This window comes from Rhineura floridana, chromosome 1 (assembly GCF_030035675.1).
Source record: "Rhineura floridana isolate rRhiFlo1 chromosome 1, rRhiFlo1.hap2, whole genome shotgun sequence".
NCBI lineage: Eukaryota > Metazoa > Chordata > Lepidosauria > Squamata > Rhineuridae > Rhineura > Rhineura floridana.
In genome coordinates this window covers 211,810,523-212,059,556 of record NC_084480.1, presented here as the reverse complement: position 1 = coordinate 212,059,556, position 249,034 = coordinate 211,810,523, and the positions used below count along the sequence as shown (strand labels likewise).

At 44.3% G+C, this 249,034-nt stretch overlaps 1 protein-coding gene across 4 annotated transcripts; it reads right to left on the bottom strand.

Annotated features, from left to right (window-relative positions):
• Positions 1-8,265: 8,265 nt before the first annotated feature.
• GCNT2 (glucosaminyl (N-acetyl) transferase 2 (I blood group)) lies at positions 8,266-129,167 on the bottom strand. Of its 4 annotated transcripts, none has more exons than XM_061591795.1 (4): positions 128,963-129,167; positions 81,096-82,050; positions 12,596-12,688; positions 8,266-9,942 (listed from the first exon to the last, which is right to left on the bottom strand). In XM_061591795.1, exons 1-4 carry the CDS (start codon positions 129,002-129,004, stop codon positions 9,752-9,754), a joined length of 1,281 nt encoding a protein of 426 aa, XP_061447779.1. In that variant the 5' UTR covers positions 129,005-129,167; the 3' UTR covers positions 8,266-9,751. The 4 variants fall into 4 exon arrangements, with proteins under 4 accessions (XP_061447779.1, XP_061447799.1, XP_061447792.1 ...); XM_061591815.1 differs by lacking the exon at positions 128,963-129,167 and adding an exon at positions 83,281-83,303; XM_061591808.1 differs by lacking the exon at positions 128,963-129,167 and adding an exon at positions 82,511-82,589.
• Between the last annotated feature and the right edge of the window lie 119,867 nt (positions 129,168-249,034).

The window sequence follows — 249,034 nt, the reverse complement described above, 5'->3', positions numbered from 1 at the left end:
AGACATTGGCAGGCCAAGGGACAAAGCTTATCAGTTAGGAAAGGGATTTCTAAAGTCCTCCCGCTTTGTTTTTAGAAAATGAATTAGAACTGTAAAAAGTCACAATCTCTCCATAGACTTTGAATCAAGAAGAAAAAAAGGTTACAATGAAACCATCCTTTGTCTGCAGATTATGAAAGGGTAGGAAGAAATTCTTTCCCAGTACCAGAGGCATGTTCCGTCTTTTGTTCCCCAGCATTAAGCTTCATGCACAATTTCGACAGGATTAGAAAATAAGGAAAATAAGCTCCTCTGGTTTTAACTGCTTTATATCAAATAATTCTTTGAGTGGAGCAATATATGAGATTATTACAAGTGCAATCCTAAACACATGCTTATTTAGAAGTAGACCCCATGGAATTCAATGGGACTTAGGCAGAGAGCCAGTGTGGTGTAGTGGTTAAGGTGTTGGACTATGACCTGGGAGGCCAGGGTTCAAATTCCCACACAGCCATGAAGCTCACTGGGTGACATTCAGAGGAAGGCAGTGGTAAACCATCTTTGAATACTGCTTACCACGAAAACCCTATTCATAGGGTCACCATAAGTTGGGATTGACTTGAAGGCAGTACATTTTACCCTCAGGTAATTGTTTATAGGGTTGCAGGCTAAGACCTGGTTTGGGCATAATTTTTAGCCGAACTATGAATAAGAAAACTGCAAGTTCCCACAGGGAAGATCATGGCCACAGTGCTTGTTGCCAAGTCCTGCTACTACCATGCTACCCAGGGTTAAACCATGGTTTGGTTTAGCATTATGTCTTAAACTATAAGAGCTTCCTAGGGAGGCAAAATTCCTTGGGTTCTAGGTTAATTTGGGAATCTATCAAGGGTAACATAATTCCCCCAACCTAGACCTTTGGGACAAGAGTCTGAGATGTGGGAACAATGGTGTCCATCCTTTTTGCCTGATTGCGGCCCCTTGTCTTGAAAGCTAGGAAGTCTATTTGCTGCACAAAGGTGAGCAATTACAGCAAAGGCAGGACCATGACCTGGTCAAAAAGGAATGTCTTTTTCACCTAGTGCAGGCTGTCATGTCGTTGTGCAGCAGCAATAAGAAAAGAAAAAAGAACCTGCAATTTCCTCCTGTTCTTTGCACCTATTAAAAATATAGCAGACATGTGTGCTATTGCTTCTCTTATATTTTGGCTTAATGAGTATAGCCAGCACAGTTATCTGTACAAGATAAAGGAACATAGGAAGCTGTCTTATACAGAGGCAGACTATTGGTCAATCTAACTCAGTATTGTCTACTCTGACTGGCAGCAGCTGTCCAGGACTTTAGGCAGGGTTTTCTCCCAGCCCTTCCTGGAGATGCCAGGGATTGAACCAGGGATCTTCTCCTTGCAAAGCAGAGCCACTCCCCTAAGATTCCAAAGGAATTTGCATTTGACTTTTAATTCATTGCTTCCCCACCCCTGCTGCCACCTGAATGTTTAAGGAGTGTTCTGTTGTATTGTTTTATATAATCACTGGATGGGCTGCCTTTGGAAGGAAAGGCAGGATATTATTATTGTTGTTGTTGTTGTTATTATATAGGGGTGGGAAACCTGTGGCCTTCCTATTATTGTTGGACTCTCCCATCAGCCCCAGATAGCATGGTCAATGGTCAGGGATGATGGGAGTTGCAGTCCAATGTCATCTGGAGGGTCACCTCTAATTTAGTAGGGATAACCCACCTTCTGATAAGACTGCTCAAGGTGGTTTGCAATGTCTTCAAACTGCAGTGTGGCTTCACTAAAAAAAACAAAAACACCAAAACAAAACAGCCATCCCCACAGGAGCAGGGATCAGCACTTGCTGTTCCTTTCCACAGGGCAGCTGGTGGTAGATGGCCCAGTTGAAGAAGGGGCAGTGTAGCTGGAGTACACTCAGAGTAGACTCAGCTGCCCAGCGCTGCTCAGGGTAGTGGAAGGACCCTTTTAAAGGGGGAGCCTTCGGCACGTGTCAAGCAGGATGTTGGCTGGGGCTCTGGTAGTTGTCCAAACATTCTGAGTGCTGACATTGGCCCTGCCCAGCATGGAGCTCAACCTGCTGCTAACACCTGTAGAAATGGTGTTGCTAAAAGCCCATTAAAAGTGGGAACCTCAAAAAAGGAACTGGAAACAAATGCAAAAAAAGAGAGAGAGAGAGAGATTTACTGAGCCAACACGTTTTGAATCCTGCTGGTCCATCTTCAAGAAAATTCAGAGAACAATGATTCAAAGTTTAGTTATTATATATATTATATAATCATCATTTACTACATGCCCTTCACCCAAAATTCCCATGATTGCAACCAGGATGGGTTACAATTTTAAAATATGTCATTAAAAACAATTTTAAAACAACCTGTTCTGTTGCACTCAGCAACAGATAGCACTGAGAGACTGTAGTTCCAGTACACTATTAAGTACACAATATCTGAAGGCATTCCATGTAACTTTATTTGACATAATTGCCTTCCAGTAGGTATAGTCTGACAATGTGTTTTTTATTATTTTGTGAATCATTTAAACAAGTCATTTATCTCCCAGCCATGATGCAAAAACAGAGAAGCCAACACCCATTGTTCCAACAGCTTATCAGGCTTGAGGCTATGGCTTGAGAAGGAAAAGAAAAATAGTTCAGTGTACACATATACTTTATAGGAAAAGATATCATATTTTAAACCCTGTTTATCCACTCTAGCTTTACTGCTAGTTAGGATTGCTTCATATACTTTTTTGTTCTGTTTTTTTAAAGTAAATTGATATTTATTTCCTCTTCTTTCCTGCTCCTCCTCCAAGGAGCTCAGAGCAGCTTTTCTATAGTTCTTGTAGTAAAGTGACCTTTGTGATGAAGAAAAAATATAGAAGTGGCCCTCAGAGTGATTTGATTTGTGTTAAAAGAACAGGAGCCATGTCCTCCTTTATCGCTGGTCATCCTGTCCACTGAACTCGTGTCACCAAAGGAGATTCAAGTGACCTCCTCCCGTGTGAATGGAATACAGGGTGCAGGGTCATATATGCCAGCCCTGCTAGCTGCACTGCTGGTGGCCACACCTCTGCATGTTTGACATGTGTGTATGTAGATATCCTCCATGTGCTTAGAGATCCTCCATGTGAGGGGGATTCATGATTGGCTCCCTCCACCAATGTGTGAGGAGTTTTCATAGGAACGTCCCTAAAGTCCTTCCAAGGAAATTGGTGAAGGGGCTTTGGGAGGAAACGTCAATGTATTTTTTGGGTGAGGGGGTTAATTAACAGTTCATATGATCTATTGATTCTTTGACAGATTCTCAAAGCAAGATAACAGAGTTGTCTGCTTTGTCCTTACTAATACTTTTCCTTAAATTTGTATACTTTTTAAAAGGTGTAAAAAATTCTTTACACTTAACCCTCCCCCCTGCCAGAAAAACCCCTTAAGAAACAAAGGATGGAAAATAAATTCCTTTTTCTAGGTACCAACAACAGAATGTAATGAAATGGTTGCATCTATTATTTGTTATATTTAGTGTCAATGTATTAACACTAATGGGCATGACTAACTTAAGTTCATTCATTTAAATGGAACTTAGCTGGATACAACCTGAAGCTGTGAGTGAAAAGCATTTGATATCTGAGGCATCTGATGAGTGTCTTATTATGTACACTTCTGCAATCACAGAAACATACCCAGTAATCCAAAACAAAGTGGATCTTTTGTGCTCTGAAGAATCTACAAATAGGGTCACAATAGGATAAACCTCTTGGGCTTTATAGGTTTATTTGGAGAATAATCATTGGGAAACATTGCATTTTGCAGATATTTAAATGATTTGACATATGGAAATGCAGCTACACCTCACTCACCCCACATATTCTGAACTATGTTAACAGGAAAGTTTCACAAAGGAGAATGAGGCAAGAACTTCTCAATATTTGTTTAGTGTATTAATAGTCATAGTCAGGCAAACAGCCATTTAAAAAAAGCCAGAAACTGAGACTGAGACAGAAATCTTTACCCAAACGGCAAATAATGCAACAGATGCAAATGGCAGGGATTCACTAAGGATTTGAAAGCCTGAAAGAAACAGCATTTAAGCTGTCAAGTCAATAAAAGCAACAAGGGAGAGGGCCTTCTCAGTGGTGGCCCTCAAATTATGCAATGATCTTTTTGAAGAGGTGTGCCTGGCACCAACACTGTTACCTTTTCGGTGCCAGGTCAAGACTTTCCTCTTCTCCCAGGCATTTTAGCATGTGTTTTAAAATTTGTATATTTGTTTTTAATTGTAGTAAACCACCCAGAGAGCTTCGGCTATGGGGCAGTATACAATAAAATAAATAAATAAATAAATCTCTGTTGACATGAGAAAAGTGGGCAGATGAAAAGATGGCAGAGCTCCTGAACCGTTGATAATGGGGTCTTTTCTTTCTTTTTTTTTACATTTTATTTCCTGTTTGCCATACAAATATTGGAACAGTATAAAACAATACATAACACACAACAAAAGAAAGAAAAAAGGAGCATTAATCACATTGTTGCTTATAAAGAAGTCAATTTTGTGTTAATTGCCCTTTTTTAGTAATTTTTCTCTTTTCTACTTTGAGTTTTCCTATACAGCCTTTTTAGAGTGGTCCATGTACACACACCCACACACACACACACACCCATATGCAGTAAAACTCAACATTTGTGTACTGCTTTTCTTGAATTCTTTCCTTCTTTTTAAATCAACTTCTTAAGTGTACAAATCAAAATCTTCATAGAGGCAGCTGAGCTGGGATGAGGGACTTATGCTGGCATAGTCCAGCTGAGCCATGACCCTGCCAGATCTGCTGGAGGTCTGCCATATTTAACTCCCCTCAGCAGTTGGATTGCACCCTAAAGCTGCAATCCTAAACATGCTAACTTGGAAGTAATTTCCATAGAACAAACTGGGGCTTACTTCTGAGGAACTTGCACAGATTCAACCTGCAATCCTAAACCTGCTCACTTGGAGGAAAGCCTTGCTGAATTGAGGGTTTTTAATGTTTTTTTACTTCTAACTAAACTAGTTTAGGATATAACTGTGGATAATGGTTAATTTAGTAATTTAAATAATTTTTATCACAACATTAACCCCCCCCCAAGGCTCCCAGAGCAGTTTACAAATTTCAGTAAAATATGACCTTGATTTTAATATTGCCGGGGGGAAATACAGGCTTAGCTATAATCACATAAACCTTTTAGTGTACAGAAGATGCATGATAAGAAAAACAGTACTGGTGCCTCTACTTTAAATTTCCTTGTTATCAGATATCCTTTTTACCTAGGCAGAAATTAAGAGGAACAACCAATGTGGAAAATACTTCCTGTAGTTGATAATCTTAGTTTCACCTAGGCAGAAATTATAGGACTAACAAGCCAGTGTGAAAAATAGGTTCTGCAATTGATAATCTTATTTTCAGATGGTTGAGAGCTGCTTCAGTTCAGGTCACCAGGCTTTATTTTTAAAAATAACAACAACAGCAACAGCAGCTTGATGAACACAAATTAGAAAGTTGAAGCTGTTTCCATAGTTTTTTTTTTAAAACCATGCTGGGAAAAGATTCACCTCTAAATTTCTGCAGTTGAAAGAAAAAGGTCCAAAAGTTGCTCCAATGTGCTAGAATGGACTGGCCACACCCTCTTGACAGGTTTTGCCAAGGATCAAATTCTGGACCATATGTTCTGGACCCTACATTTTAATAAAAGGGTGGAGGAAGCAGCTGCAGCTATCTCCATTTCATTTGTACATTCAGCGTATTTAAAAACCCATTCTCAGGTCTGCAGCCTGGCAACAATGTTTAGTGTTCTTATGATAAGTACACAGCACTTAGCAAAGGAATAACTCTGTCTGTTCTTGGTGCTTTTACAGGTGAAAAAGAGGACAAGGGCTCCTACACCTTTAACAGTCACGTAGAAAGAGCAATTTCTTGTTTTGCTACACATTGTGAAATGCCTTCTTCTATTAAGAATGCACATTTCCTTCTAATGAATAGACTGATTTGTTCCTTTTTTCTCATCACCCTTTCCAAAGTCAGCAGGCAATCAATACTCCCAAAGCTGGCAGCATGGGGAAAGTGAGGTCTGGGATTGCTTTGAATCCCATTTCTCTCTTCTCCACAGTCTAGCAAACGATTAAAGTTGCCAATACTCATCAGGATGTAAATGTTCCATATGGATCATAAGAACATTGGCTATGCTTGCTGGACCTGATGGGAGTTGTAGTTTGGCAACATCTGGAGAGCCAAGGGTTCCCCACACCTGATTTATCTCATGGATGAAATAGGAGATGCAATTGCTGCTGTTCTTTCCTCCACCTTTTTAGCAATGGTAGAGATGAAAATATAGGTAAAAAATATTGACAAAACTATTCTACAGGATGTGGCCAGGCCATTCTAGCACATTACAGCTACTTAGCTCTTTCACTTTTCACAACAGAAATTCAGAGGTGAAGCTTCACCCAGCACGATAAAAAAAAAAAAGTAGGGAATCAGCTTTTCCTGCGTAATTGTTTGCATCAAGTTACTGTTAAAATGGCATTGTAGCACAGTTAAAAATGAAAGGTGGAGACCTGAACTTGAGCAGCTGTTCACTGTTTGAAAATGCAATTACCAACTGCAGAACATATTTTCCATGCGAGCTTGTTTCTATAATTTCTGCATAGGCAAAAAGGATATCCAATAATAAGAAAGTGGGTAGGGCAAAGTGTCTTTCTCCCTCTCATAATACTAGGATCTGGAAGCATCCAAAAGGTAAAGGTGTCCCCGCACTTATAGTGTGAGTAGTTTCCGACTCTTAGGGTGCCGTCTTGTGACATTTACTATGCAGACCGTATATATGGGGTGGGATTGCCAGTTCCTTCCCCGGCCTTTCTTTACCCCCCAGCATATGCCAGGTACTCATTTTACCAACCACGGATGGATGGAAGGCTGAGTGGACCTCGACCCCTTTTACCGGAGAGCTGACTTCCTCCTTCCGTTGGAATCGAACTCCGGCCGTGAGCAGAGCTTTGGCTGCGTTACCGCCGCTTACCATTCTGCGCCACTGAGGGTCCTGGAAGCATCCAATGAAGCTGAATATTGGAAGGCAAGACAGGCAAAAGAACTTCTTCACACAGTGGATAGTTAAACAATGGACTTTGCTCGAGAAGGGATGATCACCAACTCAGATGGCTTTCAAATATGATTACATAAGACCATGAAGGATAAGGCTGTCAGTGACTACTAGGTACAATGGCTACGTTCTGCCTCCACTGTTGGGAGTAAGCAGTTTCTGGGAATCACAAGTGGGGAGAGGGCAGTTGCGCCACATCCTGCTTGCAGGTGTCCCATAGGCATCTGGTTGGCTACTCAGAACAGAATGCTGGACAAGATGGACCTTTGGGCTGATCCAGCAGGACTCTTCTTATGTTAAGGAACTTAAAGCTATACCTGCTGAAATCCTTTCCTCTACACAACTGTGAAATGTGCAAGAGCTGTGTCCTCTTTCCCAGCTCCCCCAGTCACCCTAGCAGATATGAAGAAGCAAAACTTTTCACCGCATAAACACTGGCACTTGCTCTTTCTCACCATTCCAAATGCGCCAATTGGCTCAAAAACATTGGTGAGCCCTGTTCTAACTGGTATGCTCTGTTTAAATATTCAAAAATAATTAAACATTTAGAACATTGGGATTTTCTGGCATCTACACAGAAGTGGTTCGTTGGGTGGGCTGCAGCCACTATGGCACCTTCCCAGCAGGTGGGTCACTGTTGCTTTCCAGGAAAGAGGCAGCAGGAAGGTTGCCCTGATGCAAACACATTTGTACCCCACTGACCTCCCTCCGCCTCCCCCCCGTAACTCCCAAGAGTGACGCACCTGATGGCAAGTGTGGCAGCTTGAACTCATCCAGTGCTTTTGGTGCACACTCTTTTATTTTGTAGCAAGTGGCACAGTCCCTATTATAGAGGTAGCAGGTCCTTTCCTGTGTTATTACTATAATTGAACCAGGTTGCCATAACTAACTGATGCAGCAATCTAGGGTTGCCAAGTGATCAGGAAAAACAGCAGAGTCTGCTCCTCTGCATTTAAAAGCAATCTGGTTGATAGAAATTAGCAGGTCTGCAACTGCATTGTTGTTCACAGTGCTAGGTACTAAAGCTGGCAACCTTAATGCAATTCTGAAGTAAAGCCAATCCCTGGTGGTAAGCGTGGTGAGTGTTGCTTCTAAAATTAATATAACAAGAAATCATTCAACTTTATTAATTAAAAAAATACAGTGAATAGCCTTCCATCCTTGGTATGTGCAAATGTGCTTCCTCAGTGGGAAAAATGATGCTTCCAATTCAGTTAAAAGTACAGCAGTATACAGACCATATCTGAGACATAGGGAATATGTTTTACAGCAAGAGCTTTGCTAGAAATGTATCGTGAGCTGTAAATACGCATGTTTTATTAACAAATCCATCAACTTGCATTTTTAAACATACAGTTGTCATGCATTCAGGAGATCTGGTGAACACTGTGCATTGATAAAATCTTTCTGTGCAGAACTCCAGCTTCTCTCTCTCTCCTCCTCCCCCCCCCAATAAAAGTTCTAAAAATGGCCTTCAAAATGGTAAAATCTGGAGATAAATTACTCTGGGATATTTCTTTTTCCTCCTCAAGATTTTGAAGCACATCTTGTTATCACCTTTTCTGTTTCCAAATCATAGGAGATGGAGATTTAAACTGTGCAGAAACATTTTTGAAAGAAGAATGGAAATGACCTTCCTGCTTCACTTTATCAGATGCTGTGCAAGCCTGCTTAAGCTCAGTTCCAATGAAGAAACTGGTCTCATCGATCCCAGGGAAGATTCTCTTTCCACAAAAAAAGTTGGGCCCTAATTAACTACGTACTGGGCACCATTGATGTACCCTCTTTTCTTCATTTCTAGAATCATTAAACAGCCAAGCCAAATGTGGCAAGTGCAAACATGCACCTGGTTCAATAGAAGCATCCCACCACCACCAGAGTCTCTGTTTCACTCTCCTACTTAATCTCTTGGACTGTGATTCAGATTTCCCACACTACCTAGCCATACATGTGATACTTTCCATTGTTTAAACAGGGGAGATAAATCTCAGATAGCATGTTGCGGCCTTTCTCCGTCCACAACAGATAGTGAGAGAACCTTGAAGGTCCATGAATTCAGTTTCTGAATTGCTTGCTGTGGTCTATTCTGTATCAAACACAATGCTTACGTGCAGGATGGTAGAAGCTGATATGAGTTGTCCAACTAGCGCTTTGAGTCCAAAGGTGAAGATGAAGTTCCATCAAGAGATCTTCTGATGAGATGTAGTCAATTTTAATCCATGGATCTGAATTATCACACAGCAAGGCCTGACTAACGAAGGTCAAGATCTTGCTCAACCAACTTGACATCCGAGTTCACCATCTTTCTCTCCGAATTCACTGTCTTTCTTTGAGTGAATCAGAGCCAGTTCCCAAAGTATTAACAAATAATACCCGTGCACTTTTACAGGTGGGGATGGATAACCCTGCTCCAAAATGGGATGCAATTCTTAAAAATATCAAGAAAACTCAATATACAGATCGCCCTGAATTCTTATATCTCCCTTAGTGCAAAGGTGTTCAAGATATTATAAAAACTACCCGTACTGAATATCCTAAAGAAGCACAGCTTCAAGGTGAAATGGTCCTTCCAGAATGCTGATTCTCCATTATTGTTTTTGTTCACCAACATAAAAAGTAAACCATATTTTTCCCTAAAGGTACCAACTTGGTTCCACTGGTATCTCACTTTGATTCAATGCTCTCTCCCGAATGTTCAGTTCCAGGCATTCCACAGTTGGTGGGTATGTTCTGAGTTCAAATTTGTTAGCAAAAAGGCTTTTTGCATTCAGCAACCACTTCAGGTCACCAGTTCCATAAATACAAATTCCTCTGACATAATGACCTGCCAAAGAATAAAAAAGAAAATCATCAGGAAAAAAAACATTTTATGGAGAAGATACGAAGAGCCCAAAATGCATATGTTTCCAGCCCAGTCCTATCGTGAAAAAAGAAATCCTTCTGATTTCTATGAGATTTGCTCTTAAATGAGTACACAGAGGAGGCAGAATATAAGCTTAGCTTTCCATCCCTGTCCTTTTCCTTAATATAGTCCAGCCCATAACCCCTGCAATGTAATATGCACACGTATGTGTGTAGATGTTTTAACATATTACTTAAAAAATGGAGAGGAGCATTCATGTTAGTCTTAATCTAGCACCAATGGGAGCTATTTCCTAGACTCACATGATAACTCGAGCTGTGTTGCAAGAGGGCTGTCTGTGCGGTGTGGCAAAACCCACATCCCATTTTGCTTTTCTTTAGATGCATGTTACACTGCTAGATGAGCCGCACACACAAAACTAAAGGGAAATAAACAAAAGAGCCTCCCCTCCCCGGAAAGAAAAAATAGGAGATTGCCCTCATCACAGCCCAGCAAACTGATGTGATTGCTTCCAGTGTTACAGCATCCCCACGCTGTGCCTTTTCCTCCATGCTGGTTGGTGGTTCCAACCCCACATGCATGGAGACACCATTGGAGGAGGCAGGTAGTGGCGGGCCCTTCCCTTGCCATGAAATTCTGGCTGCTGCCCCTGCCAGGAGCCTTCTTGTCACTTCCTCTAACCTCGGTCAGCATTAATGTGACTACACTTCAAAGCCTTAATTTTGTATGTCTTCTCCACACACAGCCCGCTTTTTGCATTCCTTCTTATCTTTGCCATTTTATCAGTATCTCCCAATTTCTTTTCTTACCATAGTTTTCTGCTCATGTATCTTTCTATTTCTTGCTCCTATTCCTTCCTCCTGTGTTTTCCTTTTGCCTCCCCCTCCCTTCTCCTTTTCTTTCCTGCCCCAACTCTGAGGGGTTGTCTTTCACCTAGCAGATACAACCAGGGTAGCAGGGATGGGTGCTTGTGAGCTCATGTGCAAGAGAGTGAGCGGTGGCTGGGCGAGCATTCCTATTAGGTCTACTCAAAGTAAGTCCCACTGAAGACCTTCTTTTTTCAACTAGTAGAGATTTTTTTTATCCCAGGCTTTAAGTGCATTGGCCTTGAAATGGTTTTTATATGTGCTTTTATTGTTGATGTTCTTGTTAATTGGGACATTTTATGGGAAACGATTCATAAATGAAAATAGTAATAATAACAGGACTTACACTCAGGTAAGTGTGCATAACACTGCAGCCGGGGGTAGGGGAGGGAGGGAGCGAGTGAGAGTAATTTAATAGAAATTTGAATGGCCCTTTTGCTAACTGGATCTTATCTTTCTAACTTTCTGTATGTTAACAATTATTTTGGACAGAATGGCTGTTTCTCAGTTAACAAGGAGATTGATTCAACTTATTTAGATGCTATCTTTCATTTATTGAGTTTTCTAATATGTTAATAGCGGCCTTTTTCACTCTCTTTGAAACTGCTAAGAGTTTTTCTTACCTTCTTCGCTTGCATCAATTATCTCCTCATTTTTAAAAATTGATTTCTCATGCAGGTACATGTGGTTGGGCAGGGAAAAAGCCAGCTTGAAGGCAGAGGGGCTGGCTGGGCTTACTTGAACACTGCCACAAATTCTGTTTCCGCTCCACCGCCTGCTTCCTCCTCCATCGTGCTGGCATATGTTACCCATGCCAGTGGGGGAGATTTACCTCTCTCTTCCTGGCTCACAAGCAAAAGTGATTGGTGTCAATGTTAAAACTGTGGCTCACGCTGTAAGGACTCAGCAGAACTTTCCCCTCACTTGCAAGTTTGCTTTAGTCTCAGCCAGTCCTCTGAGGATTGCATGCCAACCATGGGCATGGCCAAAGCAAAAGCAGGCACAGTCAACATGGGTGTGGATGCCCCACCCTAACTCACACTCACTCACCTGCACACACACACAATTGCACACACATACAGGGAATCACACACATGCAGACAATCCTCACACTCACCACACACATTCAGAAAAAGCACCCCTACCACTAGAGCCGGGGGTGGGGAGATGCAAGAAGCTGGATGGTCCTCCTTTTGTGCTATGCCATAGGTCCTACAACAATCATTGGGGGGGAAAGGATAATTCGGCTTTCTCCTTGCGTTTTAAATTGGAAAGTTGGTGATTCAGATTGTTAGGAGGCATCCAGCTAACTTCTTTTGCCAGTGAAAGGGTTACTGCTTAGGCAATGGTACTTCCTCCCCCCTCCTATCACTCGCTACCTAAGTCTGTTCTAAGGGTTACTCCAACCCTCTGAAGCAGATTTGGGGGGGAGGATGCAGGGCGCACGCATGGCGAGGGGAAAAATTCTCTTGCGCAAGCAGTAATCCTGCTTATGGAATGAGTTAGTTGGGTATCACCCAATGTTTAACACCTGTCCAATCCCATTTTGGAATGGAGATTGCCAGGAAAAGAGATGGGACCAGGGCAATACTATACATTGTAGATTCTGAAATGCAACAAGTAGATTTCTGAACCCTTTTGAAACTGAAGGGAAAACAGGTCCAGGAAAAAGGTCACATGATACAATGGGAAAAGTCAAGCTTTCAATGCTTGATTGAAACAAAATGTCAAAACTAGGTGCACTTTACCATGACATCCTCCATGATTCTTTTCGTCATTGCTCCACTTCACAGCTCTCAGGTCACCTTCCCATCTAGCATCTGGCATGGAGCCAGGGACACCTGTTAGTTGAAGAGAGAACAAAAGAGAAAGACAAGTCATGGGAAGGCACACCCTTGTTCTTAAAATGTGAGATGAACTATTGAAAAGGTGAACACTGCTGGGTCCTTCTGTTGGGAGAGCCTCATTCATCTCAGTTTCTTCAAAGGGAATGGACTTCATTTGAAATCTTCGGATTTTGCCTAAGTCAGCACATGTTAAAAAACAACAACATTTCTCTCAGAAAGCTATTTCCAAAATCTCCAGCTGTACAAATAGTTTCTGCATCACAAAGGGAGGCATGATTTTCCTGTCGACCTGTGAACCCTGCAGTCAGAGTTGAATGTCCATGCACGAGAATGAACATAGAGGAAATATCATCTCCGGCCAGCCTGCACGTGCTGCTTACATTACGATACGTACCAGTGAATGCTGTGCTTGGGAATGTTTGTGTTCCAGGGCCCAATGCCAACTTTTAGAAGAAATGCTGAGGTTCAACAGAACCAAATGCTGATTCATGTTAAGTACTGCATACAGGCATGAATGGAGTACAGCAGGGGTAAATTGTTAGCAGGGGTGTTCTACTTTATTTTTACTACAACCCTTTGATCCACCAATCACAGCCAGTGCAAAATAGCAGCTGGGGGCAGAGTCCAATGCAAAATGGTGTTTTAGGGGCAGGGGAGCCTTACTTACTGTAGCCCAGATATTGCAGATGCACATATATCACGAGTTACTGCTGATCTGGGAATCTAAGCATAAACTTTTAAAAATATCCTGCAGGGCTGCATTAAGTCATGGTAAAAGGAAAGCAATACCAATATATTACAGCTGAAAAACAATTTTTTAAAAAGACGTGCAGACTTTCTTGCTATTATTAAACAACTGGGAGTTAGGAAGCTCTGGCTATGTACGACAAATTACACAAAATTCTACCAGCAGATTCTGATGTGCTTTTTTTGTCCATCTCTGGAGTAAAGTTAATATCCTCCACAGCTCATTGTTCAATAAGCACTAGTATTAACAGTAAAGATGACATACATAAGATTATCTACAATCATAATAGTAGCATCAGTATGACAGTCCAAAACAAGCCTGTATTTGCAAACCATGTTCAATAAATATAGCTTTCTCTTAAGTCCATCATTCCATTTCCTTCCTTTGGTAGAAGCGGATGGACTGTTTTCCTGACACTGAGTATCAGATGATAGCAATAACTATACCTGGCAAGTTGCAAGGACACTGAACAGCAGCAAGGATTCCAAATGCCACAGAAATGCATTGTGAACTGTCCTTATTCTTAGTTGGCTTTCTTTGTTCCCTAACGAAACTGAACATCTTGTTTAAACGGCTGAGTAACTTGAAGGCCCTGATGGAAATTTTATTTGCCAGCAGAATGATTTACAACAAATCTTAATTGGTGGGTTTCTGGGGCTTGTGGCATTATTCACCACAATAAATGGAAGAGGAATAGCTCATTTAGACTGGAAGACTATTATTGTAGTGCAGTTTTCAAGCAAGAAGCGTAAACAATCCTGAGGTTATTTACTGGTCCATCAGTTTACTAGATATCACAGCAAAGTCATATGTATGGCCAAATTCAGGTTCGAGGAGGCCCTGGGAATACTGCCCTCAGCTAGTTATTCCTGCATTGGGTTTAATGCAGCATTGGGCCCTGGCCATGCTGGGCATTGTGGTTAATGGAAGTTGGAGTCCAACAACCAACATCTGGAGGGCCATGGTTTCCTCAACCCCTGTTTGCTTGAAGGCCTAGAAACAGTAAAAACCAGAGCACTGGCTGGGCCCACATGGCTAGACTCCATGGCATTTCCATTTCCATTTCCCTGGGTTTCCTGAATAAGGTAGGATTGAGTGCAAGGGGCAGGAGGAGAAGGAGATGCTAGACATTTTTGTTCTATAAACTTATTAAGCTAACTTAAGATCAAAGCCTGATTTTGGATAATTCTATCTTTGACAGCCCACTACATTCCACGTCATATTGTTAGGAGGCTTTTGGAGGGGAGTATAGAAAGCTGCTGGGGGCAAAAAGCATTGGTGAACTTTCTTAAATTATCTTGGACCAAAGCCACTGTGAATAAACTGATGTAGCAGCAATCCACTCCTTTACATTTAGCCTGAACCTGAAACTTGGAAGCTAAACTTTTGATATATTCACAAATAGGCAAAAAACCTTGCAATTTAAGAACATGCCTATAGCCCACAGATATTTCTATCAAACTTTAAAAAGCAGGGAAATTGGGCAGCTATAGTGAATGCACCAGGAGAGCAGGAGACCTGACCTCCTCTCTGAGATATTGTACTGCCCTACAAATTCGTCAAAATGAAAACACTTTTTGGGTTGGTCTTTCACAGTCCAATCCACTTGCTGTGTAGCTTGGAAGAATTTAGTAACATGTGCCTCTGAGCATATGGTGAGTGGTGGCAACACCTGCCATCTCCACAGATGGAGAAATACATTTTTGTATGTTTGTTGGTGTTCTTACTTTGCTTCTTTCCTGTGTTACTAATGTTTCTACAGAGAATCTAATCTAGAAAATTGTATTTCTCTCATTATTCATCCTAGAAATCTGTGTCAAATTTATTTTTATTAATTTCAAAGCCTTTTTATTGGTCAATGTGATATGATGGTGAAGACAGCCTTTTGTGGTTCAAAATGGAGGTTATCTTCTATTTCTATTTTGGGTGCATTAATAGTTGAATCTGAAACTGCAGTTTGATGTAAAATCAGACATTACAATATGTTGGTACTTCAGCAATGACTCTTATCTGTTGGAAAAAAGAGGATGCATGTTTTCAGCCTGCAATGTTTAAACCACTTCATTTAAGGCAAGGTGGGCACTGTCAATTAAAAACATAGAGCACACCTAGAATTCTGCTAGAATATATTTCACCTCCCACTGTTTTATCTTGTGCAAACTGAGACACTCCTGAGGTCCGCTGGAGACTATTCTGCAGAATAGTCAGTGCCATTATTCCCCAGCAGAACTTTAATCCAGAATCTCATGGACCAACTACACATTATTTTTAGAAAACATGGCCAAGCCTTGACTGGATTATATTATGAAAAGTGGTTCTATTCCTGCCTGTAGGGCCATGTCCAGATAATAACATTGGGGGATTGACCCCATGGTCTTTGTGCTATGGTGTGCTGCAAGGCACAATCCTGTCTCCAATGCTGTTTAACATCTATATGAAGCCATTGGGAGATTTGGGGCAAAGTGTAATCAGTATGATGATGATACACAGCTCTTTTCTACATAGCATCTGAATCAGGAGAGGCTGAACATGGTCTGGAACATTGTCTGGACACAGTTGTGGAATGGATGAGGGCTAGTAAACTGAGCTTGAACCCTGAGAAGACAGAGAGACTAGGGGATTCCAGTGTCCTGTTCTGGATGGAGGTTCTCCCTCTCTGAAAGAGCAGGCACATAATTTGGGGGAGCTCCTCAGTGGCTAGAAGTGCCTTTTATCAGCTACGGCTGGTGCACCAACTACAGCCGTTCTTGGACAAGGATAGCCTGGCTTCAATTATTACTAACCTCAGTGCTTGATTATTGCAATGCACTCAATGTGGAGCTACACTTGTGCCTGATCCAGAAGTTCCAGCTGATGCAAAATGCTGCAACCAGATGGTTGATGGGGACAGACTACTGCCAGCATGTAACTTGGTGCTTAAAAGCTTGCGCTGGTTGCCCACATGTTATCAGCTCAGGTTCAAGGTTCTTGTAGTAACTGAAAAGGCCCTTAACAACTTGGGTCCAGGATATCTTAAGGGCCACCAGATCCCTTATCTCCCAGGCTGAACACTGAAATTGTTTGGGGGGAGTCTCTGTTGGTGGTCCCCCATTGCTCAGATGCATGGCTTGTAACGACTAGAAGATGTGTGTTCAGTGTAGCGGGCCCAAACCTGTGGAACTCCCTTTCAGTTGAGATTAGACAGGCACCCTCCTTGTTGGACTTCAGGCACATGACTAAGACTTTCTTGTTCCAGTGGGTATTTTAAGGTAGTGTTTGGTTTTATGACGTTTTTATTTTTTATTTCATATATGGCTCGTTTTTATGTACACCGTGCAAAAATGCAAATGATTAAGTTGTATAGAAATGTTTTAAATTATTAAATAAATAAACTGGATGTATACCAGCAACCCCATACCCATTTACCTGGGAATAAGGTCCATGGTGAACTCCACAAGGCTTACTTCTAAGTAACATGCATATGAGTTTGCTCTTCATTGTAGTTTCAATTAAAATTAAGCAAGAAAACAAACAAGCAAGCAAAAAGCTGCCATCGCTTCCACGTTTCCCAGTAAGCCCCCACATCCTTCTGTCCTCTTTAAAAAAAATTAAAAATGATGAAGTGCCTTCCCACTTGGGGAAGGAAAACGGATGCCAGGCATCACTAGGGTGGTGCGGCAGGTGCGGGCCTCACCGTGTGATGCCCCGAGATGCGGGTGACACTGCGAGCCGCCCCCCCAGGCACCGCCGGGAAGTGGGGCAGATAGGCAGAGAGCTGCCCTGCAGGGTCATCACTAGGGTGGTGCGGCAGGTGCGGGCTGCACCGGGTGACACCCCGAGACAGGGGTGACACCGCAAGCTGCCCCCCCAGGCACCGCCGGGAAGCGGGGCAGGCAGGCGGAGAGCTGTCCTGCCCGCGCTAACACGTGGAGGTTGGCGGCGGCGCCCTAGTGACACCCCTGCTTCCATCGACTCCCGAGTGCAAACCCAGGAGAGTTCAGCCCTCGCAGCTGCGCCAAAGTCTGGGCTTTCTCCAGGGCTGGCATTTCCAACCCTGAGAGAGGGAGAAAAAACCCTAGCCTAAAAGACCCAGAAGTCGGGGCCTCTGTTCCCCTACACTTTGAAGTCTATGCTGGCTCCGAGTCACGGGGAAATGGGGGCGTGGCCCAGGCGCAAACCACATCATTGAGATAGGCGCGCTCGTCACTTGTCTCCGCCCATGTGGCTTGCGAGGGGAGTAGGTGGGGCTAGGCGGCGGAGCGCACAGCTGGGTTGGTTACTCCGGATTTATTCATGCAAAGTAGCTAATCCGAGACATCGTGAGCAAGACCGTGCAAACAGGTGGGATTTCTCTCCTGCTCCCCGTTCAGTTTGCAATGCCCACCCTCTGCAGGTGCAGTGAGCTTTTTCCCACTCCGTGGTTACCCCGCCGCGTGGGAAGCTGTACCTCAGTGGCAGAGTCCTTGCTTTGCATGCAGAGGATCCCAGGTTCCGTCCTCAGAGGTTCCTGCAGGGCTGCAAAAGTGAAGGGAGTTGCTGCTGGTGAGCGTGTAGTCCAGGGGTAGCCAACGTGGTGCCCTCCACATGTTGTTGGAGCACAAATCCCATCAGCCCCGGGCCAGCCGGGTCAATAATCAGGAATGATGGCAGTGTAGTCCAGTGTGGAGGGCGTCACGATGGCTACCCCTGGACTGCAGGCAATGCTATACACAGAAGCTGATCATTATTTTTGTGGGGAGGGTTGATGAAAAGTAGGAATAAAAGTATTAAAAAGTTAAAAGTTTTCTTGTTTTGTTTTTTTAAAGCAAGTCATAAGGACTTGAGAGAGCAATTTCAATTCATTTGAAATGTGGTGTTGGAGGACAGCTTTGCACATACCATGGACTGCAAAAAAGACCAATAATTGGGTGTTAGAACAAATTAAACCAGAACTGTCACTAGAAGCTAAAATGATGAAACTGAGGTTATCCTACTTTGGACACATAATGAGAAGACGTGATTCACTTGAAAAGACAATCATGCTGGGAAGAACAGAAGGGAGTAGAAAAAGAGGAAGGCCAAACAAGAGATGGATTGATTCCATAAAGGAAGCCACAGACCTGAATTTACAAGATCTGAACAGGGTGGTTCATGACAGATGCTCTTGGAGGTCACTGATTCATAGGGTCGCCATAAGTCGTAATCGACGTGAAGGCACTTAACAGCAACAAAGGGCGACTGCAAAGGGACTCAAAGGGTTCTGACACCAGTACCATGAGGAGGTATCTACAGCAGGAGTGGGGAACCTTTGGCCCTCCAACTGTGGCTGAACTCCAGTTCCCATCAGCCCCAGCAAGCAGGGCCAGTGGCTAGGGATGATGGGAGTAGAGTTCAGCAACATCTGGAGGGCCCAAAGGTTCCCCTCACCTGATCCGACAGGGTTAAGTCTGCAGCCTCCTTCCACTCAAGGGCAAAAGGTGCCACTCCCTCCAGCCACCCAGCGCCAAGCAGGATCGGGTAACAACAAGAAAACAGAAGGACTAGCCCTAACCATGAACAGCAGAGTCCCGAGATCACAAGAAGCCTGTGTGGATTGAACACAGAAGAGGGATGAAGCCTACGGCAGCCTTCCTGACTCCTTATGCTCTGCAGCAGCTTTGGACTACAATTCTCAGCAAGTCCAGAAGTTGTAGTCCAACACAGCCCCAGGTAGGGAAGGCCATCCTGGGTTCCTCCCTTCAAGCTGCTCATCAAATGCACAGGGGCAGCCTCTTCTGCCCCACTGTGCTTTGCAGGTTAGAAGGCTTTTCTTTCAGAACCATTTCAGCTCTTGCTCTCGGCCCCACTTCTTTATGCTGGAGGAAAAGGCAGCCTGGATTAGAAGAGGGTTTTGGAAGCTTTTCACACAGGCCCAACAAGGCTGGGAATATTTATTCAACAATATTAGTGCCATATTATCTCAAGCGGCTGCTGTTTGATTCCTTCTCTGTATAATATTGATATGTTTTATCATTTTATTGTTTTAATATTTTATAGTGTTGGTCTTCCACCGTAATAATAAATGATTGATTTGGTTCAAAGTGCAGCCCCAAGTGCTTGATGTTAATTTGACAGCAAGTTCGTACAAAGGGAGTGGAGGCCTTGCGAGGCCCAAAGTCTGTCGCAGGAACAGCCAAATCTTCTGCCTTGACTACAAGTTAAACACAAGCTGCCTGCCCTCACACACCCCTTTCAAGTCTGGATGTGACAAACCGAGACAATTCTTAAGTCAGAAAGCGACTCTGCAGATTTGTGAAAGGCAACGGCGTGAAGCAGAGCTTCCTTGGTGTCCACAGGCATGTTTGGGATTGGCACTTGCCCATAGACCATATGAAGGGACAGAGTAGCCTTCAGCGTGTCTACTATCAGCTGCCTCTTTCCACGGCTTCTCTTGCTCCAGCACCCAGTTCTCATGCTCCTAGAAATGGCTGCATCTCCCCCCCCCACCTGGAGCTGCTTCCCAGAACTCCTGTATGATGTTCAACTCACTTCCTTTACACGGCCCCTCTCCGTAAAGCCTTTGGCACAACCCTGCAGAACCCCATTTCCTGCCTACTACTACTAAGCCTGTAAGCCAGACTTCGCCCACCAGGTACCCTCCAGCTGGCTGATGGGAGTTGTAGTCCAACACATCTGGAAGGCACCAGGTGGGTGAAGGCTGCTGTAAGCCAACCCTAAGTACACCTGTACATGTAACTGTACTGACCACATATTTCCCCCCTTTATACATGCCGCCGCTTTCCTTTGTTTTCCCACTCCAGTTTTAAATTGTAAACTCCTTGGGAAAGGGACCTGTCCTGTAAAACTCCCAAGCACATTGAGGGTGCCACATAAAATAAGTCCACCCTGACACTGATGGGATAACAAGGTGTGGCTTCCAAAGAGTATAGAAACTAAGCAATGTCTCTTTAAGCAAAATGCTTATTGTGATGTTCCTGCTTATAGTGTAAATATGGTAAGTGCTGTTTATATAGAAGACATATGGTAAGTGGAGTGAAAGAGGAGGGGGGAGTACATGAGCAGTAGAATGCTGGATGATTGGCTGAGCGTTTGAATGGCTGGGAGTATAAATGGAAGAATGACAGTTGAATCGAGGTGGATGTTAGTAGGGTGGAGAAGAAGGTGTTTGGTGGTGGATGTTGGGAGTGTGGAGAAAGAGGTGTTTGAGGGTGGAGGTCAGGAGTGTGGAGAAAGAGGGAGTTGGAGTTCTGATTAATAATAAGTCAAGTACAAAACAGGAATAGATGAAACCATACGCTTGTGAAACATTCTAAAACTAATCTTGTTATTTCTGATATTTAATAAATACTTATTTGGTTTACCAAAGGCGTGATCCTTGGCTGGGGGATATACATACCAGAAGGGAGGGCAAGGTAATTACCAAGGCTGAACAGAAACAGTATCTAATGGTGGCAGCGGTGAAGGGAGGAATAATAACAATTCAAGTATCCAGAGCAACCCAGAGTTGTATGCGTTATCTATAAAGATACAAGGGGGTTGGGAACAGCATAAGCACGCAGTCACAAAAGTAACCAGCTAGAGAGAGACTCAGGCAAAGTCTCTGGGAGTATTGGTTATAGGACGTGACTGGTGGTGCTGCCTAGCAGGGGGATCTAGTGAGATCTGTGCTAGAGTGGAGTGAGAAACCATATAAAGGACGGTCCGGACTGGTGGTATCCCTGGTGGTGCCTAGTGAAAGGCAGTAGCCACAAGCAGGTGGGAACCTGACAGGGAGAACCAGGGAAGGACGTCACACTTATCTCAGGCAAAGATGTGGCCTCTGCACAGGCCTGCCTGGGTTGAAGGGGCACCCTATGCCAGACTGACTAAAGGGCTGCCACCAAGTTCAGTTTTATTAACTTCAAGTCGCGTATCTGCAAAATGGGAACAATATTGACCTGCCTCAAAAGGGTTGTTTTTGGGAGAGTCAAGCACAACAGTCTGTAAACAATTTTTGAAATTTAATTATAGGAGTTGCTCCAATAGGTCATTTTTATTGTACCTGTGATTATTAACTTAAAAAGCCTTCTTCCCCATCACTATTCAATTTGAAAAAAGAGCTTTATGAAAGCATCTTTATTTAAAAGACTTAATTTTAAATTGTAATGCTGTTGGATTGCAAGATCAAACAATTCCATATGTAATAAAGACGGTGTTTTATTGAAAACGGCCACTGGATTATTATTGGTTTTTTTCCTTTAAAAAAAACCACAGCCTCAGATGCAACTATGCCCACAGAAATCTAGGCAACAACTGCAGTGCCATGACCAGAGCTTGGAAGATTACTTTTAAAAAGTAATAAATTACAGTTACAATTACTTGGCCCAAAAAAGTAGTGATTACCGTTACAATTGCAATTGCTCTGAAAGTAACTGATTACTTTACTTTTTCTCAAACGTAATCACTACAGTTACATTTCAGTTACTTTTTTAAAAAAAAACTCCTACTAAGTGCTGGCCTTGGCTGCTGCACATCTAAGTAGCCTAAAACAATATTAAAAATAAACACACACACACACACACACACAGGGGATAGTAGAATAAAAAAAATTATCCATAAGATTAACAGAATGGCATAACAGAATCTTACATCCCCCCACCCCGACCTCACATTTCAGGGTAGTTGGGTTGATCCAGTGGGCTGTTACCCCAAAGAGGGAGAGAGCAGAGACAAAGGTGTCTCCTGTCTCTCAGACAGTCGAAGAAGAGAAGAGGGGGAAAGGGTGGAAGGAGGAAGGACAGATAAGCTTCCCTAAGCATATCAGTCTGTAAGGGAAGGAAGTCAGGCAGAGCATCACAGGTAAAGGCAGGCAAGCCTAGCCAGGAGTTTTATCTAAGAATTATGGCTTCAAGAGCTGGTTGTTGGGACAGCAAGAAAAGTTATCTCTTGGAAGCAAGCTTTGTTGTTGTTATTATGTGCCTTAAAGTCAATTATGACTTATGGCGACCCTATGAATCAGTGACCTCCAAGAGCATCTGTCATGAACCACCCTGTTCAGATCTTGTAAGTTCAGGTCTGTGGCTTCCTTTATGGAATCAATCCATCTCTTGTTTGGCCTTCCTCTTTTTCTACTCCCTTCTGTTTTCCCCAGCATTATTGTCTTTTTTAGTGAAACATGTCTTCTCATTATGTGTCCAAAGTATGATAACCTCAGTTTCACCATTTTAGCTTCTAGTGACAGTTCTGGTTTAATTTATTCAAACACCCAATTATTTGTCTTTTTTGCAGTCCGTGGTATGCAAAATGTGTGTGTTGTACCAATCTTTCAGTAACAGTTCCACAAAGAATTTTCTGAAGCTTGCTTGCTTTCTTTTGACAGATGCTCATTCACTTGAAGTGATTTTTTTTAGTCAATAGATTCCTACAAGTCTGAACAGAAGTGAGAAATCAATACATCTTATTGTCAAATTAACATTGTCACAAGGTCTTCAGCTGCAGTTTCCCATAATAAAACCTCCATATGAGGAGGGCGTGGAATGAGTTTCTCCTATGAAATACTAATTTTATTTAGCAGAGAATAGACTTAAGCTCAAAGTTCTCTTGCTGAATAGCATCTTAGATCCAGGCAGCAGTGCGGGGGTTTGTCTCTAGCTTCGCAAAAATGCTAGTCATGGTAGTTGAAGGGAAAGAGGTGCAGGTAAGGGTAGAAACAAAGCAGAACTAATCTTAATGATTTTAAGACAGCAGGTGCTAATGACTTACACCTCAGGGTGCTGAAGGCACAGGCAGTAGAAATATCTAAACTGTTAGCAACTATATTTGAACATCTGTGGAAGACAGTATAAATCTCAGATGACTGTGAAAGAATGAACAATATATTTTTTCAAGAACAAGATTTGGTGATTTACAAATCAATGCATATAACTCATTTGGAAAGTAGTTTGAAAAACTGTTTTAAGAAACCTAATCATTAGCTTATAGAGGGAAAACAGACAATCACTAGAAACTCAGGGAGGTTTGAAATAGTTACAACTTGCTTTGGAAACATTGACACATCATGTACACACTGATCTTTCCCTATATTCTTTCCTTATGACTTACATCTTTAAAAATGTATTTCTGACCAGTCTCAGGGCATGGTCTGAGATCACATGATGCAACAACCTGAACTGAAAGTAAGCCTGGGGTCTGGTCACTGCCTGAATGGGAATCGTTTGTGAGATCACTGAAAATGTTTTTAAAGCTATTACAGGATAAGCTTGCTGTATATTTTAAAGACCTCTGGAACTGTTATCTAAAGTGGCACCCTTGCTTTTCCCATTTTGGTCCAGCCAAAACTCTCTGGAGATGGAGCCAGGAGCTATGCCCATGAACAAAATTCTAGTTTGGGACTGAAACAACCTATTGGGCATATTGAAGATGACTTTGTTGAGTGGGTGGGAGTTTGTTGATAGCTTGAGTCTTCAGACAGAGATTCTGGCTTCATACACAGACTTGCTTTGTCATGCATTACAAAAGTCTTTTTAGCTTTTGGGAGTGACAAGAGTTTTGACAGCACAATCCTGTGCATGCTACTCAGATATAAATCCCACTGAGTCCAATCCTGTATATAAGATTCAGCCTAACTACGCAAACCTGGGAAATCAGTCTTGTTTTCTCCAGTGGGTCTTACTTCCTAGTAAGTGTGTTTAGGATTGCAGCCTGAGCATAACTATTCAAACAGCTAACTGGCCAAGTGCACAAAATTCTTCACAACATCATCAAGCTGATCTTACTGATGAATGCGGGTGTTGTGTTGGAACCAGAAAATGTGGGGGAACACTCTTGATCTTAGCTTTCAAAGCAGACACATGAAAAGGTAAATGCAGAAAATCCTCATATTACATGTTCCCCAATTTGTCAAGTCATGGAATTTGCCAACAAGAATGGAAGCCACTTGAGTGTCTTTAGAAGGTATTTGCCCAGTTCATGGGTGTGTGTATGGATGATACCCAATGCTGATGACACTCAGGTAGACCTATTGAAATCAGTGGACTTTAGGAACTTACATCTATTCACACACAGACACACATGTGTATGTAACATCCAACATACAAACACACATACCCTGATTAAAAGTCTGCCTTCCTTATCAACAAAGGTCAACTTGGGTCAAGTTGTGTCACTAAAAGAATATGATTCCGCTTCCACACACACAGAGCCACCCACCCACATCAGTAAAAAAAAAAATCCATCTGTGAACAGGGGTGTACAAGAACTAGGATGAAGCGGACTCCTTGGCACACCCACAGACCGACCACCTGCCTTGCGGCGGAGACTGCGGGGGGGTGGCTGTCTGCATGTGTTCCCTCACCTGAGAAGAGAGAAAGGCACACTCTGGCACAGCAGCCGTGAGGCAAGCCGCCGTGGGGAGCTGTGACTGGGCGAGCTGGGGAGTGGAGGGAAAGCATTGCCGTCGCCTGCTATTTGCTCGGCCGGCAAAAGAGACTCTGCAGAGGAGCGTTACACAGCTCTACATGCCTGGGAGCTGCAGCAGGACAAGGCACAGCCGGCTTGGGTTGTTCGAGGCGCGTGTTTCGGCGGCAGCAGAAAGTAGTTGCCGCGCACCACGAGGGGAGACGGCATGAAGGCTGGTGCCCCAGGGCGCCCTCCTCAGCCTTCCTGAGAAAGAAGGGGAACGGCGGCAGCGGCTCCAAGAGGAAGTGCGGCGCGGCGGCGGCGGAGGGGCGTGCGGTGGCAGGGGCGGGAGCAGGACACGCGGTGGGGATGGCAGGAGCTGCGGGGGTATGAGCAGTGGGGGGACGGCAGGACACACGGGGCACACGTGCACACGCACACACACCATCCTCACTCACCACAGCTCTCTTACCCTCCATTCTGCTGCTGCCTTCTCCGTCCATTTTTTCTCTCTCCGGCACTCCACAACCTCCTCCCTCGTGCCTCCCAACACAGAGCATGAGGGAAGAGTGACGCTGCGGAGACCTCCAGTCACTAGTGACATCACGGGGTGGGCCCTAGTGACATCATTAAACATTATACATTGTATCAACCACAGTTGCTTGGAGCATACCATTCAAAAAAAGATTCTCTGGAAATTAAAATAGAAATCTTACCTAAAATAGGGTGTTCCTAGGTCCATCTGAAGTGACAAGGTCATTCTTTCTCACAAGCTTAGGGTGATGCAAAATGGAAATGGACTGCCTTCAAGTTGATCCCAGATAGGGTCTTCATGGTAAGCAGTATTCAGACAGGTGGTTTACTATTGCCTTCCTCTGAGTCTGAGAGGCAGTGACTGGCCCAAGGTCACCCAGTCAGCTTCATGGCTGTGTGGGGATTCAAACCCTGGTCTCCCAGGTCACAGTTCAACACCTTTAGAGAACATTTAATCTAGCTTACTTGCTTCTGGCAAGGAGCGTTTACGTGCCCTCAGGCCAGGCCATTATTGGAAGAAAGGAGCTTAGTGTTGCAGAGATGTTAGATGGGAGCACAGATGGATGCCCCTGAAGGCAGCAACTGTAAACATGCTTATTAAGGAACTAAGCCCCATAGAACTCAATAGGAGTTACCTCTGAGTAGATATGGTTGCAGCCATGTTAAGGACAAGGGAGGGCATTCTAGGCAAAACAGACAAATAATTGGGTGTCAGAACAAATTAAACCAGAACTATCACTAGAAGCTAAAATGGTGAAACTGGGGTTATCATACTTTGGACACATCATGAGAAGACATGATTCACTAGAAAAGACAATAATGCTGGGAAAAACAGAAGGGAGTAGAAAAAGAGGAAGGCCAAACAAGAGATGGATTGATTCCATAAAGGAAGCCACAGACCTGAAGTTACAAGATTTGAACAGGGCAGTTCATGACAGATGCTGTTGGAGGTCGCTGATTCATAGGGTCGCTATAAGTCGTAGTCAACTTGGAGACACATAACAGCAACAAATAGCTCCCAAATATCTCCCAAATGTGTCCCTTGCTTCTGATTGCATGGGACAAGAGAGTATGTGACCTATAGCTGTTTATTCACACAATATGCCACCATGGTTTAGCATTACATCTGAACATAACTACTCTGTCTTCAACAGCAGCCAAACAAATTACTTCAAATGCCCATAAGCAAATCAGGATGTGCCAACCAGAAGTATACAGCCTCTGAATGTAGATTCCATTTAGCTATCATGTGCTTGATACACATAATCCTTCATAGATGCATCTTTTTTTTTAAGCCATCCAAATTAGTGGCCATCCAGCCCTGAATTCCTTAACTTGATTGCATGTTGTACAAAAAGACACTTTATTTTCTTTCTACTTCTAACCAGAGATGTAGTCATCCAGGGTTGTGGGGGGGGGGTCATAGACCCCTAACTTTTTTGGGACCAGGATCCCAGCCAGATTCCTATATATGTGTCAATCAGCATGAAAGGGGGGCACATTAGCCACTGAATCGAGTCATTGTCCTCTTATGATGATTGGAGCCGACAGAGTGAAAGAAAGTGAGCCAGGCCCTGAGAAGACTCTTCTCAATGGCTAACATGCAGCCCCCCTTATTAGCTCCAAGTGACATCTATTGTAGTGAAGTGCAGACTTGGAGATGACAAGGAGAACAAGGAAGATGAGAGAAGATGGAAAGTGGGCATAGCTGTGAGAGGGCATGGAGTCACTATTATGAAGAGACCCTGCACTTTTGAATTTGCGACTAAACGCTAAAGGCTCAGCTAGCCCTAATGGGGTGGAAGACACTTCAATAAGTGCAACTGGAGAATTTCTCATTGTGAGAATGCAGGGATCTCATGTTCCCCAGCCCTCCCTGCACCAGGGGTTGGTTAAGAGCTGTGTACAAATAAGGACAATGGTTTCCTGTCCCACTGCAGATAAGGGGTCTCTCTCTCTCTCTCTCTCTCTCTCTCTCTTGGTTTCCTGTCCCACTGCAGGTAAGGGGTCTCTCTCTCTCTCTCTCTCTGGTTTCCTGTCCCACTGCAGGTAAGGGGTCTCTCTCTCTCTCTCTCTCTCTCTCTCTGTGCGCGACGCTGCCCCAGCCACGGCCTACCAGCAACCCGGCCGCTAACCTCCTCCTGCGACTGAGAGGCCTTCTTACCCCGGAGACGATTTGCCTCCTCTGCAAACGACGAGGTGCTCTCGTCGTCAAGCGAACGCCCGGCGCTACTGCTGGGGGGGGGCCTGCAGGGGCGGCGACGGAGCAGGCAGGGGCTGCTGCTCGGGGGGGCCTACAGCGGCGCCTCACGTCTCTCCAGTCCAGTCCCTGCCTCAATCAGAAACGGCAGGAAGGCGGCTAGCCACAGCCTTCATGCATGTGTGTGTCAATCACGCATGCGTGGCTGAGGGAGAGGCTCAAAAGCCGGAGATCGATGTCTTCAAACCAACTATGGCCGGAGGCCGGAGATGGCCCCTGGAGTCCAGTGTGAGGCACATGTCTTCTGTCCACCAATCACATGAGCAGAAGACTTCCTCTTCCTCTCGCCCCTAGTAACGTCCAAATATAACATCAGAAACGTTACAGTTACTGCTAAAAAGTAGGGAAATTGCTAGTTGTTCTATTACTAGCAAAATGTAGTGACGTTACGCCCTCGTTACTTAAAAAAGAAACGAATTAGAAGTAACTCGTTATTTTTAACGAGTTACTTCCAAGCTCTGGCCATGACTGCATGACAATCATTTGGCACCTGGGAAAGAACCTGAAGGAAAACAGGAGGGGGAAGAGTGAGACGCACGAGATTTATTTTATTCTTCAGTCAGATTTATTTTGATCACATCAATAGTAACTTTAGTACAAAAGACATTGCTAAGGATTCTGTATGGTCTGGTACGGGAGGAGGTCCGTGGGGGTGACACCATGAGTTACCGCACCAGGTGACACCAACCCTAGTGACGCCACTGACGGATGGCAAATGGGACCACAAATGTGTGGGATTTTCACCTCAGTGCTACTAAGAACCATTACAGAACTGTAATCTTCAGGCAGTTTCTTCTGGAAATTTCACTACGGTGACACCAATTTTAAGGTAGCTTAAATCTGTGTGCTTTTTATTTATTATTTTTATTTATTTATTGCACTTTATACCGCCCTTTAGCAACAGGCTCTCAGGGCGGTGTACAACAGGATAAAACCACATTTAAAAACCAGCGAATGTGGATTACAACATATAGGTATAAAAATACATTAAAAACAGATTAAGACAAAATTAATAGAGATTACAATTAATTAACTATAAAATTAAAATTAAAACAAAAATTAAAATGCCTGGGCAAAGAAGTAGGTCTCTACCTGGCGCCGAAAAGATATCAAAGAAGGCGCCAGGCGTATCTCATCAGGGAGGGCATTCCATAATTCGGGGGCCACCACTGAGAAGGCCCTAGATCTCGTTATTGCTCTCTGGGCCTCCTTGTGAGTTGGAATCTGGAGAAGGGCCTTCGACGTCGAGCGCAGCCAATGGGTAGGTTCATAGTGGGAGAGGCGTTCCATCAGGTATTGCAGTCCGGTGCCATTAAGGGCTTTATAGGTAAGAACCAACACTTTGAATCTGGCCCGGAAACGTATTGGTAGCCAGTGCAGTTGGGCCAGGACAGGTGTTATATGATCAGATCTTTTAGTCCGAGTAAGAACTCTAGCCGCAGCATTCTGCACCAGCTGAAGTTTCCGAACCGTCTTCAAAGGTAACCCTACGTAGAGTGCACTACAGTAGTCCAATCTAGAGGTTACCAGAGCATGGATGACTGAGGCAAGGTTCTCCCTGTCCAGATAGGGTCGTAGTTGGGCTACCTGCTGAAGCTGGCAGAACGCATTCTGTGCCACCGAGGCTACCTGAGCCTCCAGAGACAGGAGCGGATCTAATAAGACCCCCAAACTACGGACCTGCTCCTTTAGGGGGAGTGTAACCCCATCTAGGGTAGGTCGGACATCAACCATCTGAGCAGAGGGCCCCCCACCAACAGCATCTCAGTCTTGTCAGGATTGAGTCTCAGTTTATTAGCTCTCATCCAGTCCATTATCGCGACCAGGCAGTGGTTTAGTACATTAACAGCCTCACCTGAAGAAGATGAAAAGGAGAAATAGAGCTGCGTATCATCAGCATATTGCTGAAAACGCACTCCAAAACTCCTAATGACCTCGCCCAGCGGCTTCATATAGATATTAAAGAGCATGGGGGACAGAACTGAGCCCTGCGGGACCCCATATTGGAGTACCCAGGGCCTCGAGTAGTGCTCCCCAAGCACCACCCTCTGGAGTGCCTCCAACTCCTAAATCCACAAGCAGTGCCTCCAACTCCTAAATCCGCAAGTCGCCCCAGAAGGATATCATGGTCAATGGTATCAAAAGCCACTGAGAGATCAAGGAGAACCAACATAGTTACACTCCCTCTGTCCTTCTCCCGACAGAGGTCATCATACAGGGCGACCAAGGCCGTTTCTGTACCAAACCCTGGCCGAAAGCCCGATTTAAATGGATCCAGATAATCAGTTTCATCCAAAAGAGCCTGGAGCTGGCGAGCGACCATGCGCTCTAGGAACTTGCCCAGAAAAGGAACATTTGCTACCAGTCTATAGCTGTCAAGATTGTCGGGATCCAAGGAGGATTTTTTTAGGAGCGGTCTCACCACCACCTGCTTTAGGCAGAGTAGGACCACTCCCTCTCGTAAAGAGGCATTAATCACCTCCTTGGCCCATCCGGCTGCTCCATTTCTGCTAGCTTTTATTAGCCACGAGGGGCAAGGGTCCAGGGCAGACGTGGTCGCCCGCACCTGTCCAAGCACCTTGTCCACATCCTCGAGCTGTACCAACTGAAATTCATCCAATAAAACAGGACAGGACTGTGCTCCGGACACCTCATTGGGTTCAACTGCAACAATGTTGGAGTCAAGGTCCCGGCGGATGTTCATGATCTTGTCTTGGAAGTGTCTCGCAAACTCGTTACAGTGGGCTATTGATGGTATCATTGCGTCCTGAGGACCAGAATGTAAAAGTCCCCGGACAATTTTATAAAGTTCCGCTGGGCGGTTAGAAGATGACTGAATGGAGGCAGCAAAGTACTGCTTCTTTGCTGCTCTCACCGCCTTCACATAGAGTTTGGTAGAGGCCTTCACAAGTGCATGATTACAGGCATCGGGAGTTCGTCTCTATTTGCACTCAAGCCGTCTCCTATCTTGCTTCATCACTCTTAGCTCCGAGGTATACCAAGGAGCCAATTGAGCTCTGCAGCGGAGAGGGCTGTGATGTCCATGTATTAGTGTATATATGGTAAGTGCTGTTTGTATAGGAGATACATGGTAAGTGGAATGAAAGAGGAGGGGGGAGTGAATGGGCAGTAGAATGCTGGATAATTGGCTGAATGTTTAAAATGGCTGACAGTATAAATGGAAGGATGTCAGGTAAATCTGGGTGGATGTGAGGTGGAGTGTGGACGTTAGAGGGTTGTTTGGTGGGTTTATGAGAGGAGAGTGTGGAGTTCGGATTAATACTAAGACCAGTACCTCAGGAATAGATGAAACCATATGCTTAAGTGCCTTTTAAAGTAATCTTGTTATCTTTGTTATTTAATAAATACTTTTGGTTTACCAAAGGCCTGATCCTTGGCTGGGGTTTCACAGACCAGAAGGGAGGGTAAGGTAAATACCAAGGCTGAAGAGTGACAAATGGTGGCAGCGGGGAAGGGAGAATATAACACCACAAGTATTCAGAGCAAACCAGAATTTCATATAAAGATCAAAGGGATTGGGGACAGCTTAAGCACTCAGTCACAGAGGTAACCTGATAGAGAGACTCAGGCAGAGTCTCTGGGACTACTGGTTATAGGACGTGACTGGTGGTGCTGCCTAGCAGGGGGATCTGTTGAGATCTGTGCTAGAGCGGGGAGAGAAACCATAAAAAAGGACAGTCCGGACTGGTGGAGTCCCTGGTGGTGCCTAGTGACAGACAGTAACCACGAGCAGGTAGGAACCTGGCAGGGAGAGCCAGGGAAGGGCGTCACAAGGGTGCACCGGGGCGATTGCGTCAGCTGCCCGGGTCATTTCCGTATTCCACGGAGTGACCAGGGTTTCAACAGCAGCGTCAGTTTTATCAGCCGGAAAACTCCCTAGAGCCTTTTGAAAACCCTCAGGATCCATCAGTCTCCGGGGATGGACCATCTTAATTGGTCCTCCACCCTTGCAGAGGGGAGAACACATTGTGAGTCTAAACCTCAATAGGCGGTGATCTGTCTATGACAAAGGAATAGATGTAAAATTCCTCACTCCCAGATCACCATCCCCTAATCCAGTGGCAAAAATCAAGTCTAGAGTGTGCCCCGATATATGCGTAGGGCCAGTAACAAATTGAGACAGCCCCATGGCTGTCATGGCGGTCATGAAGTCCTGAGCCGCTCCAGACAAAGCGGTCTCGGCATGAATGTTGAGATCCCCCAATACCAAGAGTTTGGGGGATCGCAACAGTAAATCCAAGACCACCTCTGTCAGCTCAGTTAGGGAAGTTGTTGGGCAGCAGGGTGGACGGTACACTAACAGTGCTCCCAGTCTGTCTCACTGACCCAACACAGTATGGAAGACACTCCAGACCATTAGCCACATGGATAGGGTGCCTAACAAGAGGGATGGAACTTCTATAGACCACAGCGATTCCCCCTCCCCGACCCTCGGATCTACCCAGACGCTGGACCGAGTACCCAGGTGGTCACAACTGGGTGAGATTAATACCTCCCAGATCCCTCACCCAGGTCTCGGTAATAAATGCCAGATCGGCCACCTCATCCACAATTAAGTCATGGATGAGAGAGGTTTTATTATTTACCAATCTGGCATTAAAAAGCAGCAACTGGAGATCCGAGAGTTGGCTGATAGAACTACCAGCAATCCTATGGGTGTGGGGAGGACCGGAACACGGCACAGCCACCAATTGTCTGGGCCGAGTTCCCCTAGGCTGGCATGTCCTCCTCACAGCGCCATACCTCCCATTACCCGTCACTGCGCTGACAGGGCCCCCCGCTGGTCCTCCCTCCCAATACAGTATCCTCCCGCCCAGGCACATGATAAATAAAATAAATAACAAAACACAAAATCTGTACACACTCACACACTCACTCATACAAGCACTCATAAATCCAAACAATATAAGAGTAACAGCAGCGCCTCAACAGTCAACTGGTATCATGAGCGATAGCCGTGGCGGCAGGGGCCCAAGAACGGTAGAATGGCAACGCCCCACAACCAAACAAACAACGGCACTGGCAGCAACCACGAAAGCCGTAAAGTCCGGGCAGTACCAACAGCGATCAGCGGCAGCGGCGACGACCCCCAGAACAACTCGAGGCCGTCGAGATGGAACAATAATGGAGCGACTCACGGGCCTGCGACAGCCGTAACGACGGTGACGGCGACTCGAGTGAAGGCCCGCAGCAATGACAGCGGTGGGCGGCGCCCAGGTCCGCGGTAGCCGCCACAACGACAGCAGCAGCCCGGGGCGCAAGGCCACACAGCAGCGACAGCGGGACGATGCCCGGACCCACGGCAACCGCAATGGCGACGACGACGTCCCAGGGCGCAAAACCACAGCAGCAGCGCCGGCAGGGCAACGCCCGGGTCCACGGCAGCCGCAACGACAACAGCGATCCCGGACACAGGACCGCAGCAGCAGCAGCGGCAGGCGGCGCCCGGGCCCACAGCAAGAGCAGCAACGGCGGCCCAAGCCGTAGGGCAGCAACAACAGCAGCAACAGGGCGGAGTCCCGAGCAGCGGCCAGCCCGCACGCGAGCAGGCGGCGGTGGCGGAGATGGAAGGCCGCAACGGCACCCCCCAAGCAGCAACACAGCAGCTACAGCAGAAGGCACAAGTCGCAACAACAGGGCGAAGCAGCAACAGAAAAGCACGGGCCAAGGAGAAACAGCTCTCACCCGACCTCACAGCACCCAGAGGAAGCGTCTCTCAACCGACCTCACAGCACCCGGCTCGGCAGCCGATGGTAAGTGCATACTCGTTCTTGTCTGTGTCGCTCTTGTTATTGGCGTTCTTGCTGCCAATATCTCTTGTGCAAATATCATCCAGTTGCAAGAAAAGAGGAGGAGGCGCTCCCGGTCCCAGAGATAATGTTAAAAGATGTTAATGATGTTAAAAGATATAAACGGTGGCGGAGCTCTAGCCACAGCGAGCTCTTACGCCGCCATCTTTCCTCCACTACAGTACACTTCAGTACAGTACATTTGTTAGTACTTCTTTAGAAGTAGCTTAGCTACAACTACAAGCTCAGTTCAACAGACTGGAAAACTAGCAGAAATGTCATCACTTTCCAAATTCATGAAAGCAACATATAAGATATAGATGAACAACTCCCAGATTAGAGTTGGTTCACACATTCCATCTTCTGGAGACTGAAATATCCATAGTGACATGTATGTTGAATGAATGGACCACATTGTGTAGAAGTTACATGTCACCATACACCCACACAGCTTTCCATTCAAATCTGTTCACATGATCAGCTTCTTTTAGGCCTAGTAGGACATCAAATACACATACTGTACCACTCCTTCAAACATCATAGCACTACAGCTCTCCTGTACAGCTTCTGGCATCCACACTATTTGTTTGCCTTTTCAAAGGTTATCACGGAGATCCTTACTTCCTTTCATTCCAGCTGAGTTGCTTTGCCCCCCTGCCCCGCCCCAGGGAATGGGTGAAACAACAAGTAAATATCTGGACATTTCATTGTAGTTCCCCTTGCTTCTACCTGATTTATGGCTGAAGATTGTGAAATAGCTTAGAGCAATGGAAAGGATGAAACAAGCTCAGAAGAAGGCTGGCCTGTCTTTCCAGCTAATGTGTCTTTCACAAGATGCCAGAAGGTTTTTGTCTTGTTTTGCCAAAGGGTATAATTTGACGGAGATGTGCACTTTACAATGCTCCTAACTCTGGAGTGCCCTCAGGGAGGCTCTAAGGTCAGGAAAGGCTGCTCAGGAAGAAAAGGGTTGGGCTCTTTGAGTATGAGTTACATGGAAGATAGCAAGTAATGTTGCCGTACATGAAGGCTGATGTCTGCTTTCGCTGCAGTGGTGGCATTTCCTTTTTATCCTGCCCATCAATGGTTATTTCTAGAAGAAAGAATTTTGTTGTACAGTGGAACATCCAGCCACCTTTAATGAGTATTTCGCTCCATGCCAGGATTGAGAAGTGGCAGCCCTCCAGATGCTGCTGGATTCCAACTCCTAACATCCCTGACCATTGGCCACAGTGACTGGAATTGATGGGGACTGGGAGTCCAACAACATCTAGAGGGCCACAGGATCCCCACCCCTGCTTTGAGGTGTCACAAGTAGAGATGTAAAGGCCTTATAAGTTTTCTTATTATGCAATTTGCACCTTTCAGAAGCGCCGGTACCCGGTAACCGTGCAGTTCCATCATGAAGGCCAAATCTAATATAGCACATATGTACTTTATTCATCCAAATTCTTTTGTGGAAATCTCCATTTTGAGTTGTATCTGACTAAGTCATACACAGAGTAGACCCACTGAAATCAATGAAATTAAATCAGTCATGATTAACTTCAGTCAATTGATTTCATTAGGTCAACTCTGAGTATGGCTAAGTCAGATACAATCCACTGAGTCTCAAAGTTATGCAAATTAGAAATGCAATAAGGGACTGACATCTAATAATCTTCTTTATGTACTGAAGGTCGCAGTGTATGTATGTATGTGTGTGTGTTGCCCTTTCAGTTTTATTATGTGTGTAATCTCTCTTTCTTTTGAGAATAGCTTGCTAATTCAAATTATTTACAAATACATACATAAGTGAACAAAGCTTTTGTGTTTATTTTTTTTGAAGCAACATAAAATAATATCCAGAAAGCTGGAAGGAAGATATAGCAAGGGTAGTGAGAATCCCCTGTAGCCCAAATGTTCCTGTACCTATGATGTGTTAATAATAATAATAACAACCCTGCTCCACAGGTCTAGTTCACCTGCTTAGGCTGATATACACATACAGACTGGAGGAAGGGGTGGTCTGGAGATGGGTGGTGGTGGATGTCACCCCATTGTCATGCTCAGACCACCTCCTGGTGAAGTTTAGATGTACAACTCCGATCCTCCCCTGCAGGAGTGTTGGACAGATTAAGATGGTCCACCCATGGAAAATAATGGAATCCACAGGATGCCTGAATGCCCTGGGGAATTCCCAGTAGGTACAGCAGGTGGACCCTGTTGAAGCTCTTGTCATGCTGTGGAACAGTGAGGCACGTTGGGCTCTTGACACGGTTGCCCCCGAGTGCCCTCTCTCACACTGTGGAGCCCGGTTTGCACCCTGGTACACCAGTGAGCTAAGGACAATGAAACAGGCTGGACAACAGCTAGAGTGCAAGTGGCGAAATACATGCTGTGAGGATGATCAGGCACGAGTAAGACATCATAACCGTGCCTACTGTGCAGTGCTGAGGGCGGTGAAGATGGCCACCATCACATCCTCAAGTAGCCATTCAGTAGAGCTTTTCCATATTGTCTGGGGTCTGTTGACATCAACTCCAGGAAATGGAGTTTTAGACGCTCTGGAGGCCCACTGTGAATTGTTCGCAAGGCACCTTGAGGGTAAAGTTGCTCGCCTCCATAGCAATCTTGAAGCCTCACCCACATCTACTGTAATCCCCAGTGAGTTGTCCAGTGCAATGTTTGCTGCAACTTTTTGGGAAAGATTTCAGTTGATGAGGCCTGATGATGTGGACAAGGTGCTTCGACAATGCAGCCAGCAATGTGTTCTCTTGACCCTTGCCCTTCTTGGTTTATTAAAACTTGCTGAGGGGGTTTGACTGAGTGGGTCTAGGGTGTGGTCAACGCATTGTTGCAGGAGGGAGTGGTTCCAGCTGCCCTGAATGAGGTGGTGATTTGACTGCTCCTGAAAAAGCCCACCCTGGACTCATTGGTTTGTGACAACTACCGCCCAGTCGCAAATACCCCCTTTTTAGGGAAGGTGATTGAGAGAGTTGTGGTGCAGCAATTGCAAGTACTGTTGGTTGAAACAGCTTATCTTGACCCATTCCAATCTGGGTTCAGGCCTGGTTATGGGACTGAAGCAGCCTTGGTCACCCTGATGAATGACCTCTATTGGGAGAAGGACAGGGGGAGTGCAGCCCTGTTATTCTTACTTGATCTCTTGGCAGCTTTTGATACCATTGACCATGGTATCTTTCGTGACTGACTTGTTGAGATGGGTATTGGAGGCACTGTTTTACAGTGGTTCCGATCCTATTTCCAGGGTTGTTTTCAGATAATAGCAGTGGGTGATTGCCTTTCAGCCCCCTGGCAGTTGTGCTGTGGGGTGCCGTAGTGTATCATCTTGTCCCCTGTGCTGTTTAAAATCTATATGAAGCCCTTGGGAGTGGTCAGCAGGAGATTTGGGGCAAGGTGTCAGCAGTATGTTGATGATACTCAGTTCTATTTCTCTGTAACATCTGCATCAGCAGAAGCCATACAAGCCCTGGACCGCTACTTGGATTTTGTGGTTGGCTGGATGAGGGCCTATAAACTGAGTCTGAATCCCAGCAAGGTGGACGTGCTGTGGGTTGGTGGTTCGCGAGTTTGGTTGGTCAGTTGCCTGCTTTGGATGGGACTGTACTCTGTCTGAAAGAGCAGGTCCATAGTCTGGGGGTGATCCTGGATCCATCTTTGTCACTAGAGGCTCAGGTGATCTCAGTGGCTACGAGTGCCTTTACCAGCTGCAGCTGGTAAGACAGCTGCAGCCATTTCTGGACCAGGATAGCCTGACCAATGTTATCCATGAACTGGTAACATCCAGGCTAGATTAGTGTAATACGATCTATATGGGGCTACCCTTGAGGTTGGTCTGGAAGCTACAGCTGGTGTAAAATGCGGCGGCGTGACTGCTCACTGGGGCAGGGTATTGCCAACATGTCACCCTGCTGCTGAAAGAATTGCACCTATTAGCTACCGGGCTAAGTTCAAGGTTCTAGTTTTGGTGTACAAAGCCCTATACAGCTTGGGACCAGGATACCTGAAAGACCATCTTATCCCTTAAATACCCAGTCAATCACTGCACTCTGCAGATGAGGGCCTCCTGCAGATACCATCTTATTAGGAGGTCCATTCTACACATCATAGGAAATGGACCTTTAGTGTAGTGGCACCTAAGCTTTGGAATTCCCTCCCCTTAAATATTAGACAGGTACCATCTCTGTTATCTTTTCCACACCTACTGAAGACTTTTAAGTCCACAAGCCTTTTAAGTAGAGACCTTGTCCCGGTCTGCATCTGTGTTGGAATGGCTTTTAAATATATTTTTAAACCTTCTTCTTAAAAAAAAAATTTCCCAAAGCTTTTAAAAATGTTTTTAATGCTGTTTTGTTTTAATATGTTTTTAATGGTTGTTTTAGTGTATTTTAAAGTCTGTTTTTACGATGTTTTAAAGTGTTTTTGGTGCTTTTGTTTGCCACCCTGAGCTCTTACTGTGAGAAAGGACGGGATATAAATCTAATAAATAAATAAACTAGTAATCATAACCACACATTCAGGGAGTTGGTATGGCCATGGTGCAGTGCTCAACCAACACAGCAAGGGCTATAGGCATGACAGGCAAATGAAGGCAGGAAGCATCCATGTGGAGTTTCCCCTGCAGCCTTTCCCATTCTTTGGATCCCCAGATGTTGCTGAACTACAGTTCCCATAATTCCTGACAATTGGCCATGCTGGCTGGGGCTGATGGGAGTTGTAGTCCAGCAACATCTGAAGACCCAAAGACTGGGAAAGGCAAGGTTCTGGGGGGGGGGGGGAAGTGTGCGTCTCACATCCCGTAGCCCCAGATCGTTGCAGTGACTACAGTGAAATGCATCATGAACAAGAAGATTAACACTAATTTGTGTCTTGTCTACAAATTCTTCCATTCACTTGAGGTAACCAAGAGACACAACTATTAACAGACTTCAACATGATGTTAAGCCTAACCCCAAATTATGTTTATTTATTTGTAATATTTTAATCTTGTCTTTCAATTCTAATAGATATGCAAATTGTGGGAATGCTGAGGATTTTATATGTGTGTGTTCCTTCTAGATTTTGAATCTTGGTCAAACAATGAGCTTGCTCTTTCACAATTTTTTATTGGACTCAAAAAGACTAGAAACTTTCTAGAACAAAAAGGAAGTTCAGAGTCTTGAGTTTCCAGGGGAAAAGGTCTTTGCCAAATTACCAAGATGTCTCTGCTAATGCATGTTACAATATTGGCAAATTTGTATTTCACTCACTGAAGAATTCACTACATTGTTACTAGCTGACACTTTTAGTCCGTGTAGTTGGTTTTGCATCTCTTGTTAGCATCTCACTCTGCCATAATTAATATCCTCTTCTGTAGATAGGATGTTACTTTTTTCCCCTCTCCCACCCTGTGGACAGGTTTGTGAAATCATTTCCATCACCTCCCGTGCTAGCCTGTCTGCTCTGAAATCTAGATCCTGCTATCAGGCATGTACCAGTACTGCATTTCATTTCTTGATTTTATCTCTTAACCTAATATTTCACAGAGCTGTGACATTTGCTAGGTATATAACAACCAACGCATTTACTACAAATCTGTCCTGTAGTTAAGGTTTTCAGTTACCAAGGGGAATGGATTCACTTTTCCATTGTAAAATAGCTTGAGCAACATATTTTAACTGTACACTGTGTGAAGATATGCTTCCTTTTGTCTATCCTGAGTCTTCCAACATTCAGCTTCACTGGATGATCCCAAGTTCTAGTATTATGAGAGATGGAGAAAAGAAATCTCTCTATTTGCTTTCTTTATACACCCCTTACTAATTTTTTTTCTAAGCAACCTCTCTCCCACAAAAAAACCCACACTGCAATCTTTCCCCATGAGAGTGAAACCAACACGTAGAATGTGGAGGCAACAGCCCATTCTCATTGTCAGTCACCCAGCAAGCAGTATTCAGAGGCATGCAGGCTCTTGAACGTTTAGGCTGCAATCTTGTGTGTAAGGCTCATTGAATGCAATGAAGCTCTTCTGAATAGATAGGTATAAGATTGCAATGTTAGTTATGTTAACAGCCACTGACAGACATACCTGCGACGCTGTTCATCAGAGCCAGTTCAGATCCCATCAGCACATATGCAAAGTTGTGTGTGTCTGTGGTTGCCTCAGATATGCATCATTTTACACCTGCTTACATTTGCATTCATTTGCCATCTTGTTGCCTGCTGGCTTTGATTTGGAGAGATCCTTTTGGGTCTCGTTGAGTTTTCATCCTATCTCATTGCTCACCCTCAATGCCAGATCATGCATAAATAAATTTAATAATCCCAACACAAGATGATTGGAGAACTCCACTGCTTCTTTCCTTCTGATATGTATGTCCAATTAATCCTACTCTCAGTTACCAATCCATAAGAAAGAGGTATTATCCTTTCATTCTTTGTCTGCCAAGTTGATAAGGAGTTTGAAATAAGTTCCACTAATGTCAGTTGGGTATACTTTGTTGTGGTTAATTATGACATAAGTTAAGAATCTTGTGTCACATATGATGAATCTTTAACACTGAAACCTGTATCCAGATAGCCATTCCCTGCATTGCTGAGTATGTAATTTATTGTTAAACTGGAAAGGTGGGAAGCATGTCCCAGAAAGAAGAAGAAAAGGTATAAAGCTATGCAGGGTTTTGCTCTATGGTTTGGACACAAGCAATAAGCACAACTCACAGTTGGATTTTGAGAGTCATGAGGTGCAGTGAATCATTTCAGACCCTAAAGAGGCTCCATCTGAAAATGTTCTTAGCAAAGAGGTCATGCCTACATGACATCTGAAAAGTGAGCTCCTTTGGATCAGAAATCAACCCTCAGCCAGTGAAATTAGAAATGGCCAAAGGCCATTACATACCTGGTATCCTATTGAGCGTCACCCAGTAATGTTCATCTGGACTGTAGGTGTCCTTGGACCATTCCAGCAAATCAAGAGCCCTTTTGTCATTGAAAAGAAACTCCACAAAGGGCCTTGTTAGGGCAATATAGGCAGAGCCAAAGTAAATGGTCAGATTGTGGGGTGGAGGTGATTTGCGGATCTTGGTCTTTTTCATGTAAGAAGCCTCTTTGTCTATGTGTTCCCTGTAAACATATTTGGTCCTTACAGTAATAGGTTCCGGAGGAAGGATGCCAGGGGTGATATTTTTCCCTTTGAAGCCTTTCAGGTGCAGGACAATTTCCCTGTTGCTTTTCAAGGGGAAGTCTTGTCCGCACATGTTGAGAACATACTTCCACCGGATCCCCGATCGCAGGAGGTCCTTCATACAGTTCAAATCGGCCTGAAGCCTGGAGATCCCCGCATAAATGACCGGCTCTGCTTTCGACACGAGGAAAGCATTGGGGAAGCACTCGACCAATTTCGCCACATCTCGCTTGTACTCGAGAGGCACCTTCTCGTCCACGTGGATGCAGTACACGTTGTGGGGCGCGTAAAGAGCCCGGAAGCCCCTTTCAAAAGTACCGAACTCTTTGTGGAGGGTAATGACGTAGGCCAAGGGGAAGGCGACTTCTTCAGCAGAGAGGGATCTCGTGAGGTAGTGGCTGCCCACCACGTAATCGGGGCAAGCGGATGAGTTCTCGAAGGCCGTCCAGAGATGGTTGCCCCAGACGAAGGCGTTCCTCCCGTTCGCCAGAGCATCGCAAGTTTTGCGGAAGAAATCGCCTTCTCCCCGGGACGTCTTCGCCGGCTGCTCCCGGTGTCGAGCCCCTCGGGAGACGGGAGGCTCCGGCTGACCACGGAGAAAAATCAGCAACGCCGTTAGGCCACTCAGAAAAAGGATGGCAAGCACGTACGAAAGCTTCCGAAGCAGCATCGTCGTTTGGGAAAGAAGAACAACGAAGGCGCCTTCGTTCCTGCGGAGAAACACGCTCCCGTTGGTGCCGGCGACTGCAGCCCCCCGAGTGCTGCATGCAGCCCGGCGCTTCTCAGCTGGGCGCCTTTTCTGCACTGCACCGGGGTTTCCGCATGCTCACCGCCCCAAGGTCTCCAAGGGATGGGCTTTTTTGTTCGCTCAGCCGGTTGCTAAGCAAGCAGCTTGGCTGCCTCTCCCTACTGGCTGCAAGCGATGCAAACCGAGCGTTCCATCAGCCCGAGAGGGGCAAGGACCTAACCCGCGCCGCACCCTCTCCCGGCTCCAAGGCTGGACTCCTCTCCAACTCTTCAGGGTCCCCCAAAGTTCCGCGCCTCAGCCCCGCCTTCAGGGACCAGGCTTCTTTGCATATGAAAGTACGGGGCAGCTCCCGGCCGTGTGATTGGCTGGCGAGGCCGCGGTTTCCCCGCCCACTTCTCTTCAGCTGCCTGTCCTTTTTGTCCGAATCCCTGCGCGCTGAGCAGGTGGTGGGGCATGGCTTCTGCTTACCACGTGAAAAGACCCTACTGTTTGCAATCCCTCAGCTGGAGGGCGCAAGAAAAAAAAGTCATACAAGCCAATGTAAACACAGATGCTGCTCAAGATGAGAGACGTGGAGCGGGGTAGGGAGTTATGCGCCTTCAAGTCGATTACGACCCTATGAATCAGCGACCTCCAGTAACATCTGTCATAAACAGTGGCGTCACTAGGGTTGGTGTCACCCGGTGCAGTAACTCATGGTGTCACCCCCATGGACCTCCTCCCGTACCAGACCATACAGAATCCTTAGCAATGTTTTTTGTACTAATGTTACTATTGATGTGATCAAAATAAATCTGACTGAAGATGGGCCTGAATCTCGTGCATCGTCTCACTCTTCCCCCTCCTGTTTTCCTTCAGGTTCTTTCCCAGGTGCCAAATGATTGTCATGCAGTTATGGCACTGCAGTTGTTGCCTAGATTTCTGTGGGCATAGTTGCATCTGAGGCTGTGGTTTTTTTTAAAGGAAAAAAACCAATAATAATCCAGTGGTCGTTTTCAATAAAACACCGTCTTTATTACATATGGAATTGTTTGATCTTGCAATCCAACAGCATTACAATTTAAAATTAAATCTTTTAAATAAAGATGCTTTCATAAAGCTCTTTTTTCAAATTGAATAGTGATGGGGCAGAAGGCTTTTTAAGTTAATAATCACAGGTACAATAAAAATGACCTATTGGAGCAACTCCTATAATTAAATTTCAAAAATTGTTTACAGACTGTTGTGCTTGACTCTCCCAAAAACAACCCTTTTGAGGCAGGTCAGTATTGTTCCCATTTTGCAGATACGCGACTTGAAGTTAATAAAACTGAACTTGGTGGCAGCCCTTTAGTCAGTCTGGCATAGGGTGCCCCTTCAACCCAGGCAGGCCTGTGCAAAGGCCACATATTTGCCTGAGATAAGCATTTTGCTTAAAGAGACATTGCTTAGTTTCTATACTCTTTGGAAGCCACACCTTGTTATCCCATCAGTGTTAGGGTGGACTTATTTTATGTGGCACCCTCAATGTGCTTGGGAGTTTTACAGGACAGGTCCCTTTCCCAAGGAGTTTACAATTTAAAACTGGAGTGGGAAAACAAAGGAAAGTGGTGGCAAGTATAAAGAGGAAAAATATGTGGTCAGTACAGTTACATGTACAAGTGTACTTAGGGTTGGCTTACAGCAGCCTTTGCCCACCTGGTGCCTTCCAGATGTGTTGGACTACAACTCCCATCAGCCAGCTGGAGGGTACCTGGTGGGCGAAGTCTGGCTTACAGACTTAGTAGTAGGAACCCAGGAACTGGGGCTCTGCAGGGTTGTGCCAAAGGCTTTGCGGAGAGGGGCCATGTAAAGGAAGTGAGTTGAACATCATACAGGAGTTCTGGGAAGCAGCTCCAGGTGGGGGGGACTGCCGGGGGTGGGAGATGCAGCCATTTCTAGGAGCATGAGAACCGGGTGCTGGAGCAAGAGAAGCCATGGAAAGAGGCAGCTGATAGTAGACACGCTGAAGGCTACTCTGTCCCTTCATATGGTCTATGGGCAAGTGCCAATCCCAAACACGCCTGTGGGCACCAAGGAAGCTCTGCTTCACGCCGTTGCCTTTCACAAATCTGCAGAGTCACTTTCTGACTTAAGAATTGGCTTGGTTTGTCGCATCCAGACTTGAAAGGGGTGTGTGAGGGCAGGCAGCTTGTGTTTAACTTGTGGTCAAGGCAGAAGATTTGGCTGTTCCTGCGACAGACTTTGGGCCTTGCAAGGCCTCCACTCCCTTTGTGGGAACCTGCTGTCAAATTAACATCAAGCACTTGGGGCTGCACTTTGAACCAAATCAATCATTTATTATTACGGTGGAAGACCAACACTATAAAATATTAAAACAATAAAATGATAAAACATATCAATATTATACAGAGAAGGAATTAAACAGCAGCCGCTTGAGATAATATGGCACTAATATTGTTGAATAAATATTCCCAGCCTTGTTGGGCCTGTGTGAAAAGCTTCTAAAACCCTCTTCTAATCCAGGCTGCCTTTTCCTCCAGCATAAAGAAGTGGGGCCAAGAGCAAGAGCTGAAATGGTTCTGAAAGAAAAGCCTTCTGCCCTGCAAAGCACAGTGGGGCAGGAGAGGCTGCCCCTGTGCCTTTGATGAGCAGCTTGAAGGGAGGAACCCAGGATGGCCTTCCCTACCTGGGGCCGTGTTGGACTACAACTTCTGGACTTGCTGGGAATTGTAGTCCAAAGCTGCTGCAGGGCACAAGGAGTAAGAAAGGCTGCCGTAGGCTTCATCCCTCTTCTGTGTTCAATCCACACAGGCTTCTTGTGATCTCGGGACTCTGCTGTTCATGGTTAGGGCTAGTCCTTCTGTTTTTTTGTTGTTACCTGATCCTGCTTGGCGCTGGGTGGCTGGAGGGAGTGGCACCTTTTGCCCTTGAGTGGAAGGAGGCTGCAGACTTAACCCTGTCGGATCAGGTGAGGGGAACCTTTGGGCCCTCCAGATGTTGCTGAACTCTACTCCCATCATCCCTAGCCACTGGCCCTGCTTGCTGGGGCTGATGGGAACTGGAGTTCAGCCACAGTTGGAGGGCCAAAGGTTCCCCACTCCTGCTGTAGATACCTCCTCATGGTACTGGTGTCAGAACCCTTTGAGTCCCTTTGCAGTCGCCCTTTGTTGCTGTTAAGTGCCTTCACGTCGATTACGACTTATGGCGACCCTATGAATCAGTGACCTCCAAGAGCATCTGTCATGAACCACCCTGTTCAGATCTTGTAAATTCAGGTCTGTGGCTTCCTTTATGGAATCAATCCATCTCTTGTTTGGCCTTCCTCTTTTTCTACTCCCTTCTGTTCTTCCCGGCATGATTGTCTTTTCAAGTGAATCACGTCTTCTCATTATGTGTCCAAAGTAGGATAACCTCAGTTTCATCGTTTTAGCTTCTAGTGACAGTTCTGGTTTAATTTGTTCTAACACCCAATTATTGGTCTTTTTCGCAGTCCATGGTATGTGCAAAGCTCCAACACCACATTTCAAATGAATTGAAATTGCTCTCTCAAGTCCTTATGACTTGCTTTAAAAAAACAAAACAAGAAAACTTTTAACTTTTTAATACTTTTATTCCTACTTTTCATCAACCCTCCCCACAAAAATAATGATCAGCTTCTGTGTATAGCATTGCCTGCAGTCCAGGGGTAGCCATCGTGGCGCCCTCCACACTGGACTACACTGCCATCATTCCTGATTATTGACCCGGCTGGCCCGGGGCTGATGGGATTTGTGCTCCAACAACATGTGGAGGGCACCACATTGGCTACCCCTGGACTACACGCTCACCAGCAGCAACTCCCTTCACTTTTGCAGCCCTGCAGGAACCTCTGAGGACGGAACCTGGGATCCTCTGCATGCAAAGCAAGGACTCTGCCACTGAGGTACAGCTTCCCACGCGGCGGGGTAACCACGGAGTGAGAAAAAGCTCGCTGCACCTGCAGAGGGTGGGCATTGCAAACTGAACGGGGAGCAGGAGAGAAATCCCACCTGTTTGCACGGTCTTGCTCACGATGTCTCGGATTAGCTACTTTGCATGAATAAATCCGGAGTAACCAACCCAGCTGTGCGCTCCGCCGCCTAGCCCCACCTACTCCCCTCGCAAGCCACGTGGGTGGAGACAAGCGACGAGCGCGCCTATACTGGTGACGTGGTTTGCGCCTGGGCCACACCCCCATTTCCCTGTGACTCGGAGCCAGCATAGACTTCAAAGTGTAGGGGAACAGAGGTCCTGACTTCTGGGTCTTTTAGGCTAGGGTTTTTTCTCCCTCTCGTCCCTCCGGGTCAGAAATGCAAGCCCTGGAGAAGGCCCGAACTTTGGCACAGTTGCGAGGGCTGAACTCTCCTGGGTTTCCACTCGGGAGTCGATGGAAGCAGGGGTGTCACTAGGGCGCTGCCTCTGCCTTCCACGTGTTAGCACGGGCAGGGCAGCTCTCCGCCTGCCTGCCCCGCTTCCCGGCGGTGCCTGGGGGGGCGGCTCGCAGTGTCACCCCTGTCTCGGGGTGTCACCCGGTGCGGCCTGCACCTGCCGCACCACCCTAGTGACGCCCCCGGTCATAAACTACGTTGTTCAGATCTTGTAAGTTCAGGTCTGTGGCTTCCTTTATGGAATCAATCCATCTCTTGTTTGGCCTTCCTCTTTTTTACTCCCTTCTATTTTTCCCAGCATTATTGTCTTTTCTAGTGAATCATGTCTTCTCATGATGTGTCCAAAGAATGATAACCTCAGTTTCATCGTTTCAGCTTCTAGTGATAGTTCTGGTTTAATTTGTTCTAATACCCAGTTATTTGACTTTTTCGCAGTCCATGGTATCCACAAAGCTCTCCTCCAACACCACATTTCAAATGAGTTGATTTTTCTGTTATCCCATTTTTTCACTGTCCAACTTTCACATCCACACACAGAGATCGGGAATACCATGGTCTGAATGATCCTGACTTCAGTGTTATACATCTTTGCATTTGAGGACCTTTTCTAATTCTCTCACAGCTGCCCTCCCCAGTCCTAGCCTTCTTCTGATTTCTTGACTACTGTCTCCATTTTGGTTAATGACTGTGCTGAGGTATTGATAATCCTTGACAAGTTCAATGTCCTCGTTGTCAACTTTAAAGTTGCATAAATCTTCTGTTGACATTACTTTAGTCGTTTTGACGTTCAGCTGTAGTCTTGCTTTTGTGCTTTCCTCTTTAACTTTCATCAGCATTCGTTTCAAATCATTACTGGTTTCTGCTAGTAGTATGGTATTGTCTGCATATCTTAAATTATTGATATTTCTCCCTCCAATTTTCACACCTCCTTCTTGGTCCAATTCTGCTTTCCGTATGATATGTTCTGTGTATAGATTAAATAAATAGGGTGATAAAATACACCCGTCTCACACCCTTTCCGATGGGGAACCTATCAGTTGCTCCATATTCTGTCCTTACAGTAGCCTCTTGTGCAGAGTATGGTTGTGCATCAGGACAATCAGATGCTGTGGCACCCCCATTTCTTTTAAAGCATTCCATAGTTTTTCATGATCTACACAGTCAAAGGCTTTGCTGTAATCTACAAAGCACAGGATGATTTCCTTCTGAAATTCCTTGCTCCGTTCCATTATCCAACATATGTTTGCGATATGATCTCTGGTGCTTCTTCCCTTTCTAAATCCAGCTTGGACGTCTGGCATTTCTCACTCCATATATGGCAAGAGCCTCTGTTGTAGAATCTTGACCATTACTTTACTTGCATGAGATATTAAGGCAATAGTTTGATAATTTCTGCATTCCCTGGGATCCCCTTTCTTTGGAATTGGGATATATATTGAATGCTTCCAGTCTGTGGGCCATTGTGTTTTTATATGTGTTTTTAGTGTTTTTAGTGCTTTTAGGTACTGTAAACCGCCCAGAGAGCTTCGGCTATGGGGCGGTATATATATATATATAAATAAATAAATAGTTTAGTTTTCCATATTTCTTGACAGATTTTTTATTCAGTCTCAGTAGCATATAGTAACTCTATTGGTATGCCGTCTACTCCTGGTGATTCTTCCAAGTATTTTAAGAGCATCTTTCACCTCCCATTCTAAACTTTCTGGTTCTTCTTCTTTCTGGTTCCTCCGTGAATGAATCTGTCGTCCTGGCATCTCTTTTATAGAGTTCTTCAGTGTATTGCTTCCATCTTCCTTTTATTTTATCTTGGTCAGTCAGTGTGTTCCCATTGATTATTCAACACCCCTACTCTTGGTTTAAATTTCCTTTTCATTTCTCTAACCTTTTGAAATAGGACTCTTGTTCTTCCCTTTTTGTTGTCCTCTTCTATTTCTATACAATAACTATTGCAATAGTTCTCTTTGTCCCTTCAGTCATCCATTGAGGACTTTCTCTCTTTTTAACTAGAGGTATTGCCTTTTTGCATTCTTCCCTGATAATGTCTCTGACTTCACTCCATAGTTCTTCTGGTTCTCTGTCAACTAAGTCTAAAGCCTTAAACCTGTTCCTTATTTGATCTTTGTATTCTTATGGGATGTGATTTAAATTGTATTTTGGCATTTTGATTGCTTTGTTCTTCTTTAGCTTTACTCTGATTTTCAATACGACCAGTTCATGATCTGTACTACAGTCTGCTCCTGGTCTTGTTTTCACAGAAAGCATGGAGCTTCTCCATCTTCTGCTACCAATTATATAATTAATTTGATTCCTATATTGACCATTTGGTGATGTCCACGTGCACAATCGTCTGTTTGGTTGCTCAAAACTTGTGTTTGCAAGAAACAAATTATTGGCTTCACAGAATTCAATAAGTCTTCTTCCTGCTTTCTCCCACAATTCCTAGTTCTTCTCTGTTCCCTACTTTTGCATTCCAGTCTCCCATGATAATCAGAACATCTTGTTTTGATGTGTGATCAATTTCTTCCTGTACTTCTGTGTAAAATCTCTCCAATTCTTCGTCTTCTGCGTTTGCTGTTGGAGAGTAGACTTGGATGATGGTTATGTTAATAAGTTTCCCATTTAATCTCATTGATATCATTTGCTCAGACCTTGCATTGTAGCTCCTAATTGCTTTTGCTACATCACTTATCACTATTAAAGCAACCCCATTTCTTCTTAATTTCTCATTTCCTGCATAAAATATTTTGTAGTTGCCTGATTGGAAATGTCCCATTCCCGTCCATTTTAATTCACTCGCATCAAGTATTGTAATGTTGATACATTCCATTTCTTTCTTGACAATTTCTAACTTTCCCTGGTTCATGCTTCTCACATTCCATGTTCCTATTGTATGCATCATACAACTCCGGACTCTCCTTTTGCATCTGTGTCCATCAGCCTCTGGGCTTCCTTTCGGCTTTGACCCAGCTGCGTCATTAGTCAGAGTGCTACTCGTACTTGTCCTTGTCCCAGTAGCTTGGTGAGTGCCTTCTGACCTGGGAGTCTCATCTTCCAGCACTATCTCATGTTGCATTTTGGATACTCTGTTCATAGGGTTTTTGTGGTAAGAGATATTCATAGGTGGTTTACCATTGCCTTCCTCTGATTTTGGATGCATCTTAGTCTGGTGTATCAGCTTTGACCATTCCACCTTGGGTGCCCCTGCTAGGAATCTAGCCTCTTGGTCTAGACTCCTGATGGCATTGCTCTCAGCTTCTTCAGCACTCTCAAACCCCCTCACCACGTTAAGGTGTGCATCCTAGAGAGGGAGATTCAACTGTTAATGCACCCAAAATAGAACATAACCTCCAATTTGAAACAGAAAAGGCTGCCTTCACCATCATGGGACACTGACCAATAAAAAGCCTTTGAAATTAATAAAAATAAAATTGACACAGGTTTCTAGAATGAATAATGAGAGAAATAAAATTTACCAGATTAGATTCTCTGTAGAAACAATAGTAACACAGGAATGCAGCGACAAGAAGAACACCAACAAACATATAAAAATGTAATTCTGCATCTTTGGAGATGGCAGGTATTGCCAACACTCACCATATGCTCAGAGGCACATGTTACCAAATTCTTCCAAGGTATACCGGAAGTGGATTGGATTGTGAAAGACCAACACAGATTGTGTTTGCATTTTGACAAATTTGTAGGGCAGTACAATATCTCAGAGACGAGGTCAGGTCTCCTGCTCCCCTGGTGCATTCACTATACCTGCCCAATTTCCCAACTTTTTAAAGTTGGATAGAAATATCTGTGGGCTACAGGTACATTCTTAAACCGCAAGGGTTTTTTTTGCCTATTAGTGAATTGGACTACAAACTGTGCCAGGCACACTGTTCAACATTTGCAGTATGCAGGTTTTCTCTGGGTATTTTTAAGGTGGCATAAAGAAGCAAATATGTGCCTTATTACAACTCACAATTCAGCTGGACATTTGAAGCATTTCACCCAGATATCAGCCATCTTCTCTTTACTCTAAGCATCAAAGATTAAATGTATCATTCCTGCATAACATCATTTGGGAGGAACCCTTTGAATCTGTACATGCAGAGACATGAAACTTTCTTATTAAAATTAGATTTTTTCACTGTGGGCACTGTTTTGTACAGTAGCGCCAACTCCATGAGCAAACATATGTTGGAGGAACAATGGATCAGAATCTTTAGGCAGTTTTCCAGCAGCTCCTATGTTTTTTCAGAATATTTTCACATCTACTATTTAGCAACGAACACACACAGAGACTGCTAACATGGCACAGAATAATCTCCAACAAGTGCTCCTCCAACCAGAATGTCAGTCAGACCCATTACCATTACCGTTATTATTAAACAATGTGTGTGTGTGTGTAAATCAATACTGTGATTGTCACAAACAGGACCAGCAGGACATAGCACTGACTTCCCAGGGTAAGCATGAGGAGGTGGTGGCGGTCGGGAAGCACCAATGGCCCTGCTCTATCTAATTTTGTGCTGTGGCATGCGCCCCCATGGCAAACATCATGTGCTATGTCACACACCGCATGGTGGCCATTCTGTGAGCGGTGCCCTTGGCACTAGTCTTAATTTTTCATTCTCTATAACTCAAAGTAACAAGCATCATCTAGAAACCTTTAAGCACTTTTATTTTTATGATCGTTATATTATCATTACAAATTCAGTAGGGAGAGGAAGGGGTGGGCGGAAGAGGGGCATGGCTGCAAGGTGGCATGGTTGCGAGGGGACGTGGCATGGATCATGAAGGGACCCTGCACTTCTAAGTTTGCCACTACACTACTGCTCTCTTTCCCTCCGGGTCCTCCTCGTGGTTGGTTAGCATGGTTCTGACCAATGTGTCAAAATTGGTTCCAGTGAGGCCCACCCCACCCCAGACAGGATTGCCAAGGTGTTACTTTGCTATGCCCCTAAACCAAAGACGGCAGTATAGCTGTATTGTATACAGAAATGAAAACACATCTATGCAGGGAAGATATGCAGACAGAGAGGCCATGAAGGTCTGGAAGCAGAGCAGACAATTCTGACCTAACTGGAATCTCCTAAACCCAGGAGAATAATCAACAAGAGGAGCCATCTTATCAGAGGGCAAGTGACCCCATAGCAATAGAGATGGCCAGGGGGCACGCAGGCTTAAGAAGCAGTGGGGGTGGGGTGGGGGGATGTCCACTAAAACAAAGCAGGAGTCAGTCAGAAGTTAACATTCTCAGGGACAGTGATTGTATCTTCGGATCTCTGGAAGCGATTCTGTCCATTAAATAGGCGGCAAATGCATTGCAGAGCCCAAATGTCCCGAGCACTGCATTGTAACGCTGCAGTCTTCTTACTTGGGAGTGAGCCCCACTGAACACAGTGGGACTTAATTCTGAGTCAGCATATAAAGGATTGTGCCATTTGGGGAGCTTTAGACATGCACCACGCATATAAAAATGCACAGCTGCTGCATTTAAATGTACACCAAGAGTCAGCAACCCCCCCTTTTTTTCTCATGCTGCCCACATTTCATCCCCTTAAGTCTTTTCAGTTGCCATTAATTCACTATCATTATTTTTGCATTTTGCATCTTGCCATGTGTGTCACCATAGGGTGTTAATAAAAAAATACTGCACTGGAGTAACCACAGGGTGTTAATAAACAGGGTGTGCTGGTACTTTAAACAGTCATGGCTTCCCTCAAAGAATCCTGGGATGTGTAGTTTCTTAAGTGTACAGAGAGTTATTAGGAGACCCCCTGTGCCCCTCATAGAGCTATAATTCTCAGAGTAGTTTAATCCTTCTTTGCAGGGAACTCTGGGAATTGTACCCCTCTGAGGGGAATAGAGGTCTCCCCACAATTCTCAGCACCCTTAACCATGACTCTTTAAAGTGGTATCATACTGCTTTAAATGAATAGCAACACCTGCCACCTGCAGAATTATATTTTTGTATGTTTGTTGGTGTTCTTCTTACTTTGTATCTTTCCTGTGTTACTAATGTTTCTACAGAGAATCTAATCTACAAAATCTTATTTCCCTCATTATTCATCCTGGAAATCTGTGTCAAATTTATTTTTATTAATTTCAAAGCCTTTTTATTGGTCAATGTCATATGATGGTGAAGATAGACTTTTCTGTTTCAAATTGGAGGTTATGTTCTATTTCTATTTTGGGTGCATTAACAGTTGAATCTGAATCTGCAGTTTGATGTAAAATCAGACTGATTACAATATGTTGCTACTTCAGGAATTACTCTAGCTGTTGGAAAAAACAAACTTAGTCTGCCCAAGATGCAAATTTTCAGCCTGCTATGTTTAAACCACTTCATTTAAGGCAAGGTGGGCATGGTCAATTAAAAACATGGAGCACACCTAGAATTTTGCTAGAATATATTTCACCTCCCACTGTTTTATCTTGTTCAAACTGAGACACTGCTGACGTCCACTGGAGACTATTCTGCACAATAGTCAGTGCCATTATTCCACAATTATTTTTGGTGTTGTGTAAAATTATTTTATTGTAAATTTTGCAAAGTGTTGCTGTACTTCACATATTCACAGAAATAGAAACAAAAGAAAATGATTTCATATAGGAAACTTCACTAAAATTGCAAAGGAAATCAGACATATTTAAAGTGACCGTCTGAACTAATATCAACTGTCTTAATAATGTTGCTTCCTCCCTGCTTAAATAAGATCAGCACAGCACATGTCTTCTTTCTATTATTTGGGCTGATTGCAGGTGTTGCCACCACTCACCATATGCTGAGAGGCACATGTTACCAAATTCTTCCAAGCTACACAGCAAGTGGATTGGACTGTGAAAGACCAACACAAATTGTGTTTGCATTTTGACAAATTTGTAGGGCAGTACAATATCTCAGAGAGGAGGCCAGGTCTCCTGCTCCCCTGGTGCATTCACTATAGCTGCCCAATTTCCCTGCTTTTTAAAGTTTGATAGAAATAACTGTAGGCTATAGGTACATTCTTAAACTGCAAGGGTTTTTTTGCCTATTTGCCTGCTTTTTAGTCTGGGAGGTAAGAAGTGGGATTCTGTGCAAATTTGCTGAGAATGGTTTGATCATTTGCATGCTTATTGAATTCAGTGGGATTTACCCCCCTGCAATCATGCTTAGGATAGGTGAAACTGACCACAGGGGATGGGGACAGGAGGAGGACGAGGAGGGAGGGAGGGAGGGAGGAAGGGAGGGGGGAAGGGCAGAGGGGAGGAGGGGGAGGGGAGCAGGAAGGAGGGGGAGGGGAGGAGAGGGACAGGTTTGATCATTTGCATGTTTATTGGGTTTAGTGGGATTTACTCCCATGCAATCATGCTTAGGATAGGTAAAACTGACTGGGGGGAGGGAGGGCTGGAGTAGGCAGGGGAGGAGGAAGAAGAGGGGAGGGGAGGAGGAAGGAAGAGGAGAGGAGAAGGAGGGGAAAGGCAGATCTGATTGTTTGCATGCTTATTGAGTTCAATGGGATTTACTCCTATGCAATCATGTTTAAGATAGGTAAAACTGACCATGGGGAGGAGGAAGGGGAGAGGGAGGAGGTTGAAGGGGAAGAAGGGGTTTGGAAGGGGATGGGCATGGTGAGGGAGGTGCAAAGGAAGGGGGAGGGAAGGGGCAAGAGGTAGGAGAAGGGAGGGTGGGTTTTATCATTTGCATATATTTTGAGTTTAGTGGGATTTATTTCTGTGCAATCATGTTTGAAAATGGAAATGGACTGCCTTCAAGTTGATCCCGACTTATGGCAACCTTATGAATAGGATTTTCATGGTAAATGGTATTCAGAGGTGGTTTTACCGTTGCCTTCCTCTGAGGGTGAGAGGCAGTGACTGGCCCAAGGTCACCCAGTGAGCTTCATGGCTGTGTGGGGATTTGAACCCTGGTCTCCCAGGTCGTAGTCCAACACTGACCCGGGGGAGGGGCATGAGGGTAGAAGGAGAGGGAGGGGATTGGGTGAGTGGGCACTGGGCAGAGGGGAAGGCCCTTTCCTTTCCAAAAGGAAAACATTGTGAACAGTATCATTGCTTTCCAGCGTTTCCCCCCACCTTTTTATTCTGCAGCAGACACATGTACCCTCCCACCCAATTTTCAACCAAAGCTGTCCCTGGCCACATCCACACCAGGCCTTTATTTCACTTTGGACAGTCATGGCATCTCTCAATGAATCCTGGGAAGTGTAGCTAGTGAAGGGTGCTGAGAGTTGCTAGGAGACACCCTGTTCCCCTCACAGACCTTCACTCAGAATGGCTGACTGTTAAACCACTTTGGCCACTGAAGTTCTATCAAGGGAATAAGAGTCTCCTCTCAGCACCCTTCACAAACTACACTAACCAAACTACACTTACCAGGATTCTTTGGGGGAAGCCATGACTATCTAAAGTGAAATCAAATTCTGGTGTGGGTGTGGCCCCCTGATTAGCCAAGCCAAGTAGCTGTGAGTATGGCTTTTAGAACACTGACAGTTGGTTGACACTATCATTCAGTTCAATGCAAAATTTCTTAAATTAATTAAGAACCAGCCAGACATTTTTTAAACTTTTAAACTATGATAATCATGGGTTTCTCTTCACACCCTACTGTACTTAAGAAATATCAGTATTTGTAAAAAAAAATCCCTTGAAAAGTTTTACTTATTTAATAAAAAAGGATATGTTTTCAGTTTGACTAGTACCACTACTGCATAATAAAAATTCTAAACTGATTTCTTTTAGTATCATTCTTTCAGTATAAAGCGTAGATCTTAAGGATGGAATCTTACAGATATGAATATCCAACATATGAAATTAAGACCTCATAAATACAAGCTTTGGGGAATGTTAACAAGTACAACACTATTTTTAATTTGTTACTGTTAACATGAACTGTCCTTATTTCCTGGTTAGGGTTGAACTGAATTCTCTCAAGTCCACATTTACCTAAGTTGGGGAAGAAAATCCTGTTAAACTGAGTGTTAATTTTTAAACCAGTTAACATCCAACTTGCAAAATCATCTTTATTTCTTAAAGATAAGTGCCTTTTTATTTAGATATTTAATATTTAAAAGTGAGTTATTAATATAGAAAAGCCTGATGATATGAAACTCTCCAATGTTAAAACTGACTCTCTCTATGCCTGAGGTCAGTGGTAGCTAACAAGATGCCCACCGGACGTTGTTGAGCTACTTCCATCATTCTAGACCATTGGCCATATTGACTTGGGCTGATGGAAGTTGAGGTTCAGCCACCATCTTGGCTACCCCTGCGCTGAGTCTTCATAATTCTGACCTTAGATAGTTCTTCTCCTAGCTGACTACATGTTCTTTTAAGGTGCTTTTGCTATCTTTCTGTCTTAGGTGCCCTTAGCAATCTCTTCCTGGACTTCTGCTCTTCTCTTTCTTCATACTGTCCATGGATGACCAAATTCAGGGATGGGGAACCAGTAGCCTCTATATGTTGTTGGATTCCAATTCCCATCAGCCCAGCTAGCATGGCTAATGGTCAGATATGGTGGGAGTTGTAGTCTTCATAACATCTGGAGGACCTCGGGTTCCACATCCCTGACCTAATAAAATACCATGGCTTTCAGTATTCCCTGTACATTGTTTACATCCATCTTTTTGTCTCTGTCCCTGAACTGCCTCCATCACTTCAGTCCCTCTTCTCCAACTGCCTCTGATATTTCTGCTTGGAAGGGTTGTCATCATCTCAAACTCAGTCTGTCTCAGATCCTCTCAAGGATCTCCCAAGCCTTTGTCTCTCTGTTTGCCCCAAGTGGGGAACCTGAAGCTCTTTGGTTAATTTCATGTGGGTTGGGGGAGCTCCAAGGAAGAGAAGAAGTGCAGGAGGGGGGAATAGAAAATAGATTGAGTGTTGAAAGGTGGGAGTAAATCTCTCTGTGAGCAAAAAGTCCAGACCTCTGGCAAGAAGGGGTAAATGGGGAAGGGGAAGCTGAAATGGACAGAGAGATGGGAGAGAGAGAGATGAAGTGGTGCAGAGAGAGCTATGCAGTCATCTCAATGCTGCCAACTCCTCTCTCTTTTTATTCTGAAACCCCCATATTAGCAACATGCAGCCACCAACAGATTTACCCTGGGGCACACAGCCTTCAACGAAGAGCCATATGTTTTCCATAGCCATTGGCAACACCACCATTCAACCTGCTGAACAGGTATGTAGCCTTGGACGTTTTAGAACTTCTGTGCAAATGTTTCTGTAGTACTTCTCACCAGCTGTCATTTTCAGTGAATGGAGAACAATTGTGTGTGATATTGCTTTGAGGTCATGCTGGATTTCAATTTTTAGCATCCTCCTGACCATCACTTCATGCAAGATGTTGCTTTTTCACAGGAGATACATCCTCACTTCCAGACTGCTGATATGATGCCTATCTTCTGATGGGCTTATATTTTAGCACAGGTGGGGGCTGGGTAAGATGCACAGGGGTGCTTCATCAGTATATGATTCCATGGCTGGAACATTCAACAGGAGGGGACTCACAACAATGTTGCCATTCCTGCTGCTGTAGGCACTCATATAACCCAACACAGAGGTGTGTTTCTGTCTTCAAAGGCACTCCTTAGTAAGGATGGTAGGTGGGTGGGAGGCATGTCATTGGTACATGGAACTCAGAAACATTAACAAAATTGGGGCTCAAAGTGACTCAATACACAATCAAGCCTTAAAACATGTTCCTATTGGTCAAGGGTGGTGGGTCAATCATACTGGAAGGTCACACCCTATACTCCTATTGATTGGGGTGATGGGATGGGCATCCAAAAGGGGGCCTCAGAATAACTCAGCACACTGCAGAGAATCAAAATGTGTTCCTATGCATCTTAGTGTCTACACACAACAGGGGGCTCAGAAGGACCAGGCACATGATGGGGACTCAAAATCTGTTCCAAAGGATCATGAGTGGTGGATGGTCATGTAGAGGAGTCACACTTTAGCCCCCAAAACACTAATGTTGGTGTACACACAAAATGATAAACATTCCACACAAACTGGAGTCTCCAGGGGTGGGGAATCCTATAGCTGCATCCTAAGAGTGGAAGCTGGGCATCCTATATGCATATTCTGGATGGTGGATGGGAATCCTATAGATGGGGGGATGGGAATCCTAAAGGGGAAAGCTTGAGATATGCTATGAGGTGGGACTTCTGGTGAAAAGGGGGCTTATCAGTCTGATAAGTGGCATACGTTCTATCTTCTCATGTCATGTAACTTTCATCCTTATCCTGGGCAGAATACCAATATTTTTTTACCTTACTCTTCTGTGGCTGGGATGGGGGGGAAGAATGACCACTGACCTCTCATCTTTTAATATGAACACTCAGTGCAAACAGGATAATTTTTGAGCTGGAGTCCCTTTCTGTGGGAGCTCATCTTGCTTCTCAAGTTCTACACAGATGCCACTAAAGTCTCCTGTATTCTCTTCTTCAAGGAAGTGATATTTTAAAAGTTGTCCTGGATATCTCATTGTTCAGAGACAATAATGTGAAACTATCCGTTTGGGTGTTTCTCTACAGTTGATATTTGTCATAGTATTTAGAGTTTCTATTTGGTAAAATCCCAAGTTCAAAGCTAGCCTTTCCAAATTCATCTTCCTTGTAGCACACTTCAAGTAGCATGATTTAACTGGAATCAGTACTGTAATGTTCATCTGCTTTCCTTCAGGCTGATCATATGCATTTTTCTTGTTTTGGTGCTGATCCAATTATCTAATCTTCCCCTATCTTTTTAGAAAACTGATCAGCACTGTTGAAAAAAAAAGTATGTGTGGATCTTTCACTTCTGAAATTTGGAAATATTTGTGTAAGTCAGTATGCAGCATGTCTAGACTTCAGCAAGTCCCAGAAAAGGCCTTCTTATGGTTCTCAGCAACTGGTTAAAGAAAAGGAAGCAGAGAGTATGAATAATGGACAGTTCCCACAATGGAGGATGGAAAAGTGGAGTACCCCCAAGGATTAGTAGTGGGACCTGTACTTTTTAATTTGTTCATAAATGACCTCGAGTGAGGGGTGAGCAGTGAGGTGGCCAAGTTTGCTGATGAGATTCAATTGTTCAGAGAGGAAAGAACAGAAAGGGCTCAACAGGAACTCCAAAAGGGTCTCCCCAGACTGGATAAACAAGCATGAACATGGCAAATGTGATTTGATGTGAGGAGGGGTAAAGTGATACTCTTTGAGAGAGAAAAAATCCTAACTTCACATTTATGCTTATGGGATATGAATAAGCAGTGACTGACCCAGAAAGAGATCTTGGGAGTCATGCATAGTTTGATGAATATGTCAATGCAGTGTGCAGTAGCTTTGAAAAAGGTGTATTCCATGTTACGGATGATTAGGAAATGAATTGAAAATAAAATTGCCAATATCATAACACAAATCTGTGGTGTGGTAGTACTTGAAGTACTGTGTTCAGTTCTGGTTGCTGACCCCCAAAAAGGATACTGTTGAGCTGAAAAAGTGTACTCAAGAGTTGGAACCTGCATTCTCATTCTCTTTGTGTAATCGGAGATAGGGTTCCACGTGGATTTGATGTGCATAAGAACATAAGAAGAGCCAGCTAGATCAGGCCAATGGCCCATCTAGTCCAGCATCCTGTTCTCACAGTGGCTAACCAGATGCCTGTGGGAAACCTGTAACGTGATGCCCACAGATGTGAAGTTTGGCTCTAGACTTCCATATCCTTTAACCCAGCAATGGACAATAACAAGCAATTCCTCAGAAGAGCTAGATTGCCTAACTATTAGCTTGGGCTCAGGTTTCTTCCACTGGGCAATCCTGCTTTTCCTGAACCTGACAAATCAGTTCTGGTGTTTGAACATCCTGGGGGAAGAGAAACACATTTTCTGGGTGTGCTGCAGGCTTAATTCGTAATGACTGACTGTACACCTGAGTGTTGAAAGGCACAATTTGGCTCTGCCCTGAAGACAGAGTAGCTTCCTTGAGAGGGATGCTTGGTTGTTTGTCTCCATGTTTTCACAGACTTTTGAAAGGAATGAACTAACCAAGCACTAGCAGCTAGAGGAAGTGTGTCATAGGTACAGGCAGTTTCACTTCTTTTCCCCAGAAATTGAAAACACGTGCAAATACGTGCTGGTGAGGGTTTATAAAATCTCTGATACCACAGATCACAACAGCATTCACACAGTCTGGGGCTTCTTCTCTTTGTTTGATTGTGCATTACAGATGAAACCAATCGTGTGCACTGGTTGAGCAGATTCATCAAAGAACAACCCAAAATGTTCAAGGAAAGTGGGGGTAGGGATCAGGGCTGGCACCAGGCATGACTGGGCCCTTGGGCACCATCCTTCCCCAGGCCCATGGTGCTGTAGCCCAACCCCTCCATACAGGCAGCACAGGGCTGACCGCTTGCCCCCCCACCTCTTGGTCATGTGAATGACATGCGTGCATAGCATGCATGCCAGCCATCAATCAAGATGGCGGCAGGGGCAGCAGCCCCTTATGGACCCCCTACAGCCATCTTAGGTGATGGCAGCATGCAATCACAGTGTACACAGCATTCACACTGATGGGAGAGATAGGTGGGGCATGCGTGCAAGCTTATTGGAGCCCACACTGTCTACATTGGGGGAGGAAGCCTGGGAGCTCCCTCTCCTGATCAGCAGCAGGGTCAGGTTGCAGGATCTGATGTTGCCACAGATCATAGAACAGGAGCCCCACCCTAAGCAGGGGCTGTCAGTCAGGGCCCAGCCTGGCTGCCCTCTGGCCCTGGCCCTGGTAGTGATCCTCAGGACCAGGGGCTGAATGCAGCCTTCTAGGCTTTTCTATCTGGGCTTTGGAACATTTTCCCTAGGCCACACCCTCTTCTCTCCAGGCCACACCTCTTGCCAGCCTGACTTTGTGTTGTATTTGCCTGGATTTGAACTGCAACAATGCCTCTGGGTATTAGAGGGGTGTGTGTGTAAACCTCTGGTTTTTGTGTGGTTGGAATATAATCTCCTATACAAAGGTAAAAGCCACATCCATTACTCCGCTCACTCTTGCCTCTGGCTCCGCCTTCCCCTGCCACCCTGCAAAACGTACCTCATGAAGGATTGTGGCCCTCAAGCTCCCAAAATAAAGCCTTACTTTTGGAAAGGGGGAGTGGTAAGCAGGCAGTGGAGGTCTCCCAGCAAGCAAAAGAGGCAACAAGGTTCGTTCTCCTTAGTAGCAAATTTATTTAGAAAATTTATATCCTGCCTTTCTACTGTTAAAAATAAAGCAACTATTCAGAACAGTTTACAATATTATGGTATTTATATTGGCTCCCCGACAGCATAGTTCTCTGGGTAGTTCACAAATATATATATATAAAAATTATAAAAGCAAATTACAACATAAAAATTTCCATACAATCAGCGGAATAAAAACTGAGATATAAAAAGGCTGGGAGAATTAAAAAAAAAAAGTCTTCACCTGGCACCCAAAAAGTCCACAAGGAAGCCCCAGGCTTGTCTCTCTGGGGAGGTCCCCAGCCAAGAAGTCATTGTCATAAACAAAATACACAATATTTCAACATAAACACAACTGCAGTCCTATACACACCTACGAATATATGTCCCATTGAATATAATGGGGCTTATTTCCCTCCCTACTTAGGGAAAGTGAGAGTGAAAGGATCCTTGAAATCCCCTCAACAATTTCAAAACTAAATGAAGGGCAATAGGGGCCAATGTTACTTCCGAGGAGGAAGCGAGGAAGCCTCCAGGTGGATAGAAATAGTTGTATACTGAGTCTGACATGGCCCTACTGGTCATGTTTTGCCTGAATGTTCAGTGCTTTAAAAATCATGGAAATTTCATGTTAATTTTGGCATATCTACATTACAAATTTCAACTGGTCTGATCCATCAATCAATAGTTTCCAGCGACATTGATCGTTTGTTTGTTTGATTGGAGTATCTTTAAACCACCAACTCGTTAAAAAATACCATGGAGATGTACAATAAAATAATTAAAACACCCACAAAATTATAAAACAAGAAAATGCAAAACAATTGACCAAGACTGAATCAAATTCATTCTCTAAAAACACCTGGTGAAGCAGAAGCATTTTCAGCAGGTGATGAAAAATCAGAATTGTAGATCCCAACCCCACCCCTTTTCATAGAACTGCAAATCACAGAGATCCTAGTCTGGGAATCATGATTGCTACACAGATCTGAAGCTGCTTAAATCTGTGGCACAGGCATGCATAATACACCTACAGTGCAATTTGGGGAAAAGGTAATATCGCGCTTCTCTCATCTGAAATGACCCGCTTAGTAACCCAGCTCCTGCACTGAATCTGGAAGCCAGCCCTTGTGTAAAATAAAAGACTGGTGGTAGCAATATTGCTTGCCTGGTATGTCCAGAGTCTGTGACTAGGTAAACTTTCATTTCTTGTACAATTCAATAAAACGCAAAGAGTAGTTGGTAATCTGATCCACCCTTCATTTAATATAATCTTAAAACCTACGGTACTAAAAAAGCTGAACAAACTAGTTAATACTATTGCTAAACACTGCCCGGTCAAATATGAGGAAATAGCACACAGAAAGCACACTTGGTGTGATTTTAACCTTTGAGGCATTTGTTTATATGATTCAAAGGCAGGAAAAAATCCTTCCTTGTTTATCTCACCTAGGATACTTTTTTAAATCAATTTGATTTATGAAATTTAATATTAATTGGTATTAGGAAGGAGAAGATTGCTATAGATAACCAATGGTAACTTCCGACAGTGTGTGTGTGTGTGTGTAAAACCACTGGATAAGCTTGGTTGAACTTTTCACTCTGTGCTACTTTGGCCACATGTAACATCTGGAAGCCAGCCCTTGTGTAAAATAAAAGACTGGTGGTAGCAATATTGCTTGCCTGGTATGTCCAGAGTCTGTGACTAGGTAAACTTTCATTTCTTGTACAATTCAATAAAACGCAAAGAGTAGTTGGTAATCTGATCCACCCTTCATTTAATATAATCTTAAAACCTACGGTACTAAAAAAGCTGAACAAACTAGTTAATACTATTGCTAAACACTGCCCGGTCAAATATGAGGAAATAGCACACAGAAAGCACACTTGGTGTGATTTTAACCTTTGAGGCATTTGTTTATATGATTCAAAGGCAGGAAAAAATCCTTCCTTGTTTATCTCACCTAGGAGACTTTTTTAAATCAATTTGATTTATGAAATTTAATATTAATTGGTATTAGGAAGGAGAAGATTGCTATAGATAACCAATGGTAACTTCCGACAGTGTGTGTGTGTGTGTGTAAAACCACTGGATAAGCTTGGTTGAACTTTTCACTCTGTGCTACTTTGGCCACATGTAACATCTTGCAAAGTGGTAAGTGGCATTTGACCACACATCAGATGCAGACCTACGGTACAATAAAAGAAGCCTGCAACCTTAGTCTGAATGCACTTGAATGTGGAGCATTGAAAGCTTATATAAGCTGCCTTATACAGACTCAGACTATTGGTCCACTTAGATCAGTATTATCTACACCAGCAGTGAGAAACCTCCAGTCCGCAGGCCTAATTAGCCCTGCCAGGGGTCCTAATTTGGCTGGTGAGGCTGTTCTCCATAAATCATGCCCACCTTCCCCACACCCTGATGTCATTTGTGACATCAGGTGTGGAGCAGGTAAAGAAATGGCTGCAAAGGAACAGTTGAGAGCCTTAGTGCACTTCTCAGCTGATTGGTGCTGACAGCAAGCCCTGCTGGGATCAGCTGCATTATGGAGTTCCTGATCAAGGCTTGCTGTAAGTGCCTTTCAGCTGACAAGCACATGCAGCAAGCCTGGCCAGAATCAGCTCCACAGTGTGGGAACTCCATAGTTCAGAAAATGGAAGTCTTGTCCGAATGAAGAAAATAAAAAAGAACACAAACTCTAGCAAAAGAAATGCAAGAAGACAATAAGGGATGCTAAAAAAGAATTTGAGGAGCACATTGCTAAGAACATAAAAACCAACAACAAAAAATTCTATAAATACATTCAAAGCAGGAGACCATCTAGGGAGGCGATTGGACCCTTGGATGATAAGGGAGTCAAAGGTGTACTAAAGAACGATAAGGAGATTGCAGAGAAGCTAAATGAATTCTTTGCATCTGTCTTCACAGTGGAAGATATAGGGCAGATCCCTGAACCTGAACTAACATTTGCAGGAAGGGATTCTGAGGAACTGAGACAAATAGTGGTAACAAGAGAGGAAGTTCTAGGCTTAATCGACAATATAAAAACTGACAAATCACCAGGCCCGGATGGCATCCACCCGAGAGTTCTCAAAGAACTCAAATGGGAAATTGCTGATCTGCTAACTAAAATATGTAACTTGTCCCTCGGGTCCTCCTCCGTGCCTGAGGACTGGAAAGTGGCAAATGTAACGCCAATATTCAAAAAGGGATCCAGAGGGGATCCCGGAAATTACAGGCCAGTTAGCTTAATTTCTGTCCCTGGAAAACTGGTAGAAAGTATTATTAAATCTAGATTAACTAAGCACATAGAAGAACAAGCCTTGCTGAAGCAGAGCCAGCATGGTTTCTGCAAGGGAAAGTCCTGTCTCAGTAACCTATTAGAATTCTTTGAGAGTGTCAACAAGCATATAGATAGAGGTGATCCAGTGGACAAAGTGTACTTAGGCTTTCAAAAAGCATTTGACAAGGTACCTCACCAAAGACTTCTGAGGAAGCTTAGCAGTCATGGAATAAGAGGAGAGGTCCTCTTGTAAGGAATTGGTTAAGAAGCAGAAAGCAGAGAGTAGGAATAAACAGACAGTTCTCCCAATGGAGGGCTGTAGAAAGTGGAGTCCCTCAAGGATCAGTATTGGGACCTGTACTTTTCAACTTGTTAATTAAAGACCTAGAATTAGGAGTGAGCAGTGAAGTGGCCAAGTTTGCTGACGACACTAAATTGTTCAGGGTTGTTAAAACAAAAAGGGATTGCGAAGAGCTCCAAAAAGACCTCTCCAAACTGAGTGAATGGGCGGAAAAATGGCAAATGCAATTCAATATAAACAAGTGTAAAATTATGCATATCGGAGCATATACTAGCCATGATGGCTGTGCTCTGCTACCCTAGTCAGAGGCAGCATGCTTCTGAAAACCAGTTGCCGGAAGCCTCAGGAGGGGAGAGGTTCTTGCACTTGGGTCCTGCTTGCGGGCTTCCCCCGGGCACCTGGTTGGCCACTGTGAGAACAGGATGCTGGACTAGATGGGCCACTGGCCTGATCCAGCAGGCTCTTCTTATGTTCTTATGAAACTGATTCCTGCCCAAAGCAGTTTGCTGTAAACACTGATGAGCTTATCGACACTTACAGCAAGTCCCGCAGGGAAACACTTCCTTTGCCAGTTCAGGGCACAGGACAATGCTTCACTAGTCATCATGGGAGCAACAGGAGACTGACCACCTGTCAAAGTAGCCTGTGGCGGTCAGGGATCTGGCCCATCAAGATTTGGTCCACCAGCCGGATGAAGTTTCCCACCCATGATCTACACTGACTGACAGCAACTCTCCCAGGCTTTAGACAGGAGTCTTTCCTATGCCTTACTTGGAGATGCCAAGGACTGAACCTGGGACCAGCATCCACATTATGTGGTTTAATATGGAGATACATCTAACTTGGATACATCACAATTGCTACATTCTGATGCCTAAGAAGTACCATCATACTTAATCAGCTCTAAGGAAAATCAAACCTAAAGGAAGAAGGAGAATCAAACCACGAACTCCCGAATTGGGAGAATGACAATACAGAAAGAGACCAGGCAACGTGAGCCAAACAGCTACCAGATGGACAGTCACCTTTGGCTGAAAACATCTTTTTGGAGAAGTGAGCTGAAACACAGCAGCTCCTCCACTTGGAAACACAAATGAAGTTAGGCTGCCAGTTTCATATCACCAAAAAAAAGAAAATGCCTTGCCAAAAAAAGAGACGACAGATCTGCATAAATCTTGAGCATGCACGTTTACATTTGCAGAGGCAAATTTAGAAAGAATTATGAGACTGTAAACAGAGAAATATCTCACTGTACTGAGGAAGACTGTGACCAGCTTCTCTCTGTGCCTGCTTAGTCTGCTGTCCAGGTATTAACTGTTGATGGGCAAGTTCAAGGCCCCTGCTCCCCCTTAGGATCCTGGCTAACTGTCTAGCCAGTCCCGAGGTAAAGCCCCAGTAAAGGAACATGGCCCACTCTGATGCTGAGTCAAAAGAATGATATGGAAAAGAGAGAAAGGAACTTCAGGTGCTAAAGAAATATTTATTTAATGCCTTTAGAAGCAATCAGGCCTGATTTTTTTTGCCCCGAGCACTAGAGGTCCATCCTCTTTTTTTCCTTTAGAGTACTAAGAGGACACATGGAAACCTAACAATGAGAAACTGAAAGGGGACTTTGCACAAACAGCCCAGGAGATACAGCAAATATATGTAAAAGGCAGATGAATGGCATGGTACCCCAGGACCCTTACAGCTATTCTGCCTCAGGACTTCAGATATAAATAACCATCAAGGGACTTCAGCTCCACTTCTGCAACTGGGACAAGTGAGGGTGGCTGACCAGAGAAAGGGAAACTGTACCTGCACCTCCTCCATTCTCACCCCTCAAAAAACCAGATGGCTGAACAGAGCACTCATGGCCACAGAGTGTCTCCAACTGTACCCCCTGCAACTGATGGGTAATTGTCTACTGGCTTAATGCCCCTTCCTTGCTCAGCAGGAGAAGCAGTTTCCCTCTTTAAAAAAAAAACTTTATTCTTAAGTATGCTACATTACAAATATTAACATCTAGTGTATATATCTAGTGAAACAGCAAGCTCAGTATAAATATATTATAATATTTTTAAAGTGACATACAAAAATGATCTGAAACTACTGTAGGGAATTAAGACTAATTCTCTATCAATGAAGACAAAATATAGCTAAACTGTTTATGCTAATTCCAAATAACGAAATAGTGAGTGACTTATTTAAAACAGGGGTGGGGAACCTCAGGCTCTGGGGCCAAATGTGGTCCCCCAGGCTTCTCTATTGTGGCCCTCCAGGCTTCTCTATCTGACCCTGGAGGGTTAGAGACTTGCTTTTTAAAAATGGAAAGCTCAGAGTCTGGGCCCCCTGCCTGCTGCGAGCCTGGTACATCAATAACCCCTGGACCTGCCTCTTCATGGCCCTGTACCCCAGTGGAAACTTCTTACAAAAAGTAAGGAGAGGAGAAATCAAAGAGTTTACAGGACCCAGAGCACTTAAACTTTTGAAGGTAGCAAAAAAAGGCACACACAAACCAAGTGGGAGTCTTGCAAAGGACTAGAAGGAAAACTTTGCAGCAAGGAGGACTGCAAAGGGATTACTCTTTACCACCGTGCAAATAATGTTACTGCTCCCAAAAAGAAAAGAACCACTTTTGGGGTAAAAAGTTGTGGTTTTTTTTAATGAAGGAGCAGAGAGTCTGGGGTCACCAATATGGTGCTTGAGGGCACACTGGAGCTCTTAAATACATACCTTGGTGATCACAAAGCCTCTGAGCCTCCCCTCATTGCCCCTTTCATCATGAGGTGCCAAGGGTGCATTCCCCCTCCTGCACACCTTGAACAGTTGCTCTTACAACTTCCTCTTTTGTCTATATGTGATTTTCAAGGTTCAGATTGGCATCTGAGCAGCTGAAAAGAGACACTATGTAGAAGGGAAAGATCTGGGAGAATGGGGGGGGAGAGAGAGGAAATAGAAAAAAATCACAGGGCTGTCAGGGTATGAAAACATGGATCTGTGTAATAGATCCTTATGGATTAGATCCTCATAATTTTTCCAAGAGATCCTTTCAAAGCCACCATCAAATCAGGCCATCTATATGTACACAGAAGTGTTCTGTGATTTGTTGTTGGTGTTGCTGTCATCCTACGTAAAAATAATGAAAATCAAGGAAGATCTATGCCTTGGATTAATGGTCCTGTGTTACTGACAAGCACTGGATCTGTGTTTTTTAAAATATACAATCTACCAATATAAACTTTAATTTGGTGGTTATGGGGGGGCATGTCATGTAAATGAAAGAGGATCTGTTTTAATTCTACTAGGTTTGACTTTGACTCCAGGCCTATGGAAAAGCAAAGTGCATATATGTGCTTTCTCTCTGCCTGGGGACGCAGAGTGATCGGGGCAGAGAAGGAACTGGAGTACCATGGTGCCCAAGGTCTTCTCTCAAAATTCTAAATGTGCCCGTAGGCCCAAACAGGTTGGTGATTCCACATAGCAAGACAGATGCTTGTATTGACATTTGAACTGCTGACTGGTACACCTGAGGTTATCATACTTTGAACACATCATGAGAAGACACGATTCATTAGAAAAGACAATAATGCTGGGAAAAACAGCAGGGAGTAGAAAAAGAGGAAGACCAAACCAGAGATGGATTGATTCCATAAAGGAAGCCAAAGACCTGAACTTACAAGATCTGAACAGGGTGGTTCATGACAGATGCTCTTGGAGGTCACTGATTCACAGGGTCGCCATAAGTTACAATCGACTTGAAGGCACATAACAACAACAACATCTGTCCAGCGCATTTGGGGGAGGAGAGAAGCTGTGTTTGCTCCATATGAGGGAGAAAAATGCAGTGAGTCCTGTTTAAAGATATATCTACAGTGCCTGGAGGGAGATTATGAAAGACATACATAGACACTCTCCAAACCAAAGAAGAAATATTGCTCACCAAGTGTGATAAGGAAGAAGCTAAGAGGGTGACATTTTGGATTTTGTAAATGTAACAACAGTATAATAACCAGAGGTTGTGCAAATGTGCATTTTCATCAACATCATAAGAATGGTTGCGGAGTACCTTCAGCTGAGGAGGCAACCATGCTGCAATCAGTTATTGGTTGGACCAAGACTCTCTCTTGAAATTTGTTTTAAAAAGGCACATGTGACTCTTATACTTGGACAAAACCTAAAAATTATCTTTGAATCAGACAACACCTTTGATGTCTGTTCCTCTTACCTCACAAAAGGTGCTTCCAGACTGTCACCATTTTCAAGTGGGATTCAATCACACACCAGAAATTCTGGTTTGTGCTGTTAGGGTTGATTGGGAGGTCTTGCACAACAAACCCATTTACCGAAAAGTATGGATTTTTTTGCAATAGGGATAGAGATGGGAAAGTGCACTGGAAATTGTGGGAAAACACTTGTTTTGAGGCAACGTAACCTCAGAATGAATGCTCATTAAATAGCCAATGTAATCTAATCCTCCTGCAAAAACATTCAGATGAACGCTCAACAAACATCTGGAAGGGCCCAAATTCTCACAGCATTTCCCCAGTTCCTAGTTGCATTCCTTCATTTGACAACCACTTCCTTGTCACTTCAATTCCCAACCTAGTACAATTCCAGGCTGTATATTTAATAGTTACATTGACATAAATTAAAGTATATTTGCTATGTATTTCCTCCTTCCTATATGGCATTGAACTTGTCAAGGATTATCAATATCTCGTCACAGTCATTAACCAAAATGGAGACAATAGTCTGGAAATCAGAAGAAAGCTAGGACTGGGGAGGGCAGCTATGAGAGAACTAGAAAAGCTCCTCAAATGCAAAGATGTATCACTGAACACCAAAGTCAGGATCATTCAGACCATAGTATTCCCGATCTCTATGTATGGATGTGAAAGTTGGACAGTGAAAAAAGCAGATAACAGAAAAATCAACTCATTTGAAATGTGGTGTTGAAGGAGAGCTTTGTGGATACCATGGACTGCAAAAAAGACAAATCATTGGGTGTTAGAACAAATTAAACCAGAACTATCACTAGAAGCTAAAATGATGAAACTGAGGTTATCATACTTTGGACACATCATGAGAAGACCTGATTCACTAGAAAAGACAATAATGCTGGCAAAAACAGAAGGGAGTAGAAAAAGAGGAAGGCCAAACAAGAGATGGATTGATTCCATAAAGGAAGCCACAGACCTGAGCTTAGATCTGAACAGGGTGGTTCATGACAGATGCTATTGGAGGTCTCTGATTCATAGGGTCGCCATAAGTCGTAATCAACTTGAAGGCACTTAACAACAATGTGTATCAATGCCTGAACACCTCTATGCACTTATATATTCTTGCCATTTATTACTGACCCTGGAATATTTCCATATGCTTCTGCACTACTATGCATTTACCCTAAATATTATTCTACCACTGTATTTACATTTATAATTGTATCTTTAAAATACAGATAACACATGCTCTTCATATTGAAACTGACAGCAATGCAGTGTTTGAGATAAAGGGAGGAATGTTGTAACTTTATCTTGTTTGTAAAACAAGCGCCACTGTTAACAAAGCGGTCTGTGTTATGATAACATGTAGTGGATGTGTGAGTTGAAAGTATGAATATCTCTTTCTATGGCTTTTGGCTGAAACTGGAGAGGCCTTGGAGGCACTGAAGGTTATCAAGATGACAACAATTGGAGGGTGTCTGGAACACATCAAACATTAAACAAATGTTGTAATTCTAATGTAAGTCTGAGTGCCCTAAAAGAGATCTCATGAGATCTCTTGATCAGTGCCCTTTATAGGCTCCAAGCTGGTATGAGAAAGAGGAGATGCAGCCCTGAGGACATAGATGGGCCACGAGACTGACATCACTATGAGGGCCAGCTGACCGATTGATGGATGAGATACTGAGGCTCAGTGAAGATATCAAAAGAATATCAAAACATTATCTGATTATAAGGACACCCCAGCTTCATCAGAAGATTTAAGAGGTTTTCTACCACAGCCTGCTACCTGCGACTCTGTAAGCATGCCTTCTCCTCCTACGCTACAGGAATTGGGTGGCCCCCAAAATGTTGCATGATTGTGTGTGAGTATGACAGATCAGGACTATTGGGCACATCTTATTTTGCATTTTACTATTCCTGCAGTAGGTGACTCACAAGAGCACCTCTGGCTGTGTCAATTGGACATCTTTCACTAAATCTTTTAACGCTCATTATATTGGTAACATGCCTTCTGCTCGTCTCCACTATCTCCTGGCTTGATCACCCAGGAGGGGCTTCCGGTTCATTGGTAAGACCTACTTCCCCGACCCTATGTGTCAACATTGGAGAGTTGCTGCAGCTTCTCGCATCCCTGTCCCCACCCCCTTTCTCCACAACTTCACATAACCTCTTAGCATGCCCGCCTCCTTTCCTTCTGCTGCACGCTTCTAACAGCCTGAGCCCACATCTTCTTCTTAAGGTCACCTTCGGACTGTCAGTATTTTGCGGGTGGAATTGAATCGCATTCCAGCAAATTCAGGCCATGTAATTAACATGGAATTGGCGCTCTTGCATAGTCCACAGGCCCTTGCTCTCTTCCCCACTCCCAAGCAGCCTTTTTTTTTTGCAGTAAGGACAGTGACAGGAAAATACACTACAAAGTATGGGATAACAATTGCTCGACGTGATGTCCTATAACCTCCCTGCAAACAAATCTGAATCAATGCTCAATAAACAGCCAGAGTCATGTAACCTCCCTGCAAACTTGTACAAGGAAATCTAGATGAATGCTCAATAATCAAACAACTGAAGCCCTTCCCTTTTACCCTCCCAATATCTGCCCTCTTCCCCACCTGTTGCATCACCCTAAGAACATATCAAATCAGTTGTGCATGATATGGGCTGCAGAAAAAGCAGCTGTGATGACTGCTGTGATGATTGCTATAGTTCTAGTCCCTCGGTATGCTTCATCCTTATTTCTGTGCCCTGAGTCAGCAGCATCTCCTCTCTCCAACAAAGAGACTGAAATTGGCTTCTGGTTCTTCTTCCTTCTTTGGCATTTCTCGTCCCCTATCTATTAATAGAACTCTGAGGCCAAGATCTCACCTACATTTCCCAAGCACTTCTTTAATGATCCCTTCTCTGTCTCAATTAATGCGCAATTTGGCATTTCACAATTTATGCTTTCTCTATTTTCAATGTTGTTACAACCCATCCATTCCATCAAATGCAGAAGACATTTCCCCAGGTGCCTAGAGTAGAGAGGAGGAAGTGGGTGAGGGTGGAGCAGGGGTGGGGAGCCCCAGGTCATCTGGGGGCCAAGTGTGGCCCTCCAGGCCTCTCTATCTGGCCCTCGGTACTCTCTCCTGGCCACACCCCTCTTCCCAGGCCACACATCTCACTGGTCCTGCTCCATGCCCCCCTTGCTTGGACAGTGATCATTCATCTTGCTTTTTTGGAGTGGGTAAATGGATAGAAGTGTGTGCATGTCAAAACCTTTGTCTTCTCCGTGTGTGTGGAATGTAGCCTACTGTACATAGTTAAGAGTCGCGTCCTTTACTCCACCCACTTTTGCCTCCAGTCCCACCCATAACTGGCATGTGGCCCCTGGTAGGTAACCAATGAGGGAACACAACTCTGGTGCTTAATATGTTCCCCACCCCTGCTGCAGAGGGAGGAGAGGATCAAATGGTGCTTGAATTACAAAGGGACAAATGTGGCTCAGCCTCCTTAGCTACTGGTCTTAGAAGGCTATGGGGGGCACAATCTGGTTAAAACTGGAGAGCAGCAAGGTATGGGCCTCATTAAGGACCCCCTCAATCTTTTCTTCCATAATTCAGGCACAGGGATACAATGTGAAAACAGGAAACATTGTTGGGCGGAAGATTAACATTGTGCATCCTGTTTTCACCGTGGCCAGCCAGATGCCTATGGGAAGCTCACGAGCAGGACCTGGGTATAACAGCACTCTACCCACCTGTGATTCCCAGCAACTGGTATTCAGAGATATACTGCCTCTGATGGAGGAGGCAGAGCATAGCCATCGTGACCAGTAGCCATTCATAACATTCTCCATGACCAACACGGACTAACTCTTGACTAACAGTGGCTTACCAAGGTCTCAGGCAGCCATTGTGCTTATTGTCTGATACCTGATCCTTTTAATTGGAGTTGCTAAGGATTCAGCCTAAGAACTTCTGCATGCAAAGCAGGTGCTATGGTAACTCCACTGCTGCAAAAATCAGCAGCTCCACATCTGGATCCTCCTTTTCCTCCTCTGCAGCAGCCACTAATATGGAACATGGGTGGGAATGCACAATGCAATGTCAAATCATGCACTTCCCCTTAGGAAAGTATGTGTGTGTGTGTGTACATGTGGGAGTGTGGCTGTTTGCTGCCAGCTTCGTCAGATTAGCCTCACCTTTAGTTCTGTCTTCTGAAAGTCAACCAGTTTTCAAGTGTTGTTGTACACTGCCCTCTTTCAGGCACCAGAAACCCAAGAAAGGGTTGCAGTCTAAATATTTTGTTTGGAAGTGTTTCTTATAGAACAATTTCATAGCATGTGTTTCAAGGACATATCCCATTTTGAAACTTTACTTGAGAAATAAAATGTACAAATGTTGCCAAATGCAGTGTCCAAGAGTTTGGGGGAAAAAAATCTTGGCTTTGGGTTCTTCTCTAGAAGCATGCAGTCTGTAAGCTGCTCACACTCCTCCATGTCAGAGGTGGGAGTAACTAACTAATTAAATATAATGGCTGTTTGTAGTCCCCACCCCAGGCCCATCACATAAAAGACCCACTACTGTAGTATGTACGATCTGTTCTGGATCTCACTCTGTCTAAGCTCCTAACTGAGTGCTCATTCCTCCCCCATCCCTACCTTCATGGTTGGCTCCAAAGGGCAGCATGAAAGGTCACATACTGCTCCCCTGAAGGCCAACAGGGGGTCCACAGAGGAGATCTGAGCCTTCAGATAAAGGCACCATAGAAAGTCCTTGTTCCCTCCCCTTTCTTAATCTTAATTATGCCTGTTGTTTACTCTCATAACAAAAGGCAGCTTTTATATTTTTTTTCAAGTGACTTTGGGGTGCTAAGAGTGTGGGAAAGACTGTCCCAGGATATTTTGCTGCTTTAAAGAAAGGATAGAATAGGCTTTCTCCATTCCTCGTACAAAAGCTGACTGGACTGGCAGTTGAATCTTACTTCAGCACCAGGAAGGGGACAGTGCCCTTGGTAATATGAAGGCAGCAGGCTAGTTTAGGGGGCGCAGGCAGGTGGTGGAGCACACCAAGCTCTGTCCTCTTGCACCTCCTTGCTACGTCCCATTCTGCCCCACTCTGCCTAATGGTAGGGCCAGTCCAGATTGTGAGCATAGATCCAAGCTGTAATAATGCAGAATATACAGTAAAAGTTGCTCTCATGTAGGTGGCCCAAGAGATTGAGGAGATGGGAAGGACAGTGGTTTTGCACAGCTCTGGTATAAAGTGTGGTGATAACTAGACCTTTAAATCTGTTTAACAGTGTTGCTGTTTGTAATATGTTTATTGTTTTGAGGATGCTGGATTTATTGTTTTTGATCCATTGTACATCACCTTGGTGGTTTTCAGATATACAACTATTTTAAATAAAACAATAAACTGTCCTTTTGAAGCATCATAGAGAGTAGAGAGGTGAACTCTGATTTAAAAGAAAAAGAATGAGCAGATGGCTTGGCTTGCTTGCATAAGTCACCTTGGGAGAGGATGCAATGGTCTTTGCGTGCTCAAGGCCTTCACTGGTTAAAGAGGTCTGTCACTTTTATTATTATTATTATCATTATTTTTATCCCGCCCTTTTTCCAAAACTGGAACTCACGGCGGCTTCCAGATAAAAGCACACATATAATTAAAAACATACAAAAGTCTAGATTAAAATCAAATTAAACAATTTACAGTATTAAAACCATTCATACATACAGTTAAAATAATTCAAACTCAGATTAAAATAATACAGTTAGGCAACAGCAATGCAGCACCCTTCAAGACCTGTCCTTAACAGCTTTCAGTTCCAAAGGCTTGTTGAAATAAAAAAGTCTTTGCTTGCCGACGGAAGGACTGCAAGGAGGGGGCCATTCTTGCTTCCCTAGGAAGGGAGTTCCAAAGCCTTGGGGCAGCCACTAAAAAGGCCCTATCTCGCGTCCTCACTAGTTGTGCTTGTGAGGACGTAGGTATTGAGAGAAGGGCCTCTCCTGAGGATCTCAGGTCCCGGGCAGGCTCATATAGGGAGATACGGTCTGACAGACAGCCTGGACCTAAGCCATATAGGGGTTTATAGGTCATCACCAGCACTTTGAATTGTGTCCGGAAACAGAGTGGCAACCAGTGGAGCTTTTGTAACAGGGGAGTCGTATGGTCACTTTCTCCCCACCTACCTTGGGGCCATCTTGACTCACAACATTGCTACTTTTCTGACCATTGTTCACCTTATTTCCTTGTAAATCAAGCCAAATGCACAGCGCGTGCACACGTATTCCTTGCCAGATCACATCTATCAGAAAAAGCACCTCACAAGGACAACTAAGCAATGACCACACAAGTAGGCAGGGCAGGATGAGGTGAGGCTGCTCTTCCCAATGCCAGGGTGGCTGGTGGTTACCAAGAGGCAGTGGGGAGGCCAGCGTGGTGTGGCAGAGCAGCAGAGCCAATCCGGTATTCCTACTTCTGCCACTGCTACCACGCCCTTCCCCCTCGCAGCAGCCACCCTGGCCTTGCGGAGCCAGGTAAGCAGCTCAGCCCCACCATGTCCTGACCTGACAACTGCTACTGGACCACCCACAGAAGACATTCTGTAGAATCAGGCACTCCTATCAAATTTTGCCACTCACAAAGAAAGGGGGGGAAACCCATGGACTGGAAGCAGATCCACTTACTAAACAACTGATATGAACTGGTAGTGATGAGGGGGGGGGGAATTGGGAAAGTAAGATTGAACTGGGGCTTCATATGTTTCATTGAGTTCGTAGTCCTATACAGAGGCACTGCAAGATTTGAGGACCCTACCCAGAGCAGGTACCTTCCACCCATTCTCCCACTTTACTTTTGTTAGATATATGGCAGCACTGGAAATCCTCCAGCCTGCAAGCCTAATTAGGCCTCGCACAGGGCCCAGTTTGGTCTGTGTGGCTATTTTCCCCAAACCATGTACATCTGCCACTAGGGCCGGTGCAAGAGTGAGGCCAGATTGGGCCCTACCAGCCCCCCCCAAGTTGCCCCTCCTTAGGTTGGGTGGGTAGCACTCCCATTGCATGATCCATGGCAGGATCGGTTTCCGACCCTGCAGGGAGGAAGCTCCCAGGCACCTCCCTACAACCGTGCAGGCTCGTGATGCCTGCCTACATGCCCCACCTACCTTTTCCACTGCAGTGAATGCTGGCCATGCTGAGCGTGCATGCCTCCCATCAACCAAGATGGCTGCTGAGGCTTCCCTAAGGGCTGGTGCCCCTGCCACCATCTTGTCAGATGGCAGGCATGTTCACGCAGCACAGCCAGCATTCACTGCGGTGGGAGAGGTAGGTGGCGCATGCAGACGGGCACCAAGGGCCCAGGGCAGGCAAGTGCCCAAGGGCCCAGTCATGCCTGGTGCCGGCCCTGCCTGCCACACACCTAACATCCTATATGTCAGGGGAGAGGCAGATAAAGACATGGCTACAAACGAACAATTGGGAACTTTAAGTGAGCTCCTAATAACTCCTTTGCAAGTGGGGCTTGCTGTCAGTGATGATCAGTGCTGATAGCATGACCAGATGGGATCAGCTGCACTAGGGAGTTTCCCATTTGGAACTCTAGTGCAGCCAAGAGGACTCACTGTCAGTGCCAATTAGTTGATTGTTGCTGTTGGCAAGCTATCAAACCGGACTTACAAAGTGACATTTTTCTTCTACAGACAGCTTGCCAGCCTACAGAGAAAAATGACTGTTTGCAGGTGTGGTTTGAATCCACACTGCATCTGCAACCATACTTAAAAGGGGCTGACTGTAACTGCTGATCAGCTTATTGCTAGTTACAGCATACAGCATTGAAGGCATGATGTCAGTGCCAATCAGCTGTGCCACTGGCTGGATCCAATTCCCAACTCCTGCTGTATGACCTGGTTGGAAGTTCTTACTCTTTTTCTTTTTTTAAAAAAACTTTTTTTAAAAAAAGGACTGTGTTGCTCGTAGTAGCGTGAGCTCCTCTATGCCCGCTCCCTGCGCCACCTATACTTCCAAGAAGGGCTTCACAGCAAGGTGATGCAATATGATGTTGTGTTATGTCAGAGCCGCTCCAGAAAGCATAGCTGGTGGCTTTCTTCTTGCCACACTTCCTGGAGTAGTTCCAGAGCAATGCAACATCATGCATCGTGCTGACACCCTTCCAGGAAGCATAAATGTAGGAAGTGGGCATAGAGGGGCTCATGCCACTGTGGGCCCCTTTTCAAAATTAAAAAAAAAGCTGAAAAGAACTCTCTGCCACCTTGTACATCTAAAGGATGCTGACTGGAGCTGATGGGATTTGAAATTCAAAATACCTGGAGAGTGCCACAATAGCAAAGGCTGATCTAAAGCAGCCCCAACCCACCCACCTCTTTGAAGGGCCAAGCCCTTCAGCTTGCTTGGGGATAGTGCGAGGCTCTGGCCTTGCCCTGCTAGTCTGGTCCTAGCAGTGCCGCTGATCTTACATGCACTTACCTAGGAGTAAGCTCCATTGAACAGAGTGGAACCTCCAAGTGAACATCCCTAGGATTGCCCTGTGAGTTACTAATGACACAGACAAGTATCCTTAATGGAACATGAGGGCAAGGCTTAATACTTTACTTCCTAAGAGTTGCCAGTAGGTGGCGCTGAAAGACATAAAACTCCTAGGGATTTCTTCATATGCTTTGCAAATGTCCCGTTATTGTCATGGATGTCGTGTGTGTGCGTGTGCGTGTGTGCGTGCGCGCGTCTGTGTGCATGTGTGTGTGTGTGTGTCCCCTTCATTTTAAAGCTCTCACTTGTGTCCCAATGTACTGGGAGCCTGGAAAGTCACAGACACCAAGTAATCAGGGATGGGGAACCTGTGGTTCGCCACATATTTTTAGACTCCAGTCCTCATCAGCCCCAGCTGGCACAGAAAAGAATCAGGTATAATGGGAGATGGAGTCAGGAGGGCCACAGGTTCCCCTCCCCTGTCTTATATACCCTGAGAAGTGTGGGCAATATCACTAAACCTGCCTCTACCTCCTCCTCCTCCTCTTCCTCCTCCTCATCATCACCACACACAATGATCTACCTCAGTGGTTCCCAAACTTTTTTCTTCTATGCGCTACTTGAAAATTGCTGAGGGTTTTGGCAGATCACTTAATGAATTTTCCAGCTGTTGTAGCAATTGTAATCCCATAGAATTTAAACTGTAATACAATAAAATACAATATGAAAAATAAAAGATGTGATAAAAATACAATTAAAAATCAATGTGAATATTCATTGTTACGGATGTGCTGTCTCCCATCCTCAACCACAAATCTAGACATCCTGTGGACCACAAGAATGAAGCTTGTGGGCCACTGGTGGTCCGCGGACCGCAGCTTAGACACCCCTGATCTACCCACAGGTTTTATGAAACTGTACAATGTCTGAAATAACCCTGAAGATCAGGACACAGAACTTCTGAGGCCTTTCTCTAGATCCTCTGTCTGAGGGAGTCTCAGAGGGTAGTGAAGGGGGGAGAGTTCTGGCTCTCTGTTTGGGGAACGCTCTCCCTGGCAAGGTCTGCTCACTTTTTCACTGAAATATTTTTGGTGGCGAGGTTGGTGAGGTGCAAATGCACTGATGGAACCAATCTCACATTACTACCAGTGCATTTGCATTGCTTTCCAGAGCTTGGAAAAGTTCCTTTTTTGAACTACAACTCCCATCAGCCCAATCCAGTGGCCATGCTGGCTGGGGCTGATGGCAGTTGTAGTTCAAAAAAAAACTTTTCCAAGCTCTGGCATCACCCCTCACCTTCCCCCTCTGCCTCCCAGTAAGCAGCAGAGACATGACTTCCTGGAGGTCAGGGGAGCTGCGATGCCCCACCACACCATCTGCTGCTAGCTTCCCATAAGCATGTAGGGCTTCTTTCTCACTAATGCTGAATGTGGAGTGGCTAGGCAGCATAGCCAGTGAATATGTCTGCACTGGTAATTATGGCCAGTGCACATGATCCTGCTCCCCTCATGTGTTCACTGAACATACAAGGAGGTTCATATGAACACCCTATAAAGTAATGGGACCACGGGCTATGCTTCCTGGAAGATGGACTGCTGGCAAGTGATGGGTTGCATCTCACAAGGACTGGGAAGAATGTGTTTGGCCACAGCATGAAGAAGTTCATCAGGAGGGCTTTAAACTGAATCCTAAGAGGGAGGAAGACATAAACTTGTTGGTAACGACTGATGAAGGCTTGTGCACAGTGACGGGAACAGAGAGATCGGCTCTAACAGGGCTCAGTAACAGTCCTCAGAAAAATGTAGTAAGGAAGCCAAGCCATAAATCACATGGTCTTCAATGTCTGTATACTAATGCACAGAGCATGGGAAACAAGCAGGACGAACTTGAACTCTTAATACAGGAGGGTAATTACAACTTGATAGGTATAACTGAAACTTGGTGGGATGACTCCCATAACTGGGATACAGTAATTGAAGGATATAACTTGTTCAAAAAGAACAGAAAGAATACAAAGGGAGGTGAAGTTGAGCTATATGTTAAAATATATATATCCCTGCACAGAAATACAGGAAGATGAGCTTGGTAGCTCCACCGAGAGTATCTGGATTAAAATTAATGGGGCAAGTAATAAAAAGAATGTGGTGCTTGGAGCCTACTACCGACCACCCAATCAGGGAGAAGTCGAGAATGTAACTTTTGAAAAGCAAATTGCCAATGTTTCAAGGAGTCATGATGTAGTAGTAATGGGGGACTTCAATTATCCCAATATTTATTTGGAGACAAATTCTGCCAAACACGGCCCCTCCAAAAAATTTCTGACTTGTGTTGGAGATAACTTTCTCCTACAGAAAGTGGAGGAAGCAACCAGATGATCAGCTATCCTGGACTTGATTCTAACCAATAGAGATTATTTGGTGATGAAGTGACAGTTAAGGGAACTTTGGGGGAAAGTGACCACACCATCCTTGAATTCTTGATTTTAACAGAAGCAAAAGCTGAGAGTAGCCATACATGCACCCTGGACTTCAGGAAAGCTGAATTTAATAAACTCAGAACAATTGTAAGTACAGTTCCATGGCAAGTGGCCCTAATGAGAAAAGAAGTCCAAGATGGGTAGGAGTTCCTAAAAAAAGGAAATTTTAAAAGCGCAATGGCAAGCAATTCCAACAAGGAAAAAAGGGAGGAAACAGCAGAAGAAGCCAATGTGGCTTCACAAAAAGCTTAGAGATGACCTGAAAACAAAAAAGGACACATACAGGAAGTGGACAGAAGGCCAGGCCACAAAGGAAGAGTACAGGCAGGTATCACGGAATTGCAGGGATGGTGTCAGGAAGGCTAAAGCTGAAAATGAGCTGAGTTTAGCGAGAGATGCTAAAAGCAACAAAAAAACCTTTTTCAGGTACATCTATAGTAAAAACAAGAGAAAAGAAATGGTGGCACAGCTACTCAATGAGGAAGGCAAAATGATAACAGATGACAAAGAAAAGGCAGAAGTGCTCAATTCCTACTTTGGCTCAGTCTTCTCCCAAAAAAGGGTCAATGACCCTCTCAGGAAACCTGAAGTGGAAGGGACAGGATTGGAGCTTGAGACTGACAGACAAACAGTCAATTAATACCTAATCACTTTGAATAAGTTCAAATCAGCAGGGCCTGATAAACTGCATCCCAGAATATTGAAGGAATTGGCTGAAGAACTCTCAGAACTGCTGTCTATTATCTTTGCGAGATTGTGGAGGACTGGTAAAGTGCTGGAAGACTGGAGGACAGCTAATGTTGTCCCTATCTTCAAAAAGGAGGAATTAGGGAACTACAGACCAGTCAGCCTAACATCAATCCCTGGAGAAACTCTGGAGCAGATTATAAAGCAGTCAATCTGTAAGCACCTTGAAAACAATGCAGTGATTTCTAGAAGCCAACATGGATTTATGAAGAACAAATCCTGCCAAACTAATCTTATCTCGTTTTTTGATCGGGTAACCTCCTTTGTAGACTGTGAAAATGTTGTGGACATAATATATCTCAACTTCAGCAAAGCTTTTGACAAAGTGCCCCATGACATTCTGCTTAGCGAGCTAGCTAAATGTGGGTTGGATGGAACAACTATCAGGTGGATCCACAGTTGGCTCTAGAATCGTACTCAAAGAGTGTTTATCAATGATTCCTTCTCAAACTGGGTGGAAGTAACGAGTGGGGTACCACAGGGCTCGGTCCTGGGCGCAGTGCTTTTCAACATTTTTATTAACGACTTGGATGAGGAGGTACAGAGCATGCCTATCAAATTTGCAGATGATACAAAATTGGGGGGCATAGTTAATACTGTGGAAGACAGAAACAAAATTCAAAGGGACCTTGATAGGCTGGAGCACTGGGCTGAAAACAAAAGAATGAAATTCAACAGGGATAAATGCAAAGTTCTACACCTAGGAAAAAGAAACCAAATGCACAGTTATAAGATGGGGGGTATTTGGCTCAGCAATACAACATGTGAGAAGGATCTTGGAATTGTCATTGATCACAAGCTGAATATGAGCCAACAGTGCAATGTGGCTGCAGAAAAGGCTAATGCTATTTTAGGCTGCATTAACTGAAGTATAGTTTCCAAATCACATGAAGTAAGTTCCCCTCTATTCAGCACTGGTTAGGCCTCATCTGAGTACTGCATCCAGTTCTGGTCTCTGCATTTCAAGAAGGATGCAGACAAACTGAAACAGGTTCGGAGGAGGGCAACAAGGATGATCAGGGGACTGGAAACAAAGCCCTATGAGGAGAAACAGAAAGAACTGAGCATGTTTAGGCTGGAGAAGAGAAGACTGAGGGGAGATATGATACCACTCTTCCAGTACATGAAAAGTTGCCACACCGAGGAGGGCCGGGATCTCTTCTCGATCGTCCCAGAATACAGGACACGGAAAAATGGGTTCAAGTTGCAGGAAGGCAGATTTCGACTGGACATCAGGAAAAACCTCCTAACAATGGAACCAATTACCTAGAGAGGTAGTGGACTCTCCGACACTGGAGGCATTCAAGAGGCAGCTGGACAGCCATCTGTCGGGAATGCTTTGATTTGGATTCCTGCATTGCCCAGGGGGTTGGACTTGATGGGCATATAGGCCCCTTCCAACTCTACTGTTCTATGATTCTATGATATTGCCTGCATTGGGGGTGGGACTGACTTTTGAATGAGCATAGATGTCCATCTACCCCCCACTCCTTCCCCATCCTGGCTTTCGTTCAGCCCATTTGTGCCGCTTGTGCCAGCATAGCAGTGTGCTAGTGTCATACTGTAAAAGGTGTAGCTGCTTTATTGTAAGTCCACTACACCAGTATGTTCTTTGTGTTCTGCTGGTTTCAAGGGCAGTTGAGAGTGATCCTGTCCTCACTGGGCAGGCAACATTTGAGGATCAGCTTACAAAGTTGGTCAATAAAGCCCCCACCATCAACAGAACGACTGTGTAGAGGAAATGGAGCATACCTGGTATCCTGTTAAGAGTCACCCAGAAATGTTCATCAGGACTGTAGGTATCTTTGGACCATTCAAGGAGGTCAAGGGAATGTGGGTCGCTGAGTACAAAGTCTGCAAATTCCCTTGAAAGGGCAACATAAGCAGAGCCAAAATAGATGGTCAGGTTGTGCGGAGCTGGCATTTTCCACACAAAGGTCCGCAGCATGAAAGAAAAGAGACTGTAAACTTGCTCTCTGTGGATATATTTTGTCCTGCTGATAATGTGAGGTGGAGGCAGCACCCCCGGAGTGATGTTTTTCCCTTTGAATCCTTTCAGGTACCGAACAATCTCCTTGTTCGTTCTCAAAGGGAAATCTTGCCCACATGTGTTGAGAAGATATTTCCAAGGCACTTTCGATGTGATAAGATCTTTCATGCAATTCAAGTCAGCCTGAAGCCTGGATATACCAGCATAAACCACGCGCTCCGATTCCGAGGCAAGGAAAGCATTCCGGAAGCATCCTAGCAATTGCTCCACTTTTCTCTTAAACTTGTTCGTGGCCTTTTTGTCCACGTGGATGCAATACACATTTTGGGGCATATAAATCGCCCTGAAGAGCCTCTCAAAAGTATCAAACTCTTTGTGCAGGGTTATGACGTAGGCTAAAGGAAATGCGGCTTCTTCTGCAGAGAGGGGTCTGGTAAGGTAGTGGCTTTGGATCACATAATTGCTGCAGCTGGATTTCCCAAATGATGTCTTCAGCATGTTTGGGGGTGCAAGATGTTTCTTGCCATCCGTAATAGCTCTGCACATTTCCGCCAAGGCCGAGGTGGCTGATTGGTTGTATCTCCTTGGGATGTTTTCATCTGATAGTTTTGCAATGTAAAATAGGATTGAAAGGAAAACCCCGAAGATAAAAAAAGCCAGAATGTGACGCATTTGTGAATTCATGGCCATTCCTGAAAATGCAGGTTTTGTTCCATCCTAAGTTTAAAACAGAAAGATACACAGCATTCAAAGTGGTGATTATAAAAATAGAAAAGTATAGAGGTGGGTCCCCAAAAGGCATGTTTGGTTTAAAGGTGGGTCCCAGGTCTGAAAAGACTGGAGATTACGGATAGATTTTACAATGCAATCCTAACTAGGTCTACTCAGAAGTAAGTCCCACTGAGTTCAGTGGGGCCTTCTCCCAGGCAAGGTGGGTTAGGATTGCTGCCTGAACTCCCACAAATGCACATGCTTCAGTAACTATAGAAACTGCCCATCCCAAATCTGGCAAGTGCCCCCTTCATTCCTTTTGGACTCTAGTGAATCAGACAAAAATGAGGAAGCCCAGGAAATAAGCCTGCTCTTGGGGAATGTTTTTGTGAAGGAGAATGATCTCATCTTTCCTAATTAGAGCTAGCAGAGGTTCCAAACTAAAAACAAAGGTAGGGCCCAATACATTTTCCAGCTTGATCAGAGTAGCAAATGGTCATCTCCACCCCAGTCAAGGTACATCAGTCTCCTTTTTATGGCACCAGAGGCAGAAAATCCTACAAGTGCTCCTCTCCCTCTCCCTCTCCCTCACAAACAAAAGGCAATAATACTAAATGTGAAAAGTAACAATTTGCTGCCTTTTCATGACACTCAAACTCAGCTGCCAGTCACAGCTGTTCTCATTCTGCCCGATGGTCTGCAAGCCTTTTATGTCACAGGTTGGACTGAACAAACCCTTTCCTTAATGCTACAGATTCATGAATATGCCAATTCAAATCCAAACTCTGAGAAACTAAATGGGAGCGAGATGACAGGGCAGGGCAGGATGTTATATCCCATTCCCTGATGGGGCTCCTAGCTCAGACAATCGCTTTAAAACTTTGGAAGAACAGAGCAAATGTTTTGAAATGGCAATAGTTCTTTGTAAGATCATTTAACTAGTTCTTAGAAGTACAAAAGATTTGCATTAGAGTTGTCATGAAACCCTTTCTTAACCAAATGCTTTGTGTGTTTACAGCCTGATCCTGCAGCTAAGTGAAAAGGAGTTTATTTTACTAATTTGTGTTTGGAATTGTGGTCTTAGAGCAGGTCCACACTATCTGTGTGATGGATATGCTTTAAATCGGTGGTTCCCAACCTGGGGGCCATGACCCTCAGGGTGCCCACAAAGTAATCCAGAAGGGGACGCTAACAGTAAAGAAATTGTTTGTTTGTTTGTTTTTAAAAAGTCACTACCTGGACGCTGTATGCTCCCCACTGTTGCTGCAGATGACACCTTCCCCTTGCTCCAAACAAGAGGAGAGGACTTCACTGAAGCACCAGAGCATCTTTCAGGAGTGCGGAGGGCAGGCATCTGCTTATACTACAAATTGCAGATGCCAAAGGAGGCTGAGGGAGGTGCTACCAGGAAGGGGTTATTATCCCAGCTCTGGGTTTCTCACACTGCCGCTGCTGAGGATGCCCTTCCTCAGAATGAGAGAGGGCTTTTCGTGGAGCAAAAAGAAGGAAGGCTGCAAGGAAAGCCTGCTTTCCCCCTTCCTTCCTGATAGCCAGCCTGCCTGCCTTTCTTGACTCCTGCTTCACTCCCACCTCCTTTTAAAAATTATTCTTATTTGCGAGGCTGCCCAGACCTCACCTTTGGCCCAGATGGAGCCAAGAAGCAGTGAGGAAGCTCAGGACTCGCTCGCCCCCCATATCTGTGGCTACATGTGTGTGCCAGCTTCCCCCTGTTCTTCCCCCTACACTCCGCCCCCAACCTCTCTTTCCAAGATGCTGCGGCAGTTGAGGGCTTCCCCCCTCCCATGTGCCTGAATGCATGCACACCTGCAGATGCATGCAGGAGAGGCAGGTGTGTTTGTGTGTGTGTGCTGATCTGTCTTCTGCTCCGCTCTCATTCCCCAACAGCATGCTAACCATGTTATCAGTCCTGATGATCATCCCATCCCAAGGCCTAAAAGCACTAACCCCCCTCCTCAACCTATCCATCTTTTTATCTTTACAATCTAGCATCCCCACCACTACCACATTGCTGCTTCTTGATGATGATGATTTTTAAAAAGCTCAGCAGGTTGGCTGAGGTCCACATACTGCAGCTGAAATGTATTTATTTACTTAATTATTATTGCATTTATATTCCACCTTTCCTCCAAGTTGCTCAAGGTGGTGCACATGGATTCCCCCCCCCCCGCAATCCATCTTATCCTTACACCAACCCTGTGAGATAGGTCAGGATGAGAGAGTGTGTCTGGTCCAAGGTCACCCAGTGGGCTTCATGGTTGGGTGGGGATTTGAACCAGGATCTTAGCCCAACACTGTAACCTACTGGTGTTGGGAGACAGGACTGTACATCTTCAGACTGTCGGTGGGGAGGGGGATCACAATTTGATTGGACCTTTGCATTAAGAAAAGAAAGCAACATCTCCCTGTCTGCAGGGAGATTTTTATGGAAAGGGATATTTGGAGATGTGATTTTGCCATGCACCATTTTTTCAATTAACAGAGACTAAAATTACTATTAGTGTGTGTGTGTGTGGGGGGGGGGTCATAATTTTTTTGAGCTTACAAAAGGAGTCCTGTACTCATAAAGGTTGGGAACCACTGCTTTAAATGTATAGTGTGGATCTGCCCTTCATACATGGTGAGGAGTCAACGTTTTTAGTTCGGAGCAGCTGGTAATTAGGAAGGGTTATAACTGAAATACAGCAGGTTTCTACTCACCCTTTTAAATGCAGACATTTAAATAAAGTTTTGTCTGCCTAAATATTACTTGCCAAAAATCTGGTTTCATCATCAATCCTGAGTTTTAGTTTTTTAAAAACAAGTACCCAAGAGTATACCTTTTTCACACCCTTTGGATGCAGAGTTTCTGTTATTTAGCTTGAGAAGTTGCATCTGTGACCCTCTAGATATTGTTGGATTTCAGTTCCCATAATCTCCAGCCATTGACCATGCTGCCTGGGTTGATCAGAGTTAGGGTTTGCCAACATCTGGAGATCCACAGGTTTCCCCAACCTAGCATAGCCTGTTGTAATACAGTATCTTGGACAGGAAATTAAAATAGCCATCATGCTGCCCCAAATTATACTTCTCCTGCATTTTGGGTTTTGTCCCAGTGAACTCAACTGTTGATCAATATTTTTAGTCAGGTGATCTGGCACTTTGAAGTCCCAAAAATGGGACTTCAACGCACCTTGCAGGCAGCAAGGTGCTGCTAAGATAAAGATTTCCCCCTTCATTTTAGCAACAGTTTCAATGCAACCCCCTTCCTGAAATCTTTTTTTAATCAAGGGTTTCAATGCAAAGCTGCATTAAAACCCATGTTAAAATGAAAGAAAATGGTGCTAAAATGAAGGGAAATGAAAGAAACTTGGTGACGTCAGCTGATGGACAGGAGATGGGGTTCAATTCTGCATTGGCTGTGCAACCCAACTGAGCAGGATTTAGCTCCTCATCAGCTGATGAGCAGGGATTAAATCCTGCTGCATTGACTGCCCCAGATGAACAGTACTGCAAGACTTGGAGAACCCCTCCCAGGGAACCTACAGACTGCAGATTGTTTAAGGTAAGATTCTGGTTTTACCAGCTCCTCACATCAATCAGACACAGCAAGTGGCAGGGAGAGGATTTACAACAGGGATGGGGAATCTGTCGTCTTCCAGATGTTGTTGGACTTTAGCTCCCCTCAGACCAGTCCCATGTAGTCCAGCAACATCTGGATATTGGCTGTTTTATTTTCAATACCTTTCCTAATTATCGCTAGCATGGAATTTGCCTTTTTCACAGCTGCCACACACTGGGTCGACATTTTCATCGTGCTGTCCACTACAACCCCGAGGTCTCTCTCCTGGTCGGTCACCACCAGTTCAGACCCCATGAGCGTATATGTGAAATTAAGATTTTTTGCTCCAATATGCATAATTTTACACTTATTTATATTGAATTGCATTTGCCATTTTTCCGCCCATTCACTCAGTTTGGAGAGGTCTTTTTGGAGCTCTTCGCAATCCTTCTTTGTTTTAACAACCCTGAACAATTTAGTGTCGTCAGCAAACTTGGCCACTTCACTGCTCACTCCTAATTCTAGGTCATTAATGAACAAGTTGAAAAGTACAGGTCCCAATACCGATACGTGAGGGACTCCACTTTCTACAGCCCTCCATTGGGAGAACTGTCTGTTTATTCCTACTCTCTGCTTTCTGCTTCTTAACCAATACCTTATCCACAAGAGGACCTCTCCTCTTATTCCATGACTGCTAAGCTTCCTCAGAAGTCTTTGGTGAGGTACCTTGTCAAACGCTTTTTGAAAGTCTAAGTACACTATGTCCACTGGATCACCTCTATCTATATGCTTGTTGACACTCTCAAAGAATTCTAATAGGTTACTGAGACAGGACTTTCCCTTGCAGAAGCCATGCTGGCTCTGCTTCAGCAAGGCTTGTTCTTCTATGTGCTTAGTTAATCTAGATTTAATAATACTTTCTACCAGTTTTCCAGGGACAGAAGTTAAGCTAACTGGCCTGTAATTTCCGGCATCCCCTCTGGATCCTTTTTTGAAGATTGGCGTTACATTTGCCACTTTCCAGTCCTCAGGCACGGAGGAGGACCCGAGGGACAAGTTACATATTTTAGTTAGCAGATCAGCAATTTCACATTTGAGTTCTTTGAGAACTCTCGGGTGGATGCCATCTGGGCCCGCTGATTTGTCAGTTTTTATATTGTCGATTAAGCCTAGAACTTCCTCTCTCGTTACAGCTATTTGTCTCAGTTCCTCAGAATCCCTTCCTGCAAATGTTAGTTCAGGTTCAGGGATCTGCCCTATATCTTCCACTGTGAAGACAGATGCAAAGAATTCATTTAGCTTCTCTGCAATCTCCTTATCGTTCTTTAGTACACCTTTGACTCCCTTATCATCCAAGGGTCCAATCGCCTCCCTAGATGGTCTCCTGCTTTGAATGTATTTATAGAATTTTTTGTTGTTGGTTTTTATGTTCTTAGCAATGTGCTCCTCAAATTCTTTTTTAGCATCCCTTATTGTCTTCTTGCATTTCTTTTGCTAGAGTTTGTGTTCTTTTTTATTTTCTTCATTCGGACAAGACTTCTATTTTCTGAAGGAAGACTTTTTGCCTCTGAGAGCTTCCTTGACTTTGCTTGTTAACCATGCTGGCATCTTCTTGGCCCTGGCAGTACCTTTTCTGATCTGCAGTATGCACTCCAGTTGAGCTTCTAATATAGTGTTTTTAAACAACTTCCAAGCATCTTCGAGTGATGTGACCCTGTGGACTTTGTTTTTCAGCTTTCTTTTTACCAATCCCCTCATTTTTGTGAAGTTTCCTCTTTTGAAGTCAAATGTGACCGTGTTGGATTTTCTTGGCAATTGGCCATTTACATTTACGCTCTGGTAACTTCTAGATTGGACTACTGTAATGCGCTCTACGTAGGGCTGCCCTTGAAGACCATTCGGAAACTTCAGCTAGTGCAAAATGCGGCAGCCAGGTTGTTGACGGGGACCCATTGGTCTGCGCATATAACACCTGTCCTGGCCCGCTTGCACTGGCTACCTATTTGTTTCCGAGCCAGATTCAAGGTGCTGGTTTTGACCTATAAAGCCTTACACGGTGTGGGACCGCAATATCTGATGGAACGCCTCTCCCGCTATGAACCTACCCATTCACTTCGTTCAGTATCTAAGGCCCTCCTCCGGGTACCAACCCATCAGGATGCCCGGAGGATTGTTATTAGATCCAGGGCCTTTTCTGTGGTGGCCCCCGAACTATGGAACAGCTTACCTGAGGAGATACGCCTGGCGCCTACGGTACTTTCTTTTAGGCGCCAGGTTAAGACCTGGTTATACTCCCAGGCATTTTAACGTTCATGTTTTATATTCAATGTTTTTTACTCTACCTTGTTGTGACCTTGTATATTTTATTGTAACTTTGTATTTTAACTCTGCTGTTCACTGCCCAGAGAGCTATTCGCTATGGGCGGTCTATAAATAAAATAAAATAAATAAATAAATAAATAAATACATGTATGTTTAATTTAATAGCACTGTGGTCACTGCTCCCAATCGGTTCAACAACACTTACATCCCGCACCAGGTCTCTGTCCCCATTGAGGATTAAGTCCAGGGTTGCCGTCCCTCTGGTCGGTTCCATGACCAACTGGTCTAGGGAATAGTCATTTAGAATATCTAGAAACTTTGCTTCTTTGTCATGACTGCAACACATATGCGGCCAGTCTATGTCCGGGTAGTTGAAGTCACCCATTACTACCACATTTCCTAGTTTGGATGCTTCCTCAATTTCATATCTCATCTCAAGGTCTCCCTGAGCATTTTGATCAGGGAGACGATAGATCGTTCCCAGTATTAAGTCCCTCCTGGGGCATGGTATCACCACCCACAACGATTCTGTGGAGGAGTCTGCCTCTTTTGGGGTTTCGAGCTTGCTGGATTCAATGCCTTCTTTCACGTACAGAGCGACTCCGCCACCAATATGTCCTTCCCTGTCCTTCCAATATAGTTTATATCCAGGGATAACCGTATCCCACTGGTTTTCTCCATTCCACCAGGTCTCCATTATGCTCACTATATCAATGCTCTCCTCTAAGACCAAGCACTCCAGTTCTCCCATCTTGGTTCTGAGGCTCCTAGCATTAGTGTACAGGCACTTGTAAGCAGTGTCTCTCTTCAAGTGTCTTTGGCACTTGTGGTTTGGCCTGTGGTAATTTTGCTCTTCTGAATTGATATCCTGTGCCCCTGCTCTCACAATGCCTACTTCTAGGCCTACCCCTTTTAAAATTTCATCATTTCTTTGGTTTTTATCCCAGGGGGGAGGTTTATTCCGAACCGGACCTTCCTCAGCTCCTGTCGGGTTTCCCCACTCAGTCAGTTTAAAAGCTGCTCTGCTACCTTTTTAATTTTAAGTGCCAGCAGTCTGGTTCCAATCTGGTTCAAGTGGAGCCCGTCCCTTTTGTACAGGTCCGGGTTGTCCCAAAATGTTCCCCAGTGCCTAACAAATCCAAACCCTTCCACCCGACACCATCGTCTCATCCACACATTGAGACTGCAAAGCTGGGCCTGTCTGGCTGGTCCTGTGCATGGAACCGGTAGCATTTCAGAGAAAGCCACCTTGGAGGTCCTGGCTTTCAGCATCCTACCTAGCAACCTAAATTTTGCTTCCAGGACCTCAAGGCTGCATTTCCCCATGTCGTTGGTGCCAACATGCACCACGACCACTGACTCCTCCCCAGCACTGTCTACCAAACTATCTAAATGACGGGCGATATCTGCAACCTTCGCACCAGGCAGGCAAAACACCTTGCGGTCTACACGCCCATCACACACCCCACTGTCTATGTTCCTAATGATCGAATCACCCACTACAAGGATCCCTCCACCCCCTGGAGATATATCCTCGGCACGAGAGGATAGCTGCTCATCCCCCAAGGAATGGGTCCCTTCTAAGGGATCGTTTCCCTCTTCCTCAGCCGGATGCTCTCCTTCCCTGAGACCATCGTTCTCCATGATATCAGGAGAGCTATCATTGTTGGAGTGGGACACAGCTATAACATCCCTGAAGGCCTCCTCCACACACCTCTCTGCCTCTCTCAGCTTTTCCAGGTCTGCCACCTTGGCCTCAAGGAAATGAAGTCATTCCCAGAGAGCCAGGAGCTCATTGCACCGAGAGCACACCCACGACTTCTTTCCAACAGGCAGACAGTCGTACATGCTGCAGGTGGTGCAAAACACTGGAAAGCCCCCACACCCCTGCTGGCTTCTTACCTGCATAGTTTTGTTTAAGGTTTATTACATCAGTGGGTTGGAGACTGTGGTTTAGTTGAGGTTACGGAACGGACGGGCAGAGTGGGGGGCCCTGGCCTCCTCGCCCTGCTGCCGAACTCACTCTGCTGCTTAACTCGCCTTGATGCTTTGCCAGCTGGGGCCTTAACGCTTCATCAGCTGGGGCTCCCTCTAGCTCGTGGAGTCCAGCAGAATCAAGTTGGGGGATGGTGGAGGGGGGAAAACAGCAACATTCTCAATATCTGGTACATAAATTATGAGTCAGTTTGCCTGGTTAATAGGTTTTCTTTGATTCACAGTTACGTTAGTCAACAATTAAAACCAGTTTTTCAGAGCTTGGAAAAGTTACTTTTTTGAACTACAACTCCCATCAGCCTCAGCCAGCATGGCCACTGGATTGGGCTGATGGGAGTTGTAGTTCAAAAAAGTAACTTTTCCAAGCTCTGGTTTTGCTTTGGAGTTAAGCCAGAAACTTTGGTATGTTGAAGTCTCTTCCTCCTGCCTTCTGTCACCTGTTCTCTTATGAAAAGAGGAACAAAAGTAGTCCCCATTAAAAAAAACAGACACAGTACAACAAAACTAAAAGTATACCAAAAACACATAGCAGACCCCAAAGAGATATTTTTTAAAAAACCTACAGCATTTGATTACTAAATTTTGACCAGTTAGTTTTCTGCACAAATTTCTTACTACTACACAAGACCTTTGGATTTGATCATTTACTTGCTATTCCTAGCTAATCTATGGCTTGGGCTCTCAGCCCAGGAGAATAAGGTGGAAAGTATAAAAACAAAAGCAGCCCTCCAACAAATAGATTTTGCCAGCTAATAATAAAGGAGGGGTGAAAGAATTCACTACACGTTTATAGACCAGGTAGTGAAATGAGCGAATGTTATCCTAGTTTAAGACCTAAACACACTGAACTATTCATTCATTGAAAATGGCTCAAGATTTTACCTTGACAGCTACAGCATTGTGAGTTAATGATATGCATGAGGACAAAGGCCCTAACTGGAACAGAAACTGTTATGACACTTGACTGAGAAGACAATACCCTTCATTATCCCTGTATAGTCTTTTGTGGGCATTTTTGGCCAGCAGCAGACAGTCTACTCAAATATATCCTGACTAAACATGAATACCAACCCCAGCAATAGGGCTTTCTTTGCAATCTGGAAACCAAAAGGATTGGACTATAACTGCAATTGCACGAGTCACTGCATAATAGCTGATTTGTAGAACTGAGTTTTCTTATCCACAGTGTAAGGTTAGTTCAAGTGTCACAAGCAATGCATGCATAAAGCTTTTTTTTTTTTTAAATCAAGACTGCACAGGCCCAGTCTTTTGACAGAATCATGTCTCTCAGCAAGCATTTCTCTCGACTTAATCTGTGAGCATGGGAGGGAGGAACTGACCTACATGCTTGGGGCTATCAGAAAAAAACTATTTAAAACTGCTGGAAAATATTCTATCTCCAAAGGACCTCTGGAGTGAAGGGATGGAACACATGAAAAAGCAGAGCAGCCGAATAGTTTGGATGAGCTGCAAGAGTAAACCCATATATATCCAAAGACAAAAGAAATTCATCAAGATTAAGAAGGTATCAAAATTCTTGTAACAAAAAATTCCAAGTATTAATGCATTCAGACCTCAGACACTCTTCATCAGAGTTAATTGTACCAATTAAGAACACTGGTAGACACTGTCTCCTCAGCACTCCAACCTCCAATTCAGAAATAACTAAGCAAAGAAGAACACATATTAAACACTTACTGTAATAAGATTAGGAAGATCAGACAAATATCTACAGCAGTAATTGACAAGTAGATGTACTTACAGATCCCCATGAACATAGTTTAACTGAATATTTATTTATTTATTTATTTAAAATATTTATACCCCACCCTTTTTCCAAGGAACTCAGGGCGGCTTACAAATAAAAACTATAATCAATTAAAAACAAGCAATATACAGTTTAAAACAATTAAAAATAGATTAAATCAGTAAAAGTTAAAAAAGACAATATTAGTTAAAAGCCTGTCTGAATAAAATAGTCTTAACCTAGGCACGAAAGGATGAAAGTGAGGCAGCCAGTCGAACCTCGCTAGGGAGGGAATTCCACAATCTAGGGGCAGCCACTGAAAAGGCCCTATTCTGTGTTTTTACAAAGCAAGCTTGAGAGAAAGATGGAATATTGAGCAAGGCCTCACCAGATGATCTCAAAGCTCGGACAGGGTCATAGAGGGAGACACGATCTAACAGATAGCCTGGACCTAAGCCGTATAGGGCTTTATAGGTTAAAACCAGCACTTTGAATTGTGCTCGGAAACAGATTGGAAGCCAGTGGAGCTGGTACAACAGCGGGGTTGTATGTTCTCTGAGCCCAGCTCCAGTTAACATCCTGGCTGCAGCTCTTTGTACCAGTTTAAGTTTCCGAGCAGTCTTCAAGGGCAGCCCTACGTAGAGCGCATTACAGTAGTCCAATCGGGATGTAACTAAGGCATGTGTCACCGTAGTCAAGTCTGACAGGTCAAGGAACAGGCGCAGTTGGCGTACCAATCTTAGTTGAGCAAAGGCACTCCTTGCCACAGCCGAGACCTGTGCCTCCAGGTTCAAGGCCGACTCCAGGAGAACTCCCAAACTGCGAACCTGTGATTTCAGGGGGAGTGTAACCCTGTCCAGCACAAGTTGGATCCCTATTCCCTGATCCGCCCTTTGACTGACAAGGAGCACCTCTGTCTTGTCAGGATTTAATTTCAGCTTGTTCGCTCCCATCCAATCCATCACTGATACCAGGCAACGGTTCAGAACCTTGACGGCTTCCTTAGTTTCGTTAGATGGAAAAGAAAAGTAGAGTTGGGTGTCATCCGCATATTGGTGACTTCGAACCCCAAAACTACGGATAACCTCTCCCAGCGGCTTCATATATATATTAAATAACAAGGGGGACAGAACAGAGCCCTGGGGGACTCCATAGGTCAAAGGCCAAGGGGTCAAACAGACATCCCCCATAATCACCTTCTGGGTTCATTCCTCTAGGAAGGACCGGAGCCACCGTAAAACCATGCCTCCAAGTCCCATCCCAGCTAGGTGACCCAAAAGGATACCATGGTCAATGGTATCAAAAGCAGCTGAGAGGTCCAGCAAAATTAACAGGGACACACTCCCCCTGTCCATTTCCCTGCGTAGGTCATCCACCAAGGCGACCAAAGCCGTCTCAGTCCCATAGCCGGGCCTGAAACCAGATTGAAAGGGATCTAGATAATCCGTGTCATCCAAAAATCTCTGGAGTTGGGTCACCACCACCCGCTCTATTATCTTGCCCAAAAAAGGTATATTAGAAACTGGGCGATAATTATCTAATAATGAGGGGTCCAGGGAGGATTTTTTCAATAAGGGTCTTATTACTGCCTCCTTTAAGCAGGACGGTATTCTGCCCTGAAGTAAGGAGGCATTAATCACTTCCCTGACCCATTCAATTAGTCCTCCTCGGGCATTTTTTATAAGCCAGGAGGGGCAAGGATCTAATATGCAGGTGGTAGGATGTGCCTCTCCAAGGAGTTTATCCACATCCTCGGATTGAACAAGCTGAAAAGAATCCATTTTAATCGAGCAAGTAGAGGCCAAAGTTACATCCACAGAGACTGTATTAACGTTGGTGTCTAAGTCAGAGCGAATCTGAGTGACTTTATCTGCAAAATGTCGTGCGAATTCATCACAGCAGACTGTTGCATGGTCACTATCATATTCACAGGGGTCAGAATTTAAGAGGCCCCTGACCACTCGAAACAGTTCCGCTGGACGAGACTTGGCAGACGCAATGGAGGCGGAAAAGAAGACTTTCTTTTGAGCCCGCACTGCCACGGAATAAGTCCTTAAATAGGTTCTAGCACGTGTTCGATCAGATTCGCTCCGAGTTTTCCGCCAACAGCGCTCTAGCCTTCGTCTTTCGCGTTTCATCGCCCCCAACTCCTTCGTAAACCAAGGAGCAGATTTGGTTCCAATCCGTGAGAGGAGGCGCTTAGGAGCGATTGTGTCCACCGCCCTGGTCATTTCCTCATTCCAGAGGTCAACCAGGGCTTCGACAGAATCACCTGCCGAGGTGACAGGAAACTCCCCAAGAGCCTTCAGGAAACCGTCTGGATCCATCAGTCTCCTGGGGCGGACCATTCTAATTGGTCCCCCACCCCTGCGGAGGCTCTGAGTCCCAGTAAGTTTAAATCTGACCAGGAAGTGATCTGTCCATGACAACGGAACTACTGAAAGGTCCTCCACACCAAGATCACATATCTCTCGACCAACACAGAAAACAAGGTCCAGAGTATGACCAGCAACATGAGTGGGGCCAGATATTACTTGGGACAGACCCATGGTTGTCATTGAGGCCATGAAATCCTGAGCCACTCCAAAAGGGGAACATCGGCGTGAACATTGAAGTCCCCCAGTACCATAAGCCTAGGGGACTCCAATACTAACCCTGAAACCACCCTGGTTAGCTCAGGAAGGGAGACGGTTGGGCAGCGGGGTAGGCGGTACACCAACAGAATCCCTATTCTGTCCCGGGCACCCAACTTCAAGTAAACGCAGTCAAACCCTGAAGACTGTGGGAGAGGATACCTGGTCAGCTGTATAGTATCTCAAAAAACCACTGCAACTCCGCCTCCCCGCCCCCCGGGTCTAGCCTGCTGATGTACAGAGAAACCTGGAGGACAAAGCTGAGAGAGATTAACCCCCCCCCCGCTTCATCCAACCAGGTCTCAGTAATACATGCCAGGTCAGAATACACATCTAGTGAGGTATGAGCTGCACTTCCAAACTATAAACGTTTTTACTGTGGTTTAAGTTTCGACTATGCACTGGAAAGCTCACTAAACTTTAAAAAAGGAAGTGCAGGATTTCATCACAGTTACCCTTTGTGATGTATACCAGGAAATATGCAAGAATAATATAAAATATAGAAACAGTGGTTTTCAAAGAAAGAAATGCCGGAAAGCCATTTTCAAAAGAGGTTTGCAAAGTTACATGTGGTACAGTTCAACATATTAGTCACTTCTAAGTCCTACTGATTTCAGCAGGAGAGATTTAATCAGAGAAAAAAGAGCTAGGTTTAACTTTGGCTGCATTGTGCCCATCCCCCATCCCCTTACTGCACAGGTTGATTCTATGTTTCATTACTACACCCCATTTTACCTTAGACTGTCCTGCAACTTCACCTGGAGAAATAAATATTCTTCTGATCAGAAAACAAATGCTACACACCAATATGAAGAATGCTTCCCTCAGCACAAAGAGGTATGTTTCAAATAGTAGATTAATTTGCCTTTAACAAAAAATGGCGTTCTGCCAGGGGGCTTTCACCTTTGATCCAAAGAGCTCAAGGCAACATACTTGATTCTCCCCATCCCTCTTATCCTTCCAACAACCCAGTTAGGCTCAGAGTCAGTGCCTGCCCAATGAACTGCATGGCTGTGTAGACAGATTTGAACCTGGGTTCTCTCCTCAATCCTAGATGGGCCACTGGCCTGATCCAGCAGGCTCTTCTTATGTTCTTATGTTCTTAAGGGGTTCTCCACCCCTGCTTTACAAGACTTGTAGAAAGCAGAGTGTGAGGCACAGATGGAAGGAGAGCTTGCACCTCCCCACAAATCTCCTATAGATTTCAGCACAAGCAATCACACAAATGATTGCTCCAGCCTTTTGTTCTAGATTAGCAGATGTTGCTTGGCAGATTCTATAAACCCATAATGGTACTATGGAAATGTGAACTTTGATACTTGGCACCTAATTTCACCCTCTTGCAAATTCAAGGTAATTTTAAAGAGCAGGTTTTCTAGTCCTTTATGACTTGGAAATCTGTGGGTAATATCTAAGGAATGTTTGAGTGGAGACTGGCCAAGATTTCCAGCAGTCGGAGGAAAAGGCTTTATTGTGGCCTAAGGGTTTTTGACCATTCCCATTGATACAGAAACAATAACAAATGTAAAATATATGTAATTTGCATATCACAGATTCCATACTTATTTTTCTTTCGGGGGGGGGGAAGCACACACATTTCTCACCAGAGGAAAATGTCACATTAGAATGTAATTAACACAACTTTCATGATCAGCAGCATAAAAAGCACCCTTCTAGATCAGACAAAAAGATCATCAAGCTCTGCATCCTATTTCCAAAAGCAGGTAACCATAAATTTCTTGGGATCCCTCATGCTATTTGCCCCTTACTATCTGGCATTCAGAGGTATACTGCCTCTGAACAGGAAAGCTCCAGTCAGTTACTAGCCACTGACAAACCTGTCTGCTGTGTGTTTGTCTAATTCCCCTTTTCAAGTCTTCACTAGATCTAATGGTGGTAAATTAATTGTACAATCCTTTGCACAGCACATAATTTCTGATAAGGAATTTATTAGCTGTGTTAATATTTGAGCTGACATGGCTCCCTCCCCCGCACCGCAACACACACACACAGAGTCAGTCAACAATCAATCTTTATTTACAGTCAACTGACTACAAATATAAAACAGATGGAAGATCAGTCAAATATAGATTGAGTAAAGTGGGAGCAAGGACACACCCTTGTCTAACACCATGTTAGAAAAGTGACCTCGATTGCTACAGCGTACCTGAGAGGACGTGTTATAATACAATGCGCGGATCAGGAACAGTAGCCTTTTCTCAATAGAGTGCTGTTCTAATTTGCTCCATAGGCAGTGTTGGGTCAGAATTTGCGATCCAGTTCCCTACAGAATTATAAAACACGTGCCTTGTAATGAAACAGCTTGAGCATTATGGGAAACTGAACCAAAGTGGCCTTTGAATGACTTTTGATATAAAATATCGGTTTATTTCCTGGTGACCTGACCCTTACCTACATTCCAGTGGCTCGAATAATAAAAGCCGGTTTAAGCTGGAAACATTACCATTATGCATTCTTGTATCACAACTATGCCTATAACCTTGCTTATTGTTACAAATGTGCCTCACATAGAAATGTTAAAAGTTATCCCGATGTCCCACAGACCTTGACTTGTAAAACCTTTGATATGCAAGCGTAGTAATTTCATGTCTGTCTCCATTTCGGGGCGCCCGGTTGCAGCTGGACCTCCTCTTCTGAGATTTCCCTTTGTCTATGGATGTAGAATGCTTATCTCAAGGACATGCGAAATATGCAGACATAGAGTCTGAAAGGCAATCTCAATGTTTCCACTTGTGTCCTTTCCCTACACCCCTTTTACCTCCTTCTACATATCTTAAGATTGAAACAACTGCAATTGCTTCTTTTGTATTTATGACGTTACCCCAATATTGTAAACTTTGGGGAGAGGCTATATATACCCTAAGCTATCAATAAACGAGGTTCCCACGCTGACCTGCTTTGGCTTGTAAATATTGGGTCCCCTTTGCAAAGGAATTGTCTTGTCTTTATTTGATCTCTGATAGTGGGTTCATTTGCACTCAACTCCGCACTTTCTCGGGTGTAAGCGAGTTGGGGTTGACAGAGGCGACTCGCGTGTTGGGTTTGGACCTAACAATTTGGGGGCTCGTCCGGGATCCCTTGTGCGGACCCCCTTTTTGCCGTTGCACCCCCTTATTCGACAACAGGCACCATGAGAGAATTTTCTCGGTTGCCGAAGAAGAAGGGTGGTTTGGCTTGACGGGGATAAAGCACAGTTGAGGAAAACCTCTATCAGACATCATGGGAAATAAAGGGAGTGTGCCGGTAAAGGACAGCCCTTTGGGAATAATGTGCATGCTGTGGGAAGAGGAGGAATTGCCTGTGCGTAAAAGAGGCCTGAAGAAGAAAAAGATGATAGAGCTCTGTGAGGAGGAGTGGCCGCGGATGACTGCAGTGTCGGTGCCGGGTGAACGGTGGCCGAGGGGTGGATCCTTTGAAACCGCTCCGTTGTTGGGAATACGGAGGCGGATTGGGGACACCCACCCGGATCAATTGGAATTTTGGCTCCTATGGAAGATAGGATCCCAAAAGTGGGATAGTCTCACTCTGATGGCAGTAAGAACTCTGTCCATTGAGGAACCCCCTCCTCATTATTTTAATGACGATACGTCAGGCAAAAGAACGGTCTTGAACCGTTCTATAATACCCTCTGCTCCGGATCCGCCCTCTGCTCCCGAGGACGGAGATCCCAATCCGGAGAGTGGCACCCTTTCATCTGTAACAGACGATGAGACAGATGAAAAGGGAGGAGAGAAGGGGGCCTCAGAGGGCATGGACACGCGCAGGCGAAAGAAGGAGAAAGAAAGGAAAGAAGCAGAGGCTTCTGAATTTCCTTTGCTTGTGCATGATCAACCATACGTGGATGGCCGTGGTGGTATCCAGCGTACAGAGGTGGTTGAGTTGAAGAGTTGGTTAGAATGGGACTTGAAAGAATGGAGCAGGATGGCTGGAACTTTTGGGGAACAGCCAAGGAGAATAAGGAAACTGTTGGGCAGGTTGTTTGAGAGCTACAATCCGACGTACTCGGATGTGGAACATTTGTTGAGGAGGGTGTTAACGGGTGAGGAACGTAGCAGGTTGTGGACATTGGAGACTGCATGGGCTGCGGAGGCGGCAGCGAATAGAGCTTGGTCGGACCGAGCGCAAACGGCTGCGGCTTGGGCAGCGGGAGACTGGACGCAGCCTCACCGCGCCCAGCTGCAGACCGATAGGGACAGGATTTTGACACACTTGGAACGGATGTCACAGAAGCCACCCAACCAAGCTAAATTTATGGCAATAAAACAAGAAGCCAGTGAACCTCCCAGAAAATTTTGGTCGCGCTTGTTAGAGGGAGCACATAGTTACATCAATTTGAACCCAGAAAACATGCTGGATCATCCAACCCTCATTGCTAATTTTGTTCATCAAGCGCAGCCAGCAGTGAGAGACTATTTTTTTGAATTTCAGACCTGGATGGGGGGGGGGAAGCTGTGACTGTGATCCTAGAAGTACCGGATTTTGTGTGGGATAATGACAAGGAAAAGAGCAGGAAGAAGGAAAAGAAAGAGGACTTTGAAATGCTGGCTCTTGCGATAAGAGGCCAGCCACCAAACAGAGGATACAGAGGCAGGGGAAGAGGATTTCCTAGGGGGCCGAGAGCCGGAGAACAGAGAGGAAGAGGACAGATGAGGCAGTCGTGGCAGGGAGATAGGGCTTGTTTTCAGTGTGGAGATTACTCTCATTTTAAGAAGGACTGTCCGTGGCGGACAGGGAACACACATTATACACCTAATAACCCTTCTTACCCAGACTTTACAGGTGCAAATGCAGAATTTCCGCCCCCACCTCCACCTGCCGTTCAACAGACACCGGCTTCATGGGACCAGTATGGCGGTCGCCAAGCGAACCAACAATGACTAAACATGGATAGGGAGGGGCTGGGAACAGGACTAATGAATCTTATGTCTCTAGCAGGTTTATTTCTCTCCCTTTCTCTCCCAACCCAAGAACCCAGACTGTCCCTAAGTGTGCAGGGGCAGGAGGCGACGTTCCTGGTGGATACCGGAGCTACATACTCCTTGATAAATGTTGCCTGTAATAATTGGTTAAGTAAAGAAGTAAAAATGACAATGGGGGTAGATGGAAACCCCACACCTATGTGCATAACTTCACCATTACAAGTAAAGTATAAGAATAAATTGTTTAACCATGTTTTTCTTTATTCTGCCTCATGCCCCATTTCTCTCATGGGCCGTGACATGTTATGTAAACTGGAGGCTACCTTAACCTGCACCCCTGATGGGGTGGGTTTACTGATGAGTGTATTGGGGGTTCCAGTGGGAACTGCAGTTAAACACAAACATTTAGGACACAGCTTACCAGAAGACCTTGCTGATTTACCACCTGACCTATGGGGCACAGAAGATATGGATGTGGGATTGCTGCGATCGGTAAGCCCTGTAAGAATCCAGGTAAAGCCCTTCCTTCCCCCACCCAGGGTTGCACAGTATCCTTTATCGCTGGAAGCAAGAGAAGGCATACGCCCCATAATTGAAGGCTTTATTGCAAAAGGACTCATCCGGCCGCAATGGACCCCCTGCAATACGCCTATTCTACCTATAAAGAAACCCCCAAAGAAACCCGGGGATCCAGTCCGGTGGAGATTTTGCCAGGACTTGAGAGCGGTAAACAGGTATGTGGTCCCTTTACACACGAATGTCCCAGATCCGGTAACAATCATCAGCCAGATTCCATGGGACGCAAGGTGGTTTACCGTGATTGACTTGAAAAATGCCTTTTTCAGCATTCCTCTCCACCCAGATTCGCAGCATTTGTTCGGGTTCGAATGGGACCAGCGCTCTTTCGTTTGGACCCGAATTCCTCAGGGATATTGCGACAGTCCCGGGGTGTTCAGCCAGTGCCTGTGGGACGACCTCGAGGGGTTCACCCCGGAAAGGGGTTCTGTTCTTGTTTTGTACGTTGATGATATTTTGATCGCGAATGGACACCAGGGGGCGCTGCGAGAAGACGGTAAGGCTTTTCTGTTATACTTGCATTCAAGGGGTCATAAAATCGACCCGAAGAAAATCCAGTGGCTATCAGAAAAAGTTAAATATTTGGGTTTTATCCTAACGCCAGAGGGGCGACAGATGGACCCCGGGCGCATCTCTACTATACAGAATTGCCTGCTTCCACAGACAAAGAGACAATTGAGAGGTTTCCTGGGGCTGATTGGGTTCTGCAGACCATGGCTGCCATCTTGTGGAGAATTGAGCAAACCGCTACATGCGCTTACTGCAAATAGAGCTCCTGATCTGATACAATGGAGACGGGACAATGAAAAGGCATTTGAATTATTAAAACAAAGCGTAGCCACTTCTATGTCTTTGAAACCACCGAATTACGGTAAACCCTTTCATTTGTTTGTGCATGAAAGATCGGGGGTTGCTAGCGGGGTCTTAACACAACTGTATGGTCCCAGTCACTTCCCAGTAGCATTTTATTCACAGCAAATTGACAATGTAGCTCGCGGGACCCCCACATGCACACGCACGCTGACAGCAGCGGCTTTACTTCTGACTAAAGTAAAAGGATTGACCCTTGGTCATTCCACTACTGTCTGGACTTCACACGCACTGTCAGCTTTATTGCGAAAAGGCACTACGCAAGTTTTTTCAGCACAGAGACAGCAGCAGCTGGAAGCAGAACTGTTAGAGGATCCTAACATGCGGTTTGAACATTGCAGGCCGTTAAACCCAGCAACCCTCCTGCCTGAGCTGCCTCCGCCTTTTCCGGATCGTGATTGCGTGCAAGTTCTGCAATCTACTCTACAGATAAGACCTGACCTGTCTGATGAACCGTTACCAGAATCAGACATCGTTCTATTTACTGACGGCAGCTCCTACTACCAAGATGGGGTAAGATACACGGGTTTTGCTATAACAACGCAGTGGGAAGTAGTAGAGGCAACAGCGCTCCCGGGAAGGTGGGGAGCACAAGCAGCAGAAATCTACGCTCTGGCTAGAGCATGCCAGTTGTCGGCACGAAAAAAGGTGACCATCTTCACAGATAGCAGGTACGCTTTTGGAGTTATACATTGTCATATTCATTTGTGGAAATACAGGGGGTTTACAACGGCTGGGGGAAAACCTATCCAACATCTGGAACTTGTGCAGAAGTTATTACAAACGATTCTTGAACCTTTACAGCTAGCAGTGGTGCATTGCAAAGCACATACCAAGGAGCAGGATCCTGTAACATTAGGAAATGCGCTGGCAGATCACACTGCACGACAGGCAGCATTGCTTCCAATAAGTATGCCGACCCTGGCACTGATAACCACTGCTTTTGTCCCACCTGTATCTGTTTCAGTACCCCCACAGGAACTAAAGCGATGGACTGAACTAGGAGCAATCCTGAAGCAGCAATTATGGACCATGGCTGATGGTCGCGCATGCCTTCCCAGATCCTTGTACCAAACGGTGGCAAAATGGTTCCATGACCATGGGGGCCATTACGGCACACACGCCTTAGTGGACTCGATCACGCACTTCTGGTATGCCCCCGGAATCCAACCAATATGCGTTGCAATAGTGAAAGCATGTCACATTTGCCAAGCAAACGGCCCCGCCTTACCGAACAGGGCCCCGCAAGGGGGTAGACCTGTACCGGCTGCACCATTTCTACACATCCAAATTGACTTTGTTGATCTCCCAAAAGCCGAAGGAAAGAAACACCTCTTGGTCATGGTATGTCCCCTAACAGCATGGATAGAGGCGTTCCCAACTGCAAACGCCACGGCTGCAACGGTGGCCCAACTACTGCTAAGAGAAATCATACCACGCTTCGGAGTCCCAGAGATTATAGATTCGGACCAAGGAACACACTTCACCGGGCAGATTTTGGCGAAAGTCGAAGAAGGCTTGGGAATCAAACACCTGTTTCATACTGTTTACCACCTGCAATCGTCCGGGGCGACGGAGAGACAGGACCGAGAAATTAAGACGGCATTGGCTAAGTATACTCAGGAAACAGGTTTAAGGTGGCCTCAGGTACTCCCTCTCGTTCTGTTCCATTTGCGTACCCGCCCCACCAGGGCCTTAGGGCTCTCACCATTTGAATTAATGTATGGCAGGCCACCGTCGAAAGGGGGGAGCTTGTCAAATGTGGATGTTTCACTATTGGGGGGGGATCACATAACTGTATCCCAGTATCTTTCTCTGCAGAATAAAGTTCATGAGCTGTGGAAAACCGCTGGATTCACCAAAACGGTGCCCCTCGAGGACCAAGTGCACCCATATCGCCCAGGGGACTTTGTTTGGGCAAAGAAATTTGTGAGGGGCAACTCCCTGCAGCCGCGTTATACAGGACCACACCAGGTTCTTCTATCTACACAAGCGGCCGTCTTTCTGGAAGGACGTAAATCGTGGATACATCATTCCCACGTAAAGCCGGCTGTGGTCACAGCAACTCCACCTCCCTTGGCCCCCAAATTGCGTCTGCAGAGGAACGAGGAAACAGGACAGTGGCAAGCGGCTCAACTCCCTTTTCAACACACAGACATTGAGTAAATAATAGCGCTTTCACCATGGCCCGGCGAGATCCAAAGGCGTTCGACTATATGTGGGTTTGGGTCCTGCTGATCCCTCATGCTTTGCCTCTTTGCTGCCCCCCAGACGTTAAGATATGCACAGACACTGATTATTATCATTTGAAAGATTTTGGTCGGACAATACCAAAAACCCAGGACTGCCCAGACCCATTTTTGTACGATGTGGACCAAATAAAAGAAGGGACAGTGAAAGCAGATATAGCAGGGCGGTTATGTTATAAAGCAGCTGTAATTTTGCAACATAATTACACAGGTAAATGGGTAGTTCATTGTACCCGGGTAGAGATGGAATGGCCCATCAGACTTGCACTGCGATGCCGGCGATATCGCCCCATGCCTAATTATGGATGTCCCTCGAACTTGGATGTAAACACTATAAGGCAGGAGTATAACATGCTTACTTTTCAGATTCAGACAAAGGAAAAGGAGAAATTTTGCGTGGGTATTGGCACTCCGTCTTGTTATGAATGGATGAACAACAAGCTAAGGGTCTGGAAAGACCCACGACCTCCGGTAACACACGCCAAGCATGACATAGGGGTAACAGGTAGACCAAAACACAGAAACATGAACACAGGCGACGGGTGGGATGGAAACACTTTTGTTGCCTTAATGGAGGAGACAGCCCCCAAGAAGGGTATGTGTTACGTTTGTGCACACACACCACCACATGGCCAGGCTGGAGTCCCCCTGACAGGGGCCCCGTTGCTGCTGAAGGAATATCTTTCCTTTGCCTCGCATTCCAGCTCACAGGAACTGGAAGGGGGGCTGGTCTTAAGCGGGCCCATCGCCAGCTCAATCTGTGTGAGCAGTGGAAGCCAACCGATAGGAGGAATGGTATGTGAGGGCTTAATCTTTTCTACAAGCCCGGGAAATTGGACATTCTCAAATGGGACACGCATAGAAACAGGTTTAACTTGGCTATCCATTTGGCAACGTCTATTGCGGTTGACTTTTGCTGAACACCACTTAGTGTCTTTTCTAACCGATTTAGTGGATCACCTAACACCGTCTGGACTCTGGTGGCTCTGTGGACACTCTGCAGTAAGAAAATTGCCAATTATGGGCTCATGGACTTGTACATTAGGGAGAGTAGTACCAGGACTTCGGGTTTCTCATACCCTCCCTACCCTGCGCCGCCGTAATAAAAGAGGCATAGGGGAAGCCGTATTAAGGGGATTTTTTCCGATGTATGGGGCAGCCAAAACTTATCAAGAACTTGTAGAACTGTCTTTAGCCTTCGAGCGCTTCATGAATGATTCGGCCATTTCCTTTTCAGATCTCACTAATGAGCAAGGACAAATTAGAACTGTAGTTCTGCAGAACCGGTTAGCCTTGGACTTTTTATTAAGCTCCCACGGGGGGGATCTGCTCATTAATAGGGAGCGAATGTTGTACACACATTACAGACAGTAAGGCAGACGTCATTAAACACATTAATGACATCGGGAAAATCTACCATGAAGTAGAGCGCATTGGTAACTTTTCCCTCTTTTCTAGTTTCTCAGATTGGTTTTCAGCGTGGCCAGACTGGCATAAAATACTGTTTTATGTGGTTCTAGTAGTTGTAATATTGATTTCTGCCTGTTGTTGTTTACAATGCATTCCAAATTTGATGCAACTTGCATCAGCATGCCTGAGTAGATTAATGGTGTCATTCTCCCGGAAACCACAACCAACTTTCATGGAAATGGCTTTGAGACCGCTTTGGCAACCTAAGCAAGATACTGCAGCTACCTGAGAGAATAGATATTCTCTCAGGGCTGAAAGGGGGGACTCTTGGGTCAGAATTTGCAATCCAGTTCCCTACAGAATTATAAAACACATGCCTTGTAATGAAACAGCTTGAGCATTATGGGAAACTGAACCAAAGTGGCCTTTGAATGACTTTTGATATAAAATATCGGTTTATTTCCTGGTGACCTGACCCTTACCTACATTCCAGTGGCTCGAATAATAAAAGCCGGTTTAAGCTGGAAACATTACCATTATGCATTCTTGTATCACAACTATGCCTATAACCTTGCTTATTGTTACAAATGTGCCTCACATAGAAATGTTAAAAGTTATCCCGATGTCCCACAGACCTTGACTTGTAAAACCTTTGATATGCAAGCGTAGTAATTTCATGTCTGTCTCCATTTCGGGGCGCCCGGTTGCAGCTGGACCTCCTCTTCTGAGATTTCCCTTTGTCTATGGATGTAGAATGCTTATCTCAAGGACATGCGAAATATGCAGACATAGAGTCTGAAAGGCAATCTCAATGTTTCCACTTGTGTCCTTCCCCTACACCCCTTTTACCTCCTTCTACATATCTTAAGATTGAAACAACTGCAATTGCTTCTTTTGTATTTATGACGTTACCCCAATATTGTAAACTTTGGGGAGAGGCTATATATACCCTAAGCTATCAATAAATGAGGTTCCCACGCTGACCTGCTTTGGCTTGTAAGTATTGGGTCCCCTTTGCAAAGGAATTGTCTTGTCTTTATTTGATCTCTGATAGTGGGTTCATTTGCACTCAACTCCGCACTTTCTCGGGTGTAAGCGAGTTGGGGTTGACAGAGGCGACTCGCGTGTTGGGTTTGGACCTAACAGCAGTCATGAGAGATAGAATCAAACACAGACTTTAGATCTATAAAGGCTGCAAAGAGTTTACCTCCTCTTGGGTTAGAATATTTATACACTAAATGAGCCAGTACCAAACAGTGATCAAGGGTAGAACAACCAACTTTAAAACCTATCTGCTCTTCCCCCAGGATGTTATTATCATTGATCCATGTTTTCAGTTTAAGACCTAAAAAACTAGTGTATACCTTCCCTATTATAGATAGCAAACTGATAGGTCGATAGTTGCTTGGATAATTTCTGGGGCCTTTCTTATGCAGCCTTTCCCAACCAGTGTGCCTCCAGATGTTGTTGGACCACAACTCCCATCAGCCTCAGCCAGCATTGCCAATGGTCAGGAAAGATGGGAGCTGTGATCCAACAACATCTGGAGGCACACTGATTGGGAAAGGCTGGATTGGGACTATGAAAGCTTTCAGCCAGGCTGCAGGAATTATACTAGATTTGTTTATTAAAGTGAAGAGGGAGGCTAGCAGTGGGGTCCACCAACTGATATTAGCTTTCAACAGCTCCGGGGAGATACCATCTGGTCCAGGGGCCTTGCCTGACTTTGGCTGGAGTAATAGTTCTTCAACAGTGTTTATATCAATGGGAGGCCAGTCAGAGATATCGGGGTGCAGATAAGGGGAAGAGTTGGAATTAGATGTATTCGGGTCGTAAAAAAACTGCACAAAAATGACCTTCCCAAATATTTGCTGATATATGGCAGCCAGGACTTCCATTTTTATCACTTAAAGCTTCAGAAACTAACTTCCAGAAAGATTTGGAGCTACATGTGACCGATGCTGTTATCATCATTTGCCATGAGTCCCTAATTGCCTCACTTTTTTCCAATGTAAAACCTTCTTATATTCTTTCCATAACACGTAATACGAGTGAGGAAGTTGGTGTTCATTATTTGGATGATAGAGGCGATAAGCAGAATGAATTCTTCTTCTAAGGTTGGCACACTCCCTATCAAACCACTTATTTGTTCTGTCTGTCAATTGTTTTGTAATACCAGCTGAATTTTGGAGAAAGAGATGCAAATTCTGCATCACCTCCTCAAAAGCTGATATACCCTTCTTCAGTGAAATATCTACTATTATTTGTTCTAGAGCATTTATTGTATGAGGATGAACTATGAAAGGCCTGCCCAGTTTTACTAGACCGTTTGATCTTTTTAGAGCTGGTCATGATAGTTGGGCTAGGAGGTAAGTGAAGTGGCCTGTTCAACTTTAACATGCCTGGTATAACAAGAGATGGTTCCAGTGATAAGTGAACACTGTCAGAGCGGTCTGCTACTCTAAAATTACAGGCCATGGTTTTCAGATCCTTGTGGATGAGAAAATAGTCAACCACATTCGATCCCCTAGAGGAAACGTAAGTAAAGTCTCCCCAGTCATTGCCAGCACTGGAGTCATTTAAAATACACAGGTATGTTTTTGAAACAAATTGAAGCAGACCTATCCCGGTGTGATTTGCAAAAGTATCTTTTGAATGACGTAAGCTGCCCTTAAGTTGATCCTTGCCTCCAGAGGAATGGGCACCTGAGGTGGAAACATCCACCAAATAAGTTCCAGTCCTTGCATTAAAATCGCCTGCAATTATAAGGAACACATGAGGAAATTTAGCCCTCCATTGTGTGTAATAACATTCAACTTTAAGCCAATTTAACATTGCGTCCTCCCTGCAAGCCACTGGGGAAAAATAGACATTGAACAGAAGAAGTTACTCCTGGAAACTTCACACCAGAAGAAAAACTGCTAATTAAAAGCTTTGGTGCCCTACCAGTGCAGGAACAGCAGGAGATCTTGCTGCGACTCTCTCCCTTATTTATTTATTTATTTATTTATTTATTTATTTAATTTCATTTATAAACCGCCCGTAGCCAATGGCTCCCTGGGCGGTGTACAACATACAATAATGCAATAAATCAACAAAAATCACTAGATATAAAATACAGATACATAATAGCACTAAACAGTATTGAGATAACTAAAACATTAAAACATTAAAATATATAAAATGCATTAAAATGCCTGGGAGAATAGGAAGGTTTTAGCCTGGCGCCGAAAGGATAACAACGTAGGCGCCAGGCGTACCTCCTCGGGGAGACTGTTCCACAATTCGGGGGCCACCACCGAAAAGGCCCTGGATCTTGTCATTACCCTCCGAGCTTCTCGATGAGTCGGTACTTGGAGGAGGGCCTTAGATGTCGAACGAAGTGCACGGGTAGGTTCATAGCAGGAGAGGCGTTCCATCAGGTATTGCGGGCCCACACCGTGTAAGGCTTTATAGGTCAATACCAGCACCTTGAATCTGGCCTGGAAACAAATCGGCAACCAGTGCAAGCGGGCCCGAACAGGTGTAATATGTGAGGACCGATTGGTCCTCGTCAACAGTCTGGCTGCTGCGTTTTGCACTAGCTGCAGCTTCCAAACCGTCTTCAAGGGCAGCCCCACGTAGAGTGCATTACAGTAATCCAGTCTAGAGGTCACCAGAGCATGAACAACTGAGGTGAGGTCGTCACCGCACAGATAGGGGCGTAGTTGGGCTACCAATCGAAGATGGTAGAACGCATTCCGAGCCACTGAGGCTACCTGAGCCTTACAGGATTTATTATTAAATATGTGCAATTTGCACACCAGGCCCAAATTAATTGATACCTGCCCACTTGCCCCTAACATCAAAAATGGAGGAAAAAAATCTCAGCCTGGAAAAGATCTGTACAGTTCTCTGTGAGTTTCCTAAATGCCCCCAATCAGATAATGGATTCCCCGCAACATAGAAGTAACAACACATCAATGCGAAGGGACCGCTGGCCCTAAGCCCCAAAATTATGCTATTGCAACCACCTAAACTGTCTCAATACAGTATTTTTTCAAAGTCTGGTGAACAGGGGCGTCACTACTGGGGTGTGGGGGGGTGCGGATCATACCCGGGTGACACCATGAGGGGGGTGACACCCAGAGCTGCCCCACCTCACCCCACCCCATTGCCCGGCAAAGGAGCAGAGAAGCGCTCCGGGTTGGTCGGAGCAGCCAACTCCTCCTCAGAGGCACGCAGTTGGGCGGGCGAGACTGGGAGCAGTGTTGGTGGGGCAAGGGAGGCGCACCGGCATTCCTAGGCCTGCTTCTCCGGCTGGGTGCCCCTCCGGCGTGAGCCCTCCCAGGGGCATGGATGGGGGTGGCTGACCTTGCATGCACACATGTGCTCAGTACAAGATTTGGGGGCTCACCAAGGGCCCCCTGGCACCCGGTCCGGTGCGTGTCGAAAGCAGGCGCCTGCTCGCTGGCGGTGAAGCCTGGAAGGGCCTTCCACCATCAGCCTGGAGTGTGTGGTGAGTGCATGTGCGCACGCATGCGTGCGAGACCAGTCACCCCTGTCCATGCCCCTGGGAGGGCACGTGCCGGAGGTCCGCACCCCCCCGCACTCCCACTAGTGACGCCGCTGCTACTAAATGCAACAGTGAACAAATAAAAATCTGTATCTGCAAACTATAAAAAGTCAAACACTAAAAGCATTGATTGGATAGCCTTGCAATACCTGGAACCACATGAGATTGGCTCACACACACAGAATAATTGACCCAGCAATTTGCAAACTTGCCTGTTTAGTTGCAAACCTGCGCAAAGAGCATATATTTTGACTTGCTTAAAAATAAAAAAACTTCACTCAGACCTGTTGCTCATTTCCCACCACCCTACCCTACCATGGGAGACAAACATAGCTGGACAAGCCTGTTCTCACACCCAGAAGCCAAAGCTGCAGTATATGACCAGAGATTATGAAAGTGGGGTGTGGGGAGAGAAGGAAGGTTCTCATTTGAGTAAGCAGGTGGGTGCATGCAGAACTGGATTTAGGAGCATTTGACTATCTACTTAAATATCCCATGAACAGTTGAAGCGAATAGTATAAACAGTTCATCCTGGATGAGATTTGCAGATCCTAGCATGCAAAATGCAGCTCAGGCATCCAAGTAGATTGCAAATGCCTTTTCTTTTCTTTTTCAAGAGGTAATTCAAAAGTCGACCAATTGAAGAGGGATGCCGAAGGCTTTCCTCACCTGAGATGACATTGGGTCTACAACCAGTCTGGTGATGGTGCCTGTGGGTGCGTGAAAGCCAGGGAGCAGATATGGTAAGAGGGGCAGAACCCACTTACCATCCGAGGAAAGAGCCTTGGAGCCCTGCAAGGATATGCGGGAAACAGTCCCTTTTCAACAATTGGGCGAAGGGAAGGGCAAGTTGGCTGTCAACAGAGGAGTGGAGCCAGGAGGGTTGGACTGCTGCATCCCGAACTGAAACAGAAAGCCGAGGCAGGGAGAAAGGAGACTAGTAGGGTGGCCAGAAGAGCAGGAACTAAAGCTAGAGGAGCTGGAAGGACCAGCGAAGAGGACAGAGCGGCAGGCCTGGGGTACTCTCTCTCTCTCAGCAGCGCATTGGTCCCGGGTCGCGGGGAGTCACCCTCCCGTTAGTTTGTCGAGAGGCCGGTCTCCAATCGGTCCAAGAAGATCGGGGGGGAGAGGGAGAGGCTACCGAGAGCAGCTGCTGCTGACTTGCAGTCAACACGGGAGCCTCTGCGCCCGCAAGAGACGAGATCTGCAGTCAGGCGGCAGACAAGCAGAGCAAGGGAGGCCACCCTGAGACAGAAGCCGCTTTCCTGTAGGGGCGAAGCCGGCGCAGCAAGTAGTCTGCAGGCTTTGCGCCTGCTCTGCAGCATGCCACCTCCCCCCACCCACATCCCCATCCCCACCCCTACCACATCCTCTTTAGGAGCCGCGTTCCGCTCGTTTGAGCCCTTCGAAGGCCAAGCCGCAGGATGGAGAGTTGCTCTCTGTGCCTCTCCAAGCAGGAGCCGAGGAGCGGAGCATGTTGCAGGGGCACAGCTGGGAGCATGCGTGCCCCGCAGTGACTTTTGGTTCCCTCGTTGGCTTCTCCTGCATCCAGGAAAAGGTAAAACAGGTGCTTGGCCTTCTAAGGGTTAAACGGAGCTGAACTAGATCCTTAGACAGGCTTGCTAAGGGGTGGGGGAGTGGAGTCCTCCAGGCCTGAGCAAATACAAGCCTGAAAGCCTCTTCTGCCTGTGTCAGCATACAGATGAGGATACCGGTTCTGGCTTCTCCCAGCACTGCGTTTGTGGCCCCTTTGTGATGTTCCTGTATTAGTGTAAATAGGGTAAGTGCTGTTTGTATAGGAGATACATGGTAAGTAGAATGAAAGAGGAAGGGGGAGTGAATGGGCAGTAGAATGTTGGATGATTGGCTGAATGTTTAAAATGGCTGAGAGTATAAAAGGAAGAATGACAGTGGAATCTGTGTGGTGGTGAATGTTAGTGGGTTGTTTTGGTGGGTTTTGAGAGGAGATTGTGTGGAGAGTTGGTGGATGTGAGGAGAGGGTGGAGTTCGGATTAATACTAAGACCAGTACCTCAGGAATAGATGTAACCATATGCTTAAGTGCCTTTTAAAGAAATCTTGTTATCTTTGTTATTCAATAAATACTTTTGGTTTACCAAAGGCCTGATCCTTGGCTGGGGTTTCACAGACCAGAAGGGAGGGTAAGGTAAATACCAAGGCTGAAGGATAACAAATGGTGGCAGCGGGGAAGGGAAGAATAACACCACAAGCAGTCTGAGTAAATCAAAGTGATTGGGACAGCTTAAGCACGCGGTCACAGAGGTAAACTGATTGAGGGAGACTCAGGCCGAGTCTCTGGGACTACTGGTTATAGGACGTGACTGGTGGTGCTGCCTAGCAGGGGGATCTGTTGAGATCTGTGCTAGAGCGGGGAGAGAAACCATAAAAAAGGACAGTCCGGACTGGTGGAGTCCCTGGTGGTGCCTAGAGACAGGCAGTAACCACGAGCAGGTAGGAACCTGACAGGGAGAGCCAGGGAAGGGCGTCACACCCTTCTAGGATCCGATGTGCCGCCCCCCGCCTTTTGCATTTTGATGAAGGGAATTCTCAGGACCACGGGAGGGTGCATAGGAACAAACGGCAAGGCAGGAAAGGGAGGAGAGGACCTGCACCTTCGCTCCTCTCTCCTTTTCATCAGGGTGTTGAGCTTTGGTTTGTTACCTTTCTGCCAGCCCATTGCTGCGTCCAGGTACGGGTTCAGCACAAGTATAGGCACAAGCAACATTTGCAGAGCTGCTTAGGAAGTGATCTTGATGCACTTACGTTCAAAATTACGCATCTTCTGGCTCGTAGTTGCGGTCTGAGGAAAGTTTGAAACAGAACCTGGTTGTACAGAGTGCCCAGTGGCTGGCTCCTGTGATCTCAAATCTCTCCTCAATCCCAGAAAATATGAATGCGAAAAAGTTATTTTACATAATTATGATGATGTTGATGGTGATACAAATGAACAGAAAAGCAAACGTTTATTTAGTTTGGCACTTTGAAAACCAAAAAGGGGGCAGCTGAAGCAGGATAGGATGAGCAAAACAGACTGCTGAGCCGGCCTCTGATCACTGGTATGCACATTTCCTCTGCAAACCCAGACTCGCACTACAGCTTCAGAATTCACTGTTAAGTCAGTTTTCATATTTCGACTCTTGATTGACTAAGGGCTTATCCAAATGGAGCGGGATAATCCACTGTTTCCTATTCGGGTTGTCAGCTGATAGTCCTCACTTTGCCTCCCCCCCCCCTGTTTCCCATTGGAAAAAACACTTTTCATTTGCCAGCGAGATTCCCGATTTCAAATAGCAAATTGCATTTTTGCCAGTATTGGAAGGAGCGGATTTAACCCACGAAAATGCGTGACACCGCGTTATGTCATTTGGACGACCGAAAAATAATAAACACACATAGCGCGCGTGTCACACATTTTGCGGTCGTCTGGATGAGCCCAAATTTGACAAAGAATCCATATCTTACAATATTATACAGCCACGAGAGAGAGTCACATTACACAACTCATTTCAAAACAAAACCTTACAAAACTTATAGTCCTGAACTCAGAAATGCTTGCTTAACAACCCTCTCAATTTTCATGGTGATACACAAAACAGTCAGAGAGAATAGAGAGTTCAAAGTCTAAAGCAGCCTTTCCCAACCAGTGTGCCTCCAGATGTTGTTGGACCACGATTCCCATCAGCCTCAGCCAGCATTGCCAATGGTCAGGAAAGATGGGAATTGTGGTCCAACAACATCTGGAGGCACACTGGTTGGGAAAGGCTGGTCTAAAGAGAGAGAGAGAAAAACCCAGACGTCTTTTGGACTTTTTTCTCTCAAAGTTCTCACAATCTGTTGAAATTCATTAAAAATCAGCTATGTTCACAGAGTACCTGTAATCCTATTACTGACCTTTCCCCGTACTCTGACCTTCATTATCTGCAGTTTAAAAGTTAAAAAAAAATGCCTGGCTGATTTTTAAATAATTTAAATGTTTTTGCATTGAACTGAATGATAATGTCGGGAATACGCAGTAAGAACCAAATGTCAGTGTTCTAAAAGCCAGACTCACGGCTGCATGGCTTGCCTAATCGGGGCCACACCCACACCAGACTTCACTTAAGACAGTCATGGCTTCCCCCAAAGAATCCTGGGAAATGTGGTTTCTGAAGGGTGCTGAGAGGAGACTCCTATTCCCCTGACAGAGCTCCAGTGGCCAGAGTGGTTTAACAGTCAACCACTCTGACTGAAGCTCTGTGACAGGAACAGGGCATCTCCTAGCAACTCTCAGCACCATTCAAAAACTACACTTCCCAGGATTCTTTGGGCGACACCATGACTGTTTAAAGTGGAATAAAGGTCTGGATGTGGCCAGGGACAGCTTTGGTTTAAATTTGGGTGGAAGACTACATGTGCCTACTGTAGAATAAAAGGTGGGGGAAACCCTGAAAAGCAGTGATACTGTTCACAATGTTTTCCTTTCAGAAAGGAAAGGGGCTTCCCCTCTGCCCAGTGACCACCCACCATATCTCCTCTCCTCCGCCTCTTCCTACCCTCCCTGCCCCTCCCCCAGGTCAGTGTTGGACTACGACCTGGGAGACCAGGGTTCAAATCCCCACACAGCCATGAAGCTCACTGGGTGTCGGAAGGCAGAGCTGGGGTCCCAATCCCGGGGAGCTGGATCCCGGAGAGTTGGGAGAAGAGTATTCGGATGGATGGCAGAGGGAAGGGGGAGGAACTTCCCCCCTTTGGAGCGAAGACAAAACAGAGGAACTGCCAGTGATAAGGTCGCTTAGCAACGGGGAGCCTGAGCCCTCCCTGGACATTCTCATGCCTCCCCCTCTTTCAGGCTCAGAGCAAGAGGGGGAAGAGGGAGGGCTGCTCACAGCCAAAAAGTGGGGAGGCAGTTTACCATCAGCCCCTCCCCTATCCCCCATCCTGGAATCGGAAACTTCAGAAGAGGAGGGGGTGATGCTTCCCCCCTCACTGCGCACACGCAGACAGCTAAAAAGACAGGAGAGAAGGGGGGGAAGGCGGGCAGTACCTGAGGGGCAGTTAAGGAGGAGTGAAAGATTGCGCGCCCGTTTGGCCCCTTCTTAAAGAACAGGCGGGAAGAAGTCCCTTGCTCTGTCAACTTTCTCCCAATGCCGCAGGACCTGTATCCCTGTATTGCTTCATGAGAAAACGCAGTCTTTGTTTAGACATTACCCTAATAAAACACGAATTAACTACAACTGCTGGTCTGGTTCCTGAGTCACATCCTGGGCCTGACAGCTTGACAGAGCCACCTAAATCACCCTCAACGCTCTCTTCACTTGACTGGGACAAGATGTCAAAGGGAGCAGCGGGGGGGACGAACCCCACTTCTGAGATGGAAGAAGTGAAACTCTTGAGGACTAAGGTAGCTGATTTGCAGACGGATGTTCAAGCCCTGCTAGCAGCAGTCAAGGCGCTGAAGACGGATAATCAAACCTTGAAGGCCACGATAGACCAGATGCGAACAGCCCCTCCAGCTGCCGTAGTAAAGGTTCCCATTGGATTGCCCCCAAAATACGCGGGACAAAGTGATCAGTTGGCAACTTTCGTGGCTCAATGTGAGTTATATCTGGATGTCAGGCACACGGAATTTCCAGACAATGGGGCTAAAGTGGCCTTCGTGATTAGCCTCCTGGAGGGAGAAGCTGCAAAATGGGTGACTCCATATCTCGTGAGAAAGGATACTGTCTTAAGAAGGTACAGAGGATTTATACAGGAGATGACCGAGATGTTCCAAGACCCGCAAAGAGCTGAAACAGTAGCGCGGCAACTAGGCGCTCTGAAGCAAGCTAAAGGGACTGTTTCCGAGTACACTAACGCTTTTAAAATTCTGTCCCAGGAAACTGGTTACAATGACGCCGCCCTGATGTTTATGTACCGGAGTGGATTAAATGCTGAAATCCTGGATGAGTTGGCCAGGACCTCCCCCCCCGCTGACCTACCAGGGCTCATCCGGCTATGCCTACAGATAGATCACCGGATGGAAGGAAGGCGCCTGGAAAGGAAGCAGGAGGTCCCGAGATACTCAGCCTCGGCATCCCGCAGCAAGATCCTTCCCTCTGCAGGAATGGCAGGTAATGCAACTGAGGGACAGGGAGGGGCTAGGCCAAGACTGTCGGAAGAAGAAAAGGAAAGACGCCATCGGGAACGTTTATACTTTTATTGTTCAAAGCCGGGCCACGTGGCCAGAGACTGTGGACTGAAAGGGGGGAAAGCCGAGCCGTCGGGAAACTAGAACACCCAGTCCACGTGCAGGCCGGTGGACTGGGGGCAGCGTTGTATAAAGGCCCCCCAACGATCCAACCTCCCTCAAAGGGGGTGTTGGTCTTGCCTATTTGGATTACAACTTCCAGAGGAGTGGTGTTTAATTCCACTGCCTTAATTGACAGTGGAGCCTCCACAAATTTTATTGATGCAAAGTTAGTCAAGTGTCATGGAATTTCCGGGTGGAAACTGGACGCTCCCCTAGCTGTGGAGACTATCGATGGGAGACCCCTGAAGTCAGGAGGGGTGACACAAGCCACGGAGGAAGTGAAACTTCAAATCCCTGGGCACGAAGAGTTCATTTCGCTATACGTGTCAGATCTCTCGAACTTTGAGGTGATTCTGGGAATGCCCTGGCTAGCAAAGCATGAACCCAAAATAAGTTGGAAGGAGGCGGTGGTGTGGTTCACCTCACAGGATTGCCAGGAGAATTGTCAACCTGAAGGAATCAAGAACACCTTAGCGGGGGCAGTGCAAGAGATCGAGCAAGTGACCCTGCCGCCAAAGTATGAAGAATTCAAAGATGTGTTTGATGAAAAAGAGGCAGAGACTTTACCCCCCCACCGCCCTTACGACTGTGCGATTGATCTAGTGCCAGGAGCCAGCATCCCATCAGGGAGAATCTACTCTCTCACAGAGAATGAGAGGGAGGCCCTGAAGGAATTCCTGGATAAAAACCTGAGGCAAGGATTCATACGCCCCTCACAATCCCCTGCTGGAGCGCCACTATTGTTTGTGAAAAAGAAGGGGGGGAAACTCAGACCCTGTAACGACTATCGCGCATTGAACCAGATCACCATCCCCAACAGCTACCCGCTGCCCCTGATCTCAGAGTTGCTGGACCGACTGCGCTCTGCAAAAATCTTCACGAAGTTGGATTTGAGAGGAGCGTACAATCTGATCAGAATGAAGGAGGGAGATGAATGGAAAACAGGATTCTTGACCGCTTACGGACAGTATGAATACCTGGTCATGCCGTTCGGGCTTTGTGGAAGGCCAGGAATTTTTCAAAAATTCATGAACGACGTGTTTAGAGACTTGTTGAACACGTATGTAATCTGTTACTTAGATGATATCCTGGTGTTCTCAAAGAACCAGGAAGACCACGACCAGCATGTGAAGACGGTGTTGAAGAGACTGAGAGAAAATCACCTGTATGCTAAATTAGAGAAATGTGGATTTGACCTCAAGTCTCTAGACTTCCTTGGATATTGAATCTCAGCGGAAGGCGTGGAGATGGACCCAGGGAAAGTAAGCTGCATATTGGACTGGGGCCAACCTGTCACCAAAAAGGATGTACAACGGTTTTTGGGGTTTGCCAATTATTACAGAAAGTTCATTCCAGGGTTTTCCAAATTAACAGCTCCTCTGACTGACTGTTTAAGGGGGAAGAAGAAGTTTCAATGGACAGAGAACGCCACCGAGGCCTTTGAGGAGCTGAAGAGAAGGTTTGCTACTGAGCCCATTCTGCGCTTTGCTGATCCGAACCGCCCTTTCGTAGTGGAAGCAGATGCTTCAGATTTTGCCATCGGGGGGGGGTCCTGCTACAATTAGACCAAGAAGGGAAGGAGCTGCACCCCTGTGCGTACTTCTCTCGGAAGTTAAAGCCTGCAGAGAAGAACTACACAGTTTGGGAGAAGGAGCTGCTGGCCATCAAGGACTCTTTTGAAAACTGGAGACAATACCTAGAGGGGGCCTCTCATCAAATTGAAGTGCGCTCCGACCACAAGAATCTTGAAAGGTTCCAAACAGCCAGAAAGCTGAACCAGAGACAGATAAGATGGTCCCAGTTCTTCACTAGGTTTAACTTCCAGATTACTTACCATGCCCAAGCCAAAAACCAGAGAGCGGATGCCTTATCCAGACAGCCACAATACAAAGAAAGTGAATCTGAGGACCAGCCTCAGTACGTAATCCCGCCAGAGAAATTAACGTTGGGAGTATGCCAGCCTTCATGGGAAGAGGAACTCAAAAAGGCACAACAAGAAGATGCAGACATGCTAAAATATCAGCAGGAGACGGGACAAGGTCAAGACTCAGAAGTAACCTTTCACTGGAGAAATGGACTGTTATGGTTCAAAACCGCCAGATATGTGCCAGAAGGGGAATTAAGGCTCAGAATCCTACGCCAGTGTCATGATTCCATCACAGCGGGACACTTTGGGATTTACAAGACCATTCAGAACGTGGCCAAGGACTTCTGGTGGCCTAAAATGCATCGGGATATTGAGAGTTATGTAAAGTCCTGCTCTGTCTGTCTGCGGACAAAAACACAAACAGGGACACCAGCAGGACTGTTACAACCGTTGCCTGTCCCACACGAACCCTGGAAGGACCTCTCCATGGATTTTATAACTGATCTACCCAAGTCCCAAGGAATGACAGCCATCTTAGTAGTGGTGGATCTACTTACCAAAATGGCACACTTTCTTCCTTGTGCAGGGGCCTTAGAGGCTAAAGAAACGGCCAAGTTATTCATAAAAGAAGTCTACCGGCTGCATGGATTGCCAAACAGCGTAGTCTCAGACCGAGGAACTCAGTTCACAGCCAAATTTTGGAGAGCAATGTGGAAACAGTTGCAGACGGAATTAAAACTCTCCTCCGCCCATCACCCCCAGACAGATGGGCAGACGGAACGCTTGAACGCCGTTTTGGAAAGATATTTACGAAGATATGTGTCCTATCAACAGACTGACTGGGTATCATATTTGCATTTTGCAGAGTTCGCCTACAACAATTCTCTGCACTCCAGCACTCAACAAACCCCGTTCTTCGCTAATTATGGATTCCATCCTAAAGTCTTTCCAAGCAGCTCAGAAGGAATGCTGGTACCGGCAGCTGAGAACTTCCTTAAGGAATTGCAAGCGGTGCAACAGACACTGAAACAGCAGTTAAACGAAGCCAAAACGGAGTACAAGCGAGTTGCTGACCTGCACAGGAAGGAGGGCCCCCCCTTCAACCGGGACACCAGGTATGGCTGTCCACCCGCTTCCTCCAGATGCCGGGCAAATGTAGAAAATTACAAGACAAGAGGGTGGGTCCTTTCGAAATAGAAACTCAAATTAATCCTGTGGCGTACCGACTGAAGCTGCCTGACACGTTTAAAATGCATCCTGTGTTCCATCGATCCCTCTTAACGAAAGCCGCCCCTCCCAGTGAGTTACGGCCGGAGGAACCTCCCGGAGCTCCACTCCTGGTAAATGAGCAGCTTGAGTTTGAAGTTGAGGAGATCTTAGATTCCAGGATCAGACGCCACAAGCTGCAGTACTTGATTCACTGGAAAGGCTATGGGGTGGCTGACAGATCATGGGAAGATGCAGCTGATGTGCATGCTCCAGAATTGGTAAAACTTTTCCATCAACGTTTTCCCCACCGTCCCAAGCCAGACAAGGGGAGGGGGGCACAGCCTGGGAGGGGGGATGGTGTCGGAAGGCAGAGCTGGGGTCCCAATCCCGGGGAGCTGGATCCCGGAGAGTTGGGAGAAGAGTATTCGGATGGATGGCAGAGGGAAGGGGGAGGAACTTCCCCCCTTTGGAGCGAAGACGAAACAGAGGAACTGCCAGTGATAAGGTCGCTTAGCAATGGGGAGCCTGAGACCTCCCTGGACATTCTCACGCCTCCCCCTCTTTCAGGCTCAGAGCAGGAGGGGGAAGAGGGAGGGCTGCTCACAGCCAAAAAGTGGGGAGGCAGTTTACCATCAGCCCCTCCCCTATCCCCCATCCTGGAATCGGAAACTTCAGAAGAGGAGGGGGTGATGCTTCCCCCCTCACCGCGCACACGCAGACAGCTGAAAAGACAGGAGAGAAGGGGGGGAAGGCGGGCAGTACCTGAGGGGCAGTTAAGGAGGAGCGAAAGATTGCGCGCCCGTTTGGCCCCTTCTTAAAGAACAGGTGGGAAGAAGTCCCTTGCTCTGTCAACTTTCTCCCAATGCCGCAGGACCTGTATTCCTGTATTGCTTCATGAGAAAACACAGTCTTTGTTTGGACATTACCCTAATAAAACACGAATTAACTACAACTGCTGGTCTGGTTCCTGAGTCACATCCTGGGCCTGACACTGGGTGACCTTGGGCCAGTCACTGCCTCTCAGCCTCAGAGGAAGGCAACGGTAAAACCACCTCTGAATACCATTTACCATGAAAATCCTATTCATAGGGTCGCCATAAGTTGTGATCGACTTGAAAGCAGTCCATTTCCATTTTCAAACATGATTGCACAGAAATAAATCCCACTGAACTCAATACGTATGCAACTGATCAAACCCACCCCTTCTATCCCCTCTCTTGCCCGTTCCTTCCCCTCCCCCTCCAAATCCCTCCTTCCCCCTCCCCTCCAAATCCCTCCCCTCCCCCTCCCTCTCCTCCTCCCCATGGTCAGTTTTACCTATCTTAAGCATGATTGCACGGGAGTAAATCCCATTGAACTCAATAAGCATGCAAATGATCAAATCTGCCCTCCTTTTCTCCTCCCTCCCATCACCTCCCTTTTTCCCTTCCCCCTTCCCCCTCCTTCCCCCTTTCCAATCCCCTCCTTCCCTCTCCCACTCTTTCTGCTCTCCTCTCCCCTTCTTCCTTCCCTCTCCTCTCCCCTCCTCCCCCCCAAAGGTCAGTTTTACCTATCCTAACCATGATTACATAGAAGTAAATCCCACCGTACTCAATAAGCATGCAAATGATGAGACCTGCCTTTCCCCTTCTTCCCTTCTCCTCTCCTCCCCTCCCCTCTTCCTTCTTCATCCTTCCCTGCCACCCCAGCCGTACCTCACTCCCCCATCAGTTTTACCTATCCTAAGCATGATTTCACAGGAGTAAATCTCACTGAACTCAATAAGGATGCAAATGATCAAACCTGTCATCGCCTCCCCCCTTTTTGCTCCCCTCCCCCTCCTCCCCTCCGGCCTCCCTCCTCCTCCTCCCTCCCCATCCTCTGTGGTCAGTTTCACCTATCCTAAGCATGATTGCAAGGCAGTAAATCCCACTGAACTCTATACTCATGCAAATCATCAATCCATTCTAAGTAAGCTTGCACAGGATCCCATTTCTTACCTTCCAGATTAAAAAGCAGGGAAATTCACTAATAGGCAAAAAACCTTGCGGTGAAATAACGTACTGTGGAAGGAAAAACTTTCCAGACCAATGATTGTGCTTCAAAGGACAGAGGTTTATTGATCAATAATACAGAAAAACCAGCGGTGCCAGTGGGAGAGGAAGTTCTTTCGAACTTCACTCTGTCAATGCAAGGAAATCAATACATCATACATACATTGTACCTTATGACCCCCTTGGGCCAATCCCTACCCTGAGGGTAGGTACCTTGCCACCACTCACCATATGCTCAGAGGCACATGTTACCAAATTCTTCCAAGCTACACAGCAAGTGGATTGAATTGTGAAAGACTAACCCAAATGGTGTTTGCATTTTGACAAATTTGTAGGGCAGTACAATATCTCAGAGACGAGGTCAGGTCTCCTGCTCCCCTGGTGCATTCACTATACCTGCCCAATTTCCCAACTTTTTAAAGTTGGATAGAAATATCTGTGGGCTACAGGTACATTCTTAAACTGCAAGGTTTTTTTTGCCTATTAGTGAATTGGACTACAAACTGTGCCAGGCACACTGTTCAACATTTGCAGTATGCAGGTTTTCTCTGGGTATTTTTAAGGTGGCATAAAGAAGCAAATATGTGCCTTATTACAACTCACAATTCAGCTGGACATTTGAAGCATTTCACCCAGGTATCAGACATCTTCTCTTTACTCTAAGCATCAAAGATTAAATGTATCATTCCTGCATAACATCAGTTGGGAGGAACCCTTTGAATCTGTACATGCAGAGACATGAAACTTTCTTATTAAAATTAGATTTTTTCACTGTGGGCACTGTTTTGTACAGTAGCGCCAACTCCATGAGCAAACATATGTTGGAGGAACAATGGATCAGAATCTTTAGGCAGTTTTCCAGCAGCTCCTATGTTTTTTCAGAATATTTTCACATCTACTATTTAGCAACGAACACACACAGAGACTGCTAACATGGCACAGAATAATCTCCAACAAGTGCTCCTCCAACCAGAATGTCAGTCAGACCCATTACCATTACCGTTATTATTAAACAATGTGTGTGTGTGTGTAAATCAATACTGTGATTGTCACAAACAGGACCAGCAGGACATAGCACTGACTTCCCAGGGTAAGCATGAGGAGGTGGCGGCGGTCGGGAAGCACCAATGGCCCTGCTCTATCTAATTTTGTGCTGTGGCATGCGCCCCCATGGCAAACATCATGTGCTATGTCACACACCGCATGGTGGCCATTCTGTGAGCGGTGCCCTTGGCACTAGTCTTAATTTTTCATTCTCTATAACTCAAAGTAACAAGCATCATCTAGAAACCTTTAAGCACTTTTATTTTTATGATCGTTATATTATCATTACAAATTCAGTAGGGAGAGGAAGGGGTGGGCGGAAGAGGGGCATGGCTGCAAGGTGGCATGGTTGCGAGGGGACGTGGCATGGATCATGAAGGGACCCTGCACTTCTAAGTTTGCCACTACACTACTGCTCTCTTTCCCTCCGGGTCCTCCTCGTGGTTGGTTAGCATGGTTCTGACCAATGTGTCAAAATTGGTTCCAGTGAGGCCCACCCCACCCCAGACAGGATTGCCAAGGTGTTACTTTGCTATGCCCCTAAACCAAAGACGGCAGTATAGCTGTATTGTATACAGAAATGAAAACACATCTATGCAGGGAAGATATGCAGACAGAGAGGCCATGAAGGTCTGGAAGCAGAGCAGACAATTCTGACCTAACTGGAATCTCCTAAACCCAGGAGAATAATCAACAAGAGGAGCCATCTTATCAGAGGGCAAGTGACCCCATAGCAATAGAGATGGCCAGGGGGATGGCAGGCTTAAGAAGCAGTGGGGGTGGGGTGGGGGGATGTCCGCTAAAACAAAGCAGGAGTCAGTCAGAAGTTAACATTCTCAGGGACAGTGATTGTATCTTCGGATCTCTGGAAGCGATTCTGTCCATTAAATAGGCGGCAAATGCATTGCAGAGCCCAAATGTCCCGAGCATTGCATTGTAACGCTGCAGTCTTCTTACTTGGGAGTGAGCCCCACTGAACACAGCGGGACTTAATTCTGAGTCAGCATATAAAGGATTGTGCCATTTGGGGAGCTTTAGACATGCACCACGCATATAAAAACGCACAGCTGCTGCATTTAAATGTACACCAAGAGTCAGCAACCCCCCCTTTTTTTCTCATGCTGCCCACATTTCATCCCCTTAAGTCTTTTCAGTTGCCATTAATTCACTATCATTATTTTTGCATTTTGCATCTTGCCATGTGTGTCACCATAGGGTGTTAATAAAAAAATACTGCACTGGAGTAACCACAGGGTGTTAATAAACAGGGTGTGCTGGTACTTTAAACAGTCATGGCTTCCCTCAAAGAATCCTGGGATCTGTAGTTTCTTAAGTGTACAGAGAGTTGTTAGGAGACCCCCTGTGCCCCTCATAGAGCTATAATTCTCAGAGTAGTTTAATCCTTCTTTGCAGGGAACTCTGGGAATTGTACCCCTCTGAGGGGAATAGAGGTCTCCCCCCAATTCTCAGCACCCTTAACCATGATTCTTTAAAGTGGTATAATACTGCTTTAAATGAATAGTTCAGATGAGCCTCACTCATTAGTCTCTTTAGCTGATCTTCTTAGGCTCTGAACAGAGATGTAAATTCTGTATCATTACCATCACCTTTTATTCTTCAGCTGGGTGAGATTCCCAGGTTTGCAACTGTCTGTACAGTCGCAAATAACCAGGTATTGTGAAACCACTTTCCCACACTCTCAGTACACTCCCAGGCTAAGGTGGAGAAAGGAGAAATTCTATATTCCAAAGAGGTGCAGTTCACTTCAGCCTTGTTGGTTGCTTGTTTCCTCCTCTAAAACAGTGACAACCACTATCCTCCTCTGACACAGCTTGGAAATACCACTTTATCACCCTCTTCCTTGCTGAATCAATTTGAAAATGAATTTTAAAAAATGGGTTCTTTAACTGTGCAGGTTCAACCCAAACATTGTTACTGGCATGTGAACTTGTCTTATAAACAAGCTTTGGTGAAGTTTGTTCCTAGTCCCTTACCTGCATGAAAGTTTGAAATCAGAAAACCTTTTTACAAGTATTAAACTTTATATATCTCTGAACTAGGGTTGCCAGGCTCAGGGCCTGAGACTGATCCTGTATCTTTAGGAGAAGAAAAAGTCAGCCAAGTGCAGGTGTTCTTGCAACACTGTAATGGGAAAAACCACAAGGTGGAATTCTTCCTTCCCCCTGCACAACTTTTAAAGATACAGAAGACCTCTTGGAGGCCAGGCCTGGTTTTTCCCATTACAGTGTTGCAAGAACACCTGCACTTGGCTGACTTCTCTTAAAGATACAGGATCAAGATCAGGCCCTGAACCTGGCAACCCTATTCTGAACCCTACATATTAGTAGCTGTATTGTTGCATTTAGGGTTCTGACAGTATTTCTATCTCCTTTTGCTTTTGCTTCCCTTCTCTCTTTAACCATTTTAAGAGTTTCTTCAGTCATCCATTGAGGTCTTTCTCTCTTTTTAACGAGAGGTATTGCCTTTTTGCATTCTTCCCTGACAATGTCTCTGACTTCACTCCATAGTTCTTCTGGTTCTCTGTCAGCTAAGTTTAAAGCCTCAAACCCTTATTTGATCTTTATATTCTTCTGGGATGTGATTTAAATTGTATTTTGGCATTATGATTGCTTTGTTCTTCTTTAGCTTTACTCTGAGCAGAGCTTGGAAAAGTTGCTTTTTTGAACTACAACTCCCATCAGCCCCAGCCAGCATGGCCACTGGATTGGGCTGATGGGAGTTGTAGTTCAAAAAAGTAACTTTTCCAAGCTCTGGATTTTCGATATGACCAGTTCATGATCTGTACTGCAGTCTGCTCCTGGTCTTGTTTTCACAGAAAGTATGGACTTTCTCCATCTTCTGCTACCAATTATATAATCAATTTGATTCCTATATTGACCATTTGGTGATGTCCATGTGTACAGTCGTGTTTTTGGTTGCTCAAAAAATGTGTTCTCAAGAAACAAATTTTTGGCTTCACAGAATTCAGTAAGTCTTTCTCCTGCTTCATTTTTGTCTCCTAAGCCCCATTTCCCCACAATTCCTAGTTCTTCTGTGTTCCCTACTTTTGCATTCCAGTCTCCCATGATTATCAGCATATCTTGTTTTGGTGTGTGATCAATTTCTTCCTGTACTTCTGCATAAAATCTCTCCAATTCCTCTTCTTCTGTGTTTGCTGTTGGAGCATAGACTTGGATGATGGTTATGTTAATAGGTTTCCTATTTAATCTCATTAATATCACTCACTCAGACCTTGCATTGTAGCTCCTAATTGTTTTGCTACATCACTTCTCAATATGAAAGCAACCCCATTTCTTCTTAATTTCTCATTTCCTGCATGAAATATTTTATAATTGCGTGTCTGAAAATGTCCCATTCCCATCCATTTTAATTCACTCATGCCAAGTATTGTAATGTTGAATAATCAACAGGGAAACACACTGACTGACCGAGATGAAATAAAAGGAAGATGGAAGCAATACACTGAAGAACTCTATAAAAGAGATGCCAGGATGACAGATTCATTCATGGAGGAACCATATGATGAAGAACCAGAAATTTTAGAATTTGAGATGAAAGCTGCTCTTAAAATACTTGGAAGAAACAAGTTACTAGGAACAGATGGCATACCAATAGAGTTGCTACAAGCTACTGAGACTGAATCTGTCCAAAGTTTGACAAAAATCTGTCAAGAAATATGGAAAACTAAACAATGGCCCACAGACTTGAAGCGTTCAATATACATCCCAATTCCAAAGAAAGGGGATTCCAGGGAATGCAGTAATTATCGAACTATTGCTTTAATATCCCAAGCAAGTAAAGTAATGCTCAAGATTCTACAACAAAGGCTCTTACCATATATGGAGCGAGAAATGCCAGATGTCCAAGCTGGATTTAGAAAGGGAAGAGGCACCAGAGATCATATCGCAAACCTATGTTGGATAATGAAACGACCAAGGAATCTCAGAAAAAAATCACCCTGTGCTTTATGGATTACAGGAAAGCCTTTGACTGTGTAGATCATGAAAAACTATGGAATGCTTTAAAAGAAATGGGGGTGCCACAGCATCTGATTGTCCTGATGCGCAACCTATACTCTGGACAAGAAGCTACTGTAAGGACAGAATACAGAGAAACCGATTGGTTTCCCATCGGAAAGGGTGTGAGACGGGTGTATTTTATCACCCTATTTGTTTAATCTATACACAGAACATATCATACGGAAAGCGGGATTGGACCAAGGTGAAGGAGGTGTGAAAACTGGAGGGAGAAATATCAATAAGATATGCAGACGATACCATACTACTAGCAGAAACCAATAATGATTTAAACCGAATGCTGATGAAAGTTGAAGAGGAAAGCACAAAATCAGGTATACAGCTGAACGTCAAAAAGACTAAAATAATGTCAACAGAAGATTTATGCAACTTTAAAGCTGACAACAAGGACATTGAACTTGTCAAGATTTATTAGTATTCCCGATCTCTATGTATGGATGTGAAAGCTGGACAGTGAAAAAAGCGGGTAAGAGAAAAATCAACTTATTTGAAATGTGGTGTTGGAGGAGAGCTTTATGCATACCATGGACTGTGAAAAAGACAAATAATTGGGTGTTAGGACAAATTAAACCAGAACTACCATTATTTATTTATTTATTTTATTTGTATACCGCCCCATAGCCAAAGCTCTTTGGGTGGTTTACAGTAACTAAAAACATTAAAACAAATATACAAATTTAAAACACATCTTTTAAAAACAATTTAAAACACAATTAAAAAAATTAAAACAATTTAAAAAACACATGCTAAAATGCCTGGGAGAAGAGGAAAGTTAGAAGCTAAAACGATGAAACTGAGGTTATCATACTTTGGACACATCATGAGAAGACATGATTCACTAGAAAAGACAATAATGGTGGGAAAAACAGAAGGGAGTAGAAAAAAAGGAAGGCCAAACAAGAGATGGATTGATTCCACAAAGGAAGCTGCAGACCTGAACTTACAAGATCTGAACAGGGTGGTTCATGACAGGTGCTGTTGGAGATCGCTGATTCATAGGGTCGCCATAAGTCGTAATCGACTTGAAGGCACATAACTACATTTCTGAACCTCCAAGTAAGCATTGGAATGCCCCATATCGTATATCTCCATGACTGGAGGATTGTCCCCTTCGAGAGCCACAATATGTTTCTCCAGTCAAAATTGTGGTGTTTGCGCAATGCTCATGAATGTGTGATAGCCTCAGACAACAAGAACAATAAGGAACTTGGTACGTTCACTCTACCAGTCAGCTTTGTACCACCCCAAATCATACATCTCTATCTCCAGGAGAGTGTTCTCTATAAAATAGCATTGAATCACATCTGACCCAAGGTGTAAAAAATGATGCCTCATGCCAATAATTGTTAAAACAGGTAGAAATGTACACTTAAGATCTTTTTAAAATTTTCTGATTGAGCTGTGTTTCAAACTTTCAACACAAATAAGGAACTGGGAACTAGTAACCAACTTCACCATTGTGCAGAAACTCATATTGTATTAGTCTACACAGCTGGTCTGCACCACTTAATGCTGGTGGGCCAACTATCTGCATCAATAAACCAATGAACCCTTTAGCAAGCTGAACCAAAAACATCTAACCCAGAAATGTGATCAAGGAGGTTACAAATCTTCTATATCAAATATAATCCAAATCCCCTCATATTGTTTCTTTTCCTCTTGCTCTGTTGATCACCCAACAGAACTCCAACAGCAAGATATCCACCAACAAATTAGGAATATCATGGTGGGCTTCTGCTAACCATGCCTCATGTCTCACAGGGGTGATGATCATACATGGAAGAGTACAGTGACTCCCATGCAAGTCATTTAGGATTGCCAGGTCTCTAGGTTTTGCCCAGAGACTCTGGTTTTGGGGGACCTCTCCTGGTCTCCAGGTGAGTCACCCCAATCTCCACACTCTTAGCTTTCATTTAAATTTTTTTTTAAATTTCTAAGTGGTCTGGTTCAAGAGATATACAGCAAAATGTCAGCCCCCCCCAACTTCTGTTAGAAGTCAGCTACTCTAATCCCTGCCCTTTCAGGGTTTTAGCCAATAAGTGAAGTCAGGGTTGTGAACCATAGATTTGCTGGCCTCCAAGCAGTAGCTAGAACCCACTGCAAATTCTGAAAACAGTTTCCTTTTCCTGTTTGTCTACACATCAGAAGTTGAGTGAGTGTATAGCTTTCAGCAGCAGCAACAGCGATATTGCCTTTCTACAATAATATACCAGGAAATCTAGAACTGAAGATCACAGCAGGATCTTGGTAGGCATCCACAGTAAACAATTTCATTTACTATGATTATAATAAAAGCATACATGCAAGTTTTTTTTATTACTTGAAAAAATAGCATATTATACGTTTTATCTTTCAAATAACTTTTGAACAGAAATTTGAAAAAGTGTACATGCTGCATCTCATGATGCCATTACAATGTTATACTTTTCTAATTATAAGGAGTCAAACAAGTTTAAATTAGCACTTACTTTTGAGTAGACATGGTTAGGATTGTGCTGTAAATCAATGAGACTTTTGAGTGAACATAACAAAGGATTGTGTTGTAAATCTTTCTCTCCCCCTCCAATCCTTTTTTTAAAAAAGCAACTTACTTAGAATTATTATTAGAATTAGAATTTATTACCTACCCTTCACCCCAAGATCAATGGTTTTATTTGGTAGGAAACTTGGTACAACTAAAAGTGTGCATGAATCTAGGCCTTGAATAGAAATATAACAGTCAGAATAATGGTTACAGTGAACATTAAATATTTCCTAACTTGGTAGTTATTTGGAGGTCATCTAGTCCAACCTCTGCTCATTGCAGGAATTCCCAACCACAGCATCTCTGACAGATGGCTACCCAGCTTCTGTTTAAACACTACCAGCAAAGGAAAGGCCACCACCTCCTGAAGCAGTTTGTTCCACTGTTGAACAGTTCTAACCATTAGAACATTTCTCCTAACATTTAGCCAAAATCTGCTTCCTGGCACTTTACACCCATCTGTTCTAGTCCTGCCTTCTAGAGCAACAGAGAAAATCTTCAAGAAGAAGAACAAAATGGAAGCTACCGCTCAAGTTGGAAACAGAAAATATCATCTTAGCAATTGTGCATTTCTTATAATCTGGGTCATACAGGGCAAACTTTGGCCATGCTTTTAGATTTTAAATTCTGTTATGAACACAAACTTCCTGGGAGAAATCACCAACATATAGTAATAGAATCCAAAACTATGCTCTCTTCTCCCCTTCTTTTTATATCTTTTTTGGCACTGACTAGAATTTATTTCTATGCAATTTACTTCAGCTCAGAATATATTCTTTTCCTTTATTGCCTGGTATGCAGATTACCAGCCAATAGTTACTAGATAAGAGTGGAAGAAAAATACAAACCTACCTGATAACAACACAATCTAGAAAGGTTCCATATGTGTCTGGATTTAAAACAAAACCACAGCTTTCCAAACCAGTGGGGAAAAAATAGGGCTTGAGGTGTTAACTTGATCCAGTAAAACATATACAAACAGTCCAGGTTTCAGGGTTCAATATATTTTTTAACAAAAAGCAAATTACTGGTTCCTTACCATTCTACCCCTCTCAGACAGTGTCTGGCCAAGCCAATTCATTATCTAGCAAGTGGCAAAAGCTCAAATATCCAATAATCTTACAGCAACCATTCAACATAACCATTATTAGATGTTGCTTGGAGAATCTTAAGACCAACTCAGTTGTCGAGCAGAGCAACCTCCATAGTCTTCCAAAAGCCTTTGAGCCTCCTCTCCTCTCCTGCTTGCTTGCTGAATGGCATTGTCTGGCTCATTCTCCCACTCATTCTCTTTTTCAGCACAACTGGCTTGCAACAGAGACGTGTGCTAAGCAAAAAAAAACACCCCAGGAAAAACACCCCAGGAAAAACAAGTCTCACCTGATGCTGCTGTGCTAACAAGTCTGGATCATCCAACTTCTGCACATCAATTGCCGTTTCAGGGCTGCCAGCAACATGTGCTATAATTAAAACAATTATAAACCAGGCAAGATGCTACAGCTGCATTTGTATGGCTAGTATGGCTCTTTCATCAGCCCTAAGAATTTTGTGTTGAATGGAAACACCTAGGTGACAGCATTTGACTTGTGTCAAAAAGACAACATGTTTTATGATGAAATTTGTGATGTACATCTCGTACTTTGTAACAGGGTTGTGTGTGGCTGAGTAACCTTGCTCTCCTGGCCACTGACAGCATTGTGGCCGCAGCTAGACTGTCTGGTGCAGAAGAGTGGCTGTTTTCCCCTTGCAACTCAAGTTGTTCTGTTCAGCATCCATTTTGCTTGGTCTCTCATCAGAAAATAACCTAGTATGCTGTAAGTACAAGCATTAAAAGTTTGGGAATGGCTTGCCAGGGCAATAGGTTTCCTGCTTCAGCTTTAAAACAGCTTCGGAACAGCCAGACCAGAAAGGGGGCAGGGAAAGGTGCTTGATTCTTCTTTGCAAAAACAATGAACCATCACAAAGAAATAAAGAAATAAGAGACATGCACTTTCTGTCCCCTAATCCAGTGGGTTGTTTCTTCTTCTCCTTCTTCTCCTTCTTCAAATCTCTTACTTTCAAATAATACTTGCTAGTATGGTAGATATGCAGGTTTGGCTTGCCTAGGAATCATATGACCCACATTCACATTCCAGGAGGCTCTGCAGTGTATCCTACCTTACACACTTGAGATGTCTTCATTTGAGAGGGAGGGTGAAGACATATCCCCCCATATACATATCTGCATCCCGGGAGGAGGGGACACCCATGACTGCACCAGCTATCCATGCCCATAAGTGATGATGACAATGAGGCACCTTTCACCCTTCATAAGGTCCCAGGGCAGGTTATAGGAATTAAAAAGATACAATATTAAAAACAGTTTAAAACAAATTATGGCCACAAGAATAGGGTGGGTCCTAAAAATATCTCTCTTAAGTGTCAAAGATCAGGGCAAAGTGATGCATCTTCAGCATATAAGGGAAACTCCATCATGAAGGTGCCAGGCTCACCTTTGTGGGGAGGGAATCCCACAACAGTGCATTCAGCATGTCCAAGAAAGGGCCCCATGTCTGCAGGAACCAGGACTGGCCCAGTTGTACTCACATGCAACCCTACACAGGAACCTAGGAAACTGCCTGGTACAGAGCCTGTCCACCCAGCTCAGTATCGTTGACTCAGTGGCTGCGGCTCTCCAGGATTTCAGACAGAGCGTCTCTCCCAGCTCTACCTGGAGAAACCAGGGAGCAAATGGGGAACTATCTCCGTGCAAAACAGTTGCCTTATCGCTGAGCAAAAGAGCCCAGTTGTTCCCAATGTATACGCAGCAGCCAGAGAGACTAGCTAGCAGGCACATCAGTATTGGGAGCAGCAGGTCTAGCAGGTGGAGTTTGAGCCCTTTCAAGAATTCAGAGCACTTATAGGGGAGAGGTCAAAGGAACACTTGCTACCGTGTGATCAGGTGTCAGGGTTTAAACGTGAAGTTTCAGGGTTTTACTTTTAGCCTCCTTTTCAGAGGACCAAATGACCTTTCCATCCTATGTGCACTATGCTGCAACATCTTTGGTTTTTTAATTCATTACAGTTGTGTGTATGTATATGTGTATGTGCTTGTCTCAGTTCTTACCAGGACCACAGTGCATGGAGAGGAAGGCTATGAGGCTTAGAAACAAGTTCCCATTGGAGAATCTTCTAGGCAAAGAGTTAAATCTGGCTCAGGAGCTAGAATTTCTGGACAGACAGCCTATTTTCCATCCCCAGCCTTCAGTTTTAAAGGTAACATCATACCATGCATTTAACTCACTCTAATACCAAGTCATGGCTTCCCCCAAAGAATCCAGGGAGCTATAGTTTGTTAAGGGTGCTGGGAATTATAGCTCTGTCTGAGACCTCCTAACAACTCAGCATCTTTAACAAACAATGGTTCCCAGAATTCTTTGGGGGAAGCCATGACTGTTAAAGTGGTATAAAAGCACTTCAAATGTATAGCGTGGATGTGACCAACAGTCTACAGCCACGAGAGGGCTGTATACTATAACAGACTTTTGCATTCCACAATGTTAAATTGAAAATACCCCTCATGCCATTCTGATGCTTCCCATAAACAAAACCTTATAAAACTTTTGGTGCTGAACTCAGAAATGCTTGCTTAACAACCATCTAAGTTTTCATGGTGATACACAAAACAGTCAGTGAGAATCAAGAGTTCAAAGTGTAAAACAAGAGGAAAAATCCAGTCCCCTGTTGGACATTTTTCCATCAGTGGTGTCATAATTTGTTGAAATTAATTAAAAATCAGCCATGTTCACAGAGTGCCTGTAATTCTATTACTGACCTTGGGCCATACTCTGACCTTCATCTTCTGCAGTTTAAATGTTTAAAAAATGCCTGGCTGATTTTTAATTAATTTAAGAAATTTAACATTGGACTCTATTATAACATCAGGCATGCTCCGTAAGAACCAACTGTCAGTGTTCTAAAAGCCAGACTCACAGCTATTTCATTTGGCTAATCAGGGGACCCCACCCATGCCAGACATTTATTACACTTTAGACAATAATGGCTTCCCCTAAAGAATCCTGTGAAGTGTAGTTTGTGAAGGGTGCTGAGAGTTGTTAGGAGACTCCTATTTCCATGACAGAGCTCTAGTGGCCAGTGTGGTTGTTAGGAAATATTTTATTGCCAGGCCCCAAGAGTTGTTCAGAAATACTAAATTGCTTTCAGAGCCAGTGACACAATGAATGATAGAACGTTTCGTTTCTCCTCTTGTGAGAAGGAACACCCAGAGGCGCCTGGAAGGCTATAACATCCTGAGAAAGGAGATAAAATGTATCCTCTATTATTTGTTGCTGTTTCTATCTGTCTTGTTTTACTATACACACCCTGCAATTGTAGCTTGTTCAGCTCAAAAGAACAAGCATTCCCAAAACACCTTGCAAGAATGTATCCATAGTTTTACGTCATACTGCTGACTTGAGAACTTCCACAGGCACACTAGACCCATCCTTATCTCTTAATAAGTGTCAATCTAACTCTCTTCCTCGCCTCTTATCTCAAAATAAGCTTTCTTTAGATTGACAAGTGTATAAGCTCTTTATCAAGTTCTCGCTTCTTAAGAATTATGAGAAATGTAACAAGGATAAACAGACACGCTTGCTCATCTCTGTAATGTTGTATTTCCTTTGTTATGATATTATACTTTGTTTTGCTTATGAAACTATATAATGAGGCTTTACTGAATAAACGATGCTCTCTGCCCTGACAGACTCCTGTCTGTGCAGTTCAGAGATCCCTCTTGATCAAGCAGTTTTGTGTGTGTCTATTTTATGTTTGGTATCTGGCTGGACCACTAACAGGTAAATTAAATTGCTAAAGCTTGCACTCCTATTTAGAGCTGAGGTGTGCGCTAACTCGCCCTTCTTGGGGAGGGGGCTTAAATTTGAACCCAACATCTGTGCACATAAATCATGATTTAATTACAGGAATCAGTTCTCGACTGACCCAAGAAGGTTTTTTTTGCTGGCACCTGCAAAGGGAAAGTTTTTCTTTATGCATTTTGTACATGGTTAGAAGTCTAATTGCTAACTCCTTTCAATTATAGGAAGAAATAGAAGCCATACAGAGTCATAATGCCAATTATTTCCTCCAATTCTCTAACATGAATCTATTTTATTAAGGGTTTTTCATTTGTCTGTCTTGTTTGATAAATGTTTATACATTAACCATGCCTGTTTTGTTTTGCACGAGTGTAAAGGGAAATTTCCTCCTTGTCCCTCTTTACGGAGCTTTGAAAAGGAGGCATAGTTTCTGAAGTATTTAGTTTTTGCTCATCTGCCCTTGTTTATCCTTTTAATTTTTGTGTATAAGCTTTTGGAGTTTTTTTTTTTGTCACCCAAGTATAAGGCTAAGGACATTAAGGAGTTTTCTACTGTAGGAATTAGGTTTAATGGATTTTAAAAAATAATTGTTTTCTTAGTAAGCAAATTGACTGAAAGGGAGACAGCATTCTCTTCCACTGGTTGAAAGGAAATCTGCGTACTCAAGATTAAAAGTTAAAGCAGCCCCTCCATTTTTATAATAGTGTTTTTAATTGATGTTTATGTTTTAAGTCTAACTTGATCCTTATTGTTTACTATTTTTTATACTATTTATTGACAGTGTTTTCCTAATTATGCCAATTTCTTTCAGCCAGGCCATATCCCAAGGAGAAGAGGAAGGGCCTTATTAATTATTGTTTTATCTGTTATGTAATTACAAATTGTTTTTTTTAAATTGTTGTCAGTATTGGTTTCTTTCTCTCTCTGTAATCCCCTGTGCTTATTTACCCCACACCTTACCCGTTTGGGTGTATGGTTTTAGGAAATTACTTGTGTGTATCGTCCTTCCTGCTGTAATGTTTAATATCTTTCTTATCTCAATCCTTGCCATTTGACCACAACCACCGTGTAACAGAGAAACGTTTTCACCTGATATTTTATTTCATCGGGAGCTCCCTCCTTTTTCAAGTTTCTTCAAGTTGTTTTCTTCAGTCTGTGTACACAGTGGACTGATTTCTTTATTCTACAGCGGTTTAGAATTAAACATGATTGTTTTGTATTGACTTTTGATGTTTGATGCGTGAGCATAGGTTTGCCAAGGTGATTTAAGTAAAGTAGTTGAAGGTAAGAGCAGGTGTAACAGATGGATAGAGTTAAAGACCAGGGAATGAAGAATAGAAGTGCAAAAGCTAGGTATTTCCTAAAGAAAGCCCCGTGTGCCCATTGCAAGAAAGGGGAAGATGAGGCTACTGAGTACGTTGGAATATAGCATGTTGCAAAAAGTATGTAGAGGAGGCTGGAGAGCTGAGTTGAGGGATTGAAAAAGGTGACTATTTTCCTGCTTATCTTATTTTGCAGAACACAAAGGTTTGAAAGGTTTTATGTAATGTTTTATTAGCAAACGTTAACTGAAAGAGAAACAGCAAACGAACGAGTTAATGCTAACAGTTCAACCCCCCTCCTTTTCTCACTCTCTGAAACTCAAGGCTGAGGGTAAATGCAACCCCTCCTTTCTCTAGTCCTTTTGAAACAATGGTTATAGTTTTGTTTTCAATTGATTCTGAAGTATATTTAAGTATGTAAACTGACTAAACACTTTTTATGATTTAAGCTAGCTCAATCCTTTAAGTTTATCATTTATTCAAGAGATTTGAATTTATTAACTGTGCTAATTCTTTTCAGCCAAGTCATGACCAACAGGAAGAATTTCGGAATTGTACAAAGGCCTTATTAATGTTTATGTCTGGAAGCTATAAAATGTTCTTATCACAAATGCCGGCTTCTATCCTTTCCTATATCTGTTCACTATTCTTGCATCTGGCAAAGAGAAACTTAATTTTCCTCTCCGGGGCTCTCCTTTTCTTTTCTGTTTTCCCAGCATTCCCGTGTCTTTCCAGTGAACTGTACCTGGCCAGAGGCTTAGGAAACTCAAAATTTTAATATGTGTTGTCATGTGTTGTTATGTTTGAATCCCTTTGAATATTTTTTTCCTCACCAATAATAGGAATACTCAGTTCCAGGTACAAAGTTGCTAAATTGATAGTTGCAACTAAATATCTTGGTTTTTGTTACTTTTGTTCAGAAGTCATTCATCATCTGTGGCCATGAATGTATTTTATTTTTATATTTTCTTTCCTGCGCTGAAGCATTTTCTTCCAAAGGAACGTTTTCTTTTTTTGCGTGTGTATCACAGAAGATTGTTATTTAAGGCATTTTTGATTAGATCCTTGAATTGCTTCAGAACCAGGACACAGATATTTTCCTGTATTGCTGCAATAACAGCATAGAGGCCTGCTTCATTCCACCCAACCACAGAACTATTTTTGGGTCTGTTTTGGCCATCAACCTGAAATGGACACCTTGTGCAAGTTTGCAATCTTTTCATACAGTCACTCGGGGGGAGGGGAGAATGAAGACTCTTTTCATTATTCCAGTTTCTTTGCCTAGCATTGGCAAAAGACACACAAGTTCAGTTACAGCTTCCTCTGAACATGAACAGGATGAACTTTGTGCAAGCTATTCCACAATATGTTACAAGACCATGTTTATTTATTTATTTCTGCAATTTATTTATCGCCCATCTGGCTGGAAACCGAGCCACTCTGAGCGATGTACAAAGTCATAATATATAAGTATCACAACATCAAAACAGCAATAAAACTAAAACAACAGGTAAGGTTACTACAGTAAAGTTCAATAAAGCTTCTGGCCCATATAGTCCACAGGGTGCGTCATTTGCGAAACCGAAAGCGGCATCTCCTCTCACTCTCAGCATCCAGCATCCAGCTCAGCAAACAGCGAGAGGCGGCACAAACAGGCCCCACGAAGACGCGACCAACAGGAAAGTTCTCCCCAAGAAGCCAAAAGCAAAGGCGATGAGAGGCAAAACGTGGCCGACACAAGGCAAAACGAGCAAGGCCAGCACGACAGGACAATGGAGGCCGCAGGGGTGCGCCCCAACCCCAGCAGCCAGCAGAAAACTGCTGCAGTGAACAACGCTGTCTCCCGAACAGAGGCCGCAGCCCCAGGCTCGCCGAAGGGCCGCAGCTCATCCCAGCTCCGATCCGGCAACCAGGAAACGGCGGCGGCGGCGGCTCAGCGTAGGTGAAAGTCTTACATCGTATTTCTGATAGCTGGCATCCAGGTCGGATCCGAGGGTGGTGACATAAGAGGGGGGGAGGCTACCCCGTATTTTCCAATGCATTGTAACCTCCAACAAAGGAGAGATTACCGCATAAAAGCTGTTGCTTGTTTTATTTCCATTGTAATATTGAATGTAATTATTATGCATTGTCCTTTAAGGATGTGATGTCATTGTTGTTTTTCTTTTGATTGGTAGCGAATGTTGTACTTCTATAATTGACTCAAAGGCTTATGTTTTGCAACATTTAAATCACCTCAACGCAGTATATCACGACGTGGGAGGCATCAAGACTTATTCTTCTTTCCCAAGTCTACAGAATGGTTTAACCTATGGCCGAGCTGGCACCAGCTTTTTCTTTACATTTTTCTGGGAATTTCCGGTTTTATCTTCTTATGTTGCTGTATACAATGCCTACCCAATTTATTTTCCCTCTTTTCCACTCTTGGAAATCAGTATCCAAGGAGGTCCCCTTGCCCCAGCGAATGTCCCCTCCAACGCCGACCTTTTACTTCTTTGACTGACTCCAAATGGCTAGGACACCATGATGCAGCTATAATTTAAATAAGCCTTGTTTAAATTTGCCGCAAATGGGGGATTATTTGTTAGTATATATTTCATATGTTATGGCTATTTTGTTCTTTAGATGTTTTTGCTTTCCAAATCCCTTTGAGTAATTCTGTAATAGTGGTTTACTGAATTTGGCCATTCCAGATGTGAGGTTCATCAGTATAGAGTTTTGGCCCATTTGTTTACTTTCTCACTCTGCCATAACAATCTAGGATTTGTTTGTTTGGAATCCCATCAAGATTGCTTTGCTCTCAAAATGATTACTGTATCTTATTGCTCTTTCATGCTATGGGGGCGGGTGCCTTAGAACATTTTAAAGTCCCTGTATGAACCATCCAGAGAATATTAGTTAATCCAGATTTGTTTCACCACCTCAAACCCATTGCATTAGGTTATGACCTAGGTGATCTCCAGAAGTTGCTTTCTCATCCTATGTTACAGAAATAATTAGAAGCAGTTAAGCAAATGGGAGAGCAAGCTACACTCTAGATAGCACATGATTGCCATACAGTCACTTACATTATAGATAAGCACTCACAGATATAGGCACATGGATGATTTTGAATTCCCTGTTTGGCTGGGGTAAGGACGCCAAAGGAGGTTTAACCCTTATAATGCACCCCATTGTGGTGATTTTGGTATTTCAGAAAATTCTGATCTTTGCCTAGCTGGCCCTTGTAATATGGATCCATCTCATATGGCACAGTTACACCCTGGAAGTCAGCATTGGAGCCCGGGGGCAGATCTGTGCAAGGACGGCTGTGTATATCTGCCTTCTAGCTATAACAGGGGGGGAGTGATATGGCTTGGCTAACCCCATTTTGGTTCAAGTGGAACCCAGGAGGTGCAAGGCCAAGAGCTATAACTCCCACCCCCATTCTCACATACCCCCACCTGTTGATATGGCTGGTAATGCGTTCTAGAGGTTTGTGCGCAGGAAAAGCAAGGGCAAAGTTAAACGCTGTTGCATAAATGTTATCTTATTCCTTGGCAGATACACCCCACCCACCGTGAATTCCATTGTTCTTTAGAAAGATCTTTAGTGTTTTAGTGTCAATTAGAAACACACATGCAGATACACACACACCATTGACCCTACGCATCAGAGCAGCTGGGATCTCTGCAATAGGACACACATGGTACTTACCATAGTGGGCTCTACTGAACCTCACTGCCTCAGACCAATACCTGTCCCTCTTTCCCCCCTAACCTTATGCTCAAGTAAACTCCCTTAGGACCATCTGTAGTTAAATGCAGCTTGCTGATTGATCCATGGGCTCAATCAGCGCTGAAATGGGGGAATTGTTAGGAAATATTTTATTGCCAGGCCCCAAGAGTTGTTCAGAAATACTAAATTGCTTTCAGAGCCAGTGACGCAATGAATGATAGAACGTTTCGTTTCTCCTCTTGTGAGAAGGAACACCCAGAGGCGCCTGGAAGGCTATAACATCCTGAGAAAGGAGATAAAATGTATCCTCTATGATTTGTTGCTGTTTCTATCTGTCTTGTTTTACTATACACACCCTGCAATTGTAGCTTGTTCAGCTCAAAAGAACAAGCATTCCCAAAACACCTTGCAAGAATGTATCCATAGTTTTACGTCATACTGCTGACTTGAGAACTTCCACAGGCACACTAGACCCATCCTTATCTCTTAGTAAGTGTCAATCTAACTCTCTTCCTTGCCTCTTATCTCAAAATGAGCTTTCCTTAGATTGACAAGTGTATAAGCTCTTTATCAAGTTCTCGCTTCTTAAGAATTATGAGAAATGTAACAAGGATAAACAGACGTGCTTGCTCATCTCTGTAATGTTGTATTTCCTTTATTATGATATTATACTTTGTTTTGCTTATGAAACTATATAATGAGGCTTTACTGAATAAACGATGCTCTCTGCCCTGACAGACTCCTGTCTGTGCAGTTCAGAGATCCCTCTTGATCAAGCAGTTTTGTGTGTGTCTATTTTATGTTTGGTATCTGGCTGGACCACTAACAGGTAAATTAAATTGCTAAAGCTTGCACTCCTATTTAGAGCTGAGGGGTGCGCTAACTAGCCCTTCTTGGGGAGGGGGCTTAAATTTGAATCCAACATGGTTTAACAGTCTGCCCCTCTTCTGGGGAGTGTAGCTTTCTGAGGGGAAAAGGCTGTCTAATAGCAACTCTCAGCACCCTTCACAAACTACACTTATTATTTATTTATTTATTTATTTTATTACATTTTTAGACCGCCCTATAGCAATAAGCTCCCAGGGCGGTGTACAGCATAATAAAACAGGTTAAAATACAAAAACACAATAAAACATAATTAAAAATTTTCAATTTTAAATTCAAATTTTAAAATTTTTAAAATTTTTAAAATGCCTGGGCAAAGAGGTAGGTCTTTACCTGGCGCCGAAAAGATAGCAAAGAAGGCACCAGGCGTATCTCATCAGGGAGGGCGTTCCATAGTTCGGGGGCCACCACTGAGAAGGCCCTAGCTCTAGTTATCGTTCTCCGTGCCTCCCTATGCGTTGGGACACGGAGAAGGGCCTTCGACGTCGAGCGCAGCGACCGGGTAGGTACATAGCGGGAGAGGCGTTCCGCCAGGTATTGCGGTCCGATGCCGTTAAGGGCTTTATAGGTAAGAACCAACACTTTGAATCTGGCCCGGAAACATATTGGTAGCCAGTGCACTTCCCAGGATTCTTTGGGTGACGCCATGACTGTTTAAAGTGGAATGAAGATCTGGTGTGGATGTGGCCAGGGACAGCTTTGGTTTAAATTTGTGTGGGAGGCTACATGTGCCTGCTGTAGAATAAAAAGGTGGGGGGAAAGCTGAAAAGCAATGATACTGTTCACAATGTTTTCCTTTTAGAAAGGAAAGGTGCTTCCCCTCTGCCCAGTGCCCACCCACCCAATCTTCTCCCCACCCCCTCACCTCTCTCTTCCCTCATGCCCCTCCCCGAGGTCAGTTTCACCTATCCTAAGCATGATTGCACAGGAGTAAATCCCATTGAACTCAAAAAGCATGAAACTGATCAAACCTTCTCTCCCCTCCTCCTCCCTCTTACCCCCTCCCCTTCCCCTTACAATCCTCTCCCACTCCCCTTACAGTCCTCTCCCACTCAATCTGCTCCCCTCTCCCCCTTCTTCCTTCCCTGTACTCTCCCTTCCCCCTTCTCCTCCCCCATGGTCAGTTTTACTTATCCTAAGCCTGATTGCACTGCAGTAAATCCCACTGAACTTATAACCATGGAAATGATCAGACATGCCTTTCCCCTCCCCCCTCCCACTCTCTCCATTCCTTCCCCTCCCCTCCTTCCCCTCTCCTCTCTTCTCCTCTTCCCTTCTTCCACCCTTCCTCTCTTCTTTCTCCCTCCTCCCCTGACCACAGTGCTCCCTCTTCTCCTCCTCCCCACACAGTCAATTTCACCTTTCCTAGGCATGATTGCATGGGAGTAAATCCCACTGAACTCAATAAATATGCAAATTATCAAACCTGATCTCCTCCTCCCCTCCCCCTCCCACCTGCTCCATCCCTCTCCTCCCCTCTGCCCTTCCTCTTTCCCTCCCTCCTCCTCTGTAGTCAGTTTTGTCTATATTAAACATGATTAAGCATCCATTGAATTCAATAAGCATGCAAATGATCAATCCATTCTTAGCAAACTTGCACAGGATCCCATTTCTTACCTCCTGGATTAAAAAACAGGGAAATTCACTAATAGGCACAAAAATCTTGTGATTTAATAATTTAAGAGTTGCCACCATTCACCATATGCTCAGAGGCACGTTACCAAATTCTTCCAAGCTACACAGCAAGTGGATTGGACTGTGAAAGACCAACCCAAATTGCATTTTGACAACTTTGTAGGGCAGTACAATATCTCAGAGAGGAGGTCAGGTCTCCTGCTCCCCTAGTGCATTCACTATAGCTGCCCAATTTCCCTGCTTTTTAAAGTTTGATAGAAGTATCTGTTTGGTATTGGTTACGTTCTTAAACCGCAAGCTTTTTTGCCTATTAGTGACTATTGTCTAAATCCCTTCTTTTTCTCTGCATTTTCTTCATGTCTATATCTCTCTGTGGGAGAGTTAAATTTTCTTTAATTGGGTAACCACCCTAGAAGGAAATACTGCTAGTCACAAGTGTGTGTGTGTGTGGAGGGGCCATTGTGTGGATTGTCAGCTCAGAAGAGAACCCACATCTAGACTGGCACCCACATCAGAACATTGCAAGAGTTCTGATTGGCTAAGAGAGAAATTCCTCTTCTCCCTCCCTCTCTCTCAACTAGAGGAAATGGCAGCGGATGAAATGAGGAGGAAAGCCAGATCCATTGCAAACCTAGCAAGAACCTCTTTCCCATTCATATATTGTTACTGCCATGTAACATAGGAATTGCCACTATAAGGCCTCACATTGAACCATCAAAGGAATAATTTAAAAACCCTGTGATCAAAAGAAGGGCATCCAATCCATTGATTATTTCATGCTTTCTTTGGCTAAGACTCTTCAAGAAATTGGGTAATTCTTTGATGGGCAGACCTACCTGTAAGTCCATTGAAGTTAACAAAACTGGGATCATTTTATTTGAAAAGAAAGAAAAATAAGTCTCTCAAACTTGTTAGCAAATCTTCTCATGGGTGAGGTGTGAATCTGGGGAACACAATATCTTAACAACTCTGCTAGTTACAACTTGTCTTTGCATTGAGGAACTCCTCCAAAAGCAATTCTAAATTACAGGTTGCAATATGTTGTGGCACCTGCTATTATGTTGCCTAGCACTCTCTAAGATTGTTCTCTGGCTGTTTCCTTCTGTTGACAGTTAACAATGTGAACAGAGCCATGCGAGTGAAAGGCACACAGTGGATAAGGTTGCGAAAGGAAGCTTGGCACAAACAGTTATTATTAGTCCCCAGGGCACAGGAGATCTCGATTAGGGAAAGGGGATAACTTTGTCTGGGATAAACCTATAGGAGCATGCCAGATTTTGGGTTGCACAGAATTTCTCATCACACAGACAGAAAAGGGTTTGATGTAGTTCAAAGGCTTGCATACCCTCATATCAGCGGAAGTTTGGTATTTATTTATTTATTACATTTATATACCACCCAATAGCGAAGCACTCTGGGCTGTTTACAGCAATTAAAAACAATAAAACAAATATACAAATTTTAAAACACAAAAACAATTTAAAAACACAATTAAAAAAATCTATCTTTCTGTCTGTATATCTACATCATTTTGGATCCTCTTGATTTCTGAGAAAGGAACAGAGGAGGATTCTCTTTAGGGAAATGTGGTTACATCTGCACTTCCAGTTTTGGTAAAATGTGTAACTTTTACCATCTGAAGAGTTGGGCAGGGTCCATACGACCAGTAAATCCATAGTCTAAAATCTGGGCTGTTCTGGCAGCAGAATTGTGGAAGAAGAAACGGTCAGACACGATGCCTGAGAGGCACTAACAGAAGTTTTACTCCTGCAATACTTTATTTGAATTATCAGTAAGGTTTGTTGTCATGCACTGATCGACTGGTAGCCTGTTAGCATCTCTGGAAATCCCCTCTTCTGTTCAACTACTAAATGCACAGGTGCCCTCCCAATCCCACACTTTTGGACATGGCAAACAGTTACTGTTTTGTGGGCAGAGATTGGAACCTAAAAGACAGCAGCGTGGCTCAGACACTTCCTTGGAAAGCAGAGGGCCTCGGACCTCCGGGAAGGGTGACTTAGCCTGTGCCTGCTTTTGAGACGGGCTCCTGCCTCAAAAGAAGCTTATTCAGATATATCAGTCAGTTTTTTCTTTTTTTTTGACTGATTAAACTTCTCCCGGGTAGGGAGAAACGAAGAGATTAACCTCAAAGCCTATTTTTGTTGGGACGACCAGATCTCATTAATTTATGGGACGAGGTCCAGCCGACGAAGGTGGGACGGATTTTTAACAGCAAGCTCTATCTGATAAAGCGAACGTACATCTTATCTTCTAAGAGAGAACGCACTAACAGGCAAGCACCCTTCTTTCTATATTTTTCTTTTACTTGACTTAAATTGTTGCTGTTTAAAAGAGATTTGCCAGATTGATCGGTTTTTGACATCTCACTGGGGAGCCATAACTTCTCTCTGCTACGCACTAATTAATAGCTTATCTCTGTTTTTGTTGCAAAAAGCTGTCCTGGATTTGCATTCTAAAGATATACACAGAAGAGGGATTTCTATTCCAGATTTTTATTTTGAAGAATATTATATTGTCTGAGACTACTCTCTTTTTGGTCTATTTTATTTTGACGAATCTGTTTCTTGACGACTGCCATTAATTGTTTCGATCCTGGGAACTGCATTTTGTTTACTTAACTATGGAGAGATAAGGCTGTCTGCTCTGTTTATACTGTGATGTCACCAAGTTTGGAGTATTAACCCAATTGTTGCTGAAATAAGAAGTGGTTTTCCTATATTTTTCTTTTAAAATGGCAATTAAGAAAGTGGCTGAGAATCTGGAAATAACTATGTTTCAGAAAATAATGGATGAGATTGAGATAACGAAACAAAACCTGCGACAGGGTTGTAAGGAGCTGAAAATTGAATTGAGTAAAATGACGCAGGAGATTAAAGATATAGGGGTCCCTGTGAGAGAGGTGACCCTGGAAGGGGTCCCTGTGAGAGAGGAGACCCCGGAGATTGGAACAAACGTGGAACAGGAAAAAGATTTGGAGTCTATGGACTTTAGAAATAAAATCTATTGTTTGGAGACACAGGAGATTAAAGATATAGGGGTCCTTGTGAGAGAGGAGACCCTGGAGACTGGAACAGGGGTCCCTGTGAGAGAGGAGACCCTGGAGACTGGAACAGGGGTCCCTGTGAGAGAGGAGACCCCGGAGATTGGAACAAACGTGGAACAGGAAAAAGATTTGGAGCCTATGGACTTTAGAAATAAAATCTATTGTTTGGAACTCAATGTTATCTCTGAAGAAATTAATGAAGATTCTAGAGATAAAGTTATCAATGGCATGGATAATCTTCTGGACTGGAATGATGTGATGGAGCCCAATATAGAGAAAATCTATGGAATTAACTGCAGCCATGTGACAATGGAAAAACTTTCAAGAGATGACCCAGTGTATTTTGAAAAAAAGAACAGAGATATGATTTTACAGCAGTATTTCAGCAACCTATTCAGAATGGATGGCAAGAAAATATTTGGGATAGAGGTAATTCCCATCAGACTCTTACTATATGACTATGGCTTTGACAGCAAGATTATTATGGAATACTGATAATGGAAGATTGGATACTGAAATTACTGGACTTAACAAGACTACTGAAGATGGAAGATGGAAAATGGAACTAATAGGGATAATAGAACAATGGCTACTGAAATTACTGAACCTAACAGATTCTGATGTGATGGATTAATTGAAATGTTTATTTTGACTATGGTTATGACAATAAGATTATCATAATTAGTAATGAGATGGATTAATCGATATGCTTATCTGGAAAAAAAAAATTGATAGATATATTTCTTAAAGAATTGAAACCTCTCTTTGACTTTTTGTGGAAAGAATAAAGTAATGTTTATGAGATTTGATGATTAAGTAAGATAACTATTGGAGGAAAGTGATTTTATAATATGACTTAAGAGACAGGATTGTTATATATTATAGACTTATAACTGATCTGATCTTTGACAAATGGGAAGTCAATATTTTACTCTTTATTTTTTATTTTTATTTTTATTTATTTATTTTTTTTGTTTAACTATTTTTGATTTTGTTTTTTGTCTTTGAATGTTTTATGATTTCGTCTTGTATGTTTTATGAAAATTTGAATAAAAATTATTGAAAAAAAAAAAAAGAAAGCAGAGGGCCTCATGAAGAAGACTTCAAAACCATCCCTTTCCTAAATGTTCAGCTCTCATTGTTATTGTTCATTTTTAAACCATTTTTCTAGCTCTTCTACTTGTGGGGATACAAGAAAAAGTATGCAGGTAGCCTTTTACCCAATTGCTTACAAAGAAGTAAGCTTTATCCCATCTCCCGCTTTCCTGACCAATGAATGCAAAGTCGATGGGACAACTGACAAGCACGTGACTAGGCCCTTCTTTATATGTGCTGTACATACATGTTTTATGTCATCAATATTTCATGCAGTTTAAATAACATCACACTTTGGCAACCTGTATTTTTATGTTCCAGCCATTCTGCAATGATTCTCTGCCTCCTTTGGCCCACAGAATCTCTGCCTACAGGCCTGGCTGGGTGATGTGTCTGACCTTCCTTCACATGCTTAAACAAATATGGCAAAGATGGGGAACTGCTGGCCCTCCAGCTGCTGGACTCCAGCTCCCGTCAGCCCCAGCCAGCATGGCTAATGGTCAGAGATGATGGGAGCTGTAGTCCAATAGCATCTGAAGGGCCACAGGTTCCCCACCCCTGGAAGATGGCCTGCTCTTTCCAACCATGCAGGCAGTGAAAGGAGCTAGGAGAAGGAACAGCAGCCTCCACTCTCCTTTCCCTCCCCCTCTGGCCAGAGATTTAGATTAGGCGCAGAGAGACAGGGCCATGGTTCAGCGGTAGAACACATGTTCTCCAGGTCGGGCTGGTAATTTTATTTATTTATTTATTTGCCAATTTATAACCCGCTTTCGTTCACTGAATTCAAAGCGGCGAACAACAATATAAACTCATACAATGTAAATAAGAACTCATAAGATCAAATAGTAAATCCATTAGACATTAGTAATTAAATAAAACAATAATGTATACATTTTAAAAGCTTGGCAAAAATTAAAATTAAATAAAGCGGAAACATTTATAAATTAAAAGCTTGGCGGAACAAAAATGTTTTAACATGTCAACGAAAATCTAAGAGGGAGTTAGAAAGCCGTATCTCTAGTGGAAGGGCATTCCACATGCTAGGGGCTACTACTGAAAAGGCTTTGTTCCTAGTGCCCAATTTGCAGATTGGACGGTAAGATGTGTATTCACAAATATGATTGGATAGATAAAATGGCGCCAGATTATGTAAAGCTTTAAAAATTAAAGTCAGTAGCTTAAATTGGTTACAAAATCTGATAGGAAGCCAGTGCAGATGATATAACAGAGGTGTGGTATGCATTCGAGGGCTAGCTCCTGTTAGCATCTGTGCCGCTGCTCTTTGAACCAGCTTAAGTGGCCGAAGGCTTTTGACAGGAAGGCCGACATAAAGGGAATTACAATAATCCAATCGTGATGTTACAAGGGCCTGCGTTACTTTCCGTAGATCGGATAGTCCCAAGAAAGAACGAAGTTGGCTGACTAATTTTAGTTGTGCAAACGCACTCTGGGAGACTGCTGCAACTTGAGGTTCCACGGTTAGGGCTGAATCTAAAATGATGCCTAAACTACGGACTTGTGCCTTCAGGGGAAGTAAGATCCCATCTAATGAGGGGAGATTTTCATTTTCCTGAAGGGAATCTCGTCCGATTAATAGAACCTCTGTTTTGTCTGGGTTAAGTTTTAGTTTATTACTATTCATCCAATTCTGAATTGCTGCCAAGCATTGGTTCAGAGGATGAACAGCCCCTTTGACATCTGGTGGAAATGAGCAGTAGAGTTGTGTATCATCAGTGTATTGGTGGTAGGAAATTCCACATTTGCGTATAATACGGCCCAATGGTTTTATATATATGTTAAACAACATTGGGGAGAGAACAGATCCCTGGGGAACCCCATATCGCAATGGCCAGGGCTCTGAGAGAAAATCCCCCAGAGCAACTCTTTGAAATCTACCTTCTAAGAAAGAGCGAAGCCATTGTAGAGCAGTGCCTCGCAGCCCCATCTCGAAAAGGCGATTCAAAAGGATGTCATGATCAATGGTATCAAATGCGGCCAACAGATCTAATAGGACTAGTAAGGTCACATTACCTTTATCTAATTCAAGTCGTAAATCATCAACCAACGCCACTAAGGCTGTTTCAGTCCCGTGGTGAGGTCTAAAACCTGACTGAAAGATGTCGTAGTGGTCATTGGTGTCTATGAAACTTTGTAGCTGTGCCGCCACCACTCGTTCGATTACTTTACTTATAAATGGCAGATTAGATACAGGGCGGAAGCTATCACAAAGAGTGGTATTAAGAGATGGTTTTTTAAGTAACGGTGTTATAATTGCTTGTTTCAGATATTCAGGTAAGTGGTCTTGTTGCGGTGATGAGTTGACTATCAGGCATAGCCAATTTGCCAATTCAACTCTAGATGTTTTTATCAACCAGGAAGGGCATGGGCCGAATAAGCAAGTCGTGGGATTCATTCCACTGAGGAGCTTAGGAATATCCTCTGGTTGGATCAGTTGAAAGGTTGTAAAAAGAGAAAAATGGGTCGCATCAACTATAGAATCACAGGGGCCTGACGTTTTATTAGCGTCCAGTGAAAAACGGATGTGACAAACCTTATTCTCAAAAAATGTGGCAAATTCTTGGCAACGAGCCTGTGAGGGAGTTATACTAGAATCAGGCTTTGTTGGATGGAGTAAGCCATTTACTATCCTATAGAGCTCCTTTGACTGATTCTCGGTTGAAGTGATAGCAGCCGAATAGAAAGATCTTTGGGTGGCATGTCTTGCAGAGGCATAAGTTTTTGCTAGTTTCTTAGCGTCGGCCTGATCGGAAAGACTCCCAGTCTTTCGCCATCGGCGTTCTGAACAGCGGTAAGCGCGTTTCATTTTTAACAATTCTTCTGAAAACCAAGGGGCTGGTTTCAGTCTTGCCATTTTTAAGAGTCGAAGAGGGGCCATTGAGTCTATCGTTTCTGTCACATTAAAATTCCAGGTATTAATCGGGGAATCAATTGATTCTCCAAAGCACGGGCTAGGATAATTTTTAAGTTTTTGTACAAATATATTAGGATCTAGTAGTCTCTTCGGCCGATATAATTTTGTAGATCTTTTGGTGCTAGTAGGCAGGGAGGTTACTAATAATTTGAAACTAATCAGATGATGATCCGACCATAATAGTGGTGTAGTGGTTATGTTATCTATTTTCCATTCGTTGATATTTGGATCTGATTGAAAAATAAGATCCAAAGTATGGCCCGCATTATGAGAGGGGGTCGTAATTAATTGTTGGAGACCTAAAGTCGACATCGTGACTAAAAAATTTCGTGCTAAGCTTGAAGAAGTTGATTCTGCATGAATGTTGAAATCTCCCAGTACTAAAAGTCTGGGGGACTCCAACATCCATCCTGAAATTAAGTTATATAGATCAGACAGAGAGCTCGTAGGCGAATGAGGGGAGCGACAGATTAAAGAGATTGTTAGTTGATCTTGATTACCAAATTTTAAACAAAGAGATTCAAACCCCATATTATGTGAATGAGGCAGCTCAATCAAAGGAATCGATTCACGATAGATTAAGGCTACTCCTCCTCCTCGATTATCAAGTCTAGGTTGATGAACCGCTGTGAAACCAGGAGGACAGAGATTGGTGAGATTCACTCCACCGGAGGTACTTAGCCAGGTCTCAGTGATACATGCTATATCTGCATGTTCATCCTTAATAAGATCATAGATGGTTATAGCTTTATTATTGACAGATCTAGCATTAAGAAGTAAGACTGAATAACCTAAATAACTTTGTTTTTTGTGCAAAGGCTGTTCGATTTGCTGGGGAATTTGCATGGGGACTATTAGACAACGAGATAGGGAGGGGTTCTTGGGATACCTTAAATTGCTCAGCTGATTGTATCTCCCCTTTCCCAGTGTTAACTCTATCGAGTTAACATCAGACTTTTTAACAGAGTGCGATTCCGGGTGAATTAAATCTAGGGGGAGGCTGAAAAAGTTAGGACTTAAGTCATTAATGGATCAGAATAGAGAGGAATCTAATTGTTGTATTGGACCTGTGGTAGATAAATTAGGACATTCTATATTTGTATCTTGCGAAATCAAGGATGGCACATCTAGTTTCTTGTTTTGTAGAGTTTGAAGGAGATGTTGAAGGTCCATAATGATATTTTGTTGTATGTTTTCAGAGAAGCTTGGGAAATTAGATATTAAATCTTCCATATTCTCATCTAAGAGAGTAAGGGATTGGGACTCTGTTTTATCATGATTGGAAATGAAATCTATCGTCTTTAAGTTGGTGCTATGAGTTTGAGAGTTGGAGGGAGTACCCACTGATTGTTCATTACTATTTATACATGTAGATATGTATCTTAAGTTTAAAGGATGTGGACTAGCTACATTAATAAAGTGTCTCTGAATCGTTACACCCAGTTCTCTGAGACACATTCTCCTTGTTATAAGTAGCTTCACTGCATCACAGGATTTAAATGTTAGAAGTAAAGACAGACCTGAACTTAGGTTTGAAAGAGTTTCCACCTTAACTAGATCATTGTATTTCAGTGGACCTATATTCTGCATATGAAAAAGGTTCAGAATGTATGATTTCAGATTTGCAGAATACCTATTACTGTAGGAGTGCGATACATAGGGGTGGGGTACATGAATTAACACTAACGTGTTAGGGCTCAGTCTTAAATTCCAATGAGTAGTTGACTTCATCTTTTCCCAGTTGGGCGGTCGCTCTGGCGGTCTAATAGAAGGAGATGGAGTATCGGGGTTCAAAGTTGGAATCTGGGCTACGGAGCTTTTTATTAAAGGATCATTTGTTTTAGGCTTGTGAATTTCATCTGATCGATTCAGACATTTGGCTCGTTCTATTGTCAGTAGTTCATCCAGCAGTTTAAAAAGTCTATGAAAGTTCATCTTTCTATATCTCGGAAATTTAAAGTTTTTTATATTTTTAGTTTTAATTGTTTTTTGTCGAATATTAAGAAGTTTTTTCTTAGAACTTTGTTTGCGATGAGTTTGTTTCTTTAAAGTAACCTGGGTGTCGATAACTGGAGGTTTATCGATAGTGACGTCCGGTTTAACCGGAGAGGGGAACTTCATAGTTTCTTTAGTAAGAGTTCTTAGGAGATTGTTTGACTCTGAGATGAAATTTCTAATCACCTTCAGCTGATCTGGGAATGATGTTAGTTGTTGTAAAAATAGAAGTGAGATTTCGGTAGCTGAGAGAGCTATATCCGGTGTATTAACACAACAGGAAGTGTTCAGATCTACAAGAGACTCCACAGTTGGAATCAGGAGCGTCTCCTTTAAATCTGGGGGGATCGTGCAGAGCTAGCTCTATGTTTTGATGGAACAGCGAGTCACTTTGAGCCAGCTCGATCGCCAGATTGGGAGTGGTTGGAGACGGAGGATCCCATAGCAAATGATGGACCTTGGAATCAAGCACCCAGTCTGATATTTCATGAGTCAATAATGACTGTTGGGATATTGGGTGAGTCAGTTGAGTCCAGTTGTGATTAACTGGAGTCTGTGGTTTTTTTAAGTCTATAGATGAATCCGGAAGTTCTAATTCACTCTTCTTCTCCGTGAAGAACTGAGTGATTTTAAGTTGCTTTAGTTGTTTAAATTTAGTTTGTTGAATCCTTTCATGTTGTATAGATTGTGCCAATTGATTCTGGTTCCTATTTAACTCAGTCAGCTGTGAGGATTCTGTCCCTGGTTCATCGTCATATGTTTTCTCTTCCTGTGCGTCTTTTTGATTTCGGCGCATTTTTCTAGTAAAGACCATTGCTGAAACGCCAAAATTCCTTGCGTCTTTTTTTTTTTTTTTGTATTTAATGTATCTGAAACCCTGGAGAGCTTCAGGCATCTTCCTGTATAAGTGAATGGGCAGCAGCAATAGTGCTGAGGATGAGGACATGCTACTCAGAGAGATGTAGGATCTTGCATAAGGGTTCAAGCCTTCCTCCCCCCCCAAAAAAAATCTGGAGCCAACCCTGCCCAGTTCCTTGCTGCCATAGCACACCTTTTGAGGGTTGGTTCACACATGCAGGTCCTTCACTCAAACGCTTGCAGCCAAATGAACTGCTTCCCCTGAAAATGACTGAGGTGAGCGGAATGCTTTCTCTGTGGCGCTGGATCCCTAGTGGGATGGACCATTCACATATGCTAGTAATTACCTGAGGAAAATCCACATGCAATTCTGTGGTGCGGAGCCAGGATCTGAACCCAAGTTTCCTGGGCAAGAGAGACCCCAAATCAACCCCACCCGAGTCAGGAACAGGTAACGACAACAGGGGCCCTGCATGTTTAACAATTGGGTAAAAGAGGGAAGTTCTGCAGATGGATCTTCTCACATCTCAGTGCTGTAAAAGTGAGAAAAACAGAACCTCACAACATTTCCCTTCTAGTCTTGACATTCTTTGTGCCTTAGCATGACTATCAATCTATGCATATCAAAAAGAGATCCATTTCCAGATGGGTAGCCACTATATTAGTCCATTGCAGCAAAACCTGACAAAAGTGTCTTGTCTTTTATTTATTAATGTTAGTGTATTGAAAGAAGCAAAGACCATCAGTGTTGAAACAATGATCCTCCAACATCAACTTCGCTGGACCGGCCATGTTGTTCGGATGCCTGATCACCGTCTTCCAAAGCAGCTACTTTACTCCCAATTTAAGGATGGAAAATGGAATATCGGTGGACAGCAAAAGAGGTTTAAAGATGTTCTCAAAGCTAATCTTAAAAAATGTAACATGAGCATCGAGAACTGGGAAGCCTTGGCCCATGAGCTTCCCAACTGGAGGTCGGCCATCATCAAAGGGGCTATGGCCTTTGAAGAAGCACGAGTACAAGGCGAAAGGGACAAACGAGCTAAGCAGAAGGCACATTAAGCAAATCCTCATCATGACCATCTTCCATCTGGAAACCTATGTCCTTACTGTGGGAGGCTGTGTGGATCCAGAATTGGCCTCCACAGTCACTTACGGACCCACTGTTTAAATACCTTACCCTGGAAGACAATCTTACTCTGCCATGAGTGATTGCCAATGAATTTATTATTAGATTTATATCCCACCCTTTCTCCCAGCAGGAGCCCAAAAGTGTCTTAAAATCAGGAGTGTAGTGGCAAATTTAGAAGTGCAGAGTCTCTTCATGATCCATGCCATGTCCCCTCGCAACTATGTCACCTTGCAGTCCCTCTTCTGCCCACTCCTCCCTCTTCTTACTGAATTTGTAATGATAATAAATAGTTGATTATAAAAATAAAAGTATCTAAAGTTGGTGCTTGTTACTTTGAGTTATGTTACTGAGTTGTAATAATGCACATATTTGCTTCTTTTTGCAACTTCCACCCTCATCACCTTTGCTTTTGGCTTCTTGGGGAGAACTTTCCTGTTGGTCGCGTCTTCGTGGGGCCTGTTTGTGCCGCCTCTCGCTGTTTGCTGCGCTGGATGCTGGATGCTGGATGCTGAGAGTGAGAGGAGATACCGCTTTCGGTTTCGCAAATGACGCACCTTGTGGACTATACGGGCCAGAAGCTTTATTGAACTTTACTGTAGTAACCTTACCTGTTGTTTTAGTTTTATTGCTGTTTTGATGTTGTGATACTTATATATTATGACTTTGTACATCGCTCAGAGTGGCTCGGTTTCCAGCCAGATGGGCGATAAATAAATCGCAGAAATAAATAAATAAATAAATAAAAATACCCAGGGAAAAACCCACATACTGTAAATACCAAGCCAAGTTCAAGGTTCTAGTTTTGGTGTACAAAGCCCTATACAGCTTGGGACCAGGATACCTGAAAGACCATCTTACCCCTTATATACCCAGTCGATCACTGCGCTCTGCAGGTGAGGGCCTCCTGCAGATACCATCTTATCAGGAGGTTTGTTCTGCACAACATAGGAAATGGACCTTTAGTGTGGTGGCACCTACTCTGTGGAATTCCCTCCCCTTGAAAATTAGGCAGGCGCCATCTCTGCTATCTTTTTGGCACCTTTTGAAGACTTTCCTCTTTCAACAAGCCTTTTAAGTTGAGACCTATCCCAGTCTGCGTCTGTGTTAGAATTGCTTGTTAATATGTTTTTTTAAATAATGTTTTTAACCCTTTTTAAAAAGATGTTTTTAAAGCTTTTTTAAAAAATGTTTTTAACGTTGTTTTGTTTAAATGTATTTTAAGGTCTGTTTTTATGATGGTTTAAAGTGTTTTTAGCGCTTCTGTTTGCCGCCTTGGGCTCCTGCTGGGAGGAAGGACGGGATATAAATCAAATAATAAATAAATAAATAAATGTTGAACAGTTTGTAGTCTAATCTTGCAAGGGATGGATCCTTTGTCAACGGTCCGGCACTTTGAGTCAAGACAGTTGAAGTATGAAAACTGACTTAACAGTGAATTCTGAAGCTGTAGTGCGAGTCTGGGTTTGCAAAGGAAATGTGCATACCAGTGATCAGAGGCTGGCTCAGCAGTCTATTTTGCCCATCCTCTCCTGTTTCAGTTGCCCCCTTTTTGGTTTTCAAAGTGCCAAAATAAATAAACATTTGTTTTCTTAAGTTCAAATTTTCTGGGATTGAGGAGAGATTTGAGATCACAGGAGCCAACCACTCCGCACTCTATACAACCAGGTTCTGTTTCAAACTTTACTCAGAGTGCAACCATGAGCCAGAACATGCATAATTTTGAACTTTAATGTGGCAAGATCACTTCCTAAGCAGCTCTGCAAATGTTGTTTGTGCCTATACTTGTGCTGAACACATACCTGGATGCAGTAATGGGCTGGCAGAAAGCTAACAAACCGAAGCTCAATCCCACCAAGGTGAAAAGGAGAGTGGAGAGAAGCATCAACCTGTCTTAGATGTTGGCTGATGAGTTTTCTATGGGGCAGCAGTGATTTAAACCTGAAATAACCTGCAGATGACATGGCACATTTGTAAATGCTTAGGAATTACTGTTCGTCATATGACTGAAAGTTGTATTTGTAAGGATCTGGTTTTTCTTCCCCCTTTTCTTTCTGAGCTTTCTCTTTTATTTCTTAAATTTTTCAAAGGTGAAACTCAGTCTCCACCACCTTAGACATACCACTTTAGACATACCACACTATTTTTGTCTGCTAATGAGGGGTATGTGTGTATGCTGGGGGTGTGGGGTGGCATTGTATAACCAGGGCACCTTCATACTTCCCCCAAGGTGTTTCAAGGCCACAGACTCCTTTTTTTGGCACTCTGCTTCAAAGGAATGGATGTGTGCCAGATCACATCGCCATATACTCTGTGTTCTAAAGAATGAAGCCCACAATCTGGACAGGAAATACATAGAAAACAAATGTCAAGGAAATGCAATTATATTAGCATTGGAACAATAAGGGACAAGTTGAAATGAAAATAAATGTGACCAGCTGTGCTGGGGCAGGCATAGTCTTAGGGCCTCTCCAAATATCCTTTGTATTGTACATTCATCATGATTGGTGCTCCTGATTATATCAGGGTGGTTATAGAAGATCCCACCTTCAATACTCTTTGCTCCTGCAAATGTTTCGGGATGGACATACTGCTTCATTTCCAATCAGTGCATGTCACATAGCTTCCTGCTGAAATCCTGTAACTTTTCATACTACAAATGTTCTGAGATTTTTGTTTTTGGTCCTGCTTTTGTTGCGCTATAGTGGAGGAGTGCCCCTCCAGACAGCAATAATGCAGTAAATTGGTGATCCTTGCAGAACTGGTACTACAGCGGAATGATGTATGGACCACCCAGTATAAATCCACCACTAATACACAATTACATGTTGCAGAATACACCTGCAAAAAACCCCAAAAACCAAACAAAAACAAAGAACACTACCACCAATTAAACAAAAATATGTTTAATTATATTCAAGTTTCTGGGTGTTTGGCAGTCCACACAATTTATAGAGCTTGATGTGTTTAGCTTCAGTGGTGGAACTTCCAGTAATGTTAGTCTATTGCAGCCAACAAAAAAGCCACAACTATCCCATTCTACTAGCATATTTGGAGCAGTTAAAAACATATACCAAGAAACAGTGATTAAAAATAACAATAATACACATAACTAAAAGCAACAACATAAACAACAGAGTCTTGTAGGACCCTGAAGACGAACACATTCATGGACTGGAGTCCATTTCATGAGATGCAGGTGTAGAACTATGTGCTGCATTTTCAGGCTATTTTCTTTTGCCTGGTCCTACACAGATGTGTCTGTCACTACTCAGTGGCGATGAAAGGGAAATACATCCCTGGTATATTTAGCCATTTCTTCCTAACAGTACATGAGTCAGGACTGAAATTGGTACCAAGTATGCCGAATGTGATTTTTTGCAGAATCTAACTTCAGGAGTTGGAATATAAGAAGTGACCTTGCAGTTATCACTGTTTTATGCAGGGGTTTTTTATGTGTTTATTTATTTATTTAGAAGTTTTGAAAAACATATATATTCATCAACAATCTAAACAATACTACTTGACCCCCCCATAAATCTTCCTTCTTCCCACCTATTCAACATCTTCCATTTTCCATTGAAACACACAGTTATAGAGTCTAAGGAGAACGTTAACTTAATCATAGTCTTTTAAAAGGAGTTGGTACTTCACCCGTTCTTTCATCTTTTGCAGAGAAGAATATGAAGGGCCACCAGTCCTCTTCAAAAGCCTCTTTATTTTTCCTCTTTCCTTTTGCTAATCTTAATTTGATAGTCAATTTTTCTAATAGGACAATTTCCCACACCTTTCGATGCCATCTGTCCAACGTGAGACCTTCCAGAGTTTTCCAGACACATGCAATGACCATTCTGGCAGCCACCAACAAGAAGCCAATCAATTTTTTATAAATTGTAAATTCTGATTTCCCTCTGTAAAAAGGCTCAGTAAATCCAGTTCTGCCGTAAAGATTATTTTTTGTCCAGTTATTCTTTGAATTTCTGTATGTATGAGAGACCAAAACTTGGCTACTTTATCACATTCCCACCACATATGCATAAACGAACCACGTTCCCCACATTCACACCAGCAGGAGGGGTCCCCCGAGTTGGTGATTCGTGCTAAACGTGCAGGAGTCATGTACCATTTTTGAACAATTTTTAAAGCCATTTCCCTGAAAGATGAGGCCACTGAATTAAATGGGAATTTTAACCACATGCCCGTCCAGATCTCGTTTTCTATTTTACAACTCAATTCAGTTTCCCATATTTCTTTAAGTATTTGGTTACTGCCCATATCCTTTCCCAATAAAAACTTGTATAAGGAGGAGACTAGACCTTTTCCAGTATTGCCTACATTCAACATTAATTTTTCTCCTTGGGTTAGTTCTTTTGTTCCCTGAGATATAATGTAATTTTTCCTTATAAAAGTACTGATTTGGTACCATGTCAACCAAGAAATGCCCATATCCCTCAACTTCCAGTACCAGGGGGAAAGACCTGGTAAAAACAACTCCTTTCTATGTTTCCATACCTCCAATACCGGTGTCATTGTTGTATGTTCTAATTTTATACTTTTTTAAACTTCTTTTTTAATATATGGTAGCCCTTTAGGATTATTACGACGTAATAGATATCTTTCAATTTGGACCCAATGTCTTTCTGTTTTAAGATCTAGAAATGAAATCATATGCCTAATCTGATAGGTCTCATAATATAAAAGTAAATTAGGGATTTCCCATCCTCCCTCTTGGTTCCCTCTGTACCTAAGGTTTTTGGCAGTTCTTGTGTTTTTTGAAGCATATATAAATTGTTCTAATTTCCTTTGCCAAAATATTATCTTACTCTTTCTTATTTGAGTGGGCAAAATATAAAAGAAATATGTGAATTTTGGAAGCAACATCATCTTTACTAGTGTTATTCTACTGAAAAGGGACAACTTCAATTTACTCCATACTGAAATATCTTTTTGTATATGCTTCCATATAGGAACATAATTTATGTTGTATGATTTTTTTTCCAGTTTTTGGATACCTGTACCCCTAAATATCTAAAGGAGGTTTGTACTAGCAGAACTCCCAGCTGTTGAGAGAAATATAGCTGGTGGTTTGGTGGTATATTGATACAAAGGAAATCTGATTTTTTAAAATTTATTGTTAATCCTGTTGCCTCCCCAAACATTTGTAATTCTTTTTGAATATGCGGTAAGGCTTCTATAGGGTTTGTTACCATGAGTATGATATCATCCGCATATAAACTTATTAAATGCTCTTCCTTCTCCACCTGAACTCCATGAATTTCCCTGTTAGTTCTGAGCCTGTTGGCTAAAAATTCCATCACTAAGGTAAATAATAGAGGGGATAACGGGCACCCTTGTTTAGTCCCTGCTTTAACCTGTATCATCCTTGATTTGGTTCCGTTAAATTTTATTATAGCTGTTGATTGTGTATATATGGTTTCCATAACTTTGATAAATTTAGGGCCGAATTTGAAATTCTCTAATGACTTTAATAAAAAGTTCCAGTTGATGCTATCAAAGGACTTATAAATGTCTAAAGCCAATAAAGCCAATGGGGAATCATTTATTTTACTCAATTGAGATAGGCGGCGAAGATGGCCACCTAACAAGACGTAACTTTGGAGCTCCTCAGTTTGATCGTAAGAAACAACCTTACCCTTTATATTATCCTTGCCCCAGACACCCAGTAGATGCTTAAAAAGCTCATATCTGTCTGGCAACGAGCCCAAGAATGTAAAAGACTCCCAAGCTTTGATGTTCCTGAACGGAGTGCTTCTTCATAAGCAAACCTCGCTAACTGCAGTAGAGTCCCTATTTGTTTTGGCTATTTATGCTCTTTTATCATCTTTGTATTATCCTGACTGAGTGTGAGCTGGTCCGTAAGTTTGCCCCAAGTTGTTCCCAGTTGGCAAGAGAATTGGAATTGACCCTTATATTTATATTCTGAACTTTAAAACCTGTAAATGATAAAGGCCACAGAAAGCTGAACGTAATCTATTGCGTTGCATCAACAGGATCAGCAGATTTAAAGTGGCAGCCTTGAGCTATTTTAATTAACTCTTGGGTTCCCCACCAGCAGCTCTCTAGGATCTTCTCACCACCAAATGCGATAGTACTTACTAGGGAGGGATATCAACAACTTGGACTGACTCCTGTACAGGAGGATATCCCAATAGTTAGCAGAAGACATAATCAACATAAGATTACAGACTTCTATGGTGCAAGGCAGAATGCCCGGCTCAATACGAACCTCTTGGACGTGAGGCCGACAGAAGAAAATGGAATTTGTTTAGATTGGTCCTTGGGTCCATACTGCCCAATGGATCCCCTGATCGGGGATGCTATGAGGGCAGGTGAGTGCGCCTTGGCAGAAGAACTGGAGCATGCCAACTGTACAACCACAGACTCTAGGCAGGAGTCTCAACTTGCCCAGCCACAATTATGTGGGAGCTTTGTGAATACCTATTTATCCTACCCTGTAGAGAATATGAAAGTAAATAATATGGATAACAGCACTCTTCCCTCAGCTCAGCCCCCCCTGCCCTCACTTAATCAATCCTCAAAGCATACAGGAGTTTTTTACGAGGACTCTGAGCCTGATACGGTGGCCAAACTCCTTAACGTGCAGCTCGAGCTAATCAAAAATTTGTTTTTAAACTGGATGGATGATTTGTCGCAAATCAAGAATCTACTCGTCGAATGTATGACCCATCTGTCACTACTAACGGCTACTGCTCAGCCATGCTTGGGAGGATCCCTTCAGTCTCCTGCCAGTGATGTGTTTAACCCAGAGTTGGAATCCAAGTTTGGGATTAACAGGGATTCTAGTTCCCCGCGAGATCTTAACCCTTTAACGGAAAACCTGGCACATGAAATACAACTGTTGGATGTAAGGAGCCCAAGCCTAGCAAGTTCTCACCATTCCCATACAAAGCGTAAAAAAAAAAGCCGTGATCTCCTTAAAAAGGTTCTTAAATGGAAGAACATCAAGATTCAAACTAAGGGCTCATCCAGATGGAGCGGGATAATCCAGGTTTTCCATACCCGCTCTGTCAGCTGAGAGTCCTCACTTGCCCCTTTTCCCGCTCCTTTCCCGCTTTTTGCTGATATTAAAAACATGTTTTTTTACCGGCCGCACACGCAGCCTGAACATGCGGCATCTTCTCGCTTTTTTCCTATCCATGCCCACGACACATCCGATTCGTTGGGAAAATATGACGTCTGCTCCCCTCTCCCCTTCCACTGCTATCAGTTCTGCGCATGCGTGCTTGAACGCGGAAGCGTGAAAGTTTGAATTTCCTGTGGGCGCAATGGAGTTAGCGGAGGTGAGGGGGCTCCCATTTGCATAAGCTGGCGGTCATAGCCCAAACCGAATTTGGTGAAGGGGGCCACGAGTCCTCCCATAGCCTGTGGGGCCCTGGGCAAAATCATAGGTGGCTGATGAAAGGGCGGCGGGCAGCACAAAGAACCCACTCAGGCAGGGGATTCGCACCTCCCCCCTAAAAGCCGTGAGCACGCCTGCTTCACAGCTGATGAGCCGGAATCGGGCAGCACAAGGAATTCACTCAGGGGATTCAAACCTCCCGCCAAAGTACCTCACACAAACCCAATTTACAGCTGATGAGCAGAGAGGGGGGAAGCTGTCCAGCCACTCATCTGGGGATGGGGGATGCCCCAAGAGTGGGAAGCGGCTTACGAGGCTGCACGGCTACAAAGGAGAAAAACACGCCACAGCCCACCCAGCTTCTCATTACACACAAACAACACCTATGGTTACGGTGTCCCCCACTTTACAACACCATGTCTGCTTGGCAAGTCTTGCAGAACTGCACATTCGTGGTAAACCAGAATAGTTATTCCATTTGGCAAGCGAGTTCTTGGATATTTCCCATTTCAGCTTGCCAAACACTCCCTCTGGTTACAGTTAGCCATAAGTGAGGATCGCAGCTAATTCTGTTGCTATGGGTGAAAGGCTATATGTGACAGAGCACCTATAGCAGCATATCTGCTTGGCAAGTCTCGCAGAAATGCGCATTTGTGGTAAAGCAGAAAAGTTACTCCATTTAGCAAGCGGCTTCTTGGATATTTCCCTTTTCAGCTTGCCAAACACTCCCTATTGCAGCCATTTATAGGCCCCAGCAAGTACATCACAATTGGGGTGCAAAAGTGATTTGTGTTTCCCCTTCCAGTTTCCCCTTCCTTCTGCTGCTTTCACAAATATGCTTTCTTGCATTTCTGCAATCACGTTAATCCAAAACGGTTAAACAGCCCTGTTACACTCCTTTTTATATACACGAACATCTCAATTCCCATATACTTTGGAAAGCAATGCAGCAGCGGTTCCCTTCACACAAACAGTGTGCGCCGGGCTCTCTAGGAGGTCAGAGTGCCGGCCTCTATTGTTGTAGGCCAAACGCTTGCGTGGAACACGCGTGCTTTCGCTTTCGCGTGACAGAGTGTTTGCGGCCTACAGCAGTGGGATCCTCATGCGGCGAAGGAAAGGTGATAATAATGGCAGCGGGGAGACCGAAAAAAGGCCGCTATTGGTGCGGGGAGGAGCTGCGAATGCTCCTAACTTTTATTAAGAGGGCGGGCAAAGCGGAGACACTGATGGGGAGCACCCCGCTCCTCACTGCTCCAACATTCCAGGCGGTGGCACGTCAGCTGGAAGAGGCTGGTTTCCCCCGCACCACGGCGCAGGTGTGCTCCCACTTCAAGTGCCTAAAGGCTGATTTCTTTAATGCCATGGAGGCATCCCATGTTGGTCAGTGAAGCATGCTGTGAGACTCACAGACAGGGATTTTAGCAGAGAGAGTGAAACCTGAAGCAGAAGGGTTAAGCTGTGAGAACAGAGCGCCAGGTTTGCCAAGGTCAGTAGCTGGCTGGGAAGCCTGATAAGGTGGGAAGCTTGGAAAAACAGAGAGTGGGGGAAACTGTCTGTGGAGAGAACTGTGTCTAATGTCTTTGCCTAGTAAAGACTCTTACAAGAAACTTGCCTGGCCTGGCTTATTCCTGTTCTATGCGGCTCTTGGATTCCATCCTTGTATGATCTACACACGCACACATGCAACAGGGGTTATGGGCCCAGCTTATCATACATGGCAGCGGGTTCGAGAGCTGTTGACGTGACGTTGTTGCAGAGAGAAACAAAGTGCAAGAAAGAGGCAAGTAAGAGTGGGCAACATGGCTGTAAACCTGTTATCCGGGATGCCGATGGAGAGGCTGAATGCTGTACACTACTCCAGCTGGAAATGGAGAATGAGAGCAGTTCTGATTAAAGAAGATTTGAATGATGTTGTAGAAAAACCCCCTCTGGCAGCTCCTTCAGCAGCGTGGTTGAAGAAAGACGAGAAAGCGAAGGCTTTTATTACTCTGGGGCTGTCTGATTCTCAACTGTTGCTGGTGAGTAATGAGCCGACAGCTAATCAGATGTGGGAAAAGCTAAAAGCCGCTCATGTGCAGCAAACTGCGGGGAGCAGGCTGTGTTTAGCACGGAAACTTTATCAGATGCGTTTTACAGATGAAGTGACTATGACAGAGCATCTGGCTGAATTTCGGAGATTAAATGCTGAGCTGCAAGATAGAGGAGTGCATCATAGTGACATTCAGATGGTCTATATCCTGTTATCTTCATTTGATCAAAAATGGGATGTCTTGGTATCTAGCCTGGAAACTTTACCCGACGGACATCTGAATTTGGACTTTGTAGAACAGAAACTTCAACAAGAATGGAATAGAAGACAAGAGAATAAGAAAACAGAGTTAAAAGAGACTGTGGCTGTACAACAACAACAAAATCAAAGAAGCAGGCAAGAGGATAAAACATGTTATTTTTGTGGGTCACGTGGACATATACAGAGACATTGTTTAAAGAAGAGGAATAACAGGGGCTTTGAAAGTCAGAGAACAAGCGTGAACTTTGTTACTAAGGAGGACAATAAACTCATTAACTCTAAGTGGCTTCTCGACAGTGGAGCATCTAATTGCCTAATCACAGACTCTAGTTTATTTTACACTTCAAAGCCGGCGCAGGAGAAGATTTATCTGGCTGACGGATCGACTCAGGACGTGATTGCAAAAGGCACGCTCAGGTTACGTAATTTGGGAATATTGACAGATGTATTACTGGTTTCTGGTTTAAAATATAACATTCTATCAGTAAGAAAATTGGCTCAAATAGGTTGTAAAGTTACATTTGAAGGGGATAGATGTTTTGTGAGAAAAGATGGTGAAATATGCATGCAAGGGAAATTACAGAACCAAATGTTTATGGTTGAGTGCAATCTTGATAAACACATGTGTGCTTGGATAGGAGTTAATAAAGATAAACATGATAATTGTTTCCATGAATGGCACAGAAAATTGGCACACGCACATTTCGAAAAGGTACAAAACACCCCAAAGCATAGTCAAGATTTGAAGTTAACACATTGTGAGCATGTGGATGAGTGTGAGGTATGCTATAAAACAAAAATGACTGTGACTCCGGTAAATAAGAGATGTGAAAGCACAACCACCGAACCCTATCAGCTCATACATGTGGATTTGGCTGGACCTTTCCAGTGCTCAAAAGGTGGAGCAAGGTTTTATTTAGTGATTGTGGATGACTTCTCCAGATTTACACATGTGTTCTTATTGAAAAAGAAAAGTGAAGCAGAAGAGAAATTGAAGGCATTTATACAGAGGACAGAGACACAATATGGGGTTGTTATCAAGAATATCAGATCAGATAGGGGTGGTGAATTTACCAGTAATTCATTTAAAACATATTTGGAAAAGAAGGGAATAATACAGAGTCTCACTGCTCCCTTCAGCCCATCCTCCAACAGAACTGCAGAGAGGAGGAACCAGTCATTGCAGGATTCAATGAGAGCCATGCTAGCAGATGCTGATATGAATAACACTTATTGGGGTGAATGTATTCTGTACACTGTTTATATTCAGAACCGTCTCATGCACAGAACAATAGGCATGTCTCCCTATGAGAAACTGACTGGAAGAAAACCCAGGGTGAAACACATAGAACGTTTTGGGGCAAAATGCTGGGTACATGTTGCAAAACACTCAAGAGCTCAGGCAGGACGCATTTTGGGATTTCAGAATTCATATTATAGAGTTTGGTTGCCTGAGAAACAACAAGTAGTGTTAAGCAGAAGCATAAAGGTGATAGATAAACCTTGGAGAGACAGTCAAACAGTTATCCTAGATAGTGCAAGCAAGCAGGAAGCAGCAGATGTTCCTTTTGGGCAGCAAATTCCATTAAGAACTGCGTTGACTGATCTAATACACAGTGGCAAACGTACTGTAAAAAGGCTGAGAGGTGAAGACATGGCAATGCAAGATACAGAAATGCCAAGTACCAGTGCAGAAACAGGTGCAGGTCCAAGTAAAATAGAGAGTGAGGAAGAAATGGAAATAGATAATGTTAGAAGATCAGAAAGAAAAACGAAAGGTCAACCACCTCAGAGATTCACATTTAATGTTACACAACAGAATAATGAAACAGACACATATCCAGTAGAATGGGAAAAAGAAGGACCAATAGATAAAGAAACAATGGATCTCATGTGGAAGTTTTGTGTTGAGGAATGAAATATAAATGTATTATCAAATAAAAGTGAACAAAACATTGTGAAACTTGTGTGAATAAAGAAATAAAGAAACAAGAACTGAACTGAAAATGTAAATAGAAACTGTAAGAAAACAAACCATGTACTGATATGTATTGTAATGAAAAGTTAATATTGTAGAAATGTAATAATGAACAATTTGTAATCTGTGAATCTGTGAGTCTCAGGTGGGGGCTGTTGGTCAGTGAAGCATGCTGTGAGACTCACAGACAGGGTTTTTAGCAGAGAGAGTGAAACCTGAAGCAGAAGGGTTAAGCTGAAAGAACAGAGCGCCAGTTTTGCCAAGGTCAGAAGCTGGCTGGGAAGTAGATAAGAGACATCTTGCTGTGTCTTAGAGTGTGGGGGAAATGTCTGTGAAGAGAGAACTGTGTCTAATGTCTTTGCCTAGTAAAGACTCTTACAAGAAACTTGCCTGGCCTGGCTTATTCCTGTTCTATGCGGCTCTTGGATTCCATCCTTGTATGATCTACACACGCACACACGCAACATCCCAAGGGGTCCCCCCCCATAAGCGGCCGCCGTATTTTAAGGAGCTATACGGCTTGTGGAAGGAGGGGGGCGTCTGTCATGGGAGGATCACCGGCCTGCTGGTAAGTTATGGTCTCAAACATTCCTCGTGGGAAAGGTGTTATGTTTATTGAGTTTGATAGGACTGTACAGTTTGGGTGCCGGTTTGTTGTCATGCCCACTGTCCAGGTATGGCCGCTTGCTGAGTGGATCAGATGTGGGGAGCCACAGTGCATGCCTCTGACCTCTCCACATGTGTGGACAACTGGGATGGCAGCAGTGCCCTTTTCCCACCTTACTTTTAAGGAAGGCTGTTTGGATGGGCTAGATGTTATCCTCGTTGTTTTTTAGATTTTTAATTTTAGATTTATTCCTATTGTGTATGTCGCCCAGAGTGGCTGGACATCTGGCCAGATGGGCAGATAATACATTCTATACATAACAGAAAATACAATAAATGTTGCAGTGTGTGTGTTTCCTGTTGCCTTCCTCCAAACAAGGTGGTTGGCAATTCACTGAATGTCAAGTTAGGTCAATGATAACTCTTCTGTGATTTAACAATTCCCTTCTCCACCCACAGCGCGTCCACCAAGTGACCCCCTTTCCTCGGAAGAGGAAGAGGCCAATGTGGTCGAGGAAGAGCCAGAAGGTAGGTCACCAATCACACTGGTTCACGGCCAGCTGCATGCAGGACATGACGGTTATGGGTTAGGTGACCAGACTTGCGAATGCTTGGCGGCTAATGAGTGTCGCCATCCCATCCCTTGCACTTTTCTGAAGGGTATCCAACAACGCACCAGGGATGATGTCAAGTCATGGCATGGGCAGCATGGCAGTTGGTGGTGGGAAATGTCAACCAATGATGCTTTCTCTGTTTTCTTCATAACAGCCGGGTCTTCCCAGGCAGAACCACCCAGACCCATGGAAGACGAACCAGTCCGCGTCTCCTCCCAGGCAGAACCACGCAGACCCATGGAAGACGAACCAGTCAGCGTTGCACACATCGCCACGCAGACTACCATGCTGCCCCAGTCTACCCAGACAACCAGTCTGGAGAATTTAATGGCCAGGATGGAAATCATGGACAGCAAAATCAACACCCAAGGTGAGGTGTTCTTGCACTCGGGTCCTGCTTGCGGGCTTCCCCCAGGCACCTGGTTGTCCAATGTGAGAACAGGATGCTGGACTAGATGGGCCACTGTCCTGAACCAGCAGGCTCTTCTTATGTTTATTTATTTTTATTTTATTTGTTTCATTTTTAAACCGCCCATAGCGAATAGCTCTCTGAGCGGTGTACAAAAGGATTAAAATACAAAATATCATAATAAGAACAGCCAAACAATAATAAACACAAACAGAGACCACAGAAATATAAAAGTAAACACATTAAAATGCCTGGGAGCATAGCCAGGTCTTAACCTGGCGCCAAAAAGATAGCAGTGTAGGCGCCAGGCGTATTTCTTCGGGGAAGCTATTCCACAATTCAGGGGCCACTACAGAAAAGGCCCTAGATTGTGTAACTGTCCTCCGGGCTTCCTGATGTGTTGGTACCCAGAGGAGGGCCTTAGTTGCTGAGCGAAGTGACCGGGTAGGTTCATAGTGGGAGAGGCGTTCCACAAGATATTGCGGTCCCACGCCGTGTAAGGCTTTATAGGTCATGACCAGCACCTTGAATCTGGCTCGGAAACAGATGGGTAGCCAGTGCAAATGGGCCAGAACAGGTGTTATATGTGCTGACCGGCTGGTCCTCGTCAGCAGTCTGGCTGCTGCATTTTGCACTAGCTGAAGTTTCCGAACTGTCTTCAGGGGCAGCCCTACATAGAGCGCATTACAGTAATCCAACCTAGAAGTTACCAGAGCATGAACAACTGAGGCGAGGTCATCCCTGTCAAGATAGGGGCGTAGCTGGGCTACCAACCGAAGGTGGTAGAACGCATTCCTTGCCACCGAGGCCACTTGCGCCTCACGAGACAAGGAAGGATCGAAAAGCACCCCCAGACTACGAACCTGTTCCTTCAAGGGGAGTGTAACCCCATCTATAACAGGGTAAACATCCACCATCTGAACAGGGAAGGCATTCACCAACAGTGTCTCGGTCTTGTCTGGATTGAGTCTCAGTTTATTAGCTCTCATCCAGTCCATTATCGCGGCCATTATCGTGGTTCAGCACATCCACAGACTCACCTGTAGAGGATGAAAAGGAGAAATAGAGCTGCGTGTCATCAGCGTACTGGTGGCAACGCACTCCAAAACTCCTGATGACGGCACCCAGAGGCTGCATGTAGATGTTAAAAAGCATGGGGGACAAAACCGACCCCTGAGGGACTCCACAATGGAGAGTCCAAGGTGTCGAGCAATGTTCCCCAAGTACTACCTTCTGGTGACGATCCACCAAGTAGGAGCGGAACCACTGCCAAGCAGTGCCTCCAACTCCCAACTCCGCGAGTCTCCCCAGAAGGATACCATGGTCGATGGTATCAAACGCCGCTGAGAGATCAAGGAGAATCAACAGAGTCACACTCCCTCTGTCCCTCTCCCGACAGAGGTCATCGTACAGGGCGACCAAGGCTGTTCCAGTGCCAAAACCAGGCCTAAAACCGGATTGAAACAGATCCAGATAATCGGTCTCATCCAAGAGCGCCTGGAGCTGACCGGCAACCACCCGCTCCAGAACCTTGCCCAAAAAGGGGACATTCACCACCGGTCTATAGTTGTTCAGGTCATCTGGGTCTAAGGAAGGTTTCTTTAAAAGAGGTCTTACTACTGCCTTCTTGAGGCTACTAGGGACTACTCCCTCACTCAAGGAGGCATTTATCACTTCCTTAGCCCAGCCGGTGGTACCAGTCCTACTAGCCTTCACTAGCCAAGATGGACAAGGATCTAGCACAGACGTGGTCGCCCGCACCATTCCAAGCACCTTGTCCACTTCCTCAAGCTGCACCAACTGAAACTCATCCAATAACGAAGGACAAGACCGTGCTCTGGACACTTCAGTGGATTCAACTGTCATAACATCAGAGTCTAGGTCCCTACGGATGCATGCAATTTTATTTTGGAAGTGCCCTGCAATGTCGCTACAGCGAGCTTCAGATGTTTCAATGGTATCTTGAGGACCTGAATGTAAAAGTCCTCTTACAACCCGAAAAAGCTCTGCTGGGCGGCAAAGAGATGTCCTGATAGAAGCAACGAAGTAAGACTTCTTCGCCACCCTTACCGCTTTTATGTACGACTTAGTAGAGGCACTTACCAAAGCATAATTGCATCCGTCAGGAGTTCGTCTCCATCTGCACTCCAGCCTCCTTCTCTCTTGCTTCATCGCTCTCAGCTCCGGGGTATACCACGGAGCTGTATGAGCTCTGCAACAAAGAGGGCGCGTGGGAGCGATCGTGTCAATAGCCCGGGTCATCTCCGTATTCCACAGTTCGACCAAGGCCTCTACAGGAGCGCCAGTACTATCAGCCGGAAAAACTCCCAGAGCCCTCTGAAAACCAATAGGATCCATGAGTCTCCGGGAGTGGACCAACTTAATAGGTCCTCCACCCTTGCAGAGGGAAAGAGTCGTTGTAAGTCTAAAACTCAGCAGGCGATGATCTGTCCATGACAATGGGGTAGATGAAAAACACCCCAGCTCCAGATCACCATCTCCATGACCAGTGGTGAAGATCAAATCAAGAGTGTGACCCGACACATGCGTTGGGCCAGTAACAAATTGAGACAGCCCCATGGTTGTCATGGAGGCCATGAAGTCCTGAGCCGCCCCAGATAAGATAGCCTCAGCATGAACGTTGAAGTCCCCCAACACCACAAGTTTGGGGGACCTCAACAACACCTCCGAGACCATCTCTGTCAGCTCAGCTAGGGAATCTGTTGGGCAGCAAGGTGGGCGGTACACCAACAGGATTCCCAGTCTGTCTCCTTGGCCCAGCACAAGGTGAAGGCACTCTAGACCAGTCGCCGTCTGGACAGGATGCCTGGTGAGCGAGAAAGTACTCCTATAGACCACAGCGACCCCGCCTCCCCGGCCCTCAGATCTACCATAGTGCTGCACCGAATACCCAGGTGGGCAAAGCTGAGAGAGGGCAATTCCTCCCTGCTCACCCACCCAGGTCTCGGTTCTTATGTTCATACGTTGTTATGATTACATGCATGTGTTTGGCCCAAATCATTGCGTTTTTTGGTCATCGTCTAATGTGTGCAAACATGCTCTGCCTTGTAATGTGAACAACACGCAATGTGCACGTGGCTACAACAAACAATGCCAATTGTTCCTCTGCATTTATAGGTCAGCAGTTTGAGGAGCACAGGAAGTCCACACAGGACACCATCCGAAAGATGGAGACCTTGTGGATTCCTGGTCTGCACCACCGATTGCATGCTGTGGAGGCAGGACAGGGTGCCGCAAAGTTGTCAGGCCAGGCTCCGGACCAGCGCTAGCGTGTGATTTGTAAGTAGCCCAATCTGTCTTTGCAAGTTTTGCACCCCTTCCACCGTTCCCCTTTTGCGGTGACACTGGTTGTGCAATTCGTGGAAATGTAATTTCTGTCTTTCTTGAAAGGGTGTCTTCCCTAAATGGGGGGGGGAGATGGAACAGGGGATCAAGATATCATTTTAAATGTTGCATGTGTAGTCCCCAATTGGATCTTATGTACCTTGTTTGTTGCTTTTGTGAAAATCTTTTGCTTGCCCTTCATCTTTTCTGATCCACACCTATCGCTGTGGTGATCAAGCAGTCATTTACAGGTGTGCTGAACATGCCGTTGGTGTTTCTTATGTCACATAAAGAAAAGAATGTGAATTTGCCTGCATTTTCATCCAGACTGATTATGCATTTGTTCTGTGATTTAAGCGTTTCAGTTGCATGCTAAGTGCCAGTGTGAATTGCAAATGTCTGTGTTGGGGAAATGCAGCCTATTTATAGGGCCGAGTCCACTTGCTCCAGCACCTTCCTTATGTGGATATTTGTTTTTTTTTTTCCTCTTACAGGCACAACACCACTCAAGGGTCATCGTTTTGTTTCATTTTGGAAGAAAGTGGGTGCGGGGGAACCCAGCCTTGTCCAGCTTACGTGCCACCGCCTGGAATGTTGGAGCAGTGAGGAGCGGGGTGCTCCCCATCAGTGTCTCCACTTTGCCCGCCCTCTTAATAAAAGTGTTATTTGGTTATGTTTAAGGTTTGCATTAAAATTCTTAAAAGAACAACCACCAGTGTGGACTTTTTAATGGTAACCATAACAGCGTATTGCACTGTTAATGCTGCTTAACAGTCTAGACAGTTACAGGGCTGCTTAGCTGGGTGTGTGTATGCCATGTAAGGGAACCACAACAGCCCTGAGTCTACCATACCTATCCCTATTGAATAGCGGTTTCAGACATTTAAAGTAAAGCCGGTGGTAAAATATGCAAAGTTTTATTTTTAAGTGCATAACAATAACGTAACCAGTGCAATGAACTTGACACACAGCATCACATCATGGGAACTTCCCATACATACTTCCCTTCAACAACCCAAAAGCAAAACATCCTAACTTGTTGGAAAGACGAGGTGAAACGGTTGTTAGTTACACTGATGCAACAGTGAGTTACCACAGGTAACTTACCGCTGGGCATTCGACAGTGCATTCAAATTAGACGCTATCCCTGCCACAGAGGAGAAGATGACATCCACCTTCTCAAAAACTAGGTTTATGCCATGCCTCCCCTCGGCCGCTCGAATGTCCATGTCATACATGCGCTGGTGTACAAGGTCATTGTTTTCCCTCATGAGCATCATGAGGTCCTTGTGTCGGGCTGCTTCCGCTATCTCCTGCTGCCGAGATGCCTCTTTGTGCTGCTCCAGTATGGACAGGAGAATCACTGCAAAATGTGATGTTTTTCGCATCTTTCTCCTTCGGCGTGCACGACGTACTGCCGATGAGTGCAGCACTTTCACCTGGTGCACGACGGGATCTGTGAATTGAGTGACATGCCAGGTTAGCGGTAGTGTCCGAAGCAATTGCAAGCACTGCAGGATGCGATGCCACCCAGAAGATGGTCCTGCCATTGTAGTACATACTCAAATGAACCTAGCCCCCCCTGATCACTTACCAATGCTTTGGCGTGCCTCTTCTTCCTCCTCATGTTGCTGCACAGCAACACCCACATGTTCCTCAACCGCAGCATGTGGCGAGAAGAGGCCTGGCTGTTGCATCCTGCTGTTCTGCAGTGTTATTTATGTGTCCATTGGAGGCAATGTGTCCTGCCTCTGGACTGGGCTTGGTTGCAGATGGAAGCGGGGGTGGCAGCCTTCCCTACTATACGTTCGCCTTCACCTAAACATGGCACGTGGCATGCAAACAAAAGTAGATGGAGTAATTGTTTTCTTTAAAAAAGGATTAAACAAATTCATGGAGAATAAGGCTGTCAATGGCTACTAGCCATGATGACTATGCTCCACATCAACAGTCAGAGACAATATACTTCCAAATACTAATTGCTGGAAACCCCAGGAGGGGAGAGTGCTCTTGTGCTCTAGAATGCTGGACTAGATGGGCCTTTGGCCTGATGCAGCAGGGGCTTTCATTATTTATTTGTTTGTTTGTTTATTACCAGCCAAAATGTGAATTACATCCATTAAGTATTTAATTATTGATGCCTCTTTTTTTTCCTGCATTTCATGACTCTTTTGACCTTTTCACAATCCCCATTCCCCCGAACCATATGTACATGTTACATAAATATAACTGATGGACCGTAGCTGATGCCATAACTGTTTAAGGTGCCGCAAGACCCGTTGTTGTTTTTGCTGAAAAAGACCAAGGGCCCCTAAAGATGTTCTTTATATTGTGTTCGTGCTGGTAAAAGTTTTGGGGCGGTCAGACTGCATCATTTCTTGTCAGTGCAAATCCTGTAATTTCCTGCTGAAATCCTGTAACTTTTCATACCACAGATGTTCCAGTTTATTTTTGCCCCATTTTTGTTGTGCTGTAGCCCCTCTGGACAGCAATAATGGAGTAGCATTGGAGAAGTGTCTCAGAACAAACTGAAGTAGAATAAATCCACCACTAATGCACTATTACCGTGTCAAGCACATGTTGCAGGATACACCCGCAATAAAACACTAGCCTGGAGTGCTCCTAAGATGGCTACTGTTCTGGGAGTTTTGTGTCAAACATCTGGGATTTTCCAAATTCCTAACCCTAACCCTAACCCTCTTGACTATCATTTCCTTAAGTTTCTGTGACTGTGCGTTAAGCTTATATATTCAGAAACCAGAAGGATTGCTAACGGCCCTGATCCACTATACCCGGGAGGTCCACAAAAAAGGCATGCAGAAGGATGGGACACGCGCAGAGTGGTTCGGCGCGATGCGATGGCCTGCCTCGAGGTGGTGCTCCCGGCAAGGAACCCCACATGTGCTTCTTGGAGCGAAGGTTGGCTGCGGCGAGGGGCATTGGGCTAGTGGGTATGCAAAACGGAACTCACCGCCGGGTGAACCTCAGCAACGTAAAGTGAGGGACCGAACTCCATGAACACGTGTGCTAACACCCTTTGCACACAGGACAATGGCGCAAGTGCGCTTGGCCGGAAGTGAAGTAAACCGCCGATTTCTGGTTGCGATGGCTACCTCCTGTATCCCTTGCAAGTCTCTCAGTTGTGCGCATGTGCTTCATCGGTTGAACGCACAAACACGGAATTGAGGTTACGGTGTTTTTGGCTCTAGTCCAGCTCCACCTACGACTTTTAAGTTTGTGCCTTGTCCAGCTGAGGGATGCTTTCCTTCAGTTCTGCTCGGCGGAGCAAGAAAGGGAGGCGGAGGATTTCCAGCTGCTTCATAAGATATGGAAGAAAAGCCGCAAGCAGCTTCAGGACCGCAATAAACGTGGGAGATCCTCTTTGAAAACTTTTGCGGCCATGGCCCAACACGCCTTGGGTGGAAATATCCCTCAAGGGGTTTGGGTTCGCGAACGTGCAAGATCATGGTGGGAGACTGAAGTCTTGCAATACTGGGACGACGACCTTTGGCTGGCCAAGTTCCGTATGACTTGGGCTACCTTGTACGAAACGGCTGATCTCCTTCGTCCCCATCTTGAAAGACAAGGAACCAACATGTGTAGTGCCATCCCAGTAGAGAAGAGGCTGGCTGTTGCTGTGTGGCGGCTGGCAACAATGGAGTGTTACCGGGAGGTGGCAGTGAACTTCGGACTGGGAAAGTCTACCGTTGGGGAGATTGTCGTGGAGGTTTGCCTCGCGATAGAGCATGTTCTTCTGTCCAGAACTGTCAATATTGGAAATCCTCAGGAGGTAAGTTTGCCTGCAATTACTTTTGGCATGGAGTATCACTGTTATGGTGATTGGAGTAGCGCAAAATCAGAAAAGCGGCACCGCACTGAAGCTTGCACCCCTTTTTCTTCCAGATTATGAATGGCTTCCTGAAAATGGGTTTCCCGCAGGTGGTTGGGGTGGTCGATGGATGTCACATTCCGATAATGGTTCCAGCAGGACAGGGAGAGGAATATATCAGCCGCAAGGGTTTTTACTCCATTTTACTGCAAGGGACTTGTGACCATACTGGTCGTTTCATTAACATCGAGGTGGGTTGGAGTGGCCGGAATCACGATTCTTTTGTTTTCCGCAATTCTGCCATCTTCCAAGCGATGGATGCCGGACTGTTCATTCCTGGCAATCCCAGCATAACTATCCGGGGTGTCCTGGTTCCTCCCCTCATCCTTGCTGATGCCGCCTACCCAATGCACCGTTGGCTCATGAAGCCCTATGGGGGCCATCTAGACAATTTCAGATGGGTTTCAACCGGGTGTTCAACCGCTGCAGAAATGTGGTGGAAAGAAGTTTTGGGCGTTTAAAGTCAAGATGGAGACGTCTCACTGCTCGGCTCCCTGTGGCTGAAGAAAATTATGTTAGTGTTGTCACTTCCTGCGTTGTGCTGCACAACATCTGCGAGAGCCGCGGACACATTCTCCACGAGGAAATTGATGTGTCTGACCAATTGGAACTACCTGCATATGAGGAGCAGTTCCCGCGAAGTGACAACTCATATGTATCCAGGGGGAATGCTGTTAGAGCTGCCGTTGCTCAGTATATAATAGAGAGCAACCTTTAGCTGTGTTGATACCAGCACTTCCCAAATAAACGTCACCGATATGCATACACACGTCTGTTTTATTATCTGTGGTTTGGGAAGTGGGGGGGTGCTGGCCTGCAAGTGGCCCATGCGGCACCCTCGGCAAAAGCATTGTTAGTGGCCCCCACATTCTTTCACTATTTCTACGCCGCCGCCCTCAATACGCTGGCAAGTGCTGTCTGTCGCAGCTGGTGAACGGGCAGCAGGCAGCACAAGGAAAGCAATCATGCGTGGCATTCAAAGCCCGCCAAAAAGGCTGAAGCGCACGCCTCTTCACCACTAGTGAACGGGGAGGGGGGAACCTTCGGCGGGACGCAGCCAGGGAGCGAGAAGTTCCCCAGAAGTGGTAACCGATGAGCGGGGATGCATGGCTTTGGCAGGAAACAAACCCGCTGCAGCCAGGCTTCTTGTCGCACACAAAAAACACCTGCGCTAAATGGTATCCGCCACTACAGCACCATATTAGCCCAGCAGGTCTACCAGTCTGTTCCGATGATCCTAGGATGTCGGTTTGTTATAGCCTGCCACGAATTAAATTTTTCCCTTACAACTGCATCCTTGGTTCTATTTTTTCCTCAACTGTGCTTTCATGGAATAGCGTTATTGTGCTAATCCGAAATGGTTAAACAAGCCCTTCACACTTCCTTAGTCCGTTCCCGGTTCAAGCAGCTGAACGCCGACTTTTTTAATGCCAGGGAGGGATCGAGAGGAGCCCCCCCCACAAGAGACTGCAGTATTTCAAGGAACTGTACAGCTTGTGGAAGGAGGGGGGCGACCTTCATGGGAGGATCGGCGGCCTGATGGCAAGCACACGGATCCAAGGTGTTAACCCAACGTTAATTGTTTTTGCAGGGAATGTGTACTGCTTGCGCTCCACTTTGCACTCGTGCACACTGCCCTGTGTTGGGGCCACAGTGCATGCCTCAGACTTCACCTCATGTGTGGACAAGGGGAATTTGAGAATTGACCCACTATTGCCAGTAATGAATGTGTTGCCTGCCGGCTTCCTGAAAACAAGGTGGTGCACAACGCACTGCTTGTCTGGTCATGTCAATGAGCATTTGGCTGTGATTTCACAATTACCTTCTCCACCCACAGTGCGTCCCACAACAGCAGACCCGCTATCCTCTGGAGAGGAGGAGGTGTTGGAGGAAAACCCGGAAGGTAGTTCCGGAAGAATAATGGTTAGCGCCCAGACACATGCAGGACAGTGCAAAAACTTACAATGTACTTACAGCTGATGATGCCACATGGAGGCTGCTGCCGTAAAAATAGGGCATTGTGAGCGAAGCTGGCTTGCTATGCGCCCATTAGCTAAGGGCCCATGTGCTATGTCCCCAAACTTGCATGCCTTCAGTGGGTCCTGCAGCCCAGCATTGCTTTTTGGAACCCTCCCTCAGTCCCAACTCCATTGTCTAACAGCTGTCATACTGCTGATAAACAGTTAAAACAAGTCTGTGGGGCCCCCCTCAGTCCCCATTCCATAGCCTGTTGTGTTATTGCATAGTAACGTTCACAACTCATTTGGGACCCCTCCCTTGGCACCCACTCAATGGCATAACCACAGCCGTGAACAGTTACTCTTTTGAACTACATGTCCCACAGGCCCGATCCAGTGGCAATGCTGGCTGGGGCTGGTGGGAGTTGCAGTTTTAAAAAGCAAGTTTTCCAAGCTGTGAGCATAACTGCTGCCTTATTGCCGAGGCCTAGTTTCAAGTCATTTGGGACCCCTCTACTTCCTGGAAACCCATTCCATTGCCAAAATGTTGCATTATAGCTGAGTAACATTTAAAACTCATTTGGGACCCCTCCCTCGGTACCTGCTGAATAGCATAACCAGAGCTTGGACCAGTTGCTTTTTTGAACTACGGCTCCCATCGCCCCAATCAAGTGGCTATGCTGGCCGGGGCTGCTGGGAGTTGCAGTGAAAAAAAGTAACTTTTCCAAGCTCTGACCAGAAGTGCTGCCTTATTGCCGAGGCCTGGTTTCACATCATTTGTGGCACCATTCCATTGCCTAACTGTTGTGTCATTGCCGAGCACCCCTCCCTCGGCCACCATTGCGTGGTCAAATGTTTGTGTTAGTGCAGAGGGCCAGTTGCCAACATTCCCCCCCTCCTTCCCCTCTTGTTCGGGTGTTGGAATGCTATGCATTCAACGAGAAGAGCACAAGTTCTTTGTTAGAACAAAGTTTATTATGAAAGTGCACTCTAACTGAAACCCTCCTTCGCTTCTTCTGCGTTGGAAGGAGATTGTAGGTATGCCCCACATTGTGCAGAGTGGGAAACAACATGAAGGCATCCATACAAGAACCAACGTACAAAAAAGTGCCTTGTTGCGCTGTGCCAACTACATTAAAACATGACAACAGAACTTTGTAAACATTTAAACAGCTGTGGTGGGAAACAAGACCAGCAGCCAAAGGAGCGTTACTTCCAAACGTTCAGACTGCAGGAACAATGCGCGGGTGGATCAGATCAGCGTGACGATCATACCCAAGCTTGTCCCCCAGTCATGGCATGTATCTTTGACCTGGAAATGTTGCTTGCATCCATAGTGCATGACATCCCCATGGGAAGAAGGGCAGGGTGACCCAGTGACCGATAGTTGCAAACTGCCATTAGTGCCCTTGCTTCAGGAAATGACACCACGGAAGAGATACCTCAGACTTCCGGTGTACGTTGCGCTGTACTGTTATTGGCCAGTGTCACCACATATAGCCGCAAATCACAAAGACTAAGGGCTATATGGCTGGGGCTTCCGAAGACGTCTAGCTCTGCGAGCAAGTACAGGAGTGGACGTCAGAGGCTGCAGTTATGCAGGCTGCCACAGGGAGGAACAGGGGTCGGTGCAATTTGGGTTTGCAGAGTCACCAACTCGACTTGGGGGGAACATGGGACCACACAATGATGTTGATTGTGGTGCTTCGATGATGGTGTCATCATTGGAGCCTGAACTGGATGCCGTGCAAGTCTCTGGAAAAGATTGCAAGGGGGGGCAGGGACCTGTTGCATGGAGTGAGCTGGCGGAAGGGCTACAATGTGGCAGTTTGGAACTGATGCTGTCATGCCGGTTTTCCTTCCCTGTTGCCTTTCCAGGCTTTCTGCCCTTGGCACAAGCATTTGCTTTAACGCTTGCGGTGCCCTCGCGAGCCGACCCAATGACACGCTTGGAACTTTGCCCACTGTTGTCAGCGTACTGTTACTGACAGTGTTGATGCTTCCGGTGCGGTGTTCCTGGAATGTTCGTGTCAATGTTTCCAGGCTGGAAGCTATGCCACTTACTGTAGAAACAATTCCGTCCATTCTATCCATGTACCGGTTTCTGTCAAGCCTGCTCTGCTCTGCCCTTGCATTGTTCTCCCTCAGAATTGCCATGAACTCCGCATGTTCCCTGGCTGCCGCTCTGTCCCTCCTACGACTGTCCTCTTTCGCTTCGTCCAGTATCGCAAGAAGGAGGGCCTCCGTTCGGCTTCCTTTTGGCCTCCTCCTCCGAATCTCCGCAAGACGAACAGCAGGGGACATGGTTGCAGTGGGGTTGTGTACAGCTGGGTCTGTGAATGGAGCAGCGCCAAAAGTTAGCAGTGTTGCCTTAAATGAGTGAAAGAATGAATAACTAAGTACAGCTGACATGCACACACACATGGAACACCTGCAACAATGCTACTTACCACACTGTGAACGAAGGTCTTGCGCATCCACATCTTCTGTTTTGGCTACGGCTTGCAAACCTAGACCAAAAAAAAGCACCGTAAATACTGAGCCAGAGAAACAGGGACGGATAGACAAGCTGCAGCGCTAATGCTGTTCACAGTTCCTATGACATGCAACGGCTCATTCAGTGCGGCTATTGGCCCGGGGAATATAATAAATTCCCAAATATGGGATACAAGGAAGCTTGCCTTGTTGTTGTCCACATAGGCCTTCAGCTTCATGCACCTCTTCTGGGTCTTCAGCAGCAGCTGTATCGGCGTCTGTAAGGGGAAAGACATAGATAAGTCGGCCAGCAAGCCTTGAATACAGACAAGAAACCCGCGAAGAAAAGTCTTCAGTATTAAAGTAAGAGCATCCACCGAGCAACCTCAGTGTACAGCATTTGTGGTGTACAGCATTTGTGGTTTTCAATACATCGTTGCCTCCACTCATCCTTGCTGTCACCAGTGTTTGCCTCAGGAGAAGCTGGTGATGACTCACCCAACATTCCACATTCCTCCAGGTCACTTCTGTTTATGGTGGTCGATTCACTTTGCCTCGATGATCCCACGTGGACTGCTGGTGGCAAAGGCGTTGTTTCCGTGCAGGTCTTGCTAGAGGATGGAGTCTGGGCAGCGTCATTGCTGTTGCGCACATGCAGACTTCTTGCCACTTGTAGCGGAGTCACGCTGGCATCCCCTCGTAGAATGTTGTGCAGTTGCTCAAAGTATGGGCATGTGGTCCTGCTGTTGCCGGATTTTGAGTTGTGTGCTATTACCCTTCTGTATTCCGCTCTCATCACCTTGGTCTTGTTTCTGCACTCGGTGGCCGTTCGACAGTGGCCTCTGCTCACCATCTGTTGCGCAACGCCTTCAAAGGTATTGATGTTGCGGGGGCTGCTCCTCAACAGTCCTTGCACCTTCGATTCGCCCCAAATGTCCAGCAAGCCCATGACCTCGCAGGCACACCAGCTGGGACCTCTGGCCCCACTGGCACGTTCATGGGCCTCAACCTGATGGGAGCGTACTCCTGGCAGTTCCATCCTTTCTCTTCTGTTCCTTTGCCTGTGCAGGGGCTTCTGGGGTGACACTGCTGGCCCTGCAGGAAGTGCTGCATAGGCCAAGCGCAGAAGTATGCAGGAAATGTTCAAGGCTGGAAAATAAACACATAAATATGTCTGTGTCCTCTCTCTCTCTCTCTCTCTCCCCGACCATCTACCTATCTGTGTGTCTATGCACCTATCAATCGATAAATGGATGTAGACCCCTATACATATATATGTACAGGAGTAACATATACACAACCTGTACAGCATTGGAGTAGTTTTTAAACACGCCCCTAGCACATCTATCTGTCATTACTTGCAGGGGCAGCAGTTTGTGTGTGTATTCCAGGGAGCAACCTCCTCCTCATGCCAACTGTATCTAAGCGGCCATATTAGCTGTTGAGAAGAGTCTGCTTCCAAACCACAGCAGATGGCAAAGGTGCATTAACTATGGGAGAGGCACAAAGCATGGGCAGAAAACTGACCATGAAAATACTTGCAAGTGCATGGCCCACGTCTGCTGCGGCGTTACAAACAGCACGGGCAGTAAACGAGCACTGTCTGTGGTTAACATCGAAAGTGACCATGAAAGCACTTGCAAGGGGTTCGTCCACGTGTGCAGCGGTGTTAAAAACTGCTGCATCGCCCTCCGGTTATGAAACCTGGATACCACCAGCACCAATTGCTGCCCCTAGCACGTTCCCCCCCCAAACTTTGGAATTCTAGGGCAGGACCAAAGGGAAACATCCAACGGGCAGGCCTTCCCTTGGCCGCTGCATGGGGCCACGGGGGAAATGCAGAGTTGGGTCCCCCCCACATTCTACCTCGCTTTCAATCCTCCCGCCCAGAATAAGCTGGCAAGCGCTGCCTGTAAACGTGCTGCACAGCTGATGAGCGGGCGGCAGGCAGCACAAGAAAGCCACGGCAGGGCATTCGAACCGCCCGCCTAAAAGAGTCACGCACACCCGCTTCACAGCGGATGAGCGGAGAGGGGAAAAGCTGCTGGCGAGACCGCATGTCTACCTCTAAGCGGGATGGGTTTGCAGCTATTTACTGTGCAGTGAGCTAACTTTACAAGGGTACAGGGGCAAATCAACAGCAATGAACAGCAGCCACCAACAATGGAGGGATGCAGCGGGCGGGCCAGCCATTGACCCAGGAAAGGGTGGTGGCAGTTCAGCGCAAAGGAGGGGCACGCAATAGCCGAGGAACTCTTCTTACCTGAGAGCTGCACAACTCAACACCATCCACAAAGCAGGCGGCATCAGGATGATCGATGGCCAGAGCGGCGCCTTCGAAAGTTAACAAATGCGCGATGGCGGGCAAACTCTTTTCCACCATGACTTCCTGCTTCTGCGCAAACCTGCATTTCCGCACCTGCGCAGTATATCCAACAGCACTGATTGGCCATGTTTTCCCAGGCGACATTTCCACACAAGCGCGAACGTGCAAAGGATGGGATTGGCTGGAAAAGAGGAGGGGGACTGGGGAACAGCCCCAGGACCGCCCATGCAATAGTGTCATCTCTTAAATCCGTGGTATTGCGTCCGAGCGGCCGAAGGAACCGTGGATGATTCACGCTTTTTAAAAGTGTATCGCATTTTCCGCGGTTGTGCGAAAGCGGATTTAACCGCGCGAAAACGTGCTTTTGCACTCGGCGTCATCAGGACGACCGAAAAATAATGAGAACACAAAGCGGTCATGTCACACATTTTGCAGTCGTCTGGATGAGCCCTAAGACACAAACAAACCAAAGTAAAAAAATGAAAAACATCAAAGCGCCTGGTAACTCCAGGAAGGGATCTAAAATGAATTTCAAAAAACTTTTCAAGGTATTGGACTCGAAGGAGAATGGACAAGTAGCATTGGCCACAGTACGACAAGTAACTAAAAATAATAGTAATAAAACTAAATTTAAGAAGATTGAACGAAAACAGACCTCCACGATGCGAAGCTTTGAAGCTATATTTTTATTTTATTTATTTATTTATTTAGCGGATTTATATCCCGCCCTAGTTCCGAAATTTGGAATTCAGAGCGGCATACAGATAAACATAGTCCAATTCATAAGCAACATAGAACAAAAACAACTAAACATAGAATAATAATATTAACCTTAAGGGCGGCTATGTCAGTACTATTTAGGTATTAAAAGCTAGCTGAAATAAAAATGTTTTAGTCTGACGTCGGAAATCAATGAGAGAGGAAGAAAGCCGTATCTGAGGTGGTATGCTGTTCCACAACGTAGGGGCTACAAATGAAAAAGCTTTCTTCCTGGTAGCCAGTTGACGGACAGTAAAAGTTGATGGAATAATAAGAGTATGCTCGTTTATCGATCTCACAGGCCGATATGGTTTATATTCTACAATTCGATTTGACAAATATGACGGCGCTAGTCCATGTAAGGTTTTGAAAGTTAAAACCAGAATTTTAAACTGGTGTCGGAGTTCAATAGGAAGCCAATGTAATTGGAAAAGGAGAGGTGGAGTGTGAACACGAGGGCCAGTTCTCGTAATCATTCTGGCTGCTGCTCTTTGTACCAACTTAAGTGGCCGAAGTGATCTAACAGGGAGGCCAACGTATAAGGAGTTGCAATAGTCAAGCCACGAGGTTACTAAGGCCTGGGTCACTTTTTTAAAATCAGACATATTAAGGAAAGGTCGGAGCTGACGGACAAGTCTTAATTGAGCAAAAGCCGCTTTGGAAACAGCCGCAATCTGAGGTTTTAAGGTTAGGGTTGAATCCAAAATTATGCCTAGGCTGCGGACTTGGGTCTTAAGTGGAAGAAGAACTCCATCCAATGAAGGTAAATTTACAACTTCTTGGGAGGGTTTTTTTCCAATTAGGATAACTTCTGTCTTTTCAGGATATGCTTAGACGAGATAGCATCAGTCCCCCCGGAGCACCTGACAAATCTGAATCCATTAACTAGGGGTGTTGCCTCCCCAACTGGAGTTGAGGCTAGCAAGAACTCAGAGAACTCCAAGCTAATACCCACAGATAAAGTGAAGTGGCACCTCCTTTTAGAGGACCGGATCCTAGTATTTTTCAGCTATCCTAAACTACGTGGCTGGTTGTCACAGAGGAACCGTAAAAACCATCTATTGAAAGTTTTACCTGCCACTATCCAGTCCTCCCTGGATCTTGATTCATTGAGAAGATTGAATATCTCTTCTATAATTCAATAACGGCTCGAGCCTTGGTGACTTTTACCTCTACCTCTGCCATGAAGCTAGTTTATTCCCATAAGGTGGAGATCCAAAATAGAGGAATTGGGGTTAAAAGATACTTTAGAAACTATGCCCCCCTCTTCCCTTGATCTCATACAGCTTGGAGAAACGCTCTGCACCCTCAATTACGATGAAGGAGAAAGTTTCTATTGGAACATTTGTTACTTGTCCTAGCCCTCCCCCAATTCTAAAAACTGACAGCCCGGAGTCAGTTAATTCAGTGATAACACACACAGTGAATAATGCAGTTCAGGTGAAATCTGCTCAGAATGTGACGGATTCTGCCACTGGGAACTATTGCCCTGAGGAAATTTTACTTATAAACAGCTTTGGATCACTACCTGAACAGGAACAATGTGAAATTCTACTCCGCTTGGCGACTTTGAAAGATACTCCTATGAACTTGTTTGATCACAATTAGGCAGAATGCTTCCTCCTGGCCAGTGTTTGACCCTTGGATTGGACTGAACACTGTACCAACTGAGAACTCACTGGAGCACAAAAAAAGGGTTTTGAGAACACATCAATACAGCTGCCCAGCTTGGAAACATTACACCCCTTCTAAACGTCACTCCATTATCCTGCCGGGCCAGCAAGTGCTAAGCCCTGAAATAATTGTAACACAGCCGACAGAAGGAACTAATTTATTACCGTCCCTTCAACCATCCTCAGTCATGACAAAGGAGGGCATACAACATCTCTCAGCCTACCATGATTATGTAAATTCTGGGCTGAAACCTTTTGACTGGTTGGCTGTACAGTGTTTGGAACCCCACGAGTACAGTCCCCCAGCTCACAATGATAGCGCCTTGGCACCTTCTGTTTAACCTTTGTCCATCTGCACCTCCTCCGTAAATTGTTGTGTGCTGAGGGATCGAACAGATATACTTGACAAAATTGAAGAGACAGATTGACTATGTCCGCCCCTCGATCCTCACTCAGCAAAAAAACCCCAGAGGCCTGACCAAACACATGTGTTGTCGTGGAATGTGACTGGCTGGACAAACAAGGCCCGGGACCCGGAATTCCTGGATTTCATACAGGGACATGATATCATTTTTCTTCAAGAAACTTGGCTCAGAGATGAACTTTCCTTGACTGATTTTGTGGTGCATTCGCTTGTAGCGGCCCCTAGTATTGTGGGTGGCCGCCCAAAAGGGGGTTTATCCATCCTAGTTACAACCAAACTTGATACTTCCATCACAAGAATCGGGGACCTGGATAGCATAGCGCTGGCTTTATTACTTAAATTTTCTCGTCTTACCTTGTTAATTAATGTGTACATTCCTCCTCTTTACAAGATGGCTGAGATTGAAGATGCCTGGAAAAAGCTGGAGGGGTTTATTAGTAAACTCCTGAGTGACTATCCAGAAGCCCCGGCCTTAATAGCCGGAGACTTTAATGCTAGGACTGGCGCTAGTGACGAAAAGCTGTATTCGCATTACCAGCTCCTTCCGCCAAATATAGAATTGGAGCATCCTCTCCCCCCGAGACAATCCAAGGACTGGAAGTGTAATCTCGCTGGGTTACGCCTAACACAGTTGACCAATTCCCTTGATTTAGTGATCCTGAATGGATCCACAAAGGGTGACACCAGGGGCGAATTTACATTTGTATCCAACTTGGGGGCTTCCACTATTGACTATTTTATAGTTTCTTATACACTTTTTAACAGGGTGTTCTATGGCGAGGTGGGGATGAGAGGTGACAGTGATCATTTGCCACTGTTTCTGTCTCTCATGCTCAGAGTTCAAGCAGACCATTTGGAGTGCGAGCCTATGCTGAATTCGCTGGTAGAACACAGATTTCTACATATGAAATGGTCCCCGAAACTGGGTGACACTATGCTAAAATTTCTCCAGTCTGAGGAAGCTTTTTGCCTGCGCGAACCTATACTAACTGCGCAGTCCCCAGACGTAGCCCTTGAGCTCTACCAGGAACTCGTCACCGCTATTCGCCAACTCCTAACTCCAAAAATTACCAGAAGGCTTGGGACTTCTTATCCCAACTCTAAATCATGGTTTGACCATGAATGTGTCACTCTAAAGAAATTACTTCTGAGTAAATATCAAACTTATAGATCCCTAGATCTACCCTCCCTTCCCGAGGAGTACCTAGAGCTTAAGAGAAGCTATAAAGCCCTAATTAAAATAAAAAAAAAACATGCTAGGAGGGAGGATTGGAAAAACCTGATTAACGCAGCTAGAACAAGGAACTCATTCACTTTTTGGAGACTGGTGTCCAGGGGCAGACAATTTGTCGCTCCAAATGTGGATTTCCACATTCCACCTAATGTATGGGAATCCCATTTTAGGATGCTTTTCTCCAAGCCCCTTACTAAAGGCTGTTCACAGGAGAAGACAAATAAGCCAGAAGTGCTCCCGAAATGGCCTACAGTCTCTGTTTCAGAGATTGTTTCCCTTATTGACCAACTTAAAACGGGTAAGGCCCCAGGAAGCGGTAATATGCCCCCTAAACTACTCAAGGACAACGTGGACTGGTGGGCCCCGCTTCTGGCTGCTCTTTTTACACACATAGATAGAACGGCATGCATCCCTGAGGACTGGAGGTTGACTATCGTAATCCCAATTTTCAAGAAAGGGAAACGCTCCAACCCTGCTAATTATTGCCCAATCAGCTTACTCAGCATCATGTAAGCTTTATGCCTCCCACCTCCTTAATAAATTCCAGGAGTGGCTTGATACTGAAAATTTTTTAGATGAGGAACAAGCTGGCTTCAGGGCAGGACACTCCACCCTTGACCAGGGCCTGGTCTTACAGCACCTTGTGGAGAAGTACATGTCTCCATCGGGGGGAACTCTGTATGCAGCATTTATTGATTTTAAATCTGCTTTCGATTTGATCCCCAGGAACAGACTAACTGAGGGAATATAATATAGACAGGCGACTTCTCCTTCTACGAGAACACCTATTTAAAGGTCAGGTGCAACCGTGCGGGCCAGTTAACCGCCCCTATCCCGACAGACAATGGGGTAAAGCAGGGTTGCGTTCTTGCGCCATCACTGTTCAATTTTTATATTAATCCATTAATCAAACATCTTGCTGGGGAAAATGCTCACCCGCCTATATTGGCGGGAAGACCACTGTCGTCCCTTTTGTATGTGGATGATGCCGCTCTCCTGTCTTTAACATGTGTGGGTTTACGTCATCTTCTGAGAGCACTCAGTCTCTTTTGTGAGACAGAATATCTTACAATTAACTACTACAAGTCCAAGGTCGTAGTACTTACCCGTAAGACTTAAACATCGTTGGAGACTGAATAATCACCTGATTGAACAAGTCCCCTTTTTTAGATACTTGGGGATCACCTTTCATTCCTTGGGTTCTTAGAATTTCCATCTAAGAAACGCTGCTGCAAGTGCGCAGAGAAGCATTAGGGCACTTCTCACTTTTTTCTTTTCTAAGGGGGGTCAATATATCCCTGCGGCAATGCTGGTCTTTAATTCTAAAATAGTACCTCAACTCCTATATGGCTCACAATTATGCACCCAGGGTAACTATGCCCCCCTGGAATGTGCACAATCCAAATTTATCAGGAACATTCTAGGTCTACCTTGTTGTGTGCCAAATGTTGTGTTACATCGGGAGTTAGGTACCTTGCTGGTTGAGACTAGGGCTTGGGTATACAGGATGAACATGTGGTTAAAGTTAACCTTCTCCCCTCTGGGACTTGCCCCATTAACTCTCACAGATCCATATCAATCGGGTTGGTAACGTGCGTTGAACTCTAAATTGCTGTCTATGGGTTTCTCATGGCCAGATATACTACAACTGGGATACTTTAAAGCTAAAGAGCTTATTTCTTTACGTATTAGGGACATTGAGCTCCAGAACAATATGAGCCAATTGTCGGCGTTCAACAATATAGGGCCCAGTGTAAGAGCACCTGTACCCGCACCCTATTTAACTTCCTTAAGCATCCCCAAGTATAAGAGGGCGTTCTCTCTGGCCAGATTTAACGTTCTCCCCTCTGCTGTATTGGAGGGGAGATATAAGAAAGTACTGCTGAAAGAACGGGTCTGTATTTGTGGTTCTGGAGTGATGGAAGGGGTAGAGCATGTCATATTACATTGCTCCTTTTATACAGACCTTCGCACTTTGTTTATATCTCCTTGCCTTTTAAAAAGATTCAGACCTTTTGAAGATATCCAGGTGCATGTTTTACTTGATGACCGTGATCCACTCATTACGGATATGGTGGCGAGATTTTATGTGGCGGCCATGGCACGCAGAAAGAGCTTGGCCCAAGCATTTTAACACTTCTTGTAGCTATTTTGTACCTGATCTGGTCAATGTGTACAATCTTATTGTTTTAAATTTGCTGGTCTTGTACCGAAATAAAATACGAATACGAATTTTACTCAATTTCATTACACTAAACAAACGTCTCACTGGATCTGCTATGTATCTACCCGGAATAAATCCATATTGGTCTGGATGAACTAATTTGGAGATGACCAGTTTTAGACAATTTGCCATGACCAATGCAAAGATCTTATAATCCGTATTTAAAAGTGATATTGGTCTACATGAGTCTGGGGAGGTTGGTGTTTTGCCTGGTTTCAATAACAAGGTTATATGTGACGTATTCCATGTCGGGGGCATACGAGCGCCTGTTAGAATTGTGTTAAATAGGCTTGTAAGATGTGGGGTCACTGTATCTTTATATAGTTTATAGAAATTTCCAGTGAACCCATCAGGGCCAGGAGCTTTGTTTCCTTTAACAGTTGTAACAACTGCTTTAATTTCTTCTGAAATCAGCGCATCGAGACTTTCTCTCTCTGAAACAGATAGTGTAGGCATGAGAGTCCCTAGCTGGTATTCCCTTAGCTGTTGTAAGTCTAAATCTTTGTTCTTATATAGGTTTTCATAGAACTTTGCTAATTCCTCTCCAATTAGTTTATCATCTGTGATTAATTGGTTCCGAGTTCTCACTTTTAATGCTCTAATCATATTTTTGGTTCTTCTTTGTTTGGCCCTGTTTGCTAATAGTCTGGATCCTTTCCCATCATATTCATAATATTTTTGCTTACAGTACAACATATTGACCATTGTATTATCTGTCTGCCACGTTCATCTCTGTCCTTTTGCACTCCATCTGTCGTCTTACTTGTTGTGAGCCTGTCTTTTTATAGAGTTCAGTTAGAGTTTGTATTTCTTTTTCCAGCTGACCTTTCTGTTGGTTTTTACTTTTCTACAAAGCACTCCACTCTTGTATACATATCCCCCTTATGACTGCTTTCATAGCCTCCCACCTGCTCTCCTCCCCGATTTCTTCTTCTGCGTTCTCTTTAAAATAATTGTCCAATCCTTCCTGTATCTTAATTTGGCTTTGAGGGGAGGAGAGCAGGTTGGGATTTAGTCTCCACTGTGGCATATATGACCTGGGTATAAAACTAGCAAGTTCTGCATTTATTGGGACGTGGTCTGTTACTTTAATTATACCTATATCAGCTCTCTTCACCCTTGTTAATAAAGCATCAGAGACAATGATGGAGTCTAATCTGGAAAATGTTCCATGAGGCCTTGAATAGAAAAAATGACTATGGTCTTCAGGGTGAATTGTTGCCCACACTTCACTGAGCCCTTTTTGGTGAAGCTGCATAAAGAATTTGTATATCCGTTTGTGTTGTTGTTGTCCCTCTACTTCTCCTATCTCTCTTCCTTTTCTATGTGCGCTATCCATTTTTTTTTATTAGGGTCAAACCCTTGCATATTCAAATTGGTGTCCCCTCCCAGTATGACAGGTGCTTTTGTAAATTTATTCAATTTCCCCAACAAAGTTTGGAAAATTCAAGTTGTTTTTTGTTGGGGGAGCAAAATGAGACCAGAGTAATGGTGATTTGAGAGTCTAAGATTCCTTCTACAAAAACATACTTCCCCTTCACATCTATAACTTTTCTACTGGGCATAAAGTCCAGTGATTCATGAATAAGCAATGCTACCCCTCTTGCTTTACCAGATCCCTTAGCCAAGAATTTATGTTTCCATTGTTTATTGTTTAGAAACCCATCTGTTAGTTTAGCTTTGTGAGTCTGCTGTAACATTAATACTTTTGGTTGTATGTCCCCTATCATTTTTTGCAACCTAGTATGCTTAATCAAGGTCCCCAGCCCTGTTATGTTCAGTAAAGTCACTCTCCACAGATTATTTGTGTTCATTTGTTCCATTCCTCCTCCTGTTCTGTTATTCCTTTCAAACACTATATTCGTTACTGTTCTTCTCTTCCCCCCCACTCCTCCCCGTTTCCTTCCCCAATTTCTTTCCCCAATTCCCCTTACAAACCCAACACTAAGTATACCTATTACCTAAAATTTCGCCTTACCCCTTAACTGGAGGTGTGGCTACACTTGCGGTTACGTGACTGCGTTGAACTGCCTGTTTAATTCCTTAACAAAGAAATTAAGTATTATTTACTCTAGAGGCACTACTTATTAACTTACAACTAAATTTTCAGAAACCTTAAACTGAAAAAGAAAGAATTAAAACTAAAAAAGGACAATCTGATCTATTAATGCATAGATCAGCCACGCAAAACAAGAGACTCTCCCAGACTCTCTCTATAAAGTTATTTATAAAACTCAAGGGCCTTCCTTTCCTCTTTTACTGCCGCCCTTTTTTCCTTTTTCTTTTTGTGCTTTCCTATTAACTCTTGGAACATGTTTTCACAGTTTACTAATTACGCGCTTGACGGATGTACTTCTATATTGCTGGTTCTTCCTTAATGCTTCCTGGTAGGCAGATCTCTGAGGTTGCGTTGTGGGGTGGAGTTATTGTTGCAAAAAGGAGCTTCTCCCCGTTGTCTGTCCTGCCGTTCTCTATGTGGTTTCTTCCTCCTTACCATTTCCCATTCATCTTCTTCACCAGCTCTCTCTACTCTCTCATTAAGTTCTTCTTCTTCCCCTGATCCTTCTGGCAGGTCCAGGTGTAGGATTTTTAGAAGTTTGGTGACTTCTGTTGCTGTTGTAGCTGTATATGTGGTCCGCTTGTACGGGACAATCAACTTAAATGGGAAGCCCCAATAGTATTTTAAACCAGCTTTTTGCAGCACCAATGTATACGGCCTCAATTTCCTCCGTCTCTACAGAGTTTCTGGTGCTAAATCCTGTAGTGTCAGTATCACTGTATCTTTAAACTTTAGTTCACCTAGGTCTCACAGACGACGAAGCAGCTCTTCTTTTTTGGAGTATTTAGAAAAACAAACTATTATGTCTCTTGATCCTTCCTTCCTTTTAGGACCCAATGCTCTATGTGCTCTTTCCAAATCTTCTTCCTTCAGTTGGAAGTCTGGGAGCAGAGAGGTCAGCCATTTTACTAAGAACCTCTTTATGTCTCCTTGTTCCACCACTTCTTCCAGATAACGAAAACGCAGGTTGGGGCGTCTATTTCTGTTCTCCAGTTCTTCCAGCTTGAGTCTAGCTTCCAACTGTGCTTTTTTAAGTGTCTCGACTTTCTCCTCCTGCTCTGCCATTTTTCTTCAATCGCTGTTCTTTTGTTTTCTACTGTATCTAATCTGGTTCGCATCTCTCCCAGCTTATTTTCTAGTATTTCTGTCCAGCTAGTCATTAATTCCTGTTTAAAGGAGCGGAGCTGACTAGCAAGTTCTCCTCTAACTATTTCAGCTATTGTGCTTGTGGTCTCTGTCTATCCCTCCCTTTGCAGGCTTGCTTTTGTGATGCAAACGCCATAATTGTTTCCCCTGAGGGCTTGCTCTCTGCTGTAGGCCTCAAAGCTACTTTCCTTCCTGTCACTTGGAAATAAAGTTTAAGACCCATCTCTTTGGGGGTTTTTTGAGTTCCAGATATCATTCCCTCCTTGGGCTTAGGATAGGAAAGTTGAGTTATTCCTTTTTCTCTCTTTCTTAGGCATAGATTTTAAAAGAGGCCGAGGAGCTCCCACTCTACGCAACCATTTCTCAGGCATCCAAACCCCTCTTCCTTTATGTGTTTTTATGATCCTGAATTTGGTGGCTAGTTCCCAGTTCCTTTTTCAACAAATCGCTGTGTGAATAGCCTAGATAGTTTTGAGGAAGGATTTCTGACCTTTAACCCCAGCTGATCAATACCTGAAGGGATTGCTTTTCTTTGCTCTGTCATTTAAGCCATGAGAGGCCTCTGATATTATAATCTTAGCTCAAATTATGGATTGCTTATGAAGCCAATATTTTGAGGAACTATGCCTGACTAAAAACAAAAGTACAAAGTGTTGTTGACTTTTTGTAAGTTTGTGGTTAGCTAGAACAACAACTGAAGGGCACAGTGGGTTGGAATGAATTTGGGATGTGTGTGAGATGTTTTTAACATGTTTATGAATCCTGAATGCAGGTTTTGGGTAACAAATGTGCTTTCCTAATTTGACACAGGGATGGGCAAGGCTGAAACATGCCACAGTGACCACCCAAGGTGGGAGGGTATGGGCATATTGATTGGTAAAGATGTATTTTGATTATAATGTATGCATGACGTATAATCACTTTATAAAGCTGTGCACTGGCTGTTTTTCCTTCAGAGTTAGTTCTATGGAACTTCTCTCCCAATGCATTGGTCTTTGCTATCTCCTCCCCCCCAATAAACTCTGTCCTTTGGAGCACATAAATTGACTGGAATTTTTTTCCTTCCACAGTTTATTTAGCCCTACATCACAAACTATGAGTTATGATACCCAATATCACACATCTTCATCACTGGGAAACTCTCCCCTCTGAGATACTTCATCATTTCCTGGGACGAAGTGTTGTTTTTGCATAAAGCACATCAATGCTCAATTATCACAGTCTGCAGTTATGAGTAAGGGAACTGTAGCTGTGCACCCCAAACTAAGTGTTGAGTAACCCCAAATAACACTTCCACACCATCAGCATGCAATAGAGCTGAGTCTGGTTCACTGCTTTGTTTTTGCACAAGACACTGTCAACTATAGCAACTTCACAAAAAATTGCAATTTCACATGTGGCCTCATGTGCCTTCAGACCATACATATATTGCAGTGAACGCAGAAATAACTGGTCTGTTAAGGCTGGTAGTTCAAAGAATAGAGAAATGTAACATTTATTACTTCAACAGGTAAAGGCATACATGCTGAGGCAGCCATGCAGCTTGTACTCAGGGAGCCATTGCTAACTGAGAACAAAGACAGGGCGAGAAGAAAGGAAAGTGAGGAGCAAAGCCTGTAAAAACAACAAACACTTTAGAGGAGGAATCAGCAGAGGGAAGAATAGATAGACAGAAAGGCATTCACCCACCATTGGTTCAGGTCACTTGTAACATGCATTGGTGCTTTACTCCCAACACCCAGAAGCATCTGGCTGGCCACTGTGGAAATTGGGGTGCTAGGATGGATGAACCACTGGCTAAGATCTGATTGAGCAGGGCTCATTCTTATTGCTTGAGGCAGTAGCAGTCAGCAGAGAGGAGTGCAGTGGCATTGCTTTCCTGGCTTCCCAATGTAGAGGTCGCTGCCAGGAATCAAGAGGGATGGGGGGAAGGGGTGGTTGATGTGGTGCTGGCACAGCGGCAGAGCCAATTGACACCCTCACTGCTGTGCCCTTACTGCATAGACCTCCCCCACCTTGCCCCTCCCCCTGTTGGTTACCTGAAGCGACCTCCCAGTTGGGAAGTCAGATAAGCAACATTGCCCCACCTGTTCCACCCTGCCAACCACTACTGCTTTGAGGGGATGGTTTTAGGGGCCTCATTGGCTATATACACACCATACCTTTAAAGCACATGACTTTCCCCTATAGTTTTTCCAATGAACCCTGTGAGTGATGCCGTTGGGAGTCATGTACTCCCAGCAGGGTCTGCCATGGCGGTAAGGTCAAGGGAGAGGAACCAGACAAAGAACGATCCAAGAAAGTCCTCAACAGCAGAACAGGCGAAGGATAACAATGTGTATATTACAATGGCTGTGAAGGCGGATGAAGGCTGCAGCAGATAAAAGACTTCCAATCATCGTGGTATCCCATGCCATTGGATCAAAGCCTTTTTCTGTCAAGATTGTGTGTTGATTGTCGTGCGCCAATCTCCCCACATAAAACAAATTCACGCATGGGCGTCTTCCTAGCAAAGACCTTATCTTGGAAGACAATCTTACTCGGCCATGAGTGATCATCAATGAATGAATGAATGAATGTGCTTTAAAGGTATGGTGTGTACACAGCTTTGTTGATGATTGACGGTGTTACTCTAGTAACTACATACTAAAATATGTAACTTGTCCCTCGGGTCCTCCTCCGTGCCTGAGGACTGGAAAGTGGCAAATGTAACGCCAATCTTCAAAAAGGGATCCAGAGGGGATCCCGGAAATTACAGGCCAGTTAGCTTAACTTCTGTCCCTGGAAAACTAGTAGAAAGTATTATTAAAGCTAGATTAACTAAGCACATAGAAGAACAAGCCTTGCTGAAGCAGAGCCAGCATGGCTTCTGCAAGGGAAAGTCCTGTCTCAGTAACCTATTAGAATTCTTTGAGAGTGTCAACAAGCATATAGATAGAGGTGATCCAGTGGACATAGTGTACTTAGACTTTCAAAAAGCGTTTGACAAGGTACCTCACCAAAGGCTTCTGAGGAAGCTTAGCAGTCATGGAATAAGAGGAGAGGTCCTCTTGTGGAGAAGGAATTGGTTAAGAAGCAGAAAGCAGAGAGTAGGAATAAACGGACAGTTCTCCCAATGGAGGGCTGTAGAAAGTGGAGTCCCTCAAGGATCGGTATTGGGACCTGTACTTTTCAACTTATTCATTAATGACCTAGAATTAGGAGTGAGCAGTGAAGTGGCCAAGTTTGCTGACGACACTAAATTGTTCAGGGTTGTTAAAACAAAAAGGGATTGCGAAGAGCTCCAAAAAGACCTCTCCAAACTGAGTGAATGGGCGGAAAAATGGCAAATGCAATTCAATATAAACAAGTGTAAAATTATGCATATTGGAGCAAAAAATCTTAATTTCACATATACGCTCATGGGGTCTGAACTGGCGGTGAACGACCAGGAGAGAGACCTCGGGGTTGTAGTGGACAGCACGATAAAAATGTCAACCCAGTGTGCGGCAGCTGTGAAAAAGGCAAATTCCATGCTAGCAATAATTAGGAAAGGTATTGAAAATAAAACAGCCGATATCATAATGCCGTTGTATAAATCTATGGTGCGGCCGCATTTGGAATACTGTGTACAGTTCTGGTCGCCTCATCTCAAAAAGGATATTCTAGAGTTGGAAAAGGTTCAGAAGAGGGCAACCAGAATGATCAAGGGGATGGAGCGACTCCCTTATGAGGAAAGGTTGCAGCATTTGGGGCTTTTTAGTTTAGAGAAAAGGCGGGTCAGAGGAGACATGATAGAAGTGTATAAAATTATGCATGGCATTGAGAAAGTGGATAGAGAAAAGTTCTTCTCCCTCTCTCATAATACTAGAACTCGTGGACATTCAAAGAAGCTGAATGTTGGAAGATTCAGGACAGACAAAAGGAAGTACTTCTTTACTCAGCGCATAGTTAAACTATGGAATTTGCTCCCACAAGATGCAGTAATGGCCACCAGCTTGGATGGTTTTAAAAGAAGATTAGACAAATTCATGGAGGACAGGGCTATCAGTGGCTACTAGCCATGATGGCTGTGCTCTGCCACCCTAGTCAGAGGCAGCATGCTTCTGAAAACTAGTTGCCGGAAGCCTCAGGAGGGGAGAGTGTTCTTGCACTCGGGTCCTGCTTGCGGGCTTCCCCCAGGCACCTGGTTGGCCACTGTGAGAACAGGATGCTGGACTAGATGGGCCACTGGCCTGATCCAGCAGGCTCTTCTTATGTTCTTATGTTCTTAGTTGCTCCCAATATCACCTACTGCCCTAGATCACCTTTTCAAGGGTGTGCAAATCTGAAAGATTCTCTGCAGAGAATTATTTGCAGATTACACTTTTAGTCTTTAAAGTCAGCAACTGCATTTGCCACAGCTCCAAACCACACCAAAACATCTCCTGGAATATGCCTCCTGAATTGCCCTGTGGACCTTTCCACTCAGGGATGTAATTCAAAGCTCTTTCCGTATGTTGGGATGAAATATTAAATTGATCTTGGTATAAAACAATATCAGTTTATTTCCTGGTGACCTGACCTTTTCGCATTCCAGAGACTCTATGAATAAAAGCCGGTTTAAGCTGGAAACGTTCCTCTCCCCCTCTTTCCTGTATCATTCCCTTTCCTATTGCCTCGCATATAGTTGCAAAGTGTATCATGAAAGAAATGTTAAAGTTTCCCTATTGCCCTATAAACCTTGACATGTAAGTCTTTGAAATGCAAGCCTGGCAATATTAAGGTTGTCGCCACTCAAGGGGCGCCCGGTTGCAACTGGTGCCCCATCCCATATCTATTCTTTTGTTTCTAGCTGCAGAGTACTTATCTCAAGGACATGTAAAATATGCAGACTCAAGTCTGAAAGAGATTCTGATGTCCCTGCTAATGTTCCTCCGCTGTACCCCTTCACCTCCTTTTCTACATATCTTTCAGGTTATTGTGACAATTAATGTTTTTATAGTTTATGACGCTGCTCCCCAATATTGTAACCTCTGGGGAAAAGCTATATATTCTCTGTTCTATCAATAAACGGGGTTCCCATTCTGAAAGGCTTTTGGCTTGTAAGTATCGGGTTCCCCTTTGCAAAGGATCAGTGTTTGTCTTACTTGGTCTCTGGTAGTGGGTAATTGCACTCATCTCCGCACCCTTCCCGGGTGGATGTGAGCTGGGGTAGACAGTGACGGCTCGTGTGTTGGGTTTGACCTAACAATTTGGGGGCTCGTCCGGGATCCCTTTGTGCGGGGCCACGTGCTATCGGGGTGTACCCCTCTCCTGACAACAGGCGCCACGAGGAATTTTTCTCGGTTGTTGTGGAAAGTGGGTCAACTGATAGCTCGTGGATAACGTACAAGTTGAGGAAAACCTCTACCAGACGCCATGGGAAACAAAGGGAGTGTACCGGTAAAGGACAGCCCTTTGGGAGTAATGTGTAAATTGTGGGAAGATAAGGAGTTGCCTGTGCGCAAGAGAGGCCTGAAAAAGAAAAGAATGATTGAGCTCTGTGCGGAGGAATGGCCGCGGATGACTGCAGTTTCGGTGCCGGGTGAGCGGTGGCCGAGGGGTGGATCCTTTGAAACCGCTCCGCTACTGGGAGTGTGGAGAAGGATTGGGGACAACCACCCGGATCAATTGGAATTTTGGCTCCTATGGAAAATAGGGTCACAAAAATGGGAAAGTTTTGCTTTGATGGCAGTAAGAACTCTGGCCAGTGAGGAACCCCCTCCTAGTTATTTTACTGATGAAGAATCAGATAAGAGAATGGTTTTAAGCCGTTCCATTATTCCCTCGGCTCCGGATCCACCCCGTACTCCTAGGAGCGGAAATCCCAGTCGGAAGCCGGGGATCCTTTCATCTGACTCAGACGATGATGCAGATGAAAAGGATGGAGAGGAGGGGACCTCAAGGAGAATGGTCACGCGCATGCGAGAGAAACAGGAGAAGGAAAGGGAAGCAGCGGAGGCTACGGAGTTTCCTTTGGTAGTACGCGACCAACCGTATGTGGATGGTAACGGTGATATCCAACATAAGGAAGTGGTCGAGTTGAAAACTTGGCTGGAATGGGATCTTAAGGAATGGAGTAAGATGGCTGGGACCTTTGGGGAACAGCCAAGGAAAATTAGAGAATTGTTAAGCAGGTTGTTTGAAAGCCACAATCCAACGTACTCAGATGTGGAACATTTGCTGCGAAGGGTATTGACAGGAAAGGAACGTAGTAGATTGTGGGCGATTGAGACTACGTGGGCTGCGGAGGCGGCAACACACACGGCTTGGTCAGACAGGGCTCTGGCAGCTGCGATGTGGGCTGCGGGAGACTGGACGCAGCCTCGCCGCACCCAATTGCAGGCTGATAGGGATAGAGTTTTGGCACACCTGGAGCGTATGTCACAGAAACCCCATAACCAAGCTAAATTTATGGCTATAAAACAAGAAGCCAGTGAGCCCCCCAGAAAATTCTGGTGGCACCTGTTAGATGGAGCACGTAGTTATACCAATCTGAACCCCAAAAACGTGCAGGACCACCCGACGTTAATTGCTAATTTTGTTCATCAGGTGCAACCAGCGGTAAGGAACTACTTTTTGAATTTCAGACCAGGATGGGGGGGGGAAGCTGTGACTGTGATCCTAGAGGTGGCGGATTTTGGGATAAGGACAAGGGGAAAAGCAGGAAGAAGGAAAAGAAAGAGGATTTTGAGATGCTGGCTCTTGCAATAAGAGGCCAGCCTCCAGGTAGAAGCTTCAGAGGAAGAGGAAGAGGTTTTCCGAGGGGGCCAAGAGCCGGAGAACAGCAAGGCAGAGGACAAATGCACCAATCATGGCAAGGAGATAGGGCTTGCTTCCAGTGTGGGGATTACACACATTTCAAACGAGATTGCCCGTGGAGAACGGGAAACACAGAACACACACAAACACAACGAAATAATTCTTCTTATCCAGACTTTACAGGTTCATCTGTGGACTTTCCACCGCCGCCACCGCCGCCGGCCGCTCAACAAGTACGGTGGCCGGCAAGCGAGTCACCAATGACTAAGCCCGGGGAAGGAGGGGTTGGGTGCGGGACTAATGAATCTTATGTCTCTAGTAGGATTTTTTCTTTCCCTATCCTCTCCAACCTCGGAGCCTAAACTTTCTTTGATTGTGCAAGGGCTAGAGGTAACATTTCTGGTCGATACCGGAGCTACGTATTCCCTAGTAAATGTCGCACTCTCGGACTGGTTAAGTGATGAGGTTAAAATGACAATGAGGGTCGACAGAAACCCCACACCAATGTGTCTTACATCCCCTTTGCAAGTAAAGTACAAGGATAAATTGTTTAACCATGTTTTTCTTTATTCTGCTTCGTGCCCCATTTCTTTAATGGGCCGGGACATGCTGTGTAAACTTGAGGCTACCTTAACTTGCACTCCAAGGGGGGTGGGCCTACTAATGAGTGTACTGGGAGTTTCAGCAGGTCCAATAGCTAGACACAAACACATTGAACACAGACTACCTGAGGACTTGGCCAACCTTCCGTCGGACCTCTGGGGTATAGAGGATACCGACGTGGGATTGCTCCGGTCCGTAACCCCTGTCAGAATACAGGTAAAGCCTTTTCTTCCTCCACCCAGAGTTGCCCAATACCCCTTGTCGCTGGAAGCCCGGGAAGGCATACGCCCTATCATCGAAGGTTTCATTGCCAAAGGTGTTATTCGACCTCAGAGAACACCGTGCAACACGCCTATCTTGCCGATAAAAAAACCCCCAAAGAAGCAGGGGGATCCAGTCCGATGGAGGTTTTGCCAGGACTTAAGGGCGGTAAACAGGTATGTGATCCCTTTACACACGGTTGTGCCTGACCCAGTAACCATCATTAGCCAAATTCTGTGGGACACGAAGTGGTTTACCATCATTGATTTGAAAAATGCCTTTTTTAGCATTCCTCTACACCCAGAGTCACAATTTTTGTTTGGGTTTGAATGGGACCAACGCTCTTTCGTCTGGACCAGAATCCCACAGGGCTATTGCGATAGTCCCGGGGTTTTCAGCCAGTGTTTACGGGACGATCTTGAGGGGTTCACCACGGAACGGGTTCAACTCTTGTTCTGTATGTGGATGACATTTTGATCGCAAATGAACACCAGGGGGCGCTGCGACATGACGGTAAGGCTTTCCTGTTGTATTTATATTCCAGGGGTCATAAGATCGACCCGAAGAAAATACAGTGGCTATCTGATAAAGTTAAATACTTGGGCTTTATTTTAACTGCGGACGGGCGACAGATGGACCCAGGAAGGGTTTCTACTATACAGAACTGCCCGCTCCCCCAGACTAAGCGGCAATTGAGAGGCTTTTTGGGACTGATCGGGTTTTGCAGACCGTGGCTGCCATCTTGTGGAGACTTAAGTAAGCCGTTACACATGCTTACGGCAAGTAAGGCTCCCGATAAGATACAATGGAGCTGGGACAATGAGAGAGCGTTCGAACTGTTGAAACAAAGTGTAGCCACCTCCATGTCTTTGAAACCTCCGAATTATAACAAGCCCTTTCACCTGTTTGTTCACGAAAGAGCAGGAGTTGCAAGTGGGGTTCTAACCCAACTATACAGCCCTAATCACTTCCCGGTAGCCTTTTATTCACAACAGATTGACAATGTGGCCCGCGGCACCCCCACATGCACGCGCACCCTGACTGCAGCCGCTTTATTATTGACTAAGGTAAAGGGACTGACCCTCGGCCACTCCACCACTGTATGGACTTCGCATGCGCTTTCAGCCCTGTTAAGGAAAGGCACCACGCAGGTCTTTTCAGCCCAGAGACAACAACAGCTGAAGGCGGAGCTGTTGGAAGACCCCAATGTGCGATTTGAGCGCTGCGGACCTCTGAACCCAGCAACGCTTCTACCTGATCTACCCCCACCTTTTCCGGAGCACGATTGTGTACAAGTTTTGCAATCCACCTTGCAAATAAGACCAGATCTTTCAGATGAACCGTTGCCGGAATCGGACCTCGTTCTGTTCACCGATGGCAGTTCCTACTACCGGGATGGGGTAAGACACACGAGTTTCGCAATAACGACTCAATGGGAAGTGTTGGAGGTGACTGCGCTCCCGGGATGGTGGGGAGCACAAGCAGCGGAAATATATGCCCTTGCGTGGGCTTGTCAACTGTCAGCTGGGAAGAAAGTTACCATCTACACAGATAGCAGGTACGCTTTTGGGGTGATTCACTGTCATATTCATTTGTGGAAATATAGAGGGTTTACTACAGCAGGGGGGAAACCCATCCAACATTTGGAACTGGTGCAAAAACTGTTACAAACTATTCTTGAACCCCTTCAACTAGCTGTAGTACATTGCAAAGCGCATACCAAAGAACTGGACCCCGTAACATTGGGAAATGCTTTGGCGGATCAAACCGCAAGGCAAGCGGCGCTTCTTCCATTAACCTGGCCCACGCTGGCCCTTGTAACTACTGCCTTTGTTCCGCCTGTAACTGTTTCAGTACCCCCACAGGAAATAAAGCAATGGACTGGCCTGGGCGCAACACTGAAACACCAGCTATGGATCATGCCAGATGGTAGGACATGCTTGCCTAGATCCCTGTACCAGACGGCGGCCAAATGGTTCCACGACCATGGAGGCCACTATGGAACGCATGCGCTGGTGGACACAGTAACCCGCTCCTGGTATGCACCAGGTATTCACTCAGTATGTACAGCAATAGTGAAAGCATGCCACACTTGCCAGGCAAACGGCCCTGCAGTACCAAATAGGGCCCCGCAAGGGGGTAGACCGATACTGGCCACACCATTTTTACACATCCAAATTGACTTTGTAGATCTCCCAAAAGCGGAAGGAAAGATACATTTGTTGGTCTTAGTTTGCCTTCTTACGGCTTGGATCAAAGCATTCCGGACCGCAAACGCTACAGCCACAACTGTGGCGCGAATATTGCTGTGGGAAATTATTCCGTGGTTTGGGGTCCCAGAAGTTATAGACTCAGTCTGTGGCACACACTTTACCGGACAAATCCTGGCCAAGACTGAAGAAGGCCTAGGTGTCAAACATCTGTTTCACACTGCGTACCATCCACAATCCTCAGGGGCGACTGAGAGACAGAATTGAGAAATTAAGACGGCATTGGCTAAGTATACCCAGGAAACTGGGTTAAGGTGGCCTCAGGTACTCCCTATCGTCTTGTTTCATTTACGTACGCGCCCAACTCGGGCTTTGGGGCTTTCCCCGTACAAACTAATGTATGGAAGACCCCCTTCAAAAGGGGGGTCCTTGCCAAGTGTGGATGTTTCACTATTGGGGGGGATCATATAACTGTATCCCAGTATCTTTCCTTGCAGCACAAAGTACAGGAGCTGTGGAAAACCGCCAGATATACCAAAACGGTGCCCTTTGAGGATCAGGTACACCCGTACCGACCGGGAGACTTTGTCTGGGCGAAAAAGTTTGTGAGAGGCGATTCCTTGCAGCCACGCTACACGGGCCCGCATCAAGTCCTTTTATCGACCCAGGCAGCAGTGTTTCTGGAAGGGCGGAAATCTTGGATACATCATTCGCACGTAAAACCAGCCATTGTGACTGCATCCCCACCTCCAATGGTGCCCAAACTGCGCTTACAAAGAAGCGAAGAAACAGGACAGTGGCAGGTGGCACAACTCCCCTTTCAGAACGCGGATATTGACTGAGACCTAATTGTTGCGTGTGTGCGTGTATAGATCATACAGGGATGGAATCCAAGAGCCGTTTAGAACAGGAATAAGATAGGCCAGGCAAGTTTCTTGTAAGAGTCTTTACTAGGCAAAGACATTAGACACAGTTCTCTCTTCACAGACATTTCCCCCACACTCTAAGACACAGCAAGATGTCTCTTATCTACTTCCCAGCCAGCTTCTGACCTTGGCAAAACTGGCGCTCTGTTCTTTCAGCTTAACCCTTCTGCTTCAGGTTTCACTCTCTCTGCTAAAAACCCTGTCTGTGAGTCTCACAGCATGCTTCACTGACCAACAGCCCCCACCTGAGACTCGCAGATTACAAACCTTCATTATTCATTATTACATTTCTACAACATTAACTTTTCATTACAAAACATATCAGTACATGGTTTGTGTTCTTACAGTTTCTATTTACATTTTCAGTTCAGTTCTTGTTCCTTTATTTCTTTATTTACACAGATTTCACAGATTCATTTATTTCACTTTCATTTGATAATACATTTGCATTTCTTTCTTCAACACAAAATTGCCACATTAGATCCATTGTTTCTTTATCTATTGGTCCTTCTTTTTCCCATTCTACTGGAATTTCATCTGTCACATCATTTTTATGTGTAACATTAAATGTGAATCTCTGAGGTGGTTGACCTTTCGTTTTTCTCTCTGATCTCCTGACATCATCTATTTCCATTTCTTCTTCACTTTCTATTTTACTTGGACCTGCACCTGTTCCTGCACTTGTACTTGGCATTTCTGTATCTTGCATTGCCATGTCTTCACTTCTCAGCCTTTTTACAGTACGTTTGCCACCGTGTATTAAATCAGTCAATGCAGTTTTTAATGGAATTTGTTGTCCAAAAGGAACATCAGCTGCTTCCTGCTTGTTTGCACTATCTAGTATAACTGTTTGACTGTCTTTCCAAGGTTTATCTATCACCTTTATGCTTCTGCTTAACACTACTTGTTGTTTCTCAGGCAACCAAACTCTATAATATGAATTCTGAAATCCCAAAATGCATCCTGCTTGAGCTCTTGACTGTTTTGCAACATGTACCCAGCATTTTGCCCCAAAACGTTCTATGTGTTTCACCCTGGGTTTTCTTCCAGTCAGTTTCTCATAGGGAGACATGCCTATTGTTCTGTGCATGAGACGGTTCTGAATATAAACAGTGTACAGAATACATTCACCCCAATAAGTATTATTCATATCAGCATCTGCTAGCATTGTTCTCAATGAATCCTGCAATGACCGGTTCCTCCTCTCTGCCGTTCCGTTGGAGGATGGGCTGAAGGGAGCAGTGAGACTCTGTATTATTCCCTTCTTTTCCAAATATGTTTGAAATGAATTACTGGTAAATTCTCCACCTCTATCTGATCTGATATTCTTTATAACAACCCCATATTGTGTCTCTGTTCTCTGTATGAATGTCTTTAATTTCTCTTCTGCATCACTTTTCTTTTTCAATAAGAACACATGTGTAAATCTGGAGAAGTCATCCACAATCACTAAATAAAACCTTGCTCCACCTTTTGAGCACTGAAAAGGTCCAGCCAAATCCACATGTATGAGCTGATAAGGTTCAGTGGTTGTGCTTTCACAGCTCTTATTTACCGGAGTCACAGTCATTTTTGTTTTATAGCATACCTCACATTCATCCACATGCTCACAATGTGTTAACTTCAAATCTTGACTATGCTTTGGGGTGTTTATTATCTTTTCGAAATGTGCATGTGCCAGTTTTCTGTGCCATACATGGAAACAATTATCATGTTTATCTTTATTAACTCCTATCCAAGCACACGTGTGTTTATCAAGCTTGCACTCAACCATAAACATTTTGTTCTGTAATTTCCCTTGCATGCATATTTCACCATCTTTTCTCACAAAACATCTATCCCCTTCAAATGTAACTTTACAACCTATTTGAGCCAATTTTCTTACTGATAGAATGTTATATTTTAAACCAGACACCAGAAATACATCTGTTAAAATTCCCAAATTACCCATCTTCAGCGTGCCTCTTGCAATCGCATCCTGAGTCGATCCGTCAGCCAGATAAAGCTTCTCCTGCGTCGGCTTTGAAGTGTAAAATAAACTAGAGTCTGTGATTAGGCAATTAGACGCTCCACTGTCAAGAAGCCACTTAGAGTTAATTAGTTTATTGTCCTCCTTAGAAACAAAGTTCACGCTTGTTCTCTGACTTTCAAAGCCCCTGTTATTCCTCTTCTTTAAACAATGTCTCTGTATATGTCCATGTGACCCACAAAAATAACATATTTTAGTCTCTTGCCTGCTTCTTTGAGTTTGTTGTTGCTCAGTCACAGTCACAGTCTCTTTTATCTCTGTTTTCTTATTTTCTTGTCTTCTATTCCACTCTTGTTGAAGTTTCTGTTCCACAAAGTCCAAATTCAGATGTCCGTCAGGTAAAGTTTCCAGACTCGATACCAGGACATCCCATTTTTGATCAAATGAAGATAACAGGATATAGACCATCTGAATGTCACTATGATGCACTCCTCTATCTTGCAGCTCAGCATTTAATCTCTGAAATTCAGCTAGATGCTCAGTCATAGTCACTTCATCTGTAAAACGCATCTGATAAAGTTTCCGTGCTAAACACAGCCTGCTCCCCGCAGTTTGCTGTACATGAGCGGCTTTTAGCTTTTCCCACATCTGATTAGCTGTCGGCTCATTACTCACCAGCAACAGTTGAGAATCAGATAGCCCCAGAGTAATAAAAGCCTTCGCTTTCTCGTCTTTCTTCAACCACGCTGCTGAAGGAGCTGCCGGAGGGGGGTTTTCTACGACATCATTCAAATCTTCTTTAATCAGAACTGCTCTCATTCTCCATTTCCAGCTGGAGTAGTTTACAGCATTCAGTCTCTCCATCGGCATCCCGGATGACAGGTTTACAGCCATGTTGCCCACTCTTACTTGCCTCTTTCTCGCACTTTGTTTCTCTCCGCACCAACGCCACGTCAACAGCTCTCGAACCCGCTACCATGTATGATAAGCTGGGCCCATAACCCCTGTTGCGTGTGTGCGTGTATAGATCATACAGGGATGGAATCCAAGAGCCGTTTAGAACAGGAATAAGATAGGCCAGGCAAGTTTCTTGTAAGAGTCTTTACTAGGCAAAGACATTAGACACAGTTCTCTCTTCACAGACATTTCCCCCACACTCTAAGACACAGCAAGATGTCTCTTATCTACTTCCCAGCCAGCTTCTGACCTTGGCAAAACTGGCGCTCTGTTCTTTCAGCTTAACCCTTCTGCTTCAGGTTTCACTCTCTCTGCTAAAAACCCTGTCTGTGAGTCTCACAGCATGCTTCACTGACCAAGCATAGAAGCGGATCCTTGATACTTCAAAGATGGTCCATCCGTTTCCATGTGTATTGCTCCCTATGTGCATTTCTATTATAATGTTTTCTTATGTGCTGACTATATGTTGCCCCCCGGATGTTAAGATATGTGATGATGCTGATTATTACAAGTTAGTTGATTTTGGAAGGACAGTACCATGAACCCAGGACTGTCCCGACCCATTTTTGTATGATGTAGAACAGATAACAAAAGGGATGGTGAAAGCAGACATAGCAGGGCGGCTGTGCTACAAGGTGGCCGTAGTCCTGCAACACAATTACACGGGTAAATGGGCTACATACTGCACCCGGGTTGAGACAGAATGGTCTATTAGATTAGCGTTTAGATGTAAAAAATACCGCCGGCTGCCGAATTATGGGTGTCCTCCCGATGTAGATATAAAAACTATAAGAAAAGAATATAATATGTTTTCCTTCCAATCCAACAAACCTGGGAGATTAAAATTTTGTGTAGGCATTGGTGAACCCTCCTGCTATGCATGGCTGGGACAAAATATGAAGGTACAAGGGGGCTCCCGACAGACGCCAGCTAAAGTACTGCCTAAAAATGGTTTTACAACCATTCAACGAGAAATGAAAACAGGGGACGGATGGGATGGCAATACCTTTGTGGCTTTGTTGGAGGAAACAGCCCCCAAGAAAGGTACCTGTTATGTCTGTGCACACACACCACCACACGGGCAGGCTGGAGTCCCCCTAACAGGGGCCCCGTTGCCGCTGAAGGAATATCTTTCCTTTGCGTCACATTCCAGCTCCCAAGAACTAGAGGGAGGGCTGGTCATCAGCGGGCCCATCTCGAGTCAAGTTTGTGTGAGTAGTGGAAAGCAAGTAATTGGAGGAATGCTGTGTGAAAGCATGGTGTTTTCAACTGGACAAGGGAACTGGACTTTTGTAAACGGAACGCGCTCAGCAGAGGGCACAACTTGGCTGGCCATTTGGCAATATTTGTTAAAACTCACCTTTTCGGAACACCATTTAGTGCCTTTTTTAACAGATTTAGTGGACCACTTAACACCAACGGGGCTCTGGTGGCTCTGCGGACATTCAGTGGTAAGAAAACTGCCAACAGCGGGATCCTGGACTTGTGCACTGGGGAGGGTTGTCCCTGGGCTCCGGGTATCCCCCTCACTTCCAACCTTAAGACATCGGAACAGGAGACACACTGGGGAGGCGGTGTTGAGAGGTTTTTTCCCCAGTATGGTGCTGCTAAAACTTATCAAGAGCTCGTAGAGCTCTCCCAAGCTTTTGAGCGTTTTATGAATGATTCGGCTATTTCCTTTTCGGATCTCACAAATGAGCAGGGACAAATTAGAACTGTAGTTTTGCAGAACTGGTTAGCATTGGACTTTTTGTTAAGTTCCCACGGGGGGGTCTGCTCGTTAATTGGGAGCGAATGCTGTACCCATATTACAGACAGTAAGGCTGATGTCATTAAACACATTAATGACATCGGGAAGATATATCATGATGTAGAACGTATTGGAAATTTCTCCCTCTTTTCTAGCCTCTCTGACTGGTTTTCGGCATGGCCTGATTGGCATAAGATTGTGCTTTATGTTGTATTAGTTATAGTTTTGTTAATAACTGGTTGCTGTTGTCTACAATGTATCCCGACTTTGGTCCAGCTTGTTTCATCCTGCATGTGGAAGATCGCTTCCTCAGTCTCCAGAAATCCACAACCAAATTTTGTGGAAATGGCATTAAGGCCTTTATGGGAGGCAAAACATGAAAATACAGCTACCTGAGTGAATAGATATTCCCTCAGGGCTGAAAGGGGGGACTGTTGGGATGAAATATTAAATTGATCTTGGTATAAAACAATATCGGTTTATTTCCTGGTGACCTGACCTTTTCACATTCCAGAGGCTCTATGAATAAAAGCCGGTTTAAGCTGGAAACGTTCCTCTCCCCCTCTTTCCTGTATCATTCCCTTTCCTATTGCCTCGCATATAGTTGCAAAGTGTATCATGAAAGAAATGTTAAAGTTTCCCTATTGCCCTATAAACCTTGACATGTAAGTCTTTGAAATGCAAGCCTGGCAATATTAAGGTTGTCGCCACTCAAGGGGCGCCCGGTTGCAACTGGTGCCCCACCCCATATCTATTCTTTTGTTTCTAGCTGCAGAGTACTTAACTCAAGGACATGTAAAATATGCAGACTCAAGTCTGAAAGAGATTCTGATGTCCCTGCTAATGTTCCTCCGCTGTACCCCTTCACCTCCTTTTCTACATATCTTTCAGGTTATTGTGACAATTAATGTTTTTATAGTTTATGATGCTGCTCCCCAATATTGTAACCTCTGGGGAAAAGCTATATATTCTCTGTTCTATCAATAAACGGGATTCCCATTCTGAAAGGCTTTTGGCTTGTAAGTATCGGGTTCCCCTTTGCAAAGGATCAGTGTTTGTCTTACTTGGTCTCTGGTAGTGGGTAATTGCACTCATCTCCGCACCCTTCCCGGGTGGATGTGAGCTGGGGTAGACAGTGACGGCTCGTGTGTTGGGTTTGGACCTAACACGTATGAAAACTAAAGCAGGCTGTTGCAAAACTGAAATAACAGATAATGGTGAATCGAGAGGAAATGTGTAAATATTGTTAAATAACTGCCAGCAGATGGTAGTGTTGGCTCAATTGTTTTTACCTGGTTCAGAAAGGGCAAGCCAGGAGACCATGCTGGAAGAACTAGAAATATCAGAATTAATTTTCAATAAAATTATTGTGGAGTGTTCTTTCTTTATTAGTAGTGCAGTTTTGCCATACTATAAACACACTAGCTTTTGAAGGAATGAGACACCTAAACTTTTGAAGAAACATGCAATAACTTCCCAAGCACATCTCTGTTTGAGAGAATGACCTGTAGGAAATCAAATATATTCCTGGCTCATTTACCCCAGGGGTGGGGAGCCTTTGTCAGCTGGAGGACTGCATTCCCTCATGGACAGCCTCCTGGGGGGGGATGTCACAGGCTGGGGGGGGAGGGCCAGATGCAAAAGGCAGAAGAGGTCAGAAACAGATGCAACTCCTACTTTTGTATATTAGAATACGTTCCAGCCACGGGAAGTTAGGCGTTTTCACACACATGCCCCTCCAGACAAGGAAAGAGGCATCACCAGCTCAAGGGCACATTGCAGCCAAGCAAAACCACTCAAGGAGGATGTGGCTTGTGGGAGGAGTGTGTGCTCCATGGAAAATCCTAAGGGCCAAAGAGCAAGGGTTGGAGGGCCCCCAGGCCCACGGCTCCCCACCCTTGATTTACCCCACTGCACCAAAATAATTGAATTCAAGTTCATTTTCCACCAGATTTTTCAGGCTGTTTGGTTTGTGACTCCTGACCCTGCAGTGGAAGCCTGGGAGAAAAAACTACCTAGATCCTCTGGTGTATTTCTCTCTTACAGTCCATATAACCTGCTTGCATAAGGGCAGTAAGAAGTTTCTGTGGCCCGTCAAGAACCTTCCATCTCAAAGCTTATCAGGAGGGAATGTAAAAAAGATGCTGCACAGGTATGTCATCATTCATTCCCACCTATGTCACAACCCTGTTAGATCCTCTCTCTGCCCTGCCCTATGTTGCTATGCTGCATTTGGCAATGATTGCTCTTGCTAGCAAAGTGGCATGGATCCATACTCCCAACTGCACCACTGTGACATCCCCAGTGCAATGACTCATAAGTTGCCTAAGGAAGTATTAGAACCTCTTCTAAACATTTGGTAGCTGGTGAAATAGTTCCTAGCATTAGTCCAGGGATGGAGGGGGGACTGTGGCCCACCAGATGTTGTTGAGATTGTAATACCCATCAACCCCATGGCCAGTGGTCGGAGATAGTGGAATCTGCTGTCCGACAACACCTGGAAGAACACCAGTGAGCCACCCCTGCCTCAAAAGATTAATGTGGCATAATGGTTAGCAGAGATTGGACTACATCATCCCTGACCATTAGGCATGCAGGCTGGGGTTGAGAAGACTTGAAGTCCAACAACATCTGGAGGGCCACAGAGTCTCTACCCCTGCATTCCCTAGTCAAAGTGATATGTTGATGCTTTCAAAGACAACAGATAAGATATTATACTGAAAGTATCTAGTCCTGTAGATGTATTACTCTATATTTCATATGTTTCTTTGCTTTTCTTCTGGGTTATGAGTGAGAAGCTTGCTGGATAACTTTGGACCAGACACTATCTCTCAGCTTACCATACCTCAAATTTATGCATTTGTTTATTAAAGAACATTTGTATCCTACAGTTTCCACAAAATATTGATCAAGGTAGCTAATTTAAAAAATCATCAAAATAAAAACCAAAGCATTTTTTTTGTAAATACATACTGTAATGCTCACACAACAATGAAATCAACAGGACTAAAAAAAAAACAGCACTATGAGCAGAAAATGAAAAGCATCCCAGGGTTTATTCTAATGTCCAGCAAGATCACATTTTGTGCAGTGTCAAAAAAAAAAAAAAGAGTACAATGTGAAATAAGTTTTTGTGCAGTTGCGCATATGGGATTTAATAAGGATCTAGGTAGTTTCTAAAAAAGAAATAGATGAGAAAAGATAAAAAGAAATAGAAAATGAAGAGAAATACTCACTCCTTTCAAACCTTTGCAACTTTATATTAATAGCGCATTTTTCAGTTTAAAAAAATGAGATGCTGGTACTCATATCTTGATAAAAGTCACAAAATGGCTGGCATGGGCAGCAAAACAAGAGGTGCTTTTCCATGCCACTGAGTATTGTCACAAAAAAGAGCTGCTAATTGTGAGCCAAACTGACTAGCTCAGGGGCGGGCAGTGTGCTGGCTGCTTGTGCAATAGGAAAAAAAGCTTAGAATAAACCCTGAAGCATTCAGTTAAAATCAGCTAACTGAATAAATCCCTTCTCTAAGAGAATTCCTCCAAATAGGGGGTGATGTGAAATTCCTGAGGAAGGAAATGTCAAAGTCTGGTTGCAGCCACTGAAAAGGCCTGTCCTCATGTCCACACTAAACATGCTTCTGACACTGGCAGGATGCAGAGGAGAGCCTCATTTGCAGATCTTAATGTTCAAGCAGGCTTGTGTCAGAGAACGTGGCCCTTCAGGAACCCTGGTCCTAAGCCATTTAGGGCTTTAAAGATCAAAACCAGCAGCACTTTGAATTGCACTCGGAGATGCACTGGAAGCCAATGCAATTGTTGTAACAAGGGATCAACGGGCCTTTCCAAGCAATTGTTCCAGCGCAGGTCTGACCACATCATTTGGGACCAAATGAAGTTTCCAAATAGTTTCCAAAGGCAACCCACCCCTCTGCAGAGTGCATTGTGATAGTTCATATCAGATGTAATCAGGGCCTATGCCACCATCGCCAAAACTGGTGTCTCAAGGAAAGGATGCCGTTGGTGACTAGCCAAAGCAGCGCAAATGCACTCCCTGGCAACCACTACTACCTGTTGTATAAGGCTCAGAGTCAAGTCCAAGAGTACTCCCAAACTGTGAGCCTGATTCTGCAAGGGAAGTTCTATCTTTTCTAAAATAGACTGAATTCCCATTCCCTGTTCCATGGTCTTATGTTGACCATGTGAACCTGTCTGGTCTGGATTAATTTTTAATTTATTTGTCCTCATCCAGTCCATTACCAACCTCATGCACTGATCCAGGGCATCAACAGGTTCCTTGGCAAGCAGAAATAAGAGCTGGGTTTCCTCCAGAAAGATGCTGTGGTCAGTGGTATCAAAAGCCATCGAGAGGTCCAAAAGAACCAGCAGGGACACTTTCTCTCCCTGTTTAGTTCCCACTCTTGATTGTCATCTAAGGCAACCAAAGCTGTTTCTGTCCCATAACCAGGTCTAAAGCCAAATGGAAATGGATCTAAGAGGAGTTGTGAGAATAAAATGAAGGAAGGAATGCCATGTGTGCAATGCTGATTTCCTTGGAGAAAAATCCTGTTTTCCAGGCACATACAGGCTTTTATACAGAGAGGCATTCATTCATATGATCAGCCACTTGCCATAGGAAGTGGTCTAATCTATGGATATTATTACCACCTCATCTGCCATTCATGTGAATTGGATAGAAATATTTACTTATTTATTTGTTTATTTATTGAACATGTTTATTACCTGCCAAAGGTCCTGGGGGATACATAATAAAAACAATAAAATGCAATTGTAAACAAAAAACAGCCAATAAAATCACATGCAGAAAGTCAACAATCATTGCGCATTCCCAAAAGCCAGGATAAAAACAAACATGCCTTTGTGTGTTTTATTAAAATTCCCAGGTTTACAGCCAGGTGTACATCAGAGCAGTGAGTTTGGGGCCTACCACAGAAAAGGCCCTCACATGTGCTTTATATTTTTATTTATTACATTTATACCCTGCCTTTCTTTCATCATAGAACCCAAGGCAGCATACGTGAGGTTCCCAGGCAGTCTCCCATACAGACGCTGACCAGACCCACACCTGCTTAGCTTCAGCAAGGTGGTGGCCTCATGTTCCTTCAGACCATAGCCTGGGACTTTTTATTAGAGCATTTGTGAATTAGCAGAGTTAGCTTAGTGTAGCCGACTCAACGTTTCTGTGCAGAGTGAGTGTGTGTGGTTTACCTGAGAGAAAGCAAGCTTTTACCTTGCTTTGAATCACTGAGACTTTAGATTTGTCAAAAGACTTTCTCAAAATAAGAAAACACTACTTTATTAACAGGAGAACATACTTGATAGGAAAGGCTCTAGTTCTAGCTAACTAAGTAAGCTGGAGGCACAATGGCCAAGTTTGGTCATTGCCCTTATGCTTCCAGGGAGAGAACAAAGACAAAGATGTCTACTCTCCCTCCGCTGGTCCAAGAAGAAGGAGGAAGGAGAGACTGGAAGTGAGGTCAGCTTCCTGAGAGTATCACAATGGAAGGAAGACAGGATGGGCAGCATAGCCAGCTGGAGGACCCTTTCTCTTTCTCCCCTTAGGTATGCAAAGAGAACCAAACACGAGTAGCTCTTGCCATACTTCCAACCCTTTTGTCCCCTGGAAGTTGCACGTCACACTGGTAAGAATGTGAGTTACACAGCATATCCCCCCCAACCAGCAGCCAAAGGTGTGGTCAGGGTGAACCACTCACCTGACCTCCCTCTGGCTGAGTCGCTGTGCATGCTGGGATGGAAAGGGGGGGAGGCAAGGCGGCAGTGAGGTTGATGTGATGCAAATGCACCAGTGGAGCCAATCTGGTCCTCCGGCTAGCACATTTGCTGACATTGCTGCCACATCGTGCCTCCCCCTCTCCATCCCATTATGCAGCAGTGATAGAGGGAGATCAGGTCACAGCAGATAAAAAATGTTGCTGAATAAAAAGGGAGTGGTATGCAAATAGAAAAGTCAAGTACAACCAGATAAAAAAAAGGAGGTAGTTAAAAAGGACCAGACTTCATTCAAAGCCATTGAAGGCAGAAGGGGAGAGATACCTAAAGGTTGACAAAGAACACCAGGTGAATCTGTCTTGGAGCAAGTTCCACAGTTTGAGCACCGAAACAGAAATGACTGTTGTGACCTGGAGAACTTCAGGCCTGGGAGGAAGATTTCAACTGGTAAGCAGGTTCACACCCAATTCAATTAATATAATATAAATCTGTAGGGCTATCTCAATTTTTATACATAAAAATTAAATCTGTGACTAGTATAGAAACAGGTCACAATCAGCTCCTCTGATCAGCTTTGGTAATCACAGGTCTTCTTTTGCATGCACTTGAATTACTATTTCAGCAGAATGCTTAAAGTTCCTAATTTCATATTTACTGCATGTAAGAACATAAGAACATAAGAAGAGCCTGCTGGATCAGGCCAGTGGCCCATCTAGTCCAGCATCCTGTTCTCACAGTGGCCAACCAGGTGCCTGGGGGAAGCCCGCAAGCAGGACCCGAGTGCAAGAACACTCTCCCCTCCTGAGGCTTCCAGCAACTGGTTTTCAGAAGCATGCTGCCTCTGACTAGGGTGGCAGAGCACAGCCATCACAGCTAGTAGCCATTGATAGCCCTGTCCTCCATGAATTTGTCTAATCTTCTTTTAAAGCCATCCAAGCTGGTGGCCATTACTGCATCTTATGGGAGCAAGTTCCATAGTTTAACTATGCGCTGAGTAAAGAAGTACTTCCTTTTGTCTGTCCTGAATCTTCCAACATTCAGCTTCTTTGAATGTCCACGAGTTCTAGTATTATGAGAGAGGGAGAAGAACTTTTCTCTATCCACTTTCTCAATGCCATGCATAATTTTATACACTTCTATCATGTCTCCTCTGACCCGCCTTTCCTCTAAACTAAAAAGCCCCAAATGCTGCAACCTTTCCTCGTAAGGGAGTCGCTCCATCCCCTTGATCATTCTGGTTGCCCTCTTCTGAACCTTTTCCAACTCTAGAATATCCTTTTTGAGATGAGGCGATCAGAACTGTACACAGTATTCCAAATGCGGCCGCACCATAGATTTATACAACGGCATTATGATATCGGCTGTTTTATTTTCAATACCTTTCCTAATTATCGCTAGCATGGAATTTGCCTTTTTCACAGCTGCCGCACACTGGGTCGACATTTTCATCGTGCTGTCCACTACAACCCCGAGGTCTCTCTCCTGGTCGGTCACCGCCAGTTCAGACCCCATGAGCGTATATGTGAAATTAAGATTTTTTGCTCCAATATGCATAATTTTACACTTGTTTATATTGAATTGCATTTGCCATTTTTCTGCCCATTCACTCAGTTTGGAGAGATCTTTTTGGAGCTCTTCGCAATCCCTTTTTGTTTTAACAACCCTGAACAATTTAGTGTCATCAGCAAACTTGGCCACTTCACTGCTCACTCCTAATTCTAGGTCATTAATGAACAAGTTGAAAAGTACAGGTCCCAATACCGATCCTTGAGGGACTCCACTTTCTACAGCCCTCCATTGGGAGAACTGTCTGTTTATTCCTACTCTCTGCTTTCTGCTTCTTAACCAATTCCTTCTCCACAAGAGGACCTCTCCTCTTATTCCATGACTGCTAAGCTTCCTCAGAAGCCTTTGGTGAGGTACCTTGTCAAACGCTTTTTGAAAGTCTAAGTACACTATGTCCACTGGATCACCTCTATCTATATGCTTGTTGACACTCTCAAAGAATTCTAATAGGTTACTGAGACAGGACTTTCCCTTGCAGAAGCCATGCTGGCTCTGCTTCAGCAAGGCTTGTTCTTCTATGTGCTTAGTTAATCTAGCTTTAATAATACTTTCTACTAGTTTTCCAGGGACAGAAGTTAAGCTAACTGGCCTGTAATTTCCGGGATCCCCTCTGGATCCCTTTTTGAAGATTGGCATTACATTTGCCACTTTCCAGTCCTCAGGCATGGAGGAGGACCCAAGGGACAAGTTACATATTTTAGTTAGCAGATCAGCAATTTCACCTTTGAGTTCTTTGAGAACTCTTGGGTGGATGCCATCTGGGCCCGGTGATTTGTCAGTTTTTATATTGTCCATTAAGCTTAGAACTTCCTCTCTCGTTACCACTATTTGTCTCAGTTCCTCAGAATCCCTTCCTGCAAATGTTAGTTCAGGTTCAGGGATCTGCCCTATATCTTCCACTGTGAAGACAGATGCAAAGAATTCATTTAGCTTCTCTGCAATCTCCTTATCGTTCTTTAGTACACCTTTGACTCCCTTATCATCCAAGGGTCCAATCGTCTCCCTAGATGGTCTCCTGCTTTGAATGTATTTATAGAATTTTTTGTTGTTGGTTTTTATGTTCTTAGCAATGTTCTCCTCAAATTCTTTTTTAGCATCCCTTATTGTCTTCTTGCATTTCTTTTGCCAGAGTTTGTGTTCTTTTTTATTTTCTTCATTCGAACAAGACTTCCATTTTTTGAAGGAAGACTTTTTGCCTCTAAGAGCTTCCTTGACTTTGCTCGTTAACCATGCTCGCATCTTTTTGGCCCTGGCGGTACATTTTCTGATCTGCAGTATGCACTCCAGTTGAGCTTCTAATATAGTGTTTTTAAACAACTTCCAAGCATTTTCGAGTGATGTGACCCTGTGGACTTTGTTTTTCAGCTTTCTTTTTACCAATCCCCTCATTTTTGTGAAGTTTCCTCTTTTGAAGTCAAATGTGACCGTGTTGGATTTTCTTGGCAATTGGCCAGTTACATGTATGTTTAATTTAATAGCACTGTGGTCACTGCTCCCAATCGGTTCAACAACACTTACATCTCGCACCAGGTCCCGGTCCCCACTGAGGATTAAGTCCAGGGTTGCCGTCCCTCTGGTTGGTTCCATGACCAACTGGTCTAGGGAATAGTCATTTAGAATATCTAGAAACTTTGCTTCTTTGTCATGACTGGAACACATATGCAGCCAGTCTATGTCCGGGTAGTTGAAGTCACCCATTACTACCACCTTTCCTAGTTTGGATGCTTCCTCAATTTCATATCTCATCTCAAGGTCTCCCTGAGCATTTTGATCAGGGGGACGATAGATCGTTCCCAGTATTAAGTCCCTCCTGGGGCATGGTATCACCACCCACAACGATTCTGTGGAGGAGTCTGCCTCTTTTGGGGTTTGATAATGTCTTCACTAAAGTCAAGCGTATTCTTCAGTATGCTTGAAATCTCACTAAAAGTGTCTTATAGTTCCATCACACCATCTGCTACTACCCCCAATCCAATTTAGCCTCTGTGCCTGGCTTAAGAAGTTGATATGGAGCCAGTTCATGCAACTCCTTTGAGCACGGTGGGATGTGGGTTTCTGGGTGATGGGTGAGCACTGAATCATTGACAAGGCAGGTGTCTGATTCATCCACCTTGAGCTCAGAAACTGGCTCACAACTCCTCTGCAAAGTGGGTGGAGCAGTAACTTACTTATCAGCACAGTGGATGTATGATGGAGCCATCAGAGAGCTCATCACAGATTTTGCACTCATTGCTTATGCAGGGCTGTGGAGTTGGAGTCATGGAGTCGGAAGCAATTTTGGGTGGAGTCAGAGTCGGAGTCAGTAGAAATGTACCAATTCCGACTCCAGCTTCAAAATAAAATTTGATTGACAAAATTTTAAAAATATAAATTCACAATGTCAAAGAAGCTTCCCATGAAGTCAGCTGTATTTGAGCATTTCACCATAACTCAAGATGGAAAACATTTTGTGTGTCAGTGTGTGTCAGGACCCACATGAAGACAAATGCTGTGATGCCAAGATCAGCACATATTCAGGCAGAGATAAAAATGCTCCTATGAGACCTTCCCATTTAAAAAGACATTTACAGTGCTTTCCAGGGCTGTGGAGTTGGAGTCGTGGAGTTGGAGTCGGACAGTAGAAAAATAGAGATGGAGTCGAAGGTTTGGCGTACCGACTCCACAGCCCTGTGCTTATGCATTAGCTCACAACATACTATGCTAAAAGAGGTCGTGTTGATAAAGCTCTAGCCTTATGGAAGCTACTGACTTGAACTCTCCCCTCACTTTGACTTTCTACATGCTGTGAAGCTTTCTCCCACCCTTCTCTTGGAGGAGCATTCAAACATTTAACTTTCTTCTAAATGCAACTTGTACAGTTCAGGAACTGCTGTACCACTTCATTCCATTAATTGTGCAAACTGTTCATCGGGTACTATCTTGCCTCCTGTTTACATGTCATAGAACTCACCTCAGACTACGTCCCTCACTCTGCTCTACCAAGTTAGGCAGAAATCAAACTTCAGGTTTGCAGGATCTACTTTTTTGTTTGTTTTTGCATATACAGGAAGGGCCATAGTTTAGTGGCAGAGCATCTGCTTTGCAGATAGAAGGTCTCAGATCAAATCTCCAACATCTCCAGGTAGGGCTGGGAATGTCCCTAGTCTGGAACTCTGGAGAGTTATTGCCACACAACACAGACAGTAGTCAGCTAGATGGACCAATGGTCTAGCTCAATATAAGGCTGCTTCCAGAGTTCCTATATACAGAACCAGAGCTTGGAAGTAACTCATTAGAAATAACGAGTTACTTGTAATTCATTACTTTTTTGAGTAACGAATGGGTAACTTTGTTACATTTTGCTTGTAACAGAATGAGTGGTAATTTCATTACTTTTCAGCTGCAACGGTAACGTTCCAGCATTACATTTGGACCTTACCAGTGGTGTGCTGGAGCCGGCTCTTACCAGCTCGCAAGAGCCGATTGTTACATTTTTGGGAATTTTGTGAGCCCGTTGTTAACAGAGGGAGCAGGGGAAGTCTTCTGCTCCTCTGATTGGTGGATGAAAGACATGTGTTAGAAGCATGGGCTTCTGGGCAGCTCTCTCTGAGAGGGTGTGTGTGCGTGCTTGCACTGAGCAGGAGAAGAACCTGCTTCCCCCACCCTTCATGGCTACTTGCTCCATCTGTCCTTGGTGAGCCTGGATGGCATGCAAAGCAGCTGAGTGGTGGCCTCTGTCTTCCTCCCCTCCCTCTTCCCTTAGGCAGGCAAGCCCCGCAAGTACCTTAGTTGCTGGCAGGGGATGTTTGTTCCAAATAGGTCCTTCCTTCCAAAGTAAACCCATTTCAAACCATCCATGCCCCCCCATAAGCAATTTTGTGGTAGTGCATAGAGGCTTGTGCAGAATTAATTAATTATCATTATTATTAATAATTGTTTTAAATGATGCCTATTAAGGAAAAGAAAATTACACAGTACTAAAATGATAATAAATAAGAAAAGGGAAAGAGAAAAAATGCTTTACATACATCATTCAGCTTTATTACTAATTATAGATATAGATATATTGATTCATGATTCATTAGAAAAGACAACAATGCTGGGAAAAACAGAAGGAAGTAGAAAAAGAGGAAGGCCAAATAAGAGATGGCTTGATTCCATAAAGGAAGCCACAGACCTGAACTTACAAGATCTGAACAGGGTGGTTCACAACAGATGCTGTTGGAGGTCACTGATTCATAGGGTTGCCACAAGTCGTAATCGACTTGAAGGCACATAACAACAACAATGACTGTTTAAAGTGGTATAATACTATAGTAAATGTATGGTGCTGTTGCCATCAGCAATAGCCTTCTGAAGACTGTGACTGATCTGGGATTAAGTTTGTTTCTAACCTGGTGCTATTGGTTTTATTTCTCTCTCCTCACTTTTTTACCTTTACCTGAATACTAGAGGTAATTGTGTAATTGTGATTGTTCAATTTCTTTGAATAGAGCTGAGAGTGAATCTGCCAGTAGTATGTTATTTAAGAAGGAAATTATACCTTTTAAATTTTTGTCCAAATTAACAGAATAGTTTTCAAAGAAAGTCAGGCTTCTGTGTGAAGTAGGTAGACAATAAATTTTGTTGTTGTTTTTATTTATTTATTTATTTGTTATTTAATTTATATCCCACCCTTCCTCCCAGCAGGAGCCCAGGGCGGCAAACAAAGTGCTAAAAACACTTTAAAACATGATAAAAACAGATCTTAAAATACATTAAAACAAAACAGCGCTAAAAACTTTTTTAAAAAAAAACTTTTAAAAAGGGTAAAACACATTATTAAAAAACATATTAAGTAATGCTAACACAGACTGGAATAGGTCGCAACCTAAAGGCTTGTTGAAAGAGGAAAGTCTTCAAAAGGCGCCAAAAAGATAGCAGAGATGGCGCCTGCCTAATATTCAAGGGGAGGGAATTCCACAGGGTAGGTGCCACCACACTAAAAGTCCATTTCCTATATTGTGCAGAACAAACCTCCTGCTCAGATGGTATCTGCAGGAGGCCCTCACCTGCAGAGCACAGTGATCGACTGGGTATATAAGGGATAAGATGGTCTTTCAGGTATCCTGGTCCTGAGCTGTATAGGGCTTTGTACACCAAAACTAGAACCTTGAATTTGGCCCGATTGTTGTTATGTGCCTTCAAGTCGATTACATCTTATGGCGATGCTATGAATCAGTGACCTCCAAGAGCATCTGTCATGAACCACCCTGTTCAGATCTTGTAAATTCAGGTCTGTGGCTTCCTTTATGGAATCAACCCATTTCTTGTTTGGTCTTCCTCTTTTTCTACTCCCTTCTATTTTCCCCAGCATTATTATCTTTTCTAGTGAATCAGGTCTTCTCATTATGTGTCCAAAGTATGATAACCTCAGTTTCATCATTTTAGCTTCTAGTGATAGTTTTGGTTTAATTTATTCTAACACCCAATTATTTGTCTTTTTTGCAGTTCATGGTATGCACAAAGCTCTCCTCCAACACCACATTTCAAATGAGTTGATTTTTCTTTTATCTTCTTTTTTCACTGTCCAACTTTCACATCCACACATAGAGATTGGGAATACCATGGTCTGAATGATCCTGACTTTAGTGTTCAGTGATACATGTTTGCATTTGAGGACCTTTTCTAGTTCTCTCATAGCTGCCCTCCCCAGTCCTAGCTTTCTTCTGATTTCCAGACTATTGTCTCCATTTTGGTTAAGGACTGTGCTGAGGCATTGATAATCCTTGACAAGTTCAATGTCCTCATTGTCAACTGTGAAGTTACATAAATCTTCTGTTGTCATTATTTTAGTCTTCTTGACATTCAGCTGTAGTCCTGCTTTTGTGCTTTCCTCTTTAACTTTCATTATCATCATGGTTTGTGGGTGGGTAGGAGGTGACAAGGGAGGAGGTGGAGAGTGAGACAGGGTGGAGTGGAGAAAACAATTGTTTAAAAAAATGGAGTGGAGGGAAAAAGGAGCCAGAGGGCAAGAGCATGGATAAAGGAGAAGGGGGCAGCAGCAGAATAGAGATAAAGAACTGTGGAGGTGAAAGATGACAACATGTGTGTGCTTGCACTTGGCATACAAAGTGGCCACCACCCTCTCTAGCTACTGTGCTGCATTTGCAGTATTTTAACTTTTTTGCATCTCAGGTGAAAATGTTTGCTTGGGTGAGTACCCCTTAGTTGATGGCAGGGCAGGGTCCGGGAGGTGGTTAAATGAGAGAGATTACACTTGCTGGCTGGCTGGGGTGTGTGTGCACTTGGTTTGATGTGCAAAGATCTGCGTAGTGGCCTCTGCCTCCCTCCCCACCTCCCTTACTAGCAGAGAGACCACCATTGCTATCATGGATAAAAAGAATTTTTCTACTACTTCTGTATGTGTGTGTTTATTTTTAATGTTGTTTTAGGCTACTTAGATGTGCAGCAGCCAAGGCCAGCACCTCGCAGGCATTTTTTTAAGTAGCTGAAATGTAACTGTAGTGATTACTTTTGAGAAAAGGTAAAGTAATCAGTTACTTTCAGAGCAATTGTAATTGCAATGGTAATTACTACTTTTTGGGCCATGTAACTGTAACTGTAATTTATTACTTTTTAAAAGTAATCTTCCAAGCTCTGTACAGATCTAAATCAACATCTAAGTTAGTGCAGGTCAGATATCCAAACACAAAACTATCCAGAAGGGCTGCGTAAAGATCTGATCAAAGGCAACCAATGAATACTCCTATTTTACCAGTCCAGTCAGGAAAACAGGGGGTGATAAATAAGTTCACACAATATCACCAATGTAAAAGATTTTTTTAAAAACTTGCTATTGTTAAACTATAGGGAGTCAGAAACCCTAGGTTTCATCTTCTGTACATCATTCGGAGATCTATGAGTAGATCCCAATCTACTTTCTTTTTGCCACTGTTGTAAAGGGAAAACTCAAAACCACACTTCTTGGCAACCAAGCAATTGTTTTTTAATAATATTCACTGCAAAACAAGAGATCCAAGTAAAATAGTGATGCTGTGATTTCAATACACTTGTGAAAAGAATGCCAGTCTATAGCTCCCAACAAGCACAAACCCTGGCACCTCTTTTTTATGCCTTTTTAAATTTATTATTAAATGTATATCCTGTCCTTCCTCCTAAAAGAAGCCCAGGGCAGCAAACAACTGATAAAACACTAAAAACATATTTAAAACAAAACATCTTTTAAAAAATCTTAAAAACTATTCCAATACAGTTGCAGACTGTATTAAAGACATCTACTTAAAAAGGTTTGTTGAAAGAGAAAACCGATGCCAGTTGCTATTCCCAGTTTGCAAAGATGTGAGGTTGGTGATCAGTAAAATGATTTTTCTCTAGCCTTAAACAAGACTATACACATGAGGGCGCCAAAGGTTTAGGAAAAGATTTAGAATTCTTCTGCAGTCCTTCATGGAAGTACCTTATCAAAATTCATTCACAGCAGACATAAACTGCATTGCAAATGTAAGCAGGTAACATTAGAGGAAATGATTCTTAGTCATGGTGGCAAACTTATTTCCATGAGACATTTATTTAATCTGTCTAGTATGAGAAACTCCACAACTTTGGGGGGAGGGGGGGAGGGAATTAACAAGATTTTTCATATAGCTGTTGCTTGCTTGATAGTGACACATTGCTAAGTGAGGAATGACACATTGTTGTCTTTTGATGCAATGACAAAATAACTAGGCACACTGACTTTCTTTCCTTTAACTCCCATCCTTTTAAAATATACATGCCTCCAATCCTGATTTTTTTTCTTTTCAACCTAGTAATAAAGCTCACCCCTCTGTCTTAATTTCTCACCTGAGTCTATACCAGAGAGCTCTTCAGATGTTGGATTCCAACTCTCATCAGTCCCAGCCAGCATGCCCAAAAGTCAGGGAGGACAGGAGCTGGAGTCCTACCAGTTCCTTTGGTCTACACAGATATTGTCCCAAAGTATTTTTAAAATTGTGGAGGCTGTCATCCTATATGCACTTATTTGTGAATAGGAATGTAGGAACTTGCTTTATAGTAAGTCACACTTCGGTTCCTTAATTCAGATCAGTACTATCTACACTGACAGACAGTAGATCTCTAAAATCTCAGACAGGTCAGGTTTCCAGGCCTACTTAGAGAAGCCGCTGATTGAACCTAGGACCTTCTGCAGATGCTCTACAACAGGGTTACAGCCTTTCCCCAAATGAACCCTAATGAACTCAGCAGGGCTTACTTTTGAAAAGGCATGCACATACAATTGCCTGGCAATGCTTTCAATTTTATTTTTGTATTTTAAACACATTTCAAGGCATAGCCAAACATAATGCATATGAAAATACTACTACTACTACTACTGCTACTACTACTACTACTACTACTACTACTACTACTACTAATATTTGTAATGAAACAGAAAAATGAAATAAAATTTAAATAAAGCATCCATTTTTATTGATTTTCTTTTAAAAATAGTCTACTTCTAACTGAATATTTAGATTTCATTATGATATAAACTTGAACGTTAATAGTCTGAATTTAGGCAAACAACATTGTAACCTTTGTAATCTTTTAGTTCCATTTCCCCAAGAAGTGTGGAAGCAGTTTTAGGTCCCTATCAGTGCAATCCTTTGCATGTTTACTCAGAAGTAAGCCCCACTGTTTTCAATAGGGTGTATGTACACGTAAACACACATAGAATTAAGTCCAGTTGGACTCAGTGGCATTTGCTTCTGCATAAACATGTTCTAGAACAAGCCTCCAAACAATCTGTAAAATGCAAGGGATTCAAAGGCTGTGATAGATGCAGGGGGAAGCACTGAAAGTGTTCCATGAAAACAGGTTTTCACTGTTAATTTTAATAATGCTTTTATTCTGATCCATAGCAAACTGTGCAATTCTAAGTGTTTTTATTCAGCAGTCATTCCCATTGAGCTCAATGGATTTTCTTCCCAGGAAGTTTGCACAGGATTGTGCTGCCAGCTAAGTTGAAATATTCATGGTGAAACTAGCTTGTTCGCACTGATTCCATGAAAAATTTGTTTGACCAGTAAGATGAAAAACACTCTACAGGGAATGACAGGCCTCACTCACTCACTCCAAGAACTTTCTGGGGTTTTGATTGGTCAGTTTAAAAAGGTATGTGTTCGAAATAGTGCTGAGCAAGACAAATTCTGTTGCATGATTTTTCAATCGTGCTCCTTCAATAAATGAGAAAAGAAATTGCATTTGAAAATTATTAAAGAGGAGAGAAAATTTCAGTGAAATTCTCATGGGTGCAGGGCTTTGCTATAATTTGCTTTTACCTTAACTCAAGGGCATTTGCGAGTGTCCTTTCTTTCATCCTGCAAATCAACTCTCTGGTGGTCTGCACTCTGCAGCCTTCCTAGGTGCTCATCTTTCCTGAAAGCCCCATGACATCCTCAACTGGGTCTTCCTGTAAGCACTGAAAGGTGGGGAGGCTGCCTACTGTTCATTGATAGCTACCTGTGGTTATTTGTTTTTTAATTTAACTTTTAAAGGCATCAGTGTAGGGGCGAAATTAAAAGGTGAAAGGCAGGACTTCCTTTAAAACACTTCACAATTATAAAGTACACTCTGCCAGAACAATTCTGAAGAAATTCTAAAGAAATTTTAAAGTGACCTGACAATAAAGCAGAATAATAGTCTTTTTTTCATTTCAGGAGAAGAAATCTTTGGAAGACAGTCTTCAGTACAGCACTTGAATTCCACTGACAGAAAGTAACAAAGATCTGTGCTCATTTTTCTGACATTGGCAAATGGCAGAAAGTACAAATCAAAATGCATCTGCATTACAAAGACACACACATCATATAGCTCATCTCTGTCTCCCCGGTGCTGATTCTGCTATATAGAGAGACCCAGTCTTGTGCACTGTGTTATAGTTCTCTCACTATGACAAGCAGATACTAATGAGGACAGGGTTTTTGTGCATCTCATAGTTCTGAAAGGAGGAGCTTCAGCAGGTATACCTTGTCATGTTGGAGTAAGAAAAGTCACAGTTGTTGATATTCCATCTGCTACACAACAGATAGAGATAACTGACCACATTTGTGTCTGGTCTATTACTGATATCAGGGCCGCATTATGACTTTTGTGGGCCCCAGGCACTTTTGCCTTCATGGGCCCCTCCCACCACAATAATATCAATATTAAAATGATTTTTGATATAACTTTAAATACTTCAACTTTTTTTTCTGTTTTAGGCAAAATTTAATAGAGTTTCATGAGCCCTAAAAAATACATTTTTTTCTGACGTGAGAAAAAAATTAAAAGATTTCCTTTGACCCTAAAAGTTCATTTTTTTCTTCTGATTTTAAAAGAAATTAAAACATTTTTGTGGGCACCAGGCACTGTGCCTACTGTGCCTAATGGATAAGTCTGTCCTGACCGATATAGTTTACAAGACACTGCAGGAAGCAAATTTCCACAAATTGCCATATTGAGAATGTGAGAATGGGATCATTGAGGAGTTCAATGTGTGGTGTGAGAAACTTGTAGAGGATTGCTTTAGGATACAATCAACACAATTAGCTCACATATACCACGCTGTGGCAAAGGTTAATGTCGTTAATGCAGTGAGTTGGATGCATGCTAAGACAATTGGTTGATTCCTTTAATGCATGCAAAACTTTGTACCTATCCATTTACAGTATATTCTAAAATTGGGTACCTATCCACTCAACCCCTACATGGACTTGCTGTAGGAAATGACATAATAAGCCATACAAATGCTGTGAATTGTTTAATGTTGTGTCAGGACATCTAAGCATGATTCTGGTTGTGCATTTAAGGACATAATTGCTTCCATGTTGCTGGTAGTCTTTGCATTTTGTGGAGGGCCCTCTTTGGATCTGATTAAAATCAACCTACATGGAGGCAGGAAATAGTCACACTGCAGCAAAGGATTTGAGGCCATTTTACTCATTGTGGGAGACAAACATGTGTTTTAAAAGAAGTGAACATATGATAGAGAACTCTGGCTAATGGTGACTTCTTTAGTGTGAATAAGTACCTGTCTTATATATCAGTGTATTGTTGTTGTTGTTGTTAAAATTTATATCCTACCTTTCCTCCTAAAGCAACTCAGAGTGGCAACCACACAAACCATAAAACAATAAAAACATCTATAAACAATTCCAATACTGATCCAGACTGGGAACGATCTCTACTTAAAATGCTTGTTGGAAGATGGTCTTCAGTAGGCACCAAAAAGACAAAAGAGATGGCAGCTGTCTAATATTTAAGGGGAGGGAATTCCAAACCATCAGTGCCACAACATTAAAGGCCTTATTTCTATATTATACAGAAAGGACCTCTTGATAAGATGGTATTTGCAGGAAGCCCTCACCTGTAGAGCACAGTGAACAACTGGGTATGTAAGGGATGAGACGATCTTGCAAATATCTTGGTCCCAAGCTGTATAGGGCTTTATAATCCTACATATGTCTTTCAAAATATACACGCCCATGCACACATGCAATAGTCTTGCTATCTGTCTGAGCTCTTGTTAATGCTGTTCTACCATGACTGCTGTTTTATGTATGATTAATGTATATGTTTATATATCTTGTCTGATATTTTATTCTAGTAAGCAGCCTTGAGGTCTTTTTGAAAACAGGTGGGCTATATATATCAAGGGTCTCAAGTTTCTTTTCCTTCTGTTTATCTGTTGTTTTAAAATTAAGTTTAGATACTGGGTTTCCATAAAATGCTCAAGATAGTGAGCAGCAAAATAAAACATGAATAAAAACTTGTTTTTATGTACTCCATAGTTTTTAATTATGTAGTTTTTTAAAAAAAACATGCAGAAGCAATAGTTCACCTATAGCCATGAGAGAGAGCATCCCATTCATCAACATAAAATTAGGCCAAACCCTTCCCCGAAACTAAGTGTCTTAATGAACCACATTAAGCACGGTGGTTGGACCCATCAGTTGTGCAGGCATCTGAGTACACTAGCAAAAATTTGGGGGCCTGCAGGATATGCCAGTAGCAAACTCACTTTTGCACTGATAAAAACAGATTTTCAGAGGTTGAGCTCTGTGTATTGATGCAGGCCTTGGTACGCTTCCCAGCACTACCCCATTGAAATAAATGGGAGCTGCCTGAGGGGATAGCAAGGCTCTTTCACGTCCATGGGGCTTGTGCAGGAAAACTTCCTGGTAAGTTGTACTCTTCTGCAGCTCCCATTTATTTCACTAATGCTAGTGCAGGAGAACCTCCTGATGGGTTATGCCCATAGGCTGCCAAGCTTCAGCACTCAACAATGAAATGTTTTGATCTAAGTACTGAAAAGCTCTTGAGTGATGAGATGGTGCATCTGCAGAACAATGAAATCAAAGTAGAGTTTCTTCAGATACATTTTATTATTTGTAAGCAGCTTATATGAAATACTTGGTATTAGTCCATGATTTAAACTCTCTCTCTCTTTCTCTCTCTCTCTCTCTCTCTCTCTGTGTGTGTGTGTGTGTGTGTGCATGTGTGTGGCCTCTTGAATATTGACTTAAATATCTAGGCAATGATCAGAAATATTCAAGGCTAAGGGTTTCATAACTACAATATCATAGCCTCTTAAAAACATTACCGAAAACTGACGATTGATGATTGCAATGTCCTGAACAATATTAATCTTCGTCAACCCTTCCTCCCCAAAGCCTTAAAACATAATTGTAACAGGAAACTTACAAAGCACTGTACTTTAATCTACACCAGATTGCTGCAGCTGCAATTGATTTTATTTCCAGGATTAGGTTCCAAACCATTGTCCTAATGCAAGTCTGCATCTTCTAGCAGATTCAGGCATAATAATAATAAAAAAGAAACAGTAGAGCAGAGATGGGGAACCCATGGCCCTGCAGATGTTGCTGGATTCCTAACTCCCATCAGCCCCAGTCAGCACAACTAATGGTCAGTGATGATGGGAGCTGTAGTCCAGCAACAGTTGGAGGGCCACACATTCCCCACCCATCTCAGAGAGTTGGGCCAGTTAGGCCAATACATGGGGAAGGCTCTAGGGTCACAGGAAATAAATCCCTAAAACTCCAGTGCTCTGTATTTACTTAATCGGCCGGAGAGTTTGGTGCAGTGAACTGCTTGCTCTAAGAGGGTATGGTACATACATGACTGCCCACTGGCTGCTCCACGCAATTGGCAAGCTCAGGCTATCAATCTGAAATCTTGAAATCATGTAAGCAGAAATAAGCTGACAAAAGACACAAGCCACTGGAAAATTCTCTGCCACAAGGTTTCCTCCCCAACTTCCTTGCAGTTTCTACAGTCAGTTAAGCCAGGGACAGCCAATGTGACACTCTCCAGGCGTTGCTGAACTACAAGTCCTACCATGCCTGACCAATGACCATGCTGGTTGGGGATGATGGGAGCTATAATCCAATAACATCTGGAGGGGCCATGATAGCTACTTCTGAGATAAACTTTAAAGTGTGAAATCCTCTGTGTGGCAACTTGTCAACTGGACCTGCCATTACTAACCAAATTGCACAGAAGAGACCATTTGTTAAAAGTTATGAAAATCTTGTTGTTAGGGTGGCTACTTATGCATAAACGAGAGAGAGTGAGGGAGAGGGCAGGAGAAGGTATCAACAAAAAGAGGACAAAAGATAAGACAAATTTACATGAAATTTGCATATGCTAACTTGATTGGGAAGCTTCGAGGCTCCTGCTATCTCTTCTTATGGTTCTTTATCTTTAAACCAGACTTGGAATGGACAGGGCTTCAAATAGAGAGCTTATCCAAACAGAGGCCTGGTCTCCTCTATAAAGTAGGACACATGTTTATCCTACTTGCTGTATTAAACTAAGAGACATGAGCCACGGACACAGGATCAGTGTTAACAAATTAGATGTGTTCCTGGATGTTACTTCTTTAACAGGAACTTTGATACCAGAGGAACAAATAACATGGAAAGAATAAGGATATGTTCCTACACCCACTCATGGATGGTGGGGGCACCTTCAACAGGGGCTTCAACAGAAGCCACTCCTCCCACCTCCTCCTCTTATGGGATCCTTCCCTCCCCAGCCCTGGGAGAAAGCAAGAGATCTCTTTAATGCAAAGCAAACACAAAGGTGTCAGTTTCATCCTAGCCAAGCAAAGGCACAGGCCTGAAAGTTTATCTATAGCAAAGCAAAGTCACAGGCTGGTCAGTTTCACCTAAAAGCAAAGGCACAGGCTTGAAAGTCCACAATAAAGCAAAGTTGGTAAATTTCACCTTTTTAAAAAGCTTTCCTTAAAGAGAGCTTCCTTTCAGAAGGATTTGTTAACTGAGGTATTGCTGAATTCCATTTGAAGCATGTGCTTGAGATTCGGTCCTGAGCTACACCAGAGATTGCAGCTGGAATTCTAGACATGCTTACAGGGGAGAAATTCCCACTGGATTCAACAGGACTTACTTCTGAGTAGATGTGGACTGGATTGCTCTTTCAGCTTTTTTTTTTTACATAATTCACTGGAAACTCTCCTGAAGAGTGATTTAGAAATCTTAAATAAACAAGCCAAAAAAATGTATTTCATTAAATGAAACAATTTGCTAATACAGACCTCAGGACAGGCAAACACCAGTGAAGCATAACATGTACAGCCAGCCATGATTAATGCATCCTGCATTATGAAATGCTACTTTATCAGTGTACTGATGTAGGCGGGAACAGTCATCACTTCATAATAACAAAAACAACAATAAAATGATAGCAGTTTTTGAGTGTGTTTAATGTGCTACATATATAACATTCTGGTAATTCTGCCAAAGCCCCATATTAGAGACTATGGGCTAAAGATATGAGAATAGGGGGCTTGCCAAAGACCACTTAGCAAGTGTAGTGGTTAGAGTGTCAGACTAGTACCTGGAAGACCAGGGTTCAAAATGCCAGTTGGTCATGAAGCTCACTGGGTGACCTTGGGCCAGTCAATGTCTCTCAGCCTAATCTACCTTACAGGGTTGTTGCAAGGATAAAATGGGGAGGGGGAGAGCAATGTTTGTACACCACCTTGCATTCCTTGGAGGAAAGGTGAGATACAAATATAATAAATAAATAAGTTACAGTGCCGTCCTAACCATGCCTACTCAGAAGTAAGTTCAATTGAATTCAATGAAGCTTACTCCCAGGTAAGTGGAGTTAGGACTGCAGCTTAAGTAGCTAGCATGAGATTCAGTCCAAGGACTTAGTTCACACATATCCAGTGGCCTGCAGCAACTTTCAGACTGCCTCTTTCAAATGAACACGTTCAGTATATAAAAGCTTTCTTGATATGCCAGTTTCTACCCCGGCCCCTTCATAGCCTAAGCATAACCAATGCTGGTTCTTCATTGGTTTCTCATTCAAACAAAAGATGTGGTACAAGAAACATTGCCATGTGCACTTACGGTTCAAATACAGGACCAAAAAAAATAAGAATAGGGGATGGCAAAATGAGCTACTACTTCTCTGTTTTTAAAGGTGTTTCCTTCTCACTGATTGTTGAAAGTGTCATATTTTTAACTGTTGTTAAAGTGTCATATTTTTAACTGTTGCAGCTTAATTTATCTAGTTTGGCTGTTGAGGGTTGTTTTAAAGTTAAACGACCAATGTTTTTATAAAATACATGACTATTTTAATGCCCTGTTGTATTTGTATGCTAACTTGGCAAAGAATGCAGCTTAACAATACCCAGGGAAATTAAATAAGGCTGCAATCTTTATACACTTACTGGGAACATATTCCATTGATGTCAATGGGACTTATTTTTAAGAAGACAAGCATAGGATTGCATTGTAAGGTTGCAACACTATACCCAGTTTCATGACAGTAAGCTTCCTGGAACTTAATGGGACTTATTTTTGAGTTGCCATGTATGGGATTGCACTGTCAAAATCCAACCTTCTCCCCACCTCATTTCAGATCAGTTCTCAGGAATATTTAAAGTTTACCATGTGAGGTGAGTTTCTATGTGGTCCACATTTATAGGGGAGATTCACAGGTAATTCATTTTTGTGAATGTCAATCACAGGCCCAGCTAGATCACATCCATGTGCCCAGGGAGACTTAAAACACCCCAGGCAGGCTCATAAGACTCCATGACACCATGGTAGCCAGGCATATGATTAATTCATATAAAATAAAGATCTTTGTTATGAAGTGATGGTCCACATAATTCAGTCTTGTCCAGCTGGTCTTCAGCTGAGGGAGAAATGGCTTGTTAAACTATCAGGAGTCAGAAATCCTTGCTGATCTACTTTGGCAAGAGATCTCCCTGTGGATCTTTATCTACCTACTTGCCTTAGAGCAGGTGTAAGGAATCTTTGGCCTTCCAGATGTTGCTGAACTATCCATCATCCCTGGCCATTGGCCATGCTTGCTGTGTGGATGGGAGTTGTAGTTCAGCAACTTGTGGAGAGCCAAAGGTTCCCCATTCCTTTTGGGAGCATGCCTTCAAATAATCTGCATCCATGGTAGATGCAGGCAGCAGTTTTGAAAGCCATGAAAACAGAAGAAAGCTTCTAGATGCATAAGGAGCATATCCAAGTCCTTTGTCATGGACTGCAGATCAGAACAGAAAGCCTTGCCTACTTTTCTGAAACAGAAGTTTAGTTGTACCTGAACTGTCCTGTGATTTTTATCACAGAATATTAAAAGGAAGAGTCTAGTTTAGGTTGTGGTAAGACATAAAAAGAGGTAACATGAACATTGAGGGGATCCCATTGATTCTCTGCATTTTAAGATGTTTTTAAAAGCTTTTAAAAATGTTTTAAAGATGTTTTGTTCTAATATGTTTTCAAATATGTTTTGTTTTAATATATTTTAAAGTCTGTTTTTATGATGTTTTAGAATGTTTTTAGTGTTTTTGTTTCCTGCCTTGAGCTCCTACTGGGAGGAAGGGCTGGATATTAAATTAATAAATAAATAATAAATATACAGTATTAGTCACTATTTACAGCACAGCCTTAAATGTACTTAAGTCCCTTGATTTCAATAGCTTAAGTGTGCCTAGTTCTGTGTTAGACTGAGCCATGCTTGAGACCATAAAAATGAATGTGTGCCTGAGAATATGGTTGCTGCTTTGGAGCTTTTGCAGAACACACATATGTATATTTAACTTTTTATACAGCCAGAAGAGGGGTTGTATGCTATAGCCAGCATGGATTTTTCACATTCTGCCATGTTAATTTGAAAATACCCCCATGCCATTCTGCTGCTTCCCATAAACTAATTTCAAAACAAAATCTTACAAAACGTATAGTCCTGAACTCAGAAATGCTTGCTTAACAATCCTCTAAGTTTTTGTGGTGATACACAAAACACTCAGGGAGAATCCAGAGTTCAAAGTATAAAACAAGAGGAAAAAATCCAGACCCCTTCTGGACTTTTTTCTGTCAGCAGTCTCATAATCTGTTTAAATTAATTAAAAATCAGCCATATTCACAGAATACCTGTAATCTTACTGAGCTTGCCCCATACGCTGACCTTCATCTGCAGTTTAGAAGTTTTAAAAATGCATGGCTGATTTTTAATTAATTTAAGAAATTTAACATTGAAGTCTATGATAGTGCAGGCATGCTCAGTAAGAACCAACTAAGTGTTCTAACAGTCACACTCACAGCTAATCAGGTGGCCACACCCACACCAGACATTTATTCCACTTTAAATAATCATGGCTTCCCCCAAAGAATCCTGGCAAGTGTAATTTGTAAAGGGTGCTGAGAATTGTTAGGAGGCTCCTATTCCCCTGACAGAACTCCAGTGCCAGAGTGGTTTAAGAGTCAGCCTCTTTTCCCAGAGAATTCTGGGGACTGTTGCTCTGTGAGGGGAATGGATTGTCTCCTAGCAATTCTCAGCAGCTTTCACAAACTACAGTTCCCAGGATCCTTTGGGGGAGATGCTGTGACTGTTTAAAGTGGAATAAAGGTTTGGTGTGTGTTTGGCCAGCATACAAAAAGAGGGTAAACACTCAAAGTGCCTAGCCAGCAAACAGGCAAAAATGAAAGCAGAAGTAATTTATTGCTGCCCAACGAATTTTGGGAGACAAATTTTCTTTATCAAAGGCAATCTGTAAAAGCATACATATAAACAGCATTAAAACCAATTATTAACATGCTATAAATAAAACAGATCTTCCGTGGCGCAGAGTGGTAAGTGGTGGTAACGCAGTCAAAGCTCTGCTCACGGCCGGAGTTCGATTCCAACGGAAGGAGGAAGTCAAATCTCCAGTAAAAGGGGTTGAGGTCCACTCAGCCTTCCATCCAGCCGTGGTTGGTAAAATGAGTACCCGGCATATGCTGGGGGGTAAAGAAAGACCAGGGAAGGAACTGGCAATCCCACCCCATATATATGGTCTGCCTAGTAAATGTCGCAAGACGTCACCCTAAGAGTCAGAAACAACTCGCACTATAAGTGCGGGGACACCTTTACCTTTATAAATAATAGTACATTTATACATTAATCTATTAAAAAAGAACCATTCCATAATATGCTGACACTGGCTATAGAAGCTCTAATCAATAAGGGAAAAGTGACAAATTGGGATTAAACATACTACAAAATAAAACTTCACTCGAAAACATCACATGTGAATACATGACACCAAAATGGAAGATTCTAACAGGATTTCTCCACTTAAAATTAAACTGAACCAAGCAAAGGAGGACAGAAAAATGCAAAACTCTTACAGAGCTATCTCTGTTTCAAATGCACCAAAAGCAGTAAAAGAAATCAGCATACCTAGTGCGAGTACCACACAGCTGTCTCGTTGGTATACAAACAAACTGAATACTTAAAAGACACCTGGCTCTTGAATGAAAGAAGATGGACAATAGCACACAAGGTGGATGTGACAATGCACTAATGGCAGAGGAATATTAAATTTCTAGAGGTATGCACTGCTGGTTTTGTTGGAAGTAAATTTCACTCAAAAGTCAAGTCACATTTGGGGTGCTTCCCTCCTTGCCTTCCCATGTGTTTGGCCAGGGACAGCTTTGGTCTATTAACAATGTTTTTCTTTTGGAAAGGAAAGGGGTTTTCCCTCCCCCAGGTCAGTTTCACCTATCCTAAGCATGATTGCACAGGAGTAAATCCCACTGAACCCAATAAGCATGCAAATGATCAAACCTGCCCTTCTCCTCCCCCTCTCCCATCCCTTCTTCCTCCCCTCTCCAGCCTTCCCTCCCTTCCCCTTCTCCTCGTTCCCCATGCTCAGTATCACCTATCCTAAGCAGGACTGGAGTAAATCTCATTGAACTCAATAATCATGCAAATGATCAAACCTGCCTTTCCCCTCCATGTCCCCGTCTCCCTTCCCTCTCTCTCCCCTCCTTTCGCTTCCCTTCCATATGCTCAGAGGCACGTTACCATATTCTTCCAGGCTTCACAGAAAGCGGATTGGATTGTGAAAGACCAACCCAAATTTTGTTTGCATTTTTACAAATGTGTAGGACAGTAGAATATCTCAGAGAGGAGGTCAGGTCTCCTGCTCCCCTGGTGCATTCACTATAGATGCCCAATTTCCCTGCTTTTTAAAGTTTGATAGAAATATCTGTTGAGGTACATTCTCAAACAGTGGATTTTTCTAACCACATCTTTATTTTATCGTGCATAGACAGTTGATGGTAGGTTTCAGAAGATACAAAGTGATGATTATCTAAAAGTTGACTCAAAAAATGTGATTCTGTTTTTTGGGGGGGAGGGATCAGAGTGTAGGCAAATCTTCCATTTAAAGTGTGGAACCCCTTAGGCACATTTCTTTGACTGCTTTGCTCTTCAGAGTGCTGTTCATTAATGGCTCAGTCCTGAGGACATTATTCAGACAAAACCTCCATTGTAGAGTCAGATAATAAGACTCAATCCTGCTAAAATTTACATGTGTGCTTAATTTTACCCAGTGAGTCATTCAGCAGACTTCAGCAATCCTTTAGATCAGGGTCTGGGATGTAATAATGAAGTTTGCGGATGTTTTGCTTTGGGAAAAGGACTTTGAAACTTGGCTGATCTTTTAGACCACAAAGATCCATATTATGATACTTATATTATTCCTTAGGGCTGTTGGATCACTCCTGAGATTCTCACCTAACACACAGTACTGTAACTAGTCATTTCTACACCCAAGGCAAGCTGTTCATTCTCTTGATGCTACTTCAAGGCTTTGGCCATGACATAAACATTCAGAATGACCATCTGACTTTCTGAGAATACATATCTGCCTGGATCAGGCAAAGCATAAACAGCAGTTTTCCCAGAGGTTGGACCCATGGGTGCCATTTCAAGTGGTAGGATGGGGAGAAAATTTTCAGTCGGAGTCTTGGGGCAAGATTCACAGCATGGTTAGAAGGACCTTTCTTGACTGAATTCAGTATTACATGGTAAAAGCAGAATATATTAAAAAATTGTTGGTGTTATTTTCTTCTCTGTACATGGTATGGATTTTATCTATACAGATCACATATGTCACCATTTTCTAACACAGGCAGGGTCCTTGTGTCCTTGGAATGTGTATACAGGAGGAGCGCTGCTGCCTTCCTGCCCTGCTTGTGGTCTTCCTGAAGGCATCTGGTTGGTTACTATGGGAAACAGGGTGCTAAGACTTCATTGACCTTGGGCCTGATTGAGCAAGACTCTTGTGTTTTTATATTGCTTGTAAACAATATTCCTAATGTCTTTAAAATCAGTGAAATAGGTTTTTGGGGATAGGGAACCTGTGGCCTTCCAGATGTTGTTGGACTACACCTTCTATCATCTGTGAGCATTGGCCATGCTGGCTGGGGCTGATGGGAGTTGGTGCACTCACATATATATCACTTATCATTAAATCTGAAAATTACTTTAACACATACATTTAAATCAATACAAATAAAATCAGTGACTTCTAGTGAACTTGCTTCCATTGAGATATGGTGTTTGCAGTGATAGGAAGCTCTGTCTGAGTGTTGGTTCTATGATGACTCATTTACACATGACAATCAATGCTTCATATTGCCATTATTGCATAATGAACTCACTCAAACTACAGAGAACATATCCTTTTAAGAATGAAGATAACCTTGGTATGTGTATATATAATATACCATGAACATGAAGCATGCCAGCAGATAACCCAAGGTTTGAGATTCTGGGTCAAATCTACAGAACTTGATAATGTCCCCTCTTTCTCCAAGTGAAAGGAAGAGCTAAGTTTACAACTTGCCTCTCCTTTTGTTCAGTCTGACCTCTCCCTTTTGTTTTAGTAAGGTCTGCTAGAGCTGACAGATCCACTCTAAGATGACTCTTCTATTACCTTTAAGAATGGAATAGAACAAAAAAGTTCCACCAGATGCAGTTTCTTCTGTTGCTGATGGTAGAATTCTTGCATTTCTGCAACTGTCTTCCTGTCTATTGCCCCCCACTGGTTCAGATTACTACTTACAACTGAAGTACTGAAAGCAATGGGACTTACTTCCAAGTAAGTATGTACAGGACTGCAGCTTTGATCTCATACTGTCAGGGCAAATTCTAGCTATGTTGATACCTGGATTGATAATGATACCGAAATAGTACTCAGCCTTCCTAAAACCATATCTCTTTGCCTTAACATTGAACGTGAACTTTCTCACCGCACCTGGCGGGGGTAGACTACAGTGTGTCATTTACTTCCTATTTCTGCTCATCACTGGATTCCTGGAGTTCTCACGTGCATCTACATCACTTAATTTATCTGCAGCTTAATAAACCTGCTGGCAAAATGTTGTTTTTAAACACAGGGTTTCTCTCCCCCCCCCCCGATATTTTCATGCTACACAACTTTCCAATAGGAGTATATATTGCAACATTGCAAAGTTAATATAAATACTTAGAAACGGGGGGGAATTACCCCAATACAGTAAATGCATTCTAAATAATCATACTCTTATTGTAACAATTTAATAAAAAATATAAATATATACATATAAAATATTGAAATTTTAGGTTTTGTTAAAAAGGTAAAGGTGTCCCCGCAGTTGTAGTGCGAGTCGTTTCCAACACTTAGGGTGATATCTTGCGACTTTTACTAGGCAGACCATATATATGGGGTGGGATTGTCAGTTCCTTCCCCGGTCTTTCTTTACCCCCCAGCATATGCGAGGTACTCATTTTACCGACCACGGCTGGATGGAAGACTGAGTGGACCTCGACCCCTTTTACTGGTGATGTGACTTCCTCCTTCCGTTGGAATTGAACTCTGGCCATGAGCAGAGCTTCGACTGCGTTACCGCTGCTTACCACTCTGCGCGAAACCCCATTTGTCTAGCACAGGGGTGGAAAACCTTTGGTCCTCCATACATTGCTGGACTACATCTCCCATCAGCCTCAGCCAGCATAGCCAATGGTGATGGCTGATGGGAGTTTCAGTCCAACAACATCAGGCGGGCCACCCCTGGTCTAGCACATCAGCATAATTATCTTTATTTCATAACTTTGCTGTTAGTTTTATTACATTTAGCTACCCACACAATTTCCTATTTATGTTTAGTTTGTTGGGGGGGCTGATATTCTTCATGCCTTAGCATATATAATGTTTGATATTGTTGTAATGTGTAATTTGTGTACTCTGTATGGACATGATAATCTTTCCTCAGTGTAAATTAAATAACATACTGAAGATTCCAATGGAAAATGGAAATGGACTACCTTCAAGTCAATCCCAACTTATGGTGACCCTATGAATAGGGCTTTTCATGGTAAGCGGTATTCAGAGGTGATTTACCATTGCCTTCCTCTGAGGGTGAGAGGCAGTGACTGGCCCAAGGTCACCCAGTGAGCTTCATGGCTGTGTGGAGATTCAAATCCTGGTCTCCCAGGTCGTAGTCCAACACTCTAACCACTATGCCACACTGGCTCTGAAGATTCCAATAGTAAATGCATATGAAACAATGAAACATTTCAGGCTTCATGGCTGTGATGATCTCAGTCTTTTAACCTTCAGAGTAGTTAAATAAGATCGCTCAAGAGGAGGGAGTGATTTGAATCCTGTAGTCTCTGCTGCCCACTCAGAAGTCCAACCATGGTTTTGATTTGATGCATAAAGAAGCTGAGAGAATCCAACAGGGCAAGCGACTCTAAAACCACAGGCCTGTACATTTCCACCCACAGCATCTTAGGGTAATCTATGCTCCTCCTTAGACTCAGTGACCTTGTACCTCTGTGATATTACACTTGCTGCCCTCTGAAACTGCTGAACAGTGTGTTTCAGGGAGGCCCTTCGAACATGCCTGGGCAGTGTGTCAGCCTTGGCTCCTCAGCTGAACACAAACCTTTTTGCCAGCTCTTTCCCTTCTATAGGCCTGTGCTATAGCATCTCAGCAGTGACACATACACAGCTTCAGCCACAAGATATTTCTTGCATTACTTGCTTCCTCCTCTCTTCCATGCTTAGGCTACTCTGTCTACTCAGAAAAAAATCCTATTGAATTCAACGGGGGCTTATTAATTATTTATTTCTTACATTTATATCCCATCTGATTTTATCCTCACAACCCTGTGAAGTAGGTTAGAGTGAGAGGCAGTGACTGACCCAAGGTCACACAGTGAGCTTTGTGACTGAGTAGGATTTGAACCCTGGCCTCCCAGGTCCTAGTTCAACACTCTAACCACTATACCACACCATACATTTCTCAGCCTAGCCACACCCCTGCATGGTTCTCCCCCTCCTGAGTTTATCCTCACAACAACCCTGTGAGGTAAGTTAGAGTGAGAGGCAGTGACTGGCCCAAGGTCACTCAGTGAACTTCATGGCCAAGTGGAGATTTCAACCCTTGTCTCTCAGATCCCACTAGGGTTGCCAGGTTCAGGGCCTGAGACTGATCCTGTATCTTTAGGAGAAGAGAAAGTCAGCCAAGTGCAGGTGTTCTTGCAACACTGTAATGGGAAAAACCACAAGGTGGAATTCTCCCTTCCCCCTGCACAACTTTTAAAGATACTGAAGACCTCTTGGAGGCTGGGCCTGGCAACCAAGAGGTCTTCTGTATCTTTAAAAGTTGTGCAGGGGGAAGGGAGAATTCCCCCTTGTGGTTTTTCCCATTACAGTGTTGTAAGAACACCTGCACTTGGCTGACTTTCTCTTCTCCTAAAGATACAGGGTCAGTCTCAGGCCCTGAGCCTAGCAACCCTAGATCCCAGTCTGATCCTTTAACCACTACATCATACGTACTCCCAAGTCAGTAGGGTTAGGATTGGAGCTTTAGTTGACATTTGGGGAAATGAGGCCTCTGCAGAGAGAAACTGATCTTGTTCCAAGTAAAGAAACTTTGGACCTCACTATGGCCATGCTGGGCAATTGCTTACCTGATCTGGGAACCCTGGCCAAATTTTGAACTGAATATGGGCTAAGAGACCAGCCAGTTTGGCTCTGAACATTGATTCACTCCTGCACAAGCCCCATTTCCTCCAAAGCCGCCTCCTCTCAAATGTGAACAGCCAAGAGACTGTGTTAGAGTACAGCCCACTGTTCACACTGGGAATGGAAGAAAAGGGTTAAAGGATTCTTTGGCAGAATGCAAAATAAATGAAGGGGAGAATCCTTGGGATTGGAAACCATGCTGGGATTCACATAAGAAAATCCTGGAGGCCAGATTGAAACCTGGTCTACACTTGCAATAGGATGAGGTAGTACACTGGACCATACCACTTCAGGCAGGGGAATCACATTTTAGAAAATATTATTCTTCTACATTCTGTAAGTTTTTAAATGCATGGCAACCATGACATTAACAACTGTGAGGGTATGTTCTCAAGCTTTTTACTGTTTTAACATTTTGCTGTTGGCTACCCAGAGCTCCTATGAGAAGGACAGGATACAAATAAAATAATTAAATATAAAAGCATCCTGCATGTAGCAAAGTAGCACATGCAGAGTGGTCTGGGTAGAACCTTTCTCCTTGACAAGCTATCCCCCTTTGCTGGAAGTTTTTTTTTAAATGGAGATAAATAATAAATAAATAAATAAATAATTTAAAAAATGGCATCCTTACCTGCAGCCTGAAGTGATACCAGGATTCTCTGTCACAAGCAGAGACCAAGTCTGAGTCTCCAGATTGCGGGTTGTCTATTCTAAGCTTATAGATTTCATATACTAGGTAAGATAAAATAGCAACAATAGATGGCCAGTCTCTAAGGAATTGTAAAATCAGGCTGTTCATTGCCCAACAATGCTTAAAATAGGATTTATTTAAAAGATTTACACATACCACCTTTTATCAATGAGTTCAAGATAGTTTACAAAAATTAAAACAAGTTAAACAGCAATAAATTCATACAAAACAATGGGCAAATAGAAGCTCAGAGAGTTTAAAATATTTCAGATAGTTGGGGGGGGGAAAGGTTTGAAATGGATGTACCAACCATTACATGAGAACAATGTCACCCGTAATGGTATCAATGTACCACTTCTGCAATCGCAGTGCTCCAACAATTTAGACAGACAGAAATGCTTAAGATCAGGATGTTGGGTTCATCAGTTTAGTTCCCTGTTAACAATCAGACTTGACCACTGTGCAAATGGAGCAACCATTTAATGCACTTGGAAATGTGTGTAAGTGGTGGTGAGGACATCAGTCTTCATTTGTCTTCTGCCCTTCCTCTGATGAGCTCAAAGTGGTGTACAAGGAGTTCATTTAATATTCACAACAACCATGTGAACGTCACAAGATACACAAGATCATTCAGTGAACATCATAACTGAGCAGGAATAATTGTGTTATGATAACATCAAAACTGAGCAGGGATTTGGATGGACAGACAGACAGACAGACAGACAGACAGACAGACAGACAGACAGATAGATAGATAGATAGATAGATAGATAGATAGATAGATAGATAGATAGATAGATAGATAGATAGATAGATAGATAGATAGATAGATAGATAGATAGATACATCACATGCAAACCTGAATAATCCAGCCTAAACCTGAATCGTGACAAATCAAACCCAAATCACCAGCTATGCCTGGTGGCTCCCTGATCTTGATACTCATCTAGGACTGCAAAACAGAGACGCTGTTGTGGCGGCTTGACTGCTTTCCACTTGGTGGATCACAAATGGGATAGGCCTGCAGCTCTAAAGTACCTTCCATGCTATGTTTTGTCTAAACTCAGGATAGTGACAGATGTGTGTTTTTTCACTGAGCTTCCCACTGTATGTAGGACATGTTACCGACTATCTAAACTTTTCTCCTGGAAGTTCTTAGGCAAGGATGGGGACCAAATGGCCCTGTAGACGATGTTGTCTGACTCCAGCTCCCATTAGTCCCAACCAACATGGGCAATGGTCAGGGATGATGGGACGTGGAGTCCAGAAGGCCACAGCAGGTCCCCCACCCCTGCTCTTGGGGGATTCCTTCGAATGAACAGAAGGCTTGTGAAGTTCTGCGGCTGTGCCAAGCAGAGAAAGCCTTAAGAGAGCGGCTCCTTTAGGCTCCGGAGGCTCTCTAGAGAAGGAAACTGACGAAAGCTCTCAGGGCAAAGGAATTCAAACAGCCGCACCCGGAAAAGCAGGTCCTGATCAAAGGAGAGGAGAAAGACAAACGCAAAGGTGCCTCGACGCTTGCCAGCAGCTACACTTCGTCAAGTGGCGTTCCTGGCATCCAGCTGAGAAGCAACCGAAGGAGCATGCTGCGTTTTTAAGGACAGACGGGCTAGATCCTCACCAGGGGCAGGAGACGCCAGAGGCGTCATGGAAACGAGTGCCCCGGGCAATCCTTGGAAGCGACTTGCCCTTATGAACAGCAGCGGAGCACATTATTTTCCCGAAAGAATCCTGGGAACTATAGTGCAGCCGTCACTGGCCTTCCATTCCCAGCACCCTTGCCAAGCTACAGTTCCCAGGATTCGGGGGGGGGGAGGGAGAGAAAACAGGCTTTAAATGTAGTGTGTTCGCAGGCTAAACTGAATTTAATCTAAACGCTCCAGTTTAAACATTTATCAGTGGGTGCGAAAAATCGGAGCTTTAATAGCTGGGTCCTATTGTAACAGTGGCACAAAGCAAAGCTAAGCCAGCATTTCCCCCCCATAGATATTTTTCCTGGTCTTCCCCCCCCCTACTTGCTATGTATCTTAGCGTGGCGCTTTCCAGTTGCTGGAAAGTTCTTTCTCATCTGTACAGTGTTCACCCTCAGGGCAGCAATGTGAGAAGAGTCACGGTCATGCCCATTGATCAGATTGTGAGCTGAGGTCAAAAGCGGCTGCCAGCATTGCCTGAAGTGTCGCCACAGCCGGATGCCCACGTTACTCCTGTCATTGGAAAGGTGGTGTTGTGCCACATGGAAAGGGTGACTTCCCTGAGGCAGAGGTAAAACTCAGGTCCAGATTTCCCAGATCCAAAAATTGCCTGTGTGTCTTTCTTTCTTGGTTAAATGGGGGAGAAGAAATGAGTGTACGCTTCCCCAACCTGGTGCCCCCCACATTGCACTTGTCCAAAATAAGTGCAGTTCTGGCTGGGCTGATGGGAATGGTAGTCCAAAGTATGTGGAGGGCACCAGGTTGTGGAAGGATGATTTAGACGCAATTTGGTATCTGGCCTAAAGTCTTACTGGCCAGTCCCAATTGGCAGCCACTAATCTTCCTGCCCTTCCTTGCAGCTGGATTTGAGGGCGTAGAAAACAAACACGTGCTTGGAAAGCGGACGTTTCTCAAGTCCCTGGACTCCCATTGGCTGACATAGATACCAGGAAGGAACCCACAGAGAGAACTTGCTTGTTTACTTAGTGATCCTTTTTTAAAAGCTAAAGTACACATTTTTCTGCGGAGGGGGAAAAAAGTGTGGTAATCCCTTCCAGGATTGTACCATGAAGGTGAGGATCACTTTTCTGAATATCAAAAACTCTGTGCCGGGAACCCTTATACCTGAATAATTTTCTGGGTGCAAGATTTTTTTTTTATATGCATATATAGGAGAGCATTCATTCGGCAGTCTTCTACGTGCTGTCTGAAATGGTATGCTCCAGGAAGAGTTTTGCAGGACGATACCTTATTTGTCTAGACCAGGCTTCTCCAATCTGGTGACCAGATTTTTGGACTCCATTTGTCATCATTCATGACCATTGGCCACGCTAGTTGGGGCTGATGGGAGTTGTAGTCCAACGGCATCTGAAGGACCCCATGTTGGGGAAGCCTGACTTTGAACACGCCTGGTGTGCATTTACGGACTCTTAAGTAAGACTTAATGGACTGCTCCTGGACCGGTTCATCAAGGAAATCGCACGTTTTCATTCAAACGTAGAGTCATTTTATGGCTGGTTTTAATTGAGGCATCTGCTAATGAAGGCGCATCTTGTGCGGATCTTCTTATTGCCAACAGTTCGGTGTAGATTTCCACATCCAGAAAACGTTGGCAGTAACTTTCTAAATAATGGTGGGTCTGCATTTTTTTCCATTCCAGGAAATTAGTCTTCTGGTAATCTACATGCCGAATATCATGTGGGCTGTCAGTAATATTCATTTCAATATTGTTGCTGGTCTTCAAAAGCAAGACGGGAGCACCCCAATCTTATACAAGTTTATCTAAAGTAAGTCATCCTAGGTCCAATGGTGCTGACGCACAGGTAAAGGTACCTACGGACTGCAAATGTGCAGCCCGATCCTATGCAGAGGTAAACTGCAATCCTAATACCCTTTTAAGGGAACGATCACAGTGGGGCTTACTTCCGAGTAAACGTGTATAGGATCGGGCTGCTAGGCAGTGAAGTCAAATTGATTCGGCAAATCGGTGCGTTTAGGACGCGGATCTAGCCTGAAGATCTACATTCTAGTTCTTAAACTGCCTACTCTGTAGCAATAATATGTTAATACTCGCTATTCTAAAGAGAACTTGTTCCAGCTCTGCAGCTGCTTCCCCTGTAAGGTTAAAATGCCAGTTCTTTTTACTTTAACGGGACATACTTTGTTGTAAATCCAAAGGTTTTAGCTCCACTGAGTTGCGGATCGAGTTTGTAATTCATGTGGAATTACAATGCCAGTCTTGCGCGCACACACACGTTCTTCTGTGACGGGGATGCAAAGCCCTTGCTGCTAGACTAGGGTGGCCTAGTCAGGGTGAAAAAGAGGACAGCGCTCCTGCACCTTTCATAGTTGTGCAGTAGAAGGAATCATCAGCCCACCACCCGCGACGACAGCAAAATTCCCACTAAGTTTTAAAAGAACAGCATTGTACCCTTGGGCCCAACCTAGGGAAGGCAGTCGTCCCTGTGCCACTGAAAAGAATGGTGCTTGCATGCTTATTCGCTAATAAGCGCCACCGCCTTCTTTGAGGTTTACTGTCCCCCTGCAATCCTATGCATGTTTACTCGCATATAAGCGCGATCCTATGCGTGTTACTCACAAATAAGTCTCTCCATGTTCTACATGTTCTACTCCCCCAGGTAAGAGTTCGTGGATTGCAAGTCTCAAATTAGTCGAGAGGGTGACAAAGGCTACATACAATTCTTTCACCAAACTGGGAGCAAGCCCCACTGAACTCAACGAGGCTTAATTCTGTAACTTGTCGCCAATTCTTTGGTGACCCCTTGTGGCTAAGGCGATCATCCGCTGACCTATCCGCCTTCAACCAAGCCGCGAAACTCCTATGGGAGGTGAATGCCTAACAGACGCGTTCTGCGGAATCTCAGACTGTCACTCCCTTACCCTTACCCCAATGACTAGTTTCACCGTGCATTGAGCCCCAAATCTGTGCCCTACCCAAAGATTCCGCCCTAGGCCACGCAAATGATTCAAAAGCCTGCAAGCCTACCGCGCATTTACTAAGAAGAGCATAGGAAGCTCCCTCACATAAGGTCAGACTCAGTCTCTCTCTCTTTAGCATCTAGCCCTATATTGTCTACTCTGACCGGCAACAGCTGTCCAGGATCTCAGGCAGAGGTCCTTCCCATCACCTGCAACCTATTCATTTGAACTGGATTGTTCAAGGATTGGACCTGGGACCTTCTGCATGCAAAGCAGGTGTTCTAGGACCCCTCTCCTCTAATCCACCCAGGAGTAATTCCATTATATTCCATGAAAGTTACTTCTAAGGAAATATGGATAGTATCTGAATGCTAGATTGCATAATTGGAACCTGATATGCATGCCAGTTCTGTGGTGTGGCGTTTGTCTTTTTCTAGGGTTGTCATCTACCCAAAAGCCTTGTTTCAGAGCACTTCTAGGACGCTCATGGGTTTCAGTGAGATTTCACTGGAGTAAGAGGAACATTCATACCCAATCACCGTTAGGGAGTGAAAGGTTACGCAGGACACATACAACGTTGAGTTGTTACAACTTGTAAAACCCCATTGACTTCAACGGACACTTCACTCTCCTGTTCGAACAAAAGAACTTCAAAGTGCTTGGCTTTGATTGGATCCCGCGGGTCTTTCAGGATTTGTTTTATTTATTATTGTGTTTAATTAAATGTTCAGCTACTGCTTTTTCTTAAAAAGCACTCACACAAAACACCTGGAAATGTGTGAAAAAGAGAGGAAGAGGACCAGACTATAATGTGGATTGCATTTTAATGTGATATATGTAGTTTCGCTCTGATCCATAACTCTCTGACCTACGTTACAGGATTGTTGTGAGGATTTAATGGCATAATTCACGAGGACCACTGCAAGTACTGCATGCATGTTGTTTATATCTATTTATAAAAATGTTTATAACTAAGATTATATCTTAAAGATAAGCATAGGCATAAATGGATGAGAGGGTGTATAATGCATATAAGCCTGTTGCTCTTTCCCACTGTGATTTAAGAAGCTTGGTCTAGTCGTGTATTCCAGTCCTAAGAAATCTCAATTTCCCTTATAAGGAAAGAACAGCGCTTGTTTACTTCCGAGTAAATATGTTTAGGATCGAGCTGTCCGTCACTAATCGTCAGACCGGAATTGCCTCCAAGTAAACGGGTTTGTCTCTACGACGAATGCAGACACTGGAACAACAAGCCTTCATCTCGATCCACAACTTAAGTTTAAAAATAAAACCTCTTTCAGTTTAGATTTTAGCATGTTCTGGGACCCGGATGCGGATTGCTTGTCTGTTGTTAGGATCGAGACACGGAACCCTTTTACAACCCCTGCTTTCCAACCCCAAATTCCTCACGAAGTTAATGGGCAAGGGCCACGATATAGCCAAAGCAGGGCTCATCGGTAGCCCTGCCTTAGGCATGTTCACTCAAAAGCCCCGCTGAGTTCAGCTGGATTCACACGCACAAAAGCCTCAATCTTTCAGCCTTCGTTACTGCGAGCAGTGGAAATGTTACTGTAGAAAATTATTGGTAATTTCCAGCTTAACTGTGTCTGGATCTAGCCCGTTTAAGAGGCGCCTTCTTGAACAGGGAATGCCTTTCTAGAAAGTATTTTCTATAAAATATTTTTGGCTTTCCCACTGGTTTTGAGGGGGATCATTCGGCAGCAGCAGGATGAGGTAATGTAAATGTACTGCCTTCAAGTCGATCCCGACTTATGGCGACCCTATGGATAGGGTTTTCATGAGGCTGAGAGGCAGTGACCGGTCCAAGGTCACCCAGTGAGCTTCATGGCTGCGTGGGGATTCGAACCGTGGTCTCCCAGGTCGATGTCCAGCACCTTAACCACTACGCCACATCAAAAACGTCCACAGCTAGCAATACAATCTTACTCAAGACTACTCAGAAGTAAGTCCCACCAAGTTCAAGGGGGCTTACTCCCAGGTAAGTGAATATAGGATTGCAGCCTTCCTTCTGCTAATGTCTTTCCTACTAAAACCAGACAATGTTTTTTTCTATTGGGGGGGAAGGAGAAAATGACTGAGCAGACAATTGACTTGTTCAAGGTGGGGACGCTTTTCCACGGGCTGCATGCTAACACCCAGAAGAAGGGGGAAACTCGCAATGTCTCCTCCGTCCCCTCCCCCAAGGATTTATACTGTTTTCCTCCAGGGCGGATTAAACTTTTGACAGGATGGATAAACGGTGATTTTGTCTCCTTTGATGGCAGGATTGCTGTGTAAACAGAAGGGAAATCTTAGACTGATAATGGCCATGCATCAGCAGCGACTTGCGAGATGCTCCAGAAGAATCTTCCTGCTCTAATTGCGCCGCTAGGAAACAAAAAAAAGGGGACCCCTTCATATTGCTAAAGAATCTACAGAAGAAATAGTCTTAGAGAGTGAAAAACCCTCAGTCCCCTAGGTTCGTTGCATTTGCTGGTGGATCCATTTCTGGGGCTCTGAAACCACAGACTAGTTCAGCCGAGGTACTTGGATTTAATTCCCATGGCCCGGATGTTAGATCAGGTCGTCTGAATCTTCCAAGTCTATGCCGCGTGGCCCCGGCCCAATATAATTCTCCGGAAGCAGCCTGGAGCCACTTCTCCCGGTCTCCACTTCTACGCTCCCTTCTGTTCAGTGTCCGAGTGCAACGTTCACTTTTGCCCGGTGGCATTTCTTAGCCAGTTCTGGGCAGCAGATGGAAAGGTGCAGAGAATCTGTTTTTTTTAAAAAAGGAAGTGAAAAGTGTTTGAAATCTCACCGTGCTGCTGGTTTGAACGCACCATTTAGGGACCCAACACATTGCCCTGATCTTCATAGGTTGCCGCTTTGACCGCTGCCCTGGAATGCACAGGAGTCCCTAAACTGACTTCAGTCTTAGCAGACCCGGGGTGTCATTCCTAAATGCAGGGACTAGTAATACGAGGTGAAAGGACGGGTCTCTTCCCACCCACCACCCACGCCCAGTCCTACCTATGTCTCTGTGGCTAGCAGGCGAAAAAGTCAGCGCATTTCTCTTGGGCGCGTTTCCTATGTACCGCTTAGGGGCATTGAAGCACTTCTTCAGGAGAGCAAGACTGGAATGTTAGAACTGCGTGGGAGGACAATACAAAGGGCCGTTCTGAGGTTCTAGCTCTAATTTGCATGTGAAACTCTTTGGAACGCTCCGATTGGCTGGGCTTCTGATAAGCATGCCGGCGTCTGGAACGTTGGTATCCACTGTATCGGGTTTGGAGGGCGCTGGCAAACCAGCGCAGATTGCAGTTGCAGCTCCAGACCAGTCCTACACAAGAAGAAAATTGCTCCGGAATAAGGTTCTGCAAAAGTAGCTTGAGGAGTTACCGAGGATCTGGGAAATAATCATAGAGGCGTCGCTCTGGCAGTGGAGGAGGTTGAAGGTGACCCCTCTAGGAAGCTGCACTTCTGCATCTCGGAGACTGCCGCTTTGGGGGGCGGATATGAGACTTTTAGCAAAATTAATTGAGCAAAATTAAGGTGATGAGTACAATAGGTCCCCCCCCCAGCCCTCAAATCATGCTAGCCAAAATTGTCTCGTTCTAGATACGGATATGAATATATACTTCGATGTAATTGAAAGAAGGGCACGATCCAGCCCAAGGTGAACTGTCTTAGGCCTCATTGGCTTCTTCTGAGAAATTAAGCATATCCTTTACTGTCTCCCTTTGAAATCACAGAGACTTAAAATCGCTGTCTGGATCATGCTTGGATAAATCTTCCCAGATTTCATTTATGGTTTTGCAGGCTTCCATTCTGAAACTACTGTGTCCAGTTCATATAACCTCAATCTACACGTGAATACAAGGCTGCCAAGAGGATTTTCTGGGCCCAGGACTCTGAATGAAGACTGGGTCCTCCACTACACACGCAATTTGGGAAAAATTGACTTCATTTATACTCTCACCAGCTTCTCCTTCGGCAGACAGTCTGCTGTTGTAAGGCTGCTACTTATTCCGGAGTAAACCTGGATAACAGGTCTGTACAATCCCACATCCTTTTCGGTTTTGAATGTAGTTATTTGCTTTTACATGCTTTTACAAACTGATCGCACCTCCCATAGGGCTGCAACCCTGTCCCTGTATACACATTTGCCCCGGAAGAAGTCCAATGGGACTTCATTCTGGACACACACACATAGAATGGCAGAAGCGCATCAGGTTTTAACAAGACTGGGTGGGGCCAATGTGCTTAGAGGTGGGCTCGTGGTCCACCACGTGGCTGAGGGAAGCAACTTTGGCCTAAGCCTATCTGCACAAGAGCGGTCAGCAGCAGTAGCTGGGTGGTGCACAGGCCCTGGCGTCTCAGTCACACTTATTACTTGGGGCAAACTGACACTCAGCAAACTTCAGGCTTTTTTTATGATTACATTCGTATCCCACCTTTTCTCCAAGGAGCTCAAGGTGGTGTATGTACCTGGTTCTCCTCCCTCATGGGATCTACTTTTTTTAAAAAACTAGAACCTTGAAGTTCACACCTATGGGAGCCAGAAGCAAAACAGCGTCTCGCCTGGATGGACATAAGCTAAGATTTAAGGAACAAGGTGTTGGAAGTGGGGCAAGAGCAACTCCTGTTTTGTTCTTTTGTTTGTGCTCCAGAAGGGAGATAGAAATATGGTCCTTCAGATGGATAGGCTTGTTTACCTTTACCTGTGATGCTCTGACTGACTTCCTTCTGTCGCTAGACTGTTACGTCTTTAGGGAAGCTTACCTGCCCCTCCTCCTTCTGCCCTTTCCACCTCCTTCTTTGACTGTCCGGGAGAGAGGAGACATCCCTTTGTCTCTCTCTCTCCAAGCCATGAGGCTAACTCCGGCACCTGGCTTTACGCCTCCAACTTAGATAGAACTAGGTATGCTTTTCTATCTACTATGTATTTCTATAAATAAAGTAGCTTTTCTTATTTTACTAAGTCTCACGTCTCAGTGATGCTGATGCAGGGTAAAAGCCTGCTTGCTTCGGTAAATGCATGCACACGCTGGCACACTCGCATTTCAACATCTGCTGTTACTCTGCAGCTGTTGTGTTGCTTTAAACTAAATTAAGCACACAAATTACAGACAGCCAACACAGGGTGCCTCTGAGCGCATGCTCTGCTGAGGAATTTGTGATCAGTACCACACACACGATATCCATTCATTTTCACCCCTCAAGTCCCCCACCCCGCACTTTAATGAAGGGAGCGGGTGGAGAAGCATTTTAGTTGTCGCTCTTGGGAGTCGAAAACCCTTGTTGATCCTCTGTAAACCTCCCAGACACCTGCCAGTAGATCCCTGTCTACCTTCTTCGCATCTCTGAGTTAGACAACTGAAGAGAGATGGGTACGATAGAATGCCATAAAATGATCAATGGAGGGGAACTTTTTCTGCTTATTTTACAATCTACTCAAGTGCACTTGATTAGTAGGGGGTTGGGGGTCAATAAAGGTCATGATTCATTTAAAGAACTGAGGCTGCAATCCTATACCCACTGGTTTGAGAGCAGCCCCACTGAACTCACAGGACACAGTGATAGCCCCTGGTTTAGACAGTTAAAAATGTATGGAGTACACCTCTATCATGGCTGTTAGCTAAATGGAATAGTAGCTCAACGGAACCTCCATCAGAGGTGGTATACCTTGTGGGGAATCAACAACAAGAACAGGCTGCCACTCCAACAGGTATCTGTTAGGAACTAGAATACTGCTTGTGAAGTGAGCATTGGCCTGTTCGTATGCTCTTGAATCATACCTCGATTGGTTGATTCACATTAGGTGGGCGTTAGCTGGAGGGTACATCCCATTGACTCCAATAGTGCATAGTTCCCGGTAACGGATTTGAAGCTCATCTGACTCCTTAGACGATAACCAAAGACGAACACCGCCGAGATCCAAACGGACTTGCATCCACATCCTCAGTATCTTGTCCCTTTGCCAGTGCTTAGGGCCCGGAGCTGGCTGTTCGGATAAGTGACGCGTTCCCGACCACTTGACATATCACAGCGCCCTCTATAGGGCTAAACCGGTTTAATCTTTAGAGCTATTGCCGTGTCACTGTGTACACACCATACATTTCAAGCACATGCTTCCCCCCACATCCTGGGAACTGTAGTTTGCTCAGGATGCTGGGAAGTATAGTTTTGTGAGGAGTAAACTACAATTCCCAGGATTCTTTTGGTGAGAAGCAATGCGCTTGAAATGTGCTTTAAATGTATGGTGTGTTCGTCCAAACGCTTATTTTCTAATGCTTCCAAGTGAACGGCATCTTTTTTTTAAAAAAAGTGCCACGTTAATAAAATCTAGGAAGAACCGATTATAGTGAAAAATTTATAAGAGTGATTCAGAACTGGGACAACTGTACTAGATTGAACCCAGTCTGTACCCCCATCTCCTTTTTTGAGACTTTCCGGTAGGCATGATTGTAGCTGCGATCCACAACCCATTTTAGCCGGAGAGCTTTGAGGCGAGCCGATATGGGCACACTTAGCTGAAATTTGGGCAGCGGTCTTTTGAGTAAATACGCATAGGGAGGGCTGCACATCGGAAGTCAATCCCGGTCGCTTAAAATGGCTTGTAAATATGCGGATGATGGAGCGAATACTTGGGAAGGCAATGCGAGCTCGACCCAGTGGGACCTCACTTTTCAGAAGTTAATTGTTCTGAATTTTTTTTGTTCCTGTTCCTGTTCCTTTAACGTCAGTGTTGGAGCTCAAAGGAGGCCAGTCTCCCTGGTCACTGCCTGGCTTTATTCAGCGCCCCGCCTGGTTCTGAGCGCCTCGGCCCTCTTGGCGTTCAAAGCACCATCAAAAGTGACTGGTTTATTTGCAAATCCTTGGCTGGGGCCGAATTACGGCTTTCCCGCCGGTTTGTCTCCGTCCGCAGGGATAGGAATACTGCAATTGCTAATGGCATGAATTCCTACACTCCTACCCTTCAGGGGAAAAGAGGGTATTCCATTGCAGCTTTGTCATCTCTCGGCTGTCTGAACGCCCCTTGAGGGCACTCGCAAAAACCTCCCGTCTCCTTTGGGGGAAGAAACCGTTTCCCAGGAAGGAAAGGAGCCCAATGAGTTTCGGCTCCGATCCACAACCCAACGAGGTTGATGTAGGCCCAGTGGCTTCAAAGGGCTTTCATTGGGGTCGTTCTGAGCTGCAGCGCTGCAGTTAGGCCATTCTTGACTCTGGCCTTAATGGTCTTGCGCGCGGAGAGGGGAGGCTCCCTCTTTAGATGTGCAAGGTGCATTCCTTCACTTACTTCAGAAAGGGGTAAGTCCGCCCGCCTGCGTTGGAGGCCCTTCCTGGTCGCTCTGCTGAGTGGGGCCCCGGAGCTCTACTTCAAAGTCCTGTGCCCTGAGCGCATCTCTGGTCGACAGGAACCAAACAGGGTCTAGGGCAACTTAGTCTCATTGACTCGGAGACCGATCCAGAAATCAGTAAAGCACCAGTAACACGATGTACACCTGTTGGGTTGCATTCCTTTGAAAGAGATTTGCTTCCGAGAAATGTGTTTAGGGTCAACGAGCAGCTCAACGCACAGCCGACACACAGGGCTGTGGCTCTTTCAGCCTGCCTGCCTTCCCTCTCTGATGTTGCATACAAAACCGACAATCCGATTCTTCCCCATAATTCCGACATTGACCAAAGTCTCTCTAACTCTCTTCCCCAGAGGGCCAGCCTGCGGCTATGCAGGTGCTTTCGCGTGCTTCTTGCCAGGGACCTCGGCCCAGGGCAAGTTCTTAAAGCCGCGGAAGTCTCAGCGGACCTACCCTCGAAGCTTCCTTCCTAGCAAACGCAGGCGCCCATCTGGCCGGTGATAGGGCTCAACTCCTCGGCTCTGGAAAGGTAAACAATGCCGAGACCTGCTCTCAAAAGGGGGAAGGAGTGCGACGTTTTCCAATATTCCTTGTCCACGCGCAGCCTTTAGTCGTGAGATTCAGATCGTCCTTCCTAAACTTGTACACAAAAGGGCCACAAGGAATGTTGCCCCTGGGGAAAGGGAGGCTTTTGAAACGTGGTGTTTTTTTGGGGGGGGGGAGTCAAAGATCAACATCTTGTGGAAAGTCACCGAAAGCTGGTAAAACTAAGAAGCTACAGTAAGGAACAGGTGGACAAGGTCAAAATCTACGCCTTTGACCCGGTTCCTTCTGGGACAATATCGAGTTTCCACGTTCAGTATGGAAAAGTGAAGTCGGATGCCTTCGAAATGAATCCGAAATCTTAAACCCCTGAAGTACATTGCATTGATCGGGCTTTTCTTTCCCATCCCCCATTCCACTCTTTCCCAGGATAGCTGTGTGGTTTTGCTAAACAAAGCCAACCCCAGCCTTTCATAACCCGATCCACAAGGCGGTGAAGCTGAA

Coding starts and splice junctions, on each gene's coding strand:
- GCNT2 (XM_061591795.1), bottom strand. CDS start 129,004: ATGAATTGGCTTGGCCAGACACTGTCTGAGAGGGGTAGAATG. Junction 12,689..81,095: donor GACTCTTAACAGGATACCAG/GTATGCTCCATT, acceptor TTCAACTAACAG/GTGTCCCTGGCTCCATGCCA. Junction 9,943..12,595: donor GAATCATGGAGGATGTCATG/GTAAAGTGCACC, acceptor ATTCTTTGGCAG/GTCATTATGTCAGAGGAATT.